Source organism: Marmota flaviventris, chromosome 3, assembly GCF_047511675.1.
Source record: "Marmota flaviventris isolate mMarFla1 chromosome 3, mMarFla1.hap1, whole genome shotgun sequence".
Taxonomy (NCBI): Eukaryota; Metazoa; Chordata; class Mammalia; order Rodentia; family Sciuridae; genus Marmota; species Marmota flaviventris.
In genome coordinates this window covers 128,796,835-129,085,192 of record NC_092500.1, presented here as the reverse complement: position 1 = coordinate 129,085,192, position 288,358 = coordinate 128,796,835, and the positions used below count along the sequence as shown (strand labels likewise).

At 36.6% G+C, this 288,358-nt stretch overlaps 7 protein-coding genes, 1 long non-coding RNA gene and 5 pseudogenes across 18 annotated transcripts; 5 read left to right on the top strand and 8 right to left on the bottom strand.

Annotated features, from left to right (window-relative positions):
• Window positions 1–9,092: 9,092 nt before the first annotated feature.
• LOC139705101 (cholesterol transporter ABCA5 pseudogene) lies at window positions 9,093–16,573 on the top strand (annotated as a pseudogene).
• Window positions 9,642–14,677, top strand: LOC139705019 (cholesterol transporter ABCA5-like; annotated as a pseudogene).
• On the bottom strand, window positions 15,657–18,146 carry LOC139705248 ((Lyso)-N-acylphosphatidylethanolamine lipase pseudogene; annotated as a pseudogene).
• A 4,579-nt stretch (window positions 18,147–22,725) lies between these two features.
• LOC114079099 (C-terminal-binding protein 2-like) lies at window positions 22,726–39,864 on the bottom strand (annotated as a pseudogene).
• Window positions 39,865–46,130: 6,266 nt separating this feature from the next.
• On the bottom strand, window positions 46,131–73,342 carry LOC139705247 (killer cell lectin-like receptor subfamily G member 1). 3 transcript variants are annotated; one of them, XM_071610397.1, is made up of 7 exons: window positions 73,211–73,341; window positions 69,766–69,867; window positions 67,110–67,279; window positions 61,251–61,351; window positions 60,562–60,661; window positions 46,777–46,887; window positions 46,131–46,257 (listed from the first exon to the last, which is right to left on the bottom strand). In XM_071610397.1, the coding sequence occupies exons 1-6, from the start codon at window positions 73,290–73,292 to the stop codon at window positions 46,798–46,800; spliced, it is 645 nt and encodes a 214-aa protein (XP_071466498.1). In that variant the 5' UTR covers window positions 73,293–73,341; the 3' UTR covers window positions 46,131–46,257; window positions 46,777–46,797. The 3 variants fall into 3 exon arrangements, with proteins under 3 accessions (XP_071466498.1, XP_071466499.1, XP_071466500.1); XM_071610398.1 differs by having other exon boundaries at window positions 46,781–46,887; XM_071610399.1 differs by lacking the exon at window positions 69,766–69,867 and having other exon boundaries at window positions 73,211–73,342.
• A 30,812-nt stretch (window positions 73,343–104,154) lies between these two features.
• Window positions 104,155–105,050, bottom strand: LOC114104408 (large ribosomal subunit protein uL23-like). Its single transcript, XM_027950544.2, has 2 exons — window positions 104,880–105,050; window positions 104,155–104,421 (listed from the first exon to the last, which is right to left on the bottom strand). The coding sequence occupies exons 1-2, from the start codon at window positions 105,048–105,050 to the stop codon at window positions 104,176–104,178; spliced, it is 417 nt and encodes a 138-aa protein (XP_027806345.1). The 3' UTR covers window positions 104,155–104,175.
• Window positions 105,051–114,986: 9,936 nt separating this feature from the next.
• Window positions 114,987–169,665, top strand: LOC114079098 (alpha-2-macroglobulin). Of its 6 annotated transcripts, none has more exons than XM_071610394.1 (37): window positions 114,987–115,175; window positions 126,327–126,413; window positions 129,290–129,473; window positions 130,536–130,695; window positions 130,861–130,913; window positions 132,727–132,747; window positions 133,030–133,198; window positions 133,637–133,721; window positions 135,314–135,434; window positions 136,147–136,261; window positions 136,395–136,504; window positions 138,175–138,336; window positions 142,378–142,605; window positions 142,853–142,916; window positions 143,992–144,134; window positions 144,744–144,893; window positions 147,257–147,373; window positions 147,929–148,025; window positions 149,477–149,591; window positions 155,199–155,427; window positions 156,252–156,378; window positions 156,705–156,826; window positions 157,296–157,347; window positions 159,763–159,846; window positions 160,116–160,292; window positions 160,611–160,698; window positions 161,453–161,609; window positions 161,895–161,969; window positions 162,629–162,809; window positions 164,693–164,916; window positions 165,689–165,907; window positions 166,066–166,193; window positions 167,046–167,136; window positions 167,765–167,833; window positions 168,776–168,878; window positions 169,150–169,191; window positions 169,531–169,665. In XM_071610394.1, the coding sequence occupies exons 2-37, from the start codon at window positions 126,328–126,330 to the stop codon at window positions 169,545–169,547; spliced, it is 4,365 nt and encodes a 1,454-aa protein (XP_071466495.1). In that variant the 5' UTR covers window positions 114,987–115,175; window position 126,327; the 3' UTR covers window positions 169,548–169,665. The 6 variants fall into 6 exon arrangements, with proteins under 6 accessions (XP_071466495.1, XP_071466494.1, XP_071466496.1 ...); XM_071610393.1 differs by having other exon boundaries at window positions 126,251–126,413; XM_071610392.1 differs by lacking the exon at window positions 114,987–115,175 and adding an exon at window positions 123,790–125,422 and having other exon boundaries at window positions 126,251–126,413.
• Window positions 169,666–170,321: 656 nt separating this feature from the next.
• Window positions 170,322–186,735, top strand: LOC139705246 (uncharacterized). Its single transcript, XR_011707151.1, has 4 exons — window positions 170,322–170,457; window positions 182,756–182,792; window positions 184,809–184,883; window positions 186,390–186,735. It is a non-coding gene; the product is annotated as an uncharacterized lncRNA (long non-coding RNA).
• LOC139705017 (C-terminal-binding protein 2 pseudogene) lies at window positions 176,921–182,726 on the bottom strand (annotated as a pseudogene).
• Window positions 186,736–197,595: 10,860 nt separating the features above from the next.
• Klrg1 (killer cell lectin like receptor G1) lies at window positions 197,596–224,848 on the bottom strand. 3 transcript variants are annotated; one of them, XM_027920204.2, is made up of 7 exons: window positions 224,693–224,848; window positions 221,225–221,326; window positions 218,569–218,738; window positions 212,741–212,841; window positions 212,053–212,152; window positions 198,242–198,352; window positions 197,596–197,722 (listed from the first exon to the last, which is right to left on the bottom strand). In XM_027920204.2, the coding sequence occupies exons 1-6, from the start codon at window positions 224,772–224,774 to the stop codon at window positions 198,263–198,265; spliced, it is 645 nt and encodes a 214-aa protein (XP_027776005.2). In that variant the 5' UTR covers window positions 224,775–224,848; the 3' UTR covers window positions 197,596–197,722; window positions 198,242–198,262. The 3 variants fall into 3 exon arrangements, with proteins under 3 accessions (XP_027776005.2, XP_071466491.1, XP_071466492.1); XM_071610390.1 differs by having other exon boundaries at window positions 198,246–198,352; XM_071610391.1 differs by lacking the exon at window positions 221,225–221,326.
• A 15,521-nt stretch (window positions 224,849–240,369) lies between these two features.
• LOC139705045 (large ribosomal subunit protein uL23-like) lies at window positions 240,370–241,270 on the bottom strand. The gene is made up of 2 exons (XM_071609230.1): window positions 241,100–241,270; window positions 240,370–240,641 (listed from the first exon to the last, which is right to left on the bottom strand). The coding sequence occupies exons 1-2, from the start codon at window positions 241,268–241,270 to the stop codon at window positions 240,396–240,398; spliced, it is 417 nt and encodes a 138-aa protein (XP_071465331.1). The 3' UTR covers window positions 240,370–240,395.
• Window positions 241,271–251,080: 9,810 nt separating this feature from the next.
• M6pr (mannose-6-phosphate receptor, cation dependent) lies at window positions 251,081–260,808 on the top strand. 2 transcript variants are annotated; one of them, XM_027950547.2, is made up of 7 exons: window positions 251,081–251,411; window positions 254,781–254,957; window positions 255,828–255,994; window positions 257,569–257,678; window positions 257,931–258,061; window positions 258,682–258,808; window positions 259,271–260,808. In XM_027950547.2, the coding sequence occupies exons 2-7, from the start codon at window positions 254,782–254,784 to the stop codon at window positions 259,391–259,393; spliced, it is 834 nt and encodes a 277-aa protein (XP_027806348.1). In that variant the 5' UTR covers window positions 251,081–251,411; window position 254,781; the 3' UTR covers window positions 259,394–260,808. The 2 variants fall into 2 exon arrangements, with proteins under 2 accessions (XP_027806348.1, XP_071466490.1); XM_071610389.1 differs by lacking the exons at window positions 254,781–254,957; window positions 255,828–255,994 and having other exon boundaries at window positions 251,094–251,411.
• On the bottom strand, window positions 260,642–287,551 carry Phc1 (polyhomeotic homolog 1). The gene is made up of 15 exons (XM_027950546.3): window positions 287,276–287,551; window positions 284,235–284,392; window positions 282,318–282,428; window positions 281,487–281,567; window positions 280,326–280,475; window positions 279,388–279,543; window positions 271,608–272,100; window positions 268,990–269,807; window positions 267,545–267,692; window positions 267,089–267,300; window positions 266,158–266,272; window positions 264,847–264,955; window positions 264,477–264,627; window positions 263,806–264,037; window positions 260,642–261,877 (listed from the first exon to the last, which is right to left on the bottom strand). The coding sequence occupies exons 2-15, from the start codon at window positions 284,346–284,348 to the stop codon at window positions 261,723–261,725; spliced, it is 3,045 nt and encodes a 1,014-aa protein (XP_027806347.1). The 5' UTR covers window positions 284,349–284,392; window positions 287,276–287,551; the 3' UTR covers window positions 260,642–261,722.
• Between the last annotated feature and the right edge of the window lie 807 nt (window positions 287,552–288,358).

Sequence of the window (288,358 nt, the reverse complement as noted above, 5' to 3'; positions counted from 1 at the left end):
TTTGGATGGGGGAGGAGTGAATGTGTGCTTTGGGACTGAGTCCAGATGGCCAAGAGCCCTGGGAAGCAGAGGGGGTCAAAGGACTGGTTCCTCCATCCTGGAGTGGAACCCAGAGGAGACTCAAGGAATACAGATGCCCAGCACAGACTGAAAGCAGCCAGGCTCTGGAAGTGTGCTGTTTTAAAAGCTTCACCAAACATCATTCCACAAAGCACGAGGGGTCTAGCTAGACCCAAAACCCACCTTTAGGAACTCCACCTCTGTGAACCCATTTCACAGAACACTACAGTGACCCCTTGCTGTGAGTGGAGAAGACAAGATCCTCCAACCTGCTCCACCTTGAAATGCTGAGACTTGCAATCTGAAGAACTCCACACAAAGAAGGAACTGACAGCCCCCAACTACTACTCTTGCACACACTACATACCTCAAGAAAAAAAAAAAGGATAGAAAGATAATTAGGAACTGACAACCAACATGTAATATTATAGACAAATTTTCAAACATTGCAACAGAAACAATTCCTTTATCTTCCATTAAGAACCTTTAGTTTTTAACTTTTGCGTGCTGAATGGTCCATGGACATTTGTACATATACATACTCGTCTCACTTCTCTAATTTCCAGCATTTCATTAAGGTAGTTATTGACTCTGTCTTTTGAGAACTATTGACTCTGGCTTTTGATTAGTATCCCTTGGTTTTGCTTTATATTGTTGTTGTTATTGCTGTCTTATATTGTATTTCACCTATTTCCCTTGATTCTTTTCCTCTCTTTTCTTTTGTAAACGCCAAATTTTATTATTCTTTCACTATTCCTTTTATTCTTTTCTACTACTTTCTGACATCATCCTTTATCAATTATTACATCCTACATCTCCTCTGCATTCTCCCTCTTCACCTTTTTGAAATAGAAACCACTTTTTTTTTTAATTTTTTATTGTTGGCTGTTCAAAACATTACATAGTTCTTGATATATCATATTTCACAATTTGATTCAAGTGGGTTATGAGCTCCCATTTTTACCCCATATACAGATTGCAGAATCACATCCGTTGCACATCCATTGATTTACATATTGCCATACTAGTGTCTGTTGTATTCTGCTGCCTTTCCTATCCTCTACTATCCCCCCTCCCCTCCCCTCCCCTCCCCTCTTCTCTCTCTGCCCCCTCTACTGACATTCGTTTGTCCCCCTTGTATTATTTTTCCCCTTCCCCTCACTTCCTCTTGTATGTACTTTTGTATAACTCTGAGGGTCTCCTTCCATTTCCATGCATTTTCCCTTCTCTCTCCCTTTCCCTCCCACCTCTCATCCCTGTTTAATGTTAATCTTCTTCTCATGCTCTTCGACCCTACTCTGTTCTTAGTTACTCTCCTTATATCAAAGAAGACATTTGGCATTTGTTTTTTAGGGATTGGCTAGCTTCACTTAGTATAATCTGCTCTAATGCCATCCATTTCCCTGTAAATTCTATGATTTTGTCATTTTTTAATGCAGAGTAATACTCCATTGTGTATAAATGCCACATTTTTTTTATCCATTCATCCATTGAAGGGCATCTAGGTTGGTTCCACAGTCTAGCTATTGTGAATTGTGCTGCTATGAACATCGATGTAGCAGTGTCCCTGTAGCATGCTCTTTTTAGGTCTTTAGGGAATAGACCGAGAAGGGGAATAGCTGGGTCAAATGGTGGCTCCATTACCAGCTTTCCAAGAAATCTCCATACTGCTTTCCAAATTGGCTGCACCAATTTGCAGTCCCACCAGCAATGTACAAGTGTACCCTTTTCCCCACATCCTCGCCAGCACTTGTTGTTGTTTGACTTCATAATGGCTGCCATAGAAACCACTTTTGTGAACATAGTATCTCTACATTTGGCAATTGCTTACCATACCATTTCTATATATAGTACCAATTAACACTGTAGATGTCTAAATAGGAACTAAGTATTTAGTTGAATGTTGAATATTGATTTCATTGAGTATTGCTATTATTTGTCTCCTCCTAAAATGTGAGGTACTAGAAATCTTCAGAAACACAATAAATTTATAGGGTAGAAGCTCTGCAATCTCAGATTCTACTGATAAATGGGTAGACATACAAACATGAAAAGGCAAGGGAACAAACCATCATAAACAAATCAAAATAACTCATTAACAGAACCCAATGATATCACAGAAAAGAAATATCATAGAAGGAAATGAGAAAGTTCATAATTAAATTGATTTATGAAGTAAAAGATGATGTAAGATGTGAAATCAGAGAGGAAATCCTAAGAAGTGAAAGACTACTTCAATAAGGATACAGAAATCCTGAAGAAGAATCAAATTTCTTAAAATGAAGGAATCAATAAACCAAATTAAAAATTCAACGGAAAGCATCACCAGCAGACTACAACACTTGGAAGACAGTTTCAGGCAATGAAGACAAATAAATAATCTTGAAAACAAAGTTTATCATGAAGAAAAGATGTTAAGTAACATGAACAGAACCTTCAAGAAATATAGTATAACACAAAAAAGACCAAATTTAAGATTTTTTCAGGATAGATGAAGGCTCAGAGATACAAACCAAAGGAATGCCCAACTTTTTCAATGAAATAATATCAGAAAATTTCCCAAACCTAAATAATGAAATGGAAAATCAAATACAGGTGGCTTTCAGGACCCCAAATATACAAAATTACAATAGACCCACACCAAAGGCACATTATTATAAAAATGTCCAATATTCAGAATAAGGATAAAAATTAAAAGGCTGCTTGAGAAAAACAACAGGTTACAACTAAAGAGAAACCAATCCAGATCTCAGCTGATTTCTTAATGCAGGCCCTCAAAGATATGAGGTCTTGGAATAATGCATAACAAGTGCTGAAAGAAAATGGATGTTGACCATAAACACTATATCTGCCAAAATTAAGCTTCATATTTTATGATGAAAAAAAAACTTTCCATGATAAAAGTTAAAAGGAATTTACAACTAGAAAACCTGCATTACAAAACAGTCAATAAAACATTTTATGAAGAAACGAAAATGAAAACCAACAAAGGGAGGAACTACTCTAGAAGAATAGACAATCAAAGGAGAAAGTAACTCTAAATAAAACCCAGAAATAAATCAAAATGGCAGAGAATAAAATTATTTCTAAATAAAAACAATGAATGCAAATGGCCTAAACATATCAATCAAAAAACATTGAACAGCAGACTGGATTAAAAAACAAGACCCAACAATATGCTATCTCCAAGAAATTTACCTCATAGGCAAAGATCCACAGACAAAAGGTAAAGGAATGGGGGAAAAAAGTATCATTCCCAAACATCTCATAAACAAGCAAGGGTTTCTATCCTCAGATCAGATAAAGTGGACTTCAATCCAAAGTTAATCAGAAGACAGCAAGGTCATTTCATACTACTTAAGAGAATTATACATCAAAAAAAAACATAGCAAACATAAATATTTATGTCCCAAACAATGAAGTATCTACGCACATGAAACAAACTCTTCTCAATTTCAAGTAAAAAAAGAACACAATACAATAATACTGTGTGACTTTAACATGCCTCTATAATTACTGGATAGATTATCCCAACAAAAACTAAACAAAAAGCTATAGAAGTAAAAAATACAATAAATAACTTAGACTTAACAGACATATAGAGAATATTTCATCCAATGATTGAATATATTTTCTTTTTTTTAATTTTATTTATTAATTTTAGTTGTTGATGGAACTTTGTTTTTTATTATATATGGTGCTGAGAATCAAACCCAGTGCCTCACACATTCAAGGCAAGCACTTTACCACTGAGCCACAACCCCAGCCCTGAATATACTTTCTTCTCAGCAGCACATGGAACATTTTCTAAAATAGCAATACTTAGCAAATACCAAAAAAAAAAAATACAGATAATACCTTGCATTCTATCAGATCATAATGAAATGAAATTAGAAATCAACAATGAAATAAAAAATAAAAGCTACTCTAGAGATGGGTTTGTGGCTCAGTGGTAGAGCACTTGCCTCACATATGTGAGACACTGGGTTCAATTTTCAGCACCACATATAAATAAATGAATAAAATATAGGTCCATCAACAACTAAGAAAATATTTTTTTAAAAAAGCTATTCTAACACCTGGAGACTTAATAATACAATACTAAATGATCAATGGATAGCAGAAGAATTGAGATATGAAGTTAAAAAATATTTAGAGGTAAATGAGAATAGCAACACAACATATCAAAATCACTATACGGGTGGTTCTAGGAGGAAAGTTCATAGCACTGAGCTCATTCACTGCAACAAAAGAAAATCACCAGATAAATACTTTACATTACATTTCAACGTCCTGGAAAATGAAGATAAAATCAACACTAAAAGCAGAAGATAGGAAATAATTAAAACCAGAGCCAAAATTAAAACAAAATTTTTTAAAAAATCAATGTAACAAAAAGTAGATTCTTTGAAAAAAATCAATGAAATTGATAAACCCTAACCCATGCTAAACAAGATAAAGAGGGGAAAAAATCAAATTTCTAAAATTCACAAGGAAAAATGAAATATTAACATGGACTCCACTCAAATACAGAGGAAAATCAGAAACTACTTTGAAAACTTATACTCCAAAGAAGACATCAAAAAATTTCTAGAGACACATGACCTACCCAAATTGAACCAGAAGTACATAGAAAATTTAAACAGATCAATTTCAAGCAATGAAATTAAGGATGCCATCAGAAGCCTACAAACAAAGATATCCCAGGACCAGATGGATTCTCAGGCAAGTTCTACCACACCTTCAAAGAACAACTGACACCAATTCTCCTCAAATTATTACATGAAATAGAAAAGGAACCCTTCCAAACTCATCCTATGAAGCTAGTTATCACACCCTGACATCAAAACCATACAAAGACACATCAAGAAAAGAAAACTTCAGACCAATATCCCTGATGAACATACAGGCAAAAGTTCTTGATAAAATACTGGAAAATCACATACAAAAATATATTAAAAAGACAGTGGACCAGGATCTAGTGGGATTGATCTCAGGGATACAAGGTTGTTTCAACATATGGAAATCAATAAATGTAATTCACCACATTAATAGACATAAAGACAAGCATCACATAATTATCTCAATAGATGCAGAAAAAGCATTTGACAAAATATGACATCCCTTCATGTTCAAAACACTAGAAAAATTAAGGATAGCAGGAACATATTCAACATTGCAAAAGCTACATATGGTAAACCCAAGACCAACATCATTCTAAATGGAGAAAAACTGAAAGCACTACCTCTAAAAACTGAAACAAGACAGGGATGCTGTCTTTCACACTCTACTCAAGATAGTCTAGAAAAAAACTAGCCAGAGCAATTAGACAGAAGAAAGAAAATAAAGGGATATAAACAGGGAAAAAACTACTCAAACTATCTCTATTTGATGATGATGTAATTTCATATTTAGAAGACCCAAAAAAAACCCATCAGAAAACTTCTAGAACTCATAAGCAAATTCATCAAAGTATCAGGATATAAAACCAACAATCATAAATAAATTGTTTTCCTATACAGAGGAACACAGAGATGAATCAACTAGAAGAAAAATTAGTGAAAGTATCCCATTCACAATAGCCTCAAAAAGAAAAAAGAAAGAAAATATCTAGAATCAATCTAACAAAGGAAGTGAAAGACAACTACAATGAAAACTACAGAACTCTAAAAAAGAAACTGAAAACGACCTTAGAAGATAGAAAGATCTCTCATGGTCTTGGATAGGCAGAATTAATATTGTCAAAATGTCCATATTACCAAAACTGTTGTACAGATTTAATGCAATTCCTATTAAAATCCCAATGAAATTCTTCATATAAAATAGAAAAAGCAGTCATGAAATTCACTTGAAATATAAGAGACCCAGAATAGCTAAAGCAATCCTTACCAAGAAAAGTAAAGCAGGAAGCTTCACAATACCAGACCTTAAATTATACTACAGAGCTATAGTAACAAAAACAGAATGGTATTAGCACCAAAACAAACATGTAAGCCAATGGGACAGAATAGAAGACACAGAGACAAACCCATGTAAATACAGCTATCTCATACTAGGCAAAGGTGCCATAAACATACATTGGAGAAAAGAGAGCCTCTTCAACAAATAGTGCTGGGAAAACTGGAAATCCATATTAACAAAATGAAATTAAACCCCTGTCTCTCACCATGCACAAAACTCAACTCAAAGTGGTTCAAGGACCTAGAGACTCTGTGCCTACTAAAGAAAATGTAGTCCCACTCTCCATCATGTCAGTTTAGAAGCCGAATTCCTCAACAAGATTCCTAAAGCACAAGAAGTAAAATCAAGAATCAATAAATAGGATGGTATCAAACTAAAAAGCTTCTTCACAGCAAAGGAAACAATCAAGAAAGTGAAGAGAAAGGCTACAGAATGAGAGAAGATCTTTGCCACCTATACCTCAGATACAGCATTAATGTCCAGTATATATAAAAACTCAAAAAATTCACACCAAAAATAAATAAATAAATGAACAACCCAAACAACAAATGGGCAAAGGAACTAAACAGATACTACACAGGAGAAATATGATCAGTCAACAAATATATGAAAAAAATGTTCAACGTCACTAGCTATTAGAGAAACGCAAATTAAAACTATACTTGAGATTTCATCTCACTCCAGTAAGAATGGCAACAATTAAGAATACAAGTAACAATAAATTTTGGTGACAGTGTGGATACACTCATACATTGTTGGTAGGACTGCAAATTTGTGCAAACACTCTGGAAAACAGTATGGAGTTTCCTCAGAAAACTTGGAAGGAAACTACCCACTTGACCCACTTATCCCACTCCTCCATATATACTCAAATAACTAAACAATAGCATACTACAGTGATGCAACACATCTATATTTATAGCAGATCAACTCACAACAGCCAACCTATGGAACCAATCTAGGTGCCCTTCAACAGATGAATGGATAAAGAAAATATGGTATATATACACAAGCGAATATTAATCAACCATAAAAAAATGACTTCTGCTGGAAATGGATGGATTTTGAGACTATCATGCTTAGGGAAATAAGGCAATCCCAAAGGTCGAATTTTTTGTGATATGTGGATGCTAACACACAACAAGAGTTTAGAAGAAGAACAGAAATTCAGGAGATTAGACAAAAGAGAATGAAGGGAAGAAAGAAGGGACAGGTATAGGAAAGACAGCAGCATAATTCTGGCATATCTTTCCCATGTACATATATAAATACACCACAGTTAATTTCTACATCCTGTACAACCCCAAGGTTGAGATCCTAATTAGAGTAAGATGTACTCCATACTTGTATAAATAATTCAAAACATGTCTACTGTCATATAACTAAAAAGAACAAATATTAAAAATTAAAGAAAAATGTTTTATAAATAGCCTACTAACTAAATGAAAGCAGAAAAAGAAAAAAATATTTGAAAAAAATGATTTAAAACTTCCCAAACTTGATGACAGATGTGTCAATGCATCCAACAAGTCATAAGTGGGAAAAACTTAAGGAGATCCACATAATAAACAATAGTTAAGTTACCAAAAGACAAAACAGAGAATTATGAAAGTATAAAGAAGAGATTTTTCACATGTAAGCATCCCTCAATATAATATACAGCTGGTTTATCATCAGGAGATTATGGAAGCCAAAGATGTTAGAATTACATACCAAAGCCACTGGGGAAAAAAGTCAAACAAGAATTCTATGTTCAGTAAACTCTCTCAAGAGTAAAATAAAAATTAAGACATTTCCGGATAAATAAAAGTTGAAGTAGTCTTACCAAAACTGAAGTTTTCCAGCCTTGCGACAGACCCCAGCAGCTCATCTTCAGTTTCTTCTTTCTGGGTTCTTGGCTAGGAATTTGAGGAAGTCCAGCCCCCTAAAAATCAAAACGTAGCCAAGTAACAAAATAACTTGGAGCTAGTCTAGGGGTTTATATAGCATGTATTTTGCTGCGATTGGTCTACACTTATGCTAATTAGGTTTTGGAAACCTACTAACGCTATTGGTCCAAGTTTATGCTAATTAGGGCTTGGAGAAACAACAGGCTATTGGTCAGCCCTGAATCCCATTTGGTTTGCCCTACTTCCATTTTCTCCCTGCTTCTGGATGAGGGAGATTGAAGTCATTGAATTGTGCATGCTCAATGGTGTGTCTGGAGCTGCAGCCTGCACAGAATGTGCTTTCGCAGTAGGCATCTTCATTGGGTGCAAGCTGGGCTGTCATGGGGTGACAGATCTGCTTGCCCTGGCTCACATAGGCACTAGCCCCACCACCATGCCTCAGACCTGCCACGCCTGCATGGCAGGTTCCTCTGGCCATGGACTATGCTTGCCACTCATGCTGCAGTCCACCTGAGCAGCCACTCTGATGCTCAGCTGCTCCACTGCTCCCCGGAGGATACCAGTATTCTGCCCTATAAGAAGTGCTAAAAGGAGTCCTTCAGGCTGAAATGAAAGGGTACTTCAAATAGTAATATTTTTTTATTTTTTATTAATTTTTTTTAAATGACAGCAGAATGCATTTCAATTCTTATTACACATGTTCAGCACAATTTTTCATCTCTGGTTGTATATAAAGTATGTTCACATCAATTCGTGTCTTCATACCTTCAAATAGTAATTTGAAGCCATATGAATAAGTAAAATTACACAGAAAACTGTAAAGGCCAATATTATTTTAGTTTTGGTTTATAATCATTTTCCTTCCTGTATTATTTGAAGGGAAAATGTAAAAATGAAAATCATAAATCTATGTTAATGGGTACATAATGTATAAAAATAATAGAATACAAAATACAATAAATGATTCAAAACATAATAATATAAAGGTAAGGAGATTTACAAAAGCAGTGTCTTTATACTAATGAAACTAAGTTTATATTATCCAACTCGGAAGTTTAGCACCATGCATGCCCCTCCTGGGCATGCTGCCCACCTGCCTATGCCCAGGCATGCTCTGGGAACCCGGCTCTCACACACACACTTCAGACCTCTGTCACTCACCAGATCTCCACAAAAGAGCACATGGGCTTTATTTTGGTTAAATTAACTAGCATAATGCATCCAGATAAGAAATGTGAAGAAGCACCTGATACAGATCCTAATCCTATGGACAAATCTATTTTTTCTAACCTAATTCTTGAGTATGCTCCAATGACTAATATTACAAGCAATATCATGAAAAGAGCGTCATCATTCCTGATGGTGCGGTTTTGAAAGACTTCATGTCTTATGAAACTCTTTTTTTTTTTTTCCTGATTTGATTCTACTAACTTCTATTTATATGCATCCAAGAGCTGGCTGTTCAAGATCATGTGAGGCTGCTCAGTACTGGTCCTCAGGGTTCACAGTTTAACAGGCAACCATAGATGCTGCCATCATACAGTTTAAGACCAGTGTTTCTCTTTAGTAGGAGCTGGAGTCAATGAAAACTGTGATTATGAGAGAAATTATTGTTGCAGAAATAGATACCTTTCCTCAGAGAAGTAGTTTTAATATACCTAGTTATAGCATTTTCACCTTTTGGATATTTTTGGCAATTAATATTGTAGCAGAAAAAAAAAGTGGTAACTGCTAGATGAACCAACAGCTGGAATGAATCCTTGTTCTTATCATATTATTTAGAATCTTTTAAAATACAGAGAAGCCAATCAGGTGACAGTGTTTAATATTCACTTCATGGATGAAGCTGACATCCTTCTAATAGGAAAACTGTCATATCACAAGTAATATTGTGATGTATTGGTTCTTCAAATTTTTTTGAAAGTAAATGCAGGAGCAGCTAGCACATGGTCATGCACATAGATGGATTTTTGTGCCTTATGATCTCTTTCTTCAGGGGTTAAACAACATATACCTGGAGCTACTTTACTACAACAGAATGAACAACAGCTGGTATATTGCTTGCCTTTGAAAGACATGGACAAATTTTCAGGTTTGTTTCCTGCTCTAGACATTCATTCAAATTTGGGTGTTACTCCTTACGATGTTTCTAGACAACTTTGGAAGATATATTTTGAAAACTAGAAGATGAAGCAGAAATTGATCAAACAGATTACAGTGTATTTACACAATTTATAACACAATTACAATAATTTCACTAAAACTACCCTCCAGAGGAAGAAATGAATTTGAATTTTTTGATTACAATGGAACAGAGCTTACTTTTTCCAAAACCAAAGCTTCCCTAATGAGCACCATGAGGCTTTGGAAATAGCAGGTGTCTATATTAGCAAAGCTTCATTTCCTTACCTTGAAACACGACACTAAATCAGTGTTGTTCCTACTTTCTTTTTTTCTTTTTCTTTTTCCTGCAGTTCAGATTTTTTTTTTTAATTTTTTATTGTGGGTTGTTCAAAACATTACAAATTTCTTGACATATCATATTCCACACTTTGATTCAAGTGGGTTATGAACTCCCACCTTCACCCCATACACAGATTGCAGAATCACATCAGTTACACATCCATTGATTTACAAATTGCCATACTAGTGTCTGTTGTGCTCCACTGCCTTTCCCATCCTCCACCCTCCCCCCTCCCCACCTCTCCCCTCCCCTCCCCTCCTCTCTCTCTACCTCCTCCACTGTATAACCCTGAGGGTCTCCTTCCATTACCATGCAGTTCAGATTTTTATGTTTTTGGTACATCACTCTTAAAAATGTTGTGGTTCCCATCATAAAATGGCCTCCAATTATAAAACATTATTGTTTAATTTTCATTGCATTTATAGAAGCATAGATTCATGTTAAGAACAATCAAAGAAAACCTTACTTACTTCAGTTGGCATAAATGCTCTCTATGTATTCTTTAATATTTTTTAACTGACAAGAAAGTCTTAAAGTAAACACAAGAGATTTAAGCATGTTAAATTTTAGTATGAAGAACATTTGATAAAGTAAATTATAATTAATTTAAATGATATTATATATAGTATATATTTAAATGTATTTATATTAATTTAAATTTATATATATTATATAAAATTTTAAATATATATTCAAATATTATTAAATATTAAATATATAAAAATGTATATAATATATAAACTTAAATTATACTATATATTTATATGTATATAAATATATTATCTCATTAAACTTTTAGACTTTAACAGTTGTTTTTCACTTACAAAACAAATATATTTATTCAACTTCATTCACAGTTCATAATTAAATTTTTGATGTCCAAAACTGTAAAAATTGTACTGGCAGGATATATGTCCAATTGCAAGTGTTATGAATGATCAAGAAATTCAGTTATTTGATTGTTTTCTTATACTTTATAAATTGCACAATTAGTGTTTAGTGGTACAAAGGGGAGAAATTTGATCCTAAATAATTATGATGCAGCAAATATATTTGACATGCATATAAAAGTAATCCAGAAATTGTTCTATCAGTTTTTTGCTATGTGATGCAGAGAGTAAAAATTGGGTGAAATAGCCTTTTATTTTCTAAAGTAGGGAAGTATCAAGGAAGACCCACAACTAATAGAAAATCTGTAAGATTTCTTGCTACTTTATCATTTCCTGAGCCTATGAAAATGACACAAAATTTCATTGTGGATAGACTAAAGAATGCATTTTTCATACCCCTTCCCTCCTGACCCTCAAAAAACATGGGAATTTGTCATTCTTATTTCTCATTCATTTACATTTGTTTGATAGTATTTATAATGAAGATTATTGTTTTAGAAAAAGCTAACCAAGAGCTGCTATTTTAAACTACAAAAGAGATTTTGGATACTACCAACAATTTACAACAATTTTGCTACAACTAAAAATTGAGTGACACGATGCATCAATCAATGATACTACCAGGCATCACATGGATGTGAGGGCCACAGAGTGACGGTACAACATCAGTGCAATCCCTTTTTTTTCCTTCAACCTTACTACTCATAACCGGGCAAAACTCATGGTGGGTGACCAATAACCATAATTAAAACTGAAGAAATGAATTATTAAATGATAATATTTAACTGAATATTATCTTTTCCTATTCCTTGGCTGTATAACCTTAGTATGTTTCAGAAATAATGACAGCACACACAGTTTTAAAAGAATTAAAATTAATGAAAAATGTCTGGCAGTGCTCAACCTCCAAGCGCTCAGAGGTTGAGTGCTCACCTAGCATGCATAAGGCACTGGGTTAGATTCTCAGCACCACATAAAAATAAAAATAAAGGTATTGTCTCCACCTTCAACGAAAAAATTAATGTTTTTAAAAAAAAATGTTGTGGTTCCCACCAAATTTTTCCAAACTTATATTTTCTAAAACCTGGAGATAAACTTCATAAATACAAAACAAGACTGGTTCTTCAAAATTCTACTGATTCCAGTATCAGTGATCTTATTAATTTTTTCACACATCTCAACAGAACAGTGACAATGTTTCATGACAGTGACTGTGTATCTGCTGCGCCCTCTAGCGCAGACTTAAATGTGGTACATTCAGAAATGACTTTTTCAGCTGTTTTAAATAGCACTATGGTTTATTTTTTACCTGTATTGATGAACATCATTTATAACTCTTATCTCTCTCATTTAAATGTGACTGAAACCATCCATATCTGGAGTATCCTAATATTTCAACAAATTACTGACATCGTGTTTAAAACTGAGCTGTATTTTCAAGCAACTGTGCTTGGCATTATTTACTGCAATTCTACCTTATATTGCTGTGAAAAATGCAGTGACAGGCTGGGGTTGTGGCTCAATGATAGAGCGCTCGCCTAGCAAGTACAAGGCACTCGATTCAATCCTCAGTACCACATAAAGATAAATAAATAAAATGAAGGTATTGTGTCCAACTAAATATATGTGTGTGTGTGTGTGTGTGTGTGTATAAACACGTATATGTATATGTATGTGTGTGTAAAATGCAGTGAATCATAAGATCAAAGCTTATACTCAAACTTTCAGGTCTTTTACCATCCATATACTGAATTGGACAAGCTATTGTTAATACCCCTGATTTGTTTATTGTTCTTATTTTGATGCTAAGAAGTTTGTTTGCATTGCACTATGGATTATATTGTTATGCTGTAAAATTCCTTGTTGTGGCTTTTTGCCCTATTGGTTATGTTCCATCAGTCATTCTGTTCACTTATATTACTTCATTCACCTTTTAGAAAACTTGAAATACCAAAGAAATTTGTTACTTATCTATTCTGTGACAGCATTGGCTTGTATTATAATCACTAAAATAACTTTCTCTATGCGATACACAGATACAGCCATTTTTCATCATACCTTTTGCATAGCCATTCCAGTCTATACAGTTCTAGTTTCACTGATTTCTTTTTTTTTTTTTTTTTTGGTGGGGATGCAGGGGGTACTGGGGATTGAACTCAGAGGCACTTGGCCACTGAGCCACACCTCCAGTCCTATTTTGTATAAAATAAAAAAATTTTATTTAGAAACAAGGTCTCACTGAGTTGCTTAGCACTTCACTTTTGCTGAGGCTGGTTTTGAACTCGTGATCCTCCTGCCTCAGCCTCCCAAGCTGCTGGGATTACTAAAGGCATGTGCCACTGTGCCCAGCTTGACTGATTTCCTTCATAAAGGTTTCTGGGAAGAATATACAAAAAAAAATGACAATGTACACAATCCATAGGATAAGCTTTTAGGGACTGATATAACACCTTACCTGCAGTAGGTATTGTGGATTTTCCTCTTACAGTACTATGAGAAAAAGCACAGGGGCAAATCAATAGAAAAGATCCCTTTCTCAGGACCTTTTCAATAAAGTTCAAAACCAAGAATTTTCCAGAACCACCAAATAATATGGATGAAGATGAAAATATCAAAGCTGAAAGACTAAAGATCAAAGAGCTAATGAGTTGCCAGTATTGTGAGGAGAAACCAATCATCATGATTTGCATAAAGAGTATAACGACAAGAAAGATTTTTTTTTAATCTAAGAAAAGTAAAGAAACTGTCAACTAAATACATCTCTTTCTGTGTGGGAGAAAAAAAAGAGGAAGAACTCTTTGGGCTGTTGGATCCAAATGATGCAGGCAAAAAAAAAAAAGCCCAATTATTAATATTCCTATTGGTAATAGTTAGCCAACTCAGGCCAGGTGTTTCTAAGAGATCATACTTCAGAAACAACTGAAGATGATGACTTGATTAAGTGTATAGGTTACTATCCTCAGATAAACCCACTATGGTCAGATATACAATGTTTTGAAATTTATGGATCTATGAAAGAATGAATGCAAGTGACATGAAAGTAATAAGTCAAATAACAAATGCATTTGATTAAAAGAACTTCAGAAAACTATAAAGAAACTACCTGCAGGAATAAAGCAAAAGTTATGTTTTGCAATAAGTATGCTGTGGAATCCTTATATTATTTTACTAGATGAACCATTTACAGGTATAGATCCTAAAGCAAAATAGCACATGTGATAAACAACCTGAACTGCATTTAAAAACAAAAAAGCAGGGCTGCAAGTCCAACCACTCATTACATAGAGGAGACAGAGGCTGGTGGTGATCAAGTGGTTCATATGATTTCTGAGTAGTTAAGATGCATTGGGACAGTGCAACATCTAAAGAGTAAATTTGCTAAGAAAACTGGTTGTCCAGATGGAGAAGTATGACATTAGACTCTTATCTCACCCTGCACAAAAATCAACTCAAAATGTATCAAAGACCTAGAAATTAGACCAGAAACTCATTCCAGCATATAGGCACAGACAAAAACTTTGTCAATAGGACCCTAAAGCTTAGGAAATAATGCCAAGAGTTAATAAATGCAATGGCATCAAATTAAAAACTTCTGCACAACAAAAGAAACAATTAGGTATGTGAAGAGCAAATCTACAGAATGGGAGAAAATCCTTGTGAGCTACTCTTCTGACAGAGGATTAATATCTAGACTATATAAAGAACTCAAAAAATTTGTCACCAAAAAAATTCAAATAACCCAGTTAATAAATAGACAAATGAATTAAACAGACACTTCTCAAAGGAGAAACACAAATAACCAACAAATATATGAAAAAATGTTCAACATCAATAGCAGTTATGCAAATCAAAACTACACTGAGTTTTCATCTTGCACCACTCAGAATGGCAGTCATCAAGAATAAAAATAATAAGCCAGGCACAGTAATGCACACGTGTAATTCCAGCAACTCAGGAGGCCGAGGCAAGAAGATTGCAAGTTCAAGACCAGCCTCAGCAACTTAGTTAGCGAGACCCTAGGTAACTTAGAGAAAAATGAAATTATGTAACTTGCAGGAAAATGGATAAAACTTGAGAGCACTATGTTAAGTGAAATAAGACAAACTCAGAAAATTAAGTGTCATCTGTTTTCTCTCATATGCAGAAGCTAGAGAGGAAAAAGAAAAAGAAAGGTGACTGCGGATCTCATGAAAATCAAAGGAGGATTAGTAGAGAAAAGGGACCAAGGAGTGGGAGGCAGGCAGGGAGGGGGCATTCTGGGGAGTGATATTGGCCAATTAAATTATCTTGTTATATTATGTGCATGTATGACTATGTAACAACAAATCCCATTACTATGTACAAGTGTAATTCAACAACAATCAAAAAAATGTGGGGAAAAAACAATTTTTTTTTTAGTTTTTATTTATTTCTTTATTAATATAGAAAAGGAGCCCAAGGCAGCTGGACCAGTAGTACACAGCACCAGGAGTTAATACTATTCTGGTGAAAGGGTTGGCTTTACGAAAGTGAAGGAGCAGATAGGAGCTGCCCTGCTTCTGGGGCCAGGCCCAGCCTACTGCCCAGACCTCAGAGCAGCACATGGAATGAGCCCCTGGGAGAGAGCTGACAGGTTCTTTGCTGGATGAGCTGGAGACCATGGGGACAGATGGTAGGGACAGAGGGTCAGGCAGTAAGAACCATCCTGTGGATGATAAGGTCAGGGACCTGCTGGCTTGAGGCTCCCTAGTGGATCATGAGCAGGGGCTCTGAGTGGTCCTCAGCTCTGGGGGCAGGTAGAAATGCTGTGAAAAGTGGTGGGCATGGCGAATCCAGACGTGGCCCTGGAGTGAAGGGTTTTTTTCCCTCTCTCCACCAGGAGCCACCTTTGCTCTATACTACACATGGGGCTTCACGCCCAAGGCACAAAGGGAGACTCAGAAGTCTCTCATAGGGAGGAAGATGGGGCAAGGAAGGAAGTACTTGAGTGTCCCTAGTTTAGGCAGCCAGGACAGGCACAGGGCAAGACAGCAGCATGTCTGCATAATGGGGCTAGAATATGGGATAAGGATAGGCTTGAAGTCAGTCGGTGACCAGCCCCTTGGTGTCTGCCATGAATCTGCAGTATGCAGATTCTTCACTCTGCCAGAACTATTATCACTCAGGGCCGTGTCACCATGTCCTGCCCTGGTCTCTTTCCTCATCTGCCATTGAGGGCTTTGGATATGACTTCTGAGGTCCTGGAAGTGAACAAAGCTTCAGGACCTGCTCTTGGTGGTGAAGTGGGACCTGATCCCAACCAGAACCTGGATGGAATTCACATGGGATAGGAGTGAGGAGGTGATGGAGAGGGAAGATGTTCTTGCATGGAACCTACCCCCATAAACACTCCAGAGCTAGGAAAGGCTGTTGGGAGATCTCCTCTACTCAGAGGAATGAAAGGCCACATAGAGAGGCAACGTGGATGGGTGCAATTCCTTTACAACTTTCATCTGGGTGACACTTGGCATGGAGAGACTGGAGTGGCACTGGGCAACCCTTCATATTCTTCCCCAGAGCAGGGGAGCTCAAGGCCTCTTGTGGCTTCTGCCTCCAGCCCTCAGCATGGGATCAGAAGTGCTCTTTTTCACGGTGGTCCTATCCTGGGGACAGCCTAAGACTCTGCCTGGCTGGCACATGTTAGTTGGTGAGGAAAGAACAGAGAGGTGACTAAGCAGACAGGGAGGTGAGAGCAACTCTCTGGCTTTCTCCTCTTCCTCTAGCAAGAGCAGCTCAATCCACTGAGTCACAGATCTCTTCCACTACAGCATTAAAGATGTGCTGCTGGTCAGCATAGACATGATGCGATGCACCCTCAATCTCCATGTCTCGGACATAGGAATCCGGCCGCTGCATCTTCACTTTTTTTCCTGTGCTAGTACCTATCCAGGTGTTGGCCCCATAGATCATGGTGATGGGTACATCTTTTTGAATTAAGTGAATTCGCTCCAACATGGGGCACCGGGCCCAGCCAAAGGACTCCATCATGGCTTTGAATGCTGTTTCACCACTGGGATCCTGTGCATTGCAGTGGTAGATATACTCTGATGTAGCATCATCTTCAAAGAAGTCTGCAAATTTACGCTTGAAGTCTGGCCGAAATTGCTGTACCACGCCAGGCTCCCAGGACCCAGCTACTCGAAGAACAGCCAGGGGATTGGAACGCCCCAGGACAGAAGCCACAGCCTTGACCCAGGTGGGAGGTGCACGGATCTCACTGGGGTCAGTTGGCCAGAGGGGAAAGCCCCAAAGGTCCACCAGGATAAGGTGTTTAACTCTTTCAGGGTACTTGATAGAGTAAGAGGTGGCCAGGAATCCTCCCAAACTGTGCCCTAGGAGGATCATGCTGGGGATCCCCATGGTCTCCCTCCATGTCTCTATTGAGGTCACAAACTCATCCTCGGCCCCCTCCAGATCTCTTGTGAATGCTGGCCTTGAGCTTCGCCCAAAGCCAAGCAGATCAAAGGTGTGCAGTGTGCGGCGGACACTCAGTGAATCCATGTTGAGGATCCAGAGGCCCACACCGCCCCCAAAGCCATGCACCATCACCAGGGGGGTGCGGTCCTTTTGCTCAGGGCTCACAGTCACCGTCCAGATCTTGTTCTGGTTTGGGAGAGACACATATCGGGCCAGGAACTTGTTCTGGAGACACTGGAGGATCTTGGCTTCCACATTCTTCAGCTGAGACATAGAAGTGGGACGCTAAGTAGGCAGCCAGCTACTCAGCCAGCCTTGAGGCCTGAAAAAGGAAAGGCAGGAAGGTGTCTAAAATTGTTCCTCAGCCACAGACAGTCCCAGGATCATGGCCCAAAGAGAAAGAGCAAAAGAGAAGAGACAGGATTAACTCACTGCTGCTCCAGATCCAAAAAACAATTTTTAAAAATGAGCAAACTCATAGAGACAAAGTGATTAGCCAGGTGAGGTGACTCACATCTACAATCCCAGATAAAGCGAAAGAGAATTTGAAACAGTGGTTCACAATAGAGAAAATATAAACACAGAAAAACCACTTATTTTTCTTAGTAATCAGAAACATACAAATTAAAACAACATCATTAGTATCCATGACATCAGGCAAAATTTGGCAAGACTACAGTAAAAAGAATACTCTTGTACTTTCCTAGGAGGGATTATATACCTTAAAGGGCAATTTGGTAGTATACACATATACTATCAAATACACATATCCTGGATTTATCACTTCTGATATCTACCATAAAGAGAGATAAGCAAAGAATGATCATAAGAATGATCATCTGTGTATTAAGAATTGTAATGCAAAAAAAAGTACACATATAAAGGCATAAATTGGCGTAAATATATTTTATATACAGAGATATGAAAAATTGTGCTCTATATGTGTAATAAGAATTGTAATGCATTCCACTGCTGTTGTGAATTTTTGAAAAAATAAAATCAATAAAAGATATTAAAAAATAACAAATATATACAAAAAAATTATAATTAAAAGCCTTAGGAGTATCACATGATTTTAAGAGTATGACATAGGGATACTTTATAGCAGAGAAAAAATTTATTTATTCATAACTAAATAAAAATAAATGTGATTGAATTTAAAAAAAAAAAGAATGATCATTACAGCAATACTTTTTTAATAGAAAAAAAATTGAAAATCTATGTATTTATTTATTTATTTATTTTTGGCAGCACTGGGGATTAAATCCAGGGGCACTCTAACTCTGAGTTATATCCCCACTCCTTTTTTTTTTTTTTTTTTGAGATAGGGTCTCAGTAAACAGTCTAGAACTTACAATCTTCCTGCCTCAACTTCCAAAGTTGCTGGGAATACAGGCATTTGCCACAGAACCCAGTGAAATCACAGTTAAGATATTAAAGTGGCTAAATAAATGGAATACATTGTGTAATGTTATACTCTACAGTAAATAAAATTGACTCTCTACATATATCAACAAGGACACATGAACCATACAATTGAGATTTAAAAATAATAAATTTCACACTAATAAAAGCATAATGACATCATTTGTATGGAAAAACACAAAACTGTTTTAATCTTTCCTTGGTGTGTGTATATATATATGCATATATATGTAAATATAAAATTATGATGCTTTTAAAAATTTGAATATCTTTCTGGGGAATGTAGAGGACACCAGGATAAAGTTCAGTCAAAAAGGACTTTCGCATTACCTGAAATTATCTATTTTTTAGGTGTGCTAGTTAGTTCTTGTGTGTTCTTAAAAGAATGTGGAAAAAAAAAACTTTCTGGAAAGACACTTTCTTGTGTGTTTTTAAAAGAATGTGAAAAAAAAACTTTCTGGAAAGACACACTAGTAAATAATAATGGTCACCTCTAGAAAGAGAAACTGGAGAACAAGGTGTGGTCAATGGAAATTTTTCAATGTTTTTCTGTCTAATCTTCTGCATGTTTATCCATTGTGTATTCATGTTAGTTTTGTCCATTTTTTTTTAATGTTGAGTTCACCACTTCAGCAACACTTAGGGGCTCAGATGTTGCTATTATCACACATGTGAAATGTGATTATGAATTTAACTTGATTCTTTATGAAACATTTCTTTCATTAGATAAAATTCTTTATCTCTATGCATAAAGGGCAAATTTTACCAGGCAAGGTCAAAGAAACAAAGAATCACCCAGTAGAAAGCTTATGTGATCCTTTAAGGCAAAAGGTGAACACAACTAATTTATTTTCATTTCAAATATTCAGTGAGTTAATTTGCTTAATTTGTCTTACAAGTCAGGGGAAAAAATAGTTTAAAAAATAAAGTCTGGACTTGGATTTAATTTGGTTTGTTTTATTCTTCTATAACTGACCCTGTGCTGCGGACAGTCTTATAAGATGTCACTCATGTGTTCTTAAAAAAATGATAGATACATTAAAATTCTCATAGGAAGAAATTTTGCAAGGAAAGGGCTTGAATTCTTTTGGTATAGCAATAAAGACATAAGACTTTAATTTTCAGACACTAACTTTTACCATATATTTTATTTCTTAAACATTTTTAGAAATCAATAAAATTTCCTAAATTATTGAATTCACTTTTACTAAATGAGTTATAACTTAAAAGAGTTATGACTAATTTACTAAATGAGTTATGACTTGAGAAATATTTATTATGTTTTTTATTTAGTGTATTCTGGTTAGTTTTTAAATAAAAACTAACAACAAGGGTTAATGAGATGATAGCCTAGTTCATGACCAACAGAAACTGGTCATGTTGAATAACTAAAGTTCCCGCCCTTGAAGGTGGTTGACATTTAACTAGGCAAAATGTCCCTCAGAAGTTAGTACTTGGCTAAAATGCAGTTAAATGTATCCTTGTGTAATTTATTTGGCTAGTGTTCAAATACAAGATTGGAATTTGTGGTATGCAAGAAAGCAAATAGTTAATTAGGCCACTGTTAATTTTTATGGAAAAAGAACACTTTATAAAATTGATTTTATGGCATCAAATCCAATAGTCCTTACTTTGTCTCCAATCTCTAAAACCAATGCTTTCTTTTTCAAGTCAGTCAATCCTACATTTATATAACAATTATTTATTTATTAAGCAACTACAATATGGCCCAGTAGGAAATAAAACAGACCAGGCTGATATTCTAGATAGAAGAGAAAGATTAAAAACAAAAGGAAATTAAATTACATATGAAAAGGGATTGGTGCTCTAGGAAATAAGGGGAGAAAGATAGGAAATGAGGATGAGGGCTAGTGATAGCTTTAAATAGGGATGCAGGACCTCTATGAGAAGTCGAAGCTTAAGTAGGGAATTACAAGAGATGGAAATTATTCTGCATTTCCTGTCTCTGGCTCTACCATCCTTCTTATTATTTATCTCTCCTTCTTTCTTCCACTTTTTCCCTTCCTCTTAACTAGAGAATCTGTGTGATAAAATAAGTGTTCTAAAGCTGTAGAGTCTTCATCAAAATTATAGTGGTCTCCTTTTTGTGAAAATAATATATCTGTTTTCTGGAGATATCAGTATATTGCAGACTTGTAATCATTCCCCTTATCAGCCTTTGAGGATTGTAGCAATTATTATAATGGAAATATTATTATGGGGCAGGGGGAGGCAAACACTTCTTGCTTCCCTTGAGTCTACAAGGTAATCCTACAATCAAGATACACATATCATTATCTTCTCTAACTCCAATGCAGGTAAACTGATGGCTCAAAAAAGGAAATACAAAAAATCTTACAGTGTTACAATTTTTAAATACCTTTATAACTCTCAAAATTTTCATGCTTGTTTTCCTTTTAACTTTTAGTATACCACATTGTCCTGAATTTTTTCTTCTATTATTCTGGCTTCTTCTACATTTTTTAAAATATTTTTTTTTCTTAAGAATCCTATTCTAGGGGCTGGGATTGTGGCTCGGTGGTAGAGCGCTTGCCTCAAACGTGTGAGGCACTGGGTTCGATCCTCAGCACCACATAAAAATAAATCAATAAAATAAAGGTATTTGTCAATCTACAACTTAAAATATATTTAAAAAGAATCCTATTCTAAGTCCTGTTCTTGTTCTATGTATTCTATGTGGGGAATTTTATCCATCCCATAAGATAAAATCCTCCCAATATAAAGATTATTACCAGATTGGTTATCTCCAGCAATGATCTCTTTCCTGAGTTTTAGCCTGTCAGGTCCTACTCAGTGAAACATCCACAGGCATATCATGTTCAAACAATACTCATGATTTCAGACACACACCCAAAAACCTCCTTGCTGTCCCTCCTATCAACAACAACAAAAAATCATCACAATATACCCAACCAAGTAAAATAAAGATCTAGAAATTATTCTTAATTTCTTTTGTCCCTTTCCATCCTAAACGTCCAATAATTCACCATGTAACATTGACTTTTCTTCTTCCAGGAAAACATGTAACATATCTAAATAATTACACAAGCCTTCAATGGAAGTCTCACTGCTTTTAGTCATTCACTCAAACTACCAAACCTGATTACTTTCCTTCATTGCTTAAGTCTTCCCACAATATGCTCTAAGTTCCTTGCCACAGATTTTTTTATTTTTAAGCTTTGTTCTAATTCAACATGAACTGTATCTATGGTCTTCATCACTGTCCTGTAAAATTCAAAACATTGACCACATTGTTCATTGATATGTTCCAAAAGTATAATGCAGTGTATCAATCTTAGTCTTGCCTAATAAATATTTGATGAGTGAATAGAAGAACAAATATAATTATTATAATAGCATAATTTGGAGATTAAAAAAAACAATTTCAGGAGTTGGTGAGACCTCTCTAATGATTGGTTGGAGTTTTCGTAGGCAAAGCAATGAGATATAGAAATTTTATTTTCTCTTCCATCCTTGTGGCTCCCACCCTGCATCCCTTCCCCACCACTATCTTTGTTTTCATTAGCTTTCACTTACTATTTCTCTTCCTCGGGAATTTTTTTTTTTTTTTTTGAGGAAAGTGGCTGGGGAGTTCCTCATAATATTTTTTATTTTGATGTTTGATTGGAACATCAAGATGATGCAACATTCTAGAGCAAGGTGCTCAGGACTTGCTGCGCCCAAGGAATGGATACAGGAAAAAGCTCTATTTATTCTTTGTGATTTGATGCACAGATGAAAAGCTTAACACACAATAACAGAAGATGGCAATTAATAATCACGCCCTAGTCTTCCAGCGTTTCTGTAAGCAGATGACATCTTCAGTTTTCTAGCTCTTGTAGCTTTTAACCTTGCAACATCAACGAGACATATGTCCAGGATTAGTTAAAAAGACTGTCAAATTCCTTTTCTCCTAATTCATCCATTTTCACTGTACTTGGTCCCAAATTTATTTGAATGATTTCTTTCAGGATTCTCTGCTATTGCTCACTGGGGTGCTGTGCATTGTCCCCATGTTTTGTAGGCTGGTTAGGAGAGGGAGCTTGGGAAGGGTGTGCCACCATGGGGAGGTTGTGAGTCACAGGGATGCCTCCAGGGATGATCCCTTCCATGGCTGCAGGAAGTCCTCCCAGAGCCATGCCTACTATGCCCTGCTGATACCTGTATGTGGCACCATTGAGCTCAGGATGAATTGCTTGCTGGTTTATTACTGACCAAGGAGCTGATGTGACAAAGAATTCCTTGTTGACGCAATTTCTTAAAGCTTTCTGGGATGCGACCTGTGATTGCTCTGCAGATCTCCGTGGCAGCTATTCCTCTCATCTCTAGTAATGCTTGTTCACTATACCGGGCCTTGTGGGAAGTACAGATGAGATTTTGTGCATCTTTCAAAGGACCCTGAACAAAGCTCATGCGATCAGGGCTGCCTCTCAGATCTTGCCCTCCATGAGGGCCTAGGCCAGGCAACGGTGGGCTGCATTAACAAGGAATGCCGCTTGCCTCATCTGCTTTATAGTAAAGTCATTGATAAGGTGGCTGTGTGTTCCTTGAGATTGCAATGCAAGGAGACATAGTCCCTCTGATACAACAAGTCGTGCAGGGTGTAGATCTTCTGCCTGCCCGGGGACCACTCTATCCCATCCTGCAAGAAAGGATCATAAAATATAATGCTGAATCCAAAGGCCTTGGGCTTGATCAGCAACAGCCTACCCCTGCGACTGAAGCTGATGAGGCCCAGGGTCTCCTCAGGGATTCAAGCTGTTCTTGAGGCCACCTCATGGGTCTGTTGCACACTCTGTAACCGTGTGCCTTCCTGCAGTGCCCCTCAGGAATGTTTTTATAGGATCTCTGCAAAAATGAAAAGCCCACTTGATCTTGAAGGAAAATGCTAATGCACTTCCAGCCAGTACATTAACATACTGAGGAATTAAGATGTGTCCCAAATCTTAATCAGTTCAGCCCCAGAAACAATCACCTTTAGCTGCACAAAATCTCTTCAGCTTGTTTGTACACAATAATGTCAGAAGAGTTTAGTGGGCACTGCTCTAATGAAGGAGCTGCAGACACAGCAACATGTAACAGGAAACAGTTTATTAGTCTGCCCATTATCCACAACCAGCCCCCTTTACTATTTATGTAAAGAGCCATAAAAATAGCCACTTAAATAACTATTTTGTCAGGGAAGGAGAAGGTGAACATGCCTACATGGTGAATGCTACCAGTTTCTAGTGGGTAGAAGCAGATACTGCTAAACATCTTACAATCAATGGACAAAAGCACCACAGGGAAGATTTACCTAGTCCAATAGTGCTGAGGTTGAGAAAGCCTGCTCCAAGCCAAATGAAGTAAATTCTACCTATAATATGGATTTCCATTCCCTGCAGCCTTTACCACCACCAACAGCAGCTACTCTGGTACCACTCCTGAGCCTGTTAGGATTTATCTTGGATTATCATGAGGCCACCAGTGAGATCAATGACCCTTACAGGAAATTCTTGCTGAATTCTACACTCTGTTTGGAGGCCTTGGGTGGATCTTCCTGTTTCCACAGAACACTGTCTTAAATAAATCCCTCTAGATTTGAGAGATTTCTGGGACCAGATAGACTGTGAGGAGGAAGACCCCGCATTCCCTGTTCTCTTGCACTTTCTCCCAACACCATGGGGAAAGGTAGACATGCTCTGCCATGTCTTATCCTAATTCTTCTTGCACTCCTGCCTACAGTTGACTCTGTCCATAGAAAACTGTAAGTACTACCCAAGGCCCTTCTATATCATCCCCTCTTTGTTGAATCATCACCATTCCATTGCCATTTCACCCCTAAAATCTCTATCTATACCCTTTTTTTCTTTTAACTGACAAATAAGCATTGTATTATGTGTAGGGTAAAATTTGATGTTTTGATACACGTGGACAGTGTGGAATGATTAACTACAGGCAATAAACATAGTTATCACCTCACTTAGTTATTATTTTTTGTGGTAAGACATTTAAAATTTACTCTTTTAAACAATTTTGAAATATATGGTATATTATAATTAACTCTAGTCACTCTTTGTGCAATAGATATCCCAAACATATTCATCCTCAATTTTGTAAGCGTGGACCAACATTTCCCCATTCCCTATCTCCTCACCCAGACTCTGGTAACCACCATTCTACTTTCTCCATCCATGTTCCTGAATGTCCCTTCCAAATTTAATATTATATGAGTCTACATAGTCCTTTTCCCAACTCTTATTAGTTACTGTGACTAAAGTTAGATATTATTTGATTTAGGAAGACTACTTTCTCATAGTCTGTTACTGAGACCTAAACTTCCAGTGTTCAAGAGCTATTCTTTGTGTTGAAGTCATCTAAACACAATAATTTTAAAACCAAATATTTAAATTGTTGACACTCATGATTGAATTATATGTTAAGACTAGAGCTGCAACTTGAGGCAGGTAAGACTTTGGGCAGGTCAGACTTCATTGAGCCTGTCTCTGTGTCCATGAAATGACACTATCATGTATATGTGCTGTTGTTAGGATCAAAGTGCCTTGAAAAATATGAGGTCCCAATACAGCTTATTATTGGTGTCAAAAATAAACAAATTATCAAGAATTTTGCTGTCACATTAATTTTCTCTTTGCTATAATCAGAAAAACAAGAATATTTGACTTTAAAGCAGGCAAAAAAAGAAAATAATCTGGTGATATTTAGCAAACTTCAGAGATAGCAGTGATGTGCTGAATTATGGACAACTTGGGGACAAAACCTCTCAGATACTAGGAAGGGGTTGGAGAATAACCACTGAAGAAAAACTCACCATTTCTCGGTTGTGAATTGGGTTAATGATAAAACTCTGAACTGAACATTTAATGTTATAAATCTAGGAATGAGGAGAATCTGAAAATAAAAAGGGCATTGGGTTATTTTTCAAGAATTAAATATGGCAATTGAGAATAATCTTCTTGGAATGTTTTAATGCAGAAAATAATTATTCCTTTCATATTTTACTTTTTAAAAAATTAAATTTAGAAAAAATGAAGCTCAGGAATTTGAGTGCTAAAGGTTTAGTAAGGGAAGCACATAAAACTATCACGTCATTAGAACCTACCTTGAGTGGGATATCACTAAGCTGAATTATTGCCAGTACCAAGAAAGAAATAGGACAATTTTCTTGTCACTAGTCATAATATTGTGCTGTCAACCTACCTTCTCAGGGGAAGAACAAAGTATGGTAATACTTATGATGGGAAACCACAGTCATGGACAATGAAATATGTCCTCGACTGACCTGAATGCCTTCCTTTCCAGGTAGTAAATGGTGCTGGTCTCCTCCCATGTCCATACCTGAAATCTCCTTTACTAGGAATACAAACTACCTATCCCAGTTTTATTTTCTTTAACCGTACGTCCATATTCCTAATGGAGAAGCACGGAGATTAGTTTTCAGTATCAGAGAATTATTCTAGAAAGACATCAGTAGTTTTCAAAGAAAAACCTAGAGAGAATATTTACCCTGATGAAAGAACAAAATATAGATTTTTCTACCCAAAAATGGGAGAGAGGGCATACTTAAGTTTATGCTAATATTCTATTTAATTCTCACATATTCCTATGATTCAGAGAAAGTATGCGTTACTTTCTAAATAAGAATAGTTTCGGGCTGCGGATGTGGCTCAAGCGGTAGCGCGCTCGCCTGGCGTGCGTGCGGCCCAGGTTCGATCCTCAGCACCACATACAAACAAAGATGTTGTGTCCGCCGAGAACTAAAAAATAAATATTTAAAAAAAAAAAGAATAGTTTCTATTAAGAAGGTTCAAACTGAAATAATACCAGAACAAATAAGGCCTTTAAGTTTCACATGTAATTGACACCCTGAGTAAACTTCTAGTTTTTTTCTTTGGGCAACCCATCCTCAAGACGTATTCTTATCATCATTAGTGTATTATGTTTTTTCCTCTTCCATGGTTTTCAGGGTTGGATTTACTTTTTAATTAAGGTGATATTTAATCTACAAAGTTGATCATGTTTCCATTGCTACTACTGAGCCACAAGAAATTTGGTTTCTATTTATTACAATTCTTTATGACTTACTATCCTCTACCTTTTACTTGGGTAATAATTCATGGAACCCCCACCTACCTTCCTGTGATGTAGAAGGAGGACAGGTGAAGAATAAATGCTAAGGCCTCTAGAGGGAGACATGATGAAGGCTCTCATGACCTTTTGTGTTCTCAGCTACCAAGAACCTTTTTTTTTTTCTCCTTATTTTTTAAATGTCTTGTTAGTTCTAATTAGCTATACGTGACAATAGAAAGTTCCTTGATTCATTGTATACAAATGGAGCAGAATTTTTCACTTCTTGGTTTGTATTTGAAGTAAAGTCACCTTTTGAAGAGGAAGCATTCCACTCTATTCAAATAAAAGGACCAACCCATGAATTCAGAAAAAGCCCACAGTGTTGGTAAAGAGCACAGAAAGCACTTGTTTTTGTCCAGTCATTCAAGCCCATGTATGAGCCAGGACAGTCAGGTATGAAGCTCCGTGTGGGCCAACTCCAGAAATGAGGAGATGTGCTCCTTAGCATGTTACTCAAAAGGCCTGGATTTCTGGATCTCACTAGGACATTTTCTCTCTATTAGATAAGTTTTGAATTGTCTGTGTGGTTAGAACTTTGCACCCAGTGCATGCATTGGTGAGTCTTTTATATTGTGTGTCAATGGTTTGAGTAGCAGTATGGAGCAAGGAAAAGTTGACTATATGGGATTTTTACTTCAACTAACCTGAAATCAACAGCAGTAACCCAGGGAACCAGATTGCTATAGAGGCAATACCAAAAAATAAATTTATTTCTTCTACATTTTTTAGTCAGATATCAAGCAATATTAATCATTTAGAAAAATCTATAACAAAACAGTGAGGGACATATTCACATAATAAAAGACATGTTTGGCCTCTGACATGATTTCAGGTTTTTTTTTTTTTTTTTTTTTTTTTCTGTACTGGGAATTGGACCCAGGGCCTCCCACATGCTAAGGTAAGTGCTCTATCACTGAACCATAATCTCAGCCCATCGCCTCTTTGATATTATTTAATAACATAAATCCTCAAAAACTTTGTACCTCTTTTTATAGTTCCACTTAAACTTGTATAAAACTGTATTAGACTAGTTGTTTCTTCATTAAAATGAATATATTGTGGAGACATGTTATTGCTATATCTCTTACTCCAAAGACTCAGAAATGCACTAAAAGTCAGTGTTTTAAATCAAATTACACCTGAGAGAGCTTCTTTTTTGTTATTTATTTATTTTAATTTTAACTTGTTATATATTACAGCAGAATGCATTACAATTCATATTACACATACAGACCACAATTTTTCTTATCTCAGGTAGTACACAAAGTAGAGTCACATCCTTCGTGTCTTCATACATGTACTTAGGGTAATGATGACCGTTGCATTCCACCATCTTTCCAATCCCTATGCTCTCTCTCTTCCTCTCACTCCCATTTTCCCCTTTGCCCTATCTAGAGTTCATTTAATCCTCCCATCCCCCGAACCCGCAGCATATTATGGATCACCATCCTTAAATCAGAGAAAACATTCGGAATTTGTTTTTTTGGAATTCGCCAACTTCACTTAGCATTATATTCTCCAGCTCCATCCATTTACCTGCAAATGCCATGATTTTATTCTCTTTTAATGCTAAATAATATTCCACTGTATGCATATACCAAATTTTCTTTATCCCTTCATCTATTGAAGGGCATCTAGGTTGGTTCCACAGTTTAGCTATTGTAAATTGTGCTGCTATAAACATTGATGTGGCTGTGTCCCTGTAGTATGCTGTTTTTAAGTTCTTTGGGTAGAGACCGAGGAGAGGGATAGCTGGGTCAAATGGTGGTTCCATTCCCAGTTTTCCAAGGAATCGCCATACTGCTTTCCATATTGGCTGCATCAATTTGCAGTCCCACCAGCAACGTATGACTGTGCCTTTTTCCCCACATCCTCGCCAACACTTATTGTTGTTTGTATTCTTAATAGCTGCCATTCTGACTGGAGTTAGATGAAATCTTAGAGTAGTTTTGATTTGCATTTCTCTAATTGCTACAGAAGACGAATATTTTTTCATATATTTGTTGATAAAAGCAGTCATGAAATTCATGTGGAAAAATAAGAGACTCAGAATAGCTAAAGCAATTCTTAGCAAGAAGAGTGAAGCAAGTGGCATCACTATACCAGACCTTAAACTATACTACAGAGAAATAGTAACAAAAACAGAATGGTACTGAAACCCAAATAGCTTGTAGGCCAATGGTACAGGATAGAGGACACAGAGACTAACTCACATAATTACAGTTATCTTATATTAGACAAAGATGCCAAAAACGTACATTGGAGAAAAGATAGCCTCTTCAACAAATGATGCTGGGAAAACTAGAAAGCCATATGCAACAAAATGAAATTAAACCCTTATCTCTCACCATGCACAAAACTCAACTCAAAGTGGATCAAGGACCTAGGAATTAAACCAGATACACTGCATCTATTAGAAGAAAAAGTAGACCCAAATCTCCATCATGTCAGTTAGGCATCAACTTCCTTAATGAGACTCCTTTAGTGTAAGAATTAAAATCAAGAATCAATAAATGGGATGGATTCAAACTAAAAAGTTTCTTCTCAACAAATGAAACAATCTGTGAGGTGAAGAGAGAGCCTACATCTTGGGAGCAAATCTTTACCCCTCACACATCAGATAGAGCACTAATCTCTAGGGTATATAAAGAACTCAAAAAAGCTAAGCACCAAAAAAACAAATAACCCAATCAACAAATGGGCCAAGGACCTGCACAGATACTTCTCAGAAGATGATATACAATCAATCAACAAATATATGAAAAAATGTTCATCATCACTAGCAATAGAGAAATGCAAATCAAAACCACTCTAAGATTTCATCTCACGCCAGTCAGAATGGCAGCTATTATACATACACAAAACAATAAGTGTTGGCGAGGATGTGGGGGAAAAGGTACACTCATAACACTGCTGGTGGGACTGTACAGCCATTATGGAAAACAGTATGGAGATTTATTGGAAAACTGGGAATGGAACCACCATTTGACCCAACTATCCCTCTCCTCAGTCTCTACCCAAAGAATTTAAAAACAGCATACTACAGGGACACAGCCACATCAATGTTTACAGTAGCACAATTCACAATAGCTAAACTGTGGAACCAACCTAGATGCCCTTCAATAGATGAATGGATAAAAAAATGTGGCATATATATACACAATGGAATATTATTCAGCATTAAAAGAGAATAAAATCATGGCTTTTGCAGGTAAATGGATGGAGTTAGAGAAGACAACGTTAAGTGAAGTTAGCCAATCCCAAAAAAACAAATGCCTAAGGTTTTCTCTGATATAAGGAGGCTGATTCATAGTGGAATAGGGAGCAAGAGCATGGGAGGAATAGATGGACTCCAGATAGGGCAGAGGGGTTGGAGGGAAAGAGAGGGGGCATGGGTTATAAATGATGGTGGAAAGTCATGATCATTATTATACAAAATACATGTATGAAGACACGAATTGGTGTAAATATACTTTGTATATAATCAGAGATATGAAAATTTGTGCTCTATATGTATAATAAGAATTGTAATACATTCTGCTGTCATATATAAATTTTAAAAAAATAGAAAAAAAAAATAAAGGTGCATTTATAAAACAATTGGCCTTAGGAAATAGACATTACACATAATCATTTATGTATTTGATTTGTTTGTTTATCAAGGTACCAGAATATCTGAAAAATTGTCCCTGAAGCTCCCACCAAAAGTAGTGAAAGATAGGGCTGGGGTTATGACTCAGTGGTAGAGCACTCATCTAGCTAGCATGAGGCAGTGGGTTTGATCCTCGGCACCACATAGAAAATTTAAAAAAATAAAAAAAGGTATTGTGTCCACCTATAACTAAAAAATAAAATTTTAAATAAAAAAAGTAGTGAAAGATTCAGCCAGAGCCTATTTCTCTGCTTTGGGTGACTCATTCAGCTCCTGGAGGACTTGGAACAATGGCCACTGCTACAACCCATTGGCCTGCCACATCTATTTTGTTTGTTTCTAAGTAGAACTTTTTAATTCCATTTCACCTCTTTAATGCTTTTCTAATATCTCTGTGTCCTTAGTATACACTTAGGTTTCAAAATATTTGACCCTACATTCAAATTAAAATTCCTTTACATAGCTGGGCACTATGGTGCATGCCTGTAATCCCAGCAGCTCAGGAGGCTGAGGCAGAAGGTTTGAGAGTTCAAAGCCGGCCTCAGCAAAGTATCAAGGCACTTAGCAACTCAGTGAGACCCTGTCTCTAAACAAAAATATTTTTAAAAGGGATAAGGATGTATTTCAATGGTTGAGCACCCCTGGGTTCAATTCTCAGTACCAAAAAAAAAAAAATCTTCACATGAACTATATTTTAGAAGTGACTCTAAGTAAATTGCTGTTTTGTTCTTAAAGATAATAGTTGTTCTGATGTCTTGTCTCTCATTTTCAGGTGACATTAGGTTTTGCCATAAAAAAATACACAAAATCTTCTCCAGATGCCCTATGATTGTGTAGAATAGAACGTGATCCTTTTTGCTCCTAACATGTATGTACTGAAATATCTCAATGAAACCCAACAGCTGACCCAGGAGATCAAATCTAAAGCCATAGGTTATCTCAGTGTTGGTAAGTAAGAGACAGAAAGTTTACTTTGCTGTTATAAATGTTCTTTCCACAAATAAAATTACTTTTCAGTGGGAAAGACCTCTCAGTAGCATGGTGATGACTCTTTTGGAGGGTCTTGCATGCAGAAGCAGCCGGGGTACATCAGTGGCTCTGTCTGGCTTCTCAATCATCAACCTGTACATACAGGGATCCGTCTTATTCTGATGTATCATTGATACTTCATTAAACATCTAAAAACCTTCTGTTCCAGGTTATCAGAAATAGCTAAAGGGGCTGGGGATGTGGCTCAAGCGGTAGCGCGCTTGCCTGGCATGCGTGTGGCCCGGGTTCGATCCTCAGCACCACATACAAACAAAGATGTTGTGTCCGCCGAAAACTAAAAAATAAATATTAAAAATTCTCTCTCTCTCTCTCTCTCTCTCTTTAAAAAAAAATAGTTAAAATACAAACATCAAGATGGCTCCTACAGCACCTTTGGAGATCAAAATGGCAAGAATCAAGGCAATATTTGGTTAAAAAAAAAAAAAAGGCGTTGTGTGCCAGACTTTCTACAACCTTTGTTCTTCAAGGCAACCCTGTAATCTAGATATTAAGAACCTCATTTTATAGAAGCAGAAACTGATATCTAGGACTATTAAATAAATGTCCCTAGGTTACATAATAATTTGCATAACTAAGATTACTTCAAGGTTTATCTGCATTGACTCCCAAATTTTTTTTCAAAGATTCTTCATAAATAAAAATTTTAGGTACTTAAAGTTATTTTCCCCAGAATCCAGAGGTGCTAGAAACTAAGACTAGAAAATATATATACCTCTCTCTCTATATATATATAGATAGATAGATAGAGATATATAGATATAGATATATACAGATATATATTGATATATTAATATGTAATTTTATATTTTTTATATATTTTATATATTTTTATATATAATCTATTATTTCCTTGAATTTAATAACACAATATTCTTCTGAGATAAAACACACAAACAATAGATAATAAATGAAAATGAGATTAGTAGAAGAGGGAAAGGGGAAGAATTTAGTATTTTGAGACAAAAACACAGACACGAGGTTAGTAGATATAACAAGTGTCCAAACAGATGAACTTTCTCATCTGTAAAAGAAAATCAGTAAAAGGGAGAAACCCTACCATGAGAGCACAAGTGTCTTAGTCAATTACCAGAGTAATAAAGAAGAAACCTAAATCCCCGAAGCAATGAGAAAGTAAACCAGAAAAGCACTTGAAACCACTTGGTAGTAAATTAATGGTAGGTACATCCCAAAGGCTTTGGAGTATCAGAGGGCAATCCCCCAATTCTAAGTACTCAGAATTCCTCATACTGACTCAGAAGTGTTGAGAGGACCCTCATGAAGCCTGGGCATATGAATATGCTCCAAGAAAACAAATATCTTTATCACCCCATTTTTGGTCTTTCATCAGGCTTACAGTTTTTGTGCTCAAGACTCTTGCCCAAGCTTAAGACTTCATCTTTATCAATGAAATGCACATTACCCAAGCCCTCACCTGGGCTTGGTGAGAACAATGGCTGTTTCAAGAGCTCTGGATCACTATTCAACAATGCTATGAAGGTGATTTCTTCTGTGAGCTAGTCACAAACACAATGATTCACTAACCCTTGATAATTTTTCTAAGAATGAAGATACATAAGAAGAAGGGAGAAAAGAATTCCAAAATAAAAAGACTGAAAAATATGCAAGGACAACAGGTAGGAAAATAAATCCACATACTATTGAAGAGAAAGAAATGGAACCTAGGTTGATAATATACTTTATACAATGAGGATGTAGTTAAGAAGAACTTCCAAAGAATCATAGAAGTGTAAAGATTGGCCATGAGAAGACAAAAACATCTTAAAGTGTTTCCTAAAGTGGAATTAATCTCTTTCTCTGTTTTATATTTACAGAGTGGTATAAAAGATGAAGTCACCCTCTCTGCCTATATCACCACTGCCCTTCTGGAGATTTCACTCCCAGTCACTGTATGTACAATATTACTTCTCCATCTTCCCAGACTACTATGAAATCTTTTGACCTGTGGCTACACCACTCCTCCACATGCCAAATAACTTTCTGCATTTTCTAAATTCCATCAGGAAGGGGCACTTGGGTTGGGGATTGTATCTCAGTGGTAGAGTGTCTTGCCTAGCAATGCATGAGGTTTAATTCCTAGCATCAAAAAGAAAGAAAAGAAAAAAGGATCTGTCCAATAAAAATGTGCATGTGTTCCAAAACTAACCCAAAACAAATGTCCTCTAACTCTGTTCTTATCAGCTTATATTTTAAAAAAAATAATTTTTTAAAAGGAGTGATTTCCAGCATACTATGGGGATACAGATACATGAATATTCATAGCAGTGCACCTCATAATAGCCAAGTTATAAAACCATCCCAAGTGCCTTTCAATAGATTAATGGATAAAGAAAATATGGTATATACAGCCAAAAAGAAAGATGAAATTTTGGCATTTTCTGATAAATGAATGGAAATGAGGAGCATCATGCTAAGTGAAATAAGCCAGACTCAGCAAATGAGAAGTCAAATGTTTTCTCTCCTATGTGAAAGCTAGAGCAAAGTCAGAGGGAAAAGGAAGAGGGACAGATATCACAAGGATAGAGGGAATACCAGTGAAGTAGAAGAAGGAGAGTGAGGAGGGGATAAGATGAATCAGAAAGGGGAGGAAATGTGGGATGAATTTGACAAAATTACACTGTGTACATGTACAGGTATACCACCGTGAATTTCACCTTTATGTATATCAATAAAGCACCAACTGAAAATAAATAGATAAATAGAAGGAAGATCAGTAGAAAAAGATGAAGAAAAGGAGGGTGAAGAGGAGGAGAGAGAAGTACTAAGGAATGAAATGGAGCAAATTAAAGTTCATACATGTATGATTTATCAAAATAAATCCCACTATTACATGTCACTACAATGTACTAATATAAGCACTTAAAAAAAAAAAAAGGCTGGAGTTGTGGCTCAGTGGTAGACAGCTTGCCTAGCATGCATGAGACACTGGGTTCGATCCCCAGCATCACATAAAAAAACTAAATAAACAAACAAACAAAAAGGAATGATTTCTTGTGGGAACAGTGGTATGTACCTATAATCCCAGTGACTCAGGAGGCTGAGACAGGAGGACCACAAGTTTGAAGCCAGCCTCAGCAATATAGCAAGAACCTAAGCAACTTAGTGAGACCATGTCTCAAAATAAAAAATAAAAAAGGGCTGAGGATATAGCTAAGTAGTAAAGCACCCTTGAGTTCAATCCCCAGTACCAAAAAAAGGACTGATTTCTAAAATGGTGGTTAAAGAGAGACTGCATGGATGGAGATAGATGATAGATGATAGATAAGTAGAGAGATTGATTGATTGATTGATTGATTGACTGATTGATTTGAAAAGCACTGGTATCACCTTCCTATAATCTCTTTTATTTCAGTACCTGCTCTTTTCACATAACTCAGAATAACATTGTTCTCCCTTCACAGCACTCTGTTGTCCGCAATGACTGATCTGCCTGAAGTCAGCCTGGGCACTAACAGAGGAAGGGTCCCGTGGCAGCCATGTCTACACCAAGGCACTGCTGGCCTATGCATTTGCCTTGGCAGGTAACTATGACAAGAGCAAAGAAATACTGAACTCATTTGAGGACACTGTGAAAGAAGGTGAAAATATATGTTGTGATATTTCTCCCCACCCACTTCCCTGGATGGAAAAGGACAAGAATATTGACTCCTGAAAAACAATCTTCCATTTTGATCTACTACTCTTTGAAAAGCTGAGATTTCTATGCAAGCTTATGCACTAGGAAATAAATGCTCCTTTTATACCCAAGCCTTCCCTGAAATCTTATTATACAGAGAACAAAAATCAATAAAAGTAAAATCACAAGAGAGTTCAGGTATTTCAATCTCCCTTAACAGAAACAAATGTGGTTGACATGTTTACTTTTATTATATGATACATGAATACCTATCAGAATCAGTAAAAACTACTAAGAGCCATAGGAAAAGAACTATCATCCATAATGACAGCTTTCATATGTTACTATTTCTATTACAACTCTGAAATCAACTGATAGGTTTTTTTAATATTTATTTTTTAGTTTTAGGTGGATACAATATCTTTATTTTATTTTTATGTGGTGCTGAGGATTGAACCTAGTGCCTCATGCATGCTAAGCGAGCACTCTACCAGTGAGCTACAACGCCAGCCCCCAATTGATAGATTTTATATTTCACTTAAACTAAACACTAACATTCAACCTTATCTAACTCTCTTATCATGGGCCTACAATGAGATCTGTTTCCACTTTCTGTCCTAGGCCTGAATTGTATCTTTTCATTGCAATTAGACAAAAAATGTCAGAACAACAAAAGTCAGAGGTCAATCAATAGGATTTCCCCCATCAAATACAATGCTAACAGCATTTGATCATTTACTTGCATTTCTTCTTTTCCCTTACTCCCACCAGGATGTGTTGCCTTGCCAAAGGCCCCAAAGCAATGGGCCAACCAACTGTGGACCAAAACCACACAACTGTGAACCAAAATAAACAGTTAATCTTTTGAAGTTGATTATCCCAAGTATTTTTCCACAATATCAGAAAGCTGATTAACACATCTTCCCTCACTGTAGTCTGATTTGGGGAAAAGGCATATTCAAATCTTGAGTAGTACTGGTCATAGTCTACCATTCCCACATGCCTCAGTGGCTCTACATGATTACAGTAGATCCCTGTCATAAACTCACCCAGGGTCTCTGAGATGTCTTTCCTGCTTCCTTCCTCTGCCCTATTTTCTCTTTTCTCTGATCCCACATCCATTTTTCTTTCTGCAAACAAATCTCTCTTTTTGCATATAGGCTCCTCTGAAATCTGAAATCTCAAAAGAAGAGACAACTTTCCCCGTCCCCATAGTGAAGTCGTACAGGGAAGTAGTGAAGGGTGCAGACTCTGGAGCCAAAATGCCCAGGTTCATTTCTTGCCTCCTGAATCACTTGGAGCTTGGAGAGATTGCATACTTTTTCAAAGCCTCTTTTTTTTTTTTTAATTAAAAATTTGATTACATAACACCAACAAAATGCTAAGAACGGTGCCTAGCAGATGGTAGACATTTAGTGTTACTGGGTTTTTGTGTTTGTTTTTTTTTTTTAATAAGAGTTAAGTGAAACTTTATCTCTTTCTTTTTTTTTTTCTACAGTTTCTTGTACCTTCAGAAACCTTGCTTCTATAACTTTCTTATCCCTTTCCCACTAGACTAGACTTTGTCGCACATGGAATTGATAACCCAAAGTCATACAAATTGTCAGTAGCATAAAAATGTGATATAGGATCCAACTTGACCTTTCTATCAATGACTATTTACTTGTCACTATATCATTTATTGAATAACACAGTGTTTCTGAACTATTTTGAAATGCTGCCTACATCATGTATTAAGTTCCTTGATGTATGATTTATTGCTTTCTAATATGTTCCATTTATTAGCATGCTTATTCATGTATTAAATTATCCTATTTAAGTTATTATTACTTTACAGTATATTTAACACCAATAGAACTATCCAATACTTTTCTTTATTAGAATTTTCTTAAAATTATTTTTGCTCATTAATTTTTCTATGTGTATTTAATTAATTACACAAGGTTAAATGTTAAAATATATTGCTATATTTTGGATCTGAAATGCCCCCCAAAAGGTCTATGTATTCAAGGCTTAGTCCCCAACATGGGAGATGGTGGGGCCTAGTGGGTGGTATTCCACCCATTGGAGGTGTCTCTTTAAAAGAGGTAGTGGGCCCTTCTTCTCCCACTCTTTTTCACTTCACAGCCACGAGGTGAGCATTCTGTTTTACAACACACTGCTGCCATGATATGTTCCCTCACCACAGTCCCAAAGCAAATGTGATCTGTTTCCACTTTCTGTCCTAGGCGTGAATTGTATCTTTTCATTGCAATTAGACAAAAAAATGTCAGAACAACAAAAGTCAGAGGTCAATCAATACAGGCCAATTGAACATGGACTAAAACCTATAAAATTGTGAGCCAAAATCAACCCTTCCTCTTTATAAACTGGTTATCTCAGGAATTTGTTGCAGTAACAGAAAGCTGATTAACACATGATGATGGTATTTATCTATATTAGTATCAAAAGTGAGCTTAGATTAGTTGAGAATGATTTATTAAAGGTCTTTTTTAAAAGTCTGCATTTTATCCTATAAGTAATTGGAAGTCAATGGAATTTTTTAAAAACTTGACAGTGGCATATTGAGATTTGTTTGGGGATAGTAACAAGTAGAAAAAGTAAGTTATAGTGGGGGAAACAGGTGGAAAGGACAATAGTTTTATTTCTCATGAAAATTTTGGCTGGAAAATGGGTTATAAGCATATCCTACTTTTTAAAACTGTTTTTTTTTTTCTATTTTTCATTTAGGGAAAGTCAAAGTGCTTTACTCCAATATAACAAGTTCTAGACCAAAATGAAAGTCTGCTAACAGATTTTGATGATTTGGAGCTACTATAGATAACAGGTTCATCTTCCTATGTAATTTTTTCTGAAATCCATTAAAAAAAACATAATTAACAGTAGGCAACAAGTCAGTAATTACACATTTTGATTTGATAAAGAATGGAGACTACTAAAAAAGGTAAGATGTGAGCTGGGGTTGTGGCTTAGCAGTAGAGCGCTTGCCTGGCATGTGTGAGGCCCTGGGTTCAATCCTCAGCAACATATAAAAATAAATATATAACATAAAGGTATTGTGTCCAACTACAACTAAAAAATAAATATTGTTTTTTTTTTAAAGTAAGATGTTGACTAGTGGGATTTCAGATAACATATGAAAAAAGAGATACATATAACATATTCTAGATTCATTCCTCAGATATTTTGCATTATTATTTTTTTTAAAATTTTTAATATGTACCCCCTACCTTTATCCCTGTTCTGATAGCAGCTCTGACACTTTTCTTAATGTGCAATAATGAAAGGCAACCACATGGTGGCAGCAAAGGTTAAAAATTATTAGTATTGCTACTTAATTAAAAATCTTTAAATAAGTTTAGCAAAAAGGAGAAGAATAAAATAATTATGGAAAACTAAAATGACAAAATCACAAAATAAGGAAGCTAGCATACTATTCTTGATATTTAAGAATAATCCTCTTGACTTGCTCCACTTTCCAATCCCACTAGGGCAGCAATCCCACTTTCCAGAGCAGACCCACAGGGACAGAAATATCACCTTTCACATCCATTAGAACAATGGTCCTGTCCCATACCCATGCTGAGTAGAGGTCAGCACCCCAGGGCTCCAGGGAGCCCCATAACCATGACTATGGGCAGAGATTATCCAGACTGTTGAAATTGAAGCAATGACCTTTTGAAGCCAGGCCTTGTGTCTCTTCTTAGAAGGACTCTAATCCAGGCCAGTCATGGGGGTGCTCACCTGTATCCCAGTGGCTCAGGAGGCTGAGGCAGGAGGATTGAGAGTTCAAAGACAGACTCAGCAAAAGCGAGGTACTAAGCAACTCAGTGAGACCCTGTCTCTAAATAAAATATTTAAAAAAGGGCTGGGGATGTGGCTCAGTGGTTGAGTGCCCCTGGGTTCAATCCCCACTATCCAAAACAAAAAGGACATTTATCCCATTCATGGGGGATCCATCCTCATGACCTAAGTACTTCCCAAAGGCCCCACCTCCAAATAGCACCACACTGGGAATTGGGTTTTAACATGTAAATTTTGAGAGGTTACAAACATTCAACACATAGCAGTCTGATTAATATAAGGAACAGCAGAATCAAGCCAGTGCAGTGGTGCCTACCTGTAATCCCAGACACTCAGGAGTTTGAAGCAGGAGGATCACAATTTCAAGGCCAGACTGGGAAATTTAGTAAGACCCTGTATGAAATTTAAAAGGGTGAGAGTGTAGCTCAGTGTTATAATATCCAAGTACTTGGGGAAAAAACAAAAGCAGAGTCAAATAGCCATCAGAATAGTCTGACCTCCAGACCTATGGCATTGGGAATTTCATCACAGTTCTCTAAGATGTAAAATAAATAGGAATACCACTAACTTCTTACTTGATCAAGATAGACATGGTATAGGTCAAGTGAACAAAAGTCTAGGCTATATGATAAAAACAGGATCATGGCACTTCAAACAATCCCCAGACTTGATCTAGATCCAGAACCCATTGAATGAATAGGAAGTTGGGTCCTCTTGAGTTAAGACCTTGAAATGGTACCAAATACTTATACAGTTAATCCTTCTCCCAGCTGTCTAAAAAAGCACCTAAGACCTTTGACCAAGGTAACTATTTGTTGAAGAAAAGGAAATAATTAGAGCTTGGGGGACTATTAAACATTAGTCTGAGAGCACACTAATTCCAGAAGACCCAAAACATCTACAGTCCATCAGTCAGAATATGGGCAAATGGAAGTCAAGTGAGAAATTTCAGTCTAGTTCTAACTCCCAGTATACCCAATGAGTCCTGAACCCATCTTATGGTTATTTCCTGTTACCTAGGCCACAATTAAAATAGACACACATGGATGGAATTGGCTCCCTAACTTGTAGAGTGAAAGCTGTTATGCTGGTAAAGACCAAATGAAGCTGCTAGAACTGCATTTACCCAAGAAAATAGTAAACCAAAAGCAATACCATATTCCTAAAGGGATTGTGGAGATTAATATGACCACCAATGAGTTGAAGGATTCAGGGGTGGTCATTCCCACCACATTACCATCAACTTGTCTGTTGACCCTGTTTAGAAGAAAGATAGATCTTAGAGAATGACAGTGGATTATCACATGCTTAATTGGGTAACTGCTGTATCAGACATGGTTTTATTACTTGAGCAAATTAACATATACTCACTTTCCATACTTGTTAGTAAAAACCACCAAAAGCAGTTTGCTTTCATTTGGCAAGACCATGAATATACTGGTCTAACTCAGTGACATTTCTACTGTCCAGATCTGTGTTATAATTTGGCTCACTGTGATTTCATTTTTTTTTTTCGTGTGTGTGTGTGTGTATGTGTTTGTGGGTGTGTGTGTGTGTTTATGGTGGTGGTACTGGAGATGGAATCTAGGGGCACTCTAACCCTGAGCTATATCCCCAGGCTTTTTATTTTGAGACAGGATATCACAAAGCTGCCCAAGCTGGCCTCAAACTTGCAATCCTCCTGCCTCAGCCTCCCAAGTAGCTAGGATTGCAGGTATGCATGAGCCACCATGCCCTACATGTTCATAGGAATCTTGTCCCTCTTTCCCTTTTCCCTTTTCCAAGATATTACACTGGTTCATTACATTGATGACATTATGCTTATTAGACTTGGGGAGCAAAAAGTAGCAACTACTGTAGACATAATGGCAAGATAGTTGCATGTCAAAGAGTGAAAAATTAATCCAACAAAAATTTGAAGAACTATCCAAGCAAAATTTCTAGGAGTCCAGTGGTATGGGGTTATGTTGAAATATTTCTCCTAAAGTGTTTTAGTCCATTTGAGCTAGTGTAAAAAATTACTAGAAATTGGGTGTCAAAAACAAGATCTAGGTGCTGATAGATTCAGGGTCTGGTAAGAGCCCCCTCCCTAGTTTATCAGACGGTCATCTTTTGCTATGTTCCACATGGTAGAAAGAACAAGGGAGCTCTCCAGTGTCCCTTTTCTAAGGACCTAGTCCCATTGGTGAGGTAATGACTTAATCACTACCCAAAGTTCTAACCTACAAATACCATCACTTTGGGAGATGGGATTTAATGTGTGAAATTTGAAAGGAAATAAATATTCAGTCTATAGTATAAGATGAGGGATAAGTTCCAGGATTTGGTTGTGGCCCCTTTCACAACCAAACAGAAGACACAATATCAGGGGATCCCTTTGGATTTGAGAGACAACATAATCTATAATTTGTTATATTAGCCCATTTGCTGAAGGACCAAAAAAACTGCTAGTTTAAAAAGAAGGCTCTGTATCAGGCCCAAGATGCTCTGCTACTTGGGCTATACAATCCAGTAGATCCAATGGTGTTTGACATGTCAGTGTTCAATAGGGATGCTGTTTGGAGCCTTTAGTTAAGTAATTTGCAGAGCCAGCCCTTAGAATGTTGGAGCAAATCTCTGCCATCCTCCATGGATAACTGCTCTCTCATCAAGAAACAGCTGTTGGCCATAAACAGTTTTAGCAGAGACTAAACACTTAACCATGAGCCATCAAGTTACCATGCTACCTGAGCAGCCCATCATATACTGGGTGTTATCCCATTCACTAAACCATTAAGTTGGATGTGTACAGCAAGACTCCAATGTCCAAGGAAAATAATATGTATTTGATAAAGTCCAAGCAGACCTCAAAGACATAAGTAAGTTTCATGAAGAAGCGTCCCAAATACCCACAGTGCCCACTCTTGCTACACTCTGGTCTTTCTCTATCTCTCGTTCTCAGCTTGTACTGAGTAAAGCAGATTGGCCTCCCCAATGTGGGTGTGCATTATCCAGTCCAATGAGGGCCTGAACAGAAGGAAAAAAGGCACAGAAAACAGATCGAGATCTCTCTCTCTCTCCCTCTCTCTCTCTCTCTCTCTCTCTCATCTCCCAACCCCACAACTGATTGATCTGAGACATCAATCTTCTCATGCCCTCAGACCATTGACCCTTGGTTCTCAGGTCTTCAGACTCAGACTGAAACTAGCTTTGATAGGTTTTCAACTTGCAGATGAAGGTCATGGGATAGCTCAGCCTCCATAGTTGCACAAGTCAATTCCTTATACTAAATTAACAGGTAGATGATAGATAGATAGATAGATAGATAGATAGATAGATAGATAGATAGATAGATAGATCCTATTGCCGCAGTCTGGCTGCAGCAAACTAACGGGGGGGGGGGGGGGGGGGGGGGCGGTGACGAGCAACTTGTGTACATTGATACACCAGGAGTGGGAGCCGTTTATTGTAGGACAGGAAGGGTATATATACATTACACACAGCTTATCTTAATTAACATAAACTAGATACAGCAGTCAACCAATAAGGAATCTCCACACTTAATGGCTCGCTGGCGTTACTTCACAAACCACTCCCTCTGGCAAAATGCCAGGCGCCATCCTGACTTGTTTACAGACCCTAATATCCTATTGGTTCTGTTTCTCTGGATAAATGCTGAGATCTAGATTTTATTCAGAATTCAGTGTACTTAAAGGACCTATTTGGAACAATTGGGAAAATTTATGTATGAACTATAAGATAATAGTATTGATTTCAAATGGTTTTCTTAGGTGTAGTAACAGTGTTTAGAGAATATCTCTGCTATGGAAATTTTATACAAATGCATTTGGAGACCAGGAAGGTGATTTGTGCAACCTCCTTTCAGATAGTTTGGTAAGAGAGAAGAATGGAGGCAGGGAGAGAGGAAAGAAAAGAAGAAGCAGCAGTTGTGACAATACATTACCAATAGGTGAATTTAGAAAAGGTGGTACCAAAGTTCATTGCACTCATCTTGAACTTATCTGTGGGTTTGAAGGTTTTCTAAATAAATAACTAAGTACTTTAGTCAAATATTGAGTACCTATTAAGTACCAACTGCTTGAGAAGAAAATATATAAAACAATCCCTGACAACTCTGTAAGATGGGTATTATTATTCCCATTTACATATTCACTCAAATATTTGAGAAATTTCTTTGAGGTAAACATTATATCTGTGGCTGGGAAATAAAGCAGTGATAAAACAGATAAGATAGTTCTTCATAAGACTTATATTCTAGTAAATAAAATGGGGGCAGGAGTTGGAGCTCAGTGGAAGAGCACTTGCCTAGTATGTGAGAGGAACTGGGTTCAATTCTCAGCACCACATATAAATAAATAAATAGTCCTTCAACAACTAAAACAAAATTAAAATTTTTAAAAATAAATAAAATAAAATGGGCTATGAAGAAATAAACCACTCAAAGAAAAACATCAGAAAAATGGCTGATTAATAATAGAAATCAATGGCCTTTACATATATAAACAAAACAATTGCAAATGTAACTTTTTAGTTACCCTATTGACAACAGGAGTAACAACAAGTTTTTAAAAAGATGTCTCCAAAAATCCTTTAAGAATTGCAAAATCTATATTTTAAAAATTCTTTAAAACACTACAGAAGAACACAAAATGTAATTTTAATTAAAAAAAAAGAAATAGCAAGTCCTGGGCTATTAAAAAATCAACAAAGAAAGGTTAGTTCTACCAACTTGATTCTAAAATATGCATAGAGCCAGGCACAGTGCTGCATGCCTGTAATTCCAGTGACTCGGGACCTGAATCAGGAGGACTGCAAGTTCAAAGCCAGACTCAGAACATAGCAAGGCCCCAAGCAATTTAATGAAACCCTGTCTCAAAATAAAAAAATAAAAAAGGACATGGATGTGGTTCAGTGGGTTCAATCCCTGATATAAATAAATAAATAAATAAATCACACATAGAAAAATTGATAAGCAAAAAGAATTTTTAAGAAAACTCTAATAAAGAAAAGTATTGGATGGTTCTATTGGTGTTAAAATATATTATGAAGTAATAATAATTTAAATAGGATAGTTTGATACATGAATAAGCATGTTAATCAATGAAACATATTAGAAAGCAATAAATCAGCTCACATACATTAAGGAACTTAATATATGATGTAGGCAGCATTTCAAATTAGTTCAGAAAAACTGTGTTATTCAATAAATGATATAGTGACAATAGTCATTGATAGAAAGGTCTAATTGGATACTGTATCACATTTTTTATAATAAAATAAATTCCAAAAGAAATATTTAAGCAAAAAATTATTAAAATCATCCATGTATTAAAGAAAAATATGGGAGATTTGTTTTTGTGTAATCTTGTAATGAAGACAGAATGATTCTGAATTATATAAAATCCAGACTTACAAAAGAAAAGATGACAATTTGATAGGTAAAATCAAAAATTTCTCAAAAGAAAAAAAAAATTCTACCATATACAAGTTAAGAAAAAAAAAGATAAACTAAATTTTCAGCTTATATTACACTCAAATGACTAATTTATTTAGCATATGAAAATTTTTTCTCATATAATTATTAATAAAAAATCAATCATCCATTTTTTTTTAAAAAAAAAAGGGTAAAGGCCAGTCACTGACATACCACAGAAAAGGAAATACACATTGCTCTTCAGCAGGTAAAAGATACTATCATTCTTAATATGAGAAATGCAAATTAAAACCACATGAGAAACGATGTTTTACTTCTCTGATTAGCAAAAATCAAACATAACAAAAAAGTGTGTTTGTGAAGGTGGAGAGAAAATGAAACTTTCATATGTTGCTGGTGGGAGTATAATCCATTGATTTATATATAGCCATTTGGTAATATCTCCAAAATTTCAAAATGCACAAAATTAGCCAGGCACAGTGGCACAGGCCTGTAATCCCAGCAGCTTGGGAGGCTGAGGCAGGAGGATCCCGAGTTCAAAGCCAGCCTCAGCAAAAGTGAGGTACTAAGCACTTCAATGAGACCGTATCTCTAAATAAAATACAAAATAGGGATGGGGATGTGGTTCAGTAGTCAACCGACCCTTAGTTCAATCCCCGGAACCAAAAAAAAAAAAAGCACAAAATTACATATTCAAAAAAAGAGTCATTGCAGAACTTTTTAAAAAGACAAAAAGGAGAAAATGAACTAAATTTCCATGAATAGGAGACTATCTAAAAAAATTGCCAAATCCACAATATAGAATTCTATCAAGTACATTAAAAAAACGAGACAGCCAGGCCTGGTGGCACATGCCATTGGTCCTGGCTACAAGGAGTCTGTGGTAGGAAGATCATTAGAGCCCTGGAGCTTAATATCAGCCTTAGCAACATAGTAATACCCTGTCTCAAAAACAAACACAAAACAAAAAATGAGGCAGTTTTAATGAATATGGAAACAGAAAGAATCAAGATATATTGTTAATTGGAGGAGAAGGTAAGTTCAGAACAGTGTGTCCACTATATTATAAATTGAATTAAATGTGAGTATATGCACTTATATCTGTACAGGTTTATATATAAACAGATTGTATCTGGAAAAGCACACAAAAAGCCAATGTTTTTTACCAGGAATGAAATTGGGTAGTTTGAGGGTCAGGGGATAGAGACCCTTTTTTTCACTGATATGTCCTTTTGTTACATGAAACGTCTGAGGCTAGTGCCAATGTAACATGGTACACTGTTTCGTAGTAAAATGTTTTAATAAGTAGAAAAGAACACTTTAAAATAATGATAAAGGGGCTAGGGATGTGGCTCAGTTGCACAGTGCTTGCCTAGCACACGTGAGGTCCTGAGTTCCATTCCCAACACTGCAAAAAAGAAAAGAAAAGAAAAATGATAAAAAGTATAGTATAGTAAACACATAAACCAGTAACATAATAATTGATTATAATTAGCAAGCATTATGTACTATACATAATAGTGTTGCTATACTTTCATATGACTGGCAGTACAATAGCTCTGTTTACAGCAGCATCAAGACAAAAATAAATAACACATTCTGGAAAAAATTGACAAAACGAAAAGTTGGTTCTTTGAAAAAAATAAATAAAATTGACAGACCCTTAGCCACACTAACGAAGAGAAGGAGAGAGAGAACTCAAATTACCAGCATACGTGATGAAAAAGGAAATATCACAACAGACACTACAGAAATACAGAGGATAATTAGAAATTATTTTGAAATCTTATACTCCAATAAAATAGAAGACATTGAAGGCATCGACAAATTTCTTAAGTCATACAATTTGTTCAGATTGAGACAGGAAGATATACACAATTTAAACAGACCAATATCAAGTGAGGAAATAGAAGAAGCCATAGCTTACCAACCAGGCTGGGGATGTGGCTCAAGCGGTAGCATGCTCGCCTCGCATGCGTGCAGCCCGGGTTCGATCCTCAGCACCACATACAAACAAAGATGTGTGTCCGCCGAAAAACTGAAAATTAAATATTAAAAAAAAAAAAAGCTTACCAACCAAGAAAATCCCAGGACTGGATGGTTACACAGCCAAGTTCTATAAGACCTTTAAAGAAGAACTAATACCAATACTCTTCAATTTATTTCACAAAATAGAAAAAGAGGCAGTAATTCCAAACTCATTCTATAAGGCCAATATCACCCTGATCCCAAAACCAGGCAAAGACAAATCAAAGACAGAAAACTTCAGACCAATATTTCTAATAAACATAGATACAAAAATTCTCAATAAAATTCTGGCAAATTGAATGCAAAAACATATCAAAAAGATTGTGCACCATGATCAAGTGGGATTCATCCCAGGGATGCAAGGTTGGTTCAACATACAGAAATCAATAAATGTAATTCATCACATCAATAGACTTAAAGATAAGAATCATATGATCATCTCAATAGACGCAAAAAAAGCATTTGACAAAATACAGCACCCCTTTATATTCAAAACACTAGAAAAACTAGGGATAACAGGAGCATATCTCAACATCATAAAGGCTATCTATGCTGAGCCTCAGGCCAATATCATCCTAAACGAAGAAAAATGAAGGCATTCCCTCTAATACTTGGATCAAGACAGGGATATCCTCTTTCATCACTTCTATTCAACATAGTTCTTGAAACACTGGCCACAGCAATTAGAGAGATGAAAGAAATCAAAGGGATATGTATAGGAAAAGAAGAACTTAAATTAGCACTATTTGCTGACAATATGATTCTATACCTAGAAGACCCAAAAGAACTCCACCAATTGCAATTCCCATTCAAAATCCCAACGACATTCCTCATAGAAATAGAAAAAGCAATCATGAAATTCATCTGGAAAAATAAGAGACCCAGAATATCTAAAGCAATTCATAGCAGGAAGAGTGACGCAGGTGGCATCACTATACCAGAACTTAAACTATACTACAGAGCAACAGTAACAAAAACACCCTGGTATTGGCACCAAAACAGACTGTAGACCAATGGTACAGAATAGAGGACACAGACACTAACCCACAAATTTACAATTATCTTATATTAGACAAAGGTGCCAAAAACATGCACTGGAGAAAAGATAGCATTTTCAACAAATGGTGCTGGGAAAACTGAAAATCCATATGCAACAAAATGAAATTAAACCCAAATCTCTCAGCATGCACAAAACTCAACTCAAAATGGATCAAGGACCTAGGAATTAAACCAGAAATTAAACTTTTTCATCTAATAGAAGAAAAAGTAGGCCCTAATCTTCATCATGTGGGATTAGGTTCCAACTTCCTTAATAAAACTCCTATAGCACAAGAATTAAAACCAAGAATCAATAAATGGGATGAAATCAAACTAAAAAGTTTTTTCTCAGCAAAAGAAACAATCTGTGAGGTGAACAGAGAGCCTACATCCTGGGAGCAAATCTTTACCCCTCACATATCAGATAGAGCACTAATCTCTAGGGTATATAAAGAATTCAAAAAGCTAAGCACCAAAAAAAACAAATAACCCAATCAACAAATGGGCCAAGGACCTGAACAGACACTTCTCAGAAGATGATATACAATCAATCAACAAATATATGAAAAAATGCTCATCATCTCTAGCAATCAGAGAAATGCAAATCAAAACTACTCTAAGATATCATCTCACTCTAGTCAGAATGGCAGCTATTATGAAGACAAACAACAATAAGTGTTGGCGAGGATGTGGGGGAAAAGGTACATTGATACATTGCTGATGGGACTGCAAATTGGTGCAGCCAATATGGAAAGCAGTACAGAGATTCCTTGGAAATCTGGGAATGGAACCACTATTTGACTCAGCTATCCCTCTCCTCGGACTATAGCCAAAGGACTTAAAAACAGCATACTGAGGGTCACAGCCACATCAATGTTTATAGCAGAACAATTCACAATAGCTAAACTATGGAGCCAACCTAGATGCCCTTCAGTGGATGAATGGATAAAAAAAAAGTGTGGCATATATACACAATGGAATATTACTCAGCATTAAAAGAGAATAAAATCATGGCATTTGCAGGTAAATGGATGGTGTTGGAGAAGATAATGCTAAGTAAGCCAATCACAAAAAAACAAATGCCAAATGTTTTCTCTGATATAAGGAGGCTGACTCATAGTGGGGTAGGGTCGGGGAACATGGGACAAATAGATGAATAGATGGGGAAGAGGGAAAAGGAGGAGGCAGGGAATTAGCAAGGATGGTGGAATGTGATGGACATCATTATCCAAAGTACATATATGAAGACTTGAATTGGTGTCAACCTACTTTATATACAGAGATATGAAAAATTGTGGTATATATGTGTAATAAGAATTATAATGCAAAAAAACAAGTACATGTATAAAGATGTGAATTTGCGTGAACATACTTTATACAAAGATATGAAAAATTGTGCTGTATATGTGTAACAAGAATTATAATACATTCCAGTGTTGTGTGTTTAAAAAAATAAAATCAATAAAAATAAGTAAATGAGTAACACATTCTACTACAGCTTATCGTTAGGATGGCTATGGTGTCACTAGGCAATAAGAATGTGCCATTATAATATTATGGAACAACCATAGTATATTTGGTCCCTCGATGAACAAAATGCCATTATGCAAGACATGACTGTCTTTTTATCCCAGAAAAGTACCCCCCAAAAGTGACTTCTTTTGAAGCATACTCACCAATCCTCTACTCCTTCTTGTCACTGTCCCCCTCAAACCTGTTCCCTCCTTCACAATGATTCAGGACTCTGTCCCAAAATTCTGTCATGTTTTCTACTCCTATATTCATATCAGGAAAAAATTATTTAAGCATTAAACTGTAAAACAAAATAATGACAAGAAATATAAACTTATTAGAAAATTTTTGGAAAACTATATGTAGAATCCAAAGTACAGGATTCCAGATGGAAAACCAGAATCTACAATGGGAGGAAAAATAAGAGATTTGACTTGACTGAAATTTAAAATGGGGGGCTGGGGATGTGGCTCAAGCAGTAATGCGCTTGCCTGGCATGTGCAGGGCGCTGGGTTCGATCCTCTGCACCACATAAAAGTAAAATAAAGTTGTTGTGTCCACCAAAAACCAAAAAATAAATATTAAAAAAAATTCTCTCTCTCTCTCTTTAAAAAACATTTTTTTAAATGTGGGGGCTAAGGTTGTGGCTCAGTGGTAGAGTACTTGCCTAGCATGTGTGAGGCACTGGGTTTGATTCTCAGCACCACATATGAATTGATAAATAAATTAAGTCCCATCAACAACTGAAAAAAAACATTTTTTTAATTCAAAATGGGCCAAGTGCTGTGGTACACACTTGTAATCCCAGAGGCTTGGGAGGCTGAGGCAGGAAGATTACGGAATTCAAGGCCAGCTTCAGCAACTTAGCAAAGCCCTAAGCAACTCATTCTCACCACAAAATAATGATAAATATGTGAAGTAATACATGTGAATTAGCTCAATCAGTCATTGCACAATGCATTTATATTTATTTCAAAACAATATGCTATTGAAGACAAATGTGTTTTAGAATTTATGAACATTCAGAGATGGTTGGGAAGGGTAGCTGTGCAGATTATTAGTAGCTGTTCTCTCTTCTAACAAACTTTTGTTAGTGTCATACATAATTGAAAACAATAGGCTATTGAATAATTGTAATATTGTCCTGATTTTTTAAATTCATTACATATAGGTTGATTTTGAAAAAAAAATGTTGTTCACAAAATATATGCAATTTTTGTTAACTTTTAAGTATACAGTTTTTTGAAACTTTAAATGCATAAATGGGAAGAAAAATTCCTCTATAATGTTTAAAAAAACAATTAATAGAAAGAAAATGTTTACAATATGTGTGACTGAAAACAGGTCATTATCACTAATATACAAAGAGCATCTATAGGTGGATGAGAAAAAGAAAGAAAAACCTGACCAAACATATGACCAAAGGATATAAATATACAACTCAGAGAAAGTATCAATAAATGATTAACCCGAGAATATGCTTAAAGCCAATGGTACTTAAAGAAATACAAATTATAAAAAGATATATCATTTCTCTTCTACCACAGGAATAATAATAATAATAAGCCAAAATATAAAACATAGAGATGATGTGGAGCTAAGAAGGGAGAAGCAGTATCCTTGTACATTGCTAGTGGGAGTAAAATTGCTTCAACCTTTTTGAAAGTAGTCTAGTAGCATCTATTATAATTTTTAACTTACCAGACACTTTGGCCCATGATTGGCAATTTTAGACATCTATTGTGGAGAAACGGGACATAGGTACAAAAATGTTCAGTGTGGTCTTTTAGCACATGTCCTACACTGCCATTCCCAAAGCTTTTCCTATCCAACATGTCCTTCCCTTCAGGATGCCTACTAATTGGGTTTCTTTTCTATTTTTAACTCCTTCAGTTTCTTATGCATTTTTCCTTTCTCTGAAAACTCCCAGTAAAAATCCCAACTCTTCATCATTTCTATCATCTGACTTGTCTGTTACTACAACTAGTCTGATACGAGCTGCTGCCAAAAATCATGCAATAATGCAGACTGAAATCACTAAAAAATGTGTGACCTCCCGCCTGACCTCAGCTCAGTGCTGCTCAGCAGTGCAATCTCCATGTAGATGTTTCTTTTTCCTGCGTGATTATTCCAAAATTCTGCTATTAACCCCCAAACCTATCATTCTTAGCACATGACCTTGTCTCATTTCACTGAGAAAATGAAGTTTACCAAGCAAAAACAGTCTACATTTCTTCCCTATCACTTACAAACATATCAGAACCTTCACCCATTCTTCCTCCACCCACGGGAAAAGGGGCACTCTTTCCACCCAAGATATTTCTTCCAGTTGTATGCTGGGTCTCATGTTGACTCACTGACTCAAGGATCTTGGTCTATGAAATATTCTTTCTCTTGCATGCATTTTTAAACTCTCTTTCAACTGAATTATCCATATCAACTTTTAAATATATGTTATTGTCTCCTATCCATATTTGAAATATAGTGACCCTACATATAACTATTTAGATATTATCTCTTCCTTCCTATCATAACCAAACTTCATTTAAAAGAATCTTCTAAGTGAATTGTTTCTACTTCCTTAACACCTACTCATTAGTTGGCTTACTCAAAGTGTCATCTGTCACCATCACACCAATAAAGAGTAATGAACCACGGCATCCATATTGCCAATTTCATTGAATGCTTTTCTTTCACTACGCTAATTCACAGCTCTTTGACATTTTATACTGATGAGTGATTCTTCCACCTTGAAAATCAGGTTTTCCTGAGCTTTTATCACATCGTATTAATACTCTTTTCTTTATGCTAGAAGTTTTCTCTCCTCCCTTTCATGTATTTTTCCACCTCAATACTATAATGGAAATAATGACTATTATTATCATCAAAGATTTGCTCAGAGAGATCATTACTATCAAGGGAATGATTTGCCTTCTAGATGCTCTAATGTAAAGAATCTGAAATTCTTCCTCCTAAGTGAAAACTCATCTCTACTTTTCAAGGTTGGAGCCAGGAGTAAAAGGTCATCATGATTGTGAGGAACTTGTGGTTCACCTCACCTTTGCCTTGTGAGGGCACAAAGAAATAGACACTTCAAATCATACACTGCTGGAGAGTTTAATTAATGCACCATTTAAAATTATCTAATAAAATTTAAATTGCATATTCCCATGACCCAGTAATTCTCCCTGATATATATACAAAGTAACTTATGAAAAAGATATTTATGTAAAATCTATAGGAAAGACCACAGGACCTAGAACAGCTAAAATAATTTTGAAAAAGAAAACAAAATTGGAGGACGACACTACCTGATCTCGAGACTTATAAAATTACTGTGAGGAAGAAATAAAATAATAGGCATATAAGTAAACAAAACAAAAAAGAAATTAGAAATAGACCCACATGAATATGACCAACTGATTTTCACTAAAGGTACCAAGGGAAGTCAGTGTAGAAGAGGTAGTTAAATGGTACTGAAACAATTGGGCAGCTATAAGAAAAAAGTAGTAATTTCAATTGACACCTCATACCAGATCACAAGTTAAATCAAAACTGATCACAAACCCAAATGCAAAACCTAAAACTACAAAATTTTTAGATTAAAACACAGAAGCAATCTTTATGACCACGGACTAGGCAAATATTTTTTAGATAACAAAATAACAAACTGTAATGCAAAATATAATCAGGAGAAGAAAAAAAAAAGACTATTTGTTTTCCCCCAGAAAGAAACTTTTACACGCAGACAGTTTCTGTGACTAAATGTAAGGGGACAGGGGATTTCCCACAGACCAATCAAGCAATTAATTCTTCAATGGATTCTCAAGTAGATACTAGCTGGGGTTCTCTAACTCAATTTGATTCTGACATGGTGATAGCATCAGAGCCCACAGGTTGAGGGCTCAGTCCCACAGACTGCCCCCAATATCACATGTCAGTTGAAAGCAAACACAGGTTATGCCTGAGCTTCTGATCAACCAGGTTCTCACAACCCCTCCTCACATTCAGTTAATTTGCTGGAGTGCTTCACAGAACTCAGGGAAACCCTTGCTTACATTCACTCATTTATATAAAGGATATTACAAAAGACACAAATGAACTTCCAGATGGGAGAGATGCACAGGGGTAAGGCATATTAGGGAGGGGACGTGGGATTTCCATGCCCTCTTGGGATGTACTATGCTCCAGGAAACCCCACCTGTTCAGCTATCCAGATGCTCCCAGAACTCAGCGGTTTTGAGTTTTTATGGATGCTTCATTAGGTAGGCATGACTGACAAAATTATTGGTCACTGTTGATTAAAAAAACCTTCAGCACCTCTCTCCTTCCTGGAGGTGAGGAGGTGGGGTTTAAAGTCCCAACCCTCTAAAAGTGCCTTGGTCATTTTGGTGAGCATCCCCCAACCTTAAGCTATCTAAGAGCCACTGGGAATTCATTAGCATAGGAAACACACTCATCACTCAGAAGACTCCAAGGAGCTATGTGAAGAAATAGGATAGAAGGTCTAATATGTATTTTACAATATATACTGATAAACTGAACTTCACCAAAATTTTTTAAAAATTCTGTTCTTTGAAACACACTGCTAAGATAATGAAAAGACAAGGCACAGACTGAAGAAAAGGTGTACATTTGCAAAGCACATATCTGATAAGAACTTATAGAGAATATATAAAGAATTTTGAAAGCTTAATAACTAGAAAACAAATGGGCAAAAGAGTTGAATAGATAATTAATCAAAAATATATGGATGGGGGCTGGGGATGTGGCTCAAGCGGTAGCGCGCTCGCCTGGCATGCATGCGGCCCGGGTTCGATCCTCAGCACCACATACAAACAAAGATATTGTGTCCGCCAAATACTAAAAAATAAATATTAAAAAAAAATTCTCTCTCTCTCTCTCTCTCTCTCTCTCTCTCTCTCTCTCTCTTTAAAAAAAAATATATGGATGGGGGCTGGAGTTGTGGCTCAGTGGTAGAGCCCTTGCCTCGCACAGATGAGGCACTGAATTCGATCCTCAGCACCATGTAAAAAATAAATAAATAAATAAGCAAAATAAAGTTACTGTGTCCATCCACAACTAAAAATATTTTTTAAAAAAAGAAATTTTTAAAAAATACATGGATGGCAAATAAGCACATGAAAAGATGCTCAACATCATTATTTTTTTAAGGAAATGGTAATGAAACCCACAGTGAGATATCACTCCATACTTATACCATGGGTAAAATTAAAAAGATTGTCTAAGCTTCTATGGTGTAAAGGAAATGGAATTCTTACACAATGCTAATTGGACTGTAGAATGGTACAATCACTTTGGAAAAGAGTTTGGTATTTTCTTAAACAATAAAATGCACATGTACGAATATGTAACAACAAACCCCACCTTATGCACAACCACAATGTACCAAAATATATATATATGGGGGAAAAAAGGAGGAGGTTAAGACACAGACACCCTGAAGGACCACATGAGGACAGTGGGAGAAGTCTGGCTGACTCCACCCCAGTAAGAGAGGCCGCAGAAGAAATCCATGTGACAAACACCTTGACCTCAAACTTCTAGTCTCCAAAACAGTGAGAAAATAGACTTCTGTTGTTCAAAACACCCAGTCTGGTAACCTTTGTTATGGCAATCCAAGAAAACTAATACAATCTGAGATAGTGGGGCCTGAAGCAAGGTATAGAAAGTCATTATTGTACAATAAACGTATACAATTTAAAAAGAACTCTAACTTCATATCTTTTAGAAATATAGTAAAGTAAAAAAACACCTGCTTAATTTTTTTTTAATGACAATTATCTCATTTTCATGTTTTGGGGATTTTTCTTCTGTTTCTCCCTTCTTTATAAGGCAAGACAGGACCAAGAAATGTCACAAATACCTTGATCCAAGTAAATTAAAAGTTCTGTAATTGAGTGCATTCTCAGTAAAGCAACTAGTCTTGGGCTTTCATTGCATAGATTCATTTTATAAGAAAGAAAAGAGAAGGGGACTTCCATAAGGATAGTTTCCATTTCTCCCCTGAGCTACCAGCTATAGCATGCTACCACTGCACTATGCTGCCATCTTTTTCTTTCTTTTGTGGAGCTTGGAATCAAACCCAAATATCATGCATGTAGGAAAGTACTGTCACTGAGCTATATTGCTCCCCGCCCACCATCGCCAGCCCCTACAGCTTCTGCTATCCTTCTGAAGATGTTTAACAATGCCATAGTAAGTCTGCCCTCTCCTTCCTTGGTTCCTCTGCAAAAACTGAGTGCCTTTTGTATAACAGACACTCTGCTAACCACTGGGGGTAGCCACACAGACTTGTCCTAACTGAGCATGCAGTCCTAACGTACAGTGGGCAAGAGTAAGACAGGAAATTACCAGAGTGCAGATAATTTGTGGGAATGTAAGTGACAGTGTGTGAAAAGCAAAGTTCAGGGAGCATACAACTGTAGCCTAAGAAAGGCTGCCTTGGAGGAACTGGCAGTTTGTTTTTATTGTCCACTGAAAGATGAATGTCTAAATCACGTAGCAGACAACAAAAAATGTCCAGTGAAAATGGAACATGCAAAGGCCCTGTGGTGAGAAGGAGCAAAATGTACTTGAGAAACTGAAGGAAAGCCAATGTGATATGGATTATTGAAACAGTTGGCTGTCAGGACATTTGCATTTAATGTCAAGATAAGATCTGCATTAAAAACAAGCTTAATAATATAAAAATATTGTACTCCATAAGTGTATACAATTATGATCAGTCATTTTTAAATAATATCAACTTATAAAGAAAAAATAGAATAAAATGTACACCTATATTTAATCCAGTTATCCCACCTCTTAGGTTATTTGCCAAAGAGAAAACAAGGTCTATGTCCATACAAAGACTTGTACCCAAATATTCACAATAGCTATAAAACTGTTTTAGTAGACACAACTAAATTTTCATAAATAATTGAACAGTTAATTCAATTATTTAGTAGAAACAACCTAAATTTTCATAAATAATTGAACAGTTAATATGATATGATAAATCCATACAATAGATTATTAGCAATAAAAATCTAAAATATTGATAAATACAAGGATGAATCATAAAATTTGTAAAAAAAAATGAGTACATAGTGAATGTTTCTCTACATACTATACAACTTCAGAATATACAATTTCATATATAGTGACAGAAATTAGAATGGGAATTTCCTAGGAAAATGGAAGAACTAGGGGACAGAAGGAGAAAGAAAAGAAATACAAAACATCACAAGGAACCCATTGTGAGTAATTGACACATTCACTATCTTGATTGTGTTGATGATTTCATGGAGAGATATATATTAAAATTAATAAAATTGTATAGAAAATAAATTATATATAATAAAATGTTCCACTTAACTGTATGTCAAATGTACCTCAACAGAACTGTTTTGGGGTTTTGTGTGTGTGTGTGGGTTTGTTTTTATAGGTGGGAGTGATTATGAAATTGTCACTGTAATCCAGGTGAACCACACAGTGGTTTGGACTAGAGTTAAAAGCGGAGATGGAGAAAAGTGGTAAAATTAAAATGTACTTTCATGGTATACACAAGAAAATTTGCTGATACAGTGAATTTTAAAAAAGAGAAAGAGTCTGGCACTGTGGTGTACTCCTGTCATTCCCAGCAACTCAGAGGCTGATGGAGGAGGATCACAAGTTTGAGGCCAGCCTGAACAACTTAGTGAGACTCTGTTTCCAAAATATCTTTTTTTTTTAATGGTGGGTTTGTAGCTCAGTGCAACAGGCTTCCTGGGAAAGAAAAAGAAGGAAGAAAGAAAGGAGGGAGGGGAAGGACAGAAAGAAAAATGGGCGGGAGAGGGAGGGAGGGAAGAGAAGAGAAAGAGAAGGAAGGGAGGGAGGATGGAGAGGGAGGGAGAGGAGAAAGGGAGAGAAAAAGGATAAAGGAATGAACAGAGTGGGAAGGAAAGGAAGAAAGGAAAGAATCAATCAGTAAACTCTCTAGTTTGTTATCTAAATAACAGAGTAGGACCATTGCTTGAGGTGGAGGAAGAGTTGGGAGTAGGAATATGTAGAGGATATTCATTCCTGCATTTTTGGAAATAGAGAAACAAAGGCAAACTGAATGTCATTGAGAGAATGGATACATCAAATGGATATACTACACAGCAGATAAAAGGATGAATTACAAGCACATAGAGCAACATGGATAGATTTCAAAAACTTAACACTGGTGAAAAAAGAAAACAGTGAGATATATTTAAAATCATTTAATTACATATGAAACAAATGAAGATGAAAACTGTTTCATAAGGAAACAAGCACGCTTAAGGAATCTAACAGCAAAGTGTGCTCCTTTGCAGGAAAGGTGAATGGATGTGGGGATACAGAAAGAAGCGGAAAGATAAACAGACCCTGAGAGACACATATATGGATTAGGAAAGAAGCTGACTTCACAAAATGAGGAGTTTGATTGATTAACTCTAGTGGCTGAACCCAAGGTCCAAAAAACATTTATTAAAGTAAAATAAAATAACAAAAGATGAAAAGGACAAGAGCTTAGGTTCTTGCTATATTAAAAGGATTATCTAATCTTTCCCTACTGAGCCTTAGATATATGAGTAGCCTCCATAGAAGTTTTTTTTCCCTCTCTGGACTTTCTTCATTCCCATTTTGTTACTGCTGTGTTACTGTCTTAATAATGTTTTATTCTAAATATTGCACATTCTAGATATGTTTATTGTATGATGTTCATCAAAGGAATCAACTGTGAAATTTAGATCCTGAGAGAAAATATTCAGTTGCTAGTTTTTACCAAACTTTATTATACCAGGCAAAGTAAAGGAGCTGAGTCAATAACTAAACTTAGCTCCTAAGTAATAAGTCTAAGGAATAAATAAACAACTGTTAATTCTATTGTAACATCCTTAATGAAGACTAAGCAGTGATGAATACAACCTAATCCTCACAACAGCTAAGAAAAGCTTACAAGAAGTCTGAGCTTACCTTACAAAGGAAAGCACATATATCCTGCTTGCTCAGGTGAGAATCTAAAGGCTTAACAATGCCCCTTCATTCATTTAAATGAATGAAACTGTGCAGCCTATAGCAACCAAGCAGTGGCCCAAATGAAATCACTATCATTACATCCTTAACAAAGTTGATGTCATTACGATCATATCCATAAATCAGGGACACCCTTGCTCCAGAACCTAAAGTTAAGAGGTTATAAGCAGCTTGTTTCTACTACTTCTTTCTGTGAGCATGATATCCAGATTAATCTTACCGTTTGCCCTTTTAGAGTCAGCTACTGACCTAGCTAATGGGTAGTTAAGAGAGGATTAGGATATCCTCTTTTTCTTGCCTTTAATACTTCTAACTGATGGGTTAACAAAAACAGCTAGGATATTTTTAAGTTTATTTATTTTATTCATCCATGTATTTATTTAATATTCACTGAATGTAAGCACTATCTTAGGTGTTTGAGATGCAGTGGTAGAAAAAAAAAAGTATAAGGGGCTGGAGTTATAGCTCAGTGGTAGAGTGCCTGCCTCACATGCATGAGGCCCTGTGTTCAATCCTCAGCATCACATAAAAATAAATAAACAAAAATAAAGATATTGTGTCCATCTATAATTAAAAAAAATATTTTTATCAAAAAGTATGAATGATGAAAGAAACAAAACAAATGACAATCTGGTAAAAAATCACAGAATTTTGGCCTATTTAAGTAATGTCTCTTGTATCTTTAAACAGCACCTTTTCTCCTTATGTATGTCCAGACTCCACTATGGAGAAATAATGAAGTTTTCTCATTTTTGCTGCATTAGTGCCTAAAAAAATTTGGAAACCCAACCATATAAACTGCTTCTGTAAACTTTCATCTATGAAAATGCCTTATTAGATTAACAACTGTCATGAAATCAATACACAAATCACATATCAGCTGCATAGAAAAGATAGTCACACCTTGGGTTATTCAACCACATCTATGAATGCTCAGAAAAACCAGACTCAGTCTTTATGTAAGTGTGAAGAGCTGAGAAACACAAAGCTTCTCACCCACTTTCCACTGTGTATTTTCTCACAGTTGGCAAAATTCTTTAGAATATAATTTTATCTGCAAAGGGTCAGCGTAAAGACAAAAAAGATATGCTCAAGAGGAAGTTAACATAGTAACCCATCAAAACATAAAACCTCTCTAGGACATGAGCAATAATACATATTTACAGAGATTTCTTCAGATCAGTTCATAATAAATAAAACACAGAAAAGTTTATGTCTTCTTTGGGTTTTATTTTTAATTGACACATATTAACCATACATATTTGTAGGGTAGAGTGTGATATTTCAATTCATGCATAAAATGTATAATGATCAATTCAGGCTAATAAACATAGCCATCATATCAAACACATAGAAACACTCAAAGTCCTCTCTTCTGGCTGTTTTGAAATCCACAATAAATTATTATTAACCTAGTCAACCTACTGTTTTATGGAACACTAGAAATTACTCCTCAATCTAATGGTTAACTAAACTCTACCACCCTTCTCCCTTCACAGCCTCTGGTACACTATTCAACTTTCTACAAATATGAGATCAACCTTTTTTAGTTTTCACACATGAGAACATAAGGTATTTGTCTTTCTGTGTCTGATTTATTTCTCTTTAACATAATATCCCCCAGGCTCATCCATATTACTACAAATGATAGGATTTCATTCTGTTGATGGCTGAATAATTTTCCACTATGTATGTATACAACATTTCTTGATCCATTCAGCCTTTGATAGAAGACTAGGTATAGCTTTGACAGAGATGGTAGAGGTGGGGAATATGGGAACCAGCGTGAGCAGACAGCGTGAAACTACTAAAAGCAAACTTTTATCTATTTTATAAATTTGCCTAAATATGATCTTTAAGTATTATTATTAACATAATACTTAAATTGTCTCAAAGAGAAACCAGCAGTACAGTATCAATCTCTAGAGGCCACATTAGTCTTTCATCTAATACCATTATGTTAGTAGGCTTTGCATTCACTAAATATATTCCATGGCTGGCCCAGAAGCCCAATGGCCACTCCCCTCTTTTCAAATATACATGACAGATCTGAGATTCAGTACAGTTCTGCCTTGCATCAACGTCTGACCTTCTTACAGATGTACTGCAAAGGAACTTCACAGCTGGAAGCTTGAAGACCATCTTCATTGATGGCACCACACGTCTGTATCCAGCTATTAGAAATAATCCTGTAAGAATTCAGAAAAGTCCATCACTTGTGGCAACATGCACAGTAAGGGAGCTGAAAAGCATGAAAGGATAAAAATTGAGCAAATTCTTTCTCACTCAACTCCCGAAACAATAGAAGAATAAAAATTTTTCAGGGCTGGGGTTGTGGCTCAGCAGTAGAATGCCTGTCTAGCACATTCGAGGTCCTGGGTTCAATCCTCAGCACCACATAAAAATAAATATTTTTAAAATTTTTCATTAGCCTCCCTCTAAAATATCACTTTTAGGGGCCGGGGGTTGTGGCTCACCTATCACATGGAAGAACCTGGGTTCGATCCTCAGCACCACATAAAATAAATAAATAAAATAAAGGTATTGTGTCCAACTACAACTAAAAAAAATAAAAATCACCCTTTTTTCCCCCTTTCCCGCTGTCCACCCACTCTTCATTCCCTTTTTTGGCCCCTATTTTCTTCTCCTTACAGCCTTTCCTCTCCTCTGTACCTGCTATCCTTCATCTATTTATCAAGCCCTGAGTCATGTCATTTTTTTCTTTCCCTCAGCTTCCTCCTCCTTGTTATTTTGTTTCACTCCTTTGAAGCCCTTTACCTTGGCAAGTTTAAAGCTGATCCATCTTCCCACCTCCAGCCAGAATTATTCCTCAGACCCATCCAGTGAAAATTCTCACGGATGAAATCTTTAAGCAAGCTCTAAAGGGGAGATTGAAGATGATGAGGAAAGATGAGAAAGATGCAGCAAATTTAAGAGGTTCTGTTGTCATGGTGAATAATTATTCCTCAGACCTCCCTTATTACCGCTGTGGAGGACTGAAAGTTTTGGTCCACCTTCCACAAAATCCATATGTTTAAGCCCCAGCCCTCAATGGCAAGGCTTGGGAAGGTGGAATCTTTAAGAGGTAATTAGGTTTACGTGAAGTGATGAAGGTAGAGCTCCGGTGGCTTATGTGTCCTTAAAATAAGAGACCTAAGCTCTCTTTGCACCAAATGAAGACACAACAAAAAGGGAGCCCTCTATAAAATGGAAGTGGCACCCATCAGGAACTAAATTTACAAGTACCTTGATCTTGGACTTCCCAGCCTCCAGAATTGTGAGAGATAAATAAATGCCTGTTGTTCAAGCCACTCATGCTAAGGGATTTTTTTTTACCAGCCCAACCTGACTACAACAAGCATCCACCCTAAATAACTCATCCCTCTTTTAATTTCTAATTCTAGAGATCTATTAATTGCAAGGAGGAGCAGCTTCCTACAATTGACCTTTATGTCTATATTATATTCTGATGTGAGAGATAAGATAATGCTACATCTCTACCTTTCATTGCAACTTCCTCCTTGATTAGATAGAACACCTGATAGGTACTGAAAAGAAAGAAACCAAACATTGTTGCAGACACAGTCCTCTTTCTCATCACTGAATGCATAACTTATGATTGATCCTATAGCAATACACTTGTGTTTTCTCACCAAGCTCATTTTCCAAATCCTCATCAATCTTATATATGACAAGAAAAAAACATTCTCAAGAGAACAAGACTAAGGCAAATTTAAATTGGTTACACCACTTATGTGTGTCATGCTCCCCAAAGGAACAGATAAAAGATGCTTTACTCTGTATGGTTTTACAGTTTTTAAAGTTTATATCCTATGGGAATTACCTCTATACATAAAGAATAAATTCAAGAAGATTAATTTTGGTGTAAGAATTGCTGTTAACATAATGAATGATTACACTTTAAATATTTTCTAACGACAGCTTAATCACTCGAATATGAATTGAATTAGTTGATAATTTCTTTAGGAGGAAACAGTGTTTTTTATTAAGAAACCAAGAAAGCAGTAAAATTCCAACTCAATGTAGTGATTATGATACCAGCAGACATCCCATTTTTATGTCATTTTTATTCTACTCCTGGAAAATGATTGCTGAACAATAAGGATTCATGGGCTACACTGAGCCATTTTCCTTTAACTAATTGGACTTTTTATCAGAAAATAAAGACTTCCTATTATAAAGTCAGGAAAGGCATGAAACCTCTTTGCACTCCCAGAAAAGATGCTATAGGAAGTACAAGAAGCTTTTGTGGTATTTCACGTCTAAATAATTTCTATTTTCTCTTCTTTAGGTTTTGGTCCTAAAAATCTAAAATTTTCACTATGTATACAGTCTTGCGTAGTCTGGCCCTTAACAACTATTTACTCACTTACTAAGTTCCAGCCCCATGCACTTTCTTTCTGCTCCTTTAACATGCCAAATGCATTCTTCCTCTAGGGTCTGTGCATAGCTTTTCCCTCTGTCTGCAATACCTTCCCCTAGGTTCTCATATGGCTGTCATTCAGGTCTCAGTCTCAACTCAAATGAGACCTTCCCAGACAGAGGGGGAATGACAACAAATAAAACACAGAAATGGATAAAGCTTTTCTCAGATTTTTCAGTTAGCATCTGAAAAGCTAGGATTAATTGATGCCCACTTACAAACTCCATTCCTGCACTATGTCATTTTCAGTACCCATATAATTCTGAGCCACTTGAGCACTTCTTTTTACTACTTCCTACTGCTGAGGCTATATATTGAAAATTTTTACTGTATCACTTTCACTTGAAAATCTTCCTATTTGGAAGAGCCTTCAACCCAGAGTGCAATTACTTTTCTATGTACTCAGCAAATTTGTGTGTGGGTGCGTGTATGCGTGTATGCATGTGTGTGGCAAAAAAAAAAAAAAAAGCATGAAGATATAAAGGTGTTAACTCAGAAATATTATCCCCCAGAGAGTGTATGAACTAGAGCACTTAAGAGCTGCATCACTATAGTAATATTCATTTTTATTGTAGAAAAAAACTTGCAAGAACTAGAAGTAACAAGCGAGGTAAAGACAGGACTCAAGCAAATTAAATCAGATTCATTTTTTCTTTTCTTTCATTTTTTTGTAGGTTGATATTTTTACCTTATACACACAGACACACACACACACAGACACACATTTTTTGTAGGTAATATTTTAAATTGAAATTAAAATACTATTAAGGCACAAAACAAACTCCTTAAACTGACAAAATTAACATAGTTTATATAAAGCATCTATATTATTCAACTATCAACAATAACTGATAACATACCAAAGCTATTAAATTAGTCATTTTTTATTAACCAACTTAACTTTAGGGATTATAATATAAAATAATATAAATGACCCCAATAAAAATAATTTATATAAATATGCTCATAGATCATAATAATTGGGCATAGACAGAATTTTGTCTAATGTGAAAATATTTAAGCAAAGCAGAGTAATGCAGAATTATTAAAAATAATTTTTAAATAAATATTTCATAATTTTTAAAAATTGCCTGAAATAATTTAGTGTTAGAAAAAAATAGGAATGAGATAATGTCATTATGACTACTTAAAACAAATTTTAAAAAAGAAGAAATAATGTTATGTGATAAAAGCAGAACATAAAATGCAGGATGTTCCAAAACAGTAGAAACCCATGTGTTTTTAAACAGTCTCATATTTTCTAATATCATCACTAAAATTTTCTTCAGACACTTTTTTTTGTAAACAATTTGAGGTAATGAATGTAATTGACTTGAAAAAAAGCACAATACAGAGTACTCATAAAATTTAAAATTGATTGGATCTATTGCTTTAACTTTAGAGGTATTTCACAGGTGTCTGGAGGCTGAAGAACAACATTGAACATATTACTTAAAAGTGTAAAAAGAGTTTTCTTAACAGGCATTTAGCCTCCAGTATATAGCACGTCATTCTCTAGCGGTATTCACCAATGGAATGCCAGTTTGAAAAACTTCTGTCTTAACCAGCCCAGATACACATCTTTTTTAAAAAAATATATATATATTTTCTTTTGGTAACTGTTCAGACCCAAGCATAATACTAGGAACATCACACATATCCTAAAATAGTATATAAACCTTGCCTTAAGATCAAAAGAATAACAATGCTAGGACAAGCGACTCTGAAAATTGGATATGTAAATTTGGTTCTACAGAATATGACAAAAGCTGGAGAAAAAGAAGCCAGAGAATCAAGCAAGAATCCTCAGGAATGTCAAAAGTAAAACTTATCTGTGGATATTAAATCTAACGGAGATATTTACCCTTTCCAATACTGACTTGAACCAAAGGGTCTTAAGAGAAAATAGTCTCATCTTGAAAATGCAGCCAATTTAACTCTGTTCACTTTACCCAACAGTGGACACAGATGCAAGGAATGTAAGGAAAGAAAGGAAGGACAAAATCCCTGTAGGTCCCTTTCTTCCTCTGAATACCTCAGAGAAACAGAAGTATCTCCAACTCCCAGATATTCTGTACCCTATTCTTTTCCCTCCTCATCTCTCATTGTCACACTGTATAATTTAAGTAGCTGTCATATCACAATTTTCTGTGGCAATGTGTTTCATTATGACTCAGTACTCCTGTTTATTGGTATTTGCAATGTTGGGCAAATGTTTCAAGGTCGTTGCTCACTTCTGCTATTGACTGCAGTCAGCTCAGGTCCTCAGATGCAGCTACATTAGAATGAGAGTAGGAGTGCTGCCATGAGGTCCAGAAAACCAGGCTATTATTATCAGAAACCATAAAACAAAGATTTCACATCTAATTAATAGAGCCCAATGCATTCTGCCTTAGATCAGGGAAGACATAAAGGAAACATCGATCACAGAGGTGGAATGATTTGAAGTTTAAATTCTATCAAGAATTTCAGGGCTGGGGATGTGGCTCAAGAGGTAGTGCGCTTGCCTGGCATGCGTGCGGCCCGGGTTCGATCCTCAGCACCACATACAAACAAAGATGTTGTGTCTGCCGAAAACTAAAAAAAATAAATAAATATTAAAATTAAAAAAAAAAGAATTTCAAATCATGGAGTATTCCTTTCATAGAAATTTTTATCTATTTGAAATAAGAATCAAAATTCTTTAATCTTTTCTTAAAATAGGAAGTTATAAAAATTAGGGGCTATATGTTCTACTTAAGTGCTATAGAGAAATTGCCTGTCTGGATTTCTCCAAGGGATGTTAATACAGTTTAATTCGTAATAAAGTGTTCTCTGTGACATGATTCTACTCAAAAAAAGAAAACATGACTATCAAAACAAATAAAAGTCAGCATGAAAAATCAAAAAATCACACTAGGATTTCTAAATCCTAAAAATCAAGCTAGGATTTCTTATTTTCTTCATATTAGGATTGAAGTTGATTGATTTTTGTGCCTGGAACATGAATTCCTTGTATTGCCTTGAGATGCCATAGGACTAACAGATGTTAGGTGGATATGAAGGATTTGAGAGGACTATAGGAAATGGAATCCCAACTGCTGAGTTCTGCAAGATGTTCATGATCATACATGCACACACACGTGTGCACACACTGACACACACACACACATACACACACGCACATACACACACACACACACACACAGTTTCCTTTCTTCCATCCAACTTTTTGGACATTGTTTCCCAGTCTGAAACTTACTGAATTTCAATGAATGAAAAAATATTTTAAAAGAAGACATTTAAGCCCCTGCCATGATCTTTTTACCTCTAGGATCTTTCTTCTTCTTCCACTCCTTCCCAAATTCACTGGCTTTTGTATAGGAACTTGCTACCTTCTTGTTTTTAGATCTTATGTTTCTTTGTTTTTGTTTTTTTTTTTGTTTGTTTGTTTGTTTGGTTTTTTTTGTACCACGGATTGAACTCAGGGGTGCTAACCACTCAGCACCAGCCCCAGCCCTTTTTATTTTTATTTTGAGATGGGATCTTGCTAAATTGCTTAGGGCCTCACTAAGTTTCTGAGGCTGGCTTTGAACTCTACCATCCTCCTGCCTCAGCCTCCAGAGCCACTGGGATTACAGGCAAGCACTACCATGCCCAGATCTTTTTCTCCTTTTTTTTTCTTTTCCTTTTTTCTTTCTTTTACTTTATTCTTTCTTTCTTTTCTTTTTTTTTTTTTTTTTTTGTGTGTGTGAGTGTGTGTGTGTGTTTTCCTTTTTCTTTTTGAGACAGGGTCTCACTATGTTGCCTAGTTGTACTCAAATTCCAAGGCTCAAATGATCTACCCACCTCAAACACGAGATCACTGAACCTACAGGCCCAGATGCTTGTTTTAATTAGACCTGCACTTCAATTCTATTTCCTCTCTGTAATACTCCCAATCCTGTCACCTCCAACACTCACACACATATACATACATGCCTACACAGCACCTGGTTGCTATATCTGAGGTCAGATAGTAGTTAAGGAGTAGGGAAGGAGAGGGGAAAAGGCAAGAGTGGAGCCGGAGAAAACAAGAGGAGGAGAGGGAAAGGGATGAATACAGCCTCCCCCAAGATCACAGGCTCCTTTTGCTGCTTAAAGAAGATACCTGGCACATTTGAACAGCAATCATTAAAAAATAAAAACTACATCTTCTAAATGTTTGTATTTACCATTTCCTTGTTGTCCGTTATCATCAGGAGATCTGAGTCTTCAGCTAAACAGAAGTGCAGACTAGAATTCCAGTCCATTTTCTTCATTGAAAAATAATAACAATGGTTACCATGTCTCATCCAGAGATCTGGGCAGCTAGGACAGCTGGCACAAGTAAAGCAGTTGGACCCTAGAAAGGAAGAAGACCTGGTTCATATCTTTATGGAACAAATAGATTTGGAAATGAAAAGGACGATAAAAGGAAATATGGCATTCTCAGTGTCTTCCTTGTCCCACCACCTTCAGATTGAGGTTTAGAGAAATGCGTAATAATGTGTGGCCTCAAACACAATGCTTCACACCACTAGCCTTCTCTTCACCAGGCAAGGATGTGCCTGTGAAGAGCAGAAAAGAAAAAGTAGTACACATGCCTGGGACTGTGGAGAGCATATTATTCACACCAGAGACCTCTATGCACATGTGATATATATTTACCAGATAAAATAAATCTGCATTTGCATGATACATATCTGTTTACTGTTTATGTTTGACACATACATTGTATAACTTCATAATGTACATTCTTAAATCAGGCAGAATCATTCAGGATATCCAACGTCAACATGATATCCCATATGGTGTATTAAAAAAAGGAAAGAAACTAGAAAGAACAAACAACTAGAATGAAAGGTTGATTATTAAAGATTGTCAGCTGGGCACAGTGATGCACACCTATAATCCCAGTGGCTCAGGAGGCTGAGTAAGGAGGATCGAAAGTTTAAAGCCAGCCTCAGTAAAAGTGAGGTGCTAAGCAACTCAGTGAAACCCTGTCTCAAAATAAAATACAAAATAGGGCTGGGAATGTGGCTCAGTGGTTGAGTGCCCCTGAGTTCAATCCCCGATACCAAAAAAAAAAAATGACTATCACCATTGGAAACTGAACAAAATACTTACACTTCTGCACAACTGATTTACTGTAGGTAATTAAACTTTTTTTCTGCTGGGTGCAACAGTGCACACCTGCAATCCCACCTACTCAGTAGGCAGAGGCAGGAAAATCACAAGTTCAAAACCAACCTGGCAATTTAACAAAACCCTATCTCAGAATAAAAATAAAAAGAGCTGGGATGTTGCTCAGTGGTAGAGCACTTACCTAGCTTGTGCCAGATCCTTGGTTTAATCCCTAGTACTACAAAAAAAGAAAGAAAGAAATTCTAACAGAGAAACATATCTAATGTTACATATCTAATATCTAATGCTAAAGTGAAAAGCATAGAATTTTCCTGAGTTCTTTTAAATAGACAATCCTCATTCCTTTAAAATGATTAGATTATAGTTCTTTTAAAAATAAGAGGGAGGGCTGAGGTTGTGGCCCAGTGGTAGAGCGCTTGCCTAGCATGTGTGAGGCACTGGGTTTGAATCTCAGCACCACATATAAATAAATAAAAAATAAAGGTACATCAGCAACTAAAAAATATATTAAAAAAATAAGAGGGAGAGTGATATTGGCCAAGTCATATTATTATATTTTGTGTTCATGTAACAACAAGTCCTCATTATGTACAACTAAAATGTACCAATTTAAAAGTGTGAAAAATATGAGAAGTGAATAAGATTTCAAGATAATCTCAGACAAGATTCCATAATTTTATTGATTTTCTATTTCCATGAAACATATTTGAAAAAACTCATATATAAGCACAATTCTACAATGAGCAAGCATGTGTCATTATATCACATAAGCATATGTGTAGATATATGATTGCAGAACAGACAACTGTGGATGTAGCTCAGTGGTAGAGTGCTTGCAAGGGTCTAGATTTGATCCCTAGCATAATAATAATAATAGCAGAATAACTCACATATCTACTCCAGATTTAAGAGTTTAAGAGTAGAGTAGGTAGCCCTTCTCCTATGAAGATTAGGTAACTCTCTATGGGAAGGCCTGACATGGGACCAATAGAGAGTTCAGCACATCAAACTATTAAATTGGCACTTTATAGATCTGTGCTTTTTCCGTACAATCATGACCCACTTTTTGTCAAAACTTCCCCATTTGTTTTGTCAAAGTAGGACTTGGTGTGAGGTAGAGTCCTGAGGCTGAACCCTTAGAATCCTAATGAATAAGTTCTATGTAATCTGTCATTAATTATCCCCCATTACATAAACCTAAGTTAGGAACCTGACTGTGAAAAAATAAACTCCGTCCTCTGAATCATCAGATTTAAGGACCTTAAAGAACTAAGTCTTGGAAAACTAGTTTTAGAAAATATGAAGGCAACCAAATGCTTATGTGAGTGGTTAAACACCATAAATACTATGATTTAAATATGATAAATGTGGTAATAAGTAGGAAACTATTATGACACAATATGGAAAACCAAAAAACAATATACAACATTATAAGTATTCTATGGTCAAAACTATTCCAAGCCTTGTTTGGGGGTGGGGAGGATTGGAGAGATTTTAAAAAGACTTGTTTGCAATATTGTTAAGAGAATAAACACTCATATAAATGCATATAGTCCAAAATGAGGAGGCTACACTTAGGAAGTGTTGTATACAGTTGGCAACTTATTTTATTTGAATTATTTTTCATTTTTCAAATGTTATACCAATTTTATAATGTAAAATGGATAAAATGAAAGATTAATTTTACCTTAAATTAGCACTTACCCTGGCACTGAATCCATTGGTATAGCAGTAAACTCATAAGAATTGCATTCAGAAGCCCCAGAGCTATTGCCACAAGGCAAGCAAGAGAAGGCCTGGAAGAAGCTACAAAAACAGAATCCAACACAAAATCCTCAGAAGAAAGATAAAGGAATTGTATATGGGATCTTGAAGCAACTGGGTCTAGTGGGAACTAAGACACAGGCCATGAAGATTTCTTTTCTGAATAAACCAAACTCAGAAAGTCAAGGGTCATATATTTTCTCTCATATGTAGAAGCTAGAAAGGAAAAACGAAAAGAAAGGTGGGGTTGGGGGAATGATATAACCAAATTATATTGCTTTATTGTGTGCATGTATGAATATAAAACAACAAATCCAACTATTATGAGCAAATATAATGTACCAATTAAAAAAAAAAAATTTCTTTCCTGAATCTCTCAGGGACTTGCTTTAAAGTCTAAAGTACCACAAACACCTATTTCAAGAAAGATACTTTTTTACGAAGTTAAAGAAAACTTTTTTTCCTTTGAAATTGTGGCTTACTTGTTCTTATACTTTGGTAGTGAGAATATAAGTTGGTATAACCTCTTTAGAGGTTGAAGGAAAATTTGGCAATATTTACCAAAACTACAAAGGTATTTACCCTTCAGCCCAGCAATTTCTCTTTAAGAAAATTTTTCTATAGCTACGTAAACATGTGCAAAATGTCATATTTACAAGGCTATTCCTGGCAGTTTTCTTTGTGGGATGAAAAAATTTAATACAACCTAAATGCCAATCAATAAAAGACCAAATATAGGGCTGGGGTTGTAGCTCAGTGGTAGAGTGTTCACCTAGCATGCATGAAGCATTGGGTTCTATCCTCAGCACTACATAAAAAATAAAATAAAAATATTGTGTCCACTTAAAACTAAAAGATTAATATTAAAAAAGGCCATATATATTTTGATATTCCCCTAAAATGTGTTTGCAGCTTCTAACAACAGAATATTTGGAGTGTTTTGTTTATTTGTTGCTGATAAGCAGTGATTCTTAAAATATATAGTTATGGGAAAGAATTCTAAGCCAGGAGCTGTGGCACATGCTTTAATCCCAGCTATTCTGGAGGCTATGTCAGGAAGATCACAAATTTGAGACCAGCCTGGGCAACATATTGAAACCCTGTCTCAAAAACAAACAAACAAAAAAACAACAACAAAGAATCATTCCCCAAACAGGATGTACTAAGATTTGTGCAAGAATCTGATATGTTGTTTGCCTCTGGAGAAGACAAATGGGGAGGGACAGAGATAGGCCAGAGACTTTTTACCTTATTTTCTTTTGTACCTTCTGAATTTTGAACCATGTGAATGTATTAGCTACTCCATCTTTAAATAAACAAAATTTAAACAAAAATAAAATAACTTGCATCTCAGAAGTGAATGAAAAAATTCCTTTTGCTTTGTAAACTCCCATTATTGGAAGCACCGTGAGTTTAGGTTGACAGAATGTCTAAAGATGAAAAAAAGAATGCTCAAAGATGAAACATTACTTCATATTAACTATGCTGCATACAACTTATATCTAAGAATGATCTTTCAGTTTGAAAAGTGGAAGTATTTTCCCCAAAACTTTTTATTTCAAAATCGTAGGTGTCTCATAGTCAGATACTGTAGGTATTACATGTAAAGAGTGAAATTATGTAAACTTAAGACATTCAACTTCTAGTTTTGACTCCTTTATTTGATAAACCTTTAATTAGGAAATCAATTTTGCCCATTTGTACCTCATTTTTCTGTTTAAATTTTAGATAAATTATTCTGTATATATGCGTATCTATGAACTGTTCTGAATTGCTTAAAAGAAATTCACAGAGAGAGATGCCTTTAGAAAGAGAGAATTCCACATGACAAATATTTTGACTGATGAATCCAGAAACACTAGATTTCTAGCCACATAAAAAAATACATTTGTAGGACTGGGGTTGTGGATCAGTGGTAGAGCACTTGCCTAGTATGTGTGAGGCACTGGATTCAATTCTCAGCACCGTATATAAATAAAATAAAGGTTCATCTACAACTAAAAAAATTTATTTTAAAATACATTTGAACCATACAAGAACATTTAATGAAATAAACATTCATTTTAGATCTTATGTTAAATGATAAAATTTTATCAAAACATAATTATATTTTGTTGTACAACACCATCCAATTTGAGAAAGTAAAATAGATTTCTTAATTTATATTAATTACATATTATATTATACTTGTTCCAACTATTAAGTTCCAATTTATCACCAGTTATAAGATAAATTGAACTTATACTTCAAGATGTATATTAATATTTCTAGTCCTTAGAAATTAGCACAGATATAATCCAAAAGAAGGAAAAGAATATACAAATAAAATGTGCTATATAATTATAGCAATAAAAATAAATCTAACTGCCCAAGTATAAGGGAATGATTTAGCATATTTTGGAAATGCTTTTTTTTTTTTAAGAGAGAGAGAGAATTTTTTAATAGTTATTTTTTTAGTTTTCGGTGGACACAACATCTTTATTTTATTTTTATGTGGTGTTGAGGATTGAACCCAGCAACCCTGCGCATGCCAGGCGAGCGCGCTACGGCTTGAGCCACATCCCCAGACCTTGGCAATGCTTTTGACAGACAACATTAAAAATCATTATCAATAAGACTATGTAGCAATAAGAAAGCTTAAAGAACTACACTAAAGAATATATTCTTCTGGAACTTATCTGCTTAATATATAAAATCAAATATTAATTTGGACATTTACCCTATTATCTGTCTGTCTCAGATAGTGTTCTGTCAGGATTCTACATAAAGGTTTTTTTTTTTTTTGCCGGGGGGTGGGGGGGGGTTTGTTTGTTTGTTTGCCCTCAACATCCCCTGAATTAAAGGGACTGCTTATCTGTAGTGTTCTCACCTTTTCATCCCTCATTACCATTCTGGTACTATACTAGAATGAGGGGAAAAAACACCTACAAATGTGAATTAGTTTCTTTTCTGACAAAATCTTACCATTACCAATTAGCAAAATTATTGGTCTCTTCCTCATTTCATATAAAAACAACATGTTTAGAAATTAAATAGCTGGTCCAAGTTTACTCCAAACATGATTAAAGAGAGAAACTTTTCCCAATACAGTTCTTGCTTTAGTTCAGAGGCAATAAAAAAAAATAATGCACTGTCCTAGCCAGGCATTAGATGTGATAATAGAAGTAAATGGCTAGAAAAAAAGTTTATCTGAGAACTACTAACATATTCCATACCATATACCAAATTTCCATACTCCAATTCATGACTTCAGACTGAACCCAAAGTATTTCTTCAGATTATCCTCAATTTTTCTGTACCCTCTACTCCAAAATTATTCTACTTCTTATTAATCTATGGTCTAGAGTCACTACAAACAGCTTCCAAGCTAACTTGGTTAACTCACCTTTTTGCTGTGATCTGTAGTCATTCTCGGCTTGTGCTGTGTTAGGCAACTCTAACATGGAATAAATATCACTGTCAGTCATCTCCACCTAATCTCTTTCACATTGAGTTAAGAGAGTTAAAATTATAGAAGTATGAGAAGACCTGTCAGTAAGGAAATCGCCTAGTAACTAAACTGGTAGCAGGAAACTTGACAAAACAGAAGTAATTTTTCAGGAAATGATTCAAATTCTGGGGCTTCCTATAGAAATTAACATTCTAAATTGTAAAAAAAAAATTTTTTTTGCTCCACCACACTCTCTAGATGCTCATTGTATCCATATTAAATTGATTCTCAATCTCACCTAACTCTATAGAGCAAGCAAAAATGGTTCTCATATTCAGCAATTTTTATTATGGACCCTAGAATAAAAATGAGAGTGGTTCCTAGCATTTTTCTAAGATTTTTTCCTCTACTGTTTTCTTCTGAGAAAATAGATATATGCCAAACAGGACTGATTTCACCATTTCTTGTACTGTGTGGGTAGTGATAAATGACAGAGAATTGGACTGTTAGCTGAATGTGCCTATAATTACAGGGGAAAAAAAAAAACTATTTCCCAGGTATGTTTTTTGAATATGACATACTCCTGTCTTCCCCAAAACATTCTTCCAGGTGTGCTCTAACCTCTATTCTTCAGACTGTCAGAAATTCCATTAATTTTTTTCTCCCTGTTGTCTTATTTTTATAAGAAAAGACAAGCATAAAGAAGAGCAAATTAAACAAATACATACAAAAGTGTTAGTAATTTATTTCTAGTAATGAAAGTTTACTAAAAAATTAAAGTGGGCTGGGGATATAGCTCAGTTGGTAGAGGGCTTGCCTTGCATGCACAAGGCCCTGGGTTCAATCCCAGCACCACACACACACATACAAAAAATCAAAGTAAGAAAACAGAAATTGGGGGCTTGGGTTGTGGCTCAGTGGTAGAGTGCTTGCCATACTCAACATCACATAAAAATAAATAAATAAATAATAAATGTATTGTGTCCAACTACACCTAAAAAAATTTTTTTAAAGAAAAACAGAAATTGAAACTCTTAAGAATAGATAAGATCACCAAATGAAAGTGCATAAAGTTAGTAGAAAAGAAGAAGAGAAATAAGGATAGCATATTGATAAAAATGAATAGAGTTCTGCTTCTAGTCACCACAGAGTGGTATTGAACTTGCAGTCCAACCGAAAAATTACACATACAAATATACACACTAGCACAAAGAGGCTGCATTGTGATCCTCAAGAGAAGAGAAACCCAAATGCAAGTGCTACAGTGCATCATCATAGTTTCCTGCATAGAGGCACTTTCTGGCACAGACAGGAAAACAAATCCTAAACAGAACAGTAGTCTCATTAAACTAAAGGGGCAGAGATTGGAGTTATGAGCTGCTTAAGTGGCTGGAATTTGTAGAGCCTTACAAGGGAGAGCTGCACAGAGAGAGAGGGTCCTAGAAGACTGCATGAAAACTAACCACAGGTTCATGGCTAAGAGCTAAGTTGCACGCTCTGGCTAAGACTGAGGGTTGGAGATGTGTCTCAGTGGTAGACCATTTACCTGGAATTTGTGAGGCTCTGGATTCAATACGTGGTGGTGGGGGGGGGGGGGGGAATCCAGCTCATATAAGTTAAAACAATGCAAGCCCTAGTGGAGAGGGCCTCCCTCAGAGTCAAAGGCTAAACAGCCAGAACAGACATGCATTTCTTAGTAGCAGTAACAAACAAACAAAAAAAGCCTGACAGTATCAAAAAGATCCACCAGTAATTTGGCTGCTTATAAGAACAAATTTTGATGCCCTTAAAGGAAGGGAACATAAACAAAAGTGTTTGACAGGAACTGGGAGGAAGGGAGAAAGGAAAGTTATTCAATGCATATAAGGTTTCAGCTTTGGGGAGGGAAAGGGCCTGGTGTTGTTGCTCAGTGGTAGAGCACTTGCCTAGCACGTGTGAGACCCTGGTTCAATTCTCAGCACCATAATATATATATCTCCACTGACTACTAGAAAATATACTAAAAAAAAAAAAAGGTTTCAGCTTTGCAAGACAAAAAGTTCAGATCTGTTGCATGTTTGAAACTTACTTGTATTAGCCTTCTAAGGCTGCCATAACAAAATACCACATACTAGCAGATTTAAGCAACAGAAATTTATTTTCTCACAGTTCTGAGACTTTAAGTCCAAGATCAATGTGTCAGCAGGGGTAGTGTCTGGTGAGGGGCTCCCCCCTTGAATTGCAGGCTTCTTGGTATATTCTCAAATGTCCTTTCCTCATTGTGTACACAGGATAGTGAACTTTGGTATATCTTTTTTTTTTATTGGTTGTTCAAAACATTACAAAGCTCTTGACATATTATATTTCATACATTTGATTCAAGTGGGTTTTGAACTCCCAATTTTACCCCAAATACAGATTGCAGAATCACGTCGGTTACACATCTACATTTTTACATAATGTCCTATTAGTAACTGTTGTATTCTACTACCTTTCCTATCCTCTACTATCTCCCCTCCCCTCCCCTCCCATCTTCTCTCTCTACCCCATCTACTGTAATTCATTTCTCTCCTTGTTTATTTTCCCATTCCCCTCACAACCTCTTATATGTAATTTTGTGTAACAATGAGGATCTCCCTCCATTACCATGCAATTTCCCTTTTCTCTCCCTTTCCCTCCCACCTCATGTATCTGTTTAATGTTAATCTTTTCTTCCTGCTCTTCCTCCCTGCTTTGTTCTTACTTGCTCTCATTATATCAAAGAAGACATTTGTTATTTGTTTTTTAGGGATTGGCTAGCTTCACTAAGCATAATCTGCTCTAGTGCCATCCATTTCCCTGCAAATTCCATGATTTTGTCATTTTTTAGTGCTGTATAATACTCCATTGTGTATAAATGCCACATTTTTTTTTTATCCATTCATCTATTGAAGGGCATCTGGGTTGGTTCCACAGTCTAGCGATTGTGAATTGTGCTCCTGTGAACATCGATGTAGCAGTATCCCTGTAGTACGCTCTTTTAAGGTCTTCAGGGTATAGTCCGAGAAGGGCAATAGCTGGGTCAAATGGTGGTTCCATTCCCAGCTTTCCCAGGAATCTCCATACTGCTTTCCAAATTGGCCGCACCAGTTTGCAGTCCCACCAGCAATGTACAAGAGTACCCTTTTCCCCACATCCTCTCCAGCACTTGTTGTTTGACTTCATAATGGCTGCCAGTCTTACTGGAGTGTGATGGTATCTTAGGGTGGTTTTGATTTGCATTTCTCTGACTGCTAGTGATGGTGAGCATTTTTTCATGTACTTCTTGATTGATTGTATGTCCTCCTCTGAGAAGTGTCTGTTCAGGTCTTTGGCCCATTTGTTGATTGGGTTATTTGTTTTCTTATTGTTTAATTTTTTGAGTTCTTTGTATACTCTGGATATTAGGGCTCTATCTGAAGTGTGAGGAGTAAAAATTTGTTCCCATGATGTAGGCTCCCTATTTACCTCTCTTATTATTTCTCTTGCTGAGAAAAAACTTTTCAGTTTAAGTAAGTCCCATTTGTTGATTCTTGTTATTAACTTTTGTGCTATGGGTGTCCTATTAAGGAATTTGGAGCCCGACCCCACAATATGTAGATCGGAGCCAACTTTTTCTTCTATCAGACGTAGAGTCTCTGATTTGATATCTAGCTCCTTGATCCACTTTGAGTTACCTTTTGTGCATGGTGAGAGGAGGGGATTCAGTTTCATTTTGTTGCATATGGATTTCCAGTTTTCCCAACACCATTTGTTGAAGATGCTATCCTTCCTCCATTGCATGCTTTTAGCTCCTTTATCAAATATAAGATAGTTGTAGCTTTGTGGATTAGTCTCTATGTCCTCTATTCTGTACCATTGGTCCACCCACCTGTTTTGATACCAGTACCATGCTGTTTTTGTTACTATTGCTCTGTAATATAGTTTTAAATCCGGTATCGCTATACCACCTGATTCACACTTCCTGCTTAGAATTGCTTTTGGTATTCTGGGTCTTTTATTTTTCCATATGAATTTCATGATTGCTTTATCTATTTCTACAGGAAATGCCGTTGGGATTTTGATTGGCATTGCATTAAACCTATAGAGAACTTTTGGTAATATCGCCATTTTGATGATGTTAGTTCTGCCTATCCATGAACAGGGTATATTTTTCCATCTTCTAAGATCTTCTTCTATTTCTCTCTTTAGGGTTCTGTAGTTTTCATTGTATAAGTCTTTCACCTCTTTTGTTAGGTTGATTCCCAAGTATTTTATTTTTTTTTTGAAGATATTGTGAATGGAGTGGTTGTCCTCATTTCCATTTCAGAGGATTTGTCGCTGATATACAGGAATGCCTTTGATTTATGCGTGTTGATTTTATATCCTGCCACTTTGCTGAATTCATTTATTAGCTCTAATAGTTTCTTTGTAGAGCCTTTTGTGTCTGCTAGGTATAGAATCATACCATATGCAAATAGTGATAATTTAAGTTCTTCTTTTCCTATTTTTATGCCTTTAATTTCTTTTGTCTGTCTAATTGCTCTGGCCAGCGTTTCGAGAACTATGTTGAACAGAAGTGGTGAAAGAGGGCATCCCTGTCTTGTTCCAGATTTTAGAGGGAATGCCTTCAATTTTTCTCCATTCAGAATGATGTTAGCCTGAGGCTTAGCATAGATTGCTTTTACAATATTGAGGTATGTTCCTGTTATCCCTAGTTTTTCTAGAGTTTTGAACATAAAGGGATGCTGTACTTTGTCAAATGCTTTTTCCGCATCTATCGAGATGATCATATGGTTCTTATTTTTAAGTCTATTGATGTGGTGAATAACATTTATTGATTTCCGTATATTGAACCAGCCTTGCATCCCAGGGATGAATCCTACTTGATCATGGTGCACAATTTTTTTGATATGTTTTTGTATCCGATTCACCAGAATTTTATTGAGGATTTTTGCATCTAGGTTCATTAGAGATATTGGTCTGAAGTTTTCTTTCTTTGAAGTGTCTTTGTCTGGTTTAGGTATCAGGGTGATGTTGGCCTCGTAGAATGAATTTGGAAGTTCTCCCTCTTTTTCTATTTCCTGAAGTAGCTTGAAAAGTATTGGTATTAGTTCCTCTTTAAAGGTTTTGTAAAATTCTGCTGTATACCCATCCGGTCCTGGGCTTTTCTTAGTTGGTAGTCTTTTGATGGTTTCTTCTATTTCCTCGATTGATATTGGTCTGTTTAGGTTGTCTATATCCTCCTGACTCAATCTGGGCAGATCATATGACTTAAGAAATTTATCTATGCCTTCACTATCTTCTAATTTATTGGAGTATAAGGATTCAAAATAATTTTTGATTATCTTCTGTATTTCTGAAGTGTCTGTTGTGATATTGCCTTTTTCATCCCGTATGCTAGTAATTTGAGTTCTCTCTCTTCTTCTCTTCACTAGCATGGCTAAGGGTCTGTCGATTTTGTTTATTTTTTCAAAGAACCAACTTTTAGTTTTGTCAATTTTTTCAATTGTTTCTTTTGTTTCGATTTCATTAATTTCAGCTCTGATTATAATTATTTCATGCCTTCTATTTCTTTTGCTGTTGTTTTGCTATTCTTTTTCTAGGATTTTGAGATGAAGTATGAGATCATTTATTTGTTGGTTTTTTCTTTTTTTAAGGAATGAACTCCAAGCAATGAATTTTCCTCTTAGAACTGCTTTCAATGTGTCCCATAGATTTCGATATGTTGTGTCTGTGTTTTCATTAATCTCTAAGAATTTTTTAATTTCCTCCTTGATGTCTTCTATAACCCATTGATCATTCAGTAACCTATTGTTCATTCTCCAAGTGATGTATGCTTTTTCCTTCCTTCTTTTATCATTGACTTTCAGTTTCATTCCATTATGAGCAGATAGGATGCATGTTATTATCTCTACTCCTTTATATTGTCTAAGAGTTGCCCTGTGACATAATATATGATCTGTTTTTGAGAAGGATCCATGTGCTGCTGAGAAAAAAGTGTAACTACTTGATATTGGGTGGTATATTCTATATAAGTCAATTAAGTCTAGGTTATTAATTGTGTTATTGAGTTCTATAGTTTCCTTATTCAACTTTTGTTTGGAAGATCTGTCCAGTGGCGAGAGAGGTGTGTTGAAGTCTCCCATGATTATTGTATGGTGGTCTATTAGACTCTTGAACTTGAGAAGAGTTTGTTTGATGAACATAGCTGCACCATTGTTTGGGGCATACATATTTATGATTGTTATGTCTTGTTGGTGTATGGTTCCCTTAAGCAGTATGTAGTGTCCCTCTTTATCCCTTTTGATTAACTTTGGCTTGAAATCTATTTTATTTGATATGAGTATGGACACTCCTGCTTGTTTCCGAAGTCCATATGAGTGATATGATTTTCCCAACCTTTCACCTTCAGCCTATGTATGTCTTTTCCTATCAAATGCGTCTCCTGTAGGCAGCATATTGTTGGGTCTTGTTTTGTGATCCATTCTACTAGCCTGTGTCTCTTAATTGGTGAGTTTAAGCCATTAACATTTAGGGTTATTATTGAGATATGGGTTGTTGTTCCAGCCATATTTGTTTATTTATGTTACTAAACATGGTTTGTTTTCCTCTTTGATTATTCTCCCCCCCTTTACTGTCCTACCTCCCACTGTTGGTTTTCATTGTTATTTTCCATTTCCTCTTCCTGTAATGTTTTGCCGAGGATGTTTTGAAGAGATGGTTTTCTAGCTGCATATTCTTTTAACTTTTGTTTGTCGTGGAAGGTTTTAATTTCATCTTCCATCCTGAAGCTTAATTTCGCTGGATACACAATTCTTGGTTGGAACCCATTTTCTTTCAGTGTTTGAAATATGTTATTCCAGGATCTTCTAGCTTTCAGAGTCTGTGTTGAAAGATCAGCTGTTATCCTGATTGGCTTGCCCCTAAATGTAATCTGCTTCCTTTCTCTTGTAGCTTTTAAAATTCTCTCCTTATTCTGTATGTTGGGCATCTTCATTATAATGTGTCTAGGTGTGGATCTCTTATAATTTTGCACATTCAGTGTCCTGTAGGCTTCTAGAATTTGGGATTCTGTCTCATTCTTCAAGTTGGGGAAGTTTTCTCATATTATTTCATTGAATAAATTGCTCATTCCTTTGGTATGGAGTTCTATACCTTCCTGTATCCCAATGACTCTTAAGTTTGGTCTCTTAATGTTATCCCATATTTCTTGGATGTTCTGCTCATGGTTTCTTAACAGTCTTGCTGAGCTGTCTATGTTCTTTTCAAGTTGAAATACTTTGTCTTCATTGTCTGATGTTCTATCTTCTAAGTGTTCTACTCTGCTGGTAGTATTCTCAATTGAGTTTTTAAGTTGGTTTATTGCTTCCTGCATTTCTAGGATTTCTGTTTGTTTGTTTTTTATAACCTCTATCTCCCTGTATAGTTGATCCTTTGCTTCCTGGATTTGTTTGTGTAATTCCTTGTCGAAGTGATCTTTCATTGTCTGATTTTGCTGTCTAATGTCTTCCTTGATACTCCAGATCATCTGAAGCATATATATCCTGAATTCTTTATCTGACATTCCATCTGCTGCAGCTGTTACCTCTTCTAAAGTTGAGTTGACCTGCATTGCTTGTAGTCCTTTCTTTCCTTGTCTTTTCATACTGCTTGCGTTTCTTTCTTCTTGGTGAAACTGTTGTGTTTTTGAAATTTTTCCCCCCTATATATTTATATTGCTCTTGTATAGTTGAAAAGTCTCCCTTGCAGGTGTGGGCGGGGGCTCTGCTCTGCCCCTCCTCCAATTGGTGTGAGGTGTCTACCACGCCCGCGGACCCCTGGGCCTGATCCGCCGTTCTGTCGCAGGTCTGCCTACCTTGCAGGTGGGGGCGAAGGCTCTGCCCTGCCCCTCCTACCACGCCCGGGGACCGCTAGGCCTGATCTGCAGGTTGGTCGCCTGTCTGCCCACCTTGCAGGCACGGGTGTCAGTTCCGCTCCGCCCCCACTCCAATTGGGGTCACTTGACCACCACACAGGCGGGCCGCTGGGCCTGATCTGGGCACGGGCGAAGGCTCTGCTCTGCCCCTACTCCAGTTGGGGTGAAGTGTGTACCACGCTGGCAGGCCGCTGGGCCTGCTCTGCCAGTCTGTCGCAGGTCTGCTTACCTTGCCGGCGCGGGCGGCGGCTCTGCCCTGCCCCTCCTACCACGCCTGCAGACCGCTGGGCCTGATCTGCAGGTTGGTCACAGGTCTGCCTACCTTGCGGGCGCGGCCGGCGGCCCCGCTCCTCCCCTCTGGCTCGACGACAAAGCGAGAGAGACTCGGGTATCTGTGACTCACCCTCCCTACCAGGGGACCAACTGTTTCTGTCGCCGCTGGCACCGATGAAGTTCTCTCCTCGGCCGCTCTCCGATGACATCAGATCTCTGCCATGCTGGCATCCCCTGTTCTATGGCTGAATCCCATTTTCTTCTCTTCCAATAGGCGGAGCTGTGCCCTCTGAGCCGAGCTTCTGCCCTCTATGTGCTGACAGAAATCCCTGTACGGTGGCTCCTGGGAGTCTCTCAATCCTGTTATTCCAGAGCCCTTTCACTTATCCGGCCCCTCCCCCTGTTCCTCCTCCCAGCCAGCCAGCCAGGTCCTGTTCACCAGAGGCGGTTCCCCAAGGATCTGATTACACTTGCAGCCCCACCGCGTGTCCTATATCCCGAACGATGAACACCCTCTCTGTCATTCATCTAAGCCCCAGTGCTGTGGTGGGGTGATCTAGGAACCAACAGTTTAATTTTTCCGGACCCCTTTGGTGGGCACGCCCCCAGAAACTGGCGGCTAAGATCTTGGGTGTTGCCGCTGGTGTTAAGGGGAGGTGGGGATCTGGAATCCCCTCTGCTTCCCTACAGACACGCCCCCAGAGAGATTCCCGAGGTTTCCTGGCTGCTTGTATCTGGAGGGGGTGGGAGTCACACACCTGCTAACGTGGATTCCGCTGGGAAGGAATTCTGTCAGCGGAACTCTGGTGATGTCACCTCCTTGCTATGGCGGGCCCCAGGCTCCTTGCCGGAGTGTCCGAAGGGAGGGGTGGGACTGGTCTGTCTCTGGTTGGTTTCAGCTCCCGGTTCGCTATTTCATGAAGGCTTGGCGAGAGACCTCTTCCTAGAGTCCCTGCACCGCTCCTGCTGCGCTGCGCCTCGGAGGCTATCTGCCCTGACGCGGGGGCCAGGTGCAGGCAGCCGACAGTCGCCGAGTCACGCGGGCAGCGGCTGGCGGGTCTGGACCTCTGCGCTGCGTGGCGGAGATTCACTCGTCTAGCGCAAACTGTCACCTCCAAAAATCCTACCGATTCCCGGCCGGTCTCTCTTTAGTGGAATTTTGCTAGGAGTTTCTCAGCAGGTCGAATCTAAGCGTATCCATGCGTCTCTCTGACCCCGTTGTTGAGGAGGTACTGAAAGCGCTGCCTCCCCTCTCGCCGCCATGTTGGATCCCCCCGTTCCAAGTCTTTTGAGGAAATTTTATGCTGATTTCCTTAGTAGTTGTACTTATTTGCAATCTTAACAACAGTGCAAAAGTGTTCCTTTTTCTCCACGTCCTCTCTAGCACTTATTATTGTTTGTATTCTTGATAACTACCATTCTGACTGGTGTGAGATGAAATTTCAGTGAAGTTTTGATTTGCATTTCCCTAATTGCTAATGATGTTGAACGTTTTTTTTTCATATAATTGTGGTCATTTTTATTTCTTCTTTTAAGAAGTGTGTTTAGTTCATTTGCCCATTTATTTTATTATTATTATTTTTAAAATATTTTTTTAGATGTAGATAGGCCTTTATTTTATTCATTTATTTTTATGTGGTGCTGGGGATTGAACCCATTGCCTCACATATGCTAGGCAAATGCTCTACCACTGAGCTACAGACCCAGCCCCTCATTTGCCCATTTATTAATTGAGTTACTTTTTCTTTTTGGGGGGTGTTTTTGTTTTCTACAAGAAATGCCATTGGGATTTTGATTGGCATTGCATTAAACCTATAGAGAACTTTTGGTAATATCGCCATTTTGATGATGTTAGTTCTGCCTATCCATGAACAGGGTATATTTTTCCATCCTCTAAGATCTTCTTCTACTTCTCGTTTTAGGGTTTTGTAGTTTTCATTGTATGAATCCTTCACCTCTTTTGTTAGGTTGATTCCCAAGTATTTTATTTTTTTTGAGGATATTGTGAATGGAGTGTTTTTCCTCATTTCCGTTTCAGAAGTTTTGTCGCTGATATACAGAAATGCCTTTGATTTATGCGTGTTGATTTTATATCCTGCCACTTTGCTGAATTCATTTATTAGTTCTAGTAGTTTTTTTGTAGACCCTTTTGGGTCTTCTAGGTATAGAATCATGTCATCTGCAAATAGTGATAATTTAAGTTCTTATGCCTTTAATTTCTTTCGTCTGTCTAATTGCTCTGGCCAGTGTTTCGAGAACTATATTGAATAGAAGTGGTGATAGAGGGCATCCCTGTCTTGTTCCAGATTTTAGGGGGAATGCCTTCAATTTTTCTCCATTGAGAATGATGCTAGCCTGAGGCTTAGCATAGATAGCTTTTACTATGTCGAGGTAAGTTCCTGTTATTCCTAGTTTTTCTAATGTTTTGAACATAAAGGGATGCTGTACTTTGTCAAATGCTTTTTCTGCATCTATTGAGATGATCATATGGTTCTTATCTTTAAGTCTATTGATGTGGTGAATAACATTTATTGATTTCCGTATATTGAACCATCCTTGCATCCCAGGGATGAATCCTACTTGATCATGGTGCACAATTTTTTTGATGTGCCTTTGTATCTGATTCGCCAGAATTTTATTGAGGATTTTTGCATCTAGGTTCATCAGAGATATTGGTCTGTAGTTTTCTTTCTTTGAGGTGTCTTTGTCTGGTTTTGGAATCAGGGTGATGTTGGCCTCATAGAATGAATTTGGCAGAGCTCCCTCTTTTTCTATTTCCTGAAATAGCTTGACAAGTATTGGTATTAATTCTTTCTTAAAGGTTTTGTAAAACTCCGCTGTATACCCATCCGGTCCTGGGCTTTTCTTGGTTGGAAGTCTTTTGATTGCTTCTTCTATTTCATCTATTGATATTGGTCTGTTTAAGTTGTGAGTATCCTCCTGACTCAGTCTGGGCAAATCATATGACTTAAGAAATTTATCGATGTCTTCACTATCTTCTATTTTATTGGAATATAGGTTTTCAAAATAATTTCTAATTGTCTTCTGTATTTCTGTAGCGTCTGTTGTGATATTGCCTTTTTCATCCCGTATGTTAGTAATTTGAGTTCTCTCTCTTCTTCTCTTCGTTAGCATGGCTAAGGGTCTGTCGATCTTACTTATTTTTTCAAAGAACCAACTTTTAATTTTGTTAATTTTTTCAATAGTTTCTTTTGTTTCAATTTCGTTGATTTCCGCTCTGATTTTAATTGTTTCTTGCCTTCTGCTACAATTGCTGTTGTTTTGCTCTTCCTTTTCTAGGGCTTTGAGATGAAGTGTGAGCTCATTTATTTGTTGGTTTTTCCTTTTTTTGAGGAATGACCTCCAGGAGATGAATTTCTCTCTTAAAACTGCTTTCATTGTGTCCCATAGATTCCGATATGTTGTGTCTGTATTTTCATTGATCTCTAAGAATTTTTTGATTTCCTCCTTTATGTCTTCTGTAACCCATTGATCATTCAGTAACATATTGTTCATTTTCCATGTGATGTAGGATTTTTCCTTCCTTCTTTTATCATTGATTTCCAGTTTCATTCCATTATGATCAGATAAAATGCATGGGATTATCTCCACCCCTGTATATTTACTGAGGGTTGCCCTATGGCATAATATATGGTCTATTTTTGAGAAGGATCCATGTGTTGCTGAGAAAAAAGTATATCCACTTGATGATGGTTGATATATTCTATATATGTCAGTTAAGTCTAGGTTGTTGATTGTGATATTGAGTTCTATAGTTTCTTTATTCAACTTTTGTTTGGAGGATCTGTCAAATGGTGATTGAGGTGTGTTGAAGTCACCCATAATTATTGTGTTGTGGTCTATTTGATTCTTGAACTTGAGAATTTGTTTTATGAACGTCGCAGCACCATTATTTGGTGCATAAATATTGATAATTGTTATGTCTTGTTGGTGAATGGTTCCTTTTAACAGTATATAATGTCCTTCCTTATCCCTTTTTTTTTTTTTTAAATTTTTTATTGTGGGTTGTTCAAAACATTACAAATTTCTTGACATATCATATTCCACACTTTGATTCAAGTGGGTTATGAACTCCCACCTTCACCCCATACACAGATTGCAGAATCACATCAGTTACACATCCATTGATTTACACATTGCCATACTAGTGTCTGTTGTGCTCCGCTGCCTTTCCCATCCTCCACCCTCCCCCCTCCCCACCTCTCCCCTCCCCTCCCCTCCTCTCTCTCTACCTCCTCCACTGTATAACCCTGAGGGTCTCCTTCCATTACCATGCAATTTCCCTTCTCTCTCCCTTTCCCTCCCACCTCTCATCCCGGTTAAATGTTAATTTTCTTCTCCTGTTCTTCGTCCCTACACTGTTCTTAGTTACTCTCCTTATATCAAAGAAGACATTTGGCATTTGTTTTTTAGGGATTGGCTAGCTTCACTTAGCATAATCTGCTCTAATGCCATCCATTTCCCTGTAAATTCTATGATTTTGTCATTTTTTAATGCAGAGTAATACTCCATTGTGTATAAATGCCACATTTTTTTTATCCATTCGTCTATTGAAGGGCATCTAGGTTGGTTCCACAGTCTTGCTATTGTGAACTGTGCTGCTATGAACATCGATGTAGCAGTGTCCCTGTAGCATGCTCTTTTTAGGTCTTTAGGGAATAGACCAAGAAGGGGAATAGCTGGGTCAAATGGTGGCTCCATTCCCAGCTTTCCAAGAAATCTCCATACTGCTTTCCAAATTGGCTGCACCAATCTGCAGTCCCACCAGCAATGTACAAGTGTACCCTTTTCCCCACATCCTCGCCAGCACTTGTTGTTGTTTGACTTCCTAATGGCTGACAATCTTACTGGAGTGAGATGGTATCTTAGGGTGGTTTTGATTTGCATTTCTCTGACAGCTAGAGATGTTGAGCATTTTTTCATGTACTTGTTGATTGACTGTGTGTCCTCCTCTGAGAAGTGTCTGTTCAGGTCCTTGGCCCATTTGTTGATTGGGTTGTTTGTTTTCTTATTGTCTAATTTTTTGAGTTCTTTGTATACTCTGGATATTAGGGCTCTATCTGAAGTGTGAGGAGTAAAGATTTGTTCCCAGGGTGTAGGCTCCCTATTTACCTCTCTTATTGTTTCTTTTGCTGAGAAAAAACTTTCTAGTTTGAGTAAGTCCCATTTGTTGATTCTAGTTATTAACTTTTGTGCTATGGGTGTCCTATTGAGGAATTTGGAGCCCGACCCCACCGACTGTAGTTCGTAGCCAACTTTTTCTTCTATCAGACGGCGCGTCTCTGATTTGATATCAAGCTCCTTGATCCATTTTGAATTCACTTTTGTGCATGGCGAGAGAAAGGGATTCAGTTTCATTTTGTTGCATATGGATTTCCAGTTTTCCCAGCACCATTTGTTGAAGATGCTATCCTTCCTCCATTGCATGCTTTTAGCCCCTTTATCAAATATAAGATAGTTGTAGTTTTGTGGATTGGTTTCTGTGTCCTCTATTCTGTACCATTGGTCCACCCGCCTGTTTTGGTACCAGTACCATGCTGTTTTTGTTACTATTGCTCTGTAGTATAGTTTGAAGTCTGGTATCGCTATACCGCCTGATTCACACTTCCTGCTTAGCATTGTTTTTGCTATTCTGGGTCTTTTATTTTTCCATATGAATTTCATGATTGCTTTCTCTATTTCTATAAGAAATGCCGATGGGATTTTGATTGGCATTGCATTAAACCTATAGAGAACTTTTGGTAATATCGCCATTTTGATGATGTTAGTTCTGCCTATCCATGAACAGGGTATATTTTTCCATCTTCTAAGATCTTCTTCTATTTCTCTCTTTAGGGTTCTGTAGTTTTCATTGTATAAGTCTTTCACCTCTTTTGTTAGGTTGATTCCCAAGTATTTTATTTTTTTTGAAGATATTTTGAATGGAGTGGTTGTCCTCATTTCCAATTCAGAGGATTTGTCGCTGATATACAGGAATGCCTTTGATTTATGTGTGTTGATTTTATATCCTGCAACTTTGCTGAATTCATTTATTAGCTCTAATAGTTTCTTTGTAGAGCCTTTTGGGTCTGCTAGGTATAGAATCATATCATCTGCAAATAGTGATAATTTAAGTTCTTCTTTTCCTATTTTTATGCCTTTAATTTCTTTCGTCTGTCTAATTGCTCTGGCCAGTGTTTCGAGAACTATGTTGAACAGAAGTGGAGAGAGAGGGCATCCCTGTCTAGTTCCAGATTTTAGAGGGAATGCCTTCAGTTTTTCTCCATTCAGAATGATGCTAGCCTGAGGCTTAGCATAGATTGCTTTTACAATATTGAGGTATGTTCCTGTTATCCCTAGTTTTTCTAGAGTTTTGAACATAAAGGGATGCTGTACTTTGTCAAATGCTTTTTCCGCATCTATCGAGATGATCATATGGTTCTTATTTTTAAGTCTATTGATGTGGTGAATAACATTTATTGATTTCCGTATATTGAACCAGCCTTGCATCCCAGGGATGAATCCTACTTGATCATGGTGTACAATTTTTTTGATATGTTTTTGTATCCGATTCCCTTATCCCTTTTGATTAACTTAGTCTTGAAGTCGATTTTATTCGATATGAGGATGGCCACCCCTGCTTGCTTACGAGGACCGTGTGCGTGGTATATTTTTTCCCAACCTTTCACCTTCAGCCTGTGTATGTCTTTTGCAATCAGATGTGTCTCCTGGAGGCAGCATATTGTTGGATTTGTTTTTTTAATCCATGTTACCAGCCTATGTCGCTTTATTGGAGAGTTTAAGCCATTAACGTTTAGAGTTACTATTGATATATGGTTTGTACTTCCAGCCATGTTTGATTATTTATCTTCTTTTTTTATTTATTTAATTTAGTTTGTTTCTCCATGGTTAGTTTGTTTCCCCCCGCCCTCTGTTTTTATAGAGGCACTTCCCACTGATGGTTTTGGTTATTGTTTTTCATTTCTTCCTCGTGTAGTGTTTTGCTCAAGATGCTTTGCAATGCTGGTTTTCTGGCTGCAAATTCTTTTAGCTTTTGTTTATCATGAAAGATTTTTATTTCGTTGTCGTACCTGAAGCTTAATTTTGCTGGATACAGAATTCTTGGTTGGCATCCATTGTCTTTCAGTGTTTGAAATACGTTGTTCCAGGATCTTCTCGCTTTCAGCGTCTGTGATGAAAAATCCGTTGTTAGCCTTATTGGTTTACCCCTGAATGTAATCTGCCTCCTTTCTCTTGTAGCTTTTAATATTTTCTCTTTGTTCTGTATATTGGATATCTTCATAACAATGTGTCTTGGCGTTGGTCTACTGTGATTTTGTGTGCTCGGTGTCCTGTATGCATCTCAAATTTGTATATCCGTTCCCTTTTTTATTTCTGGAAAGTTTTCTGTAATTATTTCATTCAGCAGGCTACTCATTCCCTTGGTTTGAATATCTGTACCTTCTTCTATCCCGATGACTCGTAGGTTTGGTTTTTTTATGTTATCCCACATCTCTTGGATGTTTCTCTCGTGATTTTTAACCAGCCTTTCTGAGTTGGCTAGGCTCTTTTCAAGATGATATATTTTGTCTTCATTATCTGACATTCTGGCTTCTACTTGATCCACTCTGTTAGGGATACTCTCAATTGAGTTTTTAATTTGGTTTATCATTTCCTTCATTTCTAGAATTATTGTTTGATTTTTTTTTTATAATCTCTATCTCCTGATAAAGATGCTTAACTTCTTCTTTTATCTGTTTATGTAATTCACTTTCAAAGTGTTCTTTCACTGTTTGGATTTGCTGTCTCGTATCCTCTTTAAGGTTCCATTCCATCTGTCTAAGGTGTTCCTTTTGTTCTTTATATGACCATTTTTCTGCTGACTCTAGGTCCTCCTGAATATTTAGGCTGTCCTTCATTGTTTGTACCCCTTTTCTTCCTTGCTTTTTTATGCTGCTCATGTTACTTCTTGTTCTGCTTGACTGCTGAGTTACTGTTTACTCTTATAAATTTATTTGATGCTTGGGAAGAAAGATATTAGAAGGGAAGGGAAGAAGTCACTAAAGAGAATGAGAGTATGCAGGTAGAATTCAAGGAAGGGGGAATAAGAAAATTGAAAAGACAAAAGAAACAAAAACAAAACACACACAAAAAAGTTAGAAAATAAAGAAAGAAAAGAAAAAAAATTTTTTTACAAAAATAATAATGATAATAAAAATAATGAAAATTAAAATTGAAAAAAATTATAATAATTAAAAAAATTAGAAACATTAAAAAAAGTTAAAGAACAACAACAATAAAAAATTGAAAATGAAAGAAAAAAAAAGAAAAAGAAAAAAAATGATAATAATAATAATAATAAATGCAGTCATAGAGTTCGATTAATTTCTCTTCCAGTAGGTGGAGCTGTGCCCACTGGGTCAAGCTTCTCCTCTCACTAAGTGGGAACCAATCACTGTGTAGCAGCTCTTCCTCACAGACTAGGCGGGTCTCCAATCCTGAGTGCCTAGGGCCTTCTCTTGTGTTTCCTCAAGCCAGGCCACGCTCACCTGTGACGCTCACCACAATACTGGCTACACGCCATGTCTGCTGCTCCTGGGAGCCCTGTTGCGCTGGTTTCAATGCAGTTATCTCCTCCGCCCGTGACGTCAGTTCTCTGCCAAGGTGGTATCACATGTAAATGGTGACCGCTCGTTCCCTTTGCCGGGTGACCAATGCAACGGGTGGATCCTGACTGTCTCTCCCAATCCCCGTTTCAATCCTGTGGCCATTGCCTATGAAGGCTCGGTTGGTTTTTACCTCTGAAAGTTCCTAAGGGCCAACCAGTTATTTCAGCGGGATTGTTAGTGCTGAGTCACGAGAAGCAGGCGAACTGGAGCTTGGATGCAGCCGATCCGGGCTCGGTGTGTGTGTTCTGAGGGGCCCAGACTGTACACCCCAGATCCACGTCAGCTCAGCATTGCCTAGTGATCCTGAGCAAACAGCATTTATACAGTTTACAGCTCCCTATGCCCGCGCAGTTGAAGAGGTCAGAGACTTGATCTCTCCCCGCCCGCTGCCATGTTAGATCTCCTCAATGATATTCATGTTGCCCTTACAGCTTCCTGGCATAAGCAAGATCTTGGGATTATACAAACTGCTGCTTCTGTTTCCAGTCCAGATTTCTAGAAATTAAACCCTGCCGCCGTCGCCTCTTCCCTGGGGCCTCGCTCAGGGGCGCCGCGCTCGTCCGAGACCGTAGCTGCGCCGCCGACCGGTGCCCAGCCCCCGGGGCCCAAGCGGCTGCCGCCGCAGCTCTCCGGCTCCCTCCTCTGAAGCATGGGTCCCCTCGCAGGGGCATGCACAACGACCCCAGAGCAGGCTCTGCCCGAGGGTGCAGCGGCGAACAGGCGACCCAGGCGCTCAAGGCTGCGGTCCAGCCTTTGGAAGACAGGGCTCGGCACGCAGCCCAGCTCCAACCTCTAGGTACGGCTGCCGGACAATGTAGCCATAGCCATCAAGACAGTCGGCAGAAAGCAAATGGCAGCTCCTGCGGAGTGGATTTTCGGCACAGAAACCGCAGCCCAGCCAACGATCCCAATCCACAAACAGAGTATATCTTTTTTTAATATTTATTTTTTAGTTGTAGTTGGACACAATACCTTTATTTTTTTATTTTTATGTGGTGCTGAGGATTGAACCCAGGGCCTCACACTTGATAGGTAAGCGCTCACCCCTGAGCCGCACAACCTGAGCCTGGTATGTCTTCTTATAAAACACTAACCTATCAGATCAAATTTGACCTCATTTAACTTTAATAACTTGTTTAAAGGCCCCATTTTGGAAAACACTCATATTGGAGGTTAGGGTTTCAAAATATATGTATTTTTCGGGGGACACAAACATTTAGTCCATAATAGTACTTAACATTACTGATCTGTATGCTTAAAAATGGTTGTGGAAAAAAATAAAAGGAAGGCAACACAAGAGCCAGAGTTTCCTTGAAGAAATGACTAATTCTAGGGCTAGGGCAGAGAAAACTCAAAATGAGCTTGGAGTCTCTTAAAGTCTTTTAGTATTAGAAAATAAGAAAGTTTTTTTTTAATTGAAGGCATATCAGGACACATAACTAACCCCCCAAAAATTCCCAATAGAACAATTTGAATCACAAAATAATAATTCATATTGAATTATAACTCAAAGAAAAAAAGACTGTGAATCCATATTGATTTAATAAATGAGGAAGAAGTAATAAATTTTTCTTACCAAAGATCTCAAATAATATATGTAGATACTATCCCTTCAGTATGTAGAATATTATTCCCCTCCTTTTCAGTGTGGCCAAGACTTAAATACCTGCTTCCACAGAGCAAAACAGGTAGAGGCAAAGAGTGACTCTACTGAGGAGAAACCTGGTAAATAGTACCCGAACCACATGAACATCTGAACCACCAATGATGAATCTTGGTGATATCATATACCCCCAAATATGACACAATGAGGATACCTAGTTATTAGGTATTTTCCCCAAAACCAATAACCCCAGTGAAATATCAAGAAAAAAATGAAATAACTCTAAATTGAGGAGGATTCTATTAAATACATGCCCATTACTTATCAACTATATCAAGATAATGAGAAATGAGAAAACACTGATAAACTGTCATAGAACAGTGAAGAATGAGTAACAAGATAAATAAATGCAATATGGTATCCTGGATTGGATCCTATAACAGAAAAAGGACATTAGTGGAAAACTGGTGACATTCAAATGAGGTCTGGAATTTAGGTATAATAATGTAACAATGTTAATTTTTTACTTTTGACAGTGCAGTGATTATTTAAGATGTTAACATCAAGAAATATGGCATAAAGAGTATAAAGGAATGCTCTGTAATATATTTGAAACATTTCTGTAAGTCTTAAATTATCCCCAAATAGAAATTTTATTTCAAAAAGGAAAAAGGCATAATGCAGGCTAGCTATAAATATCATATTTAAAGCCAAGAATAGAATAAAATTTATTAGAATGCAAAAAATAAGAAAATGTGGGCCATGGTCCAGAGAATAATTAATAAATAGAAGATAAATGAACATGACATAGATGTTGCAATTAGCAAACAATAAATTTACTAAATGTATCAATATGTTCAAAGACTTAGAGGAAAACAGTCATAATGAATAAAAAGCTGAAGAATCTCATCATAGAAATAGAAGCTATAAAAAGAATCCAGTGAATCCTCTAGAATAATATTCATAATTTTAAAAAAAAACAAGCAAATGGTACTTATAGCAGACTGCAGAGGGAAGAAAAAAGGTCAGTGAACATGAAGACAGATTACTATAAATTACCTAATATTAAGAATAGAGGGAAAATGAGGTAAAAGATAAACAGAACTTTAGTAACCTATAGGATAATACCAAGTAATATAACATATATACAATTGAACTCCAAGAAATAAACAGGAGCTATAATGGAGTTAGAAACGAATTTGAAAAATTAATGGTCTAATGCTTCCCAAATTTGGTGTATAACTTAAATATAAGAAACTCAATGAATCCCAATAAACATAAAGAAAGTAACACAGATCACATAAAACTGATTTTAAAAATATAAAAATATTAAAAGCAGCTAATAAAAAGAACACATTAATAATTATCACATAAATGATACCTGAATTTTCATCAGAAACCAAGAGGGAGAAAGATAATGGAATAAATACCATCTTAAAATGGTAAGCCATCAGGGCTGGGGTTGTAGCTCCGTGGTAGAGCATCTGTCTCACATGCATGAGGCTCAGCACCACATAAAAATAAATAAAATAAAAATACTGTGTCCATCTACAACTAAAAAAAAAAGTTTTAAAATATTTTTAAAAAATGGTAAGCCATCCAGAATTCTACATACAGCAAAAATATCCAGTAAAAATGAAGAGGAAATAAAGCCATTTTCAGACCAAAGAAAACAGAATTTGTCATGAGCAGCCCCACACTATAAGAAATGTTAAAGGAAGTTCTTTGAAAAGAAATTCACTAAAGGAAAACTTATATCTACAGAAAAGACAGAAGACAAGAAATGGGAAGTATGTAGGTACATATAAAATATTTTATTGTTTTCTCTCACTTTCTTTAAAAGAAAAAAGAAATTAAATCAGGTAAGACAAATTATAAGCAAATAGCTTAAAATGATAATTGTAAAGCCAGTAATATCAGTACGATCAAGCATTGTTTAACCACAGGAATATAATTTTAGGAAAAGTGCCATTAAGCAATTATCATTGTATGAACATCATCATCGGATCACTGTCATATATGCAGGTGCTGAAATGTTACTATGCAGTGTTATGATTGTAATTGTATTCACCTAAATGGACTAGCACACCAAATAAACAGCAGAAATTAAAAGACTTGAAGAAAAATCAAGAACCAATTCTGTCTATAAGAAACGCACTTCATCTCAGATAGGTTTAAAGAAAAAGATACACAAAGAAAAACATCAAACAGTAAGCAAAAGAAAACTGTAGTTGTATATTAGTTTTTTATCATAGCTGTAGTGAATTACCTATCACAAACTTATTAGCTTAAAATGAAATATATTTTTTCTTAAAGTTCTGGGATCAGACACCTCAAGTCAAGGTGCTGGCAGGACTGCTTTCCTTCTGGAGGTGTCAGAAAAGAATCCATTTTCTTAATTCTTCCAGCTCATGATGTTTGCTTGCATTCCTTAATTTGTGGCTTATTCCACCACCTTCAAAGTGTATCCTATCAGAGAGTGCTAAGAGTATTTGCCTACCATGTGCAAGGCCCTGGGTTCATTCTCCAGTAGCACAATAAACAAAAGTCATCCTCAGCTTCCACTATCATATTCCCTTTTTCTGACTTTGACTCCACTGTGTCCTTCATATAAAGTCCCCATAACTACACTAGACCCATCTGGATAATCCAGCATAATCTCTCTGTCTCAAGATTTTTAATCATCTATGCAAAGTTTCTTTTGCCATATAAGATATCATGTACACAGGTATTAGAGATTAGTACATGCACATCTTTGCGATGGGGCACTATTAAGCCTATCATAAGTAGTAATATTAACATAAAACAAAATAGACAGATATATTTCATAATATATGAGTCACTGCATCAAGCACACCTAACTACAAATGAGCATGCCAAAATTGGAACTTGAAAATGTATGAAGCAAAAACTAACTGAATTAAGGAGAATGAAATAAGTCCATAATCATATTTGGAGATTTATTAGTTACTTTTTCTCAGTAACTGATAATTATTAAACACAAAAATCAGTAATAATATAAAATATCTCAACAACACTATCAGCAACCTTGACCGCTTTTTAATTAAAATGTCACCAATGACATCTAACAACTAAGAAAATATGCAAAAAAAAAAAAAAATCCACAAAGATCAGAATTTCCCACCCAGTCCTGGAATCATGTGGACACACCTTTCAGATTGACTCACTACACACCCCCTATAATTGGGGCCCACACATGTCCCCCAAAATCCTCACACCTATGTCAACCCAGTGTATTGTGTAGACCACCCAGTCCACATGTGGAAGTCTTTCCCAAGTGAATGTAATCTGTAGAGACTGGATAAGGTAACTGTTTTTTCAAACACATAGGTGCCAGCACAAGGCTGCAAAAATAGGAAAAGCATTTTTTAAATTTTTTTGTGGTGCTGGGGATTGAACTCATGGCCTCACACATGTTCAGCAAGTGCTCTGCCACTGAGCTACTACCCCAGCCGGGAAAAAGCAATTTTTTAAATGATATCACCAAAATAAATTTTCAGTTACTAACCCCAAAGAAAGGGAGACTTATGAAATCCCTGTCAAAGATTTCAAAATATGTGTTTTAAAGGAAACCCAGTGAGCTAAAGATAAGACAGATGGATAACTCAATAGTATCAGGGAAATAATATATGAACAAAATGAGAAGTTAAACAAAAAAAGGCAGAAGTCATTAAAAGAACAAAACAAATTCTGGAGCTGAAGAGTATACAAGAAGTTAATGAAAAAGTGAATTTATTATGGTTTGGATCTGGAATGTCCCCCAACTTTACATGCTGCAAATGTGAGCCCAATGCCTCGAGAGTCAGACGTGAAGATTTTAAAGAAATGACTGGTTCATGAGGCTCTGAATGAACAACTGGGAAGTGGAACCTAGTTAGATGGACTAGGTCACTAGGGCTGTGTCCTGGAAGGGTCTATGTTCTCCCTGGCCCCTTCCCTCTACCCTACCTTCTTTCACTTTCCCAGCTGCTATGAGCTGAGCAGCTAGCCTCCTCTAGGACCTTCTCCCATAATTTTTCTGCCTTAAGAGTCACCAACCATGGCCTGAATCTCTGAAATTGTAAGCCAAAATAAATCCTTCCTCCTCTAAATTGTTAATCTCAGGTATTTTAGTTACAGAAATGAAAAGCTGACTAACACAACCTTCAACAGCATATTTAATCAAGCAAAAGAAAGAATCAACAAACTTGAAGACAGGTATTTAAAATTTTCCAGTCAGAGAGGAAAAAAAGAATGAAAAAGAGTGAAGACAGTCTGAGATTTGGGAGACATAGGAAATAAGCAAACCAATAAAGAATTTATTGAAATCCCACAGGAAAAGAAATAAAGATTCAGAAAGTTTATTTTTTTAAAAATGATCAAAAACTACTCAAATCAAGGGAAAGATATAGACAACCAGGTTCAATAAGTCTGAAAGATCCCAAATAGGTTGAATACAAAAATTTCTACACTTAGATACATTATTATTAAGTGGATAAAAGACAGAATTTTGAAAGCCCTGAGAGAAAGGTGGCTCATTACATATAGGACTGGGATTTCTAAGAAGAAACTTTACAGGCCAGGAGAATGAGATGATGTACTCAAAATTACTAGAAGAGAAAACTATCAACCAAGAATACTACACCTAAAAATATATATATATATATATATATATATATATATATATATTTCTTAAATGGAGAAGAAGCAGGCTTGTTGGATTAACCTGTAATCCCAGTGATTTGGGAGGCTGAGGTAGAAGGATCACAAATTTGAGGACAGCCTCAGAAGTTTAGCAAAACCCTAAGCAACTTAGTGAGACCCCCCCCATCTCAAAATTTTTAAAAAATAAATAAATAGAGCTAGGAATGCAGTTTATTCATTAAGTACACCTGGGTTCAAACCCCCAAAACCGAAAAACTAAAATAAAGATAAGATTAATTTTTTCTGTACCAACAAAAATTGACAGAGTTCAATCATTATCAGACCACCCATACTGGAAATGCTTAAGAGTGTTCTTCAAAACTTGAAACAAGACATGCTAAACAGCAACATAAAAACATATGAAAGCATAAATCTCACTGACATAGATATAAATATCATGTAACACTTTAATGGTGGAGCATAAATTAATATTAGTCATAACATAAATAATAAAACTTGTTAATCAATAGTACTATAAAAAGAAGTAATCTCTGACTTCAAGAATACAAACTTTAACAAGATGCTGTGGCACACGCCTGTAATCCCAGAAGCTCAGGCGGCTAAGGCAAGAGGATCTCTAGTTCAAAGCCAGTCTCAGCAAAAATCGAGGCACTAAGCAACTCAGTAAGACCCTGTCTCTAAATAAAATACAAAATAAGGCTGGAGATGTGGCTCAGTGGTCCAGTGCCCCGGAGTTCAATCCCCACACACACAGAAAAAAAAAAAAAAAAAGAATATAAACTTCAAATGAGATGAAATAACAGTGTAGAGATTTTGTACAAAATTAAGTTGTTCTCAGTTTAAAATTACAAGGTTATATTACAAGGTCTTTTATTCAAGCCTCCAAATAACTACAAAGAAAATTAAATAATAAATAAAACAAAAGATAAAGAAAAAAGAATAAAAGCAAATCACTTCAGAAATCATCAAATAACAAAGGAAGACAACAAAAGAGGAAGACAGGAACAATACAATTGCAAAACAACAAATGACAAAACAGCAGTGATAAAGCTTTGCTATTAAATATAAATGAATTAAATTCCCCAATCAAAAAGCAGATACTGGCCAGGTGGGTGGAGCACGCCTGTAATCCCAGCAGCTCAGGAAGCTGAGACAGGAGGATTGCAAATTCAAAGCCAGGTTCAGCAAAAAAGCAAGGCACTAAGCAACTCAATGAGACCTTGTCTCTAAATAAAATACAAAATGGGGCTAGGGATCTGGCTCAGTGTCCTAGTACCCCTGAATTCAATCCCCAATACCCACCCCCACAAAAAAGCACATAATGGCTGAATGGGTGAAAAAAAAATGGGTAAAAAAAAATCAAGACCCAGCAATATGTTTTCTGAAAAAAAAAAAAAAAAATTCACTTAAGGACACACATAAGCTGAAAGTAAAGAGATGGGAAAAAATATTTCATGCAAAAAGTAACCTCATAGAGCATGAGTAGCTATACTTACATCAGACAAAACAGACTTCATGGTCAAAAACTGTCTCCAGAAGTAAAAATAATTTTCTTATGATAAAAGAGTCAATTCAACAGATAATTGTACACTTAAAAATATATTTTCTCCCAACAAAAGAGCACCTAAATATAGAAAACAAATATTAATATATCTGAAGAGAGAAATTGATGATAATACAATAACACTATGATACTTCACTATCCCACTTTCAATAGTGAATAGAACATTAAGACAGAAAATAAAGCAACAGCCAACTTGGACAACAAAATGAATCAAATAAACTTAACATGTGTACAGAAGTTTCCACCCAACAGCACCAGAATACTATACCAGTACACGTGGAACACTCTCCAGAGTAGATCATATATTAAAAACCAGATCTTATCAAACTTAAGGCCAAAATCTTTCCAAGAATCTTTTAGAAACACACTCATAACATAATTTGCTTAATTTCATTCACCAGTACATGTGCTTTCCCTTCTCACCTCCCTCCCGCTAGACTCCTTCCCTTACTCTACTGGTCTGCCTTCTATTTTCATGAGATTTCATCTCCTTTTTTCTTCCTTTTTTCTCTGTAGCTTTCATACCAGAGAAAATATGTAACCCTTTCGCATTCTGGCTTATTTTGCTTAACATAATGCTCTCAAATTCTATCCATTTCCTGCAAATAATAAATTTCATTCTATATAACTAAGTAAAACTCCATTATATGTATATACAACATTTTCTTTATCCATTCATCTGTTAATAAACCTAATTGTTGATGGACGAATGAATAAAGGAAATTTCTCTCTCTCTCTCTCTCTCTCTCTCTCTCTCTCTCTCTCTCTCTCACACACACACACACACACACACATGCACACACAATGGAATACTACTCAGCCTTTAAAAAGAAGAGCCTGCCATTTGTAATGGCATCATGGATGAAAGTGTAAGACATTTTGCTAAGTAGAATAATCCAGGAATACAAATACTGCATAAGCTCACTTACTAGGTAGTATTTAAAATAGTCAAATTTAGCTTGGCATGGTGGTGAATGACTGTAATCCCAGATACTTGGGAGGCAGAGGTAAAAGAATTGTGAAATTAAGGACAACTGGGCAACAGAACAAGACTCTGTCTCAAAAATAAAATAGTCCAAATTATACAAGCAGAGAGTAAATGGTGATTGTCAAGGGAAGTGAGAGAAATGGAGAGATGGTCAAAGGACACAAAGTTTCAGTTATACATGATAAATAAATCTGGACATCTAATATACAGCAATATGACTACAGACAACAAGACTCCATTTGTCCTGGAGATTTGCTAAGAGGATACATAAGTGCTTTTACCTCACCACAATTAAAAAAAAAAAGAAAGAAAGAAAAAGAAGACAAAAAAATGTGTAGCGATGGGTATGGAAGCTAAGTGATTATGATTAGTTCACAATGTATACATATTAAAACATCAAGTCCTACACCTTAAATATATACAATTTTTGTCAATTACATCTCAATAAAACTAGGGGAAATTCTCTCTTAAACAACTATTTGGCTTGGACAAAATAAAAATAGAAATAATAATAAAATTTTGTCAGGCATGGTGGCACAGGCTTGTAATCCTAGTAACTCAGGAGGTTGAGGCAGGAGGATCACAAATTCAAGACCAGCCTTAGCAACTTAGCAAGGCCCTGTCTCAAAATAAAAAGGGCTGGGGATGTGGCTCAGTAGTTAGGAGCCCCTGAGTTCAATCCGTAGTACCAAAAATAATAAAAATTTTTTAAATAATCATAAAATTTTTTAAAAGACTGATCAAAACACAAAGGAAGGGCCGAGGTTATGGCTCAGTGGTAGAGCACTTGCTTAGCATGGGTGAAGCACTGGGTTCGATCCTGGGCACCACACTAAAAACAAAAAAAACACAAAGGAAGAGAACACAAATTACCAGTATCAAATATGACGGAGTTGATGGCTCATGTCTGTAATCCCAGCTTCTCAGAAGGCTAAGGCAAGAGGATCACAAGTTATGAAACCAGCCTGGACAAAGTAAAGAGACCCTATCTCAAATTAAAAAATAAAAATTCCTGGGGAATATAGCTTAGTGGCAGAGAATGCCTGGACTCAACCCCCAGTAGCAAAAAAAAAGGAAAGAAAAAACAAAGAGGGGCTGGAGGTGTAGCTAAGTGGTCAAGTGCTGGCCTCGCATAAGTGAAGGCCTTGGTTCAATTCCCAGCACAGAAAGAGAGAGAGAGAGAGAAGAGGGGGGAGAGATAAAAAGGAAGTAAGGAAGCAGAGAAGGAAGGAAGGAAGGGAGGGAGGGAGGGAGGGAGGGAGGGAGGGAAGGGGAGGGGAGAGAGAAAGAGAGAAAGAGTTGAAGAGGGCATGCTGCTATAGATTTTAAAAACATGAAAAGTATGACAAGTAAGCATCCTATATGCCAATACATTTAATATCTTAGACTAAATGTATAAATTCCTTGAAAAACACAATTTAACAAACTAACAAAAACAAATAGAAATTTTTGAAAAGCTTTGTCTACTAAAAAATTGAATTAGTTAATACAACCCTTCCAATATAAAAAAAACTTTATGCTCAGCAGATTGCAATTAATTCTAGCATATTCTATCAAACATTCACCAGTAAATAACATAGCTCCTTCAGAAAATAGAAAATGTACGTACACTCTCCCAATTTGGTTTAGGAAATCATGATCCTGTTGCCAAACTAGACAAATAATTGCAAGAAAATAAAATTATAGATACCAATCTTTATGAATATAAATAGGAAAATCTTAAAATATCAGAAAACTGAACCTATAAACATAAAATCAGTGTCATCATAATAGGATGGCTTATCCCACAAGTGTGTGATGTTGGTTTAACATTCTAAAATTAATCATTATTTACCTTATTAACAGAACTAAGAAGAAAAACTATATAACTATAGATTATGCCAACAGAAGCAGGGGGAAAAAAGCACACACAAAAAAAACCCAACATCCATTCAGATTAAATATACTCCATATAAAGAATAGTAAGAAACTTTATCAACCGTCCAATGGCTTCTATAAAAAACCTACAACTGATAACCTTATTAAGGTGAAATAATGAATGTTATCCCAATAAGACTATGAAAAGGACAAGGATGTCTGAGTTTGTAAACACTATTCAACATTGTACAGAAATTCTAGAGAAGGAAAAATAAATAAAAGATGAAAAGGAAGAAGTAGAGTTTGCTGGAGAAGTCATCTGGCCCACTGTTTTCTTTGTGGAAAGGTTTTTTGTTTGTTTGTTTGTGTGCTTTTTGCTATTGATGTTGTTGTTGTTATATGTGGTCATGGGGATTAAATCCAGGGTCTCAAAACATGGTAGGCCAGTATTCTACCACTGAGCTACTTTCCCAGGCTTTTAAAAACTTTTTGAGACAAGATCTCACTGAGTTGCCCATGTTGGCCCTCCAACTTGCTATCCTCCTGCCTCAGCCTCCAGTGTAGCTGGGATTTCAGGTTTGTGCCACCCAACTTGTGGGAAGGTTTTCGATCTAAATTCAGTTTCTTTAGTGGATAGTGGGATATCAATGGCTATCTATTTTTTTCTTGAATGAATTTTGGTACTTAGAGTCTTTTAATGAATTTGTTCATCTAAGTCAGGGGTCAGCAAACTTTTTCTGTAAAAGATCACAGAGTAAATACTCCAGGCATTTCCAACAATTTGATCCTCCACAACTACTCAACTCTGTACTTAGTAGTACAAAATCATCAACAGATAAAATAGAAATAAATATATTCAAGTTCCAATAAAAAGAGGATAGGTAAATAAGTGCTCTTACCACTTTATTCACAAATAGGTGGCAAGCCACATTTGGCCTACAGTTCATACTTTCTTTACAGACCACTGATATAAATTTTCATATTTATTGACATAAAATTATTTATAATATTGCTTTGTTATTCTTTTCTAATTTTTTCAAATTATTTAAGTTTACAATAGAATTATATGTCAGTGCCTTCCTTCTCTAATTTACTAATATTATTTTGATTGACAAATAATAATTGTATATATTTATGGGGTATAAAGTGATGTTTTGATATCTGTATACAATGTGACAAGCCAACATGTCCATATCCTCATATACCTATTTTTTTATGGTCAAACACTTTAAATTTTTGCTCCCTTCTTTTGAAGTATATAATACACTATTATTGACTATATATTCACCCTGCTGTGCAAAGATTTCAAGACCCATTCCTCCTATCTATCTGAAACTTTGCACCCTTTGATCAACAACTATCCATTCCGTTCCTCCTCACCTGTTATAGTTTGGATATGAAGTGTCCCCCCAAGAGTTCATGGATTGGAAACAAATCCAATGTAGTAATGTTCAGAGGTAAAATGATTAGACTACAGGGCTATAACTTCATCAGTGGATCAACCCATTTGATGAATAAATAATTTGAATGAATAATTGGGTGATAACTGCAGGCAGCTGGTGTGTGACTGGAAGAAGTCGGTAACTGGGTACATGCCCTTGGAAATTCTATTTCATCCCTGCTCCTCACACTCTTCCCACTCTCACCCCACCTAGCTGCCATGAACTGAACAGCTTTCCTCTGCCGCATCTTTCTGCCGTGACATTCTGCCATCATCTCTAGCCTACAGCAATGTAGTAAGCTGATCATGGACTGAACCTCTGAAACCATGAACCCAAAATAAACTTTTCTTGCTTTAAGTTATTCATGTCAGGTATTTTGATCACAGAGGGAAAAAAACTAACACACCAACTCCCGGAATATGGTTAAACATTGTTTTGCTCTCCACTTCCGTGAGTTCAATTTCATTAGATTACACAGCTAAGTGAAATCGAGGAAAATTTGTCTTTCTGGGTCTGGCTTGTTTCAGCTCACATAATGTCTCCAGATTCACCAATGCTATCACAAGTGCTAGGATTTATCCCCCTTTTAATCCTGAGCAGTATTTCACTGTATATATATATGCCACATTTTCTATATCCATCCATCTGCTAATGGAACTTAGGTTGTTCTATATCATGGTTATTGTGAATAATACTGCAATGAACATGGGAGCACAGGTGTCCCTTTGATATAGTGATTTCAGCAGTTTGGTTATATATAACCTATAAGTGGAATTACTGGATTGGATTGTAGTATCGTTTTTAGTTTTGTGAGGAAACTCCATACTGTTTTCTGGGCCTAGCATATGTAAGGCCTTGGGGTCAATCCCCAGCAACACACACACACACACACACAGGTAGATGCATACAGTTCTCCATAACAGCGATAGTAATTTACATCCCCTCTAACAACATAGGAATTCCCTTTTCTCTGCAACCACTCCAACATTTGTTATCTTTCATCTTATTGTTAAAAATTATTCTAACCAGTGTATAGTGATATTTTGTGGTTTGAATGTGATATGTCCCGCCAAATCACCTGTGCAAGAATATTCTGAGGTGCAATAATTGGATTATGAGAGCTGTAATACAATTAGTCCAACCTAGTTTAAATGGACTAACTGGGTGGTGGCTGTGGACTAATGGGGCATAATCAGAGTGGATGAATCCCTGGGGGCATGATCTGGAAGGGTTCACCTTTCCTTGACCCTCTGCTTCTTGGCTACCATAAGAAGAGCAACACTGTAATCCCAGTGGTTTGGGAGGCTGAGACAGGAGGATTGAGAGTTCAAAGCCAGCCTCAGCAAAAAACAAGGCACTAAGCAACTCAGTGAGACCCTGTTTCTAAATAAAATACAAAATAGGGATGGGGATTTGGTTTAGTAGTCAAGTGCCTCTGAGTTCTATCCCCAGTTCCAAAAAAAGTAGAGCAGTACTCCTCTGCCACACCATTCTGCCATGATGTTCTACCTCATCTTGGGCCTAGAGCAACAGAGTTGGCAATCATGGACTGAATCTCTGAAACTGTGAGCCAAATAAACTTTCCTCTCTTAAGTTGTTCTGGTAAGGACTTTTGATCACAGCAATGAAAAGCTAACAGAGCTCATTTTGGTTTTAATTGGCATTTCCTTAAAGATATAGTAATGCTGGGCATTTTTCATAGCTCTTCTGGCCATTTGTATCTTTTGGGAAATATTTTTTCAGATTCTTCATCCATTTTTCAATTGAGTAATTTGTTTTCTTGTTATTATTTGAGTTCCTTATACATTTGAATGTCAGCCCTTTATCAGATGTATCATTTGCAAGTATCTTTTCTCCTTTTTTTATGTTGGAAAAAAAAAGTATATTTAGACTTAGACAGCTGGACTCCGTTTAGATGATCCCAATTTTGTTGGCAACATCCAAAGCACCATAATCAGGAGCCAGTCAAACATATGCCTTTTTCTCTCCATCAGGCCTGATCAGAGTGTTAACCTTGGCCACATCAATGTCATAGAGCTTCTTTATAGTTTGTTTGATCTGGTGTTTGTTGGCCTTGACATCCACAATAAACACAAGTGTGTTGTTGTCTTCAATCTTCTTCATGGTTGACTCAGTGATCAGAGGGAATTTGATGATGACATAGTAGTCAAGCTTGTTTGTCCTGGGGGTGCTCTTCCCAGGATATTTGGGCTGTAAAAGAAAAGTGACCACAACACTCGGAGCAACCAAAAGATCTTTACTGCAGCAGTGCAACAGAGGAGAAAAGAAAGAAGGAAAGAAGGAGAGAGAGAGAGAGAGAGGAAAGAGAAGAGGAGAGATGAAGAGGGAGAGAGCAAGAGCAAGAGACAGAGAGAGAGCGCAAGAAAGACAAAGAGAGCAAGAGAGAGAGACAGCAAGAGAGAGGGGGGCCTGGCAGGAGGGAGTTTTTATAGCCCAAATCTAATGGGGCCTCTGGGTCTGCAAGCTGCCTTGTTGGCCCAAGGAGGGGTTAAGTGTTCAGCCTTGAGCGGGGTTGAATGTTCAGACTTGAGGCAAACAGGTGATGAAGGACCAGATAGAGGGGGATTTGAGTGTGTGGGCTATCTTGCAGCCAACATCTGTTCAGCCTGCCCTGCAGACAACACAGTTCAGCCTGCTCTGCACCCAACAGGCTGCCTCTGGAGCCGCAATGTCTTGGGTCCCCGGAAGGTAGGTGATGTGCAGATCATCTTTTTATGACTGTGGACATGCTTCGACACTGCCTTCTTGGCCTTCAAAGCTTTTGCTTTGGCTTCAGCTTTGGGAAGGGCAGGAGCTTCCTTCTTAGCTTTCGGCGTCATCTTGGTGAAAAGGCTCTCCTTCTTCTAAGGTTGTCTTTTCACTTCGAAGTTTCTTAGGCTGCACAAAGGTTTTCAGTTCAATGTAATCCCATCAGTCTGTTCGATTTCATTATCTGTGCTTTCAAGGTCATATACAAAATATCATTGCCAAACCAATATCATGGAGCTTTCCTGTTTTTTCTCTATTAGTTTGATAATTTGGAGTCTTATAACTTTAATTGAGTTGATTTTTATTATAGCCTATGTTATGGTTTGCATGTGAGGTGTCCCCCAAAAGTTCATGTGTGAGACAATGCAAGAAGGTTCAGAGGAGAAATGATTGGTCTATAAGAGTGTTAATCCAATCAGTGAATCAATCCCCTCATAGGGATTAACTGAGTGACAACTGAAGTGGTAGGGTGTGACTGGAGGAGGTGGGAATTGGGGCATGGCTTTAGGGTATATATTTGTATATGGCAAGTGGGGACTGACTCCCTGCTTCCTGACCACCATGTAAGCTGCTTCCCTCTGCCACACTCTTCTACCATAATATTCAACCTCATCTCGAGCCCTGAGGAATGAAGCCAGCCTTCTACCTACTAAGACCTCTGAAACCATGAGCCCTATATAAATTTTTCCTCCTCTCCAATCGAGTCTTTAAGTCACGGCGGTGAAAAAGCTGACTAAAAACAGCATAATACTAAGATTTAATCTTATTCTTCTCCAAGTGGATTTCTAGTTTTCCCAATACAATTTATGGAAGACTCCTTCACTCATTTTGTGTCCTATTTAGCACTTTTGTCAAAAATTGATTGACCATAAATGCATGGGTATATTTTGGAATTTTTCTATCCTATCCCATTTTTTGATGTTTCTGTTTTTATACTAATACCATGCTGGTTTTGGTTTATTTTTTATTCTGTTTTTGGTTTTAATCCAGTTCTGAGGAATGATCCCAGGACCTTCTGCATGCTGGCAAGCACTCTAATACAGAGCTATACCAACAATCTTTTATTATTTTTTATTGTGAGATAGAGTCCAATTTGCCCAGGCTGACCTCAAACTTGTGATCCTCCTGCCTCAGCCTCCTGAGTAGCTGAGTTTATAGGCAGGCACCACCCTTCGGTACCACATTGTTTTGATTCCAACCATTTTACGTTTTGAAATCAGGGAATATGAGACCTCCAGGTTTGTTTATGGTAATTGTTCTTTGCTTGTTTCGTTTTGTTATTTTGGGGGTTTTATCATTTTCGGTTTGGGGAATTCCATATACGAATCCTAAGGATTTTTTCCATTTCCATGAAAAATGACACTGAAATTTCAACAAGGATTGGATGAATCTGTAGACCAATTCTGGAAGTGTAAACACTTTTACAATATTAATTCTCCCAATCCATAAAAATAAAATTATCTTTTCACTTTTCACTTTTTTTGTATTTTCTTTTATCAATGTTTTACAGTTTTCAGGATACAAGTCTTTTACCTCCTTGATTAAATTTACACCTAAGTATTTAATTTTTTAGTTGCTATTGTAAGTGGAATTGTTTTCTTGATTTCATTTTCAGGTAGTTCATTATGAGTACATAAAAACGTTGATGATTCTTGTATGATGATTTTGTATCCTGTAACTTACTGACTTTATCAATTCTAACAGATTTCTTGATAGTGTCTTAAAGGTTTTTATATATAAGATCATGTCTTCTGTAAATGAGACTACTTCAATTCTTTTTAGTACTTTTGTTTGTTCTACTTAGTTGTACATGACAGCAGAATGCACTTCAATTCATCATACACAAATGGAGCACAACATTTCACTTCTCTGGTTGTACACGATGTAGATGCACCATTCGTGCAATCATACGTGTACCTAGGGTAATGATGTCCATCTCATTCCATCATCTTTTCTACCCTCAAGACCCCTCCTCGTCCTCCCCTTTGCCCAATCCAAAGTTCCTCCATTCTTCCCATACCAGTCCCCATCATAGATCAGCATCCACTAATCAGAGAAAACATTTGGCCTTTAATTTTTGTGGACCAGCTTACTTCTCTTAGCACGATATTCTCCAACTCCATCCATTTACTTGCAAATGCCATAATTTTATTCTTTTTTAACGCTGAGTAGTAATATTCCATTGTGTATATATGTACCACAGTGTCTATTCATCTATTGATGGGCATCTAGGTTGGTTCCACAGTTTAGCTATTCTGAATTCAGCTGCTATAAACATTGATATGGCTGTGTCATTATAGTAGGCTGATTTTATCATGACAAGGTGTTGAATTTTGTCAAATGCTTTTTCTGCATCTATTGAGATAATGATCATATTATGACCATGTTTATTGATTTGCATGTGTTTGACCATTCAGAGATAAATCCCACTTGATCATGCTGAATGATTTTTTTAATTCAGTTTATTAATATTATATTGAAGATTTTGTACCATCAGGGATATTGGCCAGTGATTTTCTTTTCTTGTAGTATTATCTGGCTTTGGTATCAGGGTAATGCTAACCTTGTAAAATAAGCATGGAAGTATTGCCTCTACTTCAATTTTTTTAGGAGTCTGATAATTGGTATTAGTCCTTGAAATGTTTAATAAAATTCAACAGTGAAGTCATCCACTCCTGGCCATTTCTTTGACTGGAGATTTTTTAGTACTAATTCAATCTCCTTACTCATTATTGGTCTGTTCTATTTTCTATTTCTTCATGATCCATTATTAATAGGTTGTATGTGTCTAGGAATTTATTTCTTCTAAGTTATCCAAATAATTGTTAGGCACATAATTGTTCACAGTAATTCACAGGAGTTTTCATTCTCCTCTTCCCTCTCCCCTTCCCCTCCCCTTCCCTCCTTCTCCTCCTTTTTTGAGAGTCATGCTAAGTTGCCCAGGCTGGGCTGGAACTTTTGGTCCTCTTGCCTTGGCCCCCCAAACAGTGCCACCACATCCAGATTCATAGTAGTTTTTTATGATCTTTTTTATTTTAGTAATATCAATTTTAATGTCTCCTCTTACAAGATTACATACAAAATAAAACTGTAAGGCTTATTAGAAGAAAACACAGATAAAACTCAAATACCCATTTAAAGTATGGATAAACAAGAGTGAGAAATATGCATACAATATACTACAACCCAACCAAAAAGAAAAAAAATTGCTACTGATACATGCAAAAACAGAATCTGGGGGCTGGAGATTTAGCTCAGTTTATGCTTGCCTTGCATGCACAAGGCCCTGGGTTCAATCCCCAGCACCACAAAAGGAGAAAAAAAAAAAACAGAATCTGTAAATATTGTTGAGTGAAAGAAATCAAACGGACACTAAAGGAACATATTATGTGATTCAATTTACATGACATTCTAAACTAGGAAAACTATGATGAAAATATTAGAACAATACAGGGCCAGGAAAAATTAGTGGAAAGGAATATGTGAAAATTGGAGGGGGTGAAAATCTTGATGGTAACAGAATGGTAATAGGTATGATGCATTTGACAAAATTCACTGAGTTGTGTAAATAAAAGTTGTACTCTTCATGATTTATAAATTTTTCCTCAATATTACACAACATATAAAAACATCACATACTTCAGCATGTATATATTTATATTTTTGTCAGTTAAAAATAACTTTAATTTACTGGTTAAAAAAAAATCTGAAATGTTAATCTATCCCCTTAGGATATCACTGTGTAGCATGTGATCTTCTCTGCTGCTAAAAGTGTAAATGGGTTTTAACACCACTCAAACCACATCAATTTTCCCATAGGCTTAGGTATACATTAACTACTGCAGCAGTTATACCCTTTCCATTACAGATGTCCAGACTGAATAGAAATTTTAATTTCCATCTTCTCTCTTTCCCTTGGTCTTTTCATATTGTTCTGTCTATACAGAACAGAATGTTAAAGAAAAAGCAGAGTGGCAATCTGCATATAGGCTGAATTGATTAAAGACAACTACTTGATTATACTACTGTTTCTTGAGTGTGTTCTCTCCCTGACTAGGTGGAAAACACCTGTTTTTATTACTGTTGTTATTGATCATGTTACTTTTATAAACTTACATAATTTTACTGATAATGAAATTACAGAAACTGAATGTTATTAAATTATTTATATTTTAATTTTTAAAAATATATTTTACCCCAACAAGAAAAAAAATAGAACTTTAAATAAACACTGAACACTACTTAATAGGCATGCTTTACATAGTGCTATGATTTATCAGTTATAAAACTACTTCCTGTGCTTTCTTTTGTGTGAACAAATGTACACAGCAATTATGTTAAGTATACTGGGAATCTGGGTCAATCTCAGAAATATACATAGATTTCCTAACTCTGCTGAGAGGAATTAGAGCAATGGCATATAAGTAACAATAAATACCAACTGTAATCAGGTCTTGATTTCTCTGTTAAAGAACCCCTTAAGAAATGAAGGATTCTAGGGTAAGAAAAGTACGAAAGTTTTTGTTGTTGCTGTTATTTTTTATTCTACATATTTGTAATATATTTTGATTACAGACACATAGAGAAGTGACTACTATAATCAGGGAAATTAACATATCCATCATCTCATATAATAACCTATCCACTTTTTTTCCCATCTCTTATTCTTCTTTTCCTCTTTCCCTCTCACCCTCTCCCTTTCTTGAGAATACCTAAAATCTACTTTCTAGGTAAATTTCCAGTATACAATATGATATCACTAACTACTGTCTTCATATTATGTATCAAAAACTATATTTATTCATCCTATATAACTGCAAACTTGTACCCCTTGACCTACATTTTCTCATTTCCTCTACCCCCATCCCTGGTAACCACCTTTCTGATCTTTGTATGTAATTTTTTTAGATTGATTTATAAGATTTCATATACAAGAGAAATCATGCAATAGTTTTCTTTTTGTATGTCTTATTTCACCTAGCATAATGTCCTTTGCCAATGTTGAAAAGTATAAGATAAAAGTATAAGATTTGCCAATGTTGAAAAGTATAAGATAAACATGGAATATCTTATATGCCTGAATAGTATAGAATTAATCAAAAAATAATATGAACATATCAAAAGAATAAGAGAATCACCATAAAGAGACTCCCATTGGCTATTCAACAGTGGCCCATATCCTCCAAAAGCAATGTCTCTGCCTCATCAGGGGGCTGCCTGTTCCTGTGACAGGAACCATACCCTCTCCTCAGAGGTCTGAATTTCTGAACTTGTGGTTGGGGAGGGGAACATTTCCTTTAAGTTTTTAAGTTATTTCCTTTATTGCTACTTCTGTATAACATAGTCCTTTTATCATTTTTTAGTAATTGATCATATCTACTAGAAAATAATTCTTTAAATTTTTCCTGTTAAAAAAAAAGTTATTATGCCTGATATCCCAGTTGCTGCTGAGGCTGAGTCAAAAGGATCACAAGTTCAAGGGTAATCTAGGCAATTCAGGGAGAGCCTCTCTCAAAATAAAAAATAAAAAGGGCAGGGGATGTAGCTCATGGTAAAGCACCCCTGGGTTTAATCACCAGTATTGGCCATGGGAGGAGTAAACAAAAGACAAATTCAAACTGAGAGACATTATACAAAATAAGTGGACCTTCAAATTTTCAAGGTCAAATAAGATAACCAACTAATTGCATTAGGTGCTTCTGGTTTGGCTCCAATGGTTGGGGAATGGAAAGTACTTATAGAGTATTTATTGGGACAGATGATGAAATTCTGAATATGGACTACAAATTTGATAATATTATGTCAAGGTTATAGTGCTTGATTTTGATAATTATATTGCGTTAATGCAAGAGAATGCCATTGCTCTTAGGAAACACACCCTGATGTATTTATTGGAATGAAGAATTTATTCTTAAATTGTTCAAAATGAACCAATGGGGAGGGTAGATTAGTGGGGAAGAGAAAATAAGTAAATGGGGCAACAGGTAAACTATTGAAGAATCAAGGTAGAGCATATACCAGCGTTCTTTGTACTATCTTCCATTTTTTAATAAATGTTAACTTATAGTAAACTGAAAGTTACCAAAACAAAAAAAAAAACCAGTCTTTGAAATATGTTAAATGGGATTATTTTAAAAGGAATCAGTGAAAAATGTTAAATTGAAATCTGGTTCAAGATGGCACATTGAATACATGCATAGCAAGATTGAAACCACCAAATAAATTCCAAAAGATCCCTGAGCAGATCAGAAACTGTAAGCACGAAGGATTTTTTTAAATATTTTTTTTTTAGTTGTTGATAGACCTTTATTTTATTTATTTATATGTGGTGCTGAGAATCAAACCCAGTAACTTACACATGGTAGGCAAGTGCTCTACCACTGAGCCATAACTTCAGCCCAGGAAGGATATTGTTAACAGTGAAACCAGGTCAAAAATCTGGTTTTCTGTGTGAACACAAGGTTCACACAGAAGAACGGTGTCAAGAGGTTAAAGAAGTCATTCCCAGAAAGGCTCCCAGATTAGACTCAACAACTTTTGCCCTTGACCAGAACCTTTCTTCTGAAGTTCAAACACAGAAAGCACCCAGAACATGCACTGAGACCCTACATGCAGTAAGTATTCTAGTTTATTTGCAACTGATTAGGAAGAGAAGCCCACCTCGGTTTACAACCCCAGAGAATTTCTGTAGTTATTATTTGAGTAGTTATTCTACCTACTAAATGCATTTCTGACCTATTCTCCACTTTCAACATGTACACTTCTCACCCACCAACTCAATGCTACTCTAGGCAATGACCAAGAGGCACGCTTTCTGAAGTCAAACTTGAATTCACCAACAAATGAATTTCAATTCTAGAATGAAAGTTTTTGGTTTTTGGGATTTTGAGGGGTTTTTTCTTTGTTTGTTTTTGTTTTTTTCTGTACTGGGGACTTAACCTAGAGGACCTTTTTACATCCCCAGTCCTTTATTTCTTATTTTGAAACAGAGGCTGCTTAGTTCCTACGTTGCTGAGACCGGCCTTTGCCTCCAGAGTCATTGGGATTACTGCATGCACCACTGAACACAGGTGGGGATTTTTGGTTTTTTAATTTTTTTTAGTTGCAGATGGACATGATACCTTTGTTTATTTATTTTTAGGTGATGCTAAGGATTGAACACAGTGCCTTGCATGTGCTAGGCAAGCGCTCTACCACTGAGCTACAATCCCAGCCCAGTTAAAGGTTTTTAAAACAGGAACTTTTGTCTTAGTTCTCTACCCTGAAAACTTATAATAAGGCTAGGGCTAATAGGATGTATCTCAGTGGTAACACACTTGCCTAGCATGCATGAGGCCCTGGGTTCGATCTCCAGCACCACAGGCACACACAGACACACACACACACAATTACATAATAGTTTTGGCACATAGTAATTGCTCAGTGAATGTTTATTGAATGGATTTATAAAAGCAATTCAATAGAAAAACCTTAAATGCCCAACATTTATAGATTAAATAACAACTGATAAAACTAAATATTATGCAGCTATTAAAAAATTTATTTGAACATGTTGGGCCCTGGATTTGATCCCCAACACCAGAAAAAACATGAAGTCTATCTGGAAAATTAATGATACGGAGAAGTATTGGATATACTCATTTTTTTAAGAAAGGAAACAACTACTTCCAAGAAGAAAACATGCAACCTTTTGTTGTGTTTATGTATGATTTTTGTTGTTCTGTTTTCTGATCTCAAATTACTCTTATTATAAGAAGGAAAATCATCTTTTAACTTTTTTCCCTGAGGAAACATCCAATATCCAACCCAGAACTAAATAGATCAATTAATAAACAATTGTGGCATGGGGGGTTTTATTGTCCTGGAGACTGAATCCAGGGGGAGCTGATTAGCAGTTTTTAGTTTTTATTTTGAAATAGAGTTTCACAGAGTTGCCAAGGCTAATGTCAAACTCAATCCTCCTTCCTCAGCCTCTCTAGTCATTGGAATTATAGGCACACCAACATGCCTGGCACTAACAAATGTAGAATAATATACAATCAGTATGGTGGTTCAAGGATTAAGAGCGGGATTCTGGAGATTATGTGCCTAAATTTGAATACTTAATAGCTATGGCACCCAGAACAGGTTATATACTTAGCTATTTTACTCATCTGAAAAATCACATAAGATACTTCCTCATAAGGATGGTGTGAATTAAGTGAACTACTTACTACTTTTTTAACAGCACTTACACAGTTGATGCTGAGCCCAAAGAACAACCTTTGAGACAGTGGTAGGAAGCAGCCCCAGGAACAGGTGGCATCAAGATCCAAATGGAGTCACAATAGCCCAGGAACACTGCACTGCTATCCAGGACTCTAAATATATGGCCACATGGCATACTACCTCAGGCCTCACAGGGCCTTAATTTGCTAGTAGCTTCATGCAATATCAGATTTTCTATTTCTGACTTAAAATTCAAATACTTAGGGCTGGGGATGTGGCTCAAGCTGTAGCGCACTCGCCTGGCATGCGTGTGGCCAGGGCTCGATCCTCAGCACCGCATACAAACAAAGATGTTGTGTCCCCTGAAAACTAAAAAATAAATATTAAAAAATTCTCTCTCTCTCTCTCTCTTTAAAAAAAACATCAAATACTTAACACTTAATAATTAAACTTAATTTTCATCAAGGGATTCAAATTTTCTAATTACCTGTGAAATCGTGGGCCACCTGGGGCTCTGAAGGACTTTCCCAAGCATTACCCTGTGTGACACTAAGGGGGAAAATAGAGAAAGGCATTAACAGCTGTGAGTTACTGTGAACTCCCCTACCAGAAGTCTGTTCCAGATTTATCAGAAAAAAACTTTAGCCACTGTGCTGATCAAATTATTTTCTCAGTAAAATAAAAGTTGGGTTCCTTCTAAGACATTAAAAAATTTAAAAAGGCACTTACAAAAGTGCCCAGCCCCTCAGAGATGTGCACATTTTTGGTGATATTAATATTATTATTAGATTCAAAACACTGTAACAGTTCTAATAAGGCCTATTTGCATGGGAGACACAAACAAGTCAAGTAATGTCAAGCAGAATAAAACAAGATAAATGAAGCCAAGCACAAGCCAACAAACCAGCGTTCTGAGGAAGGAAGAGTTCATTGTGGGAGTGAATCCAGGAAGTTACAGTAGCAGGAATATCTGAACTAAGTTCTAAGAACAAGCAGGGCTTCGACAAATAGCTAATAAAACATAAGGAAACCGCAAAGGATCTTACCAAAGACACAAAGACTAGAACTGTGTTGCTTGTTCCCCAGGACACCAGAAATGCAGAGAGATGAAAAGAACAGGGCATGCATAAGAAACCTCTGGTGAACACCGATGGCTGCAGAGTATGCTTATCAAGCAAATGCCAGAAGATGAGATAAAAAATAACAGTAACAACAACAACAAAACACCCCAAGGTACTACACCGTAAAAAGGACGTAAAGAAAAAAGTGTTGTTAATAGAACCAAGACACCAACGACCCCATCGTTCTATAGCGGCCACCTGTACGCAGGTATACTCAAGCCCACAGACGGCGGAACAGCGGCTCCCACAGGCTGCGAAGAATCTGGGGAGGCGCTGAACGAGAATGTTTGGCAAAAGAACTGCAATTCCCAGAAAGGCCGCAGCGCGGTCCGCTTTGCGTAGTTTCTGCTTCTGCCGTGCGCCCTCACGTACCCTCTTCAAGAGGACCTATCAGAAGTCGACCTGGGGCGTGACCCCCGCGTGACTTGGGCGCGCGAGCAAAGCGTGCCCGGAGGCGGGACTCTGAGACCGCATTGGTAGAAAGGCGAAGTGAAAAGCAGAACCCAAATTTGACAGTCTCCATTGTAATTGGAATTAACGGTAGGGGCGGAGCTAAACACCCTAGGATATCGGCCAATCAGCGTTTAGGGTTGACAGTGAGACCGGCAAGGAGAAAAGGGAGAAATGGTTCTGTAGTCACACGCCGCGGGGTCTAGTGGGAGGAGCAGTTGCCCAGCTGCCGCCTGGCGCTTCCTGTTTCCGGTTCCCGGAGTAGGGCACAGCAAGGCACCTGGGGAAACGCTGGCCTCTGACACGATCTCTGGGACCGGGGTCTGTGGCTGGCCCCTTGCTAGCCCGGTCTCCCATTCTCAGAAAGCTATTCGCCAGGGGGTTCTGAGCTTTGGCCACGCCGTTTGCCCGTGACGCGTGAGTCTGAGGGGCGTGGAGGAGGAGGCGGGCTGGGGTTTGCTCACACCTCTGAGCCGGGATCGCAAAGTCTCACTTGGCAGTAGTTTTCTTCCAAAGATGTGGCACATGAGCCCTAGAGCAGAATAGAGGTGAGGGTGGGGAGGCGCAGACTCCCGAAAGATACAAGGGAGATAGGACTTCAAAGACTAGAAAGACGACTTAAAGATATTTGGAAGACAGGGAATAGAAGGTCCCCAGCTATGGAGTTAGGTTTGAAGAGTCACTGGATACTTATAGAAGGAATTTTGGCATGCATCATGAAAGGAGGTGAAGTGGCCTCGTTTGAATAAGGATTGGCTCGAAGCAGTTGGAAACTGAAAATCCTACGAGAGGTTTAAGGGAAATTTTTGCTTTGTGTGGAGAAGAGTAACTGGGATTGTCTCGTGTTCCTTCTTGTGGGGAGCTTCAACTCTTGGGACACAGAACTACTACTCACAGAGTTTCTTTCTTTCAACATTGGGCTTTTTGACCAATTGAGGCTGTTCTTCTAAATGTGTAGGTTGCTGCTGGAGAGGAAATAAGGAATCAGAAATGAAACGGGGGGGGGGGGGGGGGGGAGGGGATAAGAATTTCCATTGATAAGTGGAAAATGGGCATGGCTAGTAGTGAAGGTGAGGAAGTGTTCTACCAAGGCCCAGTGGTGTAACTGCTTCCCAATTCCTGGCATTGCCATTGGCGATCCCACTTAAGGAGAATTTTTCAGTATTGCCAAATAGATCTGTCTTTATAGAATAAGAAAATTAAAGATTTTTCAAGATTCTGAAATCCTCTCCTTTTGTCCAAAGTGTCTAGACAAACATTTGTACCTTGTGAATGTAAGTGTAGCATATCAAAAATGGATTACCCAGCCCTTGGATTTCAATACTCTTTATAATTGTTGTGCCCTTTTGTTTATCATTTGTTTTCCAGTAAATATCTTTATGCCATGAGTTGTCCAGGTTGCTCGGATAACTTGTATAGCATTGAACAAGTAACTCTGTAAGTCTCAGATTCCTCATCTTAAACATGGGAAAAATTATACATACTTTTCTGGGTTGTGAAGGTTAACGAATATAATCTAGGCAAAGTATTTAGAGCATAGGCCACACTAAATCAAAAAGAAACAGCTTAGCCAGACGCAGTGGCACATGCCTGTAGTCCCAGTGGCTTGGGAGGCTGAGGCAGGAGGAGGCAAGTTCAAAGCCAGCCTCAGCAACTTAGCAAGGCCCTAAGCAACTCAGGGAGGCCCTGTCCCAAAATAAAATATAAAAAGGGCTGGGTGTGTGGTGGTGGTTAAGTGCCCCTGAGTTCAATTCCTGGTACAAAAAAAAAAAAAAAGGAAATAGCTTAAATTGATAATCAAACCTTAAGCAGAAAAGAAAGAAGAATGCTAATTTACTCTCATTCTAACTTTTTGAACCAATAAGAGAAAAAAAAGTAACTCTTAATGCCAGCTGCAGGGTTTTTAGCTCTCCATCTCTTCCCAGTATTAAGGATGTGCATTAGGAAAAAACATAGTGTCTCAGATTAAATAAGGCCATTTATAATCCATTATAAAATAGTGTCATATTGACAAATTCCTAGAGACAGACGATATGCCCAAATTGAACCATGATGATATAGAAAACTTCAACAGATCAATTTCAAATAATGAAATTGAAGCAGGCATCAAAAGCCTTCCAATAAAGACAAGCCCAGGACTGGATGGATTTTTAGCCAAGCTCTACCAGACTTTTAAAGAAGAAATAATTCCAATCCTCCTCAAATTATTTCATAAAATACAAAAGGAGCAAACTCTGCCAAACTCACTCTATGAAGTCAGTATTACCCTGATACTAAAACTAGACAAAGACACATCAAGAAAAGGAAACTTCAGAACAATATCCTTGATGAACATAGATGCAAAAATTCTTAATAAAACATTATCAAACTGCATACAAAAATATATTAAAGATAGAACATCATGTTCAAGTAGATTTTAATCCCAAGGATGAAAGTTTGGTTCAACATGATAAAAATCCATAAATGTAATTCACCACTTAACTAGACTTAAGGTCAAGAATCACATGATTATAATCACTCAATAGATGCAGAAAGAGCATTTGACAAAGCAGAGCACCCACTCATATTTAAAATATTAGAAAAACTAGGGATAGAAAGAACTTATCTCAATATTGTAAAAAGGTTATATGTAACAAATTCAAGGCCAAAATTATTCTGAATGGGGAAAAACTGAAAGCATTCCCTCTAAAAACAGGAATAAGACAATGCTGCTCATTTTCACCACTCCTATTCAACACAGCCCTTGAAAATCAAATAAGAGCAATCTGGCAAGACAAGAAAATTAAAGAGATATGAATAGGAAAAGAAGAGCTCAAATTATCTTTGTTTATTGATGACATGATTCTACATACAGAGACCCAAAAAAAACTCCACCAGAAGAGTTCTCAAATGAATTCAGCAAAGAAGCAGGATACAAGATCAACACTTATAAATCAGTAGTGTTCCTTTACTCCAATGATGAATCTGCTGAACAAGAAATGAGGAAAATTATCCCATTGACAATAGCCTCAAAAAAATATTTGGAAATCACTCTAACAAAAGAGGTGAAAGACCTTTACAATGAAAATTATAGAACAATAAAGAAAGAAATTGAAGAAGACCTTAGAAGATGGAAAGACTCCCCATGTTCTTATATAGGCAGAATTAATATGGTCAAAATGGCCATACTACCAAAAGTGCTATATAGATTGAATGCAGTTCCCATCCAAATTCCAATGACATTCTTCACGTAACTAGAAAAAGTAGGTATCAAATTTGTTTGTAAAAAAAGAGGCCAAGAATGGCCAAAGCAATCCTTAGTGAGAAACATGAAGCAGAAAGCATCACAATACTAGACCTCAAATTATACTACACAGCTATAGTAAAAAACAGCATGGTACTTGCACCAAACTGCATGAAGACCAATGGAATAGAAGGACAAAGACAAACCCACATAAGTACAGTTATCTGACACTAGACAAAGCTACCAAAAAATATACATTTGAGGAGGAAAATAATACCCTTTTTAACAAATGGTGCTGAGAAAACTGAAAATCCATATGTTGAATGAAATTTAAGCCCTCTCACCTTGCACAAAAGTCAACTCAAAGTGGATCAAAGACCTAGGAATTAGACCAGAAACCCTGAAAATGCTAGAAGAAAATGTAGGCCCAACACTCCAACACATTGGCTCAGGAGTTGATTTCTTTTGCAAGCCTCCGAAAGCACAAGAAATGAAAATCAAAAATCAGTAAGCAGGATGGCATCAAATTAAAAAGTATCTTCACAGCAAAGAAAACAATGTATAAAGAGAAAGCCAACAGAATGGGAGAAAATCTTTGCCACTTCCTATTCAGAACATTAATATCCAAGATATACAAAGAACTAAAAAAGCTTAACACCAAAAAAAATAAAAGCAAATAACCCGAAGTAACTAAACAGATAATTCTCAAAAGAAAAAATACAGTCAACAAATACATGAAAAAATGTTCAACATCTCTGGCAATTAGAAAAATGCAAATTAAAACTACATTGAGATTTAATCTCTATAGTCAGAATGGTAATTATCAAGAATACAAATAATAATAATGTTGGCAAGGATGTGGGGGCAAATAGTATATTCATACATTGTTGGTGGGAGTGCAAATTAGTACAACCACTCTGGAAAGCTGTATGGAGATTCCTCAAAATAACTAGGAATGGAACCACCATATGATCCAGGTATCCCACTCCTTGGAATCTATCCAAAAGAATTAAAGTCAGCATTCTACAGAGTTGCAGCCACATCAATGCATATAGCATCTCAATTCCCAATAGCCAAGCTATGGAACAGCATGGGTGCCCTTCAACAGATGAATGTATAAAGAAAATATAGTATATATACAAAATGTAATATTACTCTGCCATAAATAAGAATGACTTGTGGGATTTGCTGGTAAATAGATGGTTCTAGAGACTATCATGTTAAGTGAAATAAGCCAGTGCCAAAAATCAAAGGTCAAATGTTTTCTCTAATATGCAAATTCAAACTAAAGGGGGATAAAAAATAAGAGAAGAAATATAAATGGAGTAGACATAAGGGAATGAAAGGAAGGGAGGAAGGATGGCTTGAAGGAAAAACAATGGAATGAATCTGACCTAACTTTCCTTTGCACATATATGAATATACCACAGTGAATCTCACCATCATGTACATCCACAAGACACTAAAAAAACACCTGTAAGTAAATAGCTGAAAAATGAGCAGAGTTGAAGAAAGGGAACAAGGGAAGGGAGGAGAGGAGGGATGGAGAAAATACTGAGGACAGAATTAGAACAAATTTATTCCATGCTTTATAATCATATCAAAATGAATCCCTATTGTTATGTATAATTTAAGAGAGCCAATAAAAAAGAAACTAAAAACAGTATCATAAAATAATTCAAAAGAAATTTTCCAGTTATTTCTTCTAATAAAACGAACATATTTGCTTTTTAATACAATTAAAATGTATTAGCATGAAGTGAGTTACATTGTGATGAATAATTAATGTCATTATTTTTTTTTTAACAGGAACGAATTTATTGAGGGATTTAAAAAAGGAGAAAGGAGACACTCTCAATGTATTGAGTGGGTCCTCTTAGAGAAGAGAGGGACAATGTACCTCTCCTGCACTCCAGTTTTATTGGGGACCCCACAGAAATTTCCAAAGAGTCTCTCCCAGGTCTACCTCTTGACTTTCGACTAACAGCAAAATAATGTCATTATTTTTGATTACTGCCAAAAGCAGAGTTTGATATACACATTACATAGCATGTCTTTTTTATATTTTGTTACTTATAACATCTGATTTTGCCTAATATACGCTGCATTATTTCCAATTAAATAATGAGTCGAGCTCAGATGACCATTAGCATCTTTAGCAATATTTTTAATTGAAAAAAGGTTACAAATTTGAAACTTGTATTAAAAAAAATAATATATACACATGACAGGACAGCACATCTAAAAACTTTTAAACATATGTATGCTCTTTGACTTTGCAAAAATCTATAAATTATGAGAGCTATGCCATTTAAAACTTAAGAACTATGTTTTTGTCTGTACCATTACTCTATTGCTTATGTTTCCTGTTCCAATGAATACAATAAACTCTTCTTAGAAAAGTAAGACACTTGAAAGCCTTCCATGCAAGTTCCTTATTATTTTAAAATTCTTTTGGCTGATAAAAGCATTTCCACTACAGAACTGGAGAGATCTGGGAAAGTACAAGATGCACTTTGGGGTAGAACACCCAAATCATTATTACATTATGCCTCATGGCAAAATTAGCAGGCCAGCAAAATTTCAATAGTATCTTTATACAATGTATTTCATAATTTCTTAAAAAAGTTTTTACAATATTACTATAAACTATCAGCATTGCTGTAGCTGTTATTACTATCAGTATCATCCACAACATCTAAGTAAAACTTGGCAAACAATTTTGTTCCCTTCCTTCCCCCAAATTTTTTTCTGTTCTGGTACTGGGGCTCAAACCCAGAGCCTTGTGAGTACTGAGCAAATGCTCAACCACTGAGCTACATTCCCAGCCCTCTTTATTCTCAAAATCTAACTCTACTGTCAGCTCCTAGATTAAATAGAATCCTCTAAAATGAGAGTTCTGACACTGGAAAGTTCCACAGTAAACAAAAGAGCCACAGTGAGCACAGGGGATTCATTTGGTTAATAGTCATGAACCAACCCTGTGTGCATGCACACAGACGCATTTCTTATTTGCTAAAGGAAAATTAATCCTGCAGCATTTCCCCTAAATTGCTTCATATTCAAAAGTAAACTGCAGACAGTTGAAGAGTTTCTACACAAACATTTAACAGGAAAAAATACAAGAGAACATTTTTATATGCTATGTGTACAGAAGCACTTCCTAATCAGAAAATAAACCTCCTAAACAAGATAAAGGGCAAGCAACAAACAGAGCTCCTAAAAGTAACAATGATCTTAAGCATCATAATCACAAACTTGATTATATATAATCATAAAAACTTTAAAAGATAAGTTGTGGAGAAATACATACTCTTAAGAATTGATGGTAAGAAGGTAAATTCACAAAGTCATTTTAAGAAAGGTGACATGACAGCACATCTAAAAATTTTTAAACATATGTATGCTCTTTGACTTTGCAAGTTCCACAGCACAGATGAATCAAAATACCTCTATCCATTCAAAAGTATGTATATACAGGATAGTCATTGGATTTTATCAGTTGTATAAACTTCCAGTTCCCTTGTATCACAATGTAGACTCCAGTAACATCAATCCTCTTAAAAAACCAAAGAGCAAATAGAATTTTAATTGAAAGGATAAAACACTTACTAATATTCTGAAGATTTGAGAAACTATGGCAAGCATATTGTTAAGAGAAAAACAATTTGAGAATTTATTATAATTTTGACTTTGTACATGAAAATATTATTCTTATTAAAAGTTAAGGGGAAAAATGTTAGAGGAAAACAATGCAATGAGATAAACAAATGAGAACACTCTGATCTTTGAGAACATCTCTGTTGATACATTTTGCTTCCCTAACTCCAGGTTTTGTCCAAGATAATATGCAAAAATAAAGCCAGTACACTCTCTGATAGCTTAATATAGTTATGTCACCAACTGAATAATCTGATTTTGAAGGTAGTTAATATGCAACCAGCTGAAATGTCCTTGTCATCACTAACAGGAAATAGATGAACCATAAATGTTCTATTTTCTCAGGCAAAGTAGACTAAGTATATGCTGGTATGATTAGATAAGTCACATTCAATCCCTAGCAAGCACATTGTGATCCAAGGAGAAAATATTTTTCTTATCTATTTTTATGAAAGCCCATCTACCTCCTAATTTTTCTCAATGCCCCAATATTCCTCCTTTGTTCTTTTTTTAATTTTTTTTTTTAGTTGTAGGTGGACACAATACCTTTATTTTATTTATTTGTATGTGGTGCTTAGGATTGAACTCAGGGCCTCACATGTGCTAGGCAAGTACTCTACCACTGAACCACCACCCCAGCCCTCCTCCTTTGTTCTTAATGCCATGTGTTTTTCTGTACTTTGCACCACTACTTTCTTTTCCTTAAAATTTTCCCCTTTCTTTTCTCTTCTTGTTTTGCCTCAGCTTTCTAGCAGTAAATATTTGCTTAGTTTTCAAAAGCTGTGCAGAACTTGTCCAAGTCAGATGCACTATTTTCTGTCAAAGACTTGCTACTCTAATAGCCTAAAGCATTTTTTTTTCCTAGAATGGCTGTTGGATGCTAGTCCTACAGCAAATCCCAGAGCAGATATGAAATGACCTCTTTCTCAGTCATTATAATGCAAAATAAAAATCTATACTGGTACACTAAGGTTTACAACTTTAAAGCTCTGCTACATACACCACTTTATATAAACTACTCCCACAGAGTTGATGACAGGGATATTATTACCACAAAATTTACTGACAAGGAAACTGAAGCTCAGAACCATTAACTAATCCAAAACTACACAGTTCAGTCAAAGCTATAACTCAGGTGTTCTGGTAACTGACTGGTTCAGTCATTTTTAATTTTTTTCCTTCCAAATTTTTCCCTTTGGTGAAAGGGAATTTTCATAAAACTTTTCTTTTTACAAATATACAGAAAGTGGAGTCCCTCCTCCCAAAGATAATTTCTCCATACACATTCTTTTTTAAAACCTTTTTATTAACATATATTAACTTACATATTAAAGGGTTTGAGGTGGTATTTCCATACACACATATAAGTGTGCATTGATCAAATCCAACCTTCCTTCTGACACCCACCCCCACACATGCACCCTTTCAAGTCTCTAGTGATCACTATTCTATTTCCAGGTTGAATATTTTTAGCTTTCTTATTGAGAGGAAAAACTTTCATACTTGTCTTTGTGTGTCTGGCTTATTTCACTTAACATAGAGTCCTCCAGTTCCATCCATTTTGCTCCAAATGACAGGATTTCATTCTTTATAGCAGAATAATACTCCACTGTATACACATTCTCTAATACATCTGTTCATGGCATCCTCAGAGGCCTCATTCTGGGATTATCCCTTTTTATTATACATGGTTCCGCTGCCTACTTTTCATCTGCTCCTCCCACTCCGCATTTGTAGAAGCAACATTTTTTTTTAAACTTGTTCAAGTATCTCTCCTTCTAAATATATCTTCCTTTCAGTCTGCATCTCTAATAAATACTGCCCTGTTGTTTTTCTCCCCTTCACGTAAGCCAAAGCCTGTTTCTCACAGTTTCACATTCCTTAGGAAGCTACAATCAAACATCTGCTCTATAGAGACACTGAAATAACTGGATCACATTGTTTTTGTCTCTAACTCCAGCAGAAAAATTATCAATACATAATTTGATTTCACAGTGGCGTTTGAAGGAATAACCAAGAATTTAGCAATAATAATTTATATCATCTTGGCAACTTATGAGTCATCAAATCAATGCTATTAATCCCTCCTATTTGAAGTAGTTAATCTTACAAGTAAGTGTTCAGTTATTTCTAGCTTCTTAAAGACAGTTTAAATTCTGTTATTTTTAAATAAATACTCTATAAAATTATACAATTGTTCATAGTTTTTAATTTAGTATTCTATTAATAATGATGTGTTGACATAGTCACAATTACTCTGACCTAGTAAAAAATCTTCTGTTGATTATTATTTTGTTAAAATGATCCCCTTTGTAGGAACTCAGAAATCCCACTCTCCTGTGTTTCTCCCCAAACTGACCCATTTGTTTCATTTGCATGTTTCTACACATCACAATGACAAAACTTATGTTCATCAGTTTTCTGTTGCTATGACAAAATACCTGAGGTAGATAAACTTAAGAAGGAAAGGTTTATTTCAGTTCATGGTTTCAAAGGTTTCAGCCTCTGGTTGCTTGGCCTCATTGCTTTGGGCCTGAGGTAAGGCAGAACTTTGCGGTAGGGAGCACATGATGGAGAAAATCTGCTCACTTCCGTGGTGTCTTACTGAATTCTGCCTTTCTGGACACATGATTTCCATTTTATGGTCAAATGCTAAACTCCTTATGCATGTTAATATCCCACAAGCACTTTCTAAAACTATGCTCTTTACTAATCCCCAGGCCTCTGTCATTCCTTCTGTTCTTCCCAATTTGTTTCCTCTGTTTTACCCACTAAGTTAAAAGCAACATCCTTTACTCAGTAAGCGGCTGGAAATTTAAAAGGCACACTTTTGGTTCCCTTGAAGATTATATAAATTTGAAATATTTTGCAATATTTTTCCAAATCTATCATGAATTACCCTGGTTCTAAATGCCATCAGCTCTCACCAATATAATCACAGCAATTCCCAGCTGGTCTCCCTGCCTCCCACAGCACCTCCTCCAGTCAGTCTCCCAAATTTCAGGAAGAGCCATCTCTACAGAAAACAAATCTGAAGTCAATCCACTGATTACTCCCCAAAAACCTTAACATTGCTAATTTTTTCCTGATTTGAAGCCAGCTTTCTTGACCACACTTCTAAGTATACTAAATAGCTCTCATCTCACGGAAAGCGCCTTAATTGTTGCCACCTCCTGAGCATTTGAACACATCATTTCCTAAGCTTAGAATTCTCTCTTCATCTCCTTCATCTCACAAACACCACTCATACTTCAGAACACAATTTACATTTTTATCTCCCCTAAATTTCCTTTCCAAGGCCCCAAGTTTGGGTTGTATGCCCCTTTATATTTGGCCATTCTATCTCTAGGATCTTGCATGGTATCTAGCTCTAATAAGATAAATAAGTGCTTACAAAATAACCAAATAGCCACATCAATGAATGGATGGGTGGATGAATTAATAAAATTGTTGTATATAACTTAAAAATAGGTCTGTCATACTTAGAAGACAGGAAATTCAAATGTAGATGTTAGGAGTAGAGATCTTTGTTAGTTACAGTGGGTTGAAACTTGTTATTAAGGTCCTGTTACTTCTCCTCTTTTCATTTTCTTAATAAATGAAACCCCATTTTCTGTTATCATTCTTCCAGTGCCTGGATTTTCATTTGTGACCTAGTAAGATCACTAAGGTCAAAACCTACTATCTTGATCTAATATTGTTTCCACAGAGGACCACTGAGCTCTGAAACAGCTTCAGCATTGAAGGAAGGCGTTATCAGATGGAAGCACACTGACTTAAAGTGAACTATTTTTTTCTTTTAGTAATGAGTTATTGGCTTTTATTTTATTTATGATAAATGTATGTCCTGTGTTTTATTGCTCTCTCTTGAATACTGCCAGAATCTAAGAGTCTTACAAAGTTGTCAATTGCAGAAACTGCCCTTTCCCAGGAGATTTACTATAAAATCAGTGCTATGAGTTCTAAATTTTCTCTCAACAAAGCTATAAAAGTTACATTAAAATTAGGGGTACTGAATTCCATTTTCAAAAGCATCATGGATTATTTATTCCCAGTCATTCTACAATGTCTTTATTTGTTTAAGTTTGAATGCAATAGTTCTAAAATGCCATTTATTTTCTTTATTGGTTGTTCAAAACATTACAAAGCTCTTGACATATCATATTTCATACATTTGATTCAAGTGGGTTATGAACTCCCATTTTTACCCCGTATACAGATTGCAGAATCACATCGGTTTAAAGTGAACTATTTTGAGCCTTCCCAGTGTTACTTAAAGGGCAAAACTTCCTTGCCAACAATTCATACAAGACACACAAGAAGAGTTGTAAAAGGCACTATGGAAGGTGGTGGGGACAGAGAGAGAAGTAGTTGAAAAGCTGATTAGCTGCTTTACTGTAAAAGCTAGAGAAAGTGAGCATTAACGGGAATATGGTTTTATCCCTCCAAGAATTCTATTTAGCCTGCCAGGGATTAACCTTGACTGAAATTAGACCATCAATGACCCTTTCAGGGAACGTTCAGAGACCTCAACTTTGTTTAGAGAACTTTATGCTGTACAAACAGGAAGTTTGCACAGAGAGCAGCATAAAGCCCCATTGCTTTGCAGTGTTTGGGACCAGATCGATTGGAGGGAGTAGGGTCCAAGACAGAGTTTGTTCTCCTCTGGGCCTTTCTCCATGCAGCATGAGGAAGAGCAAACTTCTTCAACCAAGTCTTGTTCTCCTCTTCCTGATCCGCCTGCCCACAGATGCCTCCATCTCTGGAAAACCGTGAGTTCCTCAGACAGCATGACAACGGAACTTAAATAATTTTTTCCTTTATTTCAGATTCTCCTTTATTTCATTCATCTTTCCTCTGAAACTGTCACCATTATCATCTCTAAGTTTCCTTCCGACCATGAGATTTTGTAAATTTGGTGTATTTATTTTTCACTTAAGTCTTAGTCATCTTTCTCTAACTCACTGGATCTCTAAATCTCTAACCTCCCCCAACGACATGCAAAGCTTAAGGAAAATCAGAAATTGATACTTTTAAAATAAATCAATTTTGAGATACTCTTGTTCCTATGGATCTGATGAGGACATGCTATTTTTTTTTCTTCTTTCCCTTTCTTAATTTCCTATCTTCTACATCATAAAATAAGGACAAAACTTTCCCTAACCAGACCTGACCATGGAGCATTGTCCTGGACTATAAAAACTCTCTAGGGTGCACTGGTATTCCCAGTGACCAGGGAGGCTGATGCCAGCAGACCACAAATTCTAGGCCCACCTTGGGAACTTAGTGAGATCCTGTTTCAAAATAAAAATTAAAGGGGCTGGGGTTGTCATGGCTCAGTAGTAGAGTGCTTGCCTAGCATGTCTGAGGCACTGGGTTTGATCTCAGCACCACATAAAAATTAATAAATAAAATAAAGGTATTGAGTCCATCTACAACTAAAAAAATAAACAAATATATAAATAAAATAAAAATTGAAAAGCACTGGATGTGTTCAATAGGCCCTGGGCAAAACAACAAAAAAAAAACCCTCTAGGGTTCCAAATAAACGAACAGGTGAAATACAGGTATCAATGTTGCAAAGGTAAAGGACTCTTCCTGACAGAATCAGAGCACATGGTAATGTAGTCTTTGTTTCACCAAAAGTGAAAAATTAAAGGAAATACCACCTGACAGATGATGAGAAACTATTCTTAGTAACACAGTACTGGGTGATTTGGGTCATAATACAGAGTTGCAGGAAGTAATGGCAATGACATGATTTTTTTTTTTTAATCTGACATTTACTTACTTTTCTGGAACCAATTCTTTATATCTACGTAAACCAAAGTAGTAACCAAAGTAATGTCAGCCTTTATTTATTTCTTAAAATAAGAAATATCTAAAGATAGATATATAAATTCACTTGAAGGAAAAAGTTCATCATTCTCACTGAATATGTGCTTCCAAAGAATTTTAATTTTATGTCTAAAATGTATAAATCATAATTTGTAAGATATTTATTTTATTTTTATCAGTCGTACACTAGAACTTTGAAAATAATTCAATCAGAAGAACAAATTTAGTACTTACAAGTTCATAGTGGCGTTATATTTAAAAGTTAAAGTTAAATTTCTATACCCACATAAAATATTGTATATATAAACTCGTATAAATTTATGTATGTACATATGCATACATATTTGTAAAATGTAAGAGTGATGTATAAAAAATTTTAAAGCATAAAAATCTTAGAATAAACTTCTGTGTGGATAAGTGGCCTGAAAATTAAAGTTCAAGAATAAGAATGAAAAGGAAAGATGTTAAATTTTTGATCATAAAAAGAAATTCTTACTTTTAAATAAATGATATTGGGTATATTATCTCTATGATATTTAAGGTTCTATGGGAAACTTGTGAATATAATGTAAATATTAATTGAAATAGCAAAATAATATGCTTCGCTATCATTTAAAATTGTGATAAAAATAATCTTCTCCTCCTTTGTTGTGGGTTAGTATCCACATATCAGAGAGAACATTCTGCCTTGGGTTTTTTGGGACTGACTTATTTCACTTATCATGATATTCTCCAGTTCCAAACATCTACAAGCAAACTAGACAAAGAGGAATTAAGGGAACAGAGGGTGGGTGGGAATAGGAAAGACAATATGAATGAGACATAACTTTCCTATCCTCATATATGAATACATAGCCAACATAATGCCACATCATGTACAACCACAATATTGGGATCCTAATTAGAACAAGTTATACTTATTCTATATGTATAATATTTCAAAATATATTCTACTGTCATTTAAAAATTTTTAAATAAATATAAAAATAAAATTGTGATGAAAATAGATGCTTACTTGAAAGTATTTAAGAGGTTGCACAATGTCTAAAAATTATTTTAGGAGTTCTGTAAGAAAAACTGTTTAAAAACCACAGAATCAACCTTACATTATATTTATGGGTATTGAGAAATTTCTGTCCTGTTCATAAATTACCAAGATCTACATTCATCACTAGAGGACCATTTTTGGATGGAGCTATCCTCTAGTCATGAGTTGAAAAGCAAATATTTAAAATTAAAAAGACTGTGGCTAGGTAAAGTACCAAGATTTCATAAGCTGCTTACCACAACTAAGATTTTAATGACTCACTTTCTTTGAGCCTCAGTTTCCATATTTATAATGTGAAAGCAAATACTTGCCATGTAATTTTCAGAGTTGTTGAATCCACACTTACACACGTTTCACAAAAGTACTATGCTTTGAATGGTTTTTCTGGTGCTCAAATGCCTGAGAGCTTGCTTGCCTTTTATAGCGATCCTAAAGTATAACAGATTTACAACATAAGTAAATATAACTAACATTTTTATTCAGATTTCAGATGTGTACATTTTTGTGTTTCCTAAAGTGAGGTCCTTATAAAGTTTAATCTGCTTGAGGCCCACCTCAAATAAAATATTCACTGCCATGGTGTATAATGGAGAGGGGAAATAATTCTTATGCATGCCGTTCAACAACAGTTTCATACTCATGAATACGTTCTTCTTAGTATAAAACTAATGATGATAACAACAATCCTGAAGGAACATAGTGCTGTTGATAGCAATGTCTCCCTTCTTTCATTCTCTTCTAACTGGACTTCCCCATTCCCAGACAATATATGGTGCTGGTCCCCTCCCTGCTCCACAGTGGGACCTCTGAGAAGGCCTGTGTACTTCTGAGCAACCTGAATGAAACAGTGACTGTAAGTGTCTCCTTGGAGGCTCTAAGGGAAAACAGGAGCCTTTTCACTGACCTGGTGGCACAGAAGGACTTATTCCACTGCATCTCCTTCACTGTGAGTAAGTCTGTTCAAATATACTCAGTTCTATTGGTCAGGGTCTGGGGATCTAATATTGTCAAGAAAAGGCTTTGGGAGGCTAGTAAGAACTTCGTAAGGACTCTAAAGGAGAAACTAAGTGTAGGAATTACAGAGCAGTGCATAAATTTCCAACCATAAGAGACAAATATTTATAGGCATATTGAAAATTAATTTAATGGTCAAGGAAAAATTATATTAACCAGGGAAAGAAGTATGCTCTAGACAAAGGAAAAAAATGTGACTTCTTAAAATTAAAATGGAGAAAACATTTACAAAACAAACCAGGTCATGATTCAACACAAGCCACCAGTAGTGGACTTAACAGGAAAACATCACACTTTTTCTAATAATAAAAATTGTAAGCCAGGCATAGTGGTGCAGTCCTATAATCCCAGTGACTCAGGTGGTGGGGGATTGAGGCAGGAGAATTGCAAATTCAAGGCCAGCCTCAGCAACTTAGCAAGACCCCCAGCAACTTAGCAAGGCCCTATCTTAAAAAACAATAAAAAGGGCTGGGAGTGTCACTCAGTGATAAATCACCCCTGGGTTCAATCCCCAGTTACTCTCTCCCACCAAAAAAAAACAAAAAACCTCTAAAATTACCCTGAGCAAATACCCAATATCTCTTTAGAGTCAACTACATAAGGATACTTGCAACCTCGTGCCAATGAAATATCATCATGCTTTATTTTCACAACATTAAGACATGCTTCTACCATGCCATTTTAGCATAAAGCATCAACTTTGTAAAGCTTAGTGTATAAATGAATCAAAATTGTTTGGTCTGAGCTCTATGAAGATATGATTCTCAGTTATAACTTTTCTTAATAATCTACTTTTTGAAAACCTTGTGTTATGTCTTTCCATTTGAAAAAAAAAAAAAAAGTAGAAGCACTTCCTGTCTATGCCAACTTTCCCAGATGGGAATGAGGGAATGAAATTAAGTGAAAAGGGAAAGATCTTCAGACAGGGGTGGAACAAGGAATGGAGAAGACTTGAGAGGCTGAATGGGTTCCCAGGATCTCATCTGTATTTCAGGTTCCACAGTCTTCATCCAGTGAGCAGGTAATGTTCCTTACTGTCCAAGTGAAAGGATCAACTCAAGAATTCAGGAGGCGGAACACAGTGGTGGTTAAAAACCAAGAGAGTCTGGTCTTTGTCCAAACAGATAAACCTATCTACAAACCAGGACAGACAGGTATGAAGAGATTTACAGTCAAGACAGCATCAAAAAGGAAAGATCTTCCTCCCCTGCCTAGTACCCCAAATCCCTAAAATCCTGGTGCCTTAATAGCTTGTCTTACACTAAGCTATGGGCCCAGTCCAGGGTTTGGGAAGCTCACGGAAAATACTTTCGTTTCAGTGAAGTTTCGCATTGTCTCATTGGATGAAAACTTTCACCCCCTGAATGAGTTGGTGAGTCTCCTGCTAATATTTATGTATAGTCACTATTATTTGTATAAACTGGATGGGAACCTCTTTTTTGTGTTGAAATGATAACCAGGGAAAGAAAGAATCTGATATCACTAATTTCTGATGTTAGAATAGCACAAGATCCTCATTGAAAACATTATACCAGGTCATGAGTGCATAGTTTATGTCTTGGTCTGATAATCAGTTGTCAAATACTTAAACTTACTCTTTAGATTCCAGCTAGGAAAATTAGAAAAAAATTATTAAACAACGGATGCAGAAAAACTGTCAAAAAGCCTAAGTTCAAATTGACTTCTCAGAGATTTAACGTTTTTCTAAACACATTTACCAAAATCTCTGTGAAGGAATATGAAGGTAATCAATGTGTTCCTCAGTATTGAAGCTTCAGAATTTGTGATAGGAAATAACTCTTTCTATTATAGTGTAGATATCAAACCAGATTCTTCATTTTTCTCTCTCAAATTGACAACTTCACATTTTGTCATCTCAAAAAAATAATTCTTCTCTTCTAGCTCCTAAGACAAAAGATGATGAAATAATCCTTGCTTCTCTTTCTCACATCCACTTCCCCTTCACCAGGAAATCATTGGCTTAAAATACATCCAGATTACTTCTCACTACCTGAATTGTAACAACCAGGCCAATACCAGCTGTAAACAAGTTCATTGCAATTACTTTGAAACTCACCTCCCAAGCTCTACCTTCACTCTTATATACAAAATCAAATACCACATCCATCATTCTATCAGCTTTATACTTATTTGTTCTTTCTTCTTGGCACTTATATCTATATTACATATGTATATGAATGATATATAGTCTTTTTTATCATCCATAATAAGCTTACTTTATTGAAATGTAAGCTTCATAAGAATAGATATATTGTTCTTTTATGCTTTGCTATATTCTCAGCATCTAGAATGATACAAACACAAGAGTAAATACATAATAAATAGTAGTTTCAAAAAATGAATACTCAGTCATATTATCCCATTTGGCTTTCTAAGTTTTACCTCTTTTTTAAATTTACAATATTTCTATGATTTCTTATTTATAGAAGCCTAGTCTTATTTTATATGCCCTTAAATCTTTTTAAAAAATATCTTTTATAGTTGTAGATGGATACAATATCTTTATTTATTTATTTTTATGTGGTGCTGAGGATTGAACCTAGTGCCTCACACATGCAGGGCAGGTGCTCTACCCCTGAGCTACGGCCCCACCCCCCACTTAAATCCTCCTAAGGATAAAAAATTGAATTACATGAAAAGAAAACATTAAGAGAACTATTTCCATTTCTTCGAGCTCTTAAAATTACCTAAGAATTCTGTTAGCCATATTAATAATTAGACTTAAACATGATTAGATAAGTATCTAAAAATTAATTAAGATATCATAAGTGTGTCTTCCTCAATCTGTAAAATTGCACAGCAAAGCAATGTTTTTTACTCTGCCATTGTATGATGCAATTTCCTTTGGGATCCTCCAGATAAATTATTGGCCAGGTTGTAGCAATTCATTCTGAATGCTATTCACACTTAAGTAATGTTAGTAAATTCCATTCCTAATGAATGGCAATACACATATATATTTGTTGATGGTCTAGTATTTAACATCAATTATTAATTGATTAAGATGGATTAATTAAAAGTTTTATAAAATTTAACCTGGAGTCATTCTATGATTTATTATAGAGTGTGCTATTCTTCATTTACATGGAATTACTCCATAGAAATGAGAATAGGGAATATTTGGGAACTATTATCAACTTCTTTCTTTTCTTTTTGTATTTCAGATACCACTACTATATATTAAGGTAAGTAGCATGAAATATTCCATTATTAGAAGGAAAAAATAAATTCAGAGAAAATATTCTTATCGGACAGGTTCTTACAATATCTCAGAAATTTGTCATTAAGGGAGATGCCTCCAAATTCACACAAGGCTACATGGTTATAACTCATCTCCCATCCAAACCCCTCACTACTACCCCATTTTTCCTCTTTGTGAAAAATGAATATAAGGTAGATTTATAGATTCCTTTGATTATCTCTGATGTTCTAAGCAATTTTGTAAATGATAACTAATGTATCCACAGGATCCCAAAGGAAATCGCATTATACAATGGCAGAATCTCAAGCTAGAGAGTGGTCTCAAACAACTGTCCTTTCCCCTCTCATCAGAGCCCCTTCAGGGCATCTACAGTGTTGTGGTACAGAAGGAATCAAGTGGAACAATAGAACACCCCTTTGCTGTGGAGGAATTTGGTATGGATCATGGAAAGTCATGGAACATTTTTCTTCATATTTAAACTTTTAGGGACTAAAATTTAAACTTATTTATAGTCCTTCCGCTTCCCATGGGTGAAACTGGGCTTGGAGTAGAACTAATGACATCCAAGGACTCCAATGATCTTTGAATAACTCTTCATATAGCTTGGTTAATTTTGCAGTACAGTTTAATATCCAAAATAAAACATCTTTATTTTTGTAGAAGCATTCATAATTCACTAAGGTTCAGGGATCTGTCATAGTCCCTCAACCAAAATCTTCATTTGAGAGTAAAATAGATAACAGATGTATTAGAGAATAAAGCTGCCTTTTTCAAAGCCCCAAAGTATCACTAGAGAATTGTTACTGAGAATCTGAAAATATTAATGCCCCAAGAGTTAACAATCTTCAACCTCCTTTTTTACCAATTAACAGTGCTTCCCAAGTTTGAAGTGCAAGTAACAATGCCAAAGATAATCACTATCATGGAAGAAGAGGTGAACGTGTCAGTGTGTGGCCTGTGAGTTGATTTTTTTAATCTTTTAAGGGAAATTATTCAAAGGAGATTCACCACTTGAGATATTTTGGCTTGTTTCTCTATCAGTAGCCTCAACACAAATACTTTCAGTACTCTGGAAGCATCCCCATCTCTAGAATGTTCTCTTGTTGTTTTTCTACTCTTCCTATTTCCTTTCATGTCTTTTTCAGAATTACTGTAACTATCATGGGGTGGAGAACTGTTTCCAGAGAGGCTATTCTGCTAGGAATGACTGAAAGTGGCACGCACCCACACATGAGTGTGTGCACACACACAGAATAGTGTTGAAGCGTAGTGACTTTACCTTAACCAGAAATAACAAAACATCTATGTGGGAAATAATCACTACATGGTTATAAAGAAAATTCTATCATCAAGATCATTTACCTGCCCTAGAAAGCACAGTGAGAAAACAAGACTAGATTCAGAATATATAGAGATAATCATGTAACCAAAATCTCATCTAGTTCAGCAGTCTACCTAAAGCATGTCACATATCTTTCTGTAGCCATTTTTACTAAGATAACTGAACACAATAGCTCAGCATAGTTCTTCCCAACCTTAAAAATTCATGTTTCCAAGGTCTTAGATCCCCATCAATGGTAGCCCCACAGTAGCACAAAAAAAAAAAAAAAAAAAATAGGCTAAGTGAAGAGATAGGTCCTAAAACCTAAAGAGTACTCATGTATGGCACCTACTATTCAACTGGGCCCCTCTGCCTGTGCTATTTAAAGGTAATGGTCACCAAGTGCCCAATCCCATTAACTTATGAGCTAATTCTCTTGCAAATAGCAATATAGAAAATACTCTAAATAGGGAAGGAAAAAATGCCCAGAAAAACACAGCAATCACCTATCATATATTTATGTCCAATCCCATTTTTATAAAAGCAAATAAAATGCAATATAAACATAGGTTTATACTGAGGAAACATCATCATACTAATAGTTTAGATTCCTATGTAATTTTCAGGTGCTCAATACTTCTATTTGATTTTATTTTCTTTGTTTTGTTTTTATTGGTATTGCTTTTTCTCTTAAGAGTATTTTTAGCTCTTGGAGGAGAAAGGAGAGGGAACATGGGGGTAGGAAACATGGTGGAATGAGAAGGACATCATTACCCTAGGTACATGGATGACTACACAAATGGTGCAACTCTACACCATGTACAACCAAAGAATTGAAAAGTCGTGCTCCATTTGTGTACAATGAAATGAAATGTATATAACTAATTAGAAAAAAAAAGTTTATATAAAAAAGCAAATATGAACTGGTCAACATAAAAAAAGTTTAAGTTTAGCTTTTTAATAATGAAGACATTATTAACATGGTATTGAAATGATAAAGTCAAAAAAGACAATGAAAGAATAATATAGTGAATTTCAGCATATTCCACTGGAGATTTTCTAAAAGAGAAGAGTAAATGCTCAGTTTGCTTGCCCTCAACAGGTTTTGAGCCCTTCAGAAGCAGAGGGAAGTACAGAGGGTGAATATACTGTAGCTAATAGAAGTTTCAGGTAAGAAATAGAGGTGTTCTGTGTCTGCTGTGACTCATTTGCAATGTTCTCATGGCAGATACACATATGGGAAGCCTGTCCCAGGACATGTGACTATGAGCATTTGCAGAAAGTATAATAATCCTTCTAACTGTTTTGGTGAAGAGTCAGAAGCTTTCTGTGAGAAATTCAGCCAGAAGGTAGGTTGAAAACACTGCCTCTTAGGGGACTAACAATAAAGGCATATTGATAAGCAGTGAATAACAGCATGATGTTAACTTGGGAAGAACAATCTAGAAGAGAATTCCATGCTAGATATTATAATTTTCTCTAAATCAATGACTTAGCACAATAGGAATTATCTTTTGTAATTGCCCACTTGAATGCTCTAGAATGTAGGAGTCCTCCAAACTCTTTGGGCATTTACTTCTATGAAAGGAGGAAAAAAACATACATCTTTTTAATTACCTTTGCCGAACAGGTTCTGCTCTCTTTCTATAAGCAAGAACCTGTCACATCTAGATCCCAGGGAGATAGGAAAGTCTTCAGATGGGCAGCCAATTCCCAGCCACGACTGTCAACTATGAGAGGAGAACCCAAACTGTGGTGAAGAGTTAGCTTTATACCATAGTAAGATTATCCCCAAATTTTTAAAACATTCTATCTCATTGTCTCTAGAGAATTTCAGATACCAAAGAATATATGTAAGAATTTAAGATATTTTTATATTATGTATAAGGTTATAGATAAGATGTCATTGTGAAATACAATAATTAGTTCCTAGATAGTATATATGTTGTACTTATCATAGAAAATGCCTAGATTAAGTTATCTCAAAAAATCCATTAACTGAGCACTGATCTGTCCAGTACAGTTATACATGTTTTTGTATTTTATTTTCTCTGCTCTTAGCTCAACAGCCATGGCTGCTTCTTCCAACAAGTAAAAGCCAGTATCTTCCACCTGAAGAAGACAGGGTATGAAATGCAACTGCAGGTGGAGGCCAAGATCCAAGAAGAAGGAACTGGTTTGTGTACCATGTGGATATGGAAGAATGACAATGAGCATTTATTCATTTCCTTAGCCAAATAATGAATTAAGGGAAGGGTAGTATAAGAAGTTCAGGGACATCATCCTTCAATAAATCATTTTTTTTCCAGGTGTGGAAGTAACAGGAAGAGGGTCCAGTGAAATCACAAACACCATAACCAAGCTCTCATTTGTGACAGTGGACTCACATGTTAGACAAGGGATCCCCTTCTTTGGACAGGTGGAGTATTTTGCAGTTCACTAGTCAAACCACATATGGTTTCTGATCAAGTTATACTTAATTTGTTATCAATCAACCACAGTAGGAAATATAACCAAAAGCAAACAACCACATAAAAATACATCTATTCATCTTAAATTTATATACAAAAATCTATAAAATCATTCTAAAATTCTATCAAAATTTAAAGTTTTTTTCTCTCTCTTTTGGAACAGAAATGTAGGATGTCACTTGGTCTCCTTTTCTTGGTTTGTCAAGCAATCTCAAATTTTTAGTCTACTTTCTCACAAGAATCTAGAAATTCAGGATGACCCATTACATTATCCTGCTAACACTAACTTTGTATAGAAATGGATGAGCACCTACTGGTGCTTATATTTTTTGTTTGGAAGTATCCAAGATTCTTTTATTCCTAGTATTTCACTTGTAAATATATTTACATTAATTTTCTATTAAAAGTATATTTTAAAAATATTAAACAGGAATAAAGTTCTATTTAAGGTTCCCAGATTTTAAAAGTATAAATTTTCTCACAAATCAAAAAAAATTATTTTTACTTTTAAAAAATTATACTTTTAAAAATGTTTACTTGTGTTTAAAAAATATATCATTTTCAAATACATTTATTTGAAAATAAAGAATTGGAATTTTGTGCCTATTCTTATGTTTGTACATGCAACTGATATTTCATTGACAAACTTAAGATTTTGTTAATCAATTATAAATACTGACCCAAGTCAGTGTATTTTGCTTGTTGCAACCAAAAGTAGCTTATAATTAAAAAAGGATTTTGAATGTTCCCACCACAAAGAAATAATAATTGTCTGGGGTGATAGATATGCTGATTACCCTGATTTGATCATTACACATTGTAACATGTAATGAAATGTCATATTGTGCCCCATAAATATTTACAATTACTATGTCAATTAAAAATAAAAACTTTTGAAGTACTTCATTGTGAAAAACAAAGTCACCTTGTGGAAAATATGAACTGTGCTACACTTCTCCTGTACTACTCAGGAGAAGGTAATTTGGCTTTACCTCACTAATACTTTGTGCATCACTTCACTTTTATATTTTTAAAATGGGAAGTGCATCATAAAATCTGCCTACTTTCCAAAAGATGGAAAAATCTAGGTTGAGAAGAAGATACCATATATAAACTACCTGGAAAAGCACACAGGATAGTGTATTAGCCATTTCTCGGTTATGTACTTATGATACTTTATGACACTAATTGTAAAAGCTAATAATCTACCTGAAAATAAGTGTTCAAGTCTCAAATAAATTTGACTCCTGGATTAAAATTTTCTATTACTATGTTATTCTGGTGCCCTGTAACTCTCCAAGAGTTATAAAAATTCTCAGTGTTTCTAAAATACCCAGAATACATTCTTCAGATCATCCCTATTATTCTTGTCACTTTCTATTCCTTCACTCTGCCTTAGTTTTCTTTGTAGAATTGATTACTACTAAATAAGTGTATATTATTTTTGAATGTATTTAACGTATGTCTCTTTTACTTGACCGTAAGCTCTGTGGTGAAAGAACTCTTTCTTGCTCACTGCTATATCCTCAATACCTGAAAACTATAGGAGGCAACATATAGGAGGCATTCAAAAATTATTTGTGATGAAATGAATATGTTTGCTGTTTTTAATCTTCAGGTGCGCCTTGTGGATGGGAAAGGCATCCCTATGCCAAATAAAATCATCTTCATCACAGCAAATGAAGCTAACTATCACTCAAATGCTACCACTAATGAGGAAGGCCTGGTGCAGTTCTCCATCAACACCACCAACATTATAGATACCTCTCTTAGTATCATGGTAAGTTTGGAAATAAGTTACCAATGACATGAAGTGTCCTTGAAAAAAAGTTGCAACCTAAAAGAGATGAAATTTACAAATTGTGTTTAATCATATAAAAAGAAACAAATTAGAAATTAGAAACCAATTTAAGGTCAACTTTTAAAAATTTTGTGAAAAAAATTAATATATTGTTGTGGTTAAAAGTGTGGGTTTTCTGCCTGCTTTTACTCCCTCTATCCCAACCAACACAAACAAAATCTGGTGAGGCTACATTAATATCAGCCAATAGAATTGAAGGCAAGGAATATTATGCACGATAAGAAGATTCATTGCCACATTTTTTTTTTTTTAAAAAAAAAAAAAAAAAGAAGATTCATTGCAAAATGTCTGGATCATTTCACCTGGAAAATACAAACATTCTAAATTTATATTCACCTAATTATATGGTTTCAACATGTATAAAGCAAATACTGACAGAAACTGAAAGAGAAATGGGAAAATCCACAATCATAGAGAAAGTCCATGATGCATGTATCCAATAAAGGGTGGAAAAAATGGGAAAACTTCAGAAAAGTGACAGAATATGTGAACAAAATAATTAATAAATATAAGTAACTGGTTCCATGAATGTCAAATAATTCTCAAAGTCACATTTTTTGAATTTATATAGAAAATTTTCTAAAATTAGCTATATACTGGTCCTTAAAACAAGAAATAGTAATTTCTGGATTTAAAAAATCATATCAAAGATGTTTTCTGACCATCAAGGAATTAGAACTGTAAATTGTTAACAAAAAGATAAATATAAAATTCCCAAATGTTTTGGTATTAAATAATTATATTCACTATAATCTATATGGAGGAAAAGAAATTACTATGTAAATTTAAAATGTTTTAACCAAAAGATAATAGTTTGTCTATAGCTTGAAAAAATATTTTCTATACATAAAATTGTGCCATTTGAAAAAGAAAAGTGTGGGTTCTACTTTAGCAACATTTGTGGAATGTAAAATGGTACAGCTACTATGCCAAATATTGTAACAATTCCTCAAAAAAATTAAAAACTAGAAATTACATATAATAATATATATAAATATATTACCATAAATACTAGTGTGTGTGTGTGTATATATATATGTATGTGATATATATATATATATATATATATATATATATATATATATATATACATGTGTGTGTGTGAGTGTATTGGTGATGACCCTATTCCACACTTGGGTTACAATAAATAATAATAATCTATTATACATTTCGAAAATATGTAAGAAAGGATTTCTAATTTTCCACCATAAAAAACATGAAAAATATTTGGATAGATATGTTTAACCTGATCTAAATGTTACACAATGTATATATATATATCAAAACATCACATGGTGCCCCATAAATATGCACAATTATTTCATGTTTATGTATGAGCTAAATTTTTTAAATTAAACTTAGTCAAAGAGTTGAGAGTAGGCTTTCAAAAGAGATATTTGCGCACCCATTTTTAAATTCCTTTTTATTGATTTTTTTTAAATAAATGACAGCAGAATGCATTACAATTCTTATTACACATATACAGCACAATTTTTCATATCTCTGATTGTATATAAGTATGTTGATACCAATTTGTGTCTTCATACATGTACATGGGATAATGATGTCTATCACATTCCACCATCCTTGCTAATCCCCTGTCCCCTCCCTAACCCTCCCACCCCTCTGCCCTATCTAGAATTCATCTATTCTTCCCATGCTCCCCTCCATCCTACCCCATTATGAGTCAGTCTCCTTATATCAAAGAAAACATTAGCATTTGTTTTGGGGGATTGGCTAACTTCACTTAGCATTATCTTCTCCAACACCATCCATTTACCTGCAAATGCCATGATTTTATTCTCTTTTATTACTGAGTAAAATTTCACTGTGCACACCCATTGTTTATAGTAGGGATTCACCATGGCCCAGGAGTAGAAACTACCCAAATATTCATCAACCTATGAATGGATAAATTTTTTTAAATGCAGTATATATATATCCAACAAAAGATTTTTCAATCTTAAAAATTCTATCACATGCTACAATAACAGTAAACTTTGAGGACATTATGCTAAATAAAAATAAGATGGTCACAAAAAAAGACAAATACTACATGATTCTACTTCCATGGTCTCTAATATAGTCAACGTCATAAAAACAGAAAATAGAATGAATAGTGGTTGCCAGGGGCTGGACAGAGAGAGAAATGGCTAGTTGCTGTTTAGTGGATGTAGAGGTTTAGTTTTGTTAACTTGAAAAATTCTGAAGATACTTTGCACAATAGATATACTTAACACTACTAAACTGTACACTAAAACGTGATTAAAATGATAATTTTATGTTGTGATTTTAACCACAATTTTTTCTTAAAGTGTGGGTTCTAAAGTGAAAATCAAATAAACTGGATATAAATACTGACTCAACCCTACATTAAGGGAAATAACTGGACAAACATTTATGTTTTATTCCTTTAGCTGTACAATAGGTAAAATATGATCTAGTTCTTAGGGTGGCTGTGAGATTAAATGACCTAGTGTACCTTAAAGTACTTAGTGATGCTCCCTTTAACTGTTACATACTTTTACTCTATAAATGCCCTAACATAATTAGCATTTAGTTTCAGAAATACACCCTCGATAAATTGTCTTACTTTGCTTTTGTCCTGCTATTTTCCCAGGTGGTCTATTTCTACCCATTTAACTTGTTTTATATAGCATGCAGTCTATTCATCAATAGATGTAAATGTGGCTACACAATAAATGTTGCACAGTCATAGTGATAAAACCCTCTGCCTTTTAGAAGGTTTCATGTTGGTGTACAAAGAAAGGATAAAGAGTATATTTTACTGATTCAGCTTTAAATGGATCATATAAAAATTGCTAACAACTAAAACTTGAATATTTGCTCATTTATCAAGTCAGAAGTATCCTGAATGCTTTCTACGTGCCACTGTACTAGTTCTGACAAAATATTTTAAAATTTTCCCTCTTTTGATGCTCTCATATATTATCACTAGAAAATATCATAGAGATATATTATGAACAAAGCATTTTGCTGGCATAAAGATTCATTCATGCTACTTGGGACCTTGAGGAAGCTTGGAAAGAGCCAAGGAGCAAGATCTGCAGGAAGAGAAGTTGAAAATACAACTGAAATTGAGCTATGAAGCATAAGAATCCAGAACCACTAGAAGCATTAAAAATAATCAACTTAAGATAGTCCTGGAAAGACAGGCTTCCACTAATTCACCAACTCTTTAAATAATCCTTTTTATGACTATAATGCACCAATTTTAAAACTTGGAAACTGGGTGCAGGGTGCACACCTGTAGTCCCAGCGGCTCAGGAGCTTGAGACAGGAGGATCACAAATTCAAAGCCAGGCTCAGCAACTTATCGAGGCTCTGCGCAACTCAGTGAGACCCTGTCTCTAAATAAAACACAAAATCAGGCTGGGGATTTGGCTCAGTGGTTGAGTCCCTTGGGTTTAATCCCTGGTAGCAAAAGAATAAAAACAATAATTTTAAAAAGTATTAAAAGCGTGGAAAGAAAAAAAATAAAATAAATGAATAATGCTTTTTACAGAAAGTTTTTTCAGGCCCCAAAGGTTGCAATATTTCCTTTATTCGTAATACTCACTTAAACCCCATCGTAAAAGAAGCAACTGCTTTATAAAGCACAACTCTTCAATTTCTAGAGAATATTTACCCTCTTCAATCAGTTTTCACAGCCCAGTGCATCTACCTGCATAGTAAAGTATCCAAATTTCAAGCAAGCTATTCAGAGCAAAGAATGCTTCCTTTTATGCGCTTCAGATATACAAATACCAAACCCAGGATGCTCTGTAATGTAAAAGCATAAACCATGCCTGCATTTGATACAAATCTTTCTTATCTCTTACTGTAGAGCAAAACATTTCTAACTACTGGTTAAGGTACAACAGTAAACTTACACAGTTCTGTGAGAACATTGATCCTTGATACATAATCTATAAAATAACATTGTTTTTTATTCATTAGGTCAAACACAAGGATCACAGCCCCTGCTATAACCACCAGTGGCTCTCAGAGGAAAATGAGAATGCATATCACACTGCTAATGTTGTATTCTCCCTGAGCAAAAGCTTTATCCACCTTGAACCTATTCCTGGTAAACTGCCATGTGGCCAATCTCAGACAGTCCAGGCACATTATCTTCTAAATGAACAGGTCCTACAGGAGCTGAAGCAGCTCGTCTTCTATTATCTGGTAAGAAGGGAGGTCCCTGCATTGACTCGTCTATACAAGGAGCTCTCTGTGGGGCAAGTAATTATATAGCTCTTTCAACACCACTATTTTGACTTCTTATCCATGTTCATTTTGAAAGTTTGACTTTTCTTGTGGCAAATTATTGAGAGCAGGGGCTAAATAAAGCAAGCATCTGGCATGGAAGTCCAGACTAGAGGAAAGTCTCTTTTGGGCAAACTAAATTTCCTTTTTTATTTTCTTTTTGCAGATAATGGCAAAGGGAGGCATTGTCCGAACTGGGACTCATGTCCTACCTGTGGAGCAGGGAGACAGTATGTATTTCCAAAATGTCCATATTTCTGCCCTATTCTGACCCATTTAACCTTACACTACAGAAATATTTTCAAATACAGATAATTTCCATCTAATCTCTGTAAAAAGAGGAAGTTGAAGGAAGGAAAGCAATATTTCTTATTTTCTCCCTTTATCATATATTTGTTTTCTTTTTCTTCCAGTGTATTCTGTTTAATTATTTAAACTATTGATGTTATTGTGCATACCATATACTTAACTGCAAATATTTATGGATCTCTTCTCAAAATGAGACATTTTAGCATTGCATAAAGAACGGGGAGGAGGACAGGAAAGTTCTGGGAGTCCTTCTATATATTCCAGGTCTTGTTCGAAATCATTGATATCTTAATAAGTATCTTATTTCTCCTTTGAAGGTAGTTATGATTTTCAAATTTTAAATTGAGTACTTCCATGGTTGAATGGGCCTCTCCCCATAAACAAATATGGAACAATATAAATCTTTGAGGTTTTCTCCTATTCTAAGGATTCTAAGCAATGAGTTACTGGAAAACTATAAATGAACTACTCTTTTGACATCTCTGAACCAACACAAAGCACCAACCTAGGAATGTTTAATGCAACCTCTAAATAATCTACAGAGGCATTAAAAAAAACTTCCAAAGGAACATAGTCTTCCTCTGATAAAAGGACGAAATATTTGCTTCACAGAAGGGGAGAGAAGATATAAGCATAAATACAATGTGCTAAACTCTTAGCATAATTACAGTTTCTATTTCCCTTTAATCTAGACCTCCTAGTGTGAGGTCTAGATCAAATGGTACCAAAGTTAGATGTATCCACACCTTTAGTTCAGAGTCTTATGTAGGTGAGCTAAAGCTAAAATTGGTGAGAAATCAACATGTGATTTATGTAGGAGAGGAAGGTTTTCAAAAGTTAGGATTCTTATTAACATGTACTGTTTATTATATCTACTCACAGAAGCAGTTATTAACCAGACCAAGCTCCTAAAATGGCTGTGTGACACAATGATTTTATTTCAGCTTTGGGGAGATGTATAACACATGACTGATCCTCTCATTCTGTCTGTTCCAGTGAAAGGCCATTTTTCCGTGACCTTCCTTGTGGAGTCAGACTTGGCTCCAATTGCTCGATTGCTAATCTATGCCATTTTACCTGATGGGGAAATGGTTGGAGATTCTGCAAAATATGAGATTGAAAATTGTCTGGCAAACAAGGTGGGTGCTTCATACCATAAAATTTCAACATTCAAAATTGATAGTTACTATAATTATGAATTACTTCATAAGTGTGAGCATTGAAGCCAAAGGGTTTAAATGAATTCCCAAGGGACAACCAGCAAAGTAACAACAGAATCACACTAAGAAGCCATGTCAGTTGACAAAGTCTGCAAAATTCTATATATACCATTGTCTTTAACATTTCACAGCTCAAAGTACCTTGCTCCCTTCTTCTATGAAGAAATGTTGGGAAGTATGCAACCAAGTTTTTAAAACCACAAATATCCAAAACAAAAAAAACAGGAGCACTTAGATTTGTTTGCATTCCACCCTAAATTAATAAGCACCTCATTGTGTATGAAAGAATAAAAAATGACACCTCAAAATTAGTAGTTTATAAATCATAAGTCATTTCAATGCCTCTACTGAATCTTGAGATTCAAAGTAAAGTACAGAAGACAAAAAGCCTTAGTACTTACAAAATACCAGTCACCAGGAAGGCAAACAAAGTAATTATGCATTAAATTGAGGAACACTCAGGAAATGCAAGTGAACCCATGGTTAATCTGGAAATTTGCTTTTCTGACATCTGCACCAAATTCACAGGTGGATTTGAGCTTCAGACCATTACAAACTCTTCCAGCCTCACATACCCACCTGCGAGTCACAGCTTCTCCTCAGTCCCTCTGTGCTCTCCGAGCCGTGGACCAAAGTGTGCTGCTCATGAGGCCCGAGGCTGAGCTCTCTGCATCATCGGTGAGTTCCTGACAGCCTCACAGATCACGAAGGACTGTGCAATGGGCTTAGATCAGGAAGAAATGCTTGAGTCGGACAGGATCTATTAAAATTATATCTACCTATAAGTTAATAATTTTGAGCTCTTTCATGTGTGCTTTCTTTAGAGAGAAAGATAATTGTACATAATTTCTCATGTTCTCTTTCTCTCTCTCTGTACACACACACATACAAAACTAGCTTCTGCAGCTGAAAAGAATTAATAAAAATTTGTTGCACCATGTACTGAACCAAATAAAAGAATTTTTAAAAACATAAAATATGATAAAAATTAACCAAAAATGGACTTATGATTCAGATATAGTAAAGTTCTTGCTCTACGTCACATGGCAATACAAACCCAAATATGATTGTATAAGACCATCTATATATGAAATGCTGAGAGAATACAGGGCAGGTTGCAAAAAGAAAGGGACAGATACACAAATAAAAAAAGTAACTCTGAGTAATCAGAAAAGTTATTTGTAAATTATATTTATTAATGTAGAAGAGACCATGTACTATACAAAGCCTCTGAATTCCCTCAGCTTCGTGAAACCAATAATAGTTTTAACATTTTTAAAATCCTAATGAAAGTGATACATTTTCCTGCACTAAGACTGCACAGACTAGATGAAACTTCAGATTTATGTTTCTATAATTAAATCTGTTGAAATTATGACTATCTCAAGCTGATGACTATGTCAATAATTTCTAAAAAATTATATATAGTCTCTGATGATTAAAAATTACCAAAAGTGAACTGCTAAATGACACTGATAACTCAAATATTTTTAAATACAGTGTTAATAAAGGAAATAGCAAAATGGTATGCTATTTCACTTAACTACTTAATAACATGCACAGGTTGCTGCTCATATCTTCAAATTCTCAATATGAGACAAACTGGAAAAACAACTTATTGAAGTTTTTTTCTATCAAAATTTTACAAAGGAAAATTTTATATTTCTAATTCCCTAAAATTGAAACTTATGAGGATATATTTCTTACTTTTTTGGTTCTTCTAAGTGGGATTTTAGTTGAAGATATTAGGTATTTTTAAAGGAAGAATTAAAAGTATATTGCAATAGTGGGAACATAAGTATATATGGAAAAATTAATGTTTTATGTTTGCATAACAATTTTAAGTTCTCAAAGGTTTTTTAAATTGTACAACTCTTTTTTTAATGTTTTTTTTTTTTTTTTTTTAGTTGTCAATGGGCCTTTATTTATTTGTTTATATGTGGTGCTGAGAATCAAACCAGTGCCTCACACATGCTAGGCAAGTGCTGAGCGACCCCAACCCAAACTGTAACAACTCTTTATTATTAAATTATTAATAATAACACAGAAGCTTTTAAGTATTACTAGGATGCTAGTTCTTCTCAATCCGTGATTAGTGTTTTATTAATGAAATACTGTGCTTCTACTACTAAGAAGTCATTCATTTAACACATATTTAATACCTACTGTGTTCAAGACACTACGTTAAATGCTGCGAGTCTGGTAGTGAACTACCAGAAAGATTAAAAAAATAGGTCTGGCCAGATACAGTGTCCACCACCTGTACCTCCAGCAGCTCAGGAGGCTGAAGCAGGAGGATCACAAGTTCAAAGATAGACTCAGCAATTTAGCAAAGCCCTAACCAACTTAGCAAGACCCTGTCTCAAAATAAAAAACAATAAAAAGGGCCTGGGGGTGTGGCTCAGTGGTTAAGTGCCCTTGAGTTCAATCTCCAGTACAAAAAAAAAGAAAATATATATATATATATATATATATATATATATATATATCTGGTGGGATTTACATTTTCATAGATGAGACCGACAATACATGCTTTGGAGAGAAATAAAAGCAGGAAGGGGCAAGGAGAATGTTAAGAGAGTTGCCTTTGAGAAACTGTCTAAGTTCATCACACCACATACTTTGCCCATCTATTCAATTTCAAACTTCTATAAATTTCATGCCATGCACCTATCAGCACTTTTATGTCTATCTTACTTCTACCCTTCAAATGAATCTGAAAGTGTGGTTTTCAGTATTTTGCAGATTTATGTCTGGTGTGAATCTGGAGCATTTTGCTTCTATGAATAATACCTTAGAAAATATTATCCTGTCTTATTTAGAAGATGCATACAATACCTAGTCATATGACTAGGTATTAGAGTGTGTGTGTGCCTGTTTAGTGTGTGTAAGTATACTAATGTTCCTTCTACAAATATGACCATTTAAAGTTTAATATTAAGCTACTTCTACTGTTAAATACTGAGTGGTAATTATTCTTTTTCTTTTCTGCTTGCTCTAAAAATAGTAAGTTAGCCCCCATGTTCTTTGCATTTACACAGGTTTATAAGCTTTTACCAGTGAAGGACCTCACTGGCTTCCCTGAAAGTTTGAATGAGGCTGAAGATCATGGAGACTGTGTCAATCGTGATAATGTCTATATTAATGGAGTCCTAAAGGTAAATTTCTAATGTTGCAGAGAATCCTTAAGGTTCTTAAAATATCACATATAGAGAAATTATTTACTTTAATGCCTTTTATCATGGTTGAGGTTAATGGAACAGAGGAATCAAATGACTTCCTCCAAAGTCAATAACAACAGTAGCTCTGCTAAAAGCAACAGAACCAGGACTGGAACTTCTGGACTCTTAATCAAGTTTCCTTTTTTATTAAAGTTCATTGCTTTGGATTTTTTTAATTTTTTAGATGTATATGGACACAATTAATTTGTTTTATTTATTTTTATGTGGTGTTGAGGATTGAACCCAGTGCCTCACATATGCAAGGCAAACACTCTATCACTGAGCCACAACCCAGCCCATGCTTTGTGATATTTATAAATTTCCTTTATATAAAATAATTACTGTTTTAGACAAAATGAAATTGTAACTATACTAATATTCCTTCTACAAATATAACCATTAAAAGTTTAATATTAAGCTACTTATACTATTTGTTGAATTCAAAATATATGTGTGTGTTATGTACTAATCAGGTGATCATTTTCTTTATAGGATATGGGCTTAAGAGTATTCACAAACTCAAAGATTCATAAACCAAAAGTATGTACACAGACTATAGAGTATCTAGCAACATTTTCAGCATATGACGGTAAAAAATTAAAATTATTTACTGCCTAAAGTGTTAAATCCAATAAAAGTATTGTTTCTAAGACAATATGTGATAAACATTAACAAAAAAAATAAAGAAAAAATAACTTGTGATTCAGATATACTATAGTTTTTGCCTAAGGTTACATAACAACACAAGCCCAAATGAGATTATCTCAAGTCTCCCACAAATGCAAATCTGGAAGGAACACAAGGAAGACTATGTAAAATGCTATAAGACAGGTATAGATATGTAAAATAAAGGCAGGGTTAGCTCTGATTAAGGAAGTCTTTCATGAAGAATCTGCTTCTGATAAATGAAGATGTATGGGGTTGAAAGGGAAGAGAAAGTTTCCAGGCATAAGATCAGTGTAAACAGAAATAGAAATGCTCACAAAACTATATTCTCATCAGTCAAGTAAAGAAGCTCTTCGGCTTTCCCAAAACATCAGCCAGTGTTCATGTGGAAACACACATTCATCAATGTGTGTAAGCTATTTCTTTGGTGAATCAGTAATAGTGTTCAAGGATTTATTTGTAGTCTTATATTGTAAAATTATAGTTGAAGATAAGTTTAGGACATAAAAAAGAAAGTCAAAAATACTTTGACTTTCAAAAATACCAAATCAATTTCTTTTGTGGAATTTAAAGATTATATTATTTATAAATTATATAATCCTTACCAGTAAGATTTATACTAAACTTGTGTAAGTACAACTTATGCAAATTTTCTGCAAAGAAAAAATGGCTGTTAGCCAGGTGTGGTGGTTCACACCTGTAATACCAGCATCTGGGGAGGCTGAGGCAGAAAGATCATGAGTTCAAAGACAGCCTCAGCAACTTAGCTAGGCGTTGTCTTAAAGTAAAATAAATAAAAACAGCTGGGGATGTGGCTTAGTGGTTATGTGCCCACAGTACAAAAGCAAAAAAACAAAACAAAACAAAAAAAAAACCTGGCTACTAAATATTTACTTGTACTTGTACCTAACTCTGACCTGCTTACATACAATGAAATAAAAAGCCTTTTTATCCTGACGCTTTCATCCTTATCAACTGTTTCTCAAAACTCTATATCTACTACAATTTTTCTTTGCTCCACAGAGGAACACACCAATGGCAGTTTGGCCTCCTGGCCGCCTCCTATGCCATAGGTCTCCACTTAGCACAATGGGTAGTAGTCTCATAGCACTCCACAGAGTCTTTCTGCTCCAGGAACAATTCAAGGCTTTCTACCAAGGTCACTGTGTTCTCTGTGATTCTCTTCCTCTAGCTCAATTTATTCTAATACTTCATAATTGACTAAAATATCACCTCAAACAAATTTCCCCTAACTATGAAAGTGTCTCCTCCCGGTTCTGCTTTATTTTATGACCCTATTTATTCAGTAGCACTTATTACAATCTCTCAGAAGCTTTACCTTTACATTTATTGTCTTTTCTCTCACCACCATAGCACCAGTTGCACTTTACAGAAGCCAAATTCAGGAGATAGATGCGCCAGTATCTCACAAAGAGACTGTAAGAAAGTACTTCCCTGAGACATGGATCTGGGACTTGGTGGTGGTAGAGTAAGTAACTTCCTTTATCTGTAAATGCAACAATATAGATTCCTTACAATTTTTACTTCTGGGCTAATTCCTCTTTTTATTGTAAATATTTTAAATGTACAACATGATGCTTTGATATATATATATATATATATATATATATATATATATATATATATATATATAGTGAAATTATTATGACAGTCAAGTAAATTAACACATCATTTCTTGTTGTTGGCTTGGGGGTGGGGGTAAGAGAATCTGAAATCTATTCTCTTGGCAAATTTCCAGTATATAATATATTGCCTTTAACCATGGTCTTCATGCTGCCAATTAGATTTCTAAATTTATTCCTCCTACATAACTGTGATGTTGTACCCATTCACTTGTCTCTCCTTACCCACCCCTGCATTATTCACCATTCTATAGTCTGTTTCTATGTATTCAACTCTTTTAAATTCTCCGTACAGGTGTTGTTGTGTCTTACTTCATTTAGCATCATGACCTCAAGGTTCATCCAGATTGTCACAAGTGGCAGGCAGTATGACCCTTTCCTTAAGGCTGAAAAATACTTCATTTTATATATGTACCACAATTTCTTTATCCATTCATTCATCAACAGACATTCTGGTTGTTTCCAAATCTCAGTTATTATGAATAACACTGTAATAAACATAGGGGCACATGTATCTCTATGAGGTGATGATTTCAATTCCTTTGAGTAGATACCTTGAAGAAGAATTTCAAAATCATATAGTTGGGGTGTTGTGTGTGTGTAATCTCCACACTGCTTTGCATAATGACTGTACTAACTTACAGTTCCTCTAATAGTACACAAAGATTCCCTTCCTTTACGTCCTCCCCAACTTTTTAATCTCTTATCTTTTTGATAAGTCATCCTAACAGGTGTGAGGTGATAATAGGTGTGAGGTGATAACTTCTTGTGGTTTTGATATGTTTTCCCCTGGTATTTAGTAATGTTAAGAACTTTTTCTTAGATCTCTAAACTATTCTTATGTCTTCTTTGAAAAAAAAAAGTCTAATAACTTGCCAACTTTCTGATACAATTATTGGGGTTTTGCTTTTGAGCTGTGTGAGTTCTTTATACATTTTCAATATTAATCCCTTATCATATATATGGTTCACACTTATTTTCTTAATCCATGGGCTGATTTTTCACTTTGTTAACTCTTTCCTTTGCTGTGAAAGGCTTTCTAGTTTACATAATCCCATTTGTCTATTTTTGCCTCTCTTGGCTGTGCTCTTGGTGTCATATTCAAAAATTCACTGCCCAGACCAATGCCAAGATCTATGTTTTTACAGTTTCAGATCTTTAATCAATTTTGACATGATTTTTGTGTACGGTCAGATAAAGACCCAATTGCACTCTTCTGCATGCACACTCTCTCCAGTTTTTCCAGTATCATTTGTTAAAGAGACTTTCCTTTTCCATTGTTTCTTCTTAGGGGCCTATTGAAAATTAGTTAATCATATATGCTTGAGTTTATTTCTGTGCTATTGTGTTTCATTATTCTATACATCTTATTTCATGCCAGAATCATACTATTATTATTATGACTTTGTAATATAGCTTGAAATCAGGAAGTGTGATTCCTCCAACTTTTTCTTTTTTTAATACACAATATGTTTACATATTTATGAAATATAGTACAATGATTTGATATATGTATACAATGTGTGATGATCAAACCATGATAGTATTTACACCTTCTAAGATAAATTTATCCTTTCTATGTGTTGGCAAACTTTGGACTCTTCTAATTTTTTTGAAACGCATCATGTACTGTTGTATACTGCAGTTATATTATTGTGCTGTAGAATACTAGAACTAACTCCTTAGGTAGAGGTTAGAAAATGGGCACCAACAATCTCTACCCACCACCATTTCTAATCTCTAGTAACCATTATTTTACTCTTTTTTCCTATAAAATCAACTTTTTATATTTCACCACTTGCGTGAGATCATTTTATGCCTGGCTTATTTCACCAAACACACCCAGGTTACCACAAAAAAACTTTCTTTTTTATTTAATATTTGTGTGTGTGTCTCACTTTTTCTACTTTAAAATTGCTTTTTGCTGTTCAGGATCTTTTGCAGTTGCATACAAATCTTAGAATTACTTTTCTACTTCTATGAAAAAATGCAATTGTAATTTTGATAAAGATTATAGTGAACCTATATATCCCTTGGTTTAGAAGTGTCCCTGGATAGGTCTCTCCAAGTGGGCAGTGGAACCTCCACCCAGCCAGGGTAGGTTCTTGACTTACAGCACTAAAAACAATTTCAGGACATGTCAAAAGCAATATACATGCAAAGATTTATTAAAAGACTGCACTTATTTCTGGACAGCCAAGTTTCTGCTAGAAATCCTAATAGTCTTATTGAGAGTCCCTTCTATGTAACAAATGAAATTTTCTTGTTCCTTTCAAAAATATTTTTGTCCAAATTTTGTCAATTTTATAATGTGTATTAGTGTGGGTCTCTGGATTCATTTTATTTGGTGTTCTCCAGATTTCTTGTATCCAGTTTTCTATTTACTTCTTTTTAAAAATTGATTTTATTTTTTAAATACACAACAGCGGAATGCATTACAGTTCTTATTACACATATAGAGTACAATTTTTCATATCTTTATATATAGAGTATGTTCATGCCAATTCATGCCTTTATACATGTACTTTGTTTTTTTCTTTTTTGCATTACAATTCTTATTACACATATATACCACAATTTTTCATATCTCTGTTTATATATAAAGTGTGTTGACACCCAATTCGAGTCTTCATATATGTACTTTGGATAATGATGTCGATCCCATTCCACCATCCTTGCCAATCCCCTGCCCCCTCCCTTTCCCTCCCACCCCCTTCCCTATCTAGAATTCATCTAAGCCTCCCATGCTCCCCCCTACCAACCCACCCCACTATGAGTCAGCCTCCTTATATCAGAGAAAACATTCAACATTTGTTTTTTGGGGATTGGCTAACTTCACTTAGCATTATGTTCTCCAACACCATCCATTCAAATGCCATGATTTTATTCTCTTTTAATACTGAGTAAAATTCCATTGTGTATATATGCCACACTTTTTTATCCATTCATCTACTAAAGGGCATCTAGGTTGGTTCCACAATGTAGCTATTGTGAATTGTGCTGCTGTAAACATTGATGTGGCTATGTCCCTTCGTATGCTGTTTTTAAGTCCTTTTGGTATATAGTCTGGGGAGAGGGATAGCTGGGTCAAATGGTGGTTCCATTCCCATATTTCCAAGGAATCTCCATACTGCTTTCCATATTGGCTGTACCAATTTGCAGTCCCACCAGCAGTGTATGAGTATACCTTTTTCCCCACATCCTCGACAACACTTATTGCTTTTTGTATGCATAATAGCTGCCATTCTGACTGGAGTAGTTTTGATTTGCATTTCTCTGATTGCTAGAGATGATGAGCATTTTTTCATATATTTGTTGAACTTTCTATCACTTTCTCATTTCTTCTCTTGAGATTCCAGTAATATATACATTATTCTTCTTGATGGTGTCCCACAGCTCCCTTAAGCTATCTTTTCATTCTTTCTTTTTGCTCCTCAGATGAAATGATTTCACAAGACCTGACTTCAAGTTTGCTTGAAGTCCTTTTTTTTATTTGATGCAGTCTGATGTTGAAGCCCTCTAATTAATTTTAAGTTCAATTATTGTATTCTTCAGTTCTATGATTTCTACTTAGTAGTTTTTATATTTTTCTTTGTTGGAATTCTTACTTTGTTCATGCATTTGTCTTCCAATCTCAATTAATAGCTTTATGACTATTCTTTAGAATTCTCTGTTGAGTGTATCATCTGCCTCCATTTCATTAAGGTCACTTTCTGGAGATTCATCTTTTTCTTTTGTTTGAAATTTTTCCTGTTTCTTCCTTTTCACTGACCCTCTATATTGGTTTCTCTGTATTAGGAAAAGCAACCATACCTCACTTTTGTCAAAGTGGTCTCATGTAGCAGAAGGACCTCACTAATAAGCCCAACCAGATATTCTAGGTGCCTCTTAAACGTTTGTATTTATCCATATTGTCTTATTCTTAGTGGACCCAAGGAGATTAAAGTATAACAAAGTCTGTCAATGTCTTGAGATTAGCAAGACAGAAGCTAATTTCTTGAACTGCAGCAGAAAAAGTTAGCATATTAGGTAGATACTTTAATTACATTGATCCTCAAGGAGAAGCTGGGAGTTAGAATATATCTTTCATTCACTCTATTCAAAGCTGGGAAGAGGATCTGTGACAAATGCTTCCATTCTTATTCATACTACACATACATTCAACTTAATGCTTTGTTCTTTATTTTTTGCTCCCTGAGACAGGCAAGTTAGCTGGACACTTAGCTTTATCTTGGGAGCCAGCCAATCAGAAGAGTTATTGGAAGGAACCACATACTCATTCATGTTCCTAGAGACAGACTGACTGCCTGATCCTTCGGCTACTAAATGCAGGCTAACTGAAGGCCTGATCCACAGAGAGCATCTGGGAAAGTTGAGGCATTAAGTATGTAGTCTAGCCTTCTCCAGGGAAAAGCTGGGTGCTGAAAAGTTTTTACCTGTTCACTTTGCACTGAGCCCTAGGAGAGAGCTGCTGAAAGTGCTCATGTACCCCATTTGAAACCACCTTTTTGTTCTCTGTGGTTTCAGAGTACTAGAGAATGCAAGTACCATCCAATCTTAGAATCATCTAGAGGTAGATGATTTAGGAGCCAGACACTTGGATAGGAGCTGTAAAAGTTGGGGTGCTTGATGTGTTGACCAATTTCTTCCAGGAAGAAGCTGGAGACCCAGTTTTATCACTGAAGCAAGCCAGGAGTGGAAGGCATGGGAAGTGCCCACACTCTAATTCTGTACTCCAGAAGTCTACTGTCCCTTCTCTCCCAAACAAGGCCAATTAGAAACCCATCCCTCAGGAATAACTGGGAAAGCATGTAGATAGACCCATTTCAGGGAGAAGTAGGAACTTTTAGCTAACTTTTCAAAATCCAAGCACTTTTAAGCTTATTGCTGTTTTCAGGAGAGGTTTAACATACTATGTTATAAAGTATCACTAGTATAATTAAATCAAAACTAAGAAATTTTACAAAAAATTAATTCTAGGATTTACAGAAAAAGAGGAATAGTTCTAAATATAACCAAGCATTGAGCGGATTAACAATTATGAGATCCTTTATTGGTCAGCAATCTTAGGTTAAGTACAAAATCAGGCCAAATAGGCACAGTAATAGCAGAAATAAAAAATGATAAATCTGCCCATGCTGAACCTGCATTTTATAGAAAAAAATTTAACGATACTTTCCAATTACTTATTTAATCTATAATTATATTGTCTATAAAAAGTATACTACAATGATATATCTATAGGAGGTTCTGATAGAGACAAGCCTTGAAAAAACAGGGTTGGAAGAAAAGCCTTATATTTTTCAATGCGTGATCTGAATTATGCTCTTAGTTATTGGTATTTCTATTAAATGCATTCAAATCATGATAACAGAATCATTTTATAAGACCTCTCTCTTCCTTGAAGAATTTATTTCACTTATTTCCTGTTCTTCACATTACCTTCCTCCCAGCTCATCGGGTGTAGCTGAAGTAGGAGGAACTGTCCCTGACACCATCACTGAGTGGAAGGCAGGGGCCCTCTGCCTGTCCAATGACACTGGGCTTGGTCTCTCTCCCACTGCCTCTCTCCGAGTCTTCCAGCCCTTCTTTGTGGAGCTCACAATGCCCTACTCTGTGGTCCGTGGAGAGGCCTTCACACTCAAGGCCACTGTGTTGAACTACCTTCCCAAATGCATCCGGGTAAGGATGTCTTTTCTAAATTGAATATAAGGCAACAGTCAAGTAAATTAAAAATTGCATTTCTAGGAATACTGACAAACTCTTTTATATAAGATGTGATCAACAGAAAGTGAATACCATCAGAGAGATATTCATATCTTATATATATTATAATTGCTATTATCTCTAAGTACTGAATTGCAAAAACAAGTTTCTGACCCTTATTATAACCCTTTAAAGTTAGATAGTTTGGGCAATGATTTTGAGGTGAGCTGAAGTGTAGCTCAGTGGTCAAGTACTTGCTACCATGTACAAAGTTCTGAATTCTATTTCCAATACTTGGGGGGGATGGAGATTTCTGACATAGACAACAAATATCAATGTTCTTCCTGCTCATGTCAAATTTTCTAAGATTCACCTTCTACATTCCTTCATAGTTAACTTTATTGATTATGCTCAACCTCATTTTAAAAGTTGTTTGTGAGCACATTACCTATGCTGAAACCATAACTATTTATAGACTTGTAAACTCTGCTGGGAGAGCTTAGAAAAATGACCAAACTTCCAGGTCACAGAAACAGAGCTCACACAGGCAAGGAGCCAGCATTACCTTGCCTCACCTTTGGTCCCACCATCTGGAAGAAGAGGCTCCCCTAGAATACTAAGATCAACCAACATTACTAAGATTAAGTTGACTCAGGTTCTAAAGTTACTCAGTGATCACTGATAAAATCTTTAAGCTTAAGTACCCCAACACCTAACCATTCCCTCAGTATCCTTTATTTCAATACCATTATCCTTCTGGTCTCCTACTTATAAACTTTTTGTCTGTTGTGTGGTTTCAGGTCCGCATACAGCTGGAAACCTCCCCCACATTCCTAGCTGTCCCAGTGGAAAAGGAACAAGGGTCTCATTGCATCTGTGGTGATGGGCGGCACACTGTGTCCTGGGAAGTAACTCCACAGTCATTAGGTGAGGAACAGACTTCTGGAGTCTCTAATTCTCTACTCAAGGATTGTGTGTCTCAGGGTTACTTGCCTCAAGCCAAGACATCCAGAAGGTAGGAGGTCTGTGATTCGAGGATTCCTAGAAGGATACCCTCACTTCCTCACCTCCATCTCCACCTTATATTCTCAGTATCAGAGGCCTCTAGGTTATGTTGCTTTATTTCTGCTCTTATGTTTTTATGAAACATAAGCCTACAGAGCATTAAACATTTATAAATCTTGAAATCAGAAGCACAGAGGAAAGGAAAGATGGTACTTATCTCTACTGATTTTTTGTTTTTGCTTTTTTAGGAAATGTGAATTTCACTGTGAGTGCAGAAGCACTGGAGTCTCAGGAGCTCTGTGGGAGTGAAGTGGCTATGGTCCCTAAATATGGAAAGAAAGACACAATCATCAAGCTACTGTTGGTTGAAGTAAGTGAACCTGTCAATTTGATAAGTCATACAAAAACAGCACTGAATCAGGTTAGGGAAGAAGAGATGGATAATATATAGTCCATAATAACATTCATACTACACATATTTGGATATAATTAATAATTATAATAATAATATATGATGGTTTCTTAAAATGTTTCTTCTCTATTCCTATCTACCTATCATCCCCATCTCAGTCTCTGTCTCATGTATGTGTGTGTGTGTGTGTGTGTGTGTGTGTCTGTCTGTCTAATCTGTCTGTCTCTCTCTCATAACATGTTTTCTGTATTTTTCCCTCATGCTGTCATCTATCAACGTGTCTCCTTCATAATGCTTATATTTAACTTGATAATATAATGCAGTTCAAATCCTTCTCTTTAGTATTCAAAATTCTGTTGTTTATCAGTACATATGCCCTGAGATTCAGTTTATGATTATCTCTAACTTCTTTTTCTTTTCCCTAAAGCCTGAAGGACTAGAGAAGGAAGTAACATTCAACTCACTCCTTTGTCCCTCAGGTAAGAGTCAACTATTTTGATTAAAATAGCACTAAATACAGCTTGTATAATGTTTGAAGTCCAAAGAATTTTTGTATATTTTGTCCCTTTCACTGTGAGGTAAGACCTGATAACGTTTCTAATTCTGTAACTTTCCTAAGTACAAAGATAAATGCTTGCATAGTCTTTAACCTGATACTGAGATATATATAAAGATTGCTGGCATAACTTTTTAGATCTGCTTCTCCATCAGGGGGCAGCACTCCACCTGATCCCAGCTTTATTTCAAACTCTGCATGTGTGAGTCTTTTATTTTCGCTTTTCAACCCATTTCTTTTCTAACCCCAAGCCTTCCAACACAAGTTTGGCCCTTATGGCACATTGCCTTTATATTTTGCTGAGTAATATTCCTGCATTCTGTACTTAATTGATCATGAAAGGATGTGATTTTGTCAAAGCTTTACTTCATTTCCAATGAAATGACATGGTGTTTGTTCTCCCTTTTATTAAAGTGATATGTAACATTTTATGATTTGTTTTTGTTAAAATATACTTAGAGATAAATCACACTTGATCATGGCAAATGATACTGTTAATGAGTTGTTGAATTCAATTTGCTAGTAGATTTTTGAGGATTGTTACATCTATGTTCATAAAAGATACTGGCTTATAATTTTCTTTTCTTGTAATACCTCTGTCTGGCATGGGTAGTGCTGTCACATAAAAAGCTTTTGGAACAGGAACACATACATGGCACCAAGATCCATATGCTTTTCACCATGAGTTCTTTTTTTTTTTTTTTTTAATTTCTGCCTGACTCATGTGGTCCAGCTGTAATATTATCCCCTGGATTCCCAGGGAGGTGAAGCCAGAGTGGGCTCCCTGGAAAGCATCTTGGAATGCTAAGGGAGCTGGATAACTGCCTCTGATTCTTTTCCTCCTGTAGAAACCCCATGGACCCAGGGAAAACTTCTCCTCTAGTATTGTATCTACCTGGAGGAGAGAGTTGATGTGGTTAAAGTGAGATAATTCTTCTTATCCTTCTAATTTGGTTTTAATTCAACTCTGTGGACCACACAGTTTTCTCAGACGTATTTCCAAGTATCAGAGGTTTCAAAAAGATGTTCTTGTTTCCAGATATCTGCTCGTTCAACTTTCTGTGGAAAAGGTGGACATATGCTATAGTCTTAGTTTTAATGGAACTAAAGAAATCCCTTCTTTAGTTTACATTTATACTTCCAACAGTATACATTTCCATAATGTATACTTAATCATTAATTACCACCTTTTTGCAAAAAAAAAGTTGTATTAAAAATATTTTGTTGTGGTTTTAAATTATATTTCCCTAATCACAAGTGAACATAAGCTTATTTTTGCATGTTTATAAATTGCCTTTATAACACTTGACCATTTGTGTTTTGAATATTTTAATTTTTTTAGCCTTACTTGCATGACACTGGATTTTTTTATCAGTTGACTATATTGCATATATTTTCATTTATGTGGCTATTTTTAAAATTTTTCTTATGACATCTTATTTCTTATATACACCTTAAATATTATGAATAAGAGAAGATATATACCACACTTCTCTAATTTTCTTCTTCTTGTACTTCACCAAGATTAAAAACAGCATTAGATGTATGTTCATCACTAGCAATTATTTAATTTTAAATGAGTCAAAATGTTGTCCTTCTCTTGGTTATTTTTCTTTTCAGTTTGCTAATGATGTTTGTTGTCTCACAAAAGTTTCAATATTAACTTTATGATAAGGGATGCAATATGAAAGCAAATACTACACTTCTCTCATTTTCATCTTCACATAATCCACCAACATTTAGACAGAAACATATGTCCATCTTTAGTAATTATTTTATTTTCAGGAAGTCAAATGCTATTCATCTTCATCTCCTCATACCCATTTTTAGGTCTTCATAAAAATACTATATTCATTAAGGTGAAAATTGAAGAAAGAATATAAGATTATTGTAGAATTTGAGTGCTTTGGGGGAATTTTCCTTTGCTTATGTATATATACAGGTTTTGTTGGGGGATTTTTTTCCTTATACAATGCATTATTGATTAAGGAGGGTGAAGGCAGCCAAAAAAAAAATAGATGATCTTATCATAGCCATAGGATGAACGCAACTGAACCGCAACATTACAAGGGTCTTATCAATCTGTTTTGAAATGAAACTCCACATACAGGGGGAAAAAATGTGTTCAGGGATGAAATTCAGAATATCTTAGAATCCCAATAGCCATGTATAAGATGTTAAAGAAAACAGTTCTGCAAAAAAGAAGACCAAATTTTTAGGAATAATTTAGGAGTAAGTCATAGTTTTAACTGAGGGATCATAAAATATATATATTGCATCTTCAGAAACATATATTGCAGAAATAGTTTCCCTATGACTGATTTGTTTCTTCCCTTAGGCGCTGAGGTATCTGAACAATTATCCCTGAAGTTGCCACCAAATGTAGTAGAGGAATCTGCCCAAGCCTCTGTCTCAGTATTGGGTGAGTTTCCAGTCCCTAAGTGAACTTGGATATTAACAGCTTCTACTATATTTCTTTTCCATAAATATTTATTTAAATTAACAGATATAATTTTAATGTTTTCCCTCTTTGGGTTTGTTTATTGCTTCCGATCATATTTCTATCTATGAAATACACCTTCCTAAAAATCCTAATTATTTTCAAGCACAGCTAATTACTGTTTTCCTTTTAATACTTCAGATAGACTATAATCTCTAAACTTTATGACTTCCCTCTCTCCCATTTCATAGGAGATATATTGGGCTCTGCAATGCAAAACACACAGAATCTCCTCCAGATGCCTTATGGTTGTGGAGAACAGAATATGGTTCTCTTTGCTCCTAACATCTATGTTCTGGATTATCTAAATGAAACACAGCAGCTGACTCCAGAGATCAAATCCAAAGCCATTGGCTATCTCAACACTGGTGAGTTACTGAATGAGTGAGTAGAAAGCTGACAATATTATTTCAATTTATTTCCCAGTACACTTGAATTACTTATCAATACTATGTATTATACATCAGTTTATCCTACCATGATTGCTACTATGGTATGAATACTCTGATGGTTAATTTCACAAAAACTATCCAATCTCCAACAAAATTTTTAGCACTCAAAACCTTCTAAAGTATGACAGAAATATTCAGCAAAAGGCACAAGAGAGGCCAAAGCATTTTAATAATGTCTCTAGCCTGTGAATACACATTTATCTGTCATATTGTTTCACTAACCTTCCATTCCAGGTTACCAAAGACAGTTAAACTACAAGCACCAAGATGGCTCTTATAGCACCTTTGGGGAGAAATATGGCAGGAACCAGGGCAACACCTGGTAAGTGAAGAGCAATTTTATGAGCTCTCATTTCTGTGCCAAATTTTTTCATATATTACCACATTTGTATTCACAGAAACCCTAGACATATACTAGCTAGATAAATACAGAAAAATTAGCAAAGTAACAAGCCAAAAATCTGATGTTTAAATACAATGTGTTAGACTTGTTCCCCAAATTTACCCTGTTGATAAAATACATAGTGTTTGTTTCTAAATTGGCTCCCATAACCATGAGTTTTTAAATGACATTGTCAGTGAACATATTACTTCCAGATAAACCACGTTAACTCAATTTTTATTGTTTTCTTAGATCATGCTTATCTTGACTGAGAAAAATATCACTAAAAGGAGAAAAGAATTAAGGAGACTGTGATATGAGACATTATCCTTTAAATCCCTTAGGCAAAAACCAGTTAAAAGTTATTACATAAAAAAGCTGATTATAGAAGATTCTTTCAGGTATAGAAGAAAATCTCTGAAGAAAAGAGAGATCTAAAACCCTTCCTCCTGAAGTAACTAAGAAAAATAAGTAAGTTAGAAATGCTTAGACTTCCTGTGGCAAATACCAGACCTATAGGAAATATGAGACCTACAGATACTAGGAGACTAAAGGAGAGAGGAATTCTAAGTACACAAAAATTCCTGTTATGTTACTCTTCTATGTAGAGAAGTGTCATAGGAAGCCTATTGTTGGTATGTGGTTATAAAATCCTTCTGACAATATAATATCATCATCACTTGCTCCCCCACAGGCTCACAGCCTTTGTACTGAAGACTTTTGCCCAGGCTCGAAAATATATCTTCATTGATGAAACACACATTACCCAAGCCCTCACCTGGCTCTCCCAGAAGCAGAAGGACAATGGCTGCTTCAGGAGCTCTGGGTCACTGCTCAACAATGCCATAAAGGTGAATCATTCCAGGGCTAGTTTTGATGTGTCCATTAGGATATCTATAAGGGTGAAGAAAAGAAGTGACAATGTAGAAATTCCTGACAGAAGTCATCCAAGGAAAATAAAACCTGGATAACACCAAGAAAGAGGGAATGGAACTTAGAATTTTTGTGATACTTTAGGTCATTGGGGATGGATATGAATAAAAATAAATTCCATGACACAGCTCAGTAGAACAAGCTGTTCAATGAGATTCTGAAAAGTTAAATTATTCAAGTCTTTTCCTTTTCCATATTCACAGGGAGGAGTAGAAGATGAAGTCACCCTCTCGGCCTATATCACCATAGCCCTTCTGGAGATTCCACTCCCAGTCACTGTAGGTACCACCTCATTTCCCTGGTAAAGAGTAGTTCTGCATGCAACAAAACCCCTTACCTGCTCTCTGAAACACTAACCTACCGAAACCCAACTATCAGCCTTTCATCTAAGCAGTGTCAATGACTTCCAGACCAACAGAGAATTTGGCCAATCTATTAAGACAGACTTGTACTTTCCCAGTCATGCCTCTGGGCTATATCCCCCTTTAGGATTTTTCTCCGGAGAATCCTAAAGATATGGTCTATGTTTCTGGGCTTGCATAGGTAAGAATAGCACCCTGGCACAGTCACACATGCCTGTAATCCCAGCTACTTAGGAGTGGAGGCAGGAGGATCATAAGTTTCAGGACAGGCTAGGCAAATCAGCAAGACCCTGTCTCAAAACAAAACAATTTTTAAGTCTTGGGGCTGTAGTTCAGTGGTCAAACACCCCTGAGTTCAATCCTCAGTACCACAAAAAATGTATATGTGTATATGTGTGTATATGAGAATGGCAGAGCAAAATCTATTCTTTCAATATCCATTAGAATGAGGAACAGATGAACAAATGTATTCAAAAAACTTCTTTGTCTCCTGTGTCATAAACTGTGTGATAACCTGGGAATGCTAGCATCCCTCTTCACATAGTTTAGTTTTACTTTTTGTTCTCCTATCACAGCATCCTGTTGTCCGCAATGCCTTGTTTTGCCTGGATTCAGCCTGGAAGTCGGCAAAGGAAGGAGCCCATGGCACCCATGTCTACACCAAGGCACTTTTGGCCTATGCATTTGCCCTGGCAGATAACCAGGACAAGAGGAAAGAAGTACTGAACTCACTTGATGAGGAAGCTGTAAAAGAAGGTGAGAGAACACATTATATCTTTCTCTCATCCCACATTCTCTGTATCAAGAACTACATTACAAAACTTCCCTACTCCTACCTCTTATGATCCTTATCCCCCTCTTCTTTTATCTACACTATATATAAATATAAATAAATAAATATATATATATATATATATATATATATATATATATATATATATATATACACATATATGTATTCCACATCATATTTATATAAGATTCAGGATACCTTAATAAAATCAGACATCAAAATATAAGAGATGATAGATTTAGTAGTGAGAAGTTTGGCCTCTGGAGACTAGCTTCAAAGTATCTTATGTATGTGATCATGGGCAAGTCAGCAACTTGTCTGTTTCAGTTCCTTCATCAGTAGAATGAGGCTAATAATATAATTTATCTCATAAGATTGTTGTAGTAAATAAATGAATACGTGGAAAACACTAGTAGAATATATGGCCAAGAGAATTCTATAAAAGTACTAGCTATTATTACAAAGATATCAGTTCCTTATACCCAACCCTTACACAATGCCATCATATCATCTTAAACATAAGGAAAGATTCATGGATTTGCCCCATGAACAAATTCTGATATTTTAATCTGATTTCACAATACCAATAATGTTGACCAATCTATTCATATTCACAAAATTCTTCTACATATACTGTGGTCTATATGAGGTATTAAAGAAATAGAAAATAAAATGCAGATATTAAAATGGCCAGTAAAATGTATTCTACCTTTGTCTTTTAGCAGTGTACTTTAATATTTGGTAAATGTTTCAGATATACCAAGAAAAGCATAAAGAATATTTAGAAACACCCATATAACTCCCTCCCAGTGTAAGAAATAAAGTATTACCAATGCAGAAAAAAAAAGTCCCTATGTTACCACTTCTACTATCAGAGGTTGTCATTATCCTGAATTTTTCATTACAATTTTCATGGATTTCTTTATATTTCTGCTACATATTCCTAAGTAATATTATAATTTTCATATTTCACACCTTTAGATATGCAGTAAATTACATTTAAGTAGCTAATTTTATGTTTGTTCATCTTTTATTTTTTAAGTTCAACATTATACTAATGTCAATCTCCACACATGTCCCTGTAAATTTAGTTCATTACTTTTCACTGCTGTACAATATATTATAATATATAATTAGGTTATAATTTATATGTTGAGTTTCTCCTCATGAATCCTTTGTTACCTTTTGCTATTACAAACAACACTACAGTGAATATTCAGGTGTTTATCTCATTGTACATGTGTTTCCCAAAATTATACTTTGATCATAAGCTAAACACACTTTCTCCATTTCTGAATATTGCCAAATTGCTCCAAAGGAGCAGTCAACATCCCATAGTAGTGAACATCAGCTCCCACTGCTCCCAATGTTTCACATGCATGTGGTATTTCATGTAGTAGTTCAATTTTTAGTATTTTAAGGATTAATTTTTTTTTCTTTTTAAATCTAATGAGTGTGAACTGTATTATTTCATGTGATCTGTGATACCCACAAGAAACCTCTAAGGACAGGCCTGACAAAAATCTTGACATATTCTAGATATGGTTTAAACAACATCAGAAATAGGAAATAGCCACGACCAGTGAGAGAACTTGCTCTGCCATCCCAACTGTAGTAACTATTTCAAAGTACAGATGGCAAAAGGTTCTGACTCTGGCAACATTAGCTGCCTTAACTTGGTTGAAACACACCAAGTTCATATTTTCATTGAGGGGAACGTGTCTCTATGAGGTTTGAAATATTACAATCAGAAAGAAACCCTCTCTTCAGCTCCAATTTGGATACTTTCATCTTAAAATAAATATGAATATTTAGTCACTTATGAGTATCTATTTCTCCCACCCAGATAATACTATCCACTGGACACGGCCTCAGAAACCCAAGGCACCACAGGGACTTTTGTATCAACCCCAGGCTCCCTCTGCTGAGGTAGAGATGACGGCCTATGTGCTCCTCACTCTCCTCACAGTCCAGCCGGCCCCGACCTCAAAGGACCTGACTTCTGCAGTGCCCATTGTAAAGTGGATCACAAAGCAACAGAATTCCCATGGTGGTTTCTCCTCCACCCAGGTTGGTTATTTGCCAGAATCTTCAATTAACCTTCAAGTAGAAAAAGACAAACACAGGAGAAAAAAATGAAAATGAAAATACCTTGAAAGATTGTCAGTATATAGGGATAATTATATAAGTCAAAGATGACTAAAAAGAAAATGCATAGAATTCTGGCACCCTGTCCCTGTGTTATCACAGTCTCCTGTTTTCAAAACTCTGCCTCCCTAAAGTAGTGGTGTGGCATCAGCAGAACAAGGGGGAAGTCTCCTACCAACTCTTCTCCAGTTTTAGGAATCCCTTCAAAACTGTTCACGGGAACTCTAAATACAATAATCTTGCCTTGAGAATCTCCATTTTCAGGTCCTCTGACACATTTCATGCCCCCATCTGCCTCTTAGTACACATTCATTCTTAGAAGCATAAGGAATTGTTTTTACCCATCCAACTTCCTAAGTCTAACTATATAACCATGTATCTAAACACGAAGATGAGATAACATCTCAAAACAAGGAAGCCATATATCTGGATGGGGCTAGGCTTTTTTTTTTTTTTTTAATAATACCCACCTTACAAGAACTACCAAGGAGTCCTATAAGAACTACCTTCATCCTTCCAAGGGCAGTGCCCTCAATGACTTAAGGACCTCCCACTAGGCCTCACCTCTTAAAAGATTCCACCACCTCTCAATTTCACCACTCTGAGGACCAGACATTCAACACGTGAACCCAAAAGGACAAACCATTTCCAAACCATTGCAATATCTAAGTGGGTTCTCCCACTCCTCTTTCAGGACACAGTGGTGACTCTCCATGCTTTGTCCAAATATGGAGCAGCTACTTTTACTAGGACTGGGAAAGCTGCACAGGTCACCATCCAGTCTTCAGGGACATTTACCTCAAAATTCCAAGTGGACAACAACAACCGCCTGTTACTACAGCGGGTCTCCTTACCAACAGTGCCTGGGGAATACGGTGCAAGAGTGACGGGAGAAGGATGTGTCTACCTCCAGGTGAGACTCTCAGGGTAAAGGAGGACAAGGGTTTACACAGTATCTGTTATCACCCAAAAACCCTAGCTCAGCAAACCATGGAGGCAAATCAGAACTGAGGAAGATGACGGGAATTCTGATAAGAGGACAAAAGAGATTTTGTCTTTAATATTCCACAGACATCCTTGAAATACAATATTCTCCCAGACAAGGAAGACTTCCCATTTGCTTTAGAGGTACTGACTCTTCCCCAAACTTGTGATGGACCCAAAAGCCACACCACCTTCCAGATCTCAATGAATATCAGGTAAGATTTTTTGACTATATCACCTAATTCTAGGAGTAACAACCAGTCTTCTTACCTGGACTCCTCTTCAAGCTAAACATTGTGACAGTAAGTGCTCACACTGCATTTATTTAAAAGGTAATATATTCTTTTATGTTGGTGCAATAGAATTTCTTGGTGATGAAGTTTAAATTGTCCATCCCCTGCCTCTAGGACCTATTATTGTCTAATGTTACTTAAAAGTTAATGTTTCTCCTCAATAAAAAAAAAAAAGAATATCACATTACCTATGACCTGAATTCCTTCAATCTAATGAAATCCTGAAATCCTGTTGTACTTGATATAGTTATGGCAAAGAGAGAATTCTTGCAAAGCTTGAATAGGAGAAAAGAGTGAATCTTTGGTTGTAATTCCAACAAGCAATGAATAAATCTCAAGTTACATAGAATACAATCAATTTGGGAGGGAAAAATATTTATATACATTTAAATAGATACCAACCTCAAAAAAAAAGTGTCTGTAAGAATATTATAATTTGGCTGGGAAAATATTAAGATAAGTGTATGTAATAAACAACTGGCATAGATTAGAGGCCCCCAGTCAAAGAATCACTTGTGGTGCTTTCTTAAAACACAGATCCTCAGAATCCACACATTTGAAATTCTGATTCAATAAGTTCTTGAGTAGGGCTGGTCTCTATAGCTGTAACAGGTCCTATTAAAAATTCTTATGCACTACCACTTTTCTAACCATTGGGATGGCATATTTGGGAGGATTTAATGTGTACCTTGTAGAGTACTTAATATGACATAGAAAAACGGGAATATTTAATAACATAGAAAACCCTAATCCCTTCCTTTGTTGGGTTCTTAGATACACTGGGAGTCGTCCTGCCTCCAACATGGTCATTGCTGATGTAAAGATGGTTTCTGGCTTCATCCCCCTGAAACCAACAGTGAAAATGGTAGGTTTATTATAAGCCCAGGATACTCTGTTCTATTTAATGTTTTATGTATCCCTACACCAAGAAAATACTGTTATTGAAACAATATTAAATCAACCTCTATCAATGATTTATATTATCTCCAGACTCACAATTATAATTTGGCATGTTTGTATGAATTCCCACCAAGTGCTGAGTGTTCTGTCAGAAGTCATGATGGCTAAGGTAAAAAATATCATAGGTTCCTGCTTGCACAGAGCTTAGAATCTTAATGCACATGAACATGAACCCAAGAAAAAACATGAAAATGACTTACATGAACTATCATAAATATTACAGCAGTTAAGAGAAGAGATTGCTCTAAGTCAAACAAAACAAAAAATTTCCATCACAAATAAACAATATGAAATAGGAGTAATTCCCAAGTTTAGGCTATTTAGTTCCTTTCAGATAAATCAATTTTACCATGGGTCATGTGCCATACTACTATTAAACTCTTCAGCCAAATTACCTTTAATTTTTATTTTTCCTACATGTTTTTACTTACAAAAAGCATTTGAAGGAATTCGGAATAAGAATTTTCCCCCCTCTGGATCCTCTAGGGGTTTCATTTATTTTATTAACATTGTGTTATTTTAATTTTCTTCAGCTTGAAAGACTGAACCATGTGAACCGGACTGAAGTCAGCAACAATCATGTCTTGATTTACCTGGATAAGGTGAGAGCCCTGCCAGTGTAGCTGAAAAAAATATAATAAAAATCCTTCTAAAGATGTTGTCTTGGAAGTAAGTTCATGCGTTTTGTAGACATCCCTTCTAAACTAGAAATCTGAGAACTCAAATGAATGTTTTTCTTCTCTTTTATTTAAACCTGGGATTATGAGTAGAAGTAGCTTATTCTAATATTTGGATATAAATATTTCTTGAACCCTATAAGCAAGGGATTTTCTACAAAATGTTTTCATTATGTCCACAAGTTATTTTGAAGATACTGGATAATGTAAGGAAGTAACCAATTGCAATTAGTCAATTATTATATCAGCATCCCCATCAACAATATAAAAGGGAAAAACACTGTCAATCTCAGCTAGACTTGGATCATAAAATAATAAAAACCAATAATAATAAAGATAATGATAATCAGTTCACCAATGAACCAATGTGATTTTATAGATAGGTATGGCAACATAGTTTATGCATGCCTATATTGATAGGAATCACACTTTGCAAAATCATTATTAAAAACAAAAGCAAAAACAAACTTAAAACAAACCAGCAGTGGTATGTTATTTACATACCTCTTCAAGTCTACACAAGTACTTCCAAAAAATGGAAAAGCAAAACTATACCAAATCTTTGAATAGTTTAAAAAAAAAAAAAGACTTAGCCAGTTAACCAACAAAAAGCATACAGTATTTCCCCCATGCACAGAGCCACATTATGGCACTGATGGAAGTTATATAAATTGTGTTCATTATTTAAGAAATGTTTTGGCAAATTTCCCTTCTAGTCTAAGGACTTTTGTACAATTAAGGATCTTGTAGTATGCAGTTAGTTGATAAAGGGGTTTTTCCCCAAAAAAAAAGCAGATGAATGCTTATTCATCCAAGGAGAAAAGAAAACTTCCTGGAAAGTCCATTTAACTCTCTTTTGCTTTATAGGTGTCAAATCAGACACTGAACTTGTCCTTCACAGTTCTGCAAGATATTCCAGTAAGAGATCTGAAACCAGCCATAGTGAAAGTCTATGATTACTATGAGACAGGTAAGTGTGGACAACTTTCACATAGAAATTAAAATTCCTCATCAGAAACATAGGTTTAAAAAATGTATAGGGGTGATTTATTACATTAAATTCTCTTTATCACTTCATTTTGTCTCCAAGTTTGATTCTCCCCTTTTTGTCTTTGATACATACAAAATATAAGGTAGTAAGTGGTGCATCAAGTGAATGACATTGACATTTCTGATACAATTAAGTTCTTCCAACAGCAAAGATTCTTTCACTGACTTCATATAATGTTTGTTTTTTTCAGATGAGTTTGCAATTGCTGAGTACAGTGCTCCTTGCAGCAAAGGTAAATGATTCATACTCCTTCAAAATGAAGTCAGAATTTCTCTAGTTTGTCTCCCAAATCTCTTCCTTCATAAAATTCTGGCTAAATATTCTTCATAGGTATTATATGGCTCACACTGTGTATTGTTGCAGAAAAACATGCATTTGAGAAGAACCAAGAACTCTGTCAAATCTCAGATGGCTTAGAAGGCTGCTTATATGATAATTATATATAAGAGATTTCATTTCCTACTAATTGGGTTTCCTTAGGCACTATGATGCTCAAATTTAAGGAAAGGAATGTTTTCTCTTCATGGAAATCCAAGTTTATCTTAATTTACTTTTCTTTCTACTATCACAGATCATGGAAATGCCTGAGAACTACGTGAACAAAAAGTACTTTGCTATATAGTCTCTGTTCACAGGACTTCACAGAAAAGAAACTCTTCTTGCATCTTCAAAGATTTGATAAATAAACATTTTTCTTATCAGTTTCTATCATTACTTCCTCATTCATTCAATAATCATTTCTCCCATTTACATGATTCCAAATAGAAACCTGAGACAAAAATTAACAGCAATCAATAGCTGAGTGAGTTCAGAATATGATAAAACTTAGCAATGTTGGTCTGAGTAAGCTTCACATAGGAGAAAGAAAAAAGTGTTGGATTATATATGAGGAGAATTCATTGTGTGTTTGGTTATAGAAATGCCTGAAGGGGAAAAAAAAAGAAATGCCTGAAGGAAAAAACAATGAGTGTATTTTTATGAGAAAATAAAAAGACAGACTTGACTAAAGGAGACTTTTTACAATAAAGGGAAGTAAGTAAAATACAAAATTGGGTAGGTTATATTGGAAAGCAGCATAAAAAATCAGATCCTGACCTGCATGGGGGTTACGTGTCCTAAGTTACACCAGAATCTGCCAACTGCTAAGGGTGACCAGCTTTGGGTATCAGATTCAATAATGGACAACAGACTAAAAATGTTGAAGTGATACATGTATAAGCAAGTTTTCTCAGAAAAGAGAATATATATGTTATGGTACAAAGTCAAATAGGAGTGTTATATTAGGCCTTCTTCTGGAAATTTGAATCAGGATTAAAGCATAGATACAAAGTGTTCAGCTATAAAGATGTTTAGATACAAAAATCAGAGCTCCCAAAATCCAAAATCTCATGTTTTTTTAAGATATCTTATTTCCTTTGCAGTCAATACTAAAATCATCTATTATGTGAAAGTAGAAGCAGAAGCTTCCAGTAATTTTACAGAAAGAGTGAAAAAGAAGGTAAGAAGGGTGATTCAGAGCATGATACTTTCTAGGGGCAGTCCTAGAATCCAAGCTTTCATTTGGCACTAAACTGAAAATATTGAGTTTGGCAGAAGGTGTAGGTAATATTCCCTAAGAACTTCAAAGAACTCTGAAGTTCAAGCAATATTTAGTTCTGTTTCCAGACTGAGCCAAAATAAAAAAGTAGAATTTATCTCAGTCCACTGGTGATTCCTTTATATGGTTTCTTTACATGGTTGTGGTAGGCAGTAAGCCCTATACCCTCATTCCTTACAATGAATATATTACACTACAGGGAAAAAGAAATTTTGCAGTTGGATCTTAAACAGGGAAAATGTTGGGTATTATCCAAGAGAATCCAGTGCAATCACATGAGCCATTAGAAGATAGAGAGATTCACTAATTGGAAAGTCAGAGAGATTTGACGCACAAAAAAGACTGGACATGTTGTTGACTTAAGGATAAAAGGAAATATATGTCAAAAAAGCAGTGACCTCAGTTCTTAAACAGCAAGAAACTAAGTTCTACCAACAACCAAAGAGATTAAAAGATAACTACAGGCAGCTAGAAGCTCTAGTAAAGTGAATTCAGTCACATTGTGTCAAACCTCTATGTTGGATAAGTGCTTGCTGTTTTAAGCACATAATTTTTAAAAAATTATTCTAATTTGTTATATATGACATCAGAATGCATTACAAGTCATATTATACATATAGAGCACAATTTTTCATATCTCTGATTGTATACAAAGTATAGTCACACCATTCATTGTGGGGACAAGTGCATGGAGTACTGCATACATGGCATACATTACGGACATCTGAGTGGCAGGCCACTCCCCTCGTGCTATGCGTGTGAGTGGCAGGGCACCCGTAGACACAGCAGTGGGCGTGAGCTGCGTTTTGCAGTCCCTGTGCTTCCCTATGGCCTGCTCTTCCATTGGTCACTGCAAGGACAGCAAGCCAGAAATTTTATTGGTGGCTGCCTGTAATCTGCTTAACTATGCCTGAGTATATATACATGGTAACTGCGCAATAAAATCAGACCTGCTTCCTGCTTGGTCTCCAGAGGTCTTAATTAGTGACTCCGCAGCCACACTTTCCTCCACCCTGTTCCGTGAACTTCCTCGCTGGATGCCTGAGAGCTCACACAATTCATGTCTTCATACGTGTACTTAGGGTAATGATGTCCATCTCATTCCACCATCTTTCCTACCCCCATGCCCCCTCCCTTCCCCTCTCACCCCTTTGCCCTATCTAGAGTTCTTCTAATCCTCCCATGCTCCCAACCTCACTATGAATTAGCTGCCTTATATTAAAAAAAAAAACATTCGGCATTTGGTTTGGGGGGATTGACTAATTTCACTTAGCATTATCTTCTCCAACTCCATTTACCTGCAAATGCCATGATTTTATTCTCTTTTAATGCTGAATAATATTCCATTGTGTATATATACCACATTTTCTTTATCCATCCATCTACTGAACGGCATCTAGGTTAGTTCCACAGTTAAGCTTTTGTGAATTGTGCTGCCTTAAACATTGATATGGCTGTGTCCCTGTAGTATGCTGTTTTTAAATCTTTTGGGTGTAGACCAAGGAGTGAGATAGCTGGGTCAAATGGTGGTTCCATTCCCAGTTTTCCAAAGAATCTCCATACTGCTTTCCATATTGGCTGCACCATTTTGCAGTCCAACCAAGCAATGTGTGAGTGGACATTCCCCCCATATTCTCACCAACACTTATTGTTGTCTGTATACTTAATAGGTGCCATTCTGACTGGAGTGAACATTTGACACAATACAGCACCCCTTCATGTTCAAGACACTAGAAAAACTAGGGATAACAGGAACATATCTCAACAGTGTCAAAGCTATCTATGCTATCTATGCTAAGCTCCAGGCCAACATCATTCTAAATGGAGAAAAATTGAAGGCATTCCCTCTAAAAATTGTAACAAGGCAGGGATGCCCTCTTTCACCACTTCTATTTAACATAGTTCTTGAAACACTGGCCAGAGCAATTAGACAAAATGAAATTAAAGGGATACACATAGGAAAAGAAAAACTCAAATTGGCACTATTTGCCAATGAAACAATTTTTACCAAGAAGACCCAAAAAATTCCACCAGAAAACTTCTAGAACTAGTAAATGAATTCAGCAAAGCAGCAGGACATAAAATCAACACCCATAAGTCAAAGGCATTTCTGCATATCAGTGACAAATCCTCTGAAAAGGAAACAAGGAAAACTATCACATTTACAATAGCCTCAAAAAAAAAAAAAAATACTTGGGAATCAACTTAACAAAAGAGATGAAAGACCTCTATAATGAAAACTACAGAACGCTAAAGAAAGAAATTAAAGAAGACCTTAGAAGATGGAAAGATCTACCTTGTTCTTGGATAGGCAGAATTAATATTGTCAAAATGACCATACTACCAAAAGCACTATACAGATTTCATGCAATTCCAATCAAATTACCAATGGCATTCCTCATTGAAATAGAAAAAGCAATCATGAAATTCATCTGGAAAAATAAGAGACCCAGAATAGCTAAAGCAACACATAGCAGGAAGAGTGAAGCAGACCTTAAACTATATCAGACCTTAAACTATACTACAGAGCAATAGTAACAAAAACACCCTGGTATTGGCACCAAAACAGACTGGAAGACCAATGGTACAGAACAGAGGTCACAGAAAATAACCCACATAATTACAGTTATCTTATATTAGACAAAGGTACCAAAAACATACATTGGAGAAAAGATAGTCTCTTCAACAAATGGTGCTGGGAAAACTGAAAATCCATATGCAACAAAATGAAATTAAACCCCTCTCTCTCTCTACATGCACAAAATTAAGCTCAAAGTGGATCAAGGACCTAGGAATTAAGCCAGAGACCCTATACCTAATAGAAGAAAATGTCACATTAGGCCCCAACTTCCTTAATAAGACTCCTATAATGCAAGAATTAAAATCAAGAATTAATAAATGGAATGGATTCAAACTAAAAAGCTTCTCAGCAAAAGGAACAATTAGTGAGATGAATAGAAAGCCTACAGCTTGGGAGCAAATTTTTACCACCTGCACATCAGATAGAACACTTATCTCTAGGCTTTATAAAGAACTCAAAAAGCTAAACACCAAAAAAATAAATAACCCAATCAATAAATGGGCCAAGAACTAAACAGACACTTCTCAGAAGATGATACACAATCAATCAATAAATATATGAAAATATGTTCAACATCTCTAGCAATTATAGAAATTCAAATCAAAACTACTCTAAGATTTCACCTCACTTCAGTCAGAATGTCAATCTTTTATCAATAATAGAAAACTGACACAAACATGTTGGCATAAGTACTTCAACCTTTAGAATCAAATCATAAGTCCTGAATTTGGGTTTTCATTTTTGTCTTTTGTTGTTGTTGTTTTATTGTTTTATTTGCCTCTCAAGGTCCAAAAATTCCTTATTCCTGCCCCTAGAACACAGATACACAGACTGGATTATTGCTCTATACATTGGATGTTTATTTACTTATTAAAAAAAAGTTTTAGAGAAAAAAGCAAGATAATGGAATAAAAAAGGTTACTTTCCAAACTGCTCCATGGAGTGTGCCAGGCAAGAGGGCAAGGATTTAATACTGAAATCTCAGAATGGCCTGGGACTCAGAAACTTGCACAGAGTAAAACAAAATAAAAATAAAGGAAAGGAAAAACCCCGCCACTGGCACCGGCAGCTGCAGATGCAAATGACTGTGGGGAGGTCTGATAGTCTAAGAGAGCCTGCACTTCAAGTGGCACTGAGGCGTGTCTTGAAGCAGAGATGACATTGATCACACACGTCTACAGTTGAACCAGTAGGTGAGCTACTCTTTGTTTTTGTGTGAGAGATATGCTGCACATTTCCCAGTGACCTGCAAGATCAGGGAAAGTGCCATATTTTTCCTGCACTGCTACAGTGGCCGGTGAGTGTGGGTCCAAACCCAGGTGCCCAGATTTGTGTGATTCCAGCTGGGTCCAAAAACCTGACCTAGCAGAAGTCTGCCATGTGACCCAGAGTGTCATTAGAAAACCAGATGCAATTCAGGCATGGAAAGTGATGCATCCAGTGGAATTCAAGACATTTAGACCTGAGAGATCCTGGATGTCTCTAACATTTGAATCCTGCAGTTTTCAGGACAACCAGGAATGACCAGGGACTTGTTTGGATGGGGGAGGAGTGAATGTGTGCTTTGGGACTGAGTCCAGATGGCCAAGAGCCCTGGGAAGCAGAGGGGGTCAAAGGACTGGTTCCTCCATCCTGGAGTGGAACCCAGAGGAGACTCAAGGAATACAGATTCCCAGCACAGACTGAAAGCAGCCAGGCTCTGGAAGTGTGCTGATTTAAAAGCTTCACCAAACATCATTCCACAAAGCACGAGGGGTCTAGCTAGACCCAAAACCCACCTTTAGGAACTCCACCTCTGTGAACCCATTTCACAGAACACTACAGTGACCCCATGCTGTGAGTGGAGAAGACAAGATCCTCCAACCTGCTCCACCCTGAAATGCTGAGAACTTGCAATCTGAAGAACTCCACACAAGGAAGGAACTGACAGCCCCCAACTACTACTCTTGCACACACTACATACCTCAAGAAAAAAAAAAAAAAGAATAGAAAGATAATTAGGAACTGACAACCAACATGTAATATTATAGACAAATTTTCAACCATTGCAACAGAAACAATTCCTTTATCTTCCATTAAGAACCTTTATTTTTTAACTTTTGCGTGCTGAATGGTCCATGGACATTTGTACATATACACACTCGTCTCACTCCTCTAATTTCCAGCATTTCATTAAGGTAGTTATTGACTTTGTCTTTTGAGAACTGGGGCTTTTGATTAGTATCCCTTGGTTTTGCTTTATATTGTGTTGTTGTTATTGCAGTCTTATGTTGTATTTCTCCTATTTCCCTTGATTCTTTTCCTCTCTTTTCTTTTGCAAACAGCCAAATGTTATTATTCTTTCACTATTCCTTTTATTCTTTTCTACTACTTTCTGACATCATCCTTTATCAATTATTACATTCTACATCTCCTCTGCATTCTCCCTCTTCACCTTTTTGAAATAGAAACCCCTTTTGTGAACATAGTATCTCTACAGTTGGCAATTGCTTACCATACCATTTCTGTATATAGTACCAATTAACACTGTAGATGCCTAAATAGGAACTAAGTATTTAGTTGAATGTTGAATATTGATTTCATTGAGTATTGCTATTATTTGTCTCCTCCTAAAATGTGAGATATTAGAAATCTTCAGAAACACAATAATTTATAGGGTAGAAGCTCTGCCATCTCAGATTCTACTGATAAATGGGTAGACATACAAACGTGAAAAGACAAGGGAACAAACCATCATAAACAAATCAAAATAACTCATTAACAGAACCCAATGATATCACAGTAAAAGAAATATCATAGAAGGAAATGAGAAAGTTCATAATTAAATTGATCTATGAAGTAAAAGATGATGTATGATGTGAAATCAGAGAGGAAATCCCAAGAAGTGAAATACTACTTCAATAAGGATACAGAAATCCTGAAGAAGAATCAAATTCTTAAAATGAAGGAATCAATAAACCAAATTAAAAATTCAACGGAAAGCATCACCAGCAGACTACAACACTTGGAAGACAGTTTCAGGCAATGAAGACAAATAAATAATCTTGAAAACAAAGTTTATCATGAAGAAAAGATGTTAAGTAACATGAACAGAACCTTCAAGAAATATAGTATAACACAAAAAAAGACCAAATTTAAGATTTTATCAGGATAGATGAAGGCTCAGAGATACAAACCAAAAGAATGCCCAACTTTTTCAATGAAATAATATCAGAAAATTTCCCAAACCTAAATAATGAAATGGAAAATCAAATACAGGTGGCTTTCAGGACCCCAAATATACAAAATTACAATAGACCCACACCAAGGCACATTATTATAAAAATGTCCAATATTCAGGATAAGGATAAAAATTAAAAGGCTGCTTGAGAAAAACAACTGGTTACATCTAAAGAGAAACCAATCCAGATCTCAGCTGATTTCTTAATGCAGGCCCTCAAAGATATGAAGTCTTGGAATAATGCATAACAAGTGCTGAAAGAAAATGGATGTTGACCATAAACACTATATCTGCCAAAATTAAGCTTCATATTTCATGATGAAATAAAAACTTTCCATGATAAAAAAGTTAAAAGGAATTTACAACTAGAAAGCCTGCATTACAAAACAGTCACTAAAACATTTTATGAAGATATGAAAATGAAAACCAACAAAGGGAGGAACTACTCTAGAAGAATAGTCAATCAAAGAAGAAAGTAAGTCTAATTAAAACCCAGAAATAAATCAAAATGGCAGAGAATAAAATTATTTCTAAATAAAAACAATGAATGCAAATGGCCTAAACATATCAGTCAAAAAACATTGAACAGCAGACTGGATTAAAAAACAAGACCCAACAATATGCTATCTCCAAGAAACTTACCTCATAGGCAAAGATCCACAGACAAAAGGTAAAGGAATGGGGGGGAAAAGTATCATTCCCAAACATCTCATAAACAAACAAGGGTTTCTATCCTCAGATCAGATAAAGTGGACTTCAATCCAAAATTAATCAGAAGACAGCAAGGTCATTTCATACTGCTTAAGAGAATTATCCAAAAGTATAGTGCAGTGTATCAATCTTAGTCTTGCCTAATAAATATTTGATGAGTGAATAGAAGAACAAATATAATTATTATAATAGCATAATTTGGAGATTAAAAAAAACAATTTCAGGAGTTGGTGAGACCTCTCTAATGATTGGTTGGAGCTTTCGTAGGCAAAGCAATGAGATATAGAAATTTTATTTTCTCTTCCATCCTTGTGGCTCCCACCCTGCATCCCTTCCCCACCACTATCTTTGTTTTCATTAGCTTTCACTTACTATTTCTCTTCCTCGGGAATTTTTTTTTTTTTTTTTTTTTTTTTTTTTTTTTTTTGAGGAAAGTGGCTGGGGAGTTCCTCATAATATTTTTTATTTTGATGTTTGATTGGAACATCAAGATGATGCAACATTCTAGAGCAAGGTGCTCAGGACTTGCTGCGCCCAAGGAATGGATACAGGAAAAAGCTCTATTTATTCTTTGTGATTTGATGCACAGATGAAAAGCTTAACACACAATAACAGAAGATGGCAATTAATAATCACGCCCTAGTCTTCCAGCGTTTCTGTAAGCAGATGACATCTTCAGTTTTCTAGCTCTTGTAGCTTTTAACCTTGCAACATCAACGAGACATATGTCCAGGATTAGTTAAAAAGACTGTCAAATTCCTTTTCTCCTAATTCATCCATTTTCACTGTACTTGGTCCATTTATTTGAATGATTTCTTTCAGGATTCTCTGCTATTGCTCACTGGGGTGCTGTGCATTGTCCCCATGTTTTGTAGGCTGGTTAGGAGAGGGAGCTTGGGAAGGGTGTGCCACCATGGGGAGGTTGTGAGTCACAGGGATGCCTCCAGGGATGATCCCTTCCATGGCTGCAGGAAGTCCTCCCAGAGCCATGCCTACTATGCCCTGCTGATACCTGTATGTGGCACCATTGAGCTCAGGATGAATTGCTTGCTGGTTTATTACTGACCAAGGAGCTGATGTGACAAAGAATTCCTTGTTGACGCAATTTCTTAAAGCTTTCTGGGATGCGACCTGTGATTGCTCTGCAGATCTCCGTGGCAGCTATTCCTCTCATCTCTAGTAATGCTTGTTCACTATACCGGGCCTTGTGGGAAGTACAGATGAGATTTTGTGCATCTTTCAAAGGACCCTGAACAAAGCTCATGCGATCAGGGCTGCCTCTCAGATCTTGCCCTCCATGAGGGCCTAGGCCAGGCAACGGTGGGCTGCATTAACAAGGAATGCCGCTTGCCTCATCTGCTTTATAGTAAAGTCATTGATAAGGTGGCTGTGTGTTCCTTGAGACTGCAATGCAAGGAGACATAGTCCCTCTGATACAACAAGTCGTGCAGGGTGTAGATCTTCTGCCTGCCCGGGGACCACTCTATCCCATCCTGCAAGAAAGGATCATAAAATATAATGCTGAATCCAAAGGCCTTGGGCTTGATCAGCAACAGCCTACCCCTGCGACTGAAGCTGATGAGGCCCAGGGTCTCCTCAGGGATTCAAGCTGTTCTTGAGGCCACCTCATGGGTCTGTTGCACACTCTGTAACCGTGCGCCTTCCTGCAGTGCCCCTCAGGAATGTTTTTATAGGATCTCTGCAAAAATGAAAAGCCCACTTGATCTTGAAGGAAAATGCTAATGCACTTCCAGCCAGTACATTAACATACTGAGGAATTAAGATGTGTCCCAAATCTTAATCAGTTCAGCCCCAGAAACAATCACCTTTAGCTGCACAAAATCTCTTCAGCTTGTTTGTACACAATAATGTCAGAAGAGTTTAGTGGGCACTGCTCTAATGAAGGAGCTGCAGACACAGCAACATGTAACAGGAAACAGTTTATTAGTCTGCCCATTATCCACAACCAGCCCCCTTTACTATTTATGTAAAGAGCCATAAAAATAGCCACTTAAATAACTATTTTGTCAGGGAAGGAGAAGGTGAACATGCCTACATGGTGAATGCTACCAGTTTCTAGTGGGTAGAAGCAGATACTGCTAAACATCTTACAATCAATGGACAAAAGCACCACAGGGAAGATTTACCTAGTCCAATAGTGCTGAGGTTGAGAAAGCCTGCTCCAAGCCAAATGAAGTAAATTCTACCTATAATATGGATTTCCATTCCCTGCAGCCTTTACCACCACCAACAGCAGCTACTCTGGTACCACTCCTGAGCCTGTTAGGATTTATCTTGGATTATCATGAGGCCACCAGTGAGATCAATGACCCTTACAGGAAATTCTTGCTGAATTCTACACTCTGTTTGGAGGCCTTGGGTGGATCTTCCTGTTTCCACAGAACACTGTCTTAAATAAATCCCTCTAGATTTGAGAGATTTCTGGGACCAGATAGACTGTGAGGAGGAAGACCCCGCATTCCCTGTTCTCTTGCACTTTCTCCCAACACCATGGGGAAAGGTAGACATGCTCTGCCATGTCTTATCCTAATTCTTCTTGCACTCCTGCCTACAGTTGACTCTGTCCATAGAAAACTGTAAGTACTACCCAAGGCCCTTCTATATCATCCCCTCTTTGTTGAATCATCACCATTCCATTGCCATTTCACCCCTAAAATCTCTATCTATACCCTTTTTTTCTTTTAACTGACAAATAAGCATTGTATTATGTGTAGGGTAAAATTTGATGTTTTGATACACGTGGACAGTGTGGAATGATTAACTACAGGCAATAAACATAGTTATCACCTCACTTAGTTATTATTTTTTGTGGTAAGACATTTAAAATTTACTCTTTTAAACAATTTTGAAATATATGGTATATTATAATTAACTCTAGTCACTCTTTGTGCAATAGATATCCCAAACATATTCATCCTCAATTTTGTAAGCGTGGACCAACATTTCCCCATTCCCTATCTCCTCACCCAGACTCTGGTAACCACCATTCTACTTTCTCCATCCATGTTCCTGAATGTCCCTTCCAAATTTAATATTATATGAGTCTACATAGTCCTTTTCCCAACTCTTATTAGTTACTGTGACTAAAGTTAGATATTATTTGATTTAGGAAGACTACTTTCTCATAGTCTGTTACTGAGACCTAAACTTCCAGTGTTCAAGAGCTATTCTTTGTGTTGAAGTCATCTAAACACAATAATTTTAAAACCAAATATTTAAATTGTTGACACTCATGATTGAATTATATGTTAAGACTAGAGCTGCAACTTGAGGCAGGTAAGACTTTGGGCAGGTCAGACTTCATTGAGCCTGTCTCTGTGTCCATGAAATGACACTATCATGTATATGTGCTGTTGTTAGGATCAAAGTGCCTTGAAAAATATGAGGTCCCAATACAGCTTATTATTGGTGTCAAAAATAAACAAATTATCAAGAATTTTGCTGTCACATTAATTTTCTCTTTGCTATAATCAGAAAAACAAGAATATTTGACTTTAAAGCAGGCAAAAAAAGAAAATAATCTGGTGATATTTAGCAAACTTCAGAGATAGCAGTGATGTGCTGAATTATGGACAACTTGGGGACAAAACCTCTCAGATACTAGGAAGGGGTTGGAGAATAACCACTGAAGAAAAACTCACCATTTCTCGGTTGTGAATTGGGTTAATGATAAAACTCTGAACTGAACATTTAATGTTATAAATCTAGGAATGAGGAGAATCTGAAAATAAAAAGGGCATTGGGTTATTTTTCAAGAATTAAATATGGCAATTGAGAATAATCTTCTTGGAATGTTTTAATGCAGAAAATAATTATTCCTTTCATATTTTACTTTTTAAAAAATTAAATTTAGAAAAAATGAAGCTCAGGAATTTGAGTGCTAAAGGTTTAGTAAGGGAAGCACATAAAACTATCACGTCATTAGAACCTACCTTGAGTGGGATATCACTAAGCTGAATTATTGCCAGTACCAAGAAAGAAATAGGACAATTTTCTTGTCACTAGTCATAATATTGTGCTGTCAACCTACCTTCTCAGGGGAAGAACAAAGTATGGTAATATTTATGATGGGAAACCACAGTCATGGACAATGAAATATGTCCTCGACTGACCTGAATGCCTTCCTTTCCAGGTAGTAAATGGTGCTGGTCTCCTCCCATGTCCATACCTGAAATCTCCTTTACTAGGAATACAAACTACCTATCCCAGTTTTATTTTCTTTAACCGTACGTCCATATTCCTAATGGAGAAGCACGGAGATTAGTTTTCAGTATCAGAGAATTATTCTAGAAAGACATCAGTAGTTTTCAAAGAAAAACCTAGAGAGAATATTTACCCTGATGAAAGAACAAAATATAGATTTTTCTACCCAAAAATGGGAGAGAGGGCATACTTAAGTTTATGCTAATATTCTATTTAATTCTCACATATTCCTATGATTCAGAGAAAGTATGCGTTACTTTCTAAATAAGAATAGTTTCTATTAAGAAGGTTCAAACTGAAATAATACCAGAACAAATAAGGCCTTTAAGTTTCACATGTAATTGACACCCTGAGTAAACTTCTAGTTTTTTCTTTGGGCAACCCATCCTCAAGACGTATTCTTATCATCATTAGTGTATTATGTTTTTTCCTCTTCCATGGTTTTCAGGGTTGGATTTACTTTTTAATTAAGGTGATATTTAATCTACAAAGTTGATCATGTTTCCATTGCTACTACTGAGCCACAAGAAATTTGGTTTCTATTTATTACAATTCTTTATGACTTACTATCCTCTACCTTTTACTTGGGTAATAATTCATGGAACCCCCACCTACCTTCCTGTGATGTAGAAGGAGGACAGGTGAAGAATAAATGCTAAGGCCTCTAGAGGGAGACATGATGAAGGCTCTCATGACCTTTTGTGTTCTCAGCTACCAAGAACCTTTTTTTTTTTCTCCTTATTTTTTAAATGTCTTGTTAGTTCTAATTAGCTATACGTGACAATAGAAAGTTCCTTGATTCATTGTATACAAATGGAGCAGAATTTTTCACTTCTTGGTTTGTATTTGAAGTAAAGTCACCTTTTGAAGAGGAAGCATTCCACTCTATTCAAATAAAAGGACCAACCCATGAATTCAGAAAAAGCCCACAGTGTTGGTAAAGAGCACAGAAAGCACTTGTTTTTGTCCAGTCATTCAAGCCCATGTATGAGCCAGGACAGTCAGGTATGAAGCTCCGTGTGGGCCAACTCCAGAAATGAGGAGATGTGCTCCTTAGCATGTTACTCAAAAGGCCTGGATTTCTGGATCTCACTAGGACATTTTCTCTCTATTAGATAAGTTTTGAATTGTCTGTGTGGTTAGAACTTTGCACCCAGTGCACGCATTGGTGAGTCTTTTATATTGTGTGTCAATGGTTTGAGTAGCAGTATGGAGCAAGGAAAAGTTGACTATATGGGATTTTTACTTCAACTAACCTGAAATCAACAGCAGTAACCCAGGGAACCAGATTGCTATAGAGGCAATACCAAAAAATAAATTTATTTCTTCTATATTTTTTAGTCAGATATCAAGCAATATTAATCATTTAGAAAAATCTATAACAAAACAGTGAGGGACATATTCACATAATAAAAGACATGTTTTGCCCGACATGATTTCAGTTTTTTTTTTTTTTTTTTCAGTACTGGGAATTGAACCCAGGGCCTCCCACATGCTAAGGTAAGTGCTCTATCACTGAACCATACTCTCAGCCCATCGACTCTTTGATATTATTTAATAACATAAATCCTCAAAAACTTTGTACCTCTTTTTATAGTTCCACTTAAACTTGTATAAAACTGTATTAGACTAGTTGTTTCTTCCTTAAAATGAATATATTGTGGAGACATGTTATTGCTATATATCTTACTCCAAAGACTCAGAAATGCACTAAAGTTCAGTGTTTTAAATCAAATTACACCTGAGAGAATAGTAAAAACAACGCTAAGCAGGAAGTGTGAATCAGGCGGTATAGCGATACCAGACTTCAAACTATACTACAGAGCAATAGTAACAAAAACAGCATGGTACTGGTACCAAAACAGGCAGGTGGACCAATGGTACAGAATAGAGGACACAGAAACCAATCCACAAAACTACAACTATCTTATATTTGATAAAGGGGCTAAAAGCATGCAATGGAGGAAGGATAGCATCTTCAACAAATGGTGCTGGGAAAACTGGAAATCCATATGCAACAAAATGAAACAGAATCCCTTTCTCTCGCCATGCACAAAAGTTAACTCAAAATGGATCAAGAAGCTTGATATCAAATCAGAGACACGGCGTCTGATAGAAGAAAAAGTTGGCTACGATCTACATACTGTGGGGTCGGGCTCCAAATTCCTCAATAGGACACCCATAGCACAAGAGTTAATAACTAGAATCAACAAATGGGACTTACTCAAACTAAAAAGTTTTTTCTCAGCAAAAGAAACAATAAGAGAGGTAAATAGGGAGCCTACATCCTGGGAACAAATCTCTACTCCTCACACTTCAGATAGAGCCCTAATATCCAGAGTATACAAAGAACTCAAAAAATTAGACAATAAGATAACAAATAACCCAATCAACAAATGGGCCAAGGACTTGAACAGACACTTCTCAGAGGAGGACATACAATCAATCAACAAGTACATGAAAAAATGCTCACCATCTCTAGCAGTCAGAGAAATGCAAATCAAAACCACCCTAAGATACCATCTCACTCCAGTAAGATTGGCAGCCATTATGAAGTCAAACAACAACAAGTGCTGGCGAGGATGTGGGGAAAAGGGTACACTTGTACATTGCTGGTGGGACTGCAAATTGGTGCAGCCAATTTGGAAAGCAGTATGGAGATTTCTTGGAAAGCTGGGAATGGAGCCACCATTTGACCCAGCTATTCCCCTTCTTGGTCTATTCCCTAAAGACCTAAAAAGAGCATGCTACAGGGACACTGCTACATCGATGTTCATAGCAGCACAGTTCACAATAGCAAGACTGTGGAACCAACCTAGATGCCCTTCAATAGACGAATGGATAAAAAAAATGTGGCATTTATACACAATGGAGTATTACTCTGCATTAAAAATGACAAAATCATAGAATTTTCAGGGAAATGGATGGCATTAGAGCAGATTATGCTAAGTGAAGCTAGCCAATCTCTAAAAAACAAATGCCAAATGTCTTCTTTGATATAAGGAGAGTAACTAAGAACAGAGTAGGGTCGAAGAGCATGAGAAGAAGATTAACATTAAACAGGGATGAGAGGTGGGAGGGAAAGGGAGAGAGAAGGGAAATTGCATGGAAATGGAAGGAGACCCTCAGGGTTATACAAAAGTACATACAAGAGGAAGTGAGGGTAAAAGGAAAAATAATACAAGGGGGACAAATGAATGACAGTAGAGGGGGCAGAGAGAGAAGAGGGGAGGGGAGGGGGGGAATAGTAGAGGATAGGAAAGGCAGCAGAACACAACAGACACTAGTATGGCAATATGTAAATCAATGGATGTGTAACTGATGTGATTCTGCAATCTGTATAGGGGGTAAAAATGGGAGTTCATAACCCACTTGAATCAAAGTGTGAAATATGATAATATCAAGAACTATGTAATGTTTTGAACAACCAACAATAAAAATTTTTTAAAAAAAGAAAAACATCTTAAAGTGTTTCCTAAAGTGGAATTAATCTCTTTCTCTGTTTTATATTTACAGAGTGGCATAAAAGATGAAGTCACCCTCTCTGCCTATATCACCACTGCCCTTCTGGAGATTTCACTCCCAGTCACTGTATGTACAATATTACTTCTCCATCTTCCCAGACTACTATGAAATCTTTTGACCTGTGGCTACACCACTCCTTCACATGCCAAATAACTTTCTGCATTTTCTAAATTCCATCAGGAAGGGGCACTTGGTTTGGGGGTTGTAGCTCAGTGGTAGAGTGTCTTGCCTAGCAATGCATGAGGTTTAATTCCTAGCATCAAAAAGAAAGAAAAGAAAAAAGGATCTGTCCAATAAAAATGTGCATGTGTTCCAAAACTAACCCAAAACAAATGTCCTCTAACTCTGTTCTTATCAGCTTATATTTTAAATAAAAAATAATTTTTTAAAAGGAGTGATTTCCAGCATACTATGGGGATACAGATACATGAATATTCATAGCAGTGCACCTCATAATAGCCAAGTTATAAAACCATCCCAAGTGCCTTTCAATAGATTAATGGATAAAGAAAATATGGTATATACAGCCAAAAAGAAAGATGAAATTTTGGCATTTTCTGATAAATGAATGGAAATGAGGAGCATCATGCTAAGTGAAATAAGCCAGACTCAGCAAATGAGAAGTCAAATGTTTTCTCTCCTATGTGAAAGCTAGAGCAAAGTCAGAGGGAAAAGGAAGAGGAGCAGACATCACAAGGATAGAGGGAATACCAGTGAAGTAGAAGAAGGAGAGTGAGGAGGGGATAAGATGAATCAGAAAGGGGAGGAAATGTGGGATGAATTTGACAAAATTACATTGTGTACATGTACAGGTATACCACCGTGAATTTCACCTTTATGTATATCAATAAAGCACCAACTGAAAATAAATAGATAAATAGAAGGAAGATCAGTAGAAAAAGATGAAGAAAAGGAGGGTGAAGAGGAGGAGAGAGAAGTATTAAGGAATGAAATGGAGCAAATTAAAGTTCATACATGTATGATTTATCAAAATAAATTCCACTATTACATGTCACTACAATGTACTAATATAAGCACTTTAAAAAAAAAAAAGGCTGGAGTTGTGGCTCAGTGGTAGACAGCTTGCCTAGCATGCATGAGACACTGGGTTCAATCCCCAGCATCACATAAAAAAACTAAATAAACAAACAAACAAAAAGGAATGATTTCTTGTGGGAACAGTGGTATGTGCCTATAATCCCAGTGACTCAGGAGGCTGAGACAGGAGGACCACAAGTTTGAGGCCAGCCTCAGCAATATAGCAAGAACCTAAGCAACTTAGTGAGACCATGTCTCAAAATAAAAAATAAAAAAGGGCTGAGGATATAGCTCAGTGGTAAAGCACCCTTGAGTTCAATCCCCAGTACCAAAAAAAGGACTGATTTCTAAAATGGTGGTTAAAGAGAGACTGCATGGATGGAGATAGATGATAGATGATAGATAAGTAGAGAGATTGATTGATTGATTGACTGATTGATTTGAAAAGCACTGGTATCACCTTCCTATAATCTCTTTTATTTCAGTACCTGCTCTTTTCACATAACTCAGAATAACATTGTTCTCCCTTCACAGCACTCTGTTGTCCGCAATGCCTGATCTGCCTGAAGTCAGCCTGGGCACTAACAGAGGAAGGGTCCCGTGGCAGCCATGTCTACACCAAGGCACTGCTGGCCTATGCATTTGCCTTGGCAGGTAACTATGACAAGAGCAAAGAAATACTGAACTCATTTGAGGACACTGTGAAAGAAGGTGAAAATATATGTTGTGATAATTCTCCCCACCCACTTCCCTGGATGGAAAAGGACAAGAATATTGACTCCTGAAAAACAATCTTCCATTTTGATCTACTACTCTTTGAAAAGCTGAGATTTCTATGCAAGCTTATGCACTAGGAAATAAATGCTCCTTTTATACCCAAGCCTTCCCTGAAATCTTATTATACAGAGAACAAAAATCAATAAAAGTAAAATCACAAGAGAGTTCAGGTATTTCAATCTCCCTTAACAGAAACAAATGTGGTTGACATGTTTACTTTTATTATATGATACATGAATACCTATCAGAATCAGTAAAAACTACTAAGAGCCATAGGAAAAGAACTATCATCCATAATGACAGCTTTCATATGTTACTATTTCTATTACAACTCTGAAATCAACTGATAGGTTTTTTTAATATTTATTTTTTAGTTTTTGGTGGATACAATATCTTTATTTTATTTTTATGTGGTGCTGAGGATTGAACCTAGTGCCTCATGCATGCTAAGAGAGCACTCTACCACTGAGCTACAACCCCAGCCCCCAGTTGATAGATTTTATATTTCACTTAAACTAAACACTAACATTCAACCTTATCTAACTCTCTTATCATGGGCCTACAATGAGATCTGTTTCCACTTTCTGTCCTAGGCCTGAATTGTATCTTTTCATTGCAATTAGACAAAAAATGTCAGAACAACAAAAGTCAGAGGTCAATCAATAGGATTTCCCCCATCAAATACAATGCTAACAGCATTTGATCATTTACTTGCATTTCTTCTTTTCCCTTACTCCCACCAGGATGTGTTGCCTTGCCAAAGTCCCCAAAGCAATGGGCCAACCAACTGTGGACCAAAACCACACAACTGTGAACCAAAATAAACAGTTAATCTTTTGAAGTTGATTATCCCAAGTATTTTTCCACAATATCAGAAAGCTGATTAACACATCTTCCCTCACTGTAGTCTGATTTGGGGAAAAGGCATATTCAAATCTTGAGTAGTACTGGTCATAGTCTACCATTCCCACATGCCTCAGTGGCTCTACATGATTACAGTAGATCCCTGTCATAAACTCACCCAGGGTCTCTGAGATGTCTTTCCTGCTTCCCTCCTCTGCCCTATTTTCTCTTTTCTCTGATCCCACATCCATTTTTCTTTCTGCAAACAAATCTCTCTTTTTGCATATAGGCTCCTCTGAAATCTGAAATCTCAAAAGAAGAGACAACTTTCCCCGTCCCCATAGTGAAGTCGTACAGGGAAGTAGTGAAGGGTGCAGACTCTGGAGCCAAAATGCCCAGGTTCATTTCTTGCCTCCTGAATACACTTGGAGCTTGGAGAAATTGCAGACTTTTTCTAAGCCTCTTTTTTTTTTTTAATTAAAAATTTGATTACGTAACACCAACAAAATGCTAAGAACGGTGCCTAGCAGATGGTAGACATTTAGTGTTACTGGGTTTTTGTGTGTGTGTTTTTTTTTAATAAGAGTTAAGTGAAACTTTATCTCTTTTTTTTTTTTCTACAGTTTCTTGTACCTTCAGAAACCTTGCTTCTATACTTTCTTATCCCTTTCCCACTAGACTAGACTTTGTCGCACATGGAATTGATAACCCAAAGTCATACAAATTGTCAGTAGCATAAAAATGTGATATAGGATCCAACTTGACCTTTCTATCAATGACTATTTACTTGTCACTATATCATTTATTGAATAACACAGTGTTTCTGAACTATATTGAAATGCTGCCTATATCATGTATTAAGTTCCTTGATGTATGTGGGCTGATTTATTGCTTTCTAATATGTTCCATTTATTAGCATGCTTATTCATGTATTAAATTATCCTATTTAAGTTATTATTACTTTACAGTATATTTTAACACCAATAGAACTATCCAATACTTTTCTTTATTCGAATTTTCTTAAAATTATTTTTGCTCATTAATTTTTCTACGTGTATTTAATTAATTACACAAGGTTAAATGTTAAAATATATTGCTATACTTTAAATCTGAAATGCCCCCCAAAAGGTCTATGTATTCAAGGCTTAGTCCCCAACATGGGAGATGGTGGGGCCTAGTGGGTGGTATTCCACCCATTGGAGGTGTCTCCTTAAAAGAGGTAGTGGGCCCTTCTTCTCCCACTCTTTTTCACTTCACAGCCACGAGGTGAGCATTCTGTTCTACAACACATTGCTGCCATGATATGTTCCCTCACCACAGTCCCAAAGCAAATGTGATCTGTTTCCACTTTCTGTCCTAGGCCTGAATTGTATCTTTTCATTGCAATTAAACAAAAAATGTCAGAACAACAAAAGTCAGAGGTCAATCAATACGGGCCAATTGAACATGGACTAAAACCTATAAAACTGTGAGCCAAAATCAACCCTTCCTCTTTATAAACTGGTTATCTCAGGAATTTGTTGCAGTAACAGAAAGCTGATTAACACATGATGATGGTATTTATCTATATTAGTATCAAAAGTGAGCTTAGATTACTTAGTTGAGAATGATTTATTAAAAGTCTTTTTTTAAAGTCTGCATTTTATCCTATAAGTAATTGGAAGTCAATGGAATTTCTTAAAAACTTGACAGTGGCATATTGAGATTTGTTTGGGGATAGTAACAAGTAGAAAAAGTAAGTTATAGTGGGGGAAACAGGTGGCAAGGACAATAGTTTTCTTTCTCATGAAAATTTTGACTGGAAAATGGGTTATAAGCATACCCTACTTTTTAAAACTGTTTTTTTTTTTCTATTTTTCATTTAGGGAAAGTCGAAGTGCTTTATTCCAATATAACAAGTTCTAGACCAAAATGAAAGTCTGCTAACAGATTTTTATGATTTGGAGCTACTATAGATAAGAGGTTCATCTTCCTATGTAATTTTTTCTGAAATCCATTAAAAAAAAAAACATAATTAACAGTAGGCAACAAGTCAGTTTCTGCAGAGTAATTACACATTTTGATTTGATGGGAGTTCATAACCCACTTGAATCAAAGTGTGGAATATGATATGTCAAGAAATTTGTAATATTTTGAACAACCCACAATAAAAAATTAAAAAAAAAAAAAAAAGAATGGAGACTACTAAAAAAGGTAAGATGTGAGCTGGGGTTGTGGCTTAGCAGTAGAGCGCTTGCCTGGCATGTGTGAGGCCCTGGGTTCAATCCTCAGCAACATATAAAAATAAATATATAAAATAAAGGTATTGTGTCCAACTACAACTAAAAAATAAATATTGTTTTTTTTAAAAAAAGTAAGATGTTGACTAGTGGGATTTGAGATAACATATGAAAAAAAGAGATACATATAACATATTCTAGATTCATTCCTCAGATATTTTGCATTATTATTTTTTTTAAAATTTTTAATGTGTACCCCCTACCTTTATCCCTGTTCTGATAGCAGCTCTGACACTTTTCTTAATGTGCAATAATGAAAGGCAACCACATGGTGGCAGCAAAGGTTAAAAATTATTAGTATTGCTACTTAATTAAAAATCTTTAAATAAGTTTAGCAAAAAGGAGAAGAATAAAATAATTATGGAAAACTAAAATGACAAAATAAGGAAACTAGCATACTATTCTTGATATTTAAGAATAATCCTCTTGACTTGCTCCACTTTCCAATCCCACTAGGGCAGCAATCCCACTTTCCAGAGCAGACCCACAGGGACAGAAATATCACCTTTCACATCCATTAGAACAATGGTCCTGTCCCATACCCATGCTGAGTAGAGGTCAGCACCCCAGGGCTCCAGGGAGCCCCATAACCATGACTATGAGCAGAGATTATCCAGACTGTTGAAATTGAAGCAATGGCCTTTTGAAGCCAGGCCTTGTGTCTCTTCTTAGAAGGACTCTAATCCAGGCCAGGCATGGGGGTGCTCACCTGTATCCCAGTGGCTCAGGAGGCTGAGGCAGGAGGATTGAGAGTTCAAAGACAGCCTCAGCAAAAGCGAGGTACTAAGCAACTCAGTGAGACCCTGTCTCTAAATAAAATATAAAAAAAAAAAAAAAAAGGGCTGGGGATGTGGCTCACTGGTTGAGTGCCCCTGGGTTCAATCCCCACTATCCAAAACAAAAAGGACATTAATCCCATTCACGGGGGATCCATCCTCATGACCTAAGTACTTCCCAAAGGCACCACCTCCAAATAGCACCACATTGGGAATTGGGTTTTAACATGTAAATTTTGAGAGGTTACAAACATTCAACACATAGCAGTCTGATTAATATAAGGAACAGCAGAATCAAGCCAGTGCAGTGGTGCCTACCTGTAATCCCAGACACTCAGGAGTTTGAAGCAGGAGGATCACAATTTCAAGGCCAGACTGGGAAATTTAGTAAGACCCTGTATGAAATTTAAAAGGGTGAGAGTGTAGCTCAGTGTTATAATATCCAAGTACTTGGGGAAAAAACAAAAGCAGAGTCAAATAGCCATCAGAATAGTCTGACCTCCAGACCTATGGCACTGGGAATTTCATCACAGTTCTCTAAGATGTAAAATAAATAGGAATACCACTAACTTCTTACTTGATCAAGATAGACATGTTATAGATCAAGTGAACAAAAGTCTAGGCTATATGATAAAAACAGGATCATGGCACTTCAAACAATCCCCAGACTTGATCTAGATCCAGAGCCCATTGAATGAATAGGAAGTTGGGTCCTCTTGAGTTAAGACCTTGAAATGGTACCAAATACTTATACAGTTAATCCTTCTCCCAGCTGTCTAAAAAAGCACCTAAGACCTTTGACTAAGGTAACTATTTGTTGAAGAAAAGGAAATAATTAGAGCTTGGGGGACTATTAAACATTAGTCTGAGAGCACACTAATTCCAGAAGACCCAAAACATCTACAGTCCATCAGTCAGAATATGGGCAAATGGAAGTCAAGTGAGAAATTTCAGTAGTTCTAACTCCCAGTATACCCAATGAGTCCTGAACCCATCTTATGGTTATTTCCTGTTACCTAGGCCACAATTAAAATAGACACACATGGATGGAATTGGCTCCCTAACTTGTAGAGTGAAAACTGTTATGCTGGTAAAGACCAAATGAAGCTGCTAGAACTGCATTTACCCAAGAAAATAGTAAACCAAAAGCAATACCATATTCCTAAAGGGATTGTGGAGATTAATATGACCACCAATGAGTTGAAGGATTCAGGGGTGGTCATTCCCACCACATTACCATCAACTTGTCTGTTGACCCTGTTTAGAAGAAAGATAGCTCTTAGAGAATGACAGTGGATTATCACATGCTTAATTGGGTAACTGCTGTATCAGACATGGTTTTATTACTTGAGCAAATTAACATATACTCACTTTCCATACTTGTTAGTAAAAACCACCAAAAGCAGTTTGCTTTCATTTGGCAAGACCATGAATATACTGGTCTAACTCAGGGACATTTCTATTGTCCAGATCTGTGTTATAATTTGGCTCACTGTGATTTCATTTTTTTTTTCGTGTGTGTGTGTGTGTGTGTGTGTGTGTCTGTATGTGTTTGTGGGTGTGTGTGTGTGTTTATGGTGGTGGTACTGGAGATGGAATCTAGGGGCACTCTAACCCTGAGCTATATCCCCAGGCTTTTTATTTTGAGGCAGGATATCATAAAGCTGCCCAAGCTGGCCTCAAACTTGCAATCCTCCTGCCTCAGCCTCCCAAGTAGCTAGGATTGCAGGTATGCATGAGCCACCATGCCCTACATGTTCATAGGAATCTTGTCCCTCTTTCCCTTTTCCCTTTTCCAAGATATTACACTGGTTCATTACATTGATGACATTATGCTTATTAGACTTGGGGAGCAAAAAGTAGCAACTACTGTAGACATAATGGCAAGATAGTTGCATGTCAAAGAGTGAAAAATTAATCCAACAAAAATTTGAAGAACTATCCAAGCAAAATTTCTAGGAGTCCACTGCTATGGGTTTATGTTGAAATATTTCTCCTAAAGTGTTTTAGTCCATTTGAGCTACTGTAAAAAATTACTAGAAATTGGGTGTCAAAAACAAGATCTAGGTGCTGATAGATTCAGTGTCTGGTAAGAGCCCCCTCCCTAGTTTATCAGACGGTCATCTTTTGCTATGTTCCACATGGTAGAAAGAACAAGGGAGCTCTCCAGTGTCCCTTTTCTAAGGACCTAGTCCCATTTGTGAGGAATGACTTAATCACTGCCCAAAGTTCTCACCTACAAATACCATCACTTTGGGAGATGGGATTTAATGTGTGAAATTTGAAAGGAAATAAATATTCAGTCTATAGTATAAGATGAGGGATAAGTTCCAGGATTTGGTTGTGGCCCCTTTCACAACCAAACAGAAGACACAATATCAGGGGATCCCTTTGGATTTGAGAGACAACATAATCTATAATTTGTTATATTAGCCCATTTGCTGAAGGACCCAAAAAACTGCTAGTTTAAAAAGAAGGCTCTGAATCAGGCCCAAGATGCTCTGCTACTTGGGCTATACAATCCAGTAGATCCAATGGTGTTTGACATGTCAGTGTTCAATAGGGTTGCTGTTTGGAGCCTTTAGCTAAGTAATTTGCAGAGCCAACCCTTAGAATGTTGGAGCAAATCTCTGCCATCCTCCATGGATAACTGCTCTCTCATCAAGAAACAGCTGTTGGCCGTAAACAGTTTTAGCAGAGACTAAACACTTAACCATGAGCCATCAAGTTACCATGCTACCTGAGCAGCCCATCATATACTGGGTGTTATCCCATTCACTAAACCATTAAGTTGGATGTGTACAGCAAGACTCCAATGTCCAAGGAAAATAATATGTATTTGATAAAGTCCAAGCAGACCTCAAAGACATAAGTAAGTTTCATGAAGAAGTGTCCCAAATACCCACAGTGCCCACTCTTGCTACACTCTGGTCTTTCTCTATCTCTCTTTCTCAGCTTGTACTGAGTAAAGCAGATTGGCCTCCCCAATGTGGGTGTGCATTATCCAGTCCAATGAGGGCCTGAACAGAAGGAAAAAAGGCACAGAAAACAGATCGAGATCTCTCTCTCTCTCTCTCTCTCTCTCTCTCTCTCTCTCTCTCTCTCATCCCCCAACCCCACAACTGATTGATCTGAGACATCAATCTTCTCATGCCCTCAGACCATTGACCCTTGGTTCTCAGGTCTTCAGACTCAGACTGAAACTAGCTTTGATAGGTTTTCAACTTGCAGATGAAGGTCATGGGATAGCTCAGCCTCCATAGTTGCACAAGTCAATTCCTTATACTAAATTAATAGGTAGATGATAGATAGATAGATAGATTAGATAGATAGATAGATAGATAGATCCTATTGCCGCAGTCCGGCTGCAGCAAACTAACAGGGGGGGGGGGGGGGGGGGCGAGCAACTTGTGTACATTGATACACCAGGAGTGGGAGCCGTTTATTGTAGGACAGGAAGGGTATATATACATTACACACAGCTTATCTTAATTAACATAAACTAGATACAGCAGTCAACCAATAAGTAATCACACTTAATGGCTCGCTGGCGTTACTTCACAAACCACTCCCTCTGGCAAAATGCCAGGCGCCATCCTGACTTGTTTACAGACCCTAATATCCTATTGGTTCTGTTTCTCTGGATAAATGCTGAGATCTAGATTTTATTCAGAATTCAGTGTACTTAAAGGACCTATTTGGAACAACAGGGAAAATTTATGTATGAACTATAAGATAATAGTATTGATTTCAAATGGTTTTCTTAGGTGTAGTAACAGTGTTTAGAGAATATCTCTGCTATGGAAATTTTATACAAATGCATTTGGAGACCAGGAAGGTGATTTGTGCAACCTCCTTTCAGATAGTTTGGTAAGAGAGAAGAATGGAGGCAGGGAGAGAGGAAAGAAAAGAAGAAGCAGCAGTTGTGACAATACATTACCAATAGGTGAATTTAGAAAAGGTGGTACCAAAGTTCATTGCACTCATCTTTCAACTTATCTGTGGGTTTGAAGGTTTTCTAAATAAATAACTAAGTACTTTAGTCAAATATTGAGTACCTATTAAGTACCAACTGCTTGAGAAGAAAATATATAAAACAATCCCTGACAACTCTGTAAGATGGGTATTATTATTCCCATTTACATATTCACTCAAATATTTGAGAAATTTCTTTGAGGTAAACATTATATCTGTGGCTGGGAAATAAAGCAGTGATAAAACAGATAAGATAGTTCTTCATAAGATTTACATTCTAGTAAATAAAATGGGGGCAGGAGTTGTAGCTCAGTGGAAGAGCACTTGCCTAGTATGTGAGAGGAACTGGGTTCAATTCTCAGCACCACATATAAATAAATAAATAGTCCTTCAACAACTAAAACAAAATTAAAATTTTTAAAAATAAATAAAATAAAATGGGCTATGAAGAAATAAACCACTCAAAGAAAAACATCAGAACAATGGCTGATTAATAATAGAAATCAATGGCCTTTACATATATAAACAAAACAATTGCAAATGTAACTTTTTAGTTACCCTATTGACAACAGGAGTAACTGCCGCAGTCTGGCTGGGCACAAATCACCAGCCACTGAAGCAGGAACAAACTTTATTTTTAAACTGCAGGAAAACACTTCACACAGCTCCCGGGGAATCCTCCTGAACACCACGAGGCTTGTCGAGGAACCCCCAGCAGGAAAATCTCTCCCGGAAATCCCTCCTCCTGCACTTCCCCAACCAATGGGAACTCTCGGGGAATCCCTGGAAATCCCCACGAGAACTCCAAAATAGTGCGAGAACTCAAAAGTTGCGGCAGAGGCAGATAGTAATGCCTCGCCTGTCAATCAATACTGTTGGCAAAATGCCAGGGGCCATACAGACTCAGCCGTGGCTCTCAGAAAGTAACAACAAGTTTTTAAAAAGATGTCTCCAAAAATCCTTTAAGAATTGCAAAATCTATATTTTAAAAATTCTTTAAAACACTACAGAAGAACACAAAATGTAATTTTAATTTAAAAAAAAAAGAAATAGCAAGTCCTGGGCTATTAAAAAATCAACAAAGAAAGGTTAGTTCTACCAACTTGATTCTAAAATATGCATAGAGCCAGGCACAGTGCTGCATGCCTGTAATTCCAGTGACTCGGGACCTGAATCAGGAGGACTGCAAGTTCAAAGCCAGACTCAGAACATAGCAAGGCCCCAAGCAATTTAATGAAACCCTGTCTCAAAATAAAAAAATAAAAAAGGACATGGATGTGGTTCAGTGGGTTCAATCCCTGATATAAATAAATAAATAAATAAATCACACATAGAAAAATTGATAAGCAAAAAGAATTTTTCAGAAAACTCTAATAAAGAAAAGTATTGGATGGTTCTATTGGTGTTAAAATATATTATGAAGTAATAATAATTTAAATAGGATAGTTTGATACATGAATAAGCATGTTAATCAATGAAACATATTAGAAAGCAATAAATCAGCTCACATACATTAAGGAACTTAATATATGATGTAGGCAGCATTTCAAATTAGTTCAGAAAAACTGTGTTATTCAATAAATGATATAGTGACAATAGTCATTGATAGAAAGGTCTAATTGGATACTGTATCACATTTTTTATAATAAAATAAATTCCAAAAGAAATATTTAAGCAAAAAATTATTAAAATCATCCATGTATTAAAGAAAAATATGGGAGATTTGTTTTTGTGTAATCTTGTAATGAAGACAGAATGATTCTGAATTATATAAAATCCAGACTTACAAAAGAAAAGATGACAATTTGATAGGTAAAATCAAAAATTTCTCAAAAGAAAAAAAAAAATTCTACCATATACAAGTTAAGAAAAAAAAAGATAAACTAAATTTTCAGCTTATATTACACTCAAATGACTAATTTATTTAGCATATGAAAATTTTTTCTCATATAATTATTAATAAAAAATCAATCATCCATTTTTTTAAAAAAAAAAAAGGGTAAAGGCCAGTCACTGACATACCACAGAAAAGGAAATACACATTGCTCTTCAGCAGGTAAAAGATACTATCATTCTTAATATGAGAAATGCAAATTAAAACCACATGAGAAACGATGTTTTACTTCTCTGATTAGCAAAAATCAAACATAACAAAAAAGTGTGTTTGTGAAGGTGGAGAGAAAATGAAACTTTCATATGTTGCTGGTGGGAGTATAATCCATTGATTTATATATAGCCATTTGGTAATATCTCCAAAATTTCAAAATGCACAAAATTAGCCAGGCACAGTGGCACAGGCCTGTAATCCCAGCAGCTTGGGAGGCTGAGGCAGGAGGATCCCGAGTTCAAAGCCAGCCTCAGCAAAAGTGAGGTACTAAGCAATTCAATGAGACCGTATCTCTAAATAAAATACAAAATAGGGATGGGGATGTGGTTCAGTAGTCAACCGACCCTTAGTTCAATCCCCGGAACCAAAAAAAAAAAAAGCACAAAATTACATATTCAAAAAAAGAGTCATTGCAGATCTTTTTAAAAAGACAAAAAGGAGAAAATGAACTAAATTTCCATGAATAGGAGACTATCTAAAAAAATTGCCAAATCCACAATATAGAATTCTATCAAGTACATTAAAAAAACGAGACAGCCAGGCCTGGTGGCACATGCCATTGGTCCTGGCTACAAGGAGTCTGTGGTAGGAAGATCATTAGAGCCCTGGAGCTTAATATCAGCCTTAGCAACATAGTAATACCCTGTCTCAAAAACAAACACAAAACAAAAAATGAGGCAGTTTTAATGAATATGGAAACAGAAAGAATCAAGATATATTGTTAATTGGAGGAGAAGGTAAGTTCAGAACAGTGTGTCCACTATATTATAAATTGAATTAAATGTGAGTATATGCACTTATATCTGTACAGGTTTATATATAAACAGATTGTATCTGGAAAAGCACACAAAAAGCCAATGTTTTTTACCAGGAATGAAATTGGGTAGTTTGAGGGTCAGGGGATAGAGACCCTTTTTTTCACTGATATGTCCTTTTGTTACATGAAACGTCTGAGGCTAGTGCCAATGTAACATGGTACACTGTTTCGTAGTAAAATGTTTTAATAAGTAGAAAAGAACACTTTAAAATAATGATAAAGGGGCTAGGGATGTGGCTCAGTTGCACAGTGCTTGCCTAGCACACGTGAGGTCCTGAGTTCCATTCCCAACACTGCAAAAAAGAAAAGAAAAGAAAAATGATAAAAAGTATAGTATAGTAAACACATAAACCAGTAACATAATAATTGATTATAATTAGCAAGCATTATGTACTATACATAATAGTGTTGCTATACTTTCATATGACTGGCAGTACAATAGCTCTGTTTACAGCAGCATCAAGACAAAAATAAATAACACATTCTGGAAAAAATTGACAAAACGAAAAGTTGGTTCTTTGAAAAAAATAAATAAAATTGACAGACCCTTAGCCACACTAACGAAGAGAAGGAGAGAGAGAACTCAAAGTACCAGCATACGTGATGAAAAAGGAAATATCACAACAGACACTACAGAAATACAGAGGATAATTAGAAATTATTTTGAAATCTTATACTCCAATAAAATAGAAGACATTGAAGGCATCGACAAATTTCTTAAGTCATACAATTTGTTCAGATTGAGACAGGAAGATATACACAATTTAAACAGACCAATATCAAGTGAGGAAATAGAAGAAGCCATAGCTTACCAACCAGGCTGGGGATGTGGCTCAAGCGGTAGCATGCTCGCCTCGCATGCGTGCAGCCCGGGTTCGATCCTCAGCACCACATACAAACAAAGATGTGTGTCCGCCGAAAAACTGAAAATTAAATATTAAAAAAAAAAAAAAGCTTACCAACCAAGAAAATCCCAGGACTGGATGGTTACACAGCCAAGTTCTATAAGACCTTTAAAGAAGAACTAATACCAATACTCTTCAATTTATTTCACAAAATAGAAAAAGAGGCAGTAATTCCAAACTCATTCTATAAGGCCAATATCACCCTGATCCCAAAACCAGGCAAAGACAAATCAAAGACAGAAAACTTCAGACCAATATTTCTAATAAACATAGATACAAAAATTCTCAATAAAATTCTGGCAAATTGAATGCAAAAACATATCAAAAAGATTGTGCACCATGATCAAGTGGGATTCATCCCAGGGATGCAAGGTTGGTTCAACATACAGAAATCAATAAATGTAATTCATCACATCAATAGACTTAAAGATAAGAATCATATGATCATCTCAATAGACGCAAAAAAAGCATTTGACAAAATACAGCACCCCTTTATATTCAAAACACTAGAAAAACTAGGGATAACAGGAGCATATCTCAACATCATAAAGGCTATCTATGCTGAGCCTCAGGCCAATATCATCCTAAACGAAGAAAAATGAAGGCATTCCCTCTAATACTTGGATCAAGACAGGGATATCCTCTTTCATCACTTCTATTCAACATAGTTCTTGAAACACTGGCCACAGCAATTAGAGAGATGAAAGAAATCAAAGGGATATGTATAGGAAAAGAAGAACTTAAATTAGCACTATTTGCTGACAATATGATTCTATACCTAGAAGACCCAAAAGAACTCCACCAATTGCAATTCCCATTCAAAATCCCAACGGCATTCCTCATAGAAATAGAAAAAGCAATCATGAAATTCATCTGGAAAAATAAGAGACCCAGAATATCTAAAGCAATTCATAGCAGGAAGAGTGACGCAGGTGGCATCACTATACCAGAACTTAAACTATACTACAGAGCAACAGTAACAAAAACACCCTGGTATTGGCACCAAAACAGACTGTAGACCAATGGTACAGAATAGAGGACACAGACACTAACCCACAAATTTACAATTATCTTATATTAGACAAAGGTGCCAAAAACATGCACTGGAGAAAAGATAGCATTTTCAACAAATGGTGCTGGGAAAACTGAAAATCCATATGCAACAAAATGAAATTAAACCCAAATCTCTCAGCATGCACAATACTCAACTCAAAATGGATCAAGGACCTAGGAATTAAACCAGAAATTAAACTTTTTCATCTAATAGAAGAAAAAGTAGGCCCTAATCTTCATCATGTGGGATTAGGTTCCAACTTCCTTAATAAAACTCCTATAGCACAAGAATTAAAACCAAGAATCAATAAATGGGATGAAATCAAACTAAAAAGTTTTTTCTCAGCAAAAGAAACAATCTGTGAGGTGAACAGAGAGCCTACATCCTGGGAGCAAATCTTTACCCCTCACATATCAGATAGAGCACTAATCTCTAGGGTATATAAAGAATTCAAAAAGCTAAGCACCAAAAAAAACAAATAACCCAATCAACAAATGGGCCAAGGACCTGAACAGACACTTCTCAGAAGATGATATACAATCAATCAACAAATATATGAAAAAATGCTCATCATCTCTAGCAATCAGAGAAATGCAAATCAAAACTACTCTAAGATATCATCTCACTCTAGTCAGAATGGCAGCTATTATGAAGACAAACAACAATAAGTGTTGGCGAGGATGTGGGGGAAAAGGTACATTGATACATTGCTGATGGGACTGCAAATTGGTGCAGCCAATATGGAAAGCAGTACAGAGATTCCTTGGAAATCTGGGAATGGAACCACTATTTGACTCAGCTATCCCTCTCCTCGGACTATAGCCAAAGGACTTAAAAACAGCATACTGAGGGTCACAGCCACATCAATGTTTATAGCAGAACAATTCACAATAGCTAAACTATGGAGCCAACCTAGATGCCCTTCAGTGGATGAATGGATAAAAAAAAAGTGTGGCATATATACACAATGGAATATTACTCAGCATTAAAAGAGAATAAAATCATGGCATTTGCAGGTAAATGGATGGTGTTGGAGAAGATAATGCTAAGTAAGCCAATCACAAAAAAACAAATGCCAAATGTTTTCTCTGATATAAGGAGGCTGACTCATAGTGGGGTAGGGTCGGGGAACATGGGACAAATAGATGAATAGATGGGGAAGAGGGAAAAGGAGGAGGCAGGGAATTAGCAAGGATGGTGGAATGTGATGGACATCATTATCCAAAGTACATATATGAAGACTTGAATTGGTGTCAACCTACTTTATATACAGAGATATGAAAAATTGTGGTATATATGTGTAATAAGAATTATAATGCAAAAAAACAAGTACATGTATAAAGATGTGAATTTGCGTGAACATACTTTATACAAAGATATGAAAAATTGTGCTGTATATGTGTAACAAGAATTATAATACATTCCAGTGTTGTGTGTTTAAAAAAATAAAATCAATAAAAATAAGTAAATGAGTAACACATTCTACTACAGCTTATCGTTAGGATGGCTATGGTGTCACTAGGCAATAAGAATGTGCCATTATAATATTATGGAACAACCATAGTATATTTGGTCCCTCGATGAACAAAATGCCATTATGCAAGACATGACTGTCTTTTTATCCCAGAAAAGTACCCCCCAAAAGTGACTTCTTTTGAAGCATACTCACCAATCCTCTACTCCTTCTTGTCACTGTCCCCCTCAAACCTGTTCCCTCCTTCACAATGATTCAGGACTCTGTCCCAAAATTCTGTCATGTTTTCTACTCCTATATTCATATCAGGAAAAAAGTATTTAAGCATTAAACTGTAAAACAAAATAATGATAAAAAATATAAACTTATTAGAAAATTTTTGGAAAACTATATGTAGAATCCAAAGTACAGGATTCCAGATGGAAAACCAGAATCTACAATGGGAGGAAAAATAAGAGATTTGACTTGATTGAAATTTAAAATGGGGGGCTGGGGATGTGGCTCAAGCAGTAATGCGCTTGCCTGGCATGTGCAGGGCGCTGGGTTCGATCCTCAGCACCACATAAAAGTAAAATAAAGTTGTTGTGTCCACCAAAAACCAAAAAATAAATATTAAAAAAAATTCTCTCTCTCTCTCTCTCTCTTTAAAAAAAAATTTTTAAATGGGGGGGCTAAGGTTGTGGCTCAGTGGTAGAGTACTTGCCTAGCATGTGTGAGGCACTGGGTTTGATTCTCAGCACCACATATAAATTGATAAATAAATTAAGTCCCATCAACAACTGAAAAAAAACATTTTTTTAATTCAAAATGGGCCAAGTGCTGTGGTACACACTTGTAATCCCAGAGGCTTGGGAGGCTGAGGCAGGAAGATTACGGAATTCAAAGCCAGCTTCAGCAACTTAGCAAAGCCCTAAGCAACTCATTCTCACCACAAAATAATGATAAATATGTGAAGTAATAGATGTGAATTAGCTCAATCAGTCATTGCACAATGCATTTATATTTATTTCAAAACAATATGCTATTGAAGACAAATGTGTTTTAGAATTTATGAACATTCAGAGATGGTTGGGAAGGGTAGCTGTGCAGATTATTAGTAGCTGTTCTCTCTTCTAACAAACTTTTGTTAGTGTCATACATAATTGAAAACAATAGGCTATTGAATAATTGTAATATTGTCCTGATTTTTTAAATTCATTACATGTAGGTTGATTTTGAAAAAAAAATGTTGTTCACAAAATATATGCAATTTTTGTTAACTTTTAAGTATACAGTTTTTTGAAACTTTAAATGCATAAATGGGAAGAAAAATTCCTCTATAATGTTTAAAAAAACAATTAATAGAAAGAAAATGTTTACAATATGTGTGACTGAAAACAGGTCATTATCACTAATATACAAAGAGCATCTATAGGTGGATGAGAAAAAGAAAGAAAAACCTGACCAAACATATGGCCAAAGGATATAAATATACAACTCAGAGAAAGTATCAATAAATGATTAACCTGAGAATACGCTTAAAGCCAATGGTACTTAAAGAAATACAAATTATAAAAAGATATATCATTCCTCTTCTACCACAGGAATAATAATAATAATAAGCCAAAATATAAAACATAGAGATGATGTGGAGCTAAGAAGGGAGAAGCAGTATCCTTGTACATTGCTAGTGGGAGTAAAATTGCTTCAACCTTTTTGAAAGTAGTCTAGTAGCATCTATTATAATTTTTAACTTACCAGACACTTTGGCCCATGATTGGCACTTTTAGACGTCTATTGTGGAGAAACGGGACATAGGTACAAAAATGTTCAGTGTGGTCTTTTAGCACATGTCCTACACTGCCATTCCCAAAGCTTTTCCTATCCAACATGTCCTTCCCTTCAGGATGCCTACTAATTGGGTTTCTTTTCTATTTTTGACTCCTTCAGTTTCTTATGCATTTTTCCTTTCTCTGAAAACTCCCAGTAAAAATCCCAACTCTTCATCATTTCTATCATCTGACTTGTCTGTTACTACAACTAGTCTGATACGAGCTGCTGCCAAAAATCATGCAATAATGCAGACTGAAATCACTAAAAAATGTGTGACCTCCCACCTGACCTCAGCTCAGTGCTGCTCAGCAGTGCAATCTCCATGTAGATGTTTCTTTTTCCTGCGTGATTATTCCAAAATTCTGCTATTAACCCCCAAACCTATCATTCTTAGCACATGACATTGTCTCATTTCACTGAGAAAATGAAGTTTACCAAGCAAAAACAGTCTACATTTCTTCCCTATCACTTACAAACATATCAGAACCTTCACCCATTCTTCCTCCACCCACGGGAAAAGGGGCACTCTTTCCACCCAAGATATTTCTTCCAGTTGTATGCTGGGTCTCATGTTGACTCACTGCCTCAAGGATCTTGGTCTATGAAATATTCTTTCTCTTGCATGCATTTTTAAACTCTCTTTCAACTGAATTATCCATATCAACTTTTAAATATATGTTATTGTCTCCTATCCATATTTGAAATATAGTGACCCTACATATAACTATTTAGATATTATCTCTTCCTTCCTATCATAACCAAACCTCATTTAAAAGAATCTTCTAAGTGAATTGTTTCTACTTCCTTAACACCTACTCATTAGTTGGCTTACTCAAAGTGTCATCTGTCACCATCACACCAATAAAGAGTAATGAACCACAGCATCCATATTGCCAATTTCATTGAATGCTTTTCTTTCACTACAAAGAGCTAATTCACAGCTCTTTGACATTTTATACTGATGAGTGATTCTTCCACCTTGAAAATCAGGTTTTCCTGAGCTTTTATCACATCGTATTAATACTCTTTTCTTTATGCTAGAAGTTTTCTCTCCTCCCTTTCATGTATTTTTCCACCTCAATACTATAACGGAAATAATGACTATTATTATCATCAAAGATTTGCTCAGAGAGATCATTACTATCAAGGGAATGATTTGCCTTCTAGATGCTCTAATGTAAAGAATCTGAAATTCTTCCTCCTAAGTGAAAACTCATCTCTACTTTTCAAGGTTGGAGCCAGGAGTAAAAGGTCATCATGATTGTGAGGAATTTGTGGTTCACTTCACCTTTGCCTTGTGAGGGCACAAAGAAATAGACACTTCAAATCATACACTGCTGGAGAGTTTAATTAATGCACCACTTAAAATTATCTAATAAAATTTAAATTGCATATTCCCATGACCCAGTAATTCTCCCTGATATATATACAAAGTAACTTATGAAAAAGATATTTATGTAAAATCTATAGGAAAGACCACAGGACCTAGAACAGCTAAAATAATTTTGAAAAAGAAAACAAAATTGGAGGACGACACTACCTGATCTCGAGACTTATAAAATTACTGTGAGGAAGAAATAAAATAATAGGCATATAAGTAAACAAAACAAAAGAGGAATTAGAAATAGACCCACATGAATATGACCAACTGATTTTCACTAAAGGTACCAAGGGAAGTCAGTGTAGAAGAGGTAGTTAAATGGTACTGAAACAATTGGGCAGCTATAAGAAAAAAGTAGTAATTTCAATTGACACCTCATACCAGATCACAAGTTAAATCAAAACTGATTACAAACCCAAATGCAAAACCTAAAACTACAAAATTTTTAGATTAAAACACAGAAGCAATCTTTATGACCACGGACAAGGCAAATATTTTTTAGATAACAAAATAACAAACTGTAATGCAAAATATAATCAGGAGAAGAAAAAAAAAAGACTATTTATTTTCCCCCAGAAACAAACTTTTACACGCAGACAGTTTCTGTGACTAAATGTGAGGGGGCAGGGGATTTCCCACAGACCAATCAAGCAATTAATTCTTCAGTAGATTCTCAAGTAGATACTAGCTGGGGTTCTCTAACTCAATTTGATTCTGACATGGTGATAGCATCAGAGCCCACAGGTTGAGGGCTCAGTCCCACAGACTGCCCCCAATATCACATGTCAGTTGAAAGCAAACACAGGTTATGCCTGAGCTTCTGATCAACCAGGTTCTCACAACCCCTCCTCACATTCAGTTAATTTGCTGGAGTGCTTCACAGAACTCAGGGAAACCCTTGCTTACATTCACTCATTTATATAAAGAATATTACAAAAGACACAAATGAACTTCCAGATGGGAGAGATGCACAGGGGTAAGGCATATTAGGGAGGGGACGTGGGATTTCCATGCCCTCTTGGGATGTACCATGCTCCAGGAAACCCCACCTGTTCAGCTATCCAGATGCTCCCAGAACTCAGCGGTTTTGAGTTTTTATGGATGCTTCGTTAGGTAGGCATGACTGACAAAATTATTGGCCACTGTTGATTAAAAAAACCTTCAGCACCTCTCTCCTTCCTGGAGGTGAGGAGGTGGGGTTTAAAGTCCCAACCCTCTAAACATGCCTTGGTCATTTTGGTGAGCATCCCCCAACCTTAAGCTATCTAAGAGCCACTGGGAATTCATTAGCATAGGAAACACACTCATCACTCAGAAGACTCCAAGGAGCTATGTGAAGAAACAGGGTAGAAGGTCTAATATGTATTTCACAATATATACTGATAAACTGAACTTCACCAAAATTTTTTAAAAATTCTGTTCTTTGAAACACACTGCTAAGATAATGAAAAGACAAGGCACAGACTGAAGAAAAGGTGTACATTTGCAAAGCACATATCTGATAAGAACTTATAGAGAATATATAAAGAATTTTGAAAGCTTAATAACTAGAAAACAAATGGGCAAAAGAGTTGAATAGATAATTAATCAAAAATATATGGATGGGGGCTGGGGATGTGGCTCAAGCGGTAGCGCGCTCGCCTGGGCCGGGTTCGATCCTCAGCACCACATACAAACAAAGATGTTGTGTCCGCCAAATACTAAAAAATAAATATTAAAAAAAATTCTCTCTCTCTCTCTCACTCTCTCTTTAAAAAAAAAATATATATATATATATATATATATATATATATATATATATATATATATGGATGGGGGCTGGAGTTGTGGCTCAGTGGTAGAGCCCTTGCCTTGCACAGATGAGGCACTGAATTCGATCCTCAGCACCATGTAAAAAATAAATAAATAAATAAGCAAAATAAAGTTACTGTGTCCATCCACAACTAAAAATATTTTTTAAAAAAAGAAATTTTAAAAAAATACATGGATGGCAAATAAGCACATGAAAAGATGCTCAACATCATTATTTTTTTAAGGAAATGGTAATGAAACCCACAGTGAGATATCACTCCATACTTATACCATGGGTAAAATTAAAAAGATTGTCTAAGCTTCTATGGTGTAAAGGAAATGGAATTCTTACACAATGCTAATTGGACTGTAAAATGGTACAATCACTTTGGAAAAGAGTTTGGTATTTTCTTAAACAATAAAATGCACATGTACGAATATGTAACAACAAACCCCACCTTATGCACAACTACAATGTGTATATATATGAAAAAAGGAGGAGGTTAAGACACAGACACCCTGAAGGACCACATGAGGACAGTGGGAGAAGTCTAGCTGACTCCACCCCAGTAAGAGAGGCCGCAGAAGAAATCCATGTAACAAACACCTTGACCTCAAACTTCTAGTCTCCAAAACAGTGAGAAAATAGACTTCTGTTGTTCAAAACACCCAGTCTGGTAACCTTTGTTATGGCAATCCAAGAAAACTAATACAATCTGAGATAGTGGGGCCTGAAGCAAGGTATAGAAAGTCATTATTGTACAATAAACGTATACAATTTAAAAAGAACTCTAACTTCATATCTTTTAGAAATATAGTAAAGTAAAAAAACACCTGCTTAATTTTTTTTTAATGACAATTATCTCATTTTCATGTTTGGGGATTTTTCTTCTGTTTCTCCCTTCTTTATAAGGCAAGACAGGACCAAGAAATGTCACAAATACCTTGATCCAAGTAAATTAAAAGTTCTGTAATTGAGTGCATTCTCAGTAAAGCAACCAGTCTTGGGCTTTCATTGCATAGGTTCATTTTATAAGAAAGAAAAGAGAAGGGGACTTCCATAAGGATAGTTTCCATTTCTCCCCTTAGCTACCAGCTATAGCATGCTACCACTGCACTATGCTGCCATCTTTTTCTTTCTTTTGTGGAGCTTGGAATCAAACCCAAAACATCATGCATGCTAGGAAAGTACTGTCACTGAGCTATATTGCTCCCCGCCCACCATCGCCAGCCCCTACAGCTTCTGCTATCCTTCTGAAGATGTTTAACAATGCCATAGTAAGTCTGCCCTCTCCTTCCTTGGTTCCTCTGCAAAAACTGAGTGCCTTTTGTATACCAGACACTCGGCTGCTAACCACTGGGGGTAGCCACACAGACTTGTCCTAACTGAGCATGCAGTCCTAACGTACAGTGGGCAAGAGTAAGACAGGAAATTATCAGAGTGCAGATAATTTGTGGAAATGTAAGTGACAGTGTGTGAAAAGCAAAGTTCAGGGAGCATACAACTGTAGCCTAAGAAAGGCTGCCTTGGAGGAACTGGCAGTTTGTTTTTATTGTCCACTGAAAGATGAATGTCTAAATCACGTAGCAGACAACAAAAAATGTCCAGTGAAAATGGAAGATGCAAAGGCCCTGTGGTGAGAAGGAGCAAAATGTACTTGAGAAACTGAAGGAAAGCCAATGTGATATGGATTATTGAAACAGTTGGCTGTCAGGACATTTGCATTTAATGTCAAGATAAGATCTGCATTAAAAACAAGCTTAATAATATAAAAATATTGTACTCCATAAGTGTATACAATTATGATCAGTCATTTTTAAATAATATCAACTTATAAAGAAAAAATAGAATAAAATGTACGCCTATATTTAATCCAGTTATCCTACCTCTTAGGTTATTTGCCAAAGAGAAAACAAGGTCTATGTCCATACAAAGACTTGTACCCAAATATTCACAATAGCTATAAAACTGTTTTAGTAGACGCAACTAAATTTTCATAAATAATTGAACAGTTAATTCAATTATTTAGTAGAAACAACCTAAATTTTCATAAATAATTGAACAGTTAATATGATATGATAAATCCATACAATAGATTATTAGTAATAAAAATCTAAAATATTGATAAATACAAGGATGAATCATAAAATTTGTAAAAAAAAAAATGAGTACATAGTGAATGTTTCTCTACATACTATAAAACTTCAGAATATACAATTTCATATATAGTGACAGAAATTAGAATGGGAATTTCCTAGGAAAATGGAAGAACTAGGGGACAGAAGGAGAAAGAAAAGAAATACAAAACATCACAAGGAACCCATTGTGAGTAATTGACACATTCACTATCTTGATTGTGTTGATGATTTCACGGAGAGATATATATTAAAATTAATAAAATTGTATAGAAAATAAATTATATATAATAAAATGGTCCACTTAACTGTATGTCAAATGTACCTCAACAGAACTGTTTTGGGGTTTGTGTGTGTGTGTGTGTGTGTGTGTGTGTGTTTACAGGTGGGAGTGATTATGAAACTGTCACTGTAATCCAGGTGAACCACACAGTGGTTTGGACTAGAGTTAAAAGCAGAGATGGAGAAAAGTGGTAAAATTAAAATGTACTTTCATGGTATACACAAGAAAATTTGCTGATACAGTGAATTTTAAAAAAGAGAAAGAGTCTGGCACTGTGGTGTACTCCTGTCATTCCCAGCAACTCAGAGGCTGATGGAGGAGGATCACAAGTTTGAGGCCAGCCTGAACAACTTAGTGAGACTCTGTTTCCAAATTATCTTTTTTTTTAAATGGTGGGTTTGTAGCTCAGTGCAACAGGCTTCCTGGGAAAGAAAAAGAAGGAAGAAAGAAAGGAGGGAGGGGAAGGACAGAAAGAAAAATGGGCGGGAGAGGGAGGGAGGGAAGAGAAGAGAAAGAGAAAGAGAAGGAAGGGAGGGAGGATGGAGAGGGAGGGAGAGGGGAAAGGGAGAGAAAAAGGATAAAGGAATGAACAGAGTGGGAAGGAAAGGAAGAAAGGAAAGAATCAATCAGTAAACTCTCTAGTTTGTTATCTAAATAACAGAGTAGGACCATTGCTTGAGGTGGAGGAAAAGTTGGGAGTAGGAATATGTAGAGGATATTCATTCCTGCATTTTTGGAAATAGAGAAACAAAGGCAAACTGAATGTCTGTCATTGAGAGAATGGATACATCAAATGGATATACTACACAGCAGATAAAAGGATGAATTACAAGCACATAGAGCAACATGGATAGATTTCAAAAACTTAACACTGGTGAAAAATGAAAACAGTGAGATATATTTAAAATCATTTAATTACATATGAAACAAATGAAGATGAAAACTGTTTCATAAGGAAACAAGCACGCTTAAGGAATCTAACAGCAAAGTGTGCTCCTTTGCAGGAAAGGTGAATGGATGTGGGGATACAGAAAGAAGCGGAAAGATAAACAGACCCTGAGAGACACATATATGGATTAGGAAAGAAGCTGACTTCACAAAATGAGGAGTTTGATTGATTAACTCTAGTGGCTGAACCCAAGGTCCAAAAAACATTTATTAAAGTAAAATAAAATAACAAAAGATGAAAAGGACAAGAGCTTAGGTTCTTGCTATATTAAAAGGATTATCTAATCTTTCCCTACTGAGCCTTAGATATATGAGAAGCCTCCATAGAGGTTTTTTCCCTCTCTGGACTTTCTTCATTCCCATTTTGTTACTGCTGTGTTACTGTCTTAATAATGTTTTATTCTAAATATTGCACATTCTAGATATGTTTATTGTATGATGTTCATCAAAGGAATCAACTGTGAAATTTAGATCCTGAGGGAAAATATTCAGTTGCTAGTTTTTACCAAACTTTATTACACCAGGCAAAGTAAAGGAGCTGAGTCAATAACTAAACTTAGCTCCTAAGTAATAAGTCTAAGGAATAAATAAACAACTGTTAATTCTATTGTAACATCCTTAATAAAGACTAAGCAGTGATGAATACAACCTAATCCTCACAACAGCTAAGAAAAGCTTACAAGAAGTCTGAGCTTACCTTACAAGGGAAAGCACATATATCCTGCTTGCTCAGGTGAGAATCTAAAGGCTTAACAATGCCCCTTCATTCATTTAAATGAATGAAACTGTGCAGCCTATGGCAACCAAGCAGTGGCCCAAATGAAATCACTATCATTACATCCTTAACAAAGTTGATGTCATTACAATCATATCCATAAATCAGGGACACCCTTGCTCCAGAACCTAAAGTTAAGAGGTTATAAGCAGCTTGTTTCTACTACTTCTTTCTGTGAGCATGATATCCAGATTAATCTTACCCTTTGCCTTTTTAGAGTCAGCTACTCACCTAGCTAATGGGTAGTTAAGAGAGTATTAGGATATCCTGTTTTTCTTGCCTTTAATACTTCTAACTGATGGGTTAACAAAAACAGCTAGGATATTTTTAAGTTTATTTATTTTATTCATCCATGTATTTATTTAATATTCACTGAATGTAAGCACTATCTTAGGTGTTTGAGATGCAGTGGTAGAAAAAAAAAGTATAAGGGGCTGGAGTTATAGCTCAGTGGTAGAGTGCCTGCCTCACATGCATGAGGCCCTGTGTTCAATCCTCAGCATCACATAAAAATAAACAAAAATAAAGATATTGTGTCCATCTATAATTAAAAAAATATTTTTATCAAAAAGTATGAATGATGAAAGAAACAAAACAAATGACAATCTGGTAAAAACATCACAGAATTTTGGCCTATTTAAGTAATGTCTCTTGTATCTTTAAACAGCACCTTTTCTCCTTATGTATGTCCAGACTCCACTATGGAGAAATAATGAAGTTTTCTCATTTTTGCTGCATTAGTGCCTAAAAAATTTGGAAACCCAACCATATAAACTGCTTCTGTAAACTTTCATCTATGAAAATGCCTTATTAGATTAACAACTGTCATGAAATCAATACACAAATCACATATCAGCTGCATAGAAAAGATAGTCACACCTTGGGTTATTCAACCACATCTATGAATGCTCAGAAAAACCAGACTCAGTCTTTATGTAAGTGTGAAGAGCTGAGAAACACAAAGCTTCTCACCCACTTTCCACTGTGTATTTTCTCACAGTTGGCAATATTCTTTAGAATATAATTTTATCTGCAAAGGGTCAGCGTAAAGACAAAAAAGATATGCTCAAGAGGAAGTTAACATAGTAACCCATCAAAACATAAAACCTCTCTAGGACATGAGCAATAATACATATTTACAGAGATTTCTTCAGATCAATTCATAATAAATAAAACACAGAAAAGTTTATGTCTTCTTTGGGTTTTATTTTTAATTGACACATATTAACCATACATATTTGTAGGGTAGAGTGTGATATTTCAATTCATGCATAAAATGTATAATGATCAATTCAGGCTAATAAACATAGCCATCATATCAAACACATAGAAACACTCAAAGTCCTCTCTTCTGGCTGTTTTGAAATCCACAATAAATTATTATTAACCTAGTCAACCTACTGTTTTATGGAACACTAGAAATTACTCCTCAATCTAATGGTTAACTAAACTCTACCACCCTTCTCCCTTCACAGCCTCTGGTGCACTATTCTACTTTCTACAAATATGAGATCAACCTTTTTTAGTTTTCACACATGAGAACATAAGGTATTTGTCTTTCTGTGTCTGATTTATTTCTCTTAACATAATATTCTCCAGGCTCATCCATGTTACTACAAATGATAGGATTTCATTCTGTTGATGGCTGAATAATTTTCCACTATGTATGTATACAACATTTCTTGATCCATTCAGCCTTTGATAGAAGACTAGGTATAGCTTTGACAGAGATGGTAGAGGTGGGGAATATGGGAACCAGCATGAGCAGACAGCGTGAAACTACTAAAAGCAAACTTTTATCTATTTTATAAATTTGCCTAAATATGATCTTTAAGTATTATTATTAACATAATACTTAAATTGTCTCAAAGAGAAACCAGCAGTACAGTATCAATCTCTAGAGGCCACATTAGTCTTTCATCTAATACCATTATGTTAGTAGGCTTTGCATTCACTAAATATATTCCATGGCTGGCCCAGAAGCCCAATGGCCACTCCCCTCTTTTCAAATATACATGACAGATCTGAGATTCAGTACAGTTCTGCCTTGCATCAACGTCTGACCTTCTTACAGATGTACTGCAAAGGAACTTCACAGCTGGAAGCTTGAAGACCATCTTCATTGATGGCACCACACGTCTGTATCCAGCTATTAGAAATAATCCTGTAAGAATTCAGAAAAGTCCATCACTTGTGGCAACATGCACAGTAAGGGAGCTGAAAAGCATGAAAGGATAAAAATTGAGCAAATTCTTTCTCACTCAACTCCCGAAACAATAGAAGAATAAAAATTTTTCAGGGCTGGGGTTGTGGCTCAGCAGTAGAATGCCTGTCTAGCACATGCGAGGTCCTGGGTTCAATCCTCAGCACCACATAAAAATAAATATTTTTAAAATTTTTCATTAGCCTCCCTCTAAAATATCACTTTTGGGGGCCGGGAGTTGTGGCTCACCTATCACATGGAAGAACCTGGGTTCGATCCTCAGCACCACATAAAATAAATAAATAAAATAAAGGTATTGTGTCCAACTACAACTAAAAAAATTAAAATCACTCTTTTTTCCCCCTTTCCCGCTGTCCACCCACTCTTCATTCCCTTTTTTGGCCCCTATTTTCTTCTCCTTACAGCCTTTCCTCTCCTCTGTACCTGCTATCCTTCATCTATTTATCAAGCCCTGAGTCATGTCATTTTTTTCTTTCCCTCAGCTTCCTCCTCCTTGTTATTTTGTTTCACTCCTTTGAAGCCCTTTACCTTGACAAGTTTAAAGCTGATCCATCTTCCCACCTCCAGCCAGAATTATTCCTCAGACCAATCCAGTGAAAATTCTCACGGATGAAATCTTTAAGCAAGCTCTAAAGGGGAGATTGAAGATGATGAGAAAGATGCAGCAAATTTAAGAGGTTCTGTTGTCATGGTGAATAATTATTCCTCAGACCTCCCTTATTACCGCTGTGGAGGACTGAAAGTTTTGGTCCACCTTCCACAAAATCCATATGTTTAAGCCCCAGCCCTCAATGGCAAGGCTTGGGGAATCTTTAAGAGGTAATTAGGTTTACGTGAAGTGATGAAGGTAGAGCTCCGGTGGCTTATGTGCCCTTAAAATAAGAGACCTAAGCTCTCTTTGCACCAAATGAAGACACAACAAAAAGGGAGCCCTCTGTAAAATGGAAGTGGCACCCATCAGGAACTAAATTTACAAGTACCTTGATCTTGGACTTCCCAGCCTCCAGAATTGTGAGAGATAAATAAATGCCTGTTGTTCAAGCCACTCATGCTAAGGGATTTTTTTTTTTTTACCAGCCCAACCTGACTACAACAAGCATCCACCCTAAATAACTCATCCCTCTTTTAATTTCTAATTCTAGAGATCTATTGATTGCAAGGAGGAGCAGCTTCCTACAATTGACCTTTATGTCTATATTATATTCTGATGTGAGAGATAAGATAATGCTACATCTCTACCTTTCATTGCAACTTCCTCCTTGATTAGATGGAACACCTGATAGGTACTGAAAAGAAAGAAACCAAACATTGTTGCAGACACAGTCCTCTTTCTCATCACTGAATGCATAACTTATGATTGATCCTATAGCAATACACTTGTGTTTTCTCACCAAGCTCATTTTCCAAATCCTCATCAATCTTATATATGACGAGAAAAAAAAAACATTCTCAAGAGAACAAGACTAAGGCAAATTTAAATTGGTTACACCACTTATATGTGTCATGCTCCCCAAAGGAACAGATAAAAGATGCTTTACTCTGTATGGTTTTACAGTTTTTAAAGTTTATATCCTATGGGAATTACCTCTATACATAAAGAATAAATTCAAGATTAATTTTGGTGTAAGAATTGCTGTTAACATAATGAATGATTACACTTTAAATATTTTCTAACGACAGCTTAATCACTCAAATATGAATTGAATTAGTTGATAATTTCTTTAGGAGGAAACAGTGCTTTTTATTAAGAAACCAAGAAAGCAGTAAAATTCCACCTCAATGTAGTGATTATGATACCAGCAGACATCCCATTTTTATGTCATTTTTATTCTACTCCTGGAAAATGATTGCTGAACAATAAGGATTCATGGGCTACACTGAGCCATTTTCCTTTAACTAATTGGACTTTTTATCAGAAAATGAAGACTTCCTATTATAAAGTCAGGAAAGGCATGAAACCTCTTTGCACTCCCAGAAAAGATGCTATAGGAAGTACAAGAAGCTTTTGTGGTATTTCACATGTCTAAATAATTTCTATTTTCTCTTCTTTAGGTTTTGGTCCTAAAAATCTAAAATTTTCACTATGTATACAGTCTTGCGTAGTCTGGCCCTTAACAACTATTTACTCACTTACTAAGTTCCAGCCCCATGCACTTTCTTTCTGCTCCTTTAACATGCCAAATGCATTCTTCCTCTAGGGTCTGTGCATAGCTTTTCCCTCTGTCTGCAATACCTTCCCCTAGGTTCTCATATGGCTGTCATTCAGGTCTCAGTCTCAACTCAAATGAGACCTTCCCAGACAGAGGGGGAATGACAACAAATAAAACACAGAAATGGATAAAGCTTTTCTCAGATTTTTCAGTTAGCATCTGAAAAGCTAGGATTAATTGATGCCCACTTACAAACTCCATTCCTGCACTATGTCATTTTCAGTACCCATATAATTCTGAGCCACTTGAGCACTTCTTTTTACTACTTCCTACTGCTGAGGCTATATATTGAAAATTTTTACTGTATCACTTTCACTTGAAAATCTTCCTATTTGGAAGAGCCTTCAACCCAGAGTGCAATTACTTTTCTATGTACTCAGCAAATTTGTGTGTGGGTGCGTGTATGCGTGTATGCATGTGTGTGGCAAAAAAAAAAAAAAAGCATGAAGATATAAAGGTGTTAACTCAGAAATATTATCCCCCAGAGAGTGTATGAACTAGAGCACTTAAGAGCTGCATCACTATAGTAATATTCATTTTTATTGTAGAAAAAAACTTGCAAGAACTAGAAGTAACAAGCGAGGTAAAGACAGGACTCAAGCAAATTAAATCAGATTCATTTTTTCTTTTCTTTCATTTTTTTGTAGGTTGATATTTTTACCTTATACACACAGACACACACACACAGAGACACACATTTTTTGTAGGTAATATTTTAAATTGAAATTAAAATACTATTAAGGCACAAAACAAACTCCTTAAACTGACAAAATTAACATAGTTTATATAAAGTATCTATATTATTCAACTATCAACAATAACTGATAACATACCAAAGCTATTAAATTAGTCATTTTTTATTAACCAACTTAACTTTAGGGATTATAATATAAAATAATATAAATGACCCCAATAAAAATAATTTATATAAATATGCTCATAGATCATAATAATTGGGCATAGACAGAATTTTGTCTAATGTGAAAATATTTAAGCAAAGCAGAGTAATGCAGAATTATTAAAAATAATTTTTAAATAAATATTTCATAATTTTTAAAAATTGCCTGAAATAATTTAGTGTTAGAAAAAAATAGGAATGAGATAATGTCATTATGACTACTTAAAACAAATTTTAAAAAAGAAGAAATAATGTTATGTGATAAAAGCAGAACATAAAATGCAGGATGTTCCAAAACAGTAGAAACCCATGTGTTTTTAAACAGTCTCATATTTTCTAATATCATCACTAAAATTTTCTTCAGACACTTTTTTTTGTAAACAATTTGAGGTAATGAATGTAATTGACTTGAAAAAAAGCACAATACAGAGTACTCATAAAATTTAAAATTGATTGGATCTATTGCTTTAACTTTAGAGGTATTTCACAGGTGTCTGGAGGCTGAAGAACAACATTGAACATATTACTTAAAAGTGTAAAAAGAGTTTTCTTAACAGGCATTTAGCCTCCAGTATATAGCACGTCATTCTCTAGCGGTATTCACCAATGGAATGCCAGTTTGAAAAACTTCTGTCTTAACCAGCCCAGATACACATCTTTTTTAAAAAAATATATATATATTTTCTTTTGGTAACTGTTCAGACCCAAGCATAATACTAGGAACATCACACATATCCTAAAATAGTATATAAACCTTGCCTTAAGATCAAAAGAATAACAATGCTAGGACAAGCGACTCTGAAAATTGGATATGTAAATTTGGTTCTACAGAATATGACAAAAGCTGGAGAAAAAGAAGCCAGAGAATCAAGCAAGAATCCTCAGGAATGTCAAAAGTAAAACTTATCTGTGGATATTAAATCTAACGGAGATATTTACCCTTTCCAATACTGACTTGAACCAAAGGGTCTTAAGAGAAAATAGTCTCATCTTGAAAATGCAGCCAATTTAACTCTGTTCACTTTACCCAACAGTGGACACAGATGCAAGGAATGTAAGGAAAGAAAGGAAGGACAAAATCCCTGTAGGTCCCTTTCTTCCTCTGAATACCTCAGAGAAACAGAAGTATCTCCAACTCCCAGATATTCTGTACCCTATTCTTTTCCCTCCTCATCTCTCATTGTCACACTGTATAATTTAAGTAGCTGTCATATCACAATTTTCTGTGGCAATGTGTTTCATTATGACTCAGTACTCCTGTTTATTGGTATTTGCAATGTTGGGCAAATGTTTCAAGCTCCTTGCTCACTTCTGCTATTGACTGCAGTCAGCTCAGGTCCTCAGATGCAGCTACATTAGAATGAGAGTAGGAGTGCTGCCATGAGGTCCAGAAAACCAGGCTATTATTATCAGAAACCATAAAACAAAGATTTCACATCTAATTAATAGAGCCCAATGCATTCTGCCTTAGATCAGGGAAGACATAAAGGAAACATCGATCACAGAGGTGGAATGATTTGAAGTTTAAATTCTATCAAGAATTTCAGGGCTGGGGATGTGGCTCAAGAGGTAGTGCGCTTGCCTGGCATGCGTGCGGCCCGGGTTCGATCCTCAGCACCACATACAAACAAAGATGTTGTGTCTGCCGAAAACTAAAAAAAATAAATAAATATTAAAATTAAAAAAAAAAAAGAATTTCAAATCATGGAGTATTCCTTTCATAGAAATTTTTATCTATTTGAAAATAAGAATCAAAATTCTTTAATCTTTTCTTAAAATAGGAAGTTATAAAAATTAGGGGCTATATGTTCTACTTAAGTGCTATAGAGAAATTGCCTGTCTGGATTTCTCCAAGGGATGTTAATACAGTTTAATTCGTAATAAAGTGTTCTCTGTGACATGATTCTACTCAAAAAAAGAAAACATGACTATCAAAACAAATAAAAGTCAGCATGAAAAATCAAAAAATCACACTAGGATTTCTAAATCCTAAAAATCAAGCTAGGATTTCTTATTTTCTTCATATTAGGATTGAAGTTGATTGATTTTTGTGCCTGGAACATGAATTCCTTGTATTGCCTTGAGATGCCATAGGACTAACAGATGTTAGGTGGATATGAAGGATTTGAGAGGACTATAGGAAATGGAATCCCAACTGCTGAGTTCTGCAAGATGTTCATGATCATACATGCACACATACGTGTGCACACACTGACACACACACATACACACACGCACATACACACACACACACACACAGTTTCCTTTCTTCCATCCAACTTTTTGGACATTGTTTCCCAGTCTGAAACTTACTGAATTTCAATGAATGAAAAAATATTTTAAAAGAAGACATTTAAGCCCCTGCCATGATCTTTTTACCTCTAGGATCTTTCTTCTTCTTCCACTCCTTCCCAAATTCACTGGCTTTTGTTTAGGAACTTGCTACATTCTTGTTTTTAGATCTTATGTTTCTTTGTTTGTTTGGTTTTTTTTGTACCACGGATTGAACTCAGGGGTGCTAACCACTCAGCACCAGCCCCAGCCCTTTTTATTTTTATTTTGAGACGGGATCTTGCTAAATTGCTTAGGGCCTCACTAAGTTTCTGAGGCTGGCTTTGAACTCCACCATCCTCCTGCCTCAGCCTCCAGAACCACTGGGATTATAGGCAAGCACTACCATGCCCAGATCTTTTTCTCCTTTTTTTTTCTTTTCCTTTTTTCTTTCTTTTTTTTTCCTTTTACTTTCTTCTTTCTTTCTCTGTTTCTTTCTTTTTCTGGTGTGTGTGTGAGTGTGTGTGTGTGTTTTCCTTTTTCTTTTTGAGACAGGGTCTCACTATGTTGCCTAGTTGTACTCAAATTCCAAGGCTCAAATGATCTACCCACCTCAAACACGAGATCACTGAACCTACAGGCCCAGATGCTTGTTTTAATTAGACCTGCACTTCAATTCTATTTCCTCTCTGTAATACTCCCAATCCTGTCACCTCCAACACTCACACACATATACATACATGCCTACACAGCACCTGGTTGCTATATCTGAGGTCAGATAGTAGTTAAGGAGTAGGGAAGGAGAGGGGAAAAGGCAAGAGTGGAGCCGGAGAAAACAAGAGGAGGAGAGGGAAAGGGATGAATACAGCCTCCCCCAAGATCACAGGCTCCTTTTGCTGCTTAAAGAAGATACCTGGCACATTTGAACAGCAATCATTAAAAAATAAAAACTACATCTTCTAAATGTTTGTATTTACCATTTCCTTGTTGTCCGTTATCATCAGGAGATCTGAGTCTTCAGCTAAACAGAAGTGCAGACTAGAATTCCAGTCCATTTTCTTCATTGAAAAATAATAACAATGGTTACCATGTCTCATCCAGAGATCTGGGCAGCTAGGACAGCTGGCACAAGTAAAGCAGTTGGACCCTAGAAAGGAAGAAGACCTGGTTCATATCTTTATGGAACAAATAGATTTGGAAATGAAAAGGACGATAAAAGGAAATATGGCATTCTCAGTGTCTTCCTTGTCCCACCACCTTCAGATTGAGGTTTAGAGAAATGCGTAATAATGTGTGGCCTCAAACACAATGCTTCACACCACTAGCCTTCTCTTCACCAGGCAAGGATGTGCCTGTGAAGAGCAGAAAAGAAAAAGTAGTACACATGCCTGGGACTGTGGAGAGCATATTATTCACACCAGAGACCTCTATGCACATGTGATATATATTTACCAGATAAAATAAATCTGCATTTGCATGATACATATCTGTTTACTGTTTATGTTTGACACATACATTGTATAACTTCATAATGTACATTCTTAAATCAGGCAGAATCATTCAGGATATCCAACGTCAACATGATATCCCATATGGTGTATTAAAAAAAGGAAAGAAACTAGAAAGAACAAACAACTAGAATGAAAGGTTGATTATTAAAGATTGTCAGCTGGGCACGGTGATGCACACCTATAATCCCAGTGGCTCAGGAGGCTGAGTAAGGAGGATCGAAAGTTTAAAGCCAGCCTCAGTAAAAGTGAGGTGCTAAGCAACTCAGTGAAACCCTGTCTCAAAATAAAATACAAAATAGGGCTGGGAATGTGGCTCAGTGGTTGAGTGCCCCTGAGTTCAATCCCCGATACCAAAAAAAAAAAATGACTATCACCATTGGAAACTGAACAAAATACTTACACTTCTGCACAACTGATTTACTGTAGGTAATTAAACTTTTTTTCTGCTGGGTGCAACAGTGCACACCTGCAATCCCACCTACTCAGTAGGCAGAGGCAGGAAAATCACAAGTTCAAAACCAACCTGGCAATTTAACAAAACCCTATCTCAGAATAAAAATAAAAAGAGCTGGGATGTTGCTCAGTGGTAGAGCACTTACCTAGCTTGTGCCAGATCCTTGGTTTAATCCCTAGTACTACAAAAAAAGAAAGAAAGAAATTCTAACAGAGAAACATATCTAATGTTACATATCTAATATCTAATGCTAAAGTGAAAAGCATAGAATTTTCCTGAGTTCTTTTAAATAGACAATCCTCATTCCTTTAAAATGATTAGATTATAGTTCTTTTAAAAATAAGAGGGAGGGCTGAGGTTGTGGCCCAGTGGTAGAGCGCTTGCCTAGCATGTGTGAGGCACTGGGTTTGAATCTCAGCACCACATATAAATAAATAAAAAATAAAGGTACATAAACAACTAAAAAATATATTAAAAAAATAAGAGGGAGAGTGATATTGGCCAAGTCATATTATTATATCATGTTCATGTAACAACAAGTCCTCATTATGTACAACTAAAATGTACCAATTTAAAAGTGTGAAAAATATGAGAAGTGAATAAGATTTCAAGATAATCTCAAACAAGATTTCATAATTTTATTGATTTTCTATTTCCATGAAACATATTTGAAAAAACTCATCATATAAGCACAATTCTACAATGAGCAAGCATGTGTCATTATATCACATAAGCATATGTGTAGATATATGATTGCAGAACAGACGACTGTGGATGTAGCTCAGTGGTAGAGTGCTTGCAAGGCTCTAGATTTGATCCCTAGAATAATAATAATAATAGCAGAATAACTCACATATCTACTCCAGATTTAAGAGTTTAAGAGTAGAGTAGGTAGCCCTTCTCCTATGAAGATTAGGTAACTCTCTATGGGAAGGCCTGACATGGGACCAATAGAGAGTTCAGCACATCAAACTATTAAATTGGCACTTTATAGATCTGTGCTTTTTCCGTACAATCATGACCCACTTTGTATCAAAAATTCCCCATTTGTTTTGTCAAAGTAGGACTTGGTGTGAGGTAGAGTCCTGAGGCTGAACCCTCAGAATCCTAATGAATAAGTTCTATGTAATCTGTCATTAATTATCCCCCATTACATAAACCTAAGTTAGGAACCTGACTGTGAAAAAATAAACTCCGTCCTCTGAATCATCAGATTTAAGGACCTTAAAGAACTAAGTCTTGGAAAACTAGTTTTAGAAAATATGAAGGCAACCAAATGCTTATGTGAGTGGTTAAACACCATAAATACTATAATTTAAATATGATAAATGTGGTAATAAGTAGGAAACTATTATGACACAATATGGAAAACCAAAAAACAATATACAACATTATAAGTATTCTATGGTCAAAACTATTCCAAGCCTTGTTTGGGGGTGGGGAGGATTGGAGAGATTTTTAAAAGACTTGTTTGCAATATTGTTAAGAGAATAAACACTCATATAAATGCATATAGTCCAAAATGAGGAGGCTACACTTAGGAAGTAGTTGTATACAGTTGGCAACTTATTTTATTTGAATTATTTTTCATTTTTCAAATGTTATACCAATTTTATAATGTAAAATGGATAAAATGAAAGATTAATTTTACCTTAAATTAGCACTTACCCTGGCACTGAATCCATTGGTATAGCAGTAAACTCATAAGAATTGCATTCAGAAGCCCCAGAGCTATTGCCACAAGGCAAGCAAGAGAAGGCCTGGAAGAAGCTACAAAAACAGAATCCAACACAAAATCCTCAGAAGAAAGATAAAGGAATTGTATATGGGATCTTGAAGCAACTGGGTCTAGTGGGAACTAAGACACAGGCCATGAAGATTTCTTTTCTGAATAAACCAAACTCAGAAAGTCAAGGGTCATATATTTTCTCTCATATGTAGAAGCTAGAAAGGAAAAACGAAAAGAAAGGTGGGGTTGGGGGAATGATATAACCAAATTATATTGCTTTATTGTGTGCATGTATGAATATAAAACAACAAATCCAACTATTATGAGCAAATATAATGTACCAATTAAAAAAAAAAAAAAAGATTTCTTTCCTGAATCTCTCAGGGACTTGCTTTAAAGTCTAAAGTACCACAAACACCTATTTCAAGAAAGATACTTTTTTACGAAGTTAAAGAAAACTTTTTTTCCTTTGAAATTGTGGCTTACTTGTTCTTATACTTTGGTAGTGAGAATACAAGTTGGTATAACCTCTTTAGAGGTTGAAGGAAAATTTGGCAATATTTACCAAAACTGCAAAGGTATTTACCCTTCAGCCCAGCAATTTCTCTTTAAGAAAATTTTTCTATAGCTACGTAAACATGTGCAAAATGTCATATTTACAAGGCTATTCCTGGCAGTTTTCTTTGTGGGATGAAAAAATTTAATACAACCTAAATGCCAATCAATAAAAGACCAAATATAGGGCTGGGGTTGTAGCTCAGTGGTAGAGTGTTCACCTAGCATGCATGAAGCATTGGGTTCTATCCTCAGCACTACATAAAAAATAAAATAAAAATATTGTGTCCACTTAAAACTAAAAGATTAATATTAAAAAAGGCCATATATATTTTGATATTCCCCTAAAGTGTGTTTGCAGCTTCTAACAACAGAATATTTGGAGTGTTTTGTTTATTTGTTGCTGATAAGGAGTGATTCTTAAAATATATAGTTATGGGAAAGAATTCTAAGCCAGGAGCTGTGGCACATGCTTTAATCCCAGCTATTCTGGAGGCTATGTCAGGAAGATCACAAATTTGAGACCAGCCTGGGCAACATATTGAAACCCTGTCTCAAAAACAAACAAACAAAAAAACAACAACAAAGAATCATTCCCCAAACAGGATGTACTAAGATTTGTGCAAGAATCTGATATGTTGTTTGCCTCTGGAGAAGACAAATGGGGAGGGACAGAGATAGGCCAGAGACTTTTTACCTTATTTTCTTTTGTACCTTCTGAATTTTGAACCATGTGAATGTATTAGCTACTCCATCTTTAAATAAACAAAATTTAAACAAAAATAAAATAACTTGCATCTCAGAAGTGAATGAAAAAATTCCTTTTGCTTTGTAAACTCCCATTATTGGAAGCACCGTGAGTTTAGGTTGACAGAATGTCTAAAGATGAAAAAAAGAATGCTCAAAGATGAAACATTACTTCATATTAACTATGCTGCATACAACTTATATCTAAGAACGATCTTTCAGTTTGAAAAGTGGAAGTATTTTCCCCAAAACTTTTTATTTCAAAATCGTAAGTGTCTCATAGTCAGATACTGTAGGTATTACATGTAAAGAGTGAAATTATGTAAACTTAAGACATTCAACTTCTAGTTTTGACTCCTTTATTTGATAAACCTTTAATTAGGAAATCAATTTTGCCCATTTGTACCTCATTTTTCTGTTTAAATTTTAGATAAATTATTCTGTATATATGCGTATCTATGAACTGTTCTGAATTGCTTAAAAGAAATTCACAGAGAGAGATGCCTTTAGAAAGAGAGAATTCCACATGACAAATATTTTGACTGATGAATCCAGAAACACTAGATTTCTAGCCACATAAAAAAATACATTTGTAGGACTGGGGTTGTGGATCAGTGGTAGAGCACTTGCCTAGTATGTGTGAGGCACTGGATTCAATTCTCAGCACCGTATATAAATAAAATAAAGGTTCATCTACAACTAAAAAAATTTATTTTAAAATACATTTGAACCATACAAGAACATTTAATGAAATAAACATTCATTTTAGATCTTATGTTAAATGATAAAATTTTATCAAAACATAATTATATTTTGTTGTACAACACCATCCAATTTGAGAAAGTAAAATAGATTTCTTAATTTATATTAATTACATATTATATTATACTTGTTCCAACTATTAAGTTCCAATTTATCACCAGTTATAAGATAAATTGAACTTATACTTCAAGATGTATATTAATATTTCTAGTCCTTAGAAATTAGCACAGATATAATCCAAAAGAAGGAAAAGAATATACAAATAAAATGTGCTATATAATTATAGCAATAAAAATAAATCTAATTGCCCAAGTATATGGGAATGATTTAGCATATTTTGGAAGTGCTTTTTTTTTTTTAAGAGAGAGAGAGAATTTTTTAATAGTTATTTTTTTAGTTTTCGGTGGACACAACATCTTTATTTTATTTTTATGTGGTGTTGAGGATTGAACCCAGCACCCTGCGCATGCCAGGCGAGCACGCTACGGCTTGAGCCACATCCCCAGCCCTTGGCAATGCTTTTGACAGACAACATTAAAAATCATTATCAATAAGACTATGTAGCAACAAGAAAGCTTAAAGAACTACACTAAAGAATATATTCTTCTGGAACTTATCTGCTTAATATATAAAATCAAATATTAATTTGGGCATTTACCCTATTATCTGTCTGTCTCAGATAGTGTTCTGTCAGGATTCTACATAAAAGGTTTTGTTTTTTTTTTTTTTTTTTTGCGGGGGGGGGGGGGGGGGGGTGTTGTTTGTTTGTTTGTTTGCCCTCAACATCCCCTGAATCAAAGGGACTGCTTATCTGTAGTGTTCTCACCTTTTCATCCCTCATTACCATTCTGGTACTATACTAGAATGAGGGGGAAAAACACCTACAAATGTGAATTAGTTTCTTTTCTGACAAAATCTTACCATTACCAATTAGCAAAATTATTGGTCTCTTCCTCATTTCATATAAAAACAACATGTTTAGAAATTAAATAGCTGGTCCAAGTTTACTCCAAACATGATTAAAGAGAGAAACTTTTCCCAATACAGTTCTTGCTTTAGTTCAGAGGCAATAAAAAAAAAATAATGCACTGTCCTAGCCAGGCATTAGATGTGATAATAGAAGTAAATGGCTAGAAAAAAAGTTTATCTGAGAACTACTAACATATTCCATACCATATACCAAATTTCCATACTCCAATTCATGACTTCAGACTGAACCCAAAGTATTTCTTCAGATTATCCTCAATTTTTCTGTACCCTCTACTCCAAAATTATTCTACTTCCTATTAATCTATGGTCTAGAGTCACTACAAACAGCTTCCAAGCTAACTTGGTTAACTCACCTTTTTGCTGTGATCTGTAGTCATTCTCGGCTTGTGCTGTGTTAGGCAACTCTAACATGGAATAAATATCACTGTCAGTCATCTCCACCTAATATCTTTCACATTGAGTTAAGAGAGTTAAAATTATAGAAGTATGAGAAGACCTGTCAGTAAGGAAATCGCCTAGTAACTAAACTGGTAGCAGGAAACTTGACAAAACAGAAGTAATTTTTCAGGAAATGATTCAAATTCTGGGGCTTCCTATAGAAATTAACATTCTATAGGACATTCTATTGTAAAAAAAATTTTTTTTGCTCCACCACACTCTCTAGATGCTCACTGTATCCATATTAAATTGATTCTCAATCTCACCTAACTCTATAGAGCAAGCAAAAATGGTTCTCATATTCAGCAATTTTTATTATGGACCCTAGAATAAAAATGAGAGTGGTTCCTAGCATTTTTCTAAGATTTTTTCCTCTAGAAAAACAGTTTTCTTCTGAGAAAATAGATATATGCCAAACAGGACTGATTTCACCATTTCTTGTACCGTGTGGGTAGTGATAAATGACAGAGAATTGGACTGTTAGTTGAATGTGCCTATAATTACAGGGGGAAAAAAAAACTATGTCCCAGGTATGTTTTTTGAATATGACATACTCCTGTCTTCCCCTAAACATTCTTCCAGGTGTGCTCTAACCTCTATTCTTCAGACTGTCAGAAATTCCATTAATTTTTTCCCTCCCTGTTGTCTTATTTTTATAAGAAAAGACAAACATTAAGAAGAGCAAATTAAACAAATACATACAAAAGTGTTAGTAACTTATTTCTAGTAATGAAAGTTTACTAAAAAATTAAAGTGGGCTGGGGATATAACTCAGTTGGTAGAGGGCTTGCCTCGCATGCACAAGGCCCTGGGTTCAATCCCAGCACCACACACACACACAAAAAAAAAAAAAAAAAAATCAAAGTAAGAAAACAGAATTGGGGGCTTGGGTTGTGGCTCAGTGGTAGAGTGCTTGCCATACTCAACATCACATAAAAATAAATAAATAAAAAATAAATGTATTGTGTCCAACTACACCTAAAAAAATTTTTTTTAAGAAAAACAGAAATTGAAACTCTTAAGAATAGATAAGATCACCAAATGAAAGTGCATAAAGTTAGTAGAAAAGGAGAAACAAGGATAGCATATTGATAAAAATGAATAGAGTTCTGCTTCTAGTCACCACAGAGTGGTATTGAACTTGCTGTCCAACCGAAAAATTACACATGCAAATATACACACTAGCACAAAGAGGCTGCATTGTGATCCTCAAGAGAAGAGAAACCCAAATGCAAGTGCTACAGTGCATCATCATAGTTTCCTGCATAGAGGCACTTTCTGGCACAGACAGGAAAACAAATCCTAAACAGAACAGTAGTCTCATTAAACTAAAGGGGCAGAGATTGGAGTTATGAGCTGCTTAAGTGGCTGGAATTTGTAGAGCAGGAAAACTGACAAGGGAGAGCTGCACAGAGAGAGAGGGTCCTAGGAGACTGCATGAAAACTAACCACAGGTTCGTGGCTAAGAGCTAAGTTGCACGCTCTGGCTAAGACTGAGGGTTGGAGATGTGTCTCAGTGGTAGACCATTTACCTGGAATTTGTGAGGCTCTGGATTCAATACGTGGTGGTGGTGGGGAATCCAGCTCATATAAGTTAAAACAATGCAAGCCCTAGTGGAGAGGGCCTCCCTCAGAGTCAAAGGCTAAACAGCCAGAACAGACATGCATTTCTTAGCAGCAGTAACAAACAAACAAAAAAAGCCTGACAGTATCAAAAAGATCCACCAGTAATTTGGCTGCTTATAAGAACAAATTTTGATGCCCTTAAAAGGAAGGAAACATAAACAAAAGTGTTTGACAGGAACTGGGAGGAAGGGAGAAAGGAAAGTTATTCAATGCATATAAGGTTTCAGCTTTGGGGAGGGAAAGGGCCTGGTGTTGTGGCTCAGTGGTAGAGCACTTGCCTAGCACATGTGAGGCCCTGATTCAATTCTCAGCACCATAATATATATATCTCCACTGACTACTAGAAAATATACTAAAAAAAAAAAAAAAGGTTTCAGCTTTGCAAGACAAAAAGTTCAGATCTGTTGCATGTTTGAAACTTACTTGTATTAGCCTTCTAAGGCTGCCATAACAAAATACCACATACTAGCAGATTTAAGCAACAGAAATTTATTTTCTCACAGTTCTGAGACTTTAAGTCCAAGATCAATGTGTCAGCAGGGGTAGTGTCTGGTGAGGGGCTCCCCCCTTGAATTGCAGACTTCTTGGTATATTCTCAAATGTCCTTTCCTCATTGTGTACACAGGATAGTGAACTTTGGTATATCTTTTTTTTAATATTTATTTTTTAGTTGTAGTTGGACACAATACCTTTATTTTATTTATTTATTTTTATGTGGTGCTGAGGATTGAACCCAGGGCCTCACACTTGATAGGTAAGCGCTCACCCCTGAGCCACACAACCTGAGCCTGGTATGTCTTCTTATAAAACACTAACCTATCAGATCAAATTTGACCTCATTTAACTTTAATAACTTGTTTAAAGGCCCCATTTTGGAAAACACTCATATTGGAGGTTAGGGTTTCAAAATATATGTATTTTTCGGGGGAAGCAAACATTTAGTCCATAATAGTACTTAACATTACTGATCTGTATGCTTAAAAATGGTTGTGGAAAAAAATAAAAGGAAGGCAACACAAGAGCCAGAGTTTCCTTGAAGAAATGACTAATTCTAGGGCTAGGGCAGAGAAAACTCAAAATGAGCTTGGAGCCTCTTAAAGTCTTTTAGTATTAGAAAATAAGAAAGTTTTTTTTTTAATTGAAGGCATATCAGGACATGCAACTAACCCAAAAAAATTCCCAATAGAACAATTTGAATCACAAAATAATAATTCATATTGAATTATAACTCAAAGAAAAAAAGACTGTGAGTCCATATTGATTTAATAAATGAGGAAGAAGTAATAAATTTTTCTTACCAAAGATCTCAAATAATATATGTAGATACTATCCCTTCAGTATGTAGAATATTATTCCCCTCCTTTTGAGTGTGGCCAAGACTTAAATACCTGCTTCCACAGAGCAAAACAGGTAGAGGCAAAGAGTGACTCTACTGAGGAGAAACCTGGTAAATAGTACCCGAACCACATGAACATCTGAACCACCAATGATGAATCTTGGTGATATCATATACCCCCAAATATGACACAATGAGGATACCTAGTTATTAGGTATTTTCCCCAAAACCAATAACCCTAGTGAAATATCAAGAAAAAAATGAAATAACTCTAAATTGAGGAGGATTCTATTAAATACATGCCCATTACTTATCAACTATATCAAGATAATGAGAAATGAGAAAACACTGATAAACTGTCATAGAACAGTGAAGAATGAGTAACAAGATAAATAAATGCAATATGGTATCCTGGATTGGATCCTATAATGGAAAAAGGACATTAGTGGAAAACTAGTGACATTCAAATGAGGTCTGGAATTTAGGTATAAAAATGTAACAATGTTAATTTTTTACTTTTGACAGTGCAGTGATTATTTAAGATGTTAACATCAAGAAATATGGCATAAAGAGTACAAAGGAATGCTCTGTAATATATTTGAAACATTTCTGTAAGTCTGAAATTATCCCCAAATAGAAATTTTATTTCAAAAAGGAAAAAGGCATAATGCAGGCTAGCTATAAATATCATATTTAAAGCCAAGAATAGAATAAAATTTATTAGAATGCAAAAAATAAGAAAATGTGGGCCTTGGTCCAGAGAATAATTAATAAATAGAAAATAAATGAACATGACATAGATGTTGCAATTAGCAAACAATAAATTTACTATATGTATCAATATGTTAAAAGACTTAGAGGAAAACAGTCATAATGAATAAAAAGCTGAAGAATCTCATCATAGAAATAGAAGCTATTGGGGCTGGGGATGTGGCTCAAGCGGTAGCACGCCCGCCTGGCATGCGTGCTGCCCAGGTTCGATCCTCAGCATCACATACAAACAAAGATGTTGTGTCTGCCGAAAAAAAACTAAAATAAATAAATAAATATTTAAAAAAAGAAAAGAAATAGAAGCTATAAAAAGAATCCAGTGAATCCTCTAGAATAATATTCATAACTTAAAAAAAAAAAACAACCAAATGGTACTTATAGCAGACTGCAGAGGGAAGAAAAAAGGTCAGTGAACATGAAGACAGATTACTATAAATTACCTAATATTAAGAATAGAGGGAACTTGAGTAACCTACAGGATAATACCAAGTAATATAACATATATACAATTGAACTCCAAGAAATAAACAGGAGCTATAATGGAGTTAGAAACGAATTTGAAAAATTAATGGTCTAATGCTTCCCAAATTTGGTGTATAACTTAAATATAAGAAACTCAATGAATCCCAATAAACATAAAGAAAGTAACACAGATCACATAAAACTGATTTTAAAAATATAAAAATATTAAAAGCAGCTAATAAAAAGAACACATTAATAATTATCACATAAATGATACCTGAATTTTCATCAGAAACCAAGAGGGAGAAAGATAATGGAATAAATACCATCTTAAAATGGTAAGCCATCAGGGCTGGGGTTGTAGCTCCGTGGTAGAGCATCTGTCTCACATGCATGAGGCTCAGCACCACATAAAAATAAATAAAATAAAAATATTGTGTCCATCTACAACTAAAAAAAAAGTTTTAAAATATTTTTTAAAAATGGCAAGCCATCCAGATTTCTACATACAGCAAAAATATCCAGTAAAAATGAAGAGGAAATAAAGCCATTTTCAGACCAAAGAAAACAGAATTTGTCATGAGCAGCCCCACACTATAAGAAATGTTAAAGGAAGTTCTTTGAAAAGAAATTCACTAAAGGAAAACTTATATCTACAGAAAAGACAGAAGACAAGAAATGGGAAGTATATAGGTACATATAAAATATTTTATTGTTTTCTCTCACTTTCTTTAAAAGAAAAAAGAAATTAAATCAGGTAAGACATTATAAGCAAATAGCTTAAAATGATAAATGTAAAGCCAGTAATATCAGTACGATCAAGCATTGTTTAACAATAGGAATATAATTTTAGGAAATGTGCCATTAAGCAATTATCACTGTATGAACATCATCATCGGATCACTGTCATATATGCAGTTGCTGAAATGTTACTATGCAGTGTTACGATTGTAATTGTATTCACCTAAATGGACTAGCACACCAAATAAACAGCAGAAATTAAAAGACTTGAAGAAAAATCAAGAACCAATTCTGTCTATAAGATACGCACTTCATCTCAGATAGGTTGAAAGAAAAAGATACACAAAGAAAAACATCAAACAGTAAGCAAAAGAAAACTGTAGTTGTATATTAGTTTTTTATCATAGCTGTAGTGAATTACTATCACAAACTTATTAGCTTAAAATGAAATATATTTTTTCTTAAAGTTCTGGGATCAGACACCTCAAGTCAAGGTGCTGGCAGGACTGCTTTCCTTCTGGAGGTGTCAGAAAAGAATCCATTTTCTTAATTCTTCCAGCTCATGATGTTTGCTTGCATTCCTTAATTTGTGGCTTATTCCACCACCTTCAAAGTGTATCCTATCAGAGAGTGCTAAGAGTATTTGCCTACCATGTGCAAGGCCCTGGGTTCATTCTCCAGTACCACAATAAACAAAAGTCATCCTCAGCTTCCACTATCATATTCCCTTTTTCTGACTTTGACTCCACTGTGTCCTTCACATAAAGTCCCCATAACTACACTAAACCCATCGGATAATCTAGCATAATCTCTCTGTCTCAAGATTTTTAATCATCTATGCAAAGTTTCTTTTGCCATATAAGGTAACATATACAGGTATTAGAGATTAGTACATGCACATCTTTGCGATGGGGCACTATTAAGCCTATCACAAGTAGTAATATTAACATAAGACAAAATAGACAGATATATTTCATAATATATGAGTCACTGCATCAAGCATACTTAACTACAAATGAGCATGCCAAAATTGGAACTTGAAAATGTATGAAGCAAAAACTAACTGAATTAAGGAGAATGAAATAAGTCCATAATCATATTTGGAGATTTATTGGTTACTTTTTCTCAGTAACTGATAATTATTAAACACAAAAATCAGTAATAATATAAAATATCTCAACAACACTATCAGCTACCTTGACCGCTTTTTAATTAAAATGTCCCCAATGACATCTAACAACTAAGAAAATATGCAAAAAAAAAAAAAAATCCACAAAGATCAGAATTTCCCACCCAGTCCTGGAATCATGTGGACACACCTTTCAGATTGACTCACTACACACCCCCTATAATTGGGGCCCACACATGTCCCCCAAAATCCTCACATCTATGTCAACCCAGTGTATTGTGTAGACCACCCAGTCCACATGTGGAAGTCTTTCCCAAGTGAATGTAATCTGTAGAGACTGGATAAGGTAACTGTTTTTTCAAACACATAGGTGCCAGCACAAGGCTGCAAAAATAGGAAAAGCATTTTTTAAATTTTTTTGTGGTGCTGGGGATTGAACTCATGGCCTCACACATGTTCAGCAAGTGCTCTGCCACTGAGCTACTACCCCAGCCGGGAAAAAGCAATTTTTTAAATGATATCACCAAAATAAATTTTCAGTTACTAACCCCAAAGAAAGGGAGACTTATGAAATCCCTGTCAAAGATTTCAAAATATGTGTTTTAAAGGAAACTCAGTGAGCTAAAGATAAGACAGATGGATAACTCAATAGTATCAGGGAAATAATATATGAACAAAATGAGAAGTTAAACAAAAAAAGGCAGAAGTCATTAAAAGAACAAAACAAATTCTGGAGCTGAAGAGTATACAAGAAGTTAATGAAAAAGTGAATTTATTATGGTTTGGATCTGGAATGTCCCCCAACTTTACATGCTGCAAATGTGAGCCCAATGCCTCGAGAGTCAGACGTGAAGATTTTAAAGAAATGACTGGTTCATGAGGCTCTGAATGAACAACTGGGAAGTGGAACCTAGTTAGATGGACTAGGTCACTAGGGCTGTGTCCTGGAAGGGTCTATGTTCTCCCTGGCCCCTTCCCTCTACCCTACCTTCTTTCACTTTCCCAGCTGCTATGAGCTGAGCAGCTAGCCTCCTCTAGGACCTTCTCCCATAATTTTTCTGCCTTAAGAGTCACCAACCATGGCCTGAATCTCTGAAATTGTAAGCCAAAATAAATCCTTCCTCCTCTAAATTGTTAATCTCAGGTATTTTAGTTACAGAAATGAAAAGCTGACTAACACAACCTTCAACAGCATATTTAATCAAGCAAAAGAAAGAATCAACAAACTTGAAGACAGGTATTTAAAATTTTCCAGTCAGAGAGGAAAAAAAGAATGAAAAAGAGTGAAGACAGTCTGAGATTTGGGAGACATAGGAAATAAGCAAACCAATAAAGAATTTATTGAAATCCCACAGGAAAAGAAATAAAGATTCAGAAAGTTTATTTTTTTAAAAATGATCAAAAACTACTCAAATCAAGGGAAAGATATAGACAACCAGGTTCAATAAGTCTGAAAGATCCCAAATAGGTTGAATACAAAAATTTCTACACTTAGATACATTATTATTAAGTGGATAAAAGACAGAATTTTGAAAGCCCTGAGAGAAAGGTGGCTCATTACATATAGGACTGGGATTTCTAAGAAGAAACTTTACAGGCCAGGAGAATGAGATGATGTACTCAAAATTACTAGAAGAGAAAACTATCAACCAAGAATACTACACCTAAAAAAAAAAATATATATATATATATATATATATATATATATATATATATATATATATATATATATTTCTTAAATGGAGAAGAAGCAGGCTTGTTGGATTAACCTGTAATCCCAGTGATTTGGGAGGCTGAGGTAGAAGGATCACAAATTTGAGGACAGCCTCAGAAGTTTAGCAAAACCCTAAGCAACTTAGTGAGACCCCCCCCATCTCAAAATTTTTAAAAAATAAATAAATAGAGCTAGGAATGCAGTTTATTCATTAAGTACACCTGGGTTCAAACCCCCAAAACCGAAAAACTAAAATAAAGATAAGATTAATTTTTTCTGTACCAACAAAAATTGACAGAGTTCAATCATTATCAGACCACCCATACTGGAAATGCTTAAGAGTGTTCTTCAAAACTTGAAACAAGACATGCTAAACAGCAACATAAAAACATATGAAAGCATAAATCTCACTGACATAGATATAAATATCATGTAACACTTTAATGGTGGAGCATAAATTAATATTAGTCATAACATAAATAATAAAACTTGTTAATCAATAGTACTATAAAAAGAAGTAATCTCTGACTTCAAGAATACAAACTTTACCAAGATGCTGTGGCACACGCCTGTAATCCCAGAAGCTCAGGCGGCTAAGGCAACAGGATCTCTAGTTCAAAGCCAGTCTCAGCAAAAATCGAGGCACTAAGCAACTCAGTAAGACCCTGTCTCTAAATAAAATACAAAATAAGGCTGGAGATGTGGCTCAGTGGTCCAGTGCCCCGGAGTTCAATCCCCACACACACAGAAAAAAAAAAAAAGAATATAAACTTCAAATGAGATGAAATAACAGTGTAGAGATTTTGTACAAAATTAAGTTGTTCTCAGTTTAAAATTACAAGGTTATATTACAAGGTCTTTTATTCAAGCCTCCAAATAACTACAAAGAAAATTAAATAATAAATAAAACAAAAGATAAAGAAAAAAGAATAAAAGCAAATCACTTCAGAAATCTTCAAATAACAAAGGAGACAACAAAAGAGGAAGACAGGAACAATACAATTGCAAAACAACAAATGGCAAAACAACAAATGACAAAACAGCAGTGATAAAGCTTTGCTATTAAATATAAATGAATTAAATTCCCCAATCAAAAAGCAGATACTGGCCAGGTGGGTGGAGCACGCCTGTAATCCCAGCAGCTCAGGAAGCTGAGACAGGAGGATTGCAAATTCAAAGCCAGGTTCAGCAAAAAAGCAAGGCACTAAGCAACTCAATGAGACCTTGTCTCTAAATAAAATACAAAATGGGGCTAGGGATCTGGCTCAGTGTCCTAGTACCCCTGAATTCAATCCCCAATACCCACCCCCACAAAAAAGCACATAATGGCTGAATGGGTGAAAAAAAAATGGGTAAAAAAAAATCAAGACCCAGCAATATGTTTTCTGAAAAAAAAAAAAATTCACTTAAGGACACACATAAGCTGAAAGTAAAGAGATGGGAAAAAATATTTCATGCAAAAAGTAACCTCATAGAGCATGAGTAGCTATACTTACATCAGACAAAACAGACTTCATGGTCAAAAACTGTCTCCAGAAGTAAAAATAATTTTCTTATGATAAAAGAGTCAATTCAACAGATAATTGTACACTTAAAAATATATTTTCTCCCAACAAAAGAGCACCTAAATATAGAAAACAAATATTAATATATCTGAAGAGAGAAATTGATGATAATACACACTATGATACTTCACTATCCCACTTTCAATAGTGAATAGAACATTAAGACAGAAAATAAAGCAACAGCCAACTTGGACAACAAAATGAATCAAATAAACTTAACATGTGTACAGAAGTTTCCACCCAACAGCACCAGAATACTATACCAGTACACGTGGAACACTCTCCAGAGTAGATCATATATTAAAAACCAGATCTTATCAAACTTAAGGCCAAAATCTTTCCAAGAATCTTTTAGAAACACACTCATAACATAATTTGCTTAATTTCATTCACCAGTACATGTGCTTTCCCTTCTCACCTCCCTCCCGCTAGACTCCTTCCCTTACTCTACTGGTCTGCCTTCTATTTTCATGAGATTTCATCTCCTTTATTCTTCCTTTTTTCTCTGTAGCTTTCATACCAGAGAAAATATGTAACCCTTTCGCATTCTGGCTTATTTTGCTTAACATAATGCTCTCAAATTCTATCCATTTCCTGCAAATAATAAATTTCATTCTATATAACTAAGTAAAACTCCATTATATGTATATACAACATTTTCTTTATCCATTCATCTGTTAATAAACCTAATTGTTGATGGACGAATGAATAAAGGAAATTTCTCTCTCTCTCTCTCTCTCTCTCACACACACACACACACACACACACATGCACACACAATGGAATACTACTCAGCCTTTAAAAAGAAGAGCCTGCCATTTGTAATGGCAGCATGGATGAAAGTGTAAGACATTTTGCTAAGTAGAATAATCCAGGAATACAAATACTGCATAAGCTCACTTACTAGGTAGTATTTAAAATAGTCAAATTTAGCTTGGCATGGTGGTGAATGACTGTAACCCCAGATACTTGGGAGGCAGAGGTAAAAGAATTGTGAAATTAAGGACAACTGGGCAACAGAACAAGACTCTGTCTCAAAAATAAAATAGTCCAAATTATACAAGCAGAGAGTAAATGGTGATTGTCAAGGGAAGTGAGAGAAATGGAGAGATGGTCAAAGGACACAAAGTTTCAGTTATACATGATAAATAAATCTGGACATCTAATATACAGCAATATGACTACAGACAACAAGACTCCATTTGTCCTGGAGATTTGCTAAGAGGATACATAAGTGCTTTTACCTCACCACAATTAAAAAAAAAAAAAGAAAGAAAGAAAAAGAAGACAAAAAAATGTGTAGCGATGGGTATGGAAGCTAAGTGATTATGATTAGTTCACAATGTATACATATTAAAACATCAAGTCCTACACCTTAAATATATACAATTTTTGTCAATTACATCTCAATAAAACTAGGGGAAATTCTCTCTTAAACAACTATTTGGCTTGGACAAAATAAAAATAGAAATAATAATAAAATTTTGTCAGGCATGGTGGCACAGGCTTGTAATCCTAGTAACTCAGGAGGTTGAGGCAGGAGGATCACAAATTCAAGACCAGCCTTAGCAACTTAGCAAGGCCCTGTCTCAAAATAAAAAGGGCTGGGGATGTGGCTCAGTAGTTAGGAGCCCCTGAGTTCAATCCGTAGTACCAAAAATAATAAAAATTTTTTAAATAATCATAAAATTTTTTAAAAGACTGATCAAAACACAAAGGAAGGGCCGAGGTTATGGCTCAGTGGTAGAGCACTTGCTTAGCATGGGTGAAGCACTGGGTTCGATCCTGGGCACCACACTAAAAACAAAAAAAACACAAAGGAAGAGAACACAAATTACCAGTATCAAATATGACGGAGTTGATGGCTCATGTCTGTAATCCCAGCTTCTCAGAAGGCTAAGGCAAGAGGATCACAAGTTATGAAACCAGCCTGGACAAAGTAAAGAGACCCTATCTCAAATTAAAAAATAAAAATTCCTGGGGAATATAGCTTAGTGGCAGAGAATGCCTGGACTCAACCCCCAGTAGCAAAAAAAAAAGGAAAGAAAAAACAAAGAGGGGCTGGAGGTGTAGCTAAGTGGTCAAGTGCTGGCCTCGCATAAGTGAAGGCCTTGGTTCAATTCCCAGCACAGAAAGAGAGAGAGAGAGAGAAGAGGGGGGAGAGATAAAAAGGAAGTAAGGAAGCAGAGAAGGAAGGAAGGAAGGAAGGAAGGAAGGAAGGAAGGAAGGAAGGGAGGAAGGGAGGGAGGGAGGGAGGGAGGGAGGGAGGGAGGGAGGGAAGGGGAGGGGAGAGAGAAAGAGAGAAAGAGTTGAAGAGGGCATGCTGCTATAGATTTTAAAAACATGAAAAGTATGACAAGTAAGCATCCTATATGCCAATACATTTGATATCTTAGATTAAATGTATAAATTCCTTGAAAAACACAATTTAACAAACTAACAAAAACAAATAGAAATTTTTGAAAAGCTTTGTCTACTAAAAAATTGAATTAGTTAATACAACCCTTCCAATATAAAAAAAACTTTATGCTCAGCAGATTGCAATTAATTCTAGCATATTCTATCAAACATTCAGCAGTAAATAACATAGCTCCTTCAGAAAATAGAAAATGTACGTACACTCTCCCAATTTGGTTTAGGAAATCATGATCCTGTTGCCAAACTAGACAAATAATTGCAAGAAAATAAAATTATATATACCAACCTTTATGAATATAAATAGGAAAATCTTAAAATATCAGAAAACTGAACCTATAAACATAAAATCAGTGTCATCATAATAGGATGGCTTATCCCACAAGTGTGTGATGTTGGTTTAACATTCTAAAATTAATCATTATTTACCTTATTAACAGAACTAAGAAGAAAAACTATATAACTATAGATTATGCCAACAGAAGCAGGGGGAAAAAAGCACACAAAAAAAAAACCCAACATCCATTCAGATTAAATATACTCCATATAAAGAATAGTAAGAAACTTTATCAACCGTCCAATGGCTTCTATAAAAAACCTACAACTGATAACCTTATTAAGGTGAAATAATGAATGTTATCCCAATAAGACTATGAAAAGGACAAGGATGTCTGAGTTTGTAAACTCTATTCAACATTGTACAGAAATTCTAGAGAAGGAAAAATAAATAAAAGATGAAAAGGAAGAAGTAGAGTTTGCTGGAGAAGTCATCTGGCCCACTGTTTTCTTTGTGGAAAGGTTTTTTGTTTGTTTGTTTGTGTGCTTTTTGCTATTGATGATGTTGTTGTTATATGTGGTCATGGGGATTAAATCCAGGGTCTCAAAACATGGTAGGCCAGTATTCTACCACTGAGCTACTTTCCCAGGCTTTTAAAAACTTTTTGAGACAAGATCTCACTGAGTTGCCCATGTTGGCCCTCCAACTTGCTATCCTCCTGCCTCAGCCTCCAGTGTAGCTGGGATTTCAGGTTTGTGCCACCCAACTTGTGGGAAGGTTTTCGATCTAAATTCAGTTTCTTTAGTGGATAGTGGGATATCAATGGCTATCTATTTTTTTCTTGAATGAATTTTGGTACTTAGAGTCTTTTAATGAATTTGTTCATCTAAGTCAGGGGTCAGCAAACTTTTTCTGTAAAAGATCACAGAGTAAATACTCCAGGCATTTCCAACAATTTGATCCTCCACAACTACTCAACTCTGTACTTAGTAGTACAAAATCATCAACAGATAAAATAGAAATAAATATATTCAAGTTCCAATAAAAAGAGGATAGGTAAATAAGTGCTCTTACCACTTTATTCACAAATAGGTGGCAAGCCACATTTGGCCTACAGTTCATACTTTCTTTACAGACCACTGATATAAATTTTCATATTTATTGACATAAAATTATTTATAATATTGCTTTGTTATTCTTTTCTAATTTTTTCAAATTATTTAAGTTTACAATAGAATTATATGTCAGTGCCTTCCTTCTCTAATTTACTAATATTATTTTGATTGACAAATAATAATTGTATATATTTATGGGGTATAAAGTGATGTTTTGATATCTGTATACAATGTGACAAGCCAACATGTCCATATCCTCATATACCTATTTTTTTATGGTCAAACACTTTAAATTTTTGCTCCCTTCTTTTGAAGTATATAATACACTATTATTGACTATATATTCACCCTGCTGTGCAAAGATTTCAAGACCCATTCCTCCTATCTATCTGAAACTTTGCACCCTTTGATCAACAACTATCCATTCCCTTCCTCCTCACCTGTTATAGTTTGGATATGAAGTGTCCCCCCAAGAGTTCATGGATTGGAAACAAATCCAATGTAGTAATGTTCAGAGGTAAAATGATTAGACTACAGGGCTATAACTTCATCAGTGGATCAACCCATTTGATGAATAAATAATTTGAATGAATAATTGGGTGATAACTGCAGGCAGCTGGTGTGTGACTGGAAGAAGTCGGTAACTGGGTACATGCCCTTGGAAATTCTATTTCATCCCTGCTCCTCACACTCTTCCCACTCTCACCCCACCTAGCTGCCATGAACTGAACAGCTTTCCTCTGCCGCATCTTTCTGCCGTGACATTCTGCCATCATCTCTAGCCTACAGCAATGTAGTAAGCTGATCATGGACTGAACCTCTGAAACCATGAACCCAAAATAAACTTTTCTTGCTTTAAGTTATTCATGTCAGGTATTTTGATCACAGAGGGAAAAAAACTAACACACCAACTCCCGGAATATGGTTAAACATTGTTTTGCTCTCCACTTCCGTGAGTTCAATTTCATTAGATTACACATCTAAGTGAAATCGAGGAAAATTTGTCTTTCTGGGTCTGGCTTGTTTCAGCTCACATAATGTCTCCAGATTCACCAATGCTACCACAAGTGCTAGGATTTATCCCCCTTTTAATCCTGAGCAGTATTTCACTGTATATATATATGCCACATTTTCTATATCCATCCATCTGCTAATGGAACTTAGGTTGTTCTATATCATGGTTATTGTGAATAATACTGCAATGAACATGGGAGCACAGGTGTCCCTTTGATATAGTGATTTCAGCAGTTTGGTTATATATAACCTATAAGTGGAATTACTGGATTGGATTGTAGTATCGTTTTTAGTTTTGTGAGGAAACTCCATACTGTTTTCTGGGCCTAGCATATGTAAGGCCTTGGGGTCAATCCCCAGCAACACACACACACACACACACAGGTAGATGCATACAGTTCTCCATAACAGCGATAGTAATTTACATCCCCTCTAACAACATAGGAATTCCCTTTTCTCTGCAACCACTCCAACATTTGTTATCTTTCATCTTATTGTTAAAAATTATTCTAACCAGTGTATAGTGATATTTTGCGGTTTGAATGTGATATGTCCCGCCAAATCACCTGTGCAAGAATATTCTGAGGTGCAATAATTGGATTATGAGAGCTGTAATACAATTAGTCCAACCTAGTTTAAATGGACTAACTGGGTGGTGGCTGTGGACTAATGGGGCATAATCAGAGTGGATGAATCCCTGGGGGCATGATCTGGAAGGGTTCACCTTTCCTTGACCCTCTGCTTCTTGGCTACCATAAGAAGAGCAACATTGTAATCCCAGTGGTTTGGGAGGCTGAGACAGGAGGATTGAGAGTTCAAAGCCAGCCTCAGCAAAAAACAAGGCACTAAGCAACTCAGTGAGACCCTGTTTCTAAATAAAATACAAAATAGGGATGGGGATTTGGTTTAGTAGTCAAGTGCCTCTGAGTTCTATCCCCAGTTCCAAAAAAAGTAGAGCAGTACTCCTCTGCCACACCATTCTGCCATGATGTTCTACCTCATCTTGGGCCTAGAGCAACAGAGTTGGCAATCATGGACTGAATCTCTGAAACTGTGAGCCAAATAAACTTTCCTCTCTTAAGTTGTTCTGGTAAGGACTTTTGATCACAGCAATGAAAAGCTAACAGAGCTCATTTTGGTTTTAATTGGCATTTCCTTAAAGATATAGTAATGCTGGGCATTTTTCATAGCTCTTCTGGCCATTTGTATCTTTTGGGAAATATTTTTTCAGATTCTTCATCCATTTTTCAATTGAGTAATTTGTTTTCTTGTTATTATTTGAGTTCCTTATACATTTGAATGTCAGCCCTTTATCAGATGTATCATTTGCAAGTATCTTTTCTCCTTTTTTTATGTTGGAAAAAAAAAGTATATTTAGACTTAGACAGCTGGACTCCGTTTAGATGATCCCAATTTTGTTGGCAACATCCAAAGCACCATAATCAGGAGCCAGTCAAACATATGCCTTTTTCTCTCCATCAGGCCTGATCAGAGTGTTAACCTTGGCCACATCAATGTCATAGAGCTTCTTTATAGTTTGTTTGATCTGGTGTTTGTTGGCCTTGACATCCACAATAAACACAAGTGTGTTGTTGTCTTCAATCTTCTTCATGGTTGACTCAGTGATCAGAGGGAATTTGATGATGACATAGTAGTCAAGCTTGTTTGTCCTGGGGGTGCTCTTCCCAGGATATTTGGGCTGTAAAAGAAAAGTGACCACAACACTCGGAGCAACCAAAAGATCTTTACTGCAGCAGTGCAACAGAGGAGAAAAGAAAGAAGGAAAGAAGGAGAGAGAGAGAGAGAGAGGAAAGAGAAGAGGAGAGATGAAGAGGGAGAGAGCAAGAGCAAGAGACAGAGAGAGAGCGCAAGAAAGACAAAGAGAGCAAGAGAGAGAGACAGCAAGAGAGAGGGGGGCCTGGCAGGAGGGAGTTTTTATAGCCCAAATCTAATGGGGCCTCTGGGTCTGCAAGCTGCCTTGTTGGCCCAAGGAGGGGTTAAGTGTTCAGCCTTGAGCGGGGTTGAATGTTCAGACTTGAGGCAAACAGGTGATAAAGGACCAGATAGAGGGGGATTTGAGTGTGTGGGCTATCTTGCAGCCAACATCTGTTCAGCCTGCCCTGCAGACAACACAGTTCAGCCTGCTCTGCACCCAACAGGCTGCCTCTGGAGCCGCAATGTCTTGGGTCCCCGGAAGGTAGGTGATGTGCAGATCATCTTTTTATGACTGTGGACATGCTTCGACACTGCCTTCTTGGCCTTCAAAGCTTTTGCTTTGGCTTCAGCTTTGGGAAGGGCAGGAGCTTCCTTCTTAGCTTTCGGCGTCATCTTGGTGAAAAGGCTCTCCTTCTTCTAAGGTTGTCTTTTCACTTCGAAGTTTCTTAGGCTGCACAAAGGTTTTCAGTTCAATGTAATCCCATCAGTCTGTTCGATTTCATTATCTGTGCTTTCAAGGTCATATACAAAATATCATTGCCAAACCAATATCATGGAGCTTTCCTGTTTTTCTCTATTAGTTTGATAATTTGGAGTCTTATAACTTTAATTGAGTTGATTTTTATTATAGCCTATGTTATGGTTTGCATGTGAGGTGTCCCCCAAAAGGTCATGTGTGAGACAATGCAAGAAGGTTCAGAGGAGAAATGATTGGTCTATAAGAGTGTTAATCCAATCAGTGAATCAATCCCCTCATAGGGATTAACTGAGTGACAACTGAAGTGGTAGGGTGTGACTGGAGGAGGTGGGAATTGGGGCATGGCTTTAGGGTATATATTTGTATATGGCAAGTGGGGACTGACTCCCTGCTTCCTGACCACCATGTAAGCTGCTTCCCTCCGCCACACTCTTCTACCATAATATTCAACCTCATCTCGAGCCCTGAGGAATGAAGCCAGCCTTCTACCTACTAAGACCTCTGAAACCATGAGCCCTATATAAATTTTTCCTCCTCTCCAATCGAGTCTTTAAGTCACGGCGGTGAAAAAGCTGACTAAAAACAGCATAATACTAAGATTTAATCTTATTCTTCTCCAAGTGGATTTCTAGTTTTCCCAATACAATTTATGGAAGACTCCTTCACTCATTTTGTGTCCTATTTAGCACTTTTGTCAAAAATTGATTGACCATAAATGCATGGGTATATTTTGGAATTTTTCTATCCTATCCCATTTTTTGATGTTTCTGTTTTTATACTAATACCATGCTGGTTTTGGTTTATTTTTTATTCTGTTTTTGGTTTTAATCCAGTTCTGAGGAATGATCCCAGGACCTTCTGCATGCTGGCAAGCACTCTAATACAGAGCTATACCAACAATCTTTTATTATTTTTTATTGTGAGATAGAGTCCAATTTGCCCAGGCTGACCTCAAACTTGTGATCCTCCTGCCTCAGCCTCCTGAGTAGCTGAGTTTATAGGCAGGCACCACCCTTCGGTACCACATTGTTTTGATTCCAACCATTTTACGTTTTGAAATCAGGGAATATGAGACCTCCAGGTTTGTTTATGGTAATTGTTCTTTGCTTGTTTCGTTTTGTTATTTTGGGGGTTTTATCATTTTCGGTTTGGGGAATTCCATATACGAATCCTAAGGATTTTTTCCATTTCCATGAAAAATGACACTGAAATTTCAACAAGGATTGGATGAATCTGTAGACCAATTCTGGAAGTGTAAACACTTTTACAATATTAATTCTCCCAATCCATAAAAATAAAAAAATCTTTTCACTTTTAACTTTTTTTGTATTTTCTTTTATCAATGTTTTATAGTTTTCAGGATACAAGTCTTTTACCTCCTTGATTAAATTTACACCTAAGTATTTAATTTTTTAGTTGCTATTGTAAGTGGAATTGTTTTCTTGATTTCATTTTCAGGTAGTTCATTATGAGTACATAAAAACGTTGCTGATTCTTGTATGATGATTTTGTATCCTGTAACTTACTGACTTTATCAATTCTAACAGATTTCTTGATAGTGTCTTAAAGGTTTTTATATATAAGATCATGTCTTCTGTAAATGAGACTACTTCAATTCTTTTTATTATTTTTGTTTGTTCTACTTAGTTGTACATGACAGCAGAATGCACTTCAATTCATCATACACAAATGGAGCACAACATTTCACTTCTCTGGTTGTACACGATGTAGAGATGCACCATTCGTGCAATCATACGTGTACCTAGGGTAATGATGTCCATCTCATTCCATCATCTTTTCTATCCTCAAGACCCCTCCTCGTCCTCCCCTTTGCCCAATCCAAAGTTCCTCCATTCTTCCCATACCAGTCCCCATCATAGATCAGCATCCACTAATCAGAGAAAACATTTGGCCTTTAATTTTTGTGGACTACCTTACTTCTCTTAGCACGATATTCTCCAACTCCATCCATTTACTTGCAAATGCCATAATTTTATTCTTTTTTAACGCTGAGTAGTAATATTCCATTGTGTATATATGTACCACAGTGTCTATTCATCTATTGATGGGCATCTAGGTTGGTTCCACAGTTTAGCTATTCTGAATTCAGCTGCTATAAACATTGATATGGCTGTGTCATTATAGTAGGCTGATTTTATCATGACAAGGTGTTGAATTTTGTCAAATGCTTTTTCTGCATCTACTGAGATAATGATCATATTATGACCATGTTTATTGATTTGCATGTGTTTGACCATTCAGAGATAAATCCCACTTGATCATGCTGAATGATTTTTTTAATTCAGTTTATTAATATTATATTGAAGATTTTGTACCATCAGGGATATTGGCCAGTGATTTTCTTTTCTTGTAGTATTATCTGGCTTTGGTATCAGGGTAATGCTAACCTTGTAAAATAAGCATGGAAGTATTGCCTCTACTTCAATTTTTTTAGGAGTCTGATAATTGGTATTAGTCCTTGAAATGTTTAATAAAATTCAACAGTGAAGTCATCCACTCCTGGCCATTTCTTTGACTGGAGATTTTTTAGTACTAATTCAATCTCCTTACTCGTTATTGGTCTGTTCTATTTTCTATTTCTTCATGATCCATTATTAATAGGTTGTATGTGTCTAGGAATTTATTTCTTCTAAGTTATCCAAATAATTGTTAGGCACATAATTATTCACAGTAGTTCACAGGAGTTTTCATTCTCCTCTTCCCTCTCCCCTTCCCCTCCCCCTCCCTCCTTCTCCTCCTTTTTTGAGAGTCATGCTAAGTTGCCCAGGCTGGGCTGGAACTTGTGGTCCTCTTGCCTTGGCCCCCCAAACAGTGCCACCACATCCAGATTCATAGTAGTTTTTTATGATCTTTTTTATTTTAGTAATATCAATTTTAATGTCTCCTCTTACAAGATTACATACAAAATAAAACTGTAAGGCTTATTAGAAGAAAACACAGATAAAACTCAAATACCCATTTAAAGTATGGATAAACAAGAGTGAGAAATATGCATACAATATACTACAACCCAACCAAAAAGAAAAAAAATTGCTACTGATACATGCAAAAACAGAATCTGGGGGCTGGAGATTTAGCTCAGTTTATGCTTGCCTTGCATGCACAAGGCCCTGGGTTCAATCCCCAGCACCACAAAAGGAGAAAAAAAAAAAACAGAATCTGTAAATATTGTTGAGTGAAAGAAATCAAACGGACACTAAAGGTACATATTATGTGATTCAATTTACATGACATTCTAAACTAGGAAAACTATGATGAAAATATTAGAACAATACAGGGCCAGGAAAAATTAGTGGAAAGGAATATGTGAAAATTGGAGGGGGTGAAAATCTTGATGGTAACAGAATGGTAATAGGTATGATGCATTTGACAAAATTCACTGAGTTGTGTAAATAAAAGTTGTACTCTTCATGATTTATAAATTTTTCCTCAATATTACACAACATATAAAAACATCACATACTTCAGCATGTATATATTTATATTTTTGTCAGTTAAAAATAACTTTAATTTACTGGTTAAAAAAAAATCTGAAATGTTAATCTATCCCCTTAGGATATCACTGTGTAGCATGTGATCTTCTCTGCTGCTAAAAGTGTAAATGGGTTTTAACACCACTCAAACCACATCAATTTTCCCATAGGCTTAGGTATACATTAACTACTGCAGCAGTTATACCCTTTCCATTACAGATGTCCAGACTGAATAGAAATTTTAATTTCCATCTTCTCTCTTTCCCTTGGTCTTTTCATATTGTTCTGTCTATACAGAACAGAATGTTAAAGAAAAAGCAGAGTGGCAATCTGCATATAGGCTGAATTGATTAAAGACAACTACTTGATTATACTACTGTTTCTTGAGTGTGTTCTCTCCCTGACTAGGTGGAAAACACCTGTTTTTATTACTGTTGTTATTGATCATGTTACTTTTATAAACTTACATAATTTTACTGATAATGAAATTACAGAAACTGAATGTTATTAAATTATTTATATTTTAATTTTTAAAAATATATTTTACCCCAACAAGAAAAAAAATAGAACTTTAAATAAACACTGAACACTACTTAATAGGCATGCTTTACATAGTGCTATGATTTATCAGTTATAAAACTACTTCCTGTGCTTTCTTTTGTGTGAACAAATGTACACAGCAATTATGTTAAGTATACTGGGAATCTGGGTCAATCTCAGAAATATACATAGATTTCCTAACTCTGCTGAGAGGAATTAGAGCAATGGCATATAAGTAACAATAAATACCAACTGTAATCAGGTCTTGATTTCTCTGTTAAAGAACCCCTTAAGAAATGAAGGATTCTAGGGTAAGAAAAGTACGAAAGTTTTTGTTGTTGCTGTTATTTTTTATTCTACATATTTGTAATATATTTTGATTACAGACACATAGAGAAGTGACTACTATAATCAGGGAAATTAACATATCCATCATCTCATATAATAACCTATCCACTTTTTTTCCCATCTCTTATTCTTCTTTTCCTCTTTCCCGCTCACCCTCTCCCTTTCTTGAGAAGAATACCTAAAATCTACTTTCTAGGTAAATTTCCAGTATACAATATGATATCACTAACTACTGTCTTCATATTATGTATCAAAAACTATATTTATTCATCCTATATAACTGCAAACTTGTACCCCTTGACCTACATTTTCTCATTTCCTCTACCCCCATCCCTGGTAACCACCTTTCTGATCTTTGTATGTAATTTTTTTAGATTGATTTATAAGATTTCATATACAAGAGAAATCATGCAATAGTTTTCTTTTTGTATGTCTTATTTCACCTAGCATAATGTCCTTTGCCAATGTTGAAAAGTATAAGATAAAAGTATAAGATTTGCCAATGTTGAAAAGTATAAGATAAACATGGAATATCTTATATGCCTGAATAGTACAGAATTAATAAAAAAAAATATGAACATATCAAAAGAATAAGAGAATCACCATAAAGAGACTCCCATTGGCTATTCAACAGTGGCCCATATCCTCCAAAAGCAATGTCTCTGCCTCATCAGGGGGCTGCCTGTTCCTGTGACAGGAACCACACCCTCTCCTCAGAGGTCTGAATTTCTGAACTTGTGGTTGGGGAGGGGAACATTTCCTTTAAGTTTTTAAGTTACTTCCTTTATTGCTACTTCTGTATAACATAGTCCTTTTATCATTTTTTAGTAATTGATCATATCTACTAGAAAATAATTCTTTAAATTTTTCCTGTTAAAAAAAAAAAAGTTATTATGCCTGATATCCCAGTTGCTGGTGAGGCTGAGTCAAAAGGATCACAAGTTCAAGGGTAATCTAGGCAATTCAGGGAGAGCCTCTCTCAAAATAAAAAATAAAAAGGGCAGGGGATGTAGCTCATGGTAAAGCACCCCTGGGTTTAATCACCAGTATTGGCCATGGGAGGAGTAAACAAAAGACAAATTCAAACTAAGAGACATTATACAAAATAAGTGGACCTTCAAATTTTCAAGGTCAAATAAGATAACCAACTAATTGCATTAGGTGCTTCTGGTTTGGCTCCAATGGTTGGGGAATGGAAAGTACTTATAGAGTATTTATTGGGACAGATGATGAAATTCTGAATATGGACTACAAATTTGATAATATTATGTCAAGGTTATAGTGCTTGATTTTGATAATTATATTGCGTTAATGCAAGAGAATGCCATTGCTCTTAGGAAACACACCCTGATGTATTTATTGGAATGAAGAATTTATTCTTAAATTGTTCAAAATGAACCAATGGGGAGGGTAGATTAGTGGGGAAGAGAAAATAAGTAAATGGGGCAACAGGTAAACTATTGAAGAATCAAGGTAGAGCATATACCAGCGTTCTTTGTACTATCTTCCATTTTTTAATAAATGTTAACTTATAGTAAACTGAAAGTTACCAAAACAAAAAAAACTAGTCTTTGAAATATGTTAAATGGGATTATTTTAAAAGGAATCAGTGAAAAATGTTAAATTGAAATCTGGTTCAAGATGGCACATTGAATACATGCATAGTAAGATTGAAACCACCAAATAAATTCCAAAAGATCCCTGAGCAGATCAGAAACTGTAAGCACGAAGGATTTTTTTAAATATTTTTTTTTTAGTTGTTGATAGACCTTTATTTTATTTATTTATATGTGGTGCTGAGAATCAAACCCAGTAACTTACACATGGTAGGCAAGCGCTCTACCACTGAGCCATAACTTCAGCCCAGGAAGGATATTGTTAACAGTGAAACCAGGTCAAAAATCTGGTTTTCTGTGTGAACACAAGGTTCACACAGAAGAACGGTGTCAAGAGGTTAAAGAAGTCATTCCCAGAAAGGCTCCCAGATTAGACTCAACAACTTTTGCCCTTGACCAGAACCTTTCTTCTGAAGTTCAAACACAGAAAGCACCCAGAACATGCACTGAGACCCTACATGCAGTAAGTATTCTAGTTTATTTGCAACTGATTAGGAAGAGAAGCCCACCTCGGTTTCCAACCCCAGAGAATTTCTGTAGTTATTATTTGAGTAGTTATTCTACCTACTAAATGCATTTCTGACCTATTCTCCACTTTCAACATGTACACTTCTCACCCACCAACTCAATGCTACTCTAGGCAATGACCAAGAGGCACGCTTTCTGAAGTCAAACTTGAATTCACCAACAAATGAATTTCAATTCCAGAATGAAAGTTTTTGGTTTTTAGGATTTTGAGGGTTTTTTTGTTTGTTTGTTTTTTGTTTTTTTCTGTACTGGGGACTTAACCTAGAGGACCTTTTTACATCCCCAGTCCTTTATTTCTTATTTTGAAACAGAGGCTGCTTAGTTCCTACGTTGCTGAGACCTGCCTTTGCCTCCAGAGTCACTGGGATTACTGCATGCACCACTGAATCCAGGTGGGGATTTTTGGTTTTTTAAATTTTTTTTAGTTGCAGATGGACATGATACCTTTGTTTATTTATTTTTAGGTGATGCTAAGGATTGAACACAGTGCCTTGCACGTGCTAGGCAAGCGCTCTACCACTGAGCTACAATCCCAGCCCAGTTAAAGGTTCTTTAAAACAGGAACTTTTGTCTTAGTTCTCTACCCTGAAAACTTATAATAAGGCTAGGGCTAATAGGATGTATCTCAGTGGTAACACACTTGCCTAGCATGCATGAGGCCCTGGGTTCGAGCTCCAGCACCACAGGCACACACAGACACACACACACACACAATTACATAATAGTTTTGGCACATAGTAATTGCTCAGTGAATGTTTATTGAATGGATTTATAAAAGCAATTCAATAGAAAAACCTTAAATGCCTGCCCAACATTTATAGATTAAATAACAACTGATAAAACTAAATATTATACAGCTATTAAAAAATTTGATCCCCAACACCAGAAAAAACATGAAGTCTATCTGGAAAATTAATGATATGGAGAAGTATTGGATATACTCATTTTTTTAAGAAAGGAAACAACTACTTCCAAGAAGAAAACATGCAACCTTTTGTTGTGTTTATGTATGATTTTTGTTGTTCTGTTTTCTGATCTCAAATTACTCTTATTATAAGAAGGAAAATCATCTTTTAACTTTTTTCTCTGAGGAAACATCCAATATCCAACCCAGAACTAAATAGATCAATTAATAAACAATTGTGGCATGGGGGGTTTTATTGTCCTGGAGACTGAATCCAGGGGGAGCTGATTAGCAGTTTTTAGTTTTTATTTTGAAATAGAGTTTCACAGAGTTGCCAAGGCTAATGTCAAACTCAATCCTCCTTCCTCAGCCTCTCTAGTCATTGGAATTATAGGCACACCAACATGCCTGGCACTAACAAATGTAGAATAATATACAATCAGTATGGTGGTTCAAGGATTAAAAGCGGGATTCTGGAGATTATGTGCCTAAATTTGAATACTTAATAGCTATGGCACCCATAGCAGGTTATATACTTAGCTATTTTACTCATCTGAAAAATCACATAAGATACTTCCTCATAAGGATGGTGTGAATTAAGTTTAATTCAAGTTTAATTTTAAGGTGTTAAAAGTGAATTACTTTTTAAACAGCACTTACACAGTTGATGCTGAGCCCAAAGAACAACCTTTGAGACAGTGCTAGGAAGCAGCCCCAGGAACAGGTGGCATCAAGATCCAAAATGGAGTCACAATAGCCCAGGAACACTGCACTGCTAACCAGGACTCTAAATATATGGCCACATGGCATACTACCTCAGGCCTCACAGGGCCTTAATTTGCTAGTAGCTTCATGCAATATCAGATTTTCTATTTCTGACTTAAAATTCAAATACTTAGGGCTGGGGATGTGGCTCAAGCGGTAGCGCACTCGCCTGGCATGCGTGTGGCCAGGGTTCCATCCTCAGCACCACATACAAACAAAGATGTTGTGTCCGCCGAAAACTAAAAAATAAATATTAAAAAATTATCTCTCTCTCTCTCTTTAAAAAAATTCAAATATTTAACACTTAATAATTAAACTTAATTTTCATCAAGGGATTCAAATTTTCTAATTACCTGTGAAATCGTGGGCCACCTGGGGCTCTGAAGGACTTTCCCAAGCATTACCCTGTGTGACACTCAGGGGGAAAATAGAGAAAGGCATTAACAGCTGTGAGTTACTGTGAACACCCCTACCAGAAGTCTGTTCCAGATTTATCAGAAAAAAACTTTAGCCACTGTGCTGATCAAATTATTTTCTCAGTAAAATAAAAGTTGGGTTCCTTCTAAGACATTAAAAAATTTAAAAAGGCACTTACAAAAGTGCCCAGCCCCTCAGAGATGTGCACACTTTTGGTGATTATTAATATTATTATTAGATTCAAAACACTGTAACAGTTCTAATAAGGCGGCCCCTATTTGCATGGGAGACACAAACAAGTCAAGTAACGTCAAGCAGAATAAAACAAGATAAATGAAGCCAAGCACAAGCCAACAAACCAGCGTTCTGAGGAAGGAAGAGTTCATTGTGGGAGTAAATCCAGGAAGTTACAGTAGCAGGAATATCTGAACTAAGTTCTAAGAACAAGCAGGGCTTCGACAAATAGCTAATAAAACATAAGGAAACCGCAAAGGATCTTACCAAAGACACAAAGACTAGAACTGTGTTGCTTGTTCTCCAGGACACCAGAAATGCAGAGAGATGAAAAGAACAGGGCATGCATAAGAAACCTCTGGTGAACACCGATGGCTGCAGAGTATGCTTATCAAGCAAATGCCAGAAGATGAGAGATAAAAATAACAGTAACAACAACAACAAAACACCCCAAGGTACTACACCGTAAAAAGGACGTAAAGAAAAAAGTGTTGTTAATAGAACCAAGACACCAACGACCCCATCGTTCTATAGCGGCCACCTGTACGCAGGTATACTCAAGCCCACAGACGGCGGAACAGCGGCTCCCACAGGCTGCGAAGAATCTGGGGAGGCGCTGAACGAGAATGTTTGGCAAAAGAACTACAATTCCCAGAAAGGCCGTAGCGCGGGCCGCTTTGCGTAGTTTCTGCTTCCGCCGTACGCCCTCACGTACCCTCTTCAAGAGGACCTATCAGAAGTCGACCTGGGGCGTGACCCCCGCGTGACTTGGGCGCGCGAGCAAAGCGTGCCCCGAGGCGGGACTCTGAGACCGCATTGGTAGAAAGGCGAAGGGAAAAGCAGAACCCAAATTTGACAGTCTCCATTGTAATTGGAATTAACGGTAGGGGCGGAGCTAAACACCCTAGGATATCGGCCAATCAGCGTTTAGGGTTGTCAGTGAGACCGGGAAGGAGAAAAGGGAGAAATGGTTCTGTAGTCACATGCCGCGGGGTCTAGTGGGAGGAGCAGTTGCCCAGCGGCCCCCTAGCGCTTCCTGTTTCCGGTTCCCGGAGTAGGGCACAGCAAGGCACCTGGGGAAACGCTGGCCTCTGACACGATCTCTGGGACCGGGGTCTGTGGCTGGCCCCTTGCTAGCCCGGTCTCCCATTCTCAGAAAGCTATTCGCCAGGGGGTTCTGAGCTTTGGCCACGCCGTTTGCCCGTGACACGTGAGTCTGAGGGGCGTGGAGGAGGAGGCGGGCTGGGGTTTGCTCACACCTCTGAGCCGGGATCGCAAAGTCTCACTTGGCAGTAGTTTTCTTCCAAAGATGTGGCACATGAGCCCTAGAGCAGAATAGAGGTGAGGGTGGGGAGGCGCAGACTCCCGAAAGATACAAGGGAGATAGGACTTCAAAGACTAGAAAGACGACTTAAAGATATTTGGAAGACAGGGAATAGAAGGTCCCCAGCTATGGAGTTAGGTTTGAAGAGTCACTGGATACTTATAGAAGGAATTTTGGCATGCATCATGAAAGGAGGTGAAGTGGCCTCGTTTGAATAAGTATTGGCTCCAAGCAGTTGGAAAGTGAAAATCCTAGGAGAGGTTTAAGGGAAATTTTTGCTTTGTGTGGAGAAGAGTAACTGGGATTGTCTCGTGTTCCTTCTTGTGGGGAGCTTCAACTCTTGGGACACAGAACTACTACTCACAGAGTTTCTTTCTTTCAACATTGGGCTTTTTGACCAATTGAGGCTGTTCTTCTAAATGTGTAGGTTGCTGCTGGAGAGGAAATAAGGAATCAGAAATGAAACGGGGGGGGGAGGGGATAAGAATTTCCATTGATAAGTGGAAAATGGGCATGGCTAGTAGTGAAGGTGAGGAAGTGTTCTACCAAGGCCCAGTGGTGTAACTGCTTCCCAATTCCTGGCATTGCCATTGGCGATCCCACTTAAGGAGAATTTTTCAGTATTGCCAAATAGATCTGTCTTTATAGAATAAGAAAATTAAAGATTTTTCAAGATTCTGAAATCCTCTCCTTTTGTCCAAAGTGTCTAGACAAACATTTGTACCTTGTGAATGTAAGTGTAGCATATCAAAAATGGATTACCCAGCCCTTGGATTTCAATACTCTTTATAATTGTTGTGCCCATTTGTTTATCAGTTGTTTTCCAGTAAATATCTTTATGCCATGAGTTGTCCAGGTTGCTCCGATAACTTGTATAGCATTGAACAAGTAACTCTGTAAGTCTCGGATTCCTCATCTTAAACATGGGAAAAATTATACATACTTTTCCGGGTTGTGAAGGTTAACGAATATAATCTAGGCAAAGTATTTAGAGCATAGGCCACACTAAATCAAAAAGAAACAGCTTAGCCAGACGCAGTGGCACATGCCTGTAGTCCCAGTGGCTTGGGAGGCTGAGGCAGGAGGAGGCAAGTTCAAAGCCAGCCTCAGCAACTTAGCAAGGCCCTAAGCAATTCAAGGAGGCCCTGTCCCAAAATAAAATATAAAAAGGGCTGGGTGTGTGGTGGTGGTTAAGTGCCCCTGAGTTCAATTCCTGGTACAAAAAAAAAAAGGAAATAGCTTAAATTGATAATCAAACCTTAAGCAGAAAAGAAAGAAGAATGTTAATTTACTCTCATTCTAACTTTTTGAACCAATAAGAGAAAAAAAGGTAACTCTTAATGCCAGCTGCAGGGTTTTTAGCTCTCCATCTCTTCCCAGTTTTATGAGATTCTTTGTTCTCATTTGGGAAGAGAAACCATCAACTGTTTACAAATAAGGAACTAACTTTGAGGCCAAAGAACACAGCATTCTTTGTGAGCATCCTTCCAGAAACTGCTCTGGAAAAAAAAGATCTTGAGAGCCTGAAGTTAACATTTCAAATTAGGCCCTGAAAGAACATAAGGTAAATGGCATGCCAGTCAATCTAACAAAAGTAGTATAATTTCTTTTTAGTGAATCAACTGGTCACGTTGTGTGTTGAGTGATAGGTTTACTTAGGGAAGGTGGAAGTTTGAGATCTGAGTTCTTTATTCCACCTCCTATTTAGTCAACTGGGTGAGAAGTCATTTCCCCTTCTTGCTTTGCTTTTAAAAAAAAAAAAAAAAAAAAGACAGGGGCGGGCAGCACAGCTTTGGCTGCCTACTTTCATTCCCGCAAAAAATTATGCATAGACCATGAGTTCTGGAACCAGACTATCTGGTATGCTCCACTAGCTGTGTCGGTTTTCTTATCTATTAAGTAGAGACAAAAATTGTATTTCTTGCATAGAGTTATATGTTAAGTGCTTCCAGCAATGCCTGGCCAGAGGCTTTTATTTCATTAAGTGTTTCCTGCTGTTGTGGTTATGGTGCTTTAACTATATTATGGGGGCCTTTGACCTCTTGGCTAAGGAATTATTTTATGAAAATATCTTAATTAATATTTATTCAATGAATTGATGTACACACAGTCAGGTAGATAACTTCCTAAGCATTTGTTGGCCTAATGGAGTGTGAGAAATAGATGGTAAAATGTAAATTTGTTGAGGGGAGAAGGGAAAGTGCATTCAGGGCTCAGTGTTGGAGGTTCCATTTACCCATCTCAGATGAGAAAAATTTGGAAGAGTTAAGCTTTGTACTGGGAAAATTAGTGATATTGTTATGAAACTAACAAGAAGCAATGGTCTGAAGGATTAATGGATGCCAGAATGAAATCTTTTGCAAGAGTAAACCAGTGTGCCTGGATACGAAGATGGATTAGAGAAAAGGAATTTGAGAAACAGAGTCACAATGTTGTTCCATTCCTGGAGTAGTACAAGCATCAGATGAACCCAGAGTTGCCATCAGATTGGACTGTCAAAGACAACTGTACTTACTGAAAATATAAAAGCCCTTGAGATTTTGTGACTTATAGTCAAAATGCAGATGTGACTTGGTTTTGGGTGACTTCATGAAACCACTTATTTTGATCGATAGACTTTTCTTTTTCCTATAATTTGAATGATTTTTCAAAGATGAAATATTAGAGTAGATAAATCTCAAGTATTAGGTGCTGCAGATGTATTTACCTGTATTCTATATTCTTAGAATAAATATGAAGGAGGATTGTTAAATGTTCCTGAATAATGATATGAGAAGTTAGGGCCAAAATATTCAAGTTTTAATAACTTCCAACTAGACATATTCAAGGGTTTATTTAAATCATAATGAGTGTTTTCTTAGGGAAGGCCACTGGTTTAAGCTTTATTTGTGAACTAATATTAAACTTTAATGAGGCAATCTAACTTTTCTCCAGACAGTAAAGAGGCAAGGATGGCTGCTCCCAGACTAGCAAAATTAAATAATTCTTTTACTCTTCCTCTTTTCCTTTTTCTCACCCCCACAGTTTGTTTTGGAAGATTCCTCTGTAAATTAGACTAAAAGTTTGTTTTGGGGCTTTCTGCTATAGGTGTTCTTGTTACAAAGATATTAAAATGTACTACTTGTTGCTTATGCCAAAGAATCATACTTTCTACACAATCAGAATACCATTCATTTATTACATGTTCACATGCTTTATCTCTTTCCCTTCTCTCCTGATCCTGCCTGCCCTCCGTAATACACACTCTTCCAAAAGGATGTTCCCTTTCTATAGCTGGAGGACTAGACTGCTACTGCTGTTGTTCCTGGCTGTGGCAGTGAGAGAATCCTGGCAGACAGAAGAAAAAACTTGTGACCTGGTAGGAGACAAGGAAAAAGAGTCAAAGAGTGAGTTGGCTCTATTGCAGAGGCTAACTCCACTGTTTAACAAAAGGTAAATGAGAAGAACCGTAAAGGGCTTGGGAGAGTATCTTTATTAATAAAGAGTCTTCTTTTTACTGATTTTATTTCACTTTTAGTCTGGAGGAAATCCATGTAAAATAACAGGTTCTGATCTGCACTTAAAATATTAGTTTTATTGGACCATAATACCCTTCTTTCTTCAATGATATGAGGAAAATTTTCAATCCAGTTGTTAGTATAACATGGTTCTCTTAACCTTTCACAGTAGAGTAGCTGGTTCTAAGACTGGATTCAGGAAACCAGCTTGTGGAAATCTAAGCATTATTTGATACCTTCATATAATAGGACTTTAGTAGTATCAGGTGAACATCTTTAGGCCTGTACATATCATTGTTGGTGTCAAGAATCTTCAGATAAATCTGAAGGTGATTCTTAAGAAACAGTGTCTTTTTGATATATGGTTCCATAATAGCGCCATATTGGGAAGAAGGATTTAGTATTTCTTTCACTGAAGAGTTTTACAAAATTATGGTTGTTTATAAAACATGGTATAGTATATATGGTATGTGCACTCTGTAAAAATAAATTTTCTCTTAAAAAAAAAAGTAGTGTGTCTCATGTTCCTGGGGAAGTAGTAAATAACACTTTAACATAGCATAGAATAAGCATTCTAGAAATATCTGAAATATCTAGCTGCATTGGGTGGTATATTGTAATCATGTATCAACAATTATGGTCTATCAGGGTCATAACTCAACAAATACTACTCAACCATGATATTAGATAAATAAATGAAGCGTGTTTTTTTTTATTATTGTCAAAGAAAGGGAGGAAAGCTGGTTCTTCCTGAGGCTAATAGCTAGTAACTCTACTCTTACTTTCTTCCCACTTTTCCTTACAGCTTTGAGAGCACCGTGGGCCAGGGCTCAGACACATATATCTACATATTCAGGGTATGCCGGGAAGCTGGCAACCACACCTCTGGAGCAGGCCTGGTACAGATCAACAAAAGTAATGGAAAAGAGACAGTAGTAGGGAGACTCAATCAGACACACATCTTCAATGGAAGTAAGATTTTCCCTGTTGATTAATCTCAAATCAATTGTTTTAACAGTCTTATTTTTATTTTTTCCCAGTCTTTTCCAGTATATGTTATGTGTAGTTTGACACATCCAAGACTATAAACCACAGGACACCTAGTTCCACTGCTGCCCTGAAACCACAGTTGAGAACATTTACATGTATGAAGGTAGTGAAAAACCAGGTGTGGCAGTACATGCCTATGATCCCAGCTCAGGAGGCAGGAGGATTACAAATTCAAGGCCAGCCTCGGCAACTTAGTGAGATCCTGTCTCAAAATAAAAAGGGCTGGAGGTGTAGCTCAGTGGTTGAGTACCCCTGGATTTAGTTCCTAGTACCACCACACACACACATATACACATACACATATAAAAAAGAACAGTCTAACCAAAATTGTGTGGCCTGTAGACCTTTTATTCACCCAAATACTTAGTTCCACACTAACCACCACCATTTCCTACCAAATTAACCAAAGCTTTCCAGTTAAATTTTAAGAGATCAAGACTTTTTGCAAAACAATTAATCTGTAAAATATTCCCCATCAACTTGTGCCAGTGGTGATATTTCTCAAGTCATAAAATCATATTGCTGTAAAGGAGTCTATGAGCACTTATGGTCTAATTCCATCCCAAAAACAAATAACTAAGGTCTCTAGTAGAGATATTTATTCCTTTAAATAATATAATAAAACATAACACAAGAGCTTTATGGCTAGGGTCAGATGAGTGGGTTCTTTACTGCTCATCATATTTCCTAATGACTTTGAAAAATTGTTTTACCTTTTTGACCTTGTTTTCTCACATGCAAAATTGGAAGCCTGTAATCCCAGTGGCTCAGGAGGCAGAGGCAGGAGGATCATGATTTCAAAGCCAGCCTCAGCAACAGCGAGATGCTAAGCAACTCAGTGAGACCCTCTCTCTAAAAAGAAAAAAATAGGGCTGGGGATGTGGCTTAGTGGTTGAGCACCCCTGGGTTCAATCCTCAGTACCCAAAACAAAAAAAATTAGAAGTAAAATCCTTACCTTATTGACCTTACATGATTGTTAAGTCAGGTGATATTTTTTGCAAAAGAACATTGAACATAGTAAATGCTAAAGAAGAGAGATGCATTACCATTTCAATAAAATCATCCACTTTGAATTTGCAAATAATTCATCTTCTCCCTGCTGCTCTTCTTTTGGTAATAAATGATTTATAATTACTTCTTCTTTTGGTATTAGCAGGTGTTCTGAAAATGTGAATCATTGTTAAGGTATAGAACCTTAACAAATATTTGTTAAGGTGAAAATAATTATTTTCACACTACCAGTTGCCTATCTTAATGTGGAAAATTAAGATGATTCCTACATAGATATGTGGTTCTTAGTTCCTAAAACAAGGGAACACGCTTTGTAAAGAAGCAAAGTTTTAGCATGGCACATCTGATATACAGAGCTCATTCCCATAAGGGTTATTTTAATTAAAACTAATTTCACTGATTCCTTAATTCCACTCTGCCATCCTACCTAGAGTTGCCTCTCCTTTCCCCCTTACCCCATAGCACCATTTTCCTTGTCCCTCAGGTAATTGGATCATGCTGATCTATAAAGGGGGTGATGAATATGACAACCACTGTGGCAAGGAGCAGCGTCGTGCAGTGGTGATGATCTCCTGCAATCGACATACCCTAGCGGTGAGGCACCCTGGAATATATAAACCTAGGGAAGAGATTCAAAGGATTGACCTGAGGTGGAATATTCAGAGGGGATAAGATTCTTACATTGGGGTGGACAGAAAAGTATAGGTCAATTTTCCCTATGTCCAACACCTATTTTCCATCTTAAATGGAAGTAGACTACTGAACCAGGAGGAAGCAATATGGTTTTTGGGTTTTTTCTTTTGTTGGATATTTTATCACAAACACTGTGTTCTGTCCTCTCATTAGGACAATTTTAATCCTGTGACTGAGGAGCGAGGCAAAGTCCAAGATTGTTTCTACCTCTTTGAGATGGATAGCAGCCTGGCTTGCTCCCCAGAGGTCTCCCACCTCAGCGTGGGTTCTATCTTACTTGTTATGTGAGTATTCTTTTCCTATAGCTACTTGGTGGTATATAGGCACAAATGGTGGTGGGTGCATGTGTTATACTAAATTAGGAAAGATGATCATGTAAACATACTCTGACTATAAACTATTGCAGGTTTTTAAGAAATTAGATTTAATGTTTAGTCCCCCACAAGTGTTTGCATTTGGAGATGCTTTTTTTTTTTTTTTTTAATCCACTGGAAGGCTGGACAGTTTTGAATACTATCCTATTAAAATGATTAGAACTATAGAAAAACAGAATTATGTATCTGGTTATCCTTGGTTACACACTAGGTCACATTTTCTTCTGAGCCTTTGTTTCTGTCAGACTGACAACACTCGTAGCTGGTTTTCTAAAGAAGCTTCCCTTCCACCCCCTACCTTCTCCCCACCATCCCTTTTCCACAAATGTAGCTTAGGAAACTGTTAACATTGAATACAGGGGTCATCCTTAGTATCTGAGTTTTAGCTTTTCTCTGTTCGTTTTGAGTATTTTTTTGATTTGACCCAAATTGGCATTAAAATCATGATTTGTATTGGCTTCCCAAGTTGGAAGTACAGACTCATACCACCATGTTCAGTTTTGGTCTTTAAGTACACGTCTTTTCTACAGATTTGCATCACTGGTTGCTGTCTATGTCATTGGAGGTTTCTTATACCAGCGACTAGTGGTGGGAGCCAAGGGAATGGAGCAGTTTCCCCACTTAGCCTTCTGGCAAGATCTTGGCAACCTGGTAGCAGTAAGTAACAAGGCAACTGGCTGGGTCTATAGCCTTCATAGAAGGTTGGGTAACCAGTTATCCTGGTTTGCTGAGAGTTTCCCGGGATACAGGACACTGAGTGCTAATACTACAAAAGTCCCTTCAAGTCAAAACAGTTGGCTGTCCTAGTACAAACTAGTAAGTGGCATAGCGTAAGTTTCTGGCCTTGCTAAGATGTGGCTGGAAGGTCAATACTGTGAATTTGATGATCTCCCAGATTGCTACTGGGGCAGATTGGGGATTGATGCAGCAGAGAAGCTGTGGCCTAATTAGAAGATACACTTGTTTTCCTAAATTGAAATTAGGCTAATCCTTGGATGTTTTGAGTTTGTCATTATCCCTGGCAAAAACCAGTTTTGTCACATTCTTAGACCATAAATATGAACTTTGTCTTTTTAAGTCGGATATTCCAAACTCTCATTTCATTTGCTTTTCCTACAGGATGGTTGTGACTTTGTGTGTCGTTCTAAACCCCGAAATGTGCCTGCTGCATATCGTGGTGTGGGGGATGACCAGCTGGGAGAGGAGTCAGAAGAAAGGGATGATCATTTATTACCAATGTGATTGCACTTTAAAATGTCCAGCCTCTTTAGTCCCCCAAACCAAAGCATACTCAGCCAGATTTCTCAAGCAGTCTCTACTCCATTCTTGCTCTTATATCATTCCTGCTTTCCAGTTTGCTGTTGATTTGCATCCTCTTCTCACTAGAACTTCCTTCCCTTTGTTCCCTATCTTGTTTTTCTTTTAGAGAGGTGTTACTTTTAAGAGATAATGAGACCCGTGAAAACAGAGGTGCTGCACTCTCTTGCTATCAGAGGGTACAGGTAGGACAGTTAAAAGTGGGCAAAAGGGTCACTGGCCCTTTCTTTTTTAATGCATTTTCACAAATTTTTGAGACACTGGATTTCTTTAATTAAAGAAAAAGCAAAGAAGCATTATTTATACAGGTTTGATTGCTTTCATGCTATAACTCTACCCTACGATAGTCACCATGAGAATCTGGATGATATTTCTTGCTGCTTGGATCTGCTTTGTAGTGATTACTTGGTTGCAATCCAAGTATTCCCATTTGGTCTGAGCCAAATGTTCTAGATTTGATCTCCCACATCTGGGATTAGACAGGAAAATGTGAAATTTCCTAATTACAGGATTATAAGGTACCATCACACCATTGTCCTTGGGATGATATAGCTGTAATTGGGCCGGCCCTGGATTGTGGTCTTGTGGTTATCAATCCATGTGTGGCCAAAATGCCTAATCCAGCAATCTAGTCCATTGGAAAGACAAGTTGAATCAGCAAATATGTTTACCTTATCTCCATGACAGCTTTCTTCTATTGTAGTAAAAGCTGGAAAAGCTGTTCTTGTTTCCCTCTACCAGTATTGTAAACATATGTTGCACTTTTTTTCACAGGCATATTGGTTTTTGAACACCCACCCGCCCCCCCCCCCAAAAAAAATCTTCTGGAAAGGGAATGGAAGCAGAAGTGGAACACTGAGGGTTCTAAGGTCCTCTGCTCTGGGTGTGGAATGCTGCTGCACCTGTCCCTTCTGCTGGCTCAGGGAAGTGTCTTCTTGCCCACATTTCTGTGGGGAAAGGTTTTTAATCCTCTGATGCTTCTATCTTTCTATTTAGGCCATGTGCCCAGAATCCCAGGCTGATATTTCTGTCTATAATAGTGAACCCCTGGGCCGCTAAGAGTAACATGGCTCCACTGGACACAAAAGAGGGGTAGAATCAATAGGAAGGGGGCCTTTTATAAACCTTTAGAGAAGAAATGAAATTATTTCATCTTTGGACTTTAATACTATTGGAATGTTTTTGTTTTTCTTCTTTCTAAACAGGGAAAATAATGTTATAAAAGCATCTCCTTTGTCATTATTTGTTTGCATCCTTCCCCCATACCCTGGTGTTTTAAATGAAAAATAATACACCACTTTTGTACAAAAACACTTAATGATTAAAAAACAAACAAAACATGCTGGCCTAGTCATTTGTGAAAAACAGGAGGGTAGAGCTACTGGAATGGAGTAAGAGACCACTGAGACCAATTTTCATCCTTTACTGAGGAGGAAAAAAAAATATTTAATATTTTGTTGTATAAGGAATAGCGCCTAAGGTAGGTACTTATAATCCTGACCTCAGCCCCACACACTCCTGTTTTATAAAGCTATAAGAAAGAAAGTTGGAATTGAAAGAGTAAAAGGTTAACAGGTAAACTGGAAGGGAGCAGGGGGATGTGGAAAAAATGACAACAGCCACACCATGTGCCAGTCAAACACTTTTAGTCCCTGCAGCAAATCAGAAAGATTCCAACCAAGTTTCTACCCTGGCTGGTGACCCTGCCATGGATGCAGGAAAAATATTCAATACTAAGGGAATAAGTGATAACAAAATACTGAGCCACAGCTACAGTGGGACAATCCAGAAGGAAGAGGGAAAGTACCAGAATTTTGCTACTTGTGTCACACAAGCTAGAAAAACCCTACCTCTCCCACTGGAGAAGCAAAACTACATTCCACCCATTTCCCTGCCTTACCATACACATATTTCTCCTCTTGGAAAACCCTGGCTAGACGCTCCACTCCAGGATAAGGCTGAGTAGTCCTAGTTCTCTGGACTGCCTTTGTTACAAAGACTGGATTGGGGTAGGTGGGATTGATGAGAACTGTAAAGATTATTTTAAAGTGAAACCCAAAGAAAATATCAAAGCTGCCACTATGTAGCACCAGCAACCAATTCTTGCACTTCTCTTCCCTGTCTCAGTAATCTCCCTACAGAAGGTCACATAATTCGAATAGCTCTTTCTTCCCTGCAAAGTCTGCTGGTACCAGGTTATAACCTGGACAGTGGGGAGTGTCTGCCTTCGGCTGGTTTGTGCAAGAGGGCCACCTTAGGTCTCCTTCAGGACATTTATCTTGGCACAGATCTTGAGGGCAGGGCCCAATTTGATGTTCATGGCACTCATAAGATGTTCTTCTTTAAGTAATAAAAGGGCCTGTCCATCAATCTCCTGGGAACGAAACTCTTCTGCAATTTCTTGGCAGCCTAGAAGGCAATGGTGAGACCATGTATTAGAAACTGCATGGTAGAACAAGAGAGAAGAAATAATCCCAAAGTCTTTGCCCTAAATTCAGTAATATAAAGGTATAAGATGGTAAGCTTTGAAAGCAAAAATGAAATTAGAGACACTGGTTATCTTAAAAATGAAAAGCCAGATGTAGCTATAATCCCAGCAACTGAGGAGACTGAGGCAATAAGATTAAAAGTTCAAAGTCAGCCTCAGCAACTTGAAAAGACCCTGTCTCAAAAATGAAAAATTGGCTACAGATGTAGCTCTGAGGTAGAGCACCCCTGAGTTCTATCCCCAATACTAAAAAGAATAAAACAACATCAAGAAAGGAATAATAACCTAAGTTGTTCAGCCATAGAAGTAACTTCATGTTGGGTATGGTGGCGTATGCCTGTAATCCCATCGACTCAGAGGCTAAGGTAGGAGGATCATGAGTTCAAAACCAGTCTTAGAAACTTAATGAGAAACTAAGCAACTTAGTGAGACCCTGTCTCAAAAAATGGAAGGGCTGGGGATGTAGCTCAGTGTTAAAGCCCCTGGGTCGAGTCCCTAGTATCCCACCCCACTCCCAAAAAAAGAACTTACTTCAAACAAGAAGGAAGGCATAGCCCCTGCTCATTTATTTCTAGATGGCTTGGCAACTGCTGGTAATCAATTGAGACTTTATACAAAAAGTTATTATTTGAAATCAGCCAAAGGAAAGCTGCAGAGGGCACTGTTTGTCATCATTGGACCAACTGGTAGTACAGTTTGACAAGATAGGGAATATAGGAGGAACACCCAAGTGTGGAGAAAAAAAGTTTTAGACGTGTTTGATGTAAAGTGAGAGTTCATATAGGTAGTTGTGTATTTGAAGATCAGGTGCTCATGGAAGGATCTGAGCTCTATATAGATTTGGCAGATGTCAGTTATGTATGATGATTTAAATCATGAAAATACATGATGTCATCTAGTGAGAGTATATAAGAGGAGAGGCCCCAAACCAGCTATCCTTAAGGAAAATAACAGAAGAGCGAGCCTTTTGTGAGAGGAAATAATCAAAGGAGAGTACCCTAATCAAAGAAATACTGCCAAAGGTGAGCAGCAATTCCTGACTTGTGAAATGTTATAAATGTTCTGCTCTATGCAATGTTCTGAGAGTAAATGAAATGTCAATGAAAATCCTTTGTAAAATGCAAATGTGTTAAATAAATGAAGTGTCCCCATTGCTCAAAAAATTTTTAAAATAAAACCAGAGAGAAAGAGCAATAATATATGCATGTTTTCTTGTATGTTGGCAAAAAGATTATATCAAATAATAATGAGGACAGGGTGGTTTTTTTAATGGAGAACAGTCCTATCTTGAATAAAAATAGGCCAACAATGGTCCCTCAGTTTCTAACCCCGCCGTTCTTCACTGAAAAAAGTCTTACCCAGGCATGGTGGTGCATGCCTATAATCCCAGTTTCCTGGGAGGCTGAGGCAGGAGGATCACAAGTTCTAAACAATTTAGTGAAACCCTGTCTCAAAATTAAAAATTAAAAAAGCTGGGGATATGGCTCAGTGGTACAGCACCCCTGGGTTCAATCCCCAGTACCAAAAAAGGGGAAAACCTTATACATGGTGAGAATTGTAGTTAATCACATCAAAATAATTTTTATCCAAAAATTATTGGTGAGAAATAAAGTTGAATCATAAAAAAACCAAATTGCAAAATTTCTCACACAGTAGAAGACAATATCAACCCAGAAGGAAATTAAGAAACCAAACTGTGGGCAAGCAACTTGAATAAATATCAAGGCAGAGTACTATCACATTCAAGCCCATGCTGCTTACAGGTTAGTAATGTTCCCTCATACAAAGGCCCATGTGGAATGATCCAAGAAAAATGAAGACTTGGGTTCTGTTAGAGATCCCTCTGTACCTTGGAGAGAAGCGATAAACTCATACACCTCCTCTACACTCCAACGACTAGGATTGCTGGACAGGAACACAGGGTTGATGCCTTGTAATTCTGGTGTGGGGGGAGCTGTAATGGTGTTCCCAAGGTCACGATCTCCATGTCCAGCTCTTACTGACAATGGCCCAGGAGATGTTGGGGAGAGCGCTTCATCATAACTGGAATTATCTGAACCCCGGCTAGAGTCCTCTTGACCCTATAGAAAAAAATGACAAAACAGTAAAGTCAGGAATAACAGTGTCATAAATGCTTCTCTTCCCTCCACCACCACCCTAGCTTAGACATAGCGGGAAAACTAGTCTTAACGTATGTGAAATAATCTGCACATTATTTGCAAATGCCCAAAGTCTACTCTCAAGTGCCTTTCAAGTATGAACTTCCTTGATTCTCTTCTTGTATTAAAAGAGATCTAGATTGTCTTCGCTTAAGTACAATGTAAGGATTAATAGATATATGAACCAGCAGTGAGGAAAAAGGAGATAAAGGCACTCAGGATCTCTCAGAATATGAAGTAACACAATCAATAGGAAACCAAAGTTCTGGTCTTGTATCCTTTCACATGGGCAAAGGATTGCCTTGCAAGGGAAAGAAAAAGGCCTATTTTAGAAATAGCTGGCTCAGTAACAACAGCTCACCCGGTGACGCTTGCCCTGGATCTTGGCACGGGCAATGTCAGAGGAGCTGCGGCGGGGTCCACGCCTACGAACACGAGCATAGTTGGCTTCCTGAAACTCTTTCATTTTTTTCCTCTTCAACCGGAACTGATGGCTACAGCTCACATTGTACCTATAAATCAGGGCATATACAGGATGTCAAGGCACTAGAAGAGAATATTTGCTACCCTGCCCCACACAGCAATTGGTACTTTAGGAGCTGATTTGGACAAAGGAATGAAAACAAAAGAGACACAAAGTGTGTGTTCGCTGTGAGATGACCCTGGGGAAGCAAGGTAACATTAGATGGAGAAACTAGTGCTCAAGGCAAGGCAGGCAATGCACACAGTACCTCTTTGCACAAGTCATGGAGCAAAACCTCTTAGAGCCACGAAATTGCTCTGCAGGGGCATACTTCCCACAGTACTCGCACTTCAGGAGATTCGCCTTCTTATCTAACTCTGAAAAACAAGGAGAGTTACGATGGGCTTTTGTTGCCCCTAAATCATATTACACCAAGAGTTGGATTCTAATTTTCCCAAAGACCTACACAACCAAACTGAGAATTCCTAAAACCAAACACCATGATGAATTACCCTTCAAGAAGATTATAAAGTCCTCAAAGTCTTCCCTTTTTGTTTTCCAGACTGGGTATTGAGCTCATGGTTATACTAGACTTCCCTATATCCCCAGTCCCTTTTATTTTTTATTTTAAGACAGGGTTTCACTAAATTGCCCAGTATGGCCTTGAACTTGTGATCCTTCTGCCTCAGCCTCCCAGGTAGCTGGAATTACAGGTGTGCACTGCAGTATCCACCAGCCCTTAAAGCCTTATTATTTCCACTTTAAGCCTGATTATTTCCATTTTAAATGTCTTACTAATTTTATCCTAATTCAACTCAGATTTCAATATGACTCCATTTCTTAAATAGGAAAGAGGAACTAATTATTAATGCCTAGGAAGATATCCAATCCCTCTCCCACAAAGATTTCCAAAAGCATGGAGGAAATTTTAAATAAAAGTCCTCACTATAGATTATTAAAATCTAAAATAAGGAGAGCAGGAAGTTGTGAATTTAAATGTCCTATGTGGAAACCAAGGAGAAAAAGGAAAAAAGGGCAGGGGGAGGTACCTCAGTAAAATAGAAGAGAGACTAGTAGAGAAAGGGGAACAGGGAGAGGGAGGAGGGGAAGGAAAGAGGAGGTAAAGGGAATAAAACTGACCAAATTATATTGTTATATTGTGTGCACATAACACATATATAACAAATCCCACTATTATGAATAATAACAATGTACCTATTAAATATATTTTAAAAATAATTTAAATGTCCCTCTTCTTTTTCTTTCTAGTGCTGAAGATCAAACCCAGCTAGGTAAACACTGTACCATAGAATTCCAGCCCCTATATCATCTTTTGGAAAATATATCCTTATATAGTAAACGATAATTCAACAAGTTACTTTAGCTTGGTAAAACACTCCTCACCCTATAACTCCTTTTGTGTGATTCTATATACTCTGATATACAATATGGTTTCTGTGTATAGATGGACTTCATCTAATTCCTACTTTAAATAAACAGAAAATTACTATTTTACACTGAGTCCTCAAACATTCCCATGAGCCTCTTTCTCCCAGGTGGGTCTCTAAATAATACTTACCAGCAGAAGGGCTGTCCCCTCCCAAGGGTCCACTTGACTGACTCTCATTCAGTCCAGTTTGGAGGCCAGTCTGTAGTGGCTTCTCAGACTCCTTCAGTAACTGAGAACAACCCACCTGTCCCAGAAAAAGTTTTTAATTAAGGTAGCCTAATTCCTTTCTGCCTCTCTACAGTGTTCCCTAACACTTCCTATCATCATGTCCTTGCCTGCATCTCTGAGTTAATGGTCAAGTCTGGCTCAGAGAAAATTCCTTACAGTACTGCAATCAAGAATCTTCTACTTTTTTCAGATAAGCTACTAGAGAACAAGTTCCTAGCCTGGTTCCCTCTATCTTATCCTTCCCTTCCTAAGGTACAGGGGACACAAGAAAAATCAGGATACCTGGGTTATAATCCTGGTTCTGTAACTCATATTCTAGAAAAGTTCTCTACTATAATTTTCTTCATTATAAAAATACCTAGTTTACCTATCTAAAAAGTTTTAAAAGGTGATTTTCTTCCTTTTCTTCTCTTCCCAACATTTTTACTGTCTGGTCCACAAACATATGTGCTTTCCTTTCTTCCTTTCCTTCTTTTGCAACTAAATAAACAAAATAAATAAATCATTCTCTAATAATTAATAAATTAACAATTAATAAGTTCTGTACCTTTTTTTTATTTTCTTGGTACTTGGGATTGAACCCAGAGTGCTTTACTACCGAGCCACATCCCCAGCCCTTTTTATTTTTAATTTTGAGACACGTTGAACTAAGTTGCTTAGGGCCTCACTAAGCTTCTGAAGTTGACCTTGAACCCACAATCCTACTGCCTTGGCTTCCCAAGTAACTGGGATTACAGGCTTGGTGCCCAGCTGCCTTTGTTTTTAGAGGAATTTGAAGACAAAATCAGACCAAATGCCCTCCTGAAGTCCCACCATATGGCCCTGTTCTCACCGGGAAAGGTTCCGCTCCTTCCTGGATAACAAAGCCTTCAATGATGTGGGTGAGAATCTGGGGCTTCACAATGGCCTGTGGGGGTTTGGAGTCTCCCATTTGTCTGGACACCATGGATAGTGTAGGAGGTGGTGCTGATGGGGCAGGAGTCAAGGCTACCAGTTCATTGCTTGGGGTACTAGCATTCACATTGGCCACAGGTTCAGCTTTCTCTGGAAAACAAACACACATTAAAGAACAAATATGGGATAATATAATGAATCCACCTATTAGCTGAGCCAGCCTGATTTTCCACAATAAATTATGTTCTCCTTTGATCATTCACCCTCTGATTATATTTCTGGATCTACCAAATATTTAGGCCCATTTTCTACTGAACCAGAATTATCTGTAGCTCTTTCAGAATAATTTTCTATTCTTTGTGTGTTCAATAATAGCATTTTAGAAACCAGTTACCTCCAAGACTACTCTTCTCCTCCATGACTTTTGGGCTCTCTGCTGCTGGAGAAGCCTTGGCAGGAAGTATTGAACCCAAAGTGGAGATATCATCTCTCTCTTCCTCAGACTCAGCTTTGCGTTTCACAGCCAGTGTCTGAGGTTTACCCTGTACAGTAAACAACAGGGGAAAAAAAAAAAAAAAACAAGATTTAGGCATAAAGAATGAAAAGGAATTACAATTACTTCTATACTTTCAGAGAAGACTTTCTGAACTCCCTATCTCCTGCTTCATATACACTAAATTCTTGGTCATCCCTAATTAGTATAACGTCTACATAAGGACAAAACAAAATGCAATACCATTTTAATGCATAGTCATAACTTAGACCACTGTGGCCCAAACAAAAACTGTCTTTCCAAAGATTGTTTTGGTTAAGGCTCTCTTCTTTGCTGTTATCGTTCCTTTAGATATATACAATTTTTTATTCATTTTTTTAAAATTAGAGCTTTACAGTTACACACAGTAGTTGGGTTCATCCCGACAAACTCATACATACATAGAATTTTGATTTTAGTTCATGATCCTTTCCTTTTCTTCGCATCTTCTCTCCCCTCTGCTTTCTCCTTCTTCTACTAGACTTTCTTTGCTCATCTATTTATTCATATTTGATTGGTTCCTTTTACTTATATATAAAAGTGAAATTCCCTATGAAATATTTATATATCCCTGTGGAATATTAATACATGATTTTTAAGAATTCATTCTGCATTGCCTTCCCTCATCTACTCATCTACTGCCTCTCAAACTCATTTTTCCATATTACTCATCTCCCCTTTATCTTTATGACATCCTATCCTTCCCTCTCCCTTTCCTTTATTTTACTCTAGCCTCCACATGAGAAAAAACATTCAAGTTGAGTTTCTGAGTTTGTCTTATTTCATTTGGCATGATATTCTCCATTTCTATACATTTACTGGCAAATGCCACTATTTCATTATTTTTTTATGGTTAAGTATAACTACATTGTGTGCATGTGTGTGCACGCGCATACATATAAATACATATATACACACACACACTACAATTTTTTTAATCCACTCATCTACTGTCAAGCACCTGGGTTGTTGATTCCATAATTTGGCTACTGTGAATTGTGCTGTTATAAACATTGAAGAGACTATATTGCTACAGCATACCAATTTTAGATCTTTTGGAAAAATATCAAGCAGTGGGATAGCTAGTTAGGCTACCTCAATCTAACTTAGTGTATATCCCAAACCTCAGAATGATTTACAAGTACAAAGTTCAGATGTTATACATATTAAATCTATGACTCTTATAAAAAGAGCACATAAACACCAGTACCAAATTTCTCAACACTTCATTCCCCTACTCAATTTGAGTTCTAGTTCCATTCAGTACAGGTCCACTCTCATGGGTAGCAGCATCAGACATCACTCACCGGTAGATGCACAGACTGCATGTAGAAGGCAGCAGGAACCTGGGCTACAACAGGTGAAGAGCTAGTAGCCCCACCCTTAACCACATGTGCTGTCCCCTGCACAGAAGCAAGGGTCATCCCGGGGGCCAACGTAGGAGAACACTCCTGCAGTGCACCAGGAGCCTGGGATGAAGGTGGTGAGGAGGCCAAATGGGCCTGGCCAGGCTGCACTGTACCTGGCATCCCCCGGGAAGTAGGTACAGCAGCTGCCAGCTGTGCCAAACCCAAAGCCTGTGCCTGGGCTGTACCTGGTTGCCGGGTACCCACAACTTGCACGGGGATATGGGGTGGTGGTTGCTGGGTAGCTGACATCTTAGCAGCACCTAACTGAGGAGGTTTAATAGGTGCTACAGGTGGTTTGGACTGGATGGGAATGGGTGGCTTGGGGGTTGGGTCAGGTGGAAGGGACAGGGGTGAAGACTGAAGCATGGGCTGAACTACAAGGGTTTGAGCTTGCTGCTGGGACTGGGATGGTGGGACCTGCTGAGTAGGTGGGACCTGTGGTGGCTGAGGGGCAGTGAGGGTTGTGGCTTGCTGCTGCTGCTGCTGTTGCTGCTGCTGCTGTTGTTGCTGCTGCTGCTGCTGTTGTTGTTGCTGCTGCTGCTGCTGCTGAGCCAACTGGAGATGTGTAGCTGTGTGAAGTAGCTGGGACTGCCGGTGTTGGAACTGTTGCTGGTGATGAATGGCAATCTGCTGTTGGATCACTACCTGCTTCTGCTGGAGGTGGATCTGCTGCTGCTGCTGAATCAGAGAATGGGGCTGGATCTGCGTGTACGTGGCTATAGGAACAAACCCAGAATATTACAAAGGGGAAAAAAGAACAGAAAATAATAACCCTTCAAAATTAAAAGTAAAATCATTTTCCAAGGCTTACCTAGTTTTAAACTACACTGAATAGAAATCTAGCCTGTACAGAACTTGGACATCACTTCATTCATATTCTTTCCACTAAGTCAAAACATTACTAAACGTAAACATTATCTAGTGTAGATACCATAGAAAAACTCCCTGGCTCAATCAACATCCTAACTCAGTAATTTCAAACAAAACTTATCCTTTTACTCTGTATTCAGGAGTACAGAGGTTGGCTCTTTCTCCATGTGATTAGACTTTGAGTTTTGCAAAGGCTGATTCTATGTTTTATTCACTTTCACACCCCTAAACAGAGTCCAGTGCTGACACACAAAAAATATTCACTGAAAGAATACCAACAAAGTTAGAGACACCAATATCTTTTCATCAATGTCTCAGTTTTCAAAAATTCATCAGGTTAGGTTACCATCTAAGAACTCTGAGGAGTCAGTAGCTGCAGGCTCAGACTTTTACAATCTCCAACCTTCCATATTTTACCAGACTGTCCAGAGAACACATAAAGTATGTATAAAATATGTAATGAGAGCACTGTGGATATATAAGTGCTATAGTATCCTGTTGAGCACACCTGTAATACCAGTTACTTGGGAGGCTGAGGCTGGAGGATCACAAGTTCAAGGCCAGACTGGACAGTTTTGTAAGACTCTGTCTCAAAAATAAAAAATAAAAAGGGTTGGGGATGTAGCTCAGTGGTAGAGCACCCCAAGTTCTATCCTCAGTACCTCAAAAAAACCACAAATGCTATGGTATTTAAATACCTAGTTATTAGTAATGTCTAATTAACTCATTAAATTTTTGTGACCAAATTATTCAAACATACCAATAACTAAGGTATTAGAAACAAAGAAAGCAGAAAAAAATTAACATTACCAAGGAAGATACATCTAACTATATTTTACCCACTATATCTTATCTGAAAGGAAGTATAAACTACTTACAGCTATTATTATTATGTTTTCCTTTTTATCCTCATCACTGATACAGATGATCACAATTTGACTATATTAAATCATGGTTCTATTTGATAATCTTAAATGTTCTAAAACATTTATATATATAAAACATTTTGGGTTTTGTTTTGTTTTGTTTTGTTTTTGGTACTGGGTATTTAACCCAGGGGCAGCCCTTTTTATTTTTTATGTTGAGTAAGGGTCTCACTAAGGTGCTTAGATCCTTGTTGAGTTCCTGAGGCTAGCCTTGAATTTGTGATCCTTCTGCTTCAGCTCCAGAGTCACTGGGATTACGGGCATGCGCCACGATGCCTGGCTAAAGTATTTATATTATATCTGTCCTACATTGGACCAACTAACTACCATTAAACAGAATTAATATCCTATACTAAACTGTAAGTAACATGAGGACACAGAATCTGCTTTAGAAAGATGTATCAGCACCTCCTAGAACACAGTAGGCAATTCAGTAAGAACTGGGTTCATGAGTAAGTAGAATGAGTAAACTACAGAACTCAGGGGCCTAGGAAAGTAAACAAGAGTAACTTAAAACCTGATTGTTGCCTGGAAGATACAGATAAGACCTTTATCTGTTAACTATTTTCCTGTCCCTGAACTAATACACTCAAGGCTGATGTAATTCTCTTTCCTTCCACTACTCCAGGGCCAAGCGAAAAACGGGGCAAAGAAAGGTAATTTGAAAGATTTCAAATAAGTTCTGAGAGATTTATGATATTATGTGAGGTGATAATATACCTGAGCTAATGAGGGTCTGGCTGGGCGCAGGTGTAGCTGTCCGTGTCAAGTTCATGCCCACATTCTGTTGACCACTCCCATCAGCATCTGCTTTCTTGGCTGCTGCACTTTCTGCCTCTGTCTGGCTGCCCTGGCTCACAGTCACCGTTTGGGCCGCAGGCAAGGGCTGAACCACTCCTGTGCCCTTCCTGGGACAGCTTCCACCACCCATTCCTGAAGAAGGCAACTGACCCAAACCCCCTGGAGCTTGGCCACCTCCACCTGGACCCATTGGCCCTGAGAGGCTGTTTCCACTGCCTCCACCAGCTTGGCTGAGGTTGAGAGATTGGCCTGAGGCCCCTGGAGAAGCCTGTGCCACAGCTAGGGCCTGGCTAGAGGCCTGAGAAAGGCTAGAGACAGGGGAGGCTCCAGGAGGTATGGCCTTCTGAGTGGAGCCTTGCATTTGGGGTCCTTGAGCTGAGGCCTGTTGATTCCTCACTGCCAAGTTCTGCACCTGAAAAATATTTAAAAAACAGATTTCTCTGATTGATTAAAAAACAGCAGATAGCTATAGTGTCTTATTCATAGCCTACCTCAACTTGTACCCCCACCTCCAACATATATTAAAGGCCTTCTAGTCTCCCAAGGAGGAACTTTGTAGATACATCTGATTTTTTAGCCTCCTCCATTCACTATTAAGACTATCATCAAATTTTATCATTTATTCCTAGAAAATCTCTTTGATTTTCCCTTTCCTCTCCATTCATTCATTCATTCAGCAGTTACTACACAGCTACACTTCAAATACTACACTAAATACTGATAATGCAGGTATGAAAGACACAGTCTTTACTCCTAATAAAAACTTTCTAATAAAATTATGTAATAATACGCACAAATATAAATAAAGTTCTATGGAAATACAGAGGAGGAAAATCAAGTCACACTGGGGAGATCAAAATGACTTCCTAAAATGAGTGATATATTATCTAAGACTGTAAGTCATAGTGAAGATGGTGATGTGAAGAAATAGCTAAGAGCATTTGCAAGGACACAAACCCACAAAAGAGCACTGTACTTTCAGAAATCATAATTATTTCAGGCTGGGGATATAGCTCAGTTGGTAGTGCTTGCCTTGCATGCACAAGGTCCTGAGTTCAACCCCCAGTACCAAAAAGAAAAGAAAAAGAAATTATAACTATTTCATTATGTTTGGATTGAGTTGCAGGAAGTACAAAGAAATGAATCAAGGAAGGTAGGTTGAGGCTGGAAGCTAAAAACATACTAGATTATTAAGGGCCTATTGTGTTAAGGATAATCTGAACTTCAGTTTAGACAGCAAGTTTATGTCTTATTCATTATATAGTCCCAGCACTTCATGCAGCAACTAGCACATAGTGCTCTATGAATGAGAGAAGAAATTATGACTCCCTAAATGATTATAGGAAGCCACTGAAAACACTAATCAGCACAAACATTACCAAGGGCTGGGGTCTAGTTTAGTGCACATGCACATACACACCCTGAAACCTAGAATTCCACAAGGGAAATTCCTACCATATACAACAGGATGCATATACAGGAATTATCACACCATCACTGTTGAGATTAACAAAAGCCTACAAACAACCCAAACTGCCATTTATAGGAGAAAAAGAAGCCAGGCATGGTGGCACATACCTGTAATCCCAGCAACTTCGGAGGCTGAGGCAGTAGGACAGCAAGTTCAAAACCAGCCTCAGCAACTTAGCAAGGCCCTATTCAACTAAGTGAGACCCTATCTCAAAATTTAAAAAGTAAAAAGGGACAGGGATGTGGTGCTGGGAGCCATTAGCCAAGTAGGTATGACAATTTCCTTGCCAGCGTACCCCATGTTGCAGTGACATTGAATGTAGGTGACCTTGCTCAAGGACCAAGGCGGATTAGGGCGTTCCCGGTTTAGGTTCCAGGTTTAAGGTTTAAGATTATTCCTGCTGGGAATAGGGCGCATCCTGCTGCCTGAGTTCCCCTTGAGTTCTCACGGGATTTAGACAGTATATTTTGGAGATAGAAGCCCAGTGGAGGTGAATTTGGGCAGAGAACGTGGATTTGGGCAGAGAACGTGGATTTCCCCAGAACGTGATTGTAGACGGCTGGTGTGAGTTCGGGAATAAAGAGTTGCTGTTTGAATCTACAAGCTGTGTGGTGGCTCGTGATTGTGTGCCCAGCCAGACTGCGGCATTTGTGCCCAGCCAGACTGCGGCAATGTGGCTCAGTGATTAAGCACCTCTGGGTTCAATTCCCAGTTCCAAAGGAAAAACAAAAAGAGAAGATGAATAAAAAAAGAAGAAAAAAATGAAACAACTGTAGTATATTCATACTATATAATATTATATAGAAATTAAAATTAATCAACGATGGCTACAAAACAAATAGAACTTGAAAATATGCTATTAAGAAAGTATTCTCAGTCAAGGTACTCTTTTGCCTACATGATCAATAAAAGTAATTGGAAAATAAGTTAAAAAAACCATTCTCGGGCTAGGGATGTGGCTTAAACGGTGGCACACTCGCCTGGCATGCGTGCGGCCCGGGTTCCATCCTCAGTACCACATACAAACAAAGATGTTGTGTCCGCCGAGAACTAAAAAATAAATATTAAAATTCTCTCTCTCTCTCTCTAAAAACAAAAACAAAAAAAACATTCTCAGTCCAGGTGCAGTGGTGTGAACCTGTGATCCCAGCCACTGGTAGACGGAGGCAAGAGGATCTCTTGATCCCAGGAGTCCAAGGATAGTCTAGGCAACATAGAAACACACCACCATAAAGAAAAGTGTTCTCTGCCCAGCACAGTGGTGCACACCTGTAATCCCAGTGATTCAGGTGGCTGAAGCAAGAGGATCACAAATTTAAGGCCAGCTTTAGCAATTTAGCAAGACAATGTCTCAAAATAAAATTTAAAAAGTTAAGGATGTAGTTCAGTGATACAGAGCCCCTGGGTTCAATCCAGTACTACCACCAAAAAAAAAAAAAAAAAAAAAGTATTCTCACAAATAAAGATTATATACAAGTGCCTCATAAATTTAAACAAAAATTGTGTGTGTATGTGTGTATATGTGTGTATGTGTGTGTGAGAGAGAGAGAGAGAAAGAGAGAGAGAAGGGTGAGGGTCTGGGATTTCCTTCAAATTAATCCACAAGCAGAGGACCTAAATAGAATGGCAACGTGCCAATAATTTTTGTCTGAAAATTTTTCATGATCAAAAGTACTTCTTTTTTTTTGGTACTGGGGATTGAACTCAGGGGTGCTTTACCAATAAGCTACATCCCCAACCCTTTTTGTTTTTCCTATTTTGAGACAAAGTCTCATTAAGTTGCTTAGGGCCTTACTAATTTGCTGAGGCTGTCCTCAAACCTGTGATCCTTCTGCCTCAGCCTCCAAGATGACATTTTTAGAAATATACAGAGATGCAATAAGACTATATAAAAGGGACCCAAAGGAAGAATGAACCTAGGAATCAGAATGATTATTATCATGGGTAGGGGTAGGCAGTGTATGGAAGCAGGGACTGCTTATTACACTTTTATTTTTTGTGGTGCTGAGGATTGACTCAAGGCCTTACACATGCTAGACCAACAACATTTTACCAGGAAATTATACTCCTAGTCTACTTATTATTTTGTTAAGAAATTACTGAGTAAATAAATAAAAGTGGACCAATGAGGACTACTGTAGTCAAAGACTATGAATTATCTAATTCTGTGTATCACAGGAACAATTTTTTTTTTAATTTGTAACAATATGTTTTCTTATTTCAAAACAGTGATAATAACATGGAAGAGGATCACAAGAAGACAAGTGTGAAGTCAAGAAGGCCATTAGGAAACTGATACAGTAAGTCAGGTAAAAAATAAGAACCTGAATTCAGGTAGAAGCAGCAAAAGGGAGGATCTAGCTTTGGAGAGAAATTTACAAGAACCTTCAGGGTTGAAAAAACAAACACAACAATAACAAAACAAGAACATCAAGACTGGGCACTAGGGCACATAATATCTGGCAATTATGCCATTTTAAAAATCAGCTTCTTTCTCACAATAGCTATTTCCAACTTTCCTACTCTCCCTATACCTTAGAACCACTTTCTCAGTCAGGCGTGGTGGCACACACCTATAATTCCAGAGACTCGGGAGGCTGAGGCAGGAGGATTAAAAGAAGCCAGCCTCAGCAACTTAACAATTATATTTTATTTATTTCAAAATTTTAAAAAGGCAGGAGGGACACTGGGTGCAGTGGCACATGCCTGTAATCCCAGCAGCTTGGGAAGCTGAGCCAGGAAGATCATGGGTTCAAAGGCAGCCTCAGCAACTTGGCAAGGCACTAAGCAACTCAGCAAGACCCTGTCTCCAAATAAAAATATAAAAGAGGGGTGGGGATGTGGTTCAGTAGTTAAGCACCCCTGGGCTCAATCCCTGGTACAAAAAAAGAAAGAACCACTTTCTCTTCTTACTCTTCACCTCTGCAGAGAACATAAAAACCATTATATGAACATACCTCATCACAGTTTTACCACCCAATATATACATTTACCAGCATGTATCTCCTTCCTTTCCCCTTCTCTCCTTCCTCCTATCAAAGGGCCATCCTTCTCTATGCTCTGGGTCCATCTATTCCTGTCTTCTCAGCAAGTTTATCACAGAAATTATCTCATCTCTTCAACCTCCCCTTCTCTATCAGCCCCTCGCATCTATGAACAAGACATTCCCTTTCCCCACTTTTGTCCTCCTTCCCCAACAATGCTAAATTCTTGTGTACCTTAACTGTACTCAATCCCACTATCCACTCATTCCTCAAATTCATACAATTTTGGATTCAACCCCCCTCCAACTCTACTGAAGCAGCAGTCCCTCCACATAAATAAATCCATCCATCTTCTTATATTCAAAAGAGATGAGCACTCCCCTACACATATATTTCCATCTTGTATCATCTTATTCCCTTTTCTTCATGACACTAAGGAGTCCAGATTTTCCTATCCGTCATTCCTGTTTCTCTATATCAGCCCATTCCTCTCTAACCAACCTTGAACTGCTTTAGTAAGGGTTCATCCTAACCCTCAGGGCTCCCTATCCCATGTTCTTCTCTTTAATCCATACCATCTCCCTAAGAAATTGTAAACATTACCGTGGCTGCAATTATTATCTATATGTCTACTTTTCACATATCTACTTCAGACCCAGACCTCTGAATTTAAGAACCATATATTGCTGTCTCAATATCTCTTCACGTGGCTCACATTCACCTCAAGTCTTCATGTCTAAACCTAAGCTTCACTCTAAATCCAGTTCTCCAATGTCCATCTTATGAACATTATCAACAGCCATCCATCCGACTGCTAGATAAGAGCTCGGAGCCAACATCTCCCTCAATTTCCCTGTCTACTCAAACAGTTCACCTTCTTTTATGACTCTTCTAAGTTATTCTCATATCTACACATTTCTGTTCTACTCCATTGTTACACACCTAATCCAAACACCATCTATCTCCTAAACTGTTCTAACACTGTTATTCTCCCTATTCACACACCATTTTATTTAGTGTCCACAGAGGAGTACACACAGTTTTTCAAAAAAGACCTCTCCCCATTACTTCCATGTTTTAAATCTTTCTACAGCTTCCTATTACCCTTTACAAAAAGCTCAAAAGCCTAATTACAGCCACCAAGGCCCTGCAAGATGAGGTTCCTCCCACTTGTCTAGCCCCCTTTGCCAAATGTCAGCAAAACAAGCCTTCTTTTGATTCTTCAAATAAATCAAGTTCCTTCCCTCCTCAGGACCTTTAGACATAAAATTCTCCTGGCCTTCAACACTCTCCCACATCCATACCTGGCAAACTTCTATAGGCTCTAATTTAAATGTCACCTCTTTGATTTCTATCCCCCCATCCCTTATTCTGAGAGTATCCTGTACTTTGCAGTAAAGCAATTATGACACCATTCACTAAATGGTGTTTAACATCTACTGTTTAACATCTACTGCTTTGATGGCTATAATTTCCATAAACATAGTGATCATGACTTTGCTGGGCCTCCAAGGCTAAGAATGTGTGATATGTCAACAACAGTTAACACTCTTAAATATTATGTTCAGGCACTGTTCAAGCAGTTGCACACATCAACTCAATTTGTCCTTCATACACACTATCAGGCAGGTATATTATAATACCCAGTTTATAGATAAAGAAACCATAGCAGAAAGATGCCAGGTCACTTGCCCATGGGCACAGTAAGTAATGGAGCTAGAATCTGACCCAAACAACAGAGCACATTGTAACCACTACCATCTGTCCCTCAACATATTGATACCCCAGGATTTGATGAATGAATGAACTGGTAAATGAAAAAAATGGACATGGAAGGAGGACAGCCTTATTCTTGGCTCCCACTGTTATTAGCAAAGTCTGAAACAAAGACTATATAACTAGCTGACCAAGGTCTTCAAGCAGATTTCCTAGTGTCTCTTATCCAGGCACATGCTTTGTTCCTCAATAATTTTTTTCTTTCTCTTCTTTTCCAATACTGGGGATTGAACTCTAGGCCTCACACATTCTAGACAAATGTTCTACCACTGAGCTATATCCCCAGTCCTTTTTATTTCTTATTTTGAGACAGGGTTTCACTAAATTGCTCAGGCTAGTCTCAAATTTGTGATCTTCCTGACTCGGCCTCCTGAGTAGCTGTGATTACAAATGTGTAACATCACATCTGGCCTCAATGATTCTTCTTAAAGAACTTTCTTATCCTGTAATCTGCTGTAAAATATCACTAATGGTCCCTACAGCCTATGAAGTTGACTACAACCTCCTATTCTTGGATTTTAGGTTGCTCATTAGCACTGACTTCTTCTACCACAGGCCTATTATCTCTCCTTTATCCTCATCTCTACCCTTCCACATACACTCATATTTACACATATGACCTATACCCTAACACTTGGTGCTCTCTCTCGTTTTCTCCTCATTCCAAATCAAATCCTACCCAGCCTTTTTAAGGTAACTCAGGTATCCTGCAACCAAGTCTTCTCTATAAACTTGTGGTACACTCAAAGTTAGTACCATTTACCTGAGTGCTTTTGTTCTCCAACCTCTTTGAAGACTTGACATATCCCTTTCTGATCCTCCAAAATTTCTAATACATATCTGAGTGTATCAATAAAAAGGGCTCAATATTACTTACTGATAGACTAAAAGAATGAAATAATCATTATCAAATCCTACTTTGATAATGTATCCAATAAGCTAAAAAAAATATATGTATTTTGGAAATAAGTCATAGAGAGTAATGGTAAAGAAGACTTTTATTAGAGAAAAAAATGAACAGAAGATTAAAAGTTGAGAATGATAGTAAGAGACATGAGCAGAAGAAAATAAATATTCCTTCAGCAACTCAGCCAGGTCTGCTTCACGTGTAACAACAGAATTCCCTCGACCATTCCTTATCTTCGGGAGACATTACTATGGGAAAGAATTAAGACTGAATAAAACTGAATCACCAAGGACTAGAAGTATAGTCTGGAAATTTATCCTGTATTCAAAGTAAGACTCGCCAGATCCACAGAGCTCTTTTCAGACAATTCTATCCTTTCTAAATCAAGTCAACCCAAAAGCTTTAAAGAATTCACATTTTACAGGGATTAATGAAGGGAAAACACCACACAAAAAAATAAGAGTTCTGAAAAGCAATAATGGGGCAGAGGGTAGTCCCTAGTCTAGGCCATTCCCTTCATCCTTCCCAGACCCCATCCACAGTAAAGTGGTTGCCACTGACCTGATCTGCATCTGCATGAACTCCAGGAGACTGAGCGGATGGCACCTCCTGCTGGACTGCAGCCACTGCCCCATTAGGCATCAGGATGAGTTGGGAGGCTAGAGGCACATTCCGGCCCAGGGTCCGGTTTACCTGCAATAGGTTTCCCAGCTGTGGCTGGCAAGGAGAGGAGGAAGAAGAACAAAGAAGAAAAGAGTAGACAGAAGAAATAGAAGGGAAGGACCACAAGAAAAAATAAACAGCAGGTATTAAATAGCTAAGCCCTGTCCCTTTCCACACCAACCCAGGAATCTCTTATTCTCCATATGTATGTATGTATATGTGTGTGTACGTGTATGTATGTGTGTGTGTGTGTGCATATATATATATGTATATATGTATATATATTTTACATATATATATATGTAAAATAAATCATCCAGAAAAAAAAAAAACCTGGAATGTACAGAAAATTATGGATTGATAACAAAGACTCAAACATCAAAGAAGCTGAAACAAGGGTCTTAGACTGAGTTAGTAGATAAGCTGAAAGACAACCCTTAACGATTTGTATACTTAAATCACAGGTTTAAAAGTTAGACTACATCTAACACTAATTTAGCCAAATATTAGTTTAGAATCTCAATATAATCTGCAGGCTACCTGTGAATACAGAGCATCATCACTTCAAGGGTAAATTAAGACATGGGAAGTAGATCAACTTGTTTCAAAACATCTGGTAACCAAAGTTACATAAAAGTTTTCAGGTTGAGGATGTAGCTCAGTGGTCAAGTGCTTGTCTAGCATCGTAAGATTCTGGTGTTGATCCCCAGCACCACAAAACAACAAATAAATACATAAACAAATAAATAAAATTGCTCTTACTCAAGTCCTTGGCATGGAAAGTATAAATAGGAACTTATGTCCCCAAGACAACGGTTACTATGTCTACAGCTTACCCGCAGATACATCTGGGCCTGGGACTGGTTGAGAGGCGGGGAAGTAGTATTCCCCAGCAACACGGATTGAGTCAAGGTGGTGGCACTGGGAGAGCTCACACTCTGTGATCGGCTGATAAGCTGGGCAGCTGACGTGGTGGCCAGGTTAATCTGCATGACACAAAGGAATCCAGACTAAGGATTTGGGAGAGGTAAAAGGAAAGTTACATGACTGACAAATTCAGAGTGACCCAGTCAATAAATGAATATCTCACTCTCAAGGAGTCAGAGGGAAATGCATAATAACTTCCTATCCAAAACTGTTATCCTGGCTACCTTGGTATAACCAAAGTCAAAAATAAAATAAAGATGGGTCTGGTGGCACACGCCTGTAATCCCAGTGACTCAGGAGCCTGACGCAGAAGGATCAAAAGTTCAAGGTCAGCCTCAACAACTTAGTTAGGCCTAAGCAAGTCGGTGAGATTCTACCTCAAAATACAGAACGAGGAATGTAACTGAGCATCAATGGGTTCAATTCACAGTACAAATAAATAAATAAATAAAATAGGATCAATCCTGACCACTTTGTAACTCAGCATCAATGGGTTCAATCCACAGTACCAATAAATAAATAAACAAATAGATAGATAGATAGATCCTAACCACTTGTGTTAATACTTGAGAAGGCAAAAATATGCAATGGCACCAGGCATGGTGGCACACACCTGTAATCCCAGCAACTCAAAAGGCTGAGAAAGAGAATCACAAGATTGAGGACAGCCTTGGCAAGTTAGTGAGACTGCCTCACCAAAAAAAAAAAAAAAAAAGATTAAATCGGCTGTGCATGTAGTTCAGTGGTAGAGCACCCTGGGTTTAATCCCCAGGACTCCAACACACAAAAAGGTAATAAAATAATAATGAAATGAAACATGTGTCATTTCTTTCTAACAGAGCCCCTTTCCTTTATCTTCTTTTCTTCATCAGTGTTTTCTTCTTCCTTCCTTAGGTTCCTTGTTAAAGATTCCTGTACAGATGCAAGCTGGTTATCTTCCCTTTTAGTACTAATATGTTCTGTATTAGAATAGTAAATATCCACTTGATGGCTCAATAAACACCCTCAAATCAACTATGCTAAGTAGTTTAACCCAGGGACAAGGGCTCAGTGAGAGAGGCAGTACTCACTGAGGCCTGAGTGGTGGTAGTCTGCTGCTGTGCAGTGCTGGTGTTTGGGGAGCTGGCTTGCCGACTAGCAGCAATCGTGGCCTATTAAAGTGGAAGGGAAACAAGAAATAGTACAGACAATGAAAAAGATGTTCTCAGTCTTACAGTAATAAATCACAGACATAAAATATATAGAGATTTCAGGTAATAACAGAGTATGGGAAAGTATATTCACCAACCCAACAACCCTCGCATAACCCTCCTGGAGCAGACAGGCAACATGTCTTCTTGTTCCCACTTTCTTTTAGGTGGATAAAAAACTTTTAGACAGGCCACATCATGAGTCAATAATAAATACAGGGTATAGGTGTCCAATACTAATATAATGTGAGCCACATATATAATTGTCTACTATGTACAATTTTTCAAAAAGTAAAAAGAAGCAAGGGACATTAACTTCACTAACTTATTTTCCCCAATATATCTAAAATATTATCATTTCAACGTGTAATTAGTATTAATATATTACTGAGATATTTTACATTCTTTTTGTCATTCTATGTCTTCAAAGTCGAAAATCTTAGACCTCATCTTAATTTGGACTAAAGACATTTCAAGCATTCAGAACAGGTCTAGAACATAGCCATTCTACCTCTAAAAGGTGATTCCTCCCCAGTTCTTACTGCAACTGCAGAAACTAAGATGTATCCATGCTCCTATAAAAGCACAGGAAGCAAAGGAGACTTTGCCCCTAGTCTGGCTTAGTGAGGATGCAATATTCCACAAAAGTCCCCTATCCACCCATGGTGTCTATCCCCTCCCTCTTGGGTCAGCTGGCTGCTGACCTCTCACCTGCTGGACGGCAGCCAAACTATGCAGCTGGGCATTACTGAGCTGCTGCTGGAGCATGAACTGGTGGAAATACTGAGCTGCATTGGGCTGCCGCTGCAATGCCTGCAGAGCCTAGGAGAAGACAGGATGCAACAGTTAGAACAAATCACTCCTTAACTCCTATTCTACTCAAATCCTTGTACTAGTGTGAAAGATAGCCATGGGAAGGAGAAAAACCAAAGAGAAGGGAGATTGAGCTAAATCATCTGATTTATCCATTTTTATATTAAAACTAGCAAGTCTATGTAGATCTCCAAAAACTGGAGAAACAACTAATTCTATGGTCTACCCTCACATATAAAGAAAAGAGTACATTTCATATGAATTCTTATGTCCAATGTGAGACCTAGAAATATATGATGTAGCAAGGACTAACAGGTTGAAAATAAACAGGATATCAATTAACATAAAGAAAAGAAGAAAATAAGCCAGGTGCAGTGGCACATGCCTGTAATCCCAGAGACTCCGGAGACTGAGGCAGGAGGATAGAAAGTTCAAGGTCAGCCTCAGCAACTTAGTAAAACCCTGTTTCAAAATAAAAAATAAAAAGGACTGGGGATGTAGCTTATGGTAATTCCCAATACCAAAAGAAAAAAGAAGAAGAAAGTGAAAGACCATATTCTAGGCATATAGTAAAGGGTAAAGAGCCATTAGGGGTTATAAATAATAGAAAATTAATTAGTGGCTTCTGAAAGATTCTATCAGGTAAAATTTTCAATTGACAATTTCAAATACCAACAATATGATTAAGGATGTTTATGAAAATGTTATTGGTAGTTCAGTTTTTGTGTTAACTAGATTTTACTGCATTCTTATTCTTTAATAATTACAACATTCTGCCAGGAATGGAGGTACACATCTGTAAATGGGAGGTTGAGACAGGGGGATAGTAAGTTGGGGACCAGCCTGGACAACTTAGCAAGACCCTAACTTAAAATAGAAAGTAAAATAAGAAAGAGAGAGAGAAAGAAAAGGTCTGGGACTGTATTGTAGCCCTGGGTTCAACTGCCAGTACCCTCTCAAATTTTAATAATTACAACTATTCTAATTACATGCATAGTTATTCTAGCAAGAAAAATCTTTTAAGTAAAAGGTCTCAATCCCCAATAGAATTTTAAAATTTTTAAATTGAAATTTGTTATTTATCTAAAAATAAATCTTTAAAGAGGTCCATGAGGGCTAGGGCTGTGGCTCAGTGGTAGCACACTTGCCTGGCACATGTAAGACACTGGGTTCGATTCTCAGCACCACATATAAATAAATCAAGGTCTATCAACAACTAAAATATATAATATATATATAAATATATATGTATATTTTTTTATTATTAAAAAAAAAAAGAGAGAGAGAGGTCCATGACACCTCTCCATTCTTCAGGGTAATTTACAAGAACAGTCAAAGGTAAAATCCTGTCAATCCATGAAAAGAAATAGTTAGTTTGAATCTAGCTAGATGGCTGAATACTAGTTTTAAAAAAAAAAATCCTTAGTTGAAAAACTGAATTTCAGGGCTGGAGATGTGGCTCAAGTGGTAGCACGCTTGCCTGGCGTGCGTGCGGCCCGGGTTCGATCCTCAGCACCACATACAAATAAAGATGTTATGTCCGCCGAAAACTAAAAAATAAATATTTAAAAAATTCTCTCTCTCTCTCTCTCTCTTAAAAAAAAGGAATTATATTAAAAAAAAAAGAAAAGAAAAACTGAATTTCACTCTCTGTTTGTCCCAACTTTTCTCAGAGCTGGAAGAAGCCTTAGTCATCACCTAATCCAACTGACTCCCTCCAACTGCTTAAAAGAAACTAAAAACAATTACCTTTCAGCATCTTTGCCTACACAAGCCCATATTCACAGATCCTAGCCCCTCAGACTTCAGCCTCACCTGCACTGCTTGTCGTTCATACAGGGACATTTGAGCTATCTGGGGCCGAGAGCTGCCCCCTGAGCTGGAACTCCCATTGGTGGAGCTGGAGTTCTGCTCGCTCTCAGTCTCCATGATAGTGTTCCAGGGTCCCCAAGGGTGGTGGTCTGAGCCAAGACCTAGATGGAAGGAGTAAAGGATTAAAATTTACACCTTGATAATGAACTGTTTTTTTCATGTTATTATTCAAGACCACAGTAAATCTATAAGTTATCTAAAAATCTTTCTCTTAGAGAAAACTCTAAAATTCCCCAATCTACAATACAATCTCAACAGCCCCACCCCACCACCTTTTTAAGCTATTAATTGTCTCAAAGGAAATAATCTTTGCATGCTTGTCATTAAATAAAATCACCAGAAAGCAACATAGTACTCAGAAATGGTAAAGCCACCTAACACCCGCTTCGCACTTTTTAAGTTTAAAATCTCCCCAAACTTGCTATTGTCTTATTTTTATCTTCACCTACATCATTGTCATCTTAGCAATGGTCATCATTTACAGTAAAGCTTCTAGCTGCCTTCTTTCACTGGGTTAGATGCTTGATCTGTATTATATCTCACGGTGCTATAAAGTAAAAGATTATTGTCCCTGTTTGTAATTGTCAATATAAAGTTTTTCTGAGTATCAAATCTTTACATTAGGGGCTGGGGTTATGGCTCAAGTAGTAGCACGCTTGCCTAGCATGCATGAGGCACTGGGTTCAATCCTCAGCACCACATAAAAATAAAATAAAGATATTGTGTCCATCTAAAGCTAAAAAATAAATATTTTTTAAAAATCTTTACATTAGTACATATCTTCTTCTAGTCAAAAAATCTGTAATTAAAGCAGTACCATTCACTGAGTATGAGCAATCATTATCCTCATGTCAAGGAGGAGGGCCTGAAGATGTTAAATGGATCATGGAAGGGTATAAAACTTGGAAGCAGAAGAGTTAGCCTTCAGTCTATATAGCACAAATTGTTACCTGGCTTCAGTCCATACTACTAATAACATCATCTCAAACCATGTCATTTTTCCTCCTTACATACCTCAGTTTCTGGATTTGTAAAGGTTTCACACTGATTGAACTATGTCATCTTAACAGGTTAAACATTAAATATATAACAATGAAAATCTTCAAAAAAAGTAATATTCACCTTTTAGTTTTTACCAAAGTGTCAGAATTTAGCCTCTCAGAACTACACTAAATTTGCAAAACCCATATGTAAATACTACTGAGAACCAAGCAAAGAGACAGGAGATGAAAAGAAATATTCTTCCAAAGCAGCACTAAATGACAACATGGATTGCTGCTCATTCTTATTTTTCTCCCTCTTTTAAACTTGCACACTTTATTCTCTACTTTTGAGGCACTAAGCCACTACATATATCAGGTCACCAAAGCACTATTTGGTTTAGGAATGTAAACATCAAACCAGAATTTCTACTAAGGGCTGTCAGCAGTTTTATTAGGGCGAACAGATTTATCTTAGAAATTGCATCCAAAACAAACAAACAAACAAGCAAAGAAAATAAAATTAAACCAGCTGACCTGGGCAATAAAATTATGATTTTTCCTTACTCCATTCCCAATGTCATCCAATCACATCATTATTCCCCAAGAATACCCATCTCTTCTGTTTCCTTTAGAAATAGCAAATATCACTGCAAACATGGATATAACCCAAAAAGTACAAAGGAGAAATCATATCAGCTTCAACTCCAGTCTACCTTCTCCCCACATCTTTTGCCAAAATATCAAAGCACTAAACAGATACAGACCCATGAATCCTCATTATCAGCATGTGAAGAAAAAAAGTGGGTAAGGATTAGAGGCAGCACAGCATAGTTGTATAGATTTTTTTGGACTTAGTTCACTGGACTGAGATACATAAGACCCCAAATTAGCTATAGATGGGACAATTCCTATGCTTGTATAAAAATGCTCAATAACTCATTTCCCCCAAAATGGAAGCCTTATTAATATTTTTTTTCAGACTGTGAAATAGAAATAAAAGGGGCCAACTTAAAAGTCTTCTCTCCGGGGAAAACTCATCAAATGGATCCTGGGCACATAAATCTATTTACGATCAATGTTGTGACTGCAAGATTAAATACAGAAAGTGAAGACAACAAACAGTATGGGAGGCACAATGAACTGAAAATTTCGGAATTAAACCGAAAGAGAGAGAGAGAGAGAGAGGCTGACATACAGAGGACTTTAGAGTAGCTAAGCCCTGGTCATGTTGGAAGGTAGCATTCGGGTGTGCAGTGTTCAGCTGGGTAGGCGCACAGACCTACCGAAGCTAGAAAAGGAAACTGAGGTAGACCTGGTACTGGGCTTAATTGGTTCAGGAATTGGAGGAAGTCAACTATCTCTAAGCATAAAACTCTATCTTGCAGAAAGAATGGAGCATGAGAAGGGAGGTGAGAGAGGGAGGGTGGTTCAGGGAAGACTGTGCCAAAGAAATGGAAGTAATCTACGGAATAAGGATAACAGACGCCCAGGAGTTCTTGCTTTATACAGAACCTTAATGAAAATGCCGGTCCAAAGAGAAATCAAATACACCGAGGGAACGGAGTAAATACAGTGCCAGCAGTGAACAGATTTAAGTGAGCAGGGGCAGGCAGGAGGGACACAAAAGTCAAGGAATTGGAGACTGAGGAACCCAGCGGACCATGAAAAGCAGGGAGGTAACTAGAAAACATGCTCGCATGGAAGAACCAAAGTCAGAGAGGGTAAAAATGAATGGGAAAATGAGCAGTCAGAGGCAACAGGGGTGACGGACAGACAGCACTAAGCACAGCGAAATGAATAGCAATTATACTTGGACAGGCAGAGCCAAAAGACTGTAGAGCTAAGCGCTGGAGGTAGGCAGGGAAAGCAACTGGGGGAGGTACCTGGGGCGTTACACAGACGGAGGTGGCTGAAGAAACATCCCCGCGCAGCCAAGCCCCCAGAGGTCCTGCCCCTCCCCGGCCCGCGGTCGCCCGGTTACCTTCGCGCCGGGCTCCGTACCCGAGTCCTCGCGGGGGGCGTCCACCTCATGTGCCGGGGTCCCCAGTCGCAAGGCTGGGCGGGGGGCTTGCTCGGCCTCCGCGGCGGGCTCCCCTCGCCTCCTCCCCTTCCTGGAGGGGCGGGGGCGCCGAGGGCGGGGTGGGAGGTGCCCTGTGCGGCCGCCGCTCCCCGCCCCTCCCGCCGCTCCGGGTGCCGGCCCGGCCGCGGCTCTGCCAGGCCTGGGGGCTCGCTCCGGGCCTGTCACTTCCTGCCGGGCCGAGAGGGTGGGGGATGCAGGCCGGGGGCTGCGGGCCGGGCTGGAGGAGGGGGCTGGTGGGGAGGTGCTTCCGGGGCAGCCGGACCCCTCCCCCGACCCTCCCCCTCCCCTCGGCGCCCTCCGCCCCCCTCCCGCGCGTCCCTCGTTTCCTGCCGGCGCCTGTTGCCATGACGACGCGGCTCCCGGGCCTCTGCGCTCTAGGCCCTAGGTTTTTTCCTCTCTCTCTCTTTCTCCTCTTTTTTCCCCCCTTCTTTCTCTCCGAATGCTGCTCCTTGGTTGGGAGGAGAAATCGAGAAAGTGCTGGCCTCTAGTGGGGAACTCACCTCTCTGAGAGGAGAGGGAGATGGAGAAGGGAGGGAAGTGACGTGAAAGGGGGAAAAGAAGGTATTTTCTGGAGCTTCTGGGAATAAGGGATAGAAAGAAAGGATCAAAGGGACTAACTGGAGTGGGAGAAAGCAAGCAACGATCCTAGAGAAACAATAGTTTGGGGGAAAGAAATAAAGCAGAGAAAAGAAGAGAGAAAGAAAGAAAAACTTGAGGGAAAAGAAGGAAAGAAAAAGATTGAGGGAAAAGAGAATGTTGATTGTTTAATCCCTCTCAACTCCAAGAAGGCGGGAAAGAATGCTGCGCAGAAACAGTGAACCCTTTAGGAGTTAACATTCAAAAGCAGCAACTTGCTTTGAATAACATTTAAGTCAGCAATTTCAGGGATATTTGTATGCATATGTGTTCTTAGATTTAAGTATATATGTAGAGGAATTAGAACGGCAAAAGCAATGGAAAAGGCAGGGTATAAAGAGATGTAGAACAATGGGGTTGTATTTGGA

Coding starts and splice junctions, on each gene's coding strand:
- M6pr (XM_027950547.2), top strand. CDS start 254,782: ATGTTCCCTTTCTATAGCTGGAGGACTAGACTGCTACTGCTGTTGTTC. Junction 254,958..255,827: donor ACTCCACTGTTTAACAAAAG/GTAAATGAGAAG, acceptor TTTTCCTTACAG/CTTTGAGAGCACCGTGGGCC. Junction 258,809..259,270: donor ATCTTGGCAACCTGGTAGCA/GTAAGTAACAAG, acceptor CTTTTCCTACAG/GATGGTTGTGACTTTGTGTG.
- LOC114104408 (XM_027950544.2), bottom strand. CDS start 105,050: ATGACGCCGAAAGCTAAGAAGGAAGCTCCTGCCCTTCCCAAAGCTGAA. Junction 104,422..104,879: donor TGCGGCTCCAGAGGCAGCCT/GTTGGGTGCAGA, acceptor TTTCTTTTACAG/CCCAAATATCCTGGGAAGAG.
- Phc1 (XM_027950546.3), bottom strand. CDS start 284,348: ATGGAGACTGAGAGCGAGCAGAACTCCAGCTCCACCAATGGGAGTTCC. Junction 281,568..282,317: donor GTTTGGCTGCCGTCCAGCAG/GTGAGAGGTCAG, acceptor CCACTTTAATAG/GCCACGATTGCTGCTAGTCG. Junction 269,808..271,607: donor CCAGACCCTCATTAGCTCAG/GTATATTATCAC, acceptor TTGTTCCTATAG/CCACGTACACGCAGATCCAG.
- LOC114079098 (XM_027920203.3), top strand. CDS start 126,073: ATGGTTTTATCCCTCCAAGAATTCTATTTAGCCTGCCAGGGATTAACC. Junction 144,894..147,256: donor CTGAGCTCTCTGCATCATCG/GTGAGTTCCTGA, acceptor GCATTTACACAG/GTTTATAAGCTTTTACCAGT. Junction 167,834..168,775: donor TCTTGATTTACCTGGATAAG/GTGAGAGCCCTG, acceptor TTTGCTTTATAG/GTGTCAAATCAGACACTGAA.
- LOC139705045 (XM_071609230.1), bottom strand. CDS start 241,270: ATGACGCCGAAAGCTAAGAAGGAAGCTCCTGCCCTTCCCAAAGCTGAA. Junction 240,642..241,099: donor TGCGGCTCCAGAGGCAGCCT/GTTGGGTGCAGA, acceptor TTTCTTTTACAG/CCCAAATATCCTGGGAAGAG.
- LOC139705247 (XM_071610397.1), bottom strand. CDS start 73,292: ATGACTGACAGTGATATTTATTCCATGTTAGAGTTGCCTAACACAGCA. Junction 69,868..73,210: donor CTACAGATCACAGCAAAAAG/GTGAGTTAACCA, acceptor CTGTTTTTGTAG/CTTCTTCCAGGCCTTCTCTT. Junction 67,280..69,765: donor CCAATGGATTCAGTGCCAGG/GTAAGTGCTAAT, acceptor CTTCCTTTCTAG/GGTCCAACTGCTTTACTTGT.
- Klrg1 (XM_027920204.2), bottom strand. CDS start 224,774: ATGACTGACAGTGATATTTATTCCATGTTAGAGTTGCCTAACACAGCA. Junction 221,327..224,692: donor CTACAGATCACAGCAAAAAG/GTGAGTTAACCA, acceptor CTGTTTTTGTAG/CTTCTTCCAGGCCTTCTCTT. Junction 198,353..212,052: donor TGCAGTACATCTGTAAGAAG/GTCAGACGTTGA, acceptor TTTAATTTTCAG/TTTTTCGGCGGACACACATC.